Source organism: Eretmochelys imbricata, chromosome 10 (assembly GCF_965152235.1).
Source record: "Eretmochelys imbricata isolate rEreImb1 chromosome 10, rEreImb1.hap1, whole genome shotgun sequence".
NCBI lineage: Eukaryota > Metazoa > Chordata > Testudines > Cheloniidae > Eretmochelys > Eretmochelys imbricata.
Window position 1 is genome coordinate 34,032,501 of NC_135581.1, and position 207,672 is coordinate 34,240,172.

Sequence of the window (207,672 nt, forward strand, 5' to 3'; positions counted from 1 at the left end):
GGTAGCTGGGTCCCAGGCTGTCCCTCCCCCAACAGAGCCAGCCGGCCTGGGGGAAGCTGCTGCCAGCTTCGCTTGGCTCCCATTCGGTGTTCGTGGAGTCGTAGCTGGGCCGTGTGGTGAGGTCAGGCTGGACTGCAAAGAGAGACTCTCATTCCATGGCATCTTCTGCAGCCCCCCTCTGTTCCCAGCCAGACACGCCCTGCAGAGAGGGGTGCTTGCTGCCCAGCGTGCTCCTGCCAGGGGGCATGGAGGGAACCGGCCAGCAAAGCAGTCCTCAGTGCACTAGGAACCTGGTGATAACATCTGTCTTAATGGCCCGGCAAAACCAGAACTCCTGCTCCTCTCCCATGTGCCCAAGAGCAAGCAGTGCTGTGCAGCCCTTTGACTCCCCCTAGCCCCGCAGCTTGGGCAGCAGGGGGAGGCAGTCGGCATGCTGGGGTTGTCCTCGGCCACTGGGCAAAGTGGCAGTGCTTTGTAGGACCCAGGAGCAGGCAGGACCCTGCCTTTACACCCCAGCTGTACACCATCGCCTCCTAGTGCCACACGGGGGCTTCTGCACAGCACTGGTTCCTACGGAGAGCCTGCCTGCTGGCCCTGCTGCCCTTGGGTTTGCCCTGATGAATTGTACCCCAGTACTGGGCAGTCCCGCCTGATGGGGCGATCTGATGAGCTCCCAGTCCCTGGGGGCTGGAGCACAGGGAGCCCCTCCGAGACCCAGCGTGGGCATCCAAACCACAGGCTGCTTCTGAAAACGGTGCCCACCAGGCTAGCAATCTCTGGCCCCGATGCTCTGAGTCGTGGCCCGGAGGGATTCCTGGCTCATGTGCGTGCGATTTCTTCCTGCCCAGCCCCAGCTCAATCGCCTTTGTTTCCTGGGGCGTGGCCTGTAGCCAGTGGGGAGCTCTCATGTCAGGGGAGGCGATGGGGACCCACACAGAGTCCTGTGCTGTATGTGTGTGGGCAGGGTCCGATACTGCTCTCGGTGCCCTGTATGACACCTCTGTGTGGCTACAGCTGGCCTGCACCTAGGCCCATGTAATGGACGCACCTGTCTTGGGTCAAACCTGGGCACCAAGGCGCTGCGAGCCTGGAGTGCCCAGAGATCCACTTTTTGCAAGAGCTGGGGTGTTAGCCAGGGCATGCTGGTTCCTTAGCTTCCCTGTCACTGCCTGCCCTGGGGTGGAGAGTTGCTGTCTGCTGTTAAAACAGCTGCCCTGTCCCAGCCCAGAGGTGGCTGCATTTCAATGGGGGCTGAATTGATTTCTGTACAATCATGATTTTCCCCCAGTGCTTCGGGGAAGACCCCAAAGTGGCAGCCGAGCAGGATTTGGGTCATTGAAGGTGCTGCCAGGCTGCAGACGCTGTTGTCTGCCCTCCCCATCTTCTGTATTGCCCTCAAAGCCTGCGATCCCCGGCCCTTGTAGACCACATTATGGGCTCCCAGAGCAAAGCAGGCATGCAGCTGAGCAGTGGACTGAGCTTGCCAGGGTGCAGGCTCCTGTGGGTGGGTTTGGGTCAGGGAGGATTCAGCGGCCGAGGCTCTTGGATGGAAGTGTTGATTTCCGGGGCAGCCCTGACGAGTGACACCAACTTGCTGGGGGAGCGAGATGCCCATGTTTGGCATGGAAATGCCCGGCCCTCCTCCTCTGTAGCCACTGGTGCATTTCCCTTGAGTAGTGCTGTGATTTCCTGGGGATCACGGCAACTTCCGCATGCTCCCTTGTCTTGGGAGGACCCCTGGAGAGAATCAGTCTGTAGGGCTTCTGGAGAGCCTGCCAACCAAGGGCAGTGCTAGGCTCCATTGCCAACTGCACGGAGGCTGTTGGGTGTCCCAACTCTCCTGACCTGGATCGGAACTGGCAGCCTCAGTCCCCCAGGGCTGGGCCATCCAGCGCCCAGCATTGGCATTTCAAAGCAGCCAGACACAGGGTACAAATGGCTCAGGGGAGGGGCCAGGACACATGGGGGAAGGGACATCTCTCCCCCAGGTGAGTGAACCACTTTAGCACCTGGACTGCCCTGCCTCTGCCACCTGCCCTGTGCCCATGGGCTTGGCACGGCCAGACCAGCTTGTGCCATTGCCCCATTTTTACATGCCCGGCTCCCCCTTTGTTACATCTGTCTGAAGGAGGGGTGGGATCTCAGGATGCCTGGATCCAAAGCTACCTCTGAACCACAAGTAAAGTGAGTCTGGTCTCACATCACAAAACCCTGCACAATTTCCCACTTTGTTCAGGAGAGTGCCAGGCCGATGGTCACCCACAGAGCTGGGGGGCAGGACATGAACAGCTGGGCATGGTGCCGGTCTGGACTGGAGGGCAGCAGCAGAGCTGGACGGGGAGCCCAGGGCTGGGCTAGCAGGGGGCTGCGGGTCAGGCATGGGGGGCGTCGGCGGGGCTGTGGGGAGCCCAGGGCTGGGTGAGCAGGGGGCTGCGGGTCAGGCGTGCGGGGCGTCGGCGGGGCTATGGGGAGCCCAGGGCTGGGCGAGCAGGGGGCTGCGGGTCAGGCGTGGGGGGCGTCGGCGGGGCTGTGGGGAGCCCAGGGCTGGGCGAGCAGGGGGCTGCGGGTCAGGCGTGCGGGGCGTCGGCGGGGCTGTGGGGAGCCCAGGGCTGGGCGAGCAGGGGGCTGCGGGTCAGGTGTGGGGGGCATCAGCAGCACCTAGCCACGCTCTGCCACATGCCGTGCTCTGGGCCCCCCAGCCTGCTCCTGCTGAGGTGGGCATAGCAGGTCGTGGTGTCTGGGGGGCAAGGCGGGGTGGCTCTTGCTGTTCCGGTTCCTCTGGATTCGAGGAAGGTTTGTTCCCAGGAATTTTGTGCTTCAGGGCCAGTTTGGTTTGGCAGCTGCTCGCTCGCTCGGGAGTAGTTTCTTCCGCGGTTCGAAGCCCTTTCCCAGCCAGCGGGCCCCACCCAGGCTGGCTCCCAGTAGCAGCCCAGGAATCTAGGATGAGGCCAGCCAGCTGGGGAGAACGGGTGGGGGAAGGCCCTCGGCTCCCCCTCCCCCTTGCCCCGCGCCTTGCCCTGGCGCGCAGGCTCTGGGCCCCCGGCCAAACCCCAGCCTTTGCTCAGGCCTCCTGTCAGCCTGCCCCTGCTGGGTGGAGCTGGGGCCCCAGTGGGATGGGGCGAGAAAGCCGCCAACGCCTGGACTGGGGGGACTGAGTGGAGCAGCTGGGTCAGGCAGGGTGGGGCTGGGACCGGCCCTGGCAGCGACCTGGGTTCTGTTTCCCCCCCTAGCCAGTTGCCCCCTGTCTACAGGAGCGGCCCCCAGGGCATGCCCTGCCCTTCTCCAGCCAGCCTGTGCTGTCAGCAGTGCCCCCTGCTGGCTCTAGGAAGCTGGGGGGGGGGCGGCTGCAGGGTGTTAATGCAAAGGAGACAAGGAGCAAAGGAGAGGGACAGCTGCTGGGGGAAGGGAGGGCAGGGGCAGTGGGGTGTGGGGAGGAGGACACAGGCAGCAGGGGAGGGGAAAGGAGGGCAGGGGCAGCAGGGAGGTAGGGGGTAGGAAGGCAGGGAAGCGTGGGGCAGAGGACAGGGGAGAGGCAGTGGGGGGCAGAGGCGGGTTGGAGGGGCCATGGGAGGAGAAGGAGGGGTGCAGGGCAGTGGGTGTCCAGCTCACAGCTGGGCCGTCCGGTCACTGCTGCTGCGTGCACTGAGTTCCTAGCAGCCTTTTGGGTGGCTCCCTCCCCAGGGCAACCCCAGTCCCTGGGCCGGCTGCTTCCTGTCCACAGCGGGTTCAAGCCACTTACCCTCGCTGGGATGGGCTCCAGGCTCCGACAGGCCTTGGCTGTCCCCACCCCAGTGCCCCCAGCCCCCGCTGGTTCCAGGTTGGCACCCAGGGCTGTGCCACCAGAGGCTGATATGGCAGCACTAGGGGTGCAGCCCCTCCCCCATTTGATACCCGCGAGGCATGGAGGTGCCCAGCACTGGGATTCCCTGTGCCATCATCCTGCCTGGCTGGCTTGCGGCCCTTGGGAGCCCTTCAGGTATGGATGCTGGGGGCAGGCTGGGCATTGCCAGTCCTGCCCCCGCTGCATCCCCAGGGCTGGCAGCAGGGTCCCGCCTGTCCATGGGGCTCAAGCCAGGCTCTAAAGGCAGGCTGACATCACCCTTGCCCTGCCCTGCACTTCCCTTGCCCTGCCCTTGCTGTGCCCTGTCCTTGCCCTGTCCTTGCCCTGCACTGCCCTCGCCCTGCCCTGTCCTCGCTGTGCCCTGCCCTACTCGCGGCACTGGGGCCTAAACCAGGAACCTCTGAGCGTGAGAGAAATGCAGCCAGCGCCCTGGGGACCGTGCCTCTTCTCTTCTCCTGCCTCCTTCAGTTCCCCCCTCCCCATCCCTGCAGTGAGGCAGAATGACAGGCGGGCAGCAGAGGGACCTCACAGAGATGCCCTCTGTGTGTGAGATGAACGGGCAGACAGATGGACAGGCAGGTGGACGGATGGACCAGCAGGTGGGCAGATGGATAGGCTGTGACAAAATGGGAATATTTTGTAATATTTTGATGAGCCCCGGATTGTGCCTCAGTTTCCCCTATATGTGACATTGTTGCCTTGGGGGTGGCAGAAGGCTGATTGCTCTAAGCGCAGGTGAAGAGACATAACATGGGTGTCGCTTGGTTGTCTGGGTCTTGGTCCCCATATCAGTGGAGCCTCTGACAAGACAATGGCAGATCCAGTTGCCTGTACATTGATACCTGGCAAGCAGGGCCCCCGTCTCTCCACAGTGGGCCGAGCAGCATCCTCCCAGCTCGGGAAGAAAGCACTGGGCAGGGCGAGGGAGCTAAGTGCTGGCTGCCTGAGGGAGTCGGGCTTCTCCACCCCCAGCATCTCCTTTGGCTCCCCCGTGGGGGAGGGGTTCTGTAGTGCTCTCAGTGGGGGGTCCCCCAGTGCTCTCAGTGGAGCCCCTGGGTGCTGAGTGCTTTTGGAAGTCTGGGCCAAAGAGACTTGCTGGGGGTCCCAGAGCAGGTGGTGGGGCAGGGGCATGATCAGCTGAGCCCCCTTCCTTCCCCCCCCGGACTTCACCAGGAGTCCACTCTGCCCTTGGGATACCACAGCCCCCCCTCCCTGCCATGGAGGGGCCGTGGGGAGGGCACATGTATGTGTGCTGGGAATTGGGGGAAGGGAAGGGTGTGTGTGTGGGTGCAGGGGATTGGGGGAGGGGAGGGGTGTGTACAGTGGAGAGGGGTGGGGGTGGCTATGTTCAGTGGATGGGGAGGGTAGGGGTGTGTGCAGGGGATGGGGAGAGGGGAGGGGTGTGGGCAGGGGAGGGTTTGTTCAGTGGATGGGGAGAGGAGGTGTGTGTGCAGGGGGTTGGAGAGGGTAGGGGTGTGTGTGCAAGGGAGAGGGGTGGGGGCAGGGTGTGTTCAGTGGATGGGGGAGGGGGAGGGGTGTGCGCAGGGGAGGGTTTGTTCAGTGGATGGGGAGAGGAGATGTGTGTGCAGGGGGTTGGAGAGGGTGGGGTGTGCGCAGGGGAAGGGGAGGGCTGTGTGTGCAAGGGAGAGGGGTGGATGAGGGTGTGTTCAGTGGATGGGGGAGGGGTGTGTGTGTGCAGGGGATGGGGAGGGTGTGCACAGGGGAAGGAGAGTGGGGGAGGGAGTATGCAGGGAAGATGGGGAGGGGTGTGCATAGGGGAGAGGGGTGGGGCGAGGGTTTGTTCAGTGGATGGGGAGAGAGGAGGGGTGTGTGTGCAGGGGATGGGGAGGGGAGGTGGTGTGAGGGGACAGGAGCGTGTCTGGAGCACAGGGTGTGGGGTGCACTGGCTGGCTGGGGGGGCACTGGGGCTGGCTGGTGTGTGTGGCAACGAGCCCCTAGCCCAGCCCCCTGCCCTTATTCTGGCGCCTCCTGCTGGCCCGAGTGCCCAGGTCAGTGCAGCATGGCTGGCTCCCCTGCATCTCTGCGGGAGCTGGAAGGGCCTGGGAGGAGAGGCCAGGCCAGGCTCCATGGCCCTGCTCAGCCTGCCAGTGCGGGGCTAGTTGGTGCCACCGGGCTTGGCCTGCCCTGCTGACGCGTCGCTCAGGAGTCCTGCCTTCCCTGTGAGTTCACCCTGCCCATTGCCAGCCCAGCCAGCTGCCCCCAGTCCTGCCCCACACCCCATGCAACAGCCCCGGCTCCCTGGGCACAGGCTCCATCACCCCGTCTGGAAGACAGGGGCCAGGGGGGAGGGGCTGCGTCTCCCCCTTGCTGCCCCTGCTCAGCTCAGCGCTCAGCCCCCTCCCCTGGCCTGTCCTCGCCCCCCACGCAGGGCTAGGAGGTGCTTTGCATTCCAGAGCGTCTGAGCTTGGCCTGGCTGGGTGCCAGCATGGGGGGGCGCCTGGGCGCGGGGGCAGGGACTGGCCTGCTCGAGCCAGGCAGAGCCAGGGAACAGGTGCCACACGGGCACGGCTGGCAGGCACTCTAGCCCAGGAAGGGGAGAAGGAGGCTGGTGGGGGGAGAGGACGTGCAGGGGGGAGCAAGGGCTGGCCCCGGCTCCGCGGAAGTCTCTGCTTCCTGCTTGCCAGCCCCGGGCTCGCTGGAGAGGAAAGAGCCCCCCATTCATGCACCAGGCGCTGGGCTGCAGCTGCAGGCAGGGTGGGGGGCTGGCGCGGGGCCTGCCGGAGGGTCAGGAGCAGAACGAAAACAAACCTGGCCCACCGCCGGGGGACACTGCAGGGAGTGCCTCCCCCCACCCCAATGCCACGCTGGCAGGGCCTGGCACAGAGCCCAGGCCTGCCCCTGGGAGCCCCAGCCCCACCCCCAGCAACCCCCCGCAGGGGGCAGTGCCCACTGAGACAGAGCCTGGCTTGAGGGAACAGCACAGGGCCGGGGGGAGGGGGGCGGGAAATTGCTTGAACCTGTAGAAAGCAGGGGAGGCCCTAGGATATTTCTGCCCTTGGGGTCCCTGGGGTGCAGGATGGAACCCCCTGGGGTGCCAGTGCTGGGGCGGGGGTGGAGCCCTCCCCCCCCCCCACGGATGTGGTGTCAGGAGTGAGGTATGGAGCCCCCCCGGATGGCAGTGCTGGAGGCCCGAAGCTGGCTCTGGTCTGGTCTGGAGGGGCCTGGTGGTGGTCATGGGGGAAGTCCTCGGGAAGGGCAGTGCTCTGATGCTGGCACTGGCCCATCCCTCCAGCCCTGCAGTGGGGAGGGGGCTGCAGAGATGAAGCCTGGCACAGGATGGGGGTCTGCAGAATGTCTTGGAGCCGAGACTGGGGCCCCTGTGGTCCTGGGGGCCCCGTATGGGGGAGCAGCCAGGCCATGTGGGCCTCAGCCAGGCTGTGCTGAGCGCAGGGCTGGGCTGGGAGCCGGGCACATTGCACCTGCCCCCTCCCTTCCCCCTGCTGCCTCTCTGCTGCGCCCAGCCAGTGTCCCTGCCCTGCGCTGCACCACCCCCTGCCCAGCCTGACCCCAGGCTGGCTTCATGGCCCCTTCCCCATGCCTGACTCAGGTCCTGGCAGTCCAGGCCTGGCGCGGGTCGCAGAGAGGAGGTGGCGGCGGTAGCAGGCTCCCAAGGGAGGGCGCTAGCGAGCCCTGGGCTCTAGGAGGAGCTGGCTGAGATCACAGCTGAGACGAGCGCCTTGTTCTCGGCCAGCTGCAAAACAGACCCTTCGCCAAAGCCAGCATGGGCATCATGCTCTGCATGGCCGGGCAGGGGGTTGGGGGGGGAACGGACGACAGGGCTGGGTGGAGGTGCCAGGGCTGAGACAGCAGGGGCTCTGGGTTGGGATTGAGGGGCACCGACAGAGCTGGGGCGGGGGGGTGGGGTGTAGCAGGCCTGGTGTGTACACAGCACCCTGCATTGTCCAGTCCCTGCTGGGCGGGGATGAGCACGCTTTCTGGAGGCGGGCAATGGGGGCTGGAGGTGGGGCTGGATGGCTGTGGAGGGGCACTGCAGGGCTGGCCCAGTGGGTGCAGCAGGGATGAACTGAGGCAGCTGAAGAGGCAGCGTTGCTGCAGAGCCAGGGGAGCTGGCTGTGGGCACCAGGGGGCTGGGGCAGGGCCGGGTATGGGCACTGTGGAGCTAGGGCGGTCCGGGTGTGGGCACTGTGGGGCTGGAGCAGGGCCGGGCACGGGCACTGTGGGGCTAGGGCAGTCCGGATGTTGGCACTGTGGGGCTGGGGCAGGGCCGGGCGCGGGCACTGTGGGGCTAGGGCAGTCTGGGCGCGGGCACTGTGGGGGCCTGTGGCACATTCCCTGCTGTAGGCAGTGCAGGGTGTGGGGCCGCTCACTCCCAGAAAGGGGTCTGCAGGGCCGAGCGCATCCCATGCAGAGGGAGGCAAAGTGGGTGGGGGCTGGCGTCTCGCTCTCGGATCTGCTGGCGTTGGCAGATGTCGAGGCAGTAGCAGGACGAGAAGCCCCTGGGCTGGGTGACGGGCGCCTGCCCGTGATGCCCCTGCTCTCAAAGGTGGTGGGCACCAGATGGGTGATGTCCCTCCCTTGCCAAGGAAAAGTACCCGGGACCCTGCCTGAGCTGCCCGAGGCCTGGGCGGGGCCAGCCATGGAGCTGCCTGGGGTCTCACTGCAGCATAGGCACCTCTGGGATCAGGCTGTGTGGGGTGCTGGGGGCCCTTGGAGCACTGCCCCCTCCTCATCATTGTCCCCATGGCCAGGTGGCGAAACTGAGTCACAGGGCGGGGGTGTAGTGCGTGGGCGGGCCAGGGCAAGGTGGCCCGGCAGGAAGCAGGCAGGAAATGAGCCAGGCCTGGTGTCCACGGAGGATCCCAGGATGGCAGCACAGGGCCTGCCTGGCCGGGTTCACAAGGAACCAGCTAGCAGACGGCTGGCGGCCCGCCAGGTCCCCTCCCCTGCCCCAGGGAGAGGCCCCAGGGAGAGGCCCCCGGGCAGGGCAGGGCAGTCCAAGGAGGGAGGCCGTGAATGCAGCTGGAGCCTTCCCAGGCTCTGAACTGCGGGAGATAAATATTTACTTCCTTCCTCCCCCTTCCCTGTGCCCAGCGCAGCCAGACAGGGGGCCACAGGCTGGCTGGATGGGGCGGGGGGGAAGGGTGTCCCTGCCCACTGCAGCGGGGCACCCCCAGCCAGGAGCAGGGAGAGCCCAGCAGCCCTTTGGGGGCTGTTGAGGATCGGGGGGGGGGTCGATCTGCTGGCTGGGCCTGGGCTGAGCCAAAGCTGCCAAGTGGGAAGGGGCGCAGGGCCTTGGGGCACTGGCTGCCAGACCCCAGCCAGGCTCTGGGGCGCTTAGGCTTGGCACAAACCTCATGGTGCCCAGCAGGGCCAGCCTGGCCTGAGCTGAGCAGCTCTGGGCTGGCTCTGGCGTGGGCTGGGGCTGGCAGGCAGGGGGCAGAGTGGGGCTGGCTGTGGAGTGGGCGTCTCTCGTGCATGGGAGCCTCGTGCTGGGGACGGTGCCCCCCAGGTCTGGGTCTGCCCATCCCCCACCCCTAACCCCCCACAACCCTTCAACCTAGCAGTGTACCTGGCCTCATGCTGCCCACACACTCCCTAGTCCTGTGCTCCCCCCCCCCACTCCCCAGCCCCATGCTGCCCCCCTACTACCTGGTCCTGTGCAGCCCTCCCCCACCCCCATTCTCTGGCCCCAGGCTGCCTCCCAGGCTGCCCAGCCCCCTGCTGCCCCCCTGCTCTCTGACCCCCTGATCCCTCCTCCCATACACTCCGCAGCCCTGTGCCCCCCGATACTCCCCAGTCCCATGCTGCCCCCCCCCCCCACCTGGTCCTGTGCAGCCCTCCCCCCATGCTCCCCAGCCCCAGGCTTCCTCCCACATTGCCTGGCCCCAGGCACCCTCTCCCCTCCGCTCTCTGGCCCCCTGCTGCCCCCCAAGCCTGCCTAGCTGAATCCCCTCCTGGCTCCAGCAGCTTCGGGCTGGTGGTGATGGGAAAGCGCTTGCAGTCCCCAGCTAGCCCAGCTCTGGGCTCCCCACATGGTCGGCACAGGCCTGGTTCAGACTCCCTGGCCTTCCCTGCCCAGAGCCCTAGGCTGTGGGAGTTTGTCCCCCCAGAGCAGGCTGAGCTCCACGTTTGCAGGCTCCATGATGTGTTATAATCTTCCCCTGGATGGCAGGAGCAGCAAGGCCAAGGGCAGGCTCCTGCCCCAGCTGTCAGAGCTTTGCCTCCCGCAGCATGGCTCCGCCGAGGATCTCAAAGCACCTGACAACCCCAAGGGGCTGCGGGTTGGGAGTGAGGGGCATCAGCAGATGCTTGCCCAGATCCCCTCCACACTGGGCCTGGCATTGCCCTGGCATCTGTGGGCACCGCATAGGCCTGAGTAATCGCACCAAGCAGAGGGGCCAGCATGTGACTGGTGTATGTGGGCCCCACCCTGGCCTGGGCCCCACCCTGCAGAGCCCTGCGACTCCTGGCACTGCCTCCTGAGCTGTGGCTGCTGCAGGCAGAGGGGAAACAGCTGCTTGTAATTCCAGACGGGTCACTGTGCTGGGGGGGCTGCAGCCCGGCTCTGGACCAGCTAAGCCAGTTCTGCCGGCTGCCTCTGGCCCTGTCCTCCCCTCCCCACCTGGCAGGCTGGGCGAGGCCAGCGGTCACTGAACCCAGCCCCTGCCTGATGGCTCCTCACTGATCATAGGACCCGCTTCCCCCTCCCCACCCCCCTCCGGCTCAGTGGGAGCGGGCATGGGGCTCCATGGAAAATGTAGGGCTGAGTTCTGAGCCAGGCCAGGGGAGGAGCAGGAGCCCGACCTCTCCAGCGCAGCCAGGGTGGTGAGAAGCTGCTGGGACTCTGCCCACAGGGGGTGGGGGGAGCTTATGGGTGGGGGCACTGGGCACTGTGCAGGGGAGAAAGCTGGTCAGGGTGGGTGGCAGAGGCAGTGTCTTGGCACCTACTGCACCTGCCTTTCAGCTCTGGAGGTCTGGTGAAAATGGGATTCAAGGGGCCCCAGGATTGGGCTAGCAGGGGGCTGCAGGTCGAGAGGGAGTGGGGGGTGGGGAGGGGGCGGAGGCCTGCCTGCAGTGTCCTACTTTTGTACATAGAACTGTTCCTTCTCCAGAATCTGCCCTTTCATTTCTCAGCCCCCTGTTAAGAGCAGGCCTGGCGGCAAGTTTTGGGAGGGCTCCTGGTGGCAGGTTGGAGGGGCTCCTGGTGGCAGGATTTCTGGCTCTTGGCAGTGGGTTGGGGCAGGGTGCTGGGACAGTTTGTACAGTGGGGGTGCTGAGAGCTAATGACCCAAAGTGTAAACCCTGTGTATGATGGAAACCACTTCAAGTTGTGGGGTGCTGCAGCACCCCCAGTTCCAGCACCTATCGGTTGGGGGGTTCTTGGCAGCAGGATGGGGGAGCCTGGTGGCAGGTTTTGCGGGGGCTCCTGGCAGCAGGTTAGGGGGGGCTCCTGGCAGCAAGTTTTTGGGGGGCTCCTGGCAGTAAGTGGCAGAGGCTCCTGGTGGCAGGTTTTGGAGCGCCTCGTCCGGATCCTGTGGCCACTGGGACAGGCTTTGTGCAGGGTGGGTGCACGGGTGGCCGTGTGTGGGTCCGAGAGGGCAGCAAGACCTAATTCACCCCCTGCCCCTCTGCTCCCCTGTAGGTTGCCTGGGCACCCTGCTCCTGCCCCTGGGCTGCAGGGGGAGCAAGCCCCAGAGGACGCCGTCTGCTCCCTGCCGGAGGACGCTGCTAGCAGCCACACCGGGCACCATGCATTCCCTGGACGAGCCCCTTGACCTCAAGATCAGCATCTCCAAGCTGCGGGCAGCACGGGAGAAGCGGACACTGGGCAGTGCCAAGCACCGGGCCTTGCACCGCGAGCTCAAGACCCAGGATGATGGCGCCGCGGCGATGGGCCCCGGCTCGCCTGGCTCCCTGCCAGCTGGTGAGAGGGGGAGAGGCGTCCAGGGCCCCACCTGGGGGGACCGCCTTCCTGCACCCTCTGGTACGGACACCAGGGGGGCGCCACCTGCATGCAGTGGTGAAAGAGTCTTGGGGCATGCTCTGCCCCCTGCTGGCCACCTGCCCCGGGGCTGGGCCCACATAGCTGGGGTCCCCCAGGCTGTGCTGGGGTGCCTTGGGGCAGGCCATGAGCTGTGGGTCTGGGCACAGGGAGTGAGGAAGCGGGGGGGCGCCGCATCCTGCCCCAGAGGTGGCTGCATTGCAGTGGTGGGGAAAGGTGCTCAGAGTGGGAATCACTGCTCACCTGTTGGCTTTGTGCCCCCCAGGCCTCCTGCTGCCCTCCAAGTGCCATGACAAAAGGGACGCCCGCTTCTCCTCAACACCCCTGCTCGACCTCAGCCTGTCACCCCCGTCTGACCCGGACTCCCCCGGTGGCAGCACCTCGCTGTCCCCTGAGCGGCAGGGCAGCGGGGACCTGCCCATGGCCCCCACCCCTCACGTAAGTGATGTGCTGCGGCGGGGCGGGGGCTGGGGCAGATGGGGGAGCTGCTGGGAACGGGGCTGGGGGCACCGTGGCGGCAGCTCCCTCCCCCAGCTCAGCAGGAAGAGTCTTTTCCAGATGGTTGCCCCTCTGCCCATGGCAGCCCCAGACCTATGGCCCTGGGCCCTGCTGAGCGGGGCTGGGCTGCCAGGGAAGGGAGTGGAGGGGGGAAGGGAATGGGATGGGCTGCGGGGGGAGGGGGGCGGAAAGGGCGGCTTGCCTGGCCTGTGCCTGCCTGGGGATGGGCACCAGGCCCATGTGGGGTGTGCAGGTAGCGGTGTGCAGAGCCTGGGGGAGCTGGCCCCATCTGGGATGCGGGGGGTTGGGTGCAAGGGGGGGGCTCCTCGCACTGCAGAGCTTTGGGATCCAGCTGTTCAACATCATTCCTGATCCCCAGGGTGGGGCACTTCCACCCCCCCGGCCCCAGCCAATGTCTGTGACCCACCCCAGCCCCCCCGCGCCCCCATGTCCCCTGCCCCAGCTGGTATCTTTGCCCCAGCACCTTTGTTCTCCCCCTGCAGGATTTCCCGTCCCTGCGCTACATCGACGGCCTCCCGAGCTCCTTCCAGTTCTTCCTGCCCCTGGGCTCGGGCGGTGCCCTGCACCTGCCGGCCTCGGCCTTCCTCACCCCCCCCAAGGAGAAGCGCCTCTCCCCGGAGCTGCCCCTGCCGCAGCAGCTGGTGTGTCGCTGGGCCAAGGTGAGGGGGGCAGCTGGGCCCCAGGGGGCTGGGTGGGGGGCTACGCCCATGGTCCCAGTCCTGTTTAGGGTAAATCCCCTGACATCTGTGTTCTAGAGGAGGCTGCGAGGGGTGTGCTGCGGGGCGGAGAGGGGCAGCAAGAGGCATGCTGCGGGGCTGGGGGCGGCAGTGCAGGGTGTCCCTCGGGGCAGAGGGCAGCAGCGAGAGGCGTGCCGCGGAGCGGAGGGGGGCAGCGAGGGGTGTGCCGCAGGGCGGAGGGGAGCAGCGAGGAGTGTGCTGCGGGGCGGAGGGGGGCAGCGAGGGGTGAGGTGCGGGGCAGAGGGGACTGGAGGGGATGGGGCAGAGGGCACTCAAGGGGTGTGCCATGGGGCTGCGAGGGGCGTGCTGTGCGGTGGAGGGGGGTGGGGCAGAGTGGGTTGTGAGGGGCGTATTGTGCAGTGAAGGGGGGATGGGGCAGAGGGGGCTGCATGGTGCGTGCCATGGGACAGGTCTTTGGGACACTGCCCCTCCTGGCCATTGGTAGATCTCTATGGGCCACCTTCCCGGACCCAGCGCCCACAGCCTCTGGGGCCGGCCACAGCTATGGTAGGTCTGGGCTAGGGAGTGACGGGGCGGGGTGGGTACATCCTGGCCAGTCCTCGGGGGGCCCGAGCCACTTCCCACTTGATCCCTCCTGCCGTGCATCAAAACACCCACCCCTCCCCCAGCCGGGCCCCCTGCAGCCACCCCTCCCCCAGCCAGACCCAGTGGGGCTCCCCCTGCAGCCGCCATCTGACCCAACCCTGCCCCCCCTCCCCCGCAGTGTAACCAGCTCTTCGACCTGCTCCAAGACCTGGTGGATCACGTCAACGACTTCCACGTCAAGCCAGAGAAGGATGCGGGTTACTGCTGCCATTGGGAGGGCTGCGCGCGCCATGGCCGGGGCTTCAATGCCAGGTGGGGGCCGGGGACGGTGAGGCTGGGACAGCGAGCTGCGGGGAGGGAGGGAGACGCGGCGCGGGACCTCGAGACTGAGGGGAGGGAAGAGGAAGGAGAAATTCAGGCAGATTGCAGCTTCCAGCGAACCATGTGTGTCAGTTACACCCAGAACTGTTAGTGACACACTGGCTGGTTACGGGGAAGGGATGGGGTGGGATTGGGGCTGAGAGGTTACGGGGCAGGAACGGGGGCGGATTGGGGCTGGGTGGGTATGGGTTGGGATGGGGATCCGGGCTGTGTTGTTACGGGGCGGGGAGATCAGGGCTGGGTGGTTAAAGGGCAGAGACTGGGGGGTTGGTGCGGGGCAGTTACAGGGTTATGGGGCAGGGATGGGAAGATCTGGGTGGGGATGGTTATGGGGCAGGATGGGGATTCAGTGTGGGGCAGGAGCAGATCTGGGCTCTGCGCCGATTGCCGGGTATGACAAGTCTGTGTCCTCTCTGAGCTGGGGACAGTTCTTGGCCCCCCCGGGGCAGCTGTGGCGATTTGTGTGTCCTGTGACGTGGGGGGGAGGAGGGCAGCTGTTCTGTCAACTCCCTGGGTTCCCATGGCAGCTGCAGCCCCACAGCATCCTGCCGGGCCGGCTCACCCCAGCTGGCTCCCCCTCTCCCTGGAGCACTGTGCTGGGCTGGCTCACCCCAGCTGGGTTCCCTTCTCCCTGGGGTAGGTACAAGATGCTGATCCACATTCGCACCCACACCAATGAGAAGCCTCATCGCTGCCCAACCTGCAACAAGAGCTTCTCCAGGCTGGAAAATCTTAAAATCCACAACCGCTCCCACACAGGTCAGTGTCGGGGATAGGGGGCTTGGGTGTCATCCCCTCGCACACAGTTCAGTGTCAGGGCAGCCCATGGCCTGGCGGCAGTGGCCCCTTGGCACACCAGGTCAGGCAGCCTCTGGCCGGGCAGCAGAGGCCTGGTGGCATGCTGGGTCAGGCAGCCTGTGGCCCAGCAGCAGAGGCCCTGTGGCATGGTGGGTTGGCCAGCCCATGGCCCAGTGGCGGAGGCCCCTTGGCACGCCGGGTCAGGAAGCCTGTGGGCTGGCAGTGGAGGCCCTGTAGCATGCTGGGTCAGGCAGCCTGTGCGAGCACATGACCTGGTGGCGGAGGCCCCCTGGCATGCCACATCAGGCAGCCCATGGCCCGGTGGCAGGGGCCCCGTGGCATGCCGGGTCAGGCAGCCCATGGCCTGGTGGCAGAGGCCCCGTGGCATGCCGGGTCAGGCAGCCCATGGCCTGGCAGCGGAAGTGCTGTGGCACGCTGGGTTAGAATCCTAGAATACCAGGGTTGGAAGGGACCTCAGGAGGTCATCTAGTCCAACCCCCTGCTCAAAGCAGGACCAACCCCAACTAAATCAGCCTGTGGCAGCCCGTGGCCAGGTGGCGGAGGCCCCGTGGCATGCTGGGTCAAGAAGCCTGTGGCTGTTGTGTTCCCCTGCAGGCGAGAAACCCTACATGTGCCCCTACGAGGGCTGCAGCAAGCGCTACTCCAACTCCAGCGACCGCTTCAAGCACACGCGCACCCACTACGTGGACAAGCCCTACTACTGCAAGATGCCCGGCTGCCACAAGCGCTACACGGACCCCAGCTCGCTGCGCAAGCACATCAAGGCCCATGGCCACTTCGTGTCCCACGAGCAGCAGGAGCTGCTCAAACTCCAGCAGCCTCCCAAGACGCCCGTCGCCTCGGCGGAAGTGCCTTACGTCAACGGGGCGCAGCTCATCATCCCCAATCCGGCCGCCCTCTTTGGTGGGCACGCACTGCCCGGCCTGGGCGCCTCTTTGCCCATCCCCCTGGCCCCGGGGCCCCTGGACCTCAGCACCCTGGCCTGTGGCGCCGTGGGCTCTGCCGCGCTGCCGGGGCTTCCAAGCCCCATGCTGTCCCTCAATGGGGCACCACTCAACTTGGCCAAGAACCCCTTGCTGGCATCTCCCTTTGGTGCCGGTGGGCTAGGGCTGCCAGTGGTGTCCCTGCTTGCTGGCAAGACGGACATGGAGAAGTGCCAGGTGGGTGACACCAGGGTGGCCAAAGCGGGCAAAGCTCAAGGGCTCGAGAGCCGCAAAGAGTCGTGCGACAGGACTGAGCGGGCCCGGCTCAGGCGTGCTCCGGAGAGCCTGCCGCTGCTGCCCGGCGCGGTGCTGGACCTGTCCACCGGCGTGAGCTCTATGGGCAGCCCCGAGGCCCTGCCGCCTGGCTGGGTGGTGATCCCCCCTGGCTCCGTCTTGCTGAAGCCGGCCGTGGTGAACTGAATGAACGAAGCCCAGACGCAAAACGAGGCGCCACCTTGGCATGGGTCTCGACGGGTGAATCTGCCAGCGGGGTTGGGGGGAATCCGGACCTCCCGCCCCCTTCCCCTGCGACTGCCGCTTGGGTCTCGCTTGGACCCTACACGAAAGAAGAGTTTGACTCTTCTGAGAATAGCAATAATCCCCATCCCAGCCCTGCGGCCGGCCCGCATCACCGGCCCAGTGCAGGCCGCGCCAGAGGCCTCTTCATGCGACCCCCCAGATAGCTAACTGCCCCCTCCCTGAGCCAGCCACACCCTAAAGCCTCTTGCTGGCTCTCCGAGGTGCCAACACCGGCACAGGACACAGCAGGAGTGGGCTCATGGCTCTGGCAGGCGCCGGGCTGGGGCACCAGGGTCGATTGTGGCAGCAGAGCAAGTGCTGGAAAGGGACGACTGCGGAGGGACCAGAGCCAGGCCGTGGCCTTGGTGGCAATGGGGCCGTGGAGCTGGATCGGGGCCCTATGGCTGGCCTGGTGTACCATCACCCCATCTCTCCCTGGGGGCTGCCTGCCTCAGGCAGCGGCAGGCGCTGTTATTTATTTATCTCACCCAACCCTTGCTTTGACCGGTCCCGCGTTGGGCCCTTGTTCCTGGTGCTGACCAGGTGCCCCCTGCCTGAGGCCTGAGCCACGCAGCCACCTGCCTTGGGATCCCAACACCCAGCCCCGTGCCCACTCCCCAGTCAGTGCCAGGTGCTCATGTCCTTGTGCCCTCTGCTGGTGGTGTGGGCGATGATGGCGTCCATGCAGCCCGGTAGCTGGGTGGGTGTGAGCGATCCCAGAGGAAGGGCCCATTGACCCCCCTGCCCAGCCTGCGGTTCCTGGGGGCCGTGTCCCCTGGCCCCTGCAGCAGAGCTGGCCCCCTGGCACTGGCCACGCCATCTGGCCCTCACACGTGGCCTGGCAGGGAGGACGGTGCCAGCAGAACCCACAGACACGGGTATGATTCCCCACCCTTGAGCCCCATGACACAGGCAGCCCTGGGCACCTTCCTCTCTGGCTCGGGGTAAGCGCCCTCCCCCTCCCCCCACCCTAGGACTGGCACTGCCATGGGGCTGGGCTAGCGGGCTCCCTCCACTCCAGCTCCGGTTCCCGCACACCGTGGGAGGCTGGCTCATTTCCAGAAACTCCCAAGCAAAGGGCTCTAGCGCCTTGCTCACCCCAACACCTGCCAGTGGGCCTCTCCCATCACCCACCTCCCTGTGCCCATGCCAGCCTGGCCTGCAGCACAGCCAGCACCCCTGGAGCCAAGCGGCGCTGACCCGGGAGCGGCCAGCCCAGCCCAGCCACATGGGACCGCCAGGAGCCGCTGGAGCGGGGTGTTCCCGTTCTCACCCCCAAGCCGGCGGAGCTCCCACCCTGCCCAGTCTGACCCCCCAAGAGCAAGTCAGCCGGGCCCCGAATGCACCCAGCCGTCCCCAGGCCCGTGCACCAGTGAGGAGGCAGCGCCACTCAGCCGCAGCTGGGCTTGCCCGGTGGAGAGGCCGGCGAGACAAGACCACGATGAACTTCTGGACTGCAGCCCCTTCAGCCCTGGGTTGACTGGACTGAGACAGACAGACGGACCCCCCAGTCCTGTGGGGAGCCCTGCCCCCGGACCCTCCTCCCCCACCCCCGACAACGCATACTGGCTGAGTATGCCGCTCACCAGCTCCCGTGCCCCTTCCCCAACCTGGGGGAGGGGGGGCGGGGGCAAGATTGCCTTCAGCTCTGTTAGTACCTTAGCATGTAACGCAAGTGTGCGTGGCTGGCCGGCGGCGCAGGGCGGGAGCCCCCCCTCTCCCTTCCTGGCTGTGCACCCTGGCCTGCTGACTGGGAGGCGAGGGCCGGGTCAGTGCTTCAGTTAACACCCTGAGTGGGCAGATGCCTGTAGCCTCCCGCCCCAGCACTGCAGGGAGCCATGGGGTCACCGGCCACAGCCTGGCGCTGCACCTGCCCAGCTGCCAAGGGCTCGTGGTCAGCTGAGTCTCATCAGGCCGGGGGCTGAGCCCCGCCCACACAAGTCCTGCTGCTGATGCTCCCCAAACTGGTTTCCCCTTTGGCCAGATCACCCTACGGAGCCATTGCCCATCTCCAAGTGACTGGCTCAGCAGCTGCAACCTGCTCCAGCCCATGCCCCTGCCAGTCCAGTCCCAGTCTGACTGCCAGGAGCCCTGGCTAGCCCTGCCCTGGCGCGCTCCACCTCCCCGAGGCGTGGCTGCCAGGCTGCTGGTGGGCACGTGGCCTGGGCAGGCTGTTGCCCTGAGAGCTCCCCTGGGCCCGTCCTTGGCCAGGGGCTGCGGCATGTGCAAGTAGGTGGGACCCCCCCACTAGCCCTGTCCCCCACACACAGAGTAATGCCCATGGGCTGGTGCAGCCAGCTGTCCCATGTTCTTCTCTGGCTCCCTCGATGGGCCTAGCTGTGCCCCCTGCTGTTGCTGCCCTAGGGGGGCAGGTTGGAGACACCCCAGCCAGCCCTGTGGGCAGCCTGGTGAGCAGCAGGCCCAGTGCCAGGGTGAGACCAAGCGGCTTTGGGTGACAGCCGGATGCCCCTGGGGCACCCGGTCCTGAGGAGGGGCAGCGGGAGGCAGAGCCTGGCCTATCAGAGAACTGTGGTTATGGGTGCCAGCTGCTGGGGCGCATTAGCCCCTCCCCCCCCCACCAAGCTGGTCTCCTGCCCCCCATGCACCCCGTTGGTTAGAAAGCTAATTACACACAGCATAGGGCCACTCTCACTGCCCATGGTGCAGCCTGGTGGGGGGGCTCTGCTACCCCACAGCACTGGGGGCTGATGTGTTTGCCCCTCCCAGCCACATGGCATCACAGCCCTTGCTCGGTGCGGGGACGCAGCTGGTGAGCTGCTGGGGCCCTGCCCTGAGTGAGGGGGCAGCAAGCCAGCCTAAGTTACAGCATTAAATGTGGGGTGGCCAAGGCTGTGGCCTGAGACTACAGCTCCCAGCAGGCACTGCACCCCCCAAGCAGTGCCTACTGGGAGTTGTAGTCTCCAGGAGGCACCTGCCCGTAAGGAATAGAGCCACAGCAACGTGCAGATTGGGCTCATGCCATGCGGCCTAGCGGGCTCCTCCCAGCCTGGCAAGGGCCTGGTGTGGTTGCCCCCAGCAGGCAGCAGATCTAGGCAGGGTTGGCCCCTGCATTACGTGGGTCTGGAGGTTCAGCTGTGGCCAATGACGGAAGGCGGGTGGGCTGGCTGGCACCACAGAGCTGCACTGAGCCGTTGCGGGTGATGCCCGCGGGCTCAGCCCATCTCTTCAGCTGGCGCTGCCCGGAGAGACCCGCGCTGTATGTACCGTAAGCTATTCTAGACACTCCAGGACCAGCCAGGCTGGCCTACGAACATATAAGCTACATAAATTCTTTAGACTGGTTTAGCACTTTGAGTGGCTGCTCCAGAGCCAGGCTCCTCGGGCACAGCTAGGCCCGGGCATGGCATGGCTGTGCCCACAGGAGCAGGCTCAGGCACATCTTGAGGACAGGGCATCTCCAAGCAGCCACCACTCATGCCCAGGTCTCCTGGTCTCTCCCCCTCCCCACGCTTGCCCCTCGGACGCTCCCTCCCCCACAGAGGGATTGCTCAGTGCTCGCCCCAAGGGGCCCCCCGGACTACTCCTCCCTTGCAGGAGGGGTCTTGTTGTCTTTTCTGCTGCTCCTGGTACACAAGGGGGTCCTGCATACCTCTCCCCTGCCCTCAGCAGGACCCCTGCTCTGCTGCCACCCTCCAACCAGGAGACCCCCCTAGCCAGGGCTCTCGACCCCCTCACTGGCCACATTCTCCACCTCAAAAGCTCCAGTGCAGCTGCTGGAGGGAGGGGCTCTCAGGGTCTGGATGTTACAGCACCCCAGCCCAAGTCTGGCAGGGAGCCAGCCCCCCCAGAGCCGACTCTTGGGGGGAACTGGCATCATGCTTGCCAGCTCTGGGGCTGCTGAGAAGCCCCTGCCCTCTTGCCCCAGGCTGGGCGAGCAGCATGCCACTCAAAGGGTTAACAGTAGCACAGCATGTGCTTTGTGATAGACTAGGCCTGCCCGGGCCGGTATACGTTTTGTTTTTCGGTCGTCGTCGCACATTCCAGGCTCTCGGTATTTTACCCGTCTCTAAGTGCCTTTCTCTGGTAGTGTACGTTCTTTCTCCTCTCGGCTCCATTGCTGTTAGCATAGCGTTTAACTAAAGAAACAAAGCGAGACGCTCACGACTGCCCCTCTCGGCCTCCGGAGGAGAGGAAGTTTATTAAGAAAACAATAAAGTGAATTGACAAGTTTCCTTGGATGTGTTGGCCTGTGATTGCTTTTGGGGGGTTCTACCCTGCTTAGCACGGCCTAGGGACACCACCCCTGTGAGCACCTCAGCCTCCCACTGGTACCTGCACCTTTAGGTGCTAGCGACGGGCACGGCCTGTGCTGGGAACGGGCGAGGGGTTGCACAGGATCTGCTGGCGATGACAGGCAGTGGGCAGGGCTCTGGTGTGGGGATGGGAAGAGCTGCTGGGAGATCTTGGACAAATGGCCATCCATTTCCCTTCTCCCTTGGTGTCTAGCTGGCCCACAAGCTCCTGCCTCCTCCCAGGTCTGGCCAGTGCCCAGCGCAACAAGGCCTGCAGGTGCTACCGAAACAGAGAGGGGGAGCCAAGACGCTGCAGCCCCCAGTTTGGGAACCACTGAGCCCTCTGATACGGACATCTCCCCCCCATGTGCCAGAAGGGGCCCCACGGGAGGCAGCCAGGTCAGGCTTAGGGTTTGGGATGAACCTCAATATTCTCAGGAGTGTCCATCTCTCTGTGCAGCCAGCCCGGGGCAATGAGGAGCGAGTGAGGGAACGTCAGAGTCATGTGTGGCCCAGCTGAGTGCCCAGCACACCTGCCCCGCAGGGCCAGGGAGCCGAGAAGGGCTTGTGCAAAGCAGCACAGAGGGCAGTGCTATAAAGGCTGTGCGTGTGTGTCATTGTGGTACCGACAGCCCTTAGGAAAGGGAAAATCTACTATGCCAGCTGGGCTCAGGCACGGTTAGTCCCTCTGGTCAGTTCCCCCGGGGCAGGGCTCTCCCAGCCAGATCTCAGGACTTGGTACAGCTAAACCCACACAGGGTGGGGGCTGCCGTCCCCCGAGAGCTGCAGGATCGTGCCGCTTTGGGAACATGCCGCCTGCCGCCCCCCGGGTGGCCTGGTAGTTACGATGATCAGGAGTGGAAGGAGCATGGGTCTGACAGCTGTTGTGATCAGCGGCTGCCAGAGCTCACCTGGCTGGAGGGGTTTGTGGAACAACTCTGCACCCAGGAAATGCTCCACGCATCTCAGGGCAGCTGAACCCTGGAGTTTACCGGGGAGCCCCCAGAAGCCATGCAGGCTGCTGCCCTCCCCACTCTGACGGGCCCAGGCAGGTGGTGACAGGCCAGCAGCACGGCGGTTACAGCCTCCTGGGCTCAGCCGTTCCCTTTGCTCCTACACTCTAGTTTGGCAAAACCCTCTTAGAAATGGTGAGATCTGGTTCCTGAGCTCCCCGGGCTCAGTGTAGTCCCAAGAGCCCATCTGTGCCTCGCCTTCGGGGCTGCACAGGAGTGGCTGAGAACAGGCAGCTGGGGCCTTCCAAATGGCTGGGCAGAAAATGCATCACTGCAGCCCCCAAGTGAAACCGGCAGCCTTCTTGCCCTGCTAAACTGCTGGGCTCCTTAGGCTGCCCCTCGCCCCCAGGGAAAGCTGGGCATACAGGGATCCAGTCAGGTAGGGCCAGCTCACACTGACTCCTGGGGGCTCAGCAGCGGGTCTCCTCGCACGGCAGCTTTCCCACGTCCTAGCAGATCTCCACCCATGTTGTCTGACTCTTCCTCCCCAGCAGACACTGACCTAAGGCCACTGATGGACCTGGCCAGGGAGTGGAAGGGCAGATACATCTCTGAGATGGTGGGAGCAGTGGAAAGTGTCCACCCCCATCACACTGAGCCAGGGGCACACGGAAACCCTGTTTCTAGTGCAGGGGTGGGGAAACTTTTTGGCCCGAGGGCCACATATGATTATGGAAATTGTATGGTGGGCCATGAATGCCCATGAAATTGGGGGTTGGGGTGTGGGAGCGGGTGAGGGCTCCAGCTGGGGGTGTGGGCTCTTGGGTGGGGCCAGAAATAAGGGGTGTGGGGTGCAGGAGGGAGCTCTGGGCTGGGGCAGGGGTGCGGGCTCTGGACTGGGGCTGGGGCTGAGGAGTTTTGGGGTGCAGGAGAGTGCTCCGGCCTAGGATGGAGGGGTTCGGAGGGTGGGAGGAGGATCAGGGCTGGGGCAGGGGGTTGGGAGGAGGTCAGGGGTGCAGGCACCAGGTGGCACTTACCTCGAGTAGCTCCCGGAAGCAACAGCATGTCCCCCCTCCGGCTCCTACGTGGAGATGCAGCGCCAGCTCTGGGTTCCCAGCCAATGAGAGCTGCAGAGCCAGTGCTTGGGGCGGGGGCATTGTGTGGAGCCCCCTGGCTGCCACTACGTGTAGGAGATGGAGGGGGGACATGCTGCTGCTTTTGGGAGCTGCACGGAGTGGAGCAAGCCCCCGACCCCACTTCCTGGCAGGAACTTGAAGGCCAAATTAAAAGGTCTGATGGGTTGGACGCAACCCGTAGTTTGCCCACCTCTGTTCTAAAGCATGGGGCTCCCAAGGAGGCAGCCAGCTGGCTGCATATAGCACCAGGCATTTCTGGCTCTGCAGCAGGTGGGGACAATTGGACGCCATGTTTCAAGGCAAATGGTCCAGGAAGGAATGGTCCTCCCCCATCTATCTCGTTGCCCAATTGTCCTAGTGCATTATGGGAAGTCCCTGGCCATCCGGTAGTGGATACAGCTGCCCGCAGAGCAATGGGCCAGGCTGTGACCCTCACCCAGCTCCCCCACGGAATCCCCTGATTCCAAACCACACAGAAGAAGCTGCAGAGAGGAGATTTATTGGCTGGCTATAATTTAGAGGGGCTGAGAAGAGGGCATGGGGAGTAGTTACGTCTTTGGCTTCTGCCCCTGTTCTCTTTCATTCTGTCTCTGGGCCTCGATTCGAAGCTCTTCATCCAGCCGCTCCTTGGCTCTCACCACCTGTGGGACAGTGTCTCCAATGAGTCTCACCTACCGCCCAGTCCGCCATACGTGGGCCACGCCTCAGGCCCAGGATAGCCAAGGGACATGGCTGCACTTCACAGGGCAGCCAGGAGGAGGCAGCAGAAACCACCTACGTGACTGGCTAAATTCCCTCTAAGCTGTGCAGCTACCTATTAAGCCCTGTGCAGGGGCTCAGGTGAGGAGAGGTGCCCCTCCCCGCTGGCCCCAGCGTGGACCTGTTGCGGCTGGGGGAGAGGAACCCCTCCCTCAGCCCGGGCCCAGCGTGGACCTGTCTTGGCCAGGAGAGGAGCATCTCCCTCAGCCCGGCCCAGGCCCACCAGAGCTGCCACGGCCGGGGAGACATGCCGCTCCCCAGCCCCGAGATCCTGAGGCAAGAGAGGGCTGGGGGGAGTCATCTCTCCCCACCGCAGCCCCAGGGCAGCCTGCACCCCAAACCCATCATCCCTGGCCCCACCCCAGAGCCCCCACCTTCTGCCCCAGCCTTGAGCCCCCTCCCACACGCAAACCCCTCCCAGAGCCTGCACCCCCAACCAGAGCCCTCATCCCCCCATGCTGCAACCCTCTACCCCAGCCGTGAACGCCCTCCGACACTCCAAACCCCTTGGCCCCACGCCCATCACATGAGTTATGTGCACCAATATGAAGGTAGTGTGTCACACATCACCTCCATATTGGTGCACATACAAAAATTAATTCCGCACACGGACGTAAAAAATTAGAGGGAACACTGGTGACTGGCATGGGGGGCTGCTGATACTGGCTCCAGGCCAGGCCCCACCATGCAGCAGCAGAGGGATCTGAGAAAGATGCTGTAGCCCAGGGAAGTTTGCCCCCTCAATCCACATGCTCCAGAGAGCACAGGATGGCAAATGGACGCTGTGCCAGACCCCAGGGAACTCTGCCTTTCTCAGGGTCCGACATGCTGCCATTGGAGACACCCAGGGTCCAGCCTGTGAGACAGGGGGCCCAGAGAGGTGTGGGGGCATGTGGGCAGGGCGTGGGGATGGAGACACCCAGAGGGCACTGCCAGCAGGACGTTCACCCTGGCAAAAACCCCTGAAAAGGTCTGCTTCTGCTCAAAGGGGTAATTACAGCGCCACAAACAGTGATGACAGTCTTTGAGCCTCCAGCCCCAAGCGCCAGCTCCTAAGAGAGCCAGCCAGCCCCTGAACCTGCGAGGCCAGCCCAATAGCCTGGCACAGAGCAGGACGGATGCCCAGACCCATCCAATGCCCCGCTTACCTTAGACTGCAGGTAAAACGATCCCCCCACTGACTTATCATTCACCTTGAATAAGTGATCGTAGTTCTGCCAAAGGAAACAAGCCAACTGTGAGCTGCCTCTCCCAGCTGCCCCTCGCTCTTCATTTCGGCGCATTGCCAGCTGGCTGTTCTCAGCCATAGTGACAGGTCCCTCCAGGGGACAGCCATGGCAGTGCCTGCGTCCTGAGGAAGAGGGAGCAGCCACCCTCGCTCACTGACACTCCGCCAGCAAGGGCATGCAAATTTGCTGGGGGGCTGTCATGGGGGGTTGAGTCCAAGCACTTCAGCCCAGAACCTCTCTCCCCTCTGCAGCATTGGAAAGCCCTGATTACAGGGCAAGCCAAGAAGGGTCCCGGGGTAGAGAGGAAGGTACGAGTGCCTCAGTGCACCATGGGTAACAGGCCTGCTGAAGGAAGCTGCTGCACTGAGATCAGAGGTGCCCAGCCCCAACTAGCCACCCACACTCACTCCCTGGAACAAAACATGCCGCCACCCAGCCATCTCCTGCCATAAGAACGTAAGAATGGCCATATTGGATCAGACCAAAGATCCATCCAACCCAGTACCCTATCGACAGTGGCCAATACCAGGTGTCCCCAAGGGAGTGAACCTAACAAAATGATCTAGTGATCTCTCTCCTGCCATCCATCTCCACCCTCTGACAAACAGAGGCTAGGGACACCATTCCTTACCCATTCTGGCTAATAGCCATTAATGGACTTAACCTCCATGAATGTATCCAGTTCTCTTTTAAACCTTGTTATAGTCCTAGCCTTCACAATCTCCTCAGGCAAGGAGTTCCACAGGTTGACTGTGCGCTGAGTGAAGAAGAACTTCCTTTTATTTGTTTTAAACCTGCTACCCATTAATTTCATTTGGTGGCCCCTAGTTCTTATATTACGGGATCAAGTAAATAACTTTTCCTTATTCACTTTCTCCACACCACTCATGATTTTATAGACCTCTATCATATCCCCCCTTAGTCTCCTCTTTTCCAAGCTGAAAAGTCCTAGTCTCTTTAATCTCTCCTCATATAGGACCCGATCCAAACCCCTAATCATTTTAGTTGCCCTTTTCTGAACCTTTTCTAATGTCAGTATATCTTTTTTGAGATGAGGGGACCACATCTGTACGCAGTATTCAAGATGCGGACGTACCATTATCTATATAAGGGCAATAAGAGATTCTCCGTCTTATTCTCTTATCGCTTTTTTAATGATTCCTAACATCCCATTTGCTTTTTTGACCGCCGCTGCACACTGCGTGGACGTCTTCAGAGAACTATCCAAGACGACTCCAAGATCTTTCTCCTAATTCGTTGTAGCTAAATTAGCCCCCATCACATTGTTATTTTTTCCAGTGTGCATTACTTTACATTTATCCACATTAAATTTCATTTGCCATTTTGTTGCCCATTCACTTAGTTTTGTGAGATCTTTTTGAAGTTCTGCACAGTCTGCTTTGGTCTGAACTATCTTGAGCAGCTTAGTATCATCTGCAAACTTTGCCACCTCGCCGTTTACCCCTTTCTCCAGATCATTTATGAATAGGTTGAATAGGACTGGTCCTAGGACTGACCCTTGGGGAACACCACTAGTTCCCCCCACTGATCACATCAAAAGTGGTGTCTTCGGGGCTGGAGCACCCATGGGGAAAATTTGGTGGGTACAGAGCACCCACCGGCAGCTCCCCGTCCCACACCCGGCCCCAGCTCACCTCTGCTCCGTCTCCTCCCCTGAACACGCTGCCCTGCTCTGCTTTTCTGCCCCCCTCCCCACCCCGGTTTCCCGCGAATCAGTTGTTCAAGCGGGAAGCCGGGAAGGGCTGAAAAGGAAGCGGCGGCTTCGCGCTCAGGCCCAGGGAGGCGGAGGGGAGCTGGGGTGGGGAGCGGTTCCCCTGCATGCCCCCTGGGTTACCTGCTGCAGCGCGGGTGATCCTCCTTGCACCTCCCCCGTCCCACCTCACCTCCACTCTGCCTCCTTGGGCCTGAAGCGGAGAAGCAGAGCGGGGCAGAGAGTAACTCAGGGGCGGAGGCGAGCTGGGGCTCGGCGGGGACGTGCCGGTGGGTGCTCTGCACCCACCAAATTTTCCCCGTGGGTGCTCCAGCCCTGGAACACCCATGGAGTCAGTGGCCTAGGGCACCACTTTTGGCCAGTTGTTAAATTTAGAAGCCTTTTTAGAACCGGTTGTCCAAATTTAACAATCGGTTCTGGGAACCGGTTCCAGCTCACCACTGGTTACCCCTCTACATTCTGAAAATTTACCGTTTATTCCTACCCTTTGTTCCCTGTCTTTTAACCAGTTCTCAGTCCATGAAAGGATCTTCCCTCTTATCCCATGACAACTTAATTTACATTAGAGCCTTTGGTGAGGGACCTTGTCAAAGGCTTTCTGGAAATCTAAGGACACTGTGTCCACTGCATCCCCCTTGTCCACATGTTTGTTGACCCCCTCAAAGAACTCTAATAGATTAGTAAGACATGATCTCCCTTTACAGAAACCATGTTGACTTTTGTGCAACAATTTATGTTCTTCTAGGTGTCTGACAATTTTATTCTTTACTATTGTTTCAACTAATTTGCCCGGTACTGACGTTAGACTTACCGGTCTGTAATTGCCAGGATCACCTCTAGAGCCTCTCTTAAATATTGGTGTTACATTAGGTATCTTCCAGTCACTGGGTACAGTAGCTGATTTAAAGGACAGGTTACAAACCATAGTTAATAGTTCCGCAATTTCACATTTGAGTTCTTTCAGAACTCTTGGGTGAATGCCATCTGGTCCCGGTGACTTGTTACTGTTAAGTTTCTCAATTCCAAAACCTCCTCTAGTGTCACTTCAATCTGTGACAATTCCTCAGATTTGTCACCTATAAAAGATGGCTCAGGTTTGGGAATCTCCCTAACATCTTCAGCCGTGAAGACTGAAGCAAGAATTCATTTAGTTTCTCCGCGATGACTTTATCGTCTTTAAGTGCTCCTTTTGTATCTCGATCGTCCAGAGGCCCCACTGGTTGTTTAGCAGGCTTCCTGCTTCTGATGTACTTAAAAAACATTTTGTTATTACCTTTTGAGTTTTTGGCTAGCTGTTCTTCAAACTCCTTTTTTGCTTTTCTTATTACATTTTTACATTTAATTTGGCAGTGTTTGCCAGAGCAAGAACACCAGGCTTCAGCTGGGGAAAAGGGTCTGGCCTCTCAGCAACCTGCTGCCATGCAGGCCTGCCTGCTGGACTGTCCTGCTCCGAGCCATGACTTTACCTTCTGAATTTCCTCTGGGCTGAGCTTGGAGATGTTGAGGATCTGCTGGGCCTCCTGCAGGCTGATCCCTGAGATGCTGGTGGCTGCAGCAGACTGGGGTCCTGCACGTCCCCGCGCATCGGCCGCTGCTCGGCTGGCTGTTCAGAGAGACCCCAAGCTGATCACTCCTCCAGTCACAGCCCGCTCTCCCTGGAGCACCTGGCCACAGCGTTCACAGGAGAGCTTACCTGGGGCTATTGAACATGCAAAGGGAAGTGCTACAGGACCTCTATGGACATAAGGGAACGGGGGTGGGAGCGCAGGGCGTGGCCACATGAGCCAAGGATGCCTGGGTTCAATTCCAGTCTGTCACAGGGTGTGTGCGGCAATGGGGATGATCCTGCCCTCCCTCCCAGAGGATCCCCCTGCTCTCTGTACAGCACTCAGAGCTGTTCCCACCAGGGCCACCCAGTAAGCCTGGCCCAGTCAGCCACCGAGCAGGGCCCCCAGGAAACACTGGAATCCCAGCCCAGGTCCCCCTCCCTGCTCCCTGCCTGGTAGCAGTTCGTGTTACTAGCCTGGGTCCGTGGAGGTAACACGCTAACACTAACGCACATTACTGAGCAGTTCTCACAAGTGAAGGTGCCAATCCAGGCTGCCTTCCCCAGCCACAGGCTGCAGGGGGAGCTCAGCAGCACAGGCCCGGTGCCCGCCAGCAGAGCCAAGGCTGGGGGTCACCCTCAAGGACAACATGAGGTTTCCATGGATATCCCCCTTGGATGCAAGAGACAAGGCTGGCGACTGTGACTGGTGCTTACCTGCAAATTCCTGCCTGAGCGCCCGAGCGAAGGCCCTGCCCACCACCTGCACCCCCACCACGATGATCTGCGCCAGGTACTTGGCCTGCAGACAAAGCACAAGCAGTCAAATGCCTCCTGCTGACAGGGGCCTACAGAAGGGGCCTTCTGAGTGGGTGTGTCCAGGTTACTCCTCGGACCTTGCATCGTTCAGGAAGGGAATCAGGTAAATAGGGAGATCCAGCGGCTCCCCCTCCCGCGCACAACTCAGGCACTAGTCAGCTTAAAAGCACTCTCCTCCCCCAAAGCATTCACCCTGCCAAAACACCAGCAATCGGTTAGCCCAGCCAGTGACACATGGGACCAAAAGAGCCTGGGGCAGATCAGGGACCAATAGGGCCAGTGCCCTGGGACTAGTTAAATCACTGGCTATGGGAGCCCAGGAAAGGCAGCCAGAGGCGACCCCAATGCTCGCTGGGCACTGGATGCAAAAGGGAAGGGAGACCGCACAGCTGGCGATGCACAGTGCGGCTCTAGACAAACCCTGCACTGGGGGGCGGGGGGAGACTTCACCAGACCGTGCACCTGAATTCAGAGTAACCCCAGCCTTTGCGCCCAGCAGCCCGGGTGTTCCTGTTACGCAGCGAGCGCCTTCTAGCGGCCAGGCAGCTGCACGTCCCTGCTGGCTGGCTGCAGGGCAAGGCCAGCCCGGCCCTGGGCACCGGAAACGGAGGAGCAGCTAATGCCCCTGCATTAGCATGTGAACGCGACCAGACAGGCCGCTGTACACGGACGCCAGGCGCTGGGCTCACCCCTCCCAGCGGCGGTCAGGAGCCCGGGCAGAGCGGGTCGAGGGCCGCCCGGGCCCCCCTCCCCCGAGCCAGGGGAGCGTTCCCAGCCCCCAGGGCCTCGGCACACGCACGCTCTGCCCAGGGCCGCTTGCCATGGACAGAGCGTACCGGGGCGGCGGACGGATGGCTCCCTGACCTCGCGCCGCCGGCACCGGGGGGAGAGCCCGGCACCGGGGGGAGCCCGGGGGCTGTTCTGGGCCGCCCAGGCTGCTGCCGCTCAGACGGGCCCGGCCGAGCCGCACGGAACCAGCCGCTTTCCGCGGGCCGGGGCCGGCGGCTGCCCGGGCTCCCCCCAGCGCCGCGAGGGGCCCCGCGGGCGAGTCCGTGGACCCAACCTCCGGCGCCCGCCGGGCAGAGGGGCCCGGGGCCGGCACCCCGCGGCGGGGCCTGCGCAGGACGGAGCGCGGCTGGGGAGCCCCGGCTCGGGGCAGCGCCCCCGGCCCCGCTCACCATGTCCCCGGCGCTTCCGGCCTGTAGCAGGCTCCGGCTCAGGGAGCGAAGGGCAGCGGCCCCCGCGGGGGCGCCATAGAGACGGCGCTGGGCAGAGTGTCCCCGCGGCCAGCGAGTGGTAGGTGCCGAGCGCCGCGCGAGAGGGGAGCGCGCCCCCTGGCGGACGGCGGGGAGGCTGCAGCGGGGGCGGGGCTGGGTGCCCCTGTCCCGGGAGCCAGGCCGCTCATCCCCATCGTTGCCCCAGCGCCCCCCGGCCTGACCCCAAGCCACCCTCCGCGGTGCGGGGGGGCAGCCGCGCCACGGCCCATCTGCAGCGCTTGGGTTGGGGCTTTGGGTCCTGGCCCGGCCCGAGATCCGCCACGCTCCGCACCCGCGGCCCCTGGGGTGTGTCCCCCCGGCTGGGACCGGCCACGTGGGCACAGCCATGAGGGCCCGGCCCGGCCCGGCCCGATCTCCCTGGCAGGGAGGACGCGGGGGCAGCAGGGAACTGCCTGAGCCCGGGCGAGCTGAGTGCCCTGGGATCAACACTGGCTGGGGTGGCCAGGCAGGGAGGCGAGCCTGGAAACCCTGGGCAGGCGCCCCAGCTCTGGGGCAGCCCACCAAGTCAACAGAGTTGGAGACCCCAGAGCTCCCACGTTCGTGACTCCAGCCGTGGCTCTGGGGCAGCTTGACAGGTGAACGACCCCTGAGCCAGACCTCCAGTCCCTTGAATGGCCAATTTCAACATGTTTAGGTTTGGTTCCAAATCACTACAAACCCAGACTTCAAACGATCAGCCAAGGGGGGGGCGGGCTTTCGTAGGTTGCCCTTGCTGCCTGCCTTCCACCCATGCCCGGTGCAATAGCAGTCACTAGAACAACAGGGAGCCAACAGTTACCCTGTGGCAATGGCAGTTCCCTTCCCCCAGGGCCTCGCATCCGAACTCAATCCTCTCCATGTTTTGGGTCACCTCCATGAGGGCACAGCCTTGCCCGCCCCCGGGCCCAGGCGTAACACAGCTGCAACTCCCAATCCCTCCCAGGCGGTGCCCGCACCAGGGGCAGCTGTCTCCCAAGCTGCAGGGAGTCCTAGTCCTGAGCTGTGAACACAGCCCCTGCAGGCTCCAAGCGGGCCAGGCCGGAGCGTCAGTGATGTGCCTAGTGGGAGCTGAGAGTGCCCGGCCCTGAAAACTGCTGGCTGCAAGACGATGCGCTGGGCTCGGGGGCTGGGGTGTACCACCGCTGCACCCCCGTATCCCACCAAGGAAAATGGAGGGCTGGCAGAGCCCTGGGAGGCACTTCCATTGGCCACAACTGTGGTGGTGAGCACTAAGGCTCACCCACAGGAGCACTGGGTCCGAGGGGAGAAGGCACAGTCGGCTGCAGTGGTTCAGGGACTCCCTGCCCACACTGGCTACCTGCATTGGGCTTGGCCCTCCCAGCAGCTGCAGCCCATGAGCTGGGCTGCAAAGACATCCAGATGACGGGCAAGTGGGAGTTGGCCACAGGCCAGCATCAACAGGGAGCTGCGGCACCAGCCAGCCAAGAGGCAGGTGTGAGAATCCATCCCCCACAGCCCTGGAGAAGGAGGAGGCTTTGCCTGCCATGCTGCCTTTCAGGGACTATAGATTTCCTGCCTCCGTTTGTTTGGTTTAAAATATCATTTTTTATTAAAACTCGCGGCGCCGTTTCAGAAGCCCCCTCCCTCCTCTCCACTGGCTTGCTGGCATTTGTCCTCTCCCAGCAGACACCCACTGAGTCCCCACCCCCAGGCTCCCGGGCCTTACAAAGCACAGCCCCAGTCCTGCTCTGGCACTTGGGCTTGCTGGCAAGGCAATGCCCCTTGCGGTGCCAGGCCCTCCAGGAAGGGCTGGGCAGCTGTGGGTCTTGGCTCAGGGTAGCTCGGCTCTGCTCTCTCACCCCAAGAGAACATTCCCCCAGCGCCCAGGCAGGTCACATACTGAGCGACATCACGCACTCTCTGCGAGACACCGCCTAGGTGGGCTAAAGGCTCACACTGTTGGTGAAATATTGCGCAGAGCGAATGTAATGCTGGGGAAGGATGCCAGCCTGGCAGCCCTGGAGCCTGGAGGCGTCCAGACTGGGTATCCCATAAGCAGCAGGGCAAGCATCTGGAGCCCTCGGGTACCGCCCGCCCGAGCTGATGGGGCTGCTGCACTAAATGCCAGGGTCAGAGGGAAATCAGTAATAGTACCTGGAACTTGAGTCCAAGTTGTAACCAAGAGGGCACCACCCACCCGCAGCAGCAGCCTGTGCCCCAAGCCCAGCCTGGGGTAGAGGGGAGGCTCCAGAGGCGTGCCAGTGGGGTTGCAGTGGAAGCTCTGCTGCGGCTGGGCCCAGGCCTGGGCTGGCCGTGCCACACAGGCCGGGCACCCTTGGGTTCCTGAACCACAGTGCTAAGCTCCAGGCCTGTGCCATCCCTGCTCTCTGCCAAGGCTACCCACCAGCGACTCCTGCCCACCCTCCAGCCAGGCAGCCCTCGAGGCCAGGGTGTGGTGCCCCTCCTGGGAAGGCTTGTGCTTTGAATGTCTGCCGGAGGGGAAACAGAACAAGTGTGACTTCGCCTTCAGATCTGAACTGAAGAACAATCCCAGGCCAGACCCCTGCACTGGATCGACAGGTGCCAGTGAGCCAGGTGCAGCGGGGCGACAGCCGAACTCAGAGAAGACACTTGGCGTACACTGTGCCGCAGTGATTCCAGCCTCTGGCCCTTGCTCCCCGCAGCCTGAAAGACGCGTGAGGCATGTGCAAGTGCTCTGGAGTAAACTTGTGGAGGTGTTCAAGGCACCTGCAGCCCTGGGTATCAGGCCCCTAAAGCCCAGTGCGTTGTGAGCTGGGCTGGCCTGAAGGAGGTGCTGCAGGCCGCGCCTTTGCTTGGGGGCCATGCTCAGTCGGGCTAAAGAGATTGTGTTGCGAGAACAGGGAGGGTTGGTGGCTATGAAAGGCCAGGCTGGGAAGCCCCCAGATCCCACGCTGGCATCCCCAGCTCCCCACGGCCCTCTCCTTCCCCAGCCTTGCAGCCCTCAGGGTGGCTCTGTCCTTGCCCGCGGTGGTTACCACCACAGTGCCATCGGCTGGGGCCCAAGCACAATGTGAACATCAGCCGACCGATGAGCAGCTCTGCTCGAGGATGGGTGATTTGAGGTGCCCAGAGGAGCCTGCTGGTCCAACGGGCAGAGGGTATAAACTGGCCGAAGCCACGGCCAGCACGGCCAGCCCTGGCCCGGCAGCACCGCGGTCAGCAGAGTGTCCATAGCCCTCCCAGACCCCACACGGAGAGGAGGGTGCAGCCTGGCGAAGCTGGCAGGATCTGGCTCACTCAGTCCATTAGCCCTTAGGTAACAAGGCAGAGCCTGGCGCAGAGCCGGCTTCCCGGGCTCTTTGGGAAAGGGCCTGGGCTGGGCCTGAGGCCCTCCAGGGAGATCAGTGCTGGATTGGGGAGCGGCGAAGCCCTGGGGTGTGGGCACAGTCCAGCAAAAAGCAAGGCCTCAGCGTGGGGGCTGTGAAGGCCAGGCAGGGAGGTGGGGAGCCAGCAGCATTGGCACGGAGGAGATTGCGGTCCCAGGAAACAGGAGTCACCCCTCCAGGGCTAGTCCTACAAAGAAAGAGATGGAGTGAGCGGGAGCCCGGGCAGGGTGCCTGGCACAGGGGTGTGATCACTGGACATGCTGCCCTCTCCGGATCCCCCCACGTCTCGGGCAGGGCACCTGGCACAGGGGTGTGATCACCAGGCATGCTGTCCTCTTGGGATTCCACCCCCCGTCTCGGGAGAGCTCCTGGCAGAGGAGTGTGATTGCTCTGTGCCTCCTCCAGAGCCCACAAGTCCCTCTGGATATGGAAGGCCATGAGGGTTTCTTCTCAGGGAACCGTCCGTAGCTCCTGCTGCCCAGCTTCCCCCGTGGGGGTGCGGAGCAGGAGGTGGGGTCCAGGCAGCACTGAGGCCCCAGCTCTCCTCCCCTCACGGCCAGTGAACTGAGTGACTGGCTCCTGCCCCCCACCCCCAGGGAAGCGTGTCGCAACACCCCCCTGTCACCCCCAGAGCAGGCCCCCTGGCCCTACCCATTCCGCTTCATCCACCCCTTCGAAGGATTCCTGCGGCAGGGGGTCGTCCCGGTTACCCAACTTGGCCACCATCGCGCTCAGCAGCTGCGGGGAGAAGGGCAGGGCATCGGTGCTGTCCCGCAATGGGACCCAGGGGGCCTTCCCAGCGCTCACTGCCCCCATGGTGTCTGCTACTGGCAGCCGGGTGGTGGAATACAGGCCCTGCAGCCCCGCTCCCCTGCCCCAGGCACAGAATGGAGACTAACTGTCCAGTGGGCACTGTTGTGCCAGATACTCCCCCCTCCCCTGGGAGTTCTGGTGGGTCAGTGTCTTGCAGGAGGCTCCATGGGGCTGATGGGTGGGTTCAGTGCCTGGTGGGGAAGGGGCTTCAGGGGGCTGGTGGGCAGGGTTAGCACCCAGCAGGGAGGGGGCTCTGTGGGGGGGGGGGTCAGTGCCTGGCATGGACAACGGGGGTAGGGGGGCACCCAGTAGGGTCAGTGGTCCCCAGCACTGGGCCAGGTCCAGACTGCAGCTGTGGGGGCAGGGGGCCTGGCTGGGCAGTGCTAGCTGAGGTGAGTCAAAGCACACAGATCCCCGGGGCAGCCCACCTCCTCCTTCTTCTGCTCATCAGACTTCTCCTCCAGGTAGACCGAGGCCGGGACGTACTTCCGGGACGGCACATCCTGTGGGGCTGCGCTCACTGGCACAGATGGGTCCGGAGGGAGAGAGCAGCATCAGCACCCACCTCCTCACCCTCTGCCCCCCCCCCCCCCCGGTACCGGCCAGCCCCGAGCTCGCCAGCCTTCACAAAGGGCCACCGAAGAACGGCTCCCGCCTGGCCTCCTCCTGTCCCAGAGAGAGACGCCAGCCTGGGGTGCGGACCCTGCCTGCCCAGAGCCTGGCAAGGACCCCCAGATCCCTCTCCCTGCCCACCCTGAGCCCAGCAAGGGTTTGCCGGTCTGATCAGCCTCAGCTGGGTCTATGGGTCCTTCTCCCAGTGCCACATAGCTGGGGACACCTCCTCCCCTGAGTGCCCTCACTCCACCCCCCGACGCTGGTGCGTGTGGGGAAGAGGAAGGTGCATGGGACCCACTCTGCACCACCCAGAGGCCAGCCGCCACCTGCGCTGCGCCCGGCGCTCTGGGCCCCTCCGCCTCCCATGGCCTTGCCCTCACCCACCTGGCGTCATGTCCCGGGGCTGCAGGCTGATGGTGCGGTGCTGCCCATCGGTGCCCGCGTACCAGGCCGCGGCGGAGAGGGCTGGCTCCCAGCACACTGCAGTGGCCGGGTAGATGTCGTCCTGGAAATAGTCCTTCTGCACATGGGAGGAAGGCCGGGGTTAGGGGCTATGCTGGGTGAAGGGGCTCGGCCTGGCCAGCTGCCTAAGGGAGGGGGCAGGCAGCACGGCAGGGCTCGCTCCTTGGGGCTCAGACTGTCCTGGCCCAGCCCCCCGCGCAGCCCAGGGAGTCCGATGCCACCCACCTTGACTCGCGGGACCCTGAAGGCGACCGGCTCGATGGAGTTCTGCCTCAGGCGCAGAGCCCTGGCAAAGTCCACCTCCCGCACATCGCACTCCGTCTTGGGCAGGAACACAAAGCCCTGGGAAAGCAGAGAGGGAGATGTCAGAGTCCCCCAGTGCCTGGCAGCACCACCCCTTGGGGGCCTGGCCCCTGTGAATCTCACTTCCGGGGCACTGGGGATACCGCCGAGTCCTACTTTCTTCTTCAGCGAGGGGCAGGGATGGCAACGGGGTGACGGACCCCCAGGAGGCCGTATTCAGGCAGTGTTGCTGGCTCCCTGGCGCTGCCTACTCAGGGCACAGGATTTGTGCAGGCTCCATGGCCCTCTGCAGAGTTACAAAGCAAAGCGAGAGAGGAAAGGCCTGAACCACCAATGAGATGCAGCCACTTCTGGTGTGGAACGTGGCAGCTGATTAACAGCCCAGGAAAACAGCATGCAAATAAAGAAACCTGACAGTCATTTGACACTGCAGTGGGGCTGAATGGAGGCAGAACATCCTTACCCCAATTGGAACAGGAGCCCAGCCTGGCAACCCGACCCCTGCAAAAAGTGCCATGGGGTAGAACACAAAGGATGGTGCTGTCCCCTGGCCCCACCCTCTCCTCCTGCTTCTGCCTCTCCCCAGAACACTCTCTACAGCACCCTGTGCCACAGGGCTCCTGGTGCAGGATGGGATGCCTGGGTTGTGAAGGCCAGGTGCCCAAAGCCCACGAGAAAGACCCTGCCCCCATGGGACCGGTCTGTCGGCTGCCTATGTGGGCAACGCGCTCACCATGCCAGCCCCTGGGGCTCAGCACGAGGAAGGGCAGTTCAGGGTTTCAGAGCCTCCTTTTCTCCCTTCCTGTGCCACACCCCACACTATGGAAAGCCAAGCCCCCGGGCGCACCTCTAACCTGGTGCCCGCCCATGGACCCCCATGCCCAGAGGGGGATGCGGAGCTCCTGCCCACCGCCGGCCAGCATGCAGTGAGAGGGACGGCTGCAGTCTCCAGCAGCCCGGGGGGCGGCTGCCAACCTGGACTTCGAGGGCGGGGCTGAGGGCACTGCCCAGGAGGCTTCCCCTGCACACACAGGTGGGCAGCTCCACCTGTCTCTGGAGCGGGATTCCTCCTGCACTCGTAGCACTGTGTCCCTGCACTATGCCCCCTGGCACCACGCGTCCCTCGAGCGGCGGTGGCGGGGAACTGCTGCGCTATAACGCCCCGGCACCCTGGAGATAGTGACTCCCCTGGACGGCCACTAGAGGGCGGCTTTGCACCAGCTATACAAGGGAGCGGAGTGGCGAGTTCCCGGCCGCAGGACTGGCAGGGAAAAGGAAGGGGTGAGGTGGGGGTGGATCTGTCTGGGGATGTGGTCCGGTCTCCTGGGGAAGGGGTTACAGGCTGTCCCTGGGATACTGAGGCCTGGGCTGGTCAAGCCCTGGGGAACGTGTGATCGGGGACAGCCCTGCATGGGGACCCATGGGGCGCAGCGGGCTCTGCCAACACTAGGTCCCGGCTGTGCCCGCTCTCCCATGCTCCGATGCAGCGACGTGGCCTGGACCATGACTGTGCCCCTGATGTGACAGAGCCACCCATGGCCTGGGGCCGTTCGAGCCAGGACAGCTGACACGGAGCATTCAGGTCTCCTTGCTCGGGCGGTGGATGCAGAAATCGCCCCCAACCGGCCACAGGGATATGGGCACCCCCACCCCACTGGAGCATGCACAGACCAGGACTGAGCCGGGGATCAGAGGCGTTGGTGTCTCTGTGCTCGTCAGCCATTGGGAGATCCGACTGTCCCAACACAGCCAGCCGGGACAGCTGCCCCATCCACCCAGCCTCGCAGAAACCTGCCGCCAGCCAAGGAGGGCAGCAGCAAAGGCAGGCGCTGCCAGGCCACCCCCAGGCCTAGCTTGGCTGGGGGAGGCCAGGGTACACACTGGACACGCAGAGCCTGACTGGGGGAGGCAGGAGCCCTGCCTTTGTGAGCGGGCAGCTGGCCTGGCACTGCAGAGGTGATCCTGTTCCCTCTGCCCAGGACCCTCTCCCCGCCAGTCCCGGTACCTTGTGTGGGTCGGTGGAGGTGAAGCTGTTGCACTCCAGGAAGAAGGGCGCCTCGGGGACCACCTCGTAAACAAAGACTCTTGTGTCGCCCTAAACGCCAAGGCCAAGGAGAGTCGCGTGAGGGGAGAGCTGGCGATGTATGGGGTGCGGCCAGGCCGGGCCGATGTCAGGGGCAGCTGCCGTGTCCCCCTGGTGCTGTCATGGAGGTGTGGTGTGTGGTGAGCCAGCCAGGATGCAGCAGCCCCATGGTGACACGGGGAGGGAGGCAATGGGCCGTGGGGAGGCTCCCGGGCGGGACCCAGAGGAGGAGCAGCACCCAGCCCTCCAGGGCCAGCTGCAAGGAGAGCACGGCCTGAAGCCTGGCCGCTGTGGGACGGAGCCCATGGGGCTGTCTGGGCCAACAGCCTCCCAACAGGGGACCCAGGCAGGGAGCTTCTCCCCCATGCAGGAAGACTCCACTCCATCATCCTGGGGCCCAGCCCTCTGGGGACCCCCTGCTCCAAACAGAGCGTGGCCACTGATGCCCCAGCGGCCGGGCACAGGGGCACTCCCCGCTGGGCTGCTGGTCACTGCTTCTCCCAGGCTCACACCCATGTGCCAGGGCCCTGTGGGACAGCCAAGCTGAGACTGTACAGCATGGCCAGCCATGCAACCCAGCCATGTGACCGACCCCCCGTGTGGTCCCTCTGGGGAGGGCATGGGTGCCATGCAGCTCCAGGGACTGGCACGAAGCTAGCAGGTCCACACCCATGTGCCAGGCCCTGTGGGACATGCAGAGCCCAGATGCTGCTCAGCCCTTTCTCCAAGGCCCTGGGCTCTTCGACTGCCCGTTGGCCCAGGGCTGCCCCGCTGGTACTCCTGGCACAGCCTGAGGCCTGGCAGCTCGGCCAGGATGTGCCACCCGCAGTGACAATGGAGAGAGAAGGATGGGCCCTGGCGGTCCGAGCCCTGGGAACACCCCAGTCACGCTCCTGGCTCCACCCGGGCCTCGCTCTGCAACTCACCTCCAGGTTGGCTCCTATGCCCAGCCCCCGGCAGGGCTGGTGAGGAGCTGGCAGACGCCCTGTCCATGCGAACTGGCTGAGCTGCCCCGCCTCTAGACACTCACCTTGCCGGTGAGGAAGACCACGCTGGTGTCCGGGTCATAGAAGGGGATGAGGGTGGAGGGAGCTGTGTCGATGCTCAACACCGCCAGGGGCCCGGCTGCCAGGGACGCTGCGTCAGACAGGTACAGCTGGCGCTCACTGCGGCTGTGTGGAGAACATGGCACAGATCAGCGGGACACGTGGCCAGCTCACCACACAGCTGCCCTCGTCCTCCTCGTGAGGAGATGCTGCTCCCTTGGCGATCCCATTCCTGGGGCACTGCCATGCCGGAGGCCATGTGGGATGGAGGCTGGCTCGGTTCAGGCTGCGGCTGCCTCCCATTCAAGATGTGCACCGGGCCCGGCAGGGGAGCCTGGACACAAGAATTCGCAGGCCAGGCAGCAGGGAGATGGCAACAGCGCCAGGGTGTTGGCCTGGTGTCTAGATAAAGGCCAGGTGCAGAGTAAGGCAGATGGAGCTGGCTTCAGGGCCCAGGCCTGGCTCCTGGCAGGGAGATCTCCTGCAGAATGGCAGGTGACCCTGCCTCCTGGGCCCCTCGCTGGGGCCACCTCTCACAAGGCTCCCACCTGGTCTCCAGGGATCCCCTGGGGCTTCCTCCACAAACCGGCCCCAGCATCCCAGGGAGTGCGTGGCCCCTTGGGGAATGCAGCCCCGTGGGGCGGCAGGGCCAGCGTGCAGCAGCGGTTTAGGACAGGAAGTGAAGCCCTGCTTTGCCCACCAGTAACCCCTGGCTCCGCAGGGCGAGTGGAGCTGGGGTCCCTAGCAGAGCAGTCATCCAAGCTGGGACTCTGCAGCACGGCCAGCCAGGAAGTGACTGCGCCCCCGGGTGGTCCCTCTGGGGAGGGCGTGGGTGCCACGCTGCTCTGGGCACTGACACGAAGCTAGCATCCCTCGCTCTGGAGCCTTGCCCTGTGGAGCAGGCGGCACAGTCTGGCTGAGGGCATAGGCCCTGCTGGGACCAGTGATCAGTGCAATTCGGAGCCACCCGGTGTTCAGCTCCATGGCCTGCATGTGGGGTCAACTGCCGTCTTTCCCCCAGAGGCGGCTGCACTCCCAGGACCATGGCAATGGACATTATCGCAGGGCCGTGACCTGCGCAGGTGACTGATGGCCCGGGGACGCAGCACCAGCCCTTACCTGTCGAAGCCAGACACCAGCAGGTAGTGGCCACCACAGACCCAGACCAGCCGTGCGCCTCGCCCGCCCTCGGGGCCAGGGCCTTCCTGTTGGGGGGAGAGAACTGTGACTCCCTGGCCTACACCCCCAACACTTCTTGTAGATCTGCCTCGACCCTGGCCGGTGGCAAAGGGGAATGGGCTGCGCAGGGCAAATTTGGGGTGGGACTGGGAGCCAGGAGTGGGAGCACACGACTGGCTGGGCACAGCAGAGCACACTGTAGCCCACTCCTGCTGCTGCTGGCCAAACACCCCCCCAGGGACCCCTATGCCCCGCAGCCAGCTCCCTCCTGGTCCCCCCATAGCCCTGGCTCCGTCATGCCCTCCCCTTCACCCCCCAGGAGGAAGCGACCGACCCCTCACCTGCTCGGGCTCCAGGGACTGGCGGGGCGCATAGACCCGCACTCTGCCATCCTTGCTGACTGTGGCCAGCTTCCGGCCATCCGGACTCCAAGCCATGCTGAGGATCTGAAAGACACCCGCGGCCTGTATCACACATGTCCTGGCCCCGGGCACTGGCTGCGTGGTGCTCACCGAGCATGGTAAGCAGGGAAGGGCCTGGCAGCGATGGGGTGGGCAGGCTGGGGCCCCAATCCAAGCTGTGACCGTGAGGAGCCAGCTTGGGAGAGGCTGCCGGCTCAGCACTGGAAGGGTTAAAGCAGAGCGGGGCATGGATCGTGGCAGGGGAGGGACCTCTGGAGGCAAGGGGAGAATCAGCAGGGGGCCCGCCAGCTGAATCAGCCTGTGCGTGCTGGAGAAGGGGGCCGAGCCCCACGCCAGGACAGCCATGGACCTACTGTGGCTGCCTCTGCCAGGCCTCGCTCCCACGCTAAACGCATGCCAGTTTAAACCAGTTCAGCTACGCCAGGCTCCTTCCTTGTGGCCCACGTCCAGTGTGTCCTGCGCAGCCTGGCACCAACACGGGGACGTGGCTCTGGGCACGCCAGGCTGGCCTGCGCTCCTGAACCACACCAGCTGGGGACAGGAATCCTGAGGGCATGCAGGGTGGGATCCGGCCCGGCAGCCCCACAGACAGAGGGGCTCTCTTAGCTCAGGTCCCAGCCCCCCTCATGCCCACAGGCAAACAGTGCTGATTCCCACCCCCTGCCAAAGCAGTCCCATCTGTCCTGAGCCCTGTCCCAAGCGCGGGGATCGGCCGTGGGCAGGGCCCTCCCAGCACCGCCGCCATGAGGCTCGGTGGTTCGGCTGAGACATTGGCTGGCATGGCTGCAAGCTGGCAAAGGCCGGTTAGGATGCAGTGCCTCTGCTCTGACCGTGCTATCCCAGGACTCAGCGCTGTGGGGGCATGGGCCATATGCATTATCAGCGCTGCTTCATAGTACGGCTCCTAGGCTTTCCGCTCACACCCTGCCTTCATCTAGATTGACCCTGGGATGGCGACTGGAGGTTACGCCCCTGCAGCCTGAGCTCTGCCTGGTGCTGCCCTGGGCACGCGCCAGCAGCCGGGACGGGCAGGCGCTGCAGCCCAGAGAGTCAGGCTGGTCTGGGAGCGGGCCAGTGCTGAGCTCATCTGGAAGGATCTGGCTGGAGGAAGCTACCCCGCTGCGTGCGTCTCTGGGCTGGCCCCTGGCGCACGGAGGGCTCACACGCCCCAGCTGCCAGACACAAGCTGTCCCCTGTGTTCTTGGCGCGCTCGTCTGGCTTGGCGTCCCGAGGGAGCACTCTGGGACTGACCATCTCTCAGGAGGGGTTTAGCTTTCTGAAGGTGCAACCCACAGCGGGCTGTGGGGGATTCCCATCTCCGTGGCTATGGCCGGCTACAGATGTTTATGCATTTTAAAAAGCCCTGCGTATTTCTCCGGCAGCGACAGCCCACGTCACTGACTGCGCCCTCCCCTCCCGCGTGGGCTGCGTGGGGCTGTTGCAGTGTGGGGGAGCTGCAGGCCTCATCTGCCTGTGGTGACTCCTTTTCCTGGCCCTTGCCCTGGCCTCGCTCGCCCCCTACCTGCTCTCGGTGCCCCCTCAGGCACAGCTTCTCCCTGCCCGCCTGCAGGTCCCAGATCCGCACGCTCATGTCGTAGGAGGAGGAAGCCAGTATGTCTGCAGCCAGGGGGTGGAATTTGAGGGAGTAGATCTTCTCCGTGTGACCTCGGGGGAGAGAGAGAGGAGATCTCCGTGGCCTGGCGTGGGCAAGGGAGCCAGGGTGCGGTAGGCGCTCTGTTCAGAGCCCCCGGCGTGCGAAGCCCAGAGCAAGGAGCCAGCGAGCCAGGGCTACTGAAACCAGGCCTGGTTAGAGGGACAGAGCGGTGACAGAGCCAGCGCCCCGCCAAGGGAGCCAGCCAGCTGGCAAATCCTGGGGCCCTGTTTCTTCAGCAGTGACACACTCCCGTCCCCTCCGGATGGTTTGCTCTGAAGCCCCAGCTTAGAGATGGGCTCATCGGCTTAAGGGAAAGCTTCGCTCCAGCACAGCATGACTGTGGGGCGGGCCAGGTAAACCCAGCCGGCAGGCCAGGCACTGCAGCCCGCCATGGACAGAGAGATGCACTCGGAGCCTCTCCCTGTCTGCCAGCACCACAAACGCTCCCACAGCCCTTACCTCTGAGCACGGCCTCAGGCGCCAGCAGCGTCTCCTGCAGCCCTCCTGGGGGGACTCGCCACAGTCGGATCTTGGCATCGTCGCCAGCTGAACGCCCGAGATGGCCGAAAAGAGACAAAGAATGAGCCGGGTGCTAACAGCCTCTGCCCCTTGGGACGCTGGGGCCTTGGGCAGGCGAAGATCAGGCATGCCAGCTGTGCTCTGGGAAGGACAAGGGGCCGGGGCAGCAGGACGTCCCGAAATGTGCCCACACCCCGAGTGGCCCCCAGCATGTTTTAAAAACTGCTGAAACTTCATTTTCAACCATTCCTAAAAATCTCCCCCTGGCATTTCCCAGAGATTGCTTGGCCTGTTTTAATCACCGCTGAAATCCGGCAATGGCAACCACACTTCGGAAACGTGCGCATTCTGCTGGACTCAGTCGCATCAGCCTCATTTCACAGGAACCCTGTCCTGCAGCAGTGACTGGCCTGTGGCTACCCAGCATGTCAACAGCAAAGCTGGGACTAGAACCCAACCCGCCTGACAGGTCCTGATACAACCACTAGACCACACTGCTCATGCAGCGATTACCGAAAAGATCAGGAACTCACTAGCCTATGAGAGAAGATCCAGCAGTAATGGGGAACAGGGGGACTAGATCCCAGGGCTGGGAATTAAGAGATTCTACTCCAGCCTCTGCCACCTGGCTGACCTTGGGCAAGGGATAGAAACTGTGCCTCAGTTTCCCCACCTGTAAAATGGGATTACACAGATTCCATTTGTGGCTGAGGCGGGGGAAGGTTTTGGGGGCTTACTGAAGGTCTACAAAGCGCATTGGAGATCTGTGAAGGAAGACTGCCAGAGAAGGGCAGTGAAGAAGGACTGCTGATCTTAACAGTGTGTCCTGCGGGGGGGGGGGGGGGGGGGGGAAGAGCACCGGGCAGCCTTGGACATGGGCCTGGAATGAGGAGAGTTCTCATCACACAGCCCCACACCTGCAGCTGGCAGCGAGGAGCTGGGCGTTAGGGGAGGTTAGAGAGTTCACGCACCGACTGCGAGGCGCTGCAGGTCGAAGGGGTCCCAGCAGAAGTCTGCGACCGGCGTCCCATTCTCAATGGTGGGCACGGACGTGTCGGGGAGCCGGCCCGGCTTGGAGAGCTGCAGCAGAATCCCGCAGTCAATGCAGCGCGGCAGCTCCATTACCTTCACCCCCATCCCCAGGTGTGCCGCAGTGGGGAGGATGGCACCTCGCTTCCCCTCCCTGCCGTCTCAGCACCACCCTCCCCAGGCTCCGCGTGATGAGCCACAGTGGCAGCAGTGTGTGGGCGACAGTGCCCTCTAGTGGCTGGCTCGCAGAGGGGATTACAGACCCACTATTGGTACCACCTAGACGAGCGCCCCTTCAGTGCAGGCTGGCAGGGCTGGAGGTTTTGACGCCAGAGTTCTCACCCCACATGTGTGATCTCCTTGGGGACATGTCCCTGCAGCACACTGAGCTGTCAGAGTGGGGCCGGCTGTGGAGAGCCAGGCCCCACACCAGGGAGTCCAGACCCACTGGGTCCCCTGCGTGATTCCACAGCGCCAGGGGCTGGGCCAGGCAGGGAATGCAGTCTCAGCAGCGCCTCCAACTGCTCCCTTTGGGCAGCGGGCAGCAGAGCGGGCCAGGGCTCTTTCAGCCCCAGGGTGGAGGCACTCTGGCAGGGAAGCTTGCCCTCCCAGGGCCCACCCCGCACCCGTGCCGTGGCACGTCCCAGCAGCGCCCAGCCCGACCGCGCACCTACCTCCAGCACGGCGATCTGCCCACCTGCTGACAGCAGCGGGACAGCGACGCGCAGCCGGTTGGCGCAGATGCCGTCGCTCTCCCCTGGCGTGGTGAGGTTCAGCCCCTTGAGGTTGGTGATGTGGGTGCCGCGGGGCAGCAGTGTCCCCAGGGTGTGACGGAACTTTGAGCTGGGCCCTGGGGGGGACGAGGGCAGGAGTGAGGGATTTGCCCCCAACCAGGGCAGGGCCTCACGGACCATCCCCAGCTCTGGCTGCCCGCCTGGGCCGAGGAAGAGCCAGGCGCCAGCTGCTGCTCCTCTCCCTGCCCGTCTTCCAGGAGATGGCAGAGTGCCCTGGGCGTGGCAGCCACCTTGTGCCTGGCTCCAGGCTGCACCCGCCTAGCCAAACGCCCGCGCCCCCCTGAGTGGCCGCTCCCACTTACCCAGAATGCTCTGCAGGGACTTCTGACTAGGGCTGGCGGTGGAGAGAGATGGGGCTGAGCTGGAGGGAGAGCTCAGGGAGCTGGGGGGAGACGAGAGGCTGCTGCCCTCCTGTGGGGAAGAACGGACCCCACAGGGAGTCAGGGGGTTAAACAGCCTGGCCAAAGCCCCCGTCCTCCACCCAACGCAGCCAGGCAGGGAACCAGCCAGTGGTCAGATGCCAACCCAGGGGCGATGGGAGCTGCAGCTCCTAGGAGTCATCAGGGGATGGCAGGTAGCTGGGAGAATCTGATGCTGGGTTAGAACAGCCAGGGGCTGCTGACTGGATTGGAGGGTGTTGGCAGAGCTGGGGGGCAGAGCTGGAGGGCAGGTTGGGATTGAAGGGTGTTGGCAGAGGTGGGGGCAGGGCTGGTAGAGTTGGGGGGCAGGCTGGGATTGGAGGGTGTTGGCAGAGGTTGGGCATGGCTGGCAGAGCTGGGGCAGGCCTGGCAGAGCCACAGGTAGCACTGGCAGAGTCGGGGGCAGGTCAGGATTAGAAGGCATTGGCAGAGCTGGGGGGCAGGGCTGGCAGAGCTGGGGGGCAGGTCAGGATTGGAGGGTCTTGGCAGAGCTGGGGGGCAAGGCTGGCAGAGCTGGGGGGCAGGTCAGGATTGGAGGGTGCCGGCAGAGCTGGGGGTGGAAGGCTGGCAGAGCTGGGGGGCAGGTCGGGATTGGAAGGCATTGGCAGAGGTGGGGCGCTGCCAGTTGGGATCAAAGGGGCAGCGTGTGGAGTTATAGTGCTCAGATCCTGGCAGCGATGTGGCATCCAGACCTGTCCCCGCCCCCCACAAGCCTTTCACCCCACATGACACTAATGCTCCCCCCCAACCCCTACCGTGGCTGTTTGTCACAGTCCTGGCCCTGCAGCTGCTATGGCCATGCCCTCACTCCTGTGCTACCCTGCACAGCCCCGCCCAGGTTCTGGGGTGACTGCCCCACGTGCCCCAGGCCAGGTGTACCCCACGCCCCAGTGCACGCTGGGAGTTTGGCAGTGCCCCAGGGATGTGTCAGTGCGTGGGACCCCGAGGCAGCCCCTGCCCTGTGGGCTGGCAGCTCCAGCCAGGCCCGGCACTCACGCTTCTGTCCATGTCCCCAGAGCGGGCGGCGAGATGCTGGGTAGCCGGTGGCACGGGCTCCTCACGCCGGGCAAGGGGAAACAGGCAGGAGGTGAAGGTCTCCTGGGGCCTGCGGGCGGGGTTCAGGCTCATCTTCTCCACCTGATGGACAGCAGCAGAGGGTCACTGCCCAGCACTGCGGCTGCCACCCCAACCCCCCATCGCCCCCCAGGGGGCTCTCTGAAGCCTGCAGAGGGCAGCGCTCCCCGGAACGGTCACCCAGGGGGCCAGGACCCCCAGCCTGCTCTACATGGTGGGGGGGGGGTCCCAGCACTGCCACCCCCGGCTCAGTGATGGTAGGAACAGACAAGGCGCTGACTCCAAAATGCCACATCCTGGAGACCTGCCCTGGCGGTGACCAGCCTCATCAGTGAATGCCACGGTAGCACGGTTGCCTCACACCCCCGGCATCAATGTGAGGTGGCGGGGCTCACACCAATGGCACCAACGGGGGAGGCCTCACCCCAAGCACCAACAGGGAGGCCCTTGTACCCCAGTACCAATGGGGGGGACTCACACCACTGGCACCAACAGGGAAGGCCTCACACCAACAGCACCAACAAGAAGCCTTCACACCCTCAGCACCAATGGGGGGGCTTATATCACTAGCACCAACGGGGGGGCGGGGAGGGGGCTTATACCACTGGCACCAATGGGAGGGCCTCATGCCACCAGCACCAATGGGGGGGCTTATACCACTAGCACCAATGGGGGGGGCAGGCTCGCACCCTTGGCACCAATGGGTGGGAGGGACTCACACCCCCGGCACCAATGGAACGGTAGCAATGGAGAGAAGCTGTAGAAGTGCCTCTCCTCGGGCACCCTGGGTCTCCGAAGGCCAAGTCAGCAGCTGGGTGGGTACCTGCTTGTTGTCCCCTGCCCACCAGCCCTGTGCTGACACCGCGGGGACGGGCCCAGTGGAGTCTGGGAACAGATCTTCGTGGAACTCCTGCAAGGACTGGAAGAGACACAGGCTGTAAGTGGCGCTGAGTGAGCATACGCCAGGGAAGGGCTGGCATGATCTCGCCCCCTGGCAGGATGATCCCAGTGAGCATGAACCCTGTGCGGGCATCCTGGGGCCCTCTTATCTTGCTCAGTGGAACATCCCCTGAAGCTCCCTGGTGCGGGGAAGTCCTGGCCGTTGGAGGGAACTGGGCAGGACACAGCCTCTCTGCATGGAGCTCCCTAAAGCTGCCTGCTATGCCAGGGGATCTGCACCCCGACCTGGAGTCCCAAACGCAGCCTCCAGCTTTCCCCAGGAAAGGAGCAGCTGCAAAAACCAGGCAGGGGGCCACTTCTGGGGCTTTGCACCCTCTCCCCCTCAGAGAATTGAGGGTCCACAGCTCCCCCACCCCGAGTCAGCCCCCCTGTGCCTGGCAAGCCTCCTACTGTGCTACAGCTGTTATGTCCAGGGGGCCTGCAGATGCTTCGGCGCCCCGGCAGTGACCCCCTCCTCCTCACCAATCCCTTCAGAAAGCCCCACCTCACTGTGCCAGGAGATGGCATGCTCCCTTCGCTGTGGGTGCCCAGCCATTGGCACTGGACCCCTGTGCACTCAGCACAGAGGGGGAGCTGACACAGGAGTCACAGGGGTTTCCTGTCCCTGGGGGATGCCCCGTCGGGTGCATGACTTGAGGCTGGCAGACAGGAGCTCTGGTCCCAGCCTTGCTCCAGGTTATGGGGTGACTGTGCCAGCAGACACTTCTCCAGAAGGGGGGTCCAACAGGGCAGGCCCCTGGTTGTGAGGGGCCCAGCTTACAACACCTTGGGCCTTATTTTTAGAAGTGCTGAGTGCCCAGAACTCCACCTGATGGAGTCGCTCTGAAAACCAGGCCCCAGGGTCTCCGACTGGACACTGAACACTGAGCCACTCCGAATCGGAAGGCGTGTTTGACAATGTGCACCGCCACAGCTCCATGCCTTGGTTTCCCCAATTGAAAAATGGCCCTGATACAACGTAGCTCCCTCCCCAGGGTGTTGGAAGGGGTCACTCATTAAAAGGGCCTTGAGAGAGCCAGGAGCTAGAGAAGGGGGAAGTAGGAGGGTGTGTTAGACAGCAAACAGGGGTGTGCCCTAGACAGCCTGGCACTGCAGCCCATCTCAACTAGCTAGCTGGGGTGGCAATGCGGCCCAGTGGGTGGAGACCTGGGTTCCATTCCTGGCTCTGCCACTGGATGACCTCAGCCTAGTCACTACCCCACCTCTCTGCCGCAGCTTCCCCATCTGTGAAATGCAGGTAATACTTTGCAAAGAACGTTGAGATCCAGTAAGGAAAAGTGTTTCTAATGATTATCCGTGTTTGATTACCCCTCCTCCGCAAATCAGTCAAGTTCTATCCCATCCTCTGAGCCATTTGGATGGGACCAGACTGGTGCTATGAAATAGGGCAGTCTCTGGCTAGAGACAGCTGCTCGTTCATTCAGAAGAGGAGAGTCAAAAAAAGGAGTCCTATGAACTGATGGCTCGGGGTGATAAATAGACTGCAGCCAAAAGGTGCATCGTTCTGCTTGGGGGGCCAGGAGCAGCCTGGGGCACTTGGCGGCTGGTCGGACGGAGAGCTGCTCGCAGTAGATGGGTTTAGCTGCAAACTATTTGGAAATGTTCAACTTGTTTCTGTTGTGTAGTTAGATTTGGGGTGGTGGGGGGAGTTAAAAACCTCGGTAACATTTTTGAAAACTATTTTTCAAATTCAAGTTTTCCCACAAAACGTCTGGTTTAAAAGACGGGCTGTTTTGGGGACAAAACATTTTCCCACTCAAAAAAGGCCCCAGCCAGCAATGTTCCTCTAATTTTTGACAAGCCGTGTGTGCAAAAAATTTCTTCTGTGCAAATTTTTGAAGCAGTGTTCATATTTGTGTGCCATGAGGCAAATGCGCCCAAGCGAATAAAATGCTTATACATTATCCCTTTCCCCGCCTTGCCAGCTAGTAGAATCTGGCTGTGTTGATAGATGGTGGGCAAACAATGTCAAAAGTCGCCCGTAAATGATATTTCGGCCTGGCTCCGTTCTAGTATTTCATTTTTTGTGCGTGCGGGATTTCACCATGTGCGCGGGGTGTAGGTTCTGTGTGCGTGTGCCCACACGCACAGCTTAGAGGGAACAGTGGCAGCCAGGGAACTCCCCCCGCCAGCTCCAGGGCTTAGCACTTGCACAGGAGGGTCACTGTGGAGGGGGGTGCATGGTAAGACTCAATCCTGCTCTTCAGTACCCAGGGCAGCTGGATGCACCTGCCCCCTGGGGTTTGCGGGGGACAAGCTGAGCCATGTGCTCCTGGGAGCGAAGGGACAGAGCACGGCTCAGAACCAGGTCCTGAAACGGTTAACGTCATCCTTCGGACTCAGGCTGGCCTGGTGGCACAGGGCCGCCAGATATCCTGAGACCTCCTCCATGCCCAGGGCTCACCTTGCGGGGCACCGTGTAGCTGATGGGAACAATGAAGCTGTCGGTCAGCTGCAGGACTCTGAGCACCTCGCAGGACATGACGTCCAGCGCCCGCTTTGGCACCAGGGCGGCGCCCTTAGCCTTGCCCTCCATCAGATACTGGGTCACTAGCAGGAAACGGAGACATGGTGTGAGTGGGGCTGCACTGCCCATTGCCTGGAGGGCGGCTGGAGAGGCCGGGCGGCCTGCGGGACTATCAGCGGCTATTTACTGGCGTCGCAGCCATCTGGGGTAAGCACACGGACCCCAGCCCTGCCAGACCCCAGTCAGGCACAGGCCTTTCCATTACGTACTTGCTCCAGCCCCACTGAATTTGGCCCTCGGGCACTGCGGCTCGTCATGCTTTCAAACCCAGCACTGCCTCGCAGACTTGTCGCTTGCTTGACATCCGTGCCCAGCGCAATTACAGACCAAGCTCCCCAATCAGCCATCCCGGGGCATGGGCGGGAGACCCTGGCACGCTGACCCAACGAAACCAGGCAGCAGCTTTGGGGGCAATCAGGGTGCCTCAGGGCCAGTCTAACACACAGGCAGCCGGGGTGAGAACTCTTGAGTGGTCCCAGAGTTTTCCCCGTCCCAGGCCAGCCCCCGGGGCCCCTCATACTGCGGCTAGGTGATCCCCTTGCCACTGGCTGGCGTGGCTCACTGCGCTGCCATAGGTGGCCCCTGACATCCGGGGACCTGCTGGCTCTTCCCCCACCCCGGGTCCAATTCTCCTAGGACTCTGTTTCCAGGGCAGCCCCTCCAGGAACCTGCTCCCCAAGCGTGACCCTGCGTGCCCTGCAGGCTGCACGGCCGCTCCATTAGCGGGCCTCCTCCCTGGCATTCTTGGTTCCTGCCCGCCCCAAGCCGTCCCCAAGGACAGGGGGTCCACTGTGTTGCCCAGCCATTCCCAGCGCACCCCGCACAGGGGGTCCCACTGAGCAGCCCCCTGCCTGTTGCGCCCACGGTGACTGACTGAATTAATCGGCCAGGCATACCCTGGGGGTGTGGCATAGCACTGTGCCCTGTGTCAGGGACTGCCTGGAGTCTCACCCATTCCCTGTCACCAGGTTTGGGTCCGGCTCAGCCCTTAGACTATACACAGCTCACAGCATTCTAGGATGTCCCGCGGGTTATTGGAGCGCTGCTTGGGTGGACTGAGCCCACTGGATAATATCAGAGGGTCCCTTGTGGGGGCAGTCAGGAGGACCCCAATACCCAGGCCTCACCCCAAAGAAGCGGGCTGCTTCCCCTCTGCCATGTCAGCCCTTCCCACAGTCTGAGAGCAGTCCCCAAGGCACCCCAGGTCCCACGGAGCTTGGGAAGGGGAGCGCGGGGTGGCCGCTAGATGGAGACTCACCCGGCATCAGGGCTGGCAGTGAGGGGCACACTTCAAAGCAGTAGAGGAGATTTTCACCCTGAAACAGAGACAAGATGGCAGGGCCCAAACGCCCACACAGGCCCCGGGCAGGCACAACGGGCTGCCCCCGCCCGGGCTTGGCACCGCTGCAGCCACCTCTCGCCTGGACACACCAGCTGCCGTGGGGCCAGGGAGCAGGAGGCTTCAGGGACAGTGAAATTCTGCTGCCTCCACCCCAGGGATGGAGCGAGATCCCTCGCCTGGGGATACCCCATAAGGGGACAGGGCAGTGACGCCCCCCACTGGAGTGGACTAGCAGTGCACCCAATCTCACCTAAGGGGGAACAGAGGGGTTTAGAAGAAGGGGGCCCTGCTCAGCTGAACCCCACCAAGGGAACTAGGGAGGAACCATACTCCTGGCCCAAATGCTTCGGAGTGAGAGCCCCAAGGCCCCCAAGGAGAGCCCCGGCCCCCCACGACAACAGCTGCAGCATGGCCCCCCTGCTCTCCCAGCACTCACCTTTCCAGCCACCACCAAGAGCCCAGTGTCAGGGTCCAAGAGAGGGATCGCCGCCCTGAAAGACAAAGGGGCCTGGTGAGGGGAACTGCCTGGAGCCAGGCCTACGGATCAGCCATGCCGCTGCTGGCACCCACGGAGGGGCCCCAGCTCCGCATGCACCCGACCGTGCCAGCCAGCAGGTCGCCACGGGCAATGCCAGCAGAACCCTGGGCTTCTCAACTGGTCTGTGAGACGGCTCCCCAGTGGCCCAGGGCATGTTCCCCAGCAGGGTGCAGCGCCAGTTTTTCACTTTGGTTCTGACTCCCCTGTTTTTTCCCTCAGGCCCAGGCCAGCCGAGCGACCAGGCACAGGGGCACGGCCAGGCACTAGCCCTCCCCATAGGGGGCTTTCCCCGAGGGAGCCGGGGGCAGCCCAGGGGGTTCGGGAGCTGAGGGCTGGGCTGACAGCCTTTGCCCGAGTTGGAAATGGACAAAAATGCACTGAAGTTGAAAAGCTTTGAGTGAGCTCCTTATATGGAGATTGAGCTGCCGGACACAGCAGCCGGCTGCAGCCGGGGGCGCTGAGTGCACCGGAGGGACGCGGGAAAGGAAAGGGAGAGGCAGATAAAGCTCTTCAAAGAACCTCAGCACTCCAGCCTGCTCAGTGACCAGCTCCCAGCGACCATCCCAGCGGGGCCCAGTCCCAGGCCGGCGCCCGGACCGTCCCCGCAAGGCTGATCCCAGCCTGGCGCCCAGACCGTCCCAGTGGGGCCCAGTCCCAGCCCAGCGCCCGGACCATCCCCGCGAGGCTGAATCCCAGCCCGGCGCCCAGACCGTCCCAGCGGGGCCCACTCCCAGCCCGGCACCTGGACCGTCCCGTCCCTGCCAATGCCCCCAGTCCTGCCCTACACCCCCCCGGTCCTCCAGGCTTGGGTCCCGTCCATGGCTATGCCAATGCTCCAGTCCTGCCCTGCCTCCCACCGATAATCCAGCCCCAGGTCGCACCCACATCCACAGCTGTGCCGATGCCCCCCAAGTGCCGGGGTGGTGTGCAGCAGACTGAGACCGGTGCTGCGGCGATACAGCAGCTGGTGTTAAACGTGCAGCAACCACTTTTTCCCTCGGCGGCAAGATTTCTTTGGAAACGTTTCTGTGCCAGGCCAGAACCAGCCGGCCGCATTTCCCAGGGTGCTGGCATCAGTGCTGCCATGACATTGCCCCCTGCAGGGCTTGAGGGAAGGAGCTGGGTGCATGCCAGAGCCCCCATAACCAAGAATCACAGCGTGACGGACTCCATGGGCCTGAGGGGGGCCAGGCGGTGCCCTGGCTGGCTGCCCTGGCCTGCCTACGCCTGAAGCTGTGGTGAGAGGCCAACTTCCCCATCTGAGCCTCGTGCTCTGAGCAACATACAGCACCATCCTGGGGGCACCACCCCTCCCCAGCAGTGATCAGAGGCTGCCCGGAAGGAGGCATGCTGATTGCCCCCATCTGCGCTTGCATCACCGGTCAGCCAGCCCCCCACCCCTGACACCAGCTCTCTGAGGGCGATGCTGGCGCTCGCCCTGCCAGCGTCCCCTGCAGTGTATTACCCAGGGTGCTGGCACTCCAATCCCACCACCTCACAGACTTCAGCAGGCTGCACCACAGCAGCCCCCCCCCATGTCCAGCACCTCACAGGGAGCTTCCGGAGACATGCCCTGCATGTCACCCCTCGCTGCACGGCACAGCTTGGGCATCGCCCCGAGAAGCCCCTCTCCCTGCCCCAGCCTGGGTGCCCACTCTTCAGACCCCGCAGGCAGCTTCAGGCACTTCGCCCAGCCACCCGCCAGCACAGCAATGCCAGAAACAGCATGTGGGCACCAAGGGCCCTTGGTGTCGGGTGCCAGGTGCACTCCCTGCCCCCTGGCAATGGTGGTGGGGGTATTTACCCCAGCTGGGTCAGGCTGCAGGGGAGCCACATTGGCATTTGTCTGGGCCAATCCCCTCCCGCTGTGTGATTGCTTCTCCTTGACCTGTCCGCCATGCCTGCTCCGGAGTGGCCACCCCTGTACTCTAGAGCCGCTCTGCCCCCTCTCCCCCACCACAGAGCTCCAGCTGCAGGGGCTGGGCAGGGTGGAGCTTTGCCAGCTCCAGAGTCCTGGAGAGCCCCAGATGGCATGATTGCTCCCCCAGGCGAGATGCTGGCTCCCAGGGAGAGCAGCCAGTCCCTGTCGGTGGGGGATGGCACAATCTCCCCTCCCGCAACCCCTGTGGTGGCAGACCTGCCTGCAGACACCCCCAGCTGGAGGAGAGCCCCATCACTCTGTGGGGGTCAGATTGAAGATGGGGAGGGAGGGTGGCATGGCCCCACCCCTACCCTGGGCCCCATCTCCCAGGGTGATGTTATTGACATGAACTGTAACCGTATAGATCATTGTTGCAACCACTGTTATATATTTGCAGCAAATATTGTACAAAGGTTGTCAAGTGAGGTGTCTATGAGAAGATTTGTGGCACCTATGAAACCTATGAGAAGATTATGATTTGCTGGTTATGATTATGCTATGTGTATGCATGTATCATTTTTATATTTGAAGTTATAAATATTGGCTAGGTGCTTGTATCTCAATGTGTTTGATTCTGAGTAGCACCAGTGAAGCATTTGGCCATCTTACTGAGAAGGGACTCTTCAGATTTGGCACCCAATCAAGAAACACTTAACTAACAATGGACCTTGGGAGACTCCAATCCACATGAGAAGTCTTCCTGGAAACATTCAAGGTAGCATGTGAGCAATGGCAGCTCTCCCTGTAAAGAGTCATGCATGGACATGTGACTTGCCCATGTGGCTACAAACTCCATCTTATGCTCAAATAAATTGGTTAGTCTCTAAGGTGCCACAAGTACTCCTTTTCTTTTTGTGATTACAGACTAACACGGCTGCTACTCTGAAACTCCATCTTGTTTCTGTGATTTTGCATAGGAGAACAAAGGGGTTTCCGCCCACAAGAGAGAGAATATAAAAGGCCCTGGAAACCCCTCTGTTTTATCTTCAATCCTGCTTATTACCTCTGGAGGAACTTTGCTACAAACTAAAGCTCTGAATAAAGGACTGAATGACCCATCCAAGTGTGGATGTACTCTAGAGACTTGATTTGAACGTGCAGTTTATTCCATCACTGCTACAAGCCTGAACCAAGAACTTTGCCATGACTGTATGTAACTGATTCCCTTTAACCAGTTTTAGCTCTCGTCTATATTTCTTTCTTTTTATGAATTAACTTTTAGATTCTAAAGGATTGGCAACAGCATGATTTGTGGGTAAGATCTGACTGGTACATTGACCTGGGTCTGCGGCTTGGCCTTTTGGTATCGGGAGAACCCTTTTTTCTTTTACTGGGGTATTGATTTTCATAACCATTCACCCCCATAAGGAGCGGTGCTGGTGGTGATACTGGGAAACTGGAGTGTCTAAGGGAATTGCTTGTATGACTTCTGGTTAACCAGTGGGGTAAAACCGAAGTCTTCTCTGTTTGGCTGGTTTGGCGTACCTTAATAATAAAGGACACCCAGCCGTGGGCTGTGACTGCCCTGCTCTGAGCAATTTGTCCTGAATGGATACTCTCAGTAGTGTCCTGCCAGAGGCCGCATTGTTACAGTGGTGTAGTCGTGCTTGGATACACATTACCACAGGTTAATTGGGTTTTTGGATCAGTCAAAACTTGTCAAAATTTAATTTTGATATTGGAGAGTTTAAGGGTTAAAAATCAGTTACCGTGAGTGATCCATGATCGAGATCCTGACAGAAAAAGCCTGGAAGAATTGTGCTTACAGAGAGGGTTGTATTTTAAGCACAAGGACCCAGAGCAGGAACTGAAAAATCTGTTAATTGCCAGTGATAAGGAAGCAGACCCAGCGAAAATGCTTGCAGTGAGAAACCAGCAGCTAGAACTTGAACAAAAGCAAAAAATAGATGATATGGAAGGAGAAGTTACTGAAAGAACACCTGTGTTTTGAACATGAACAAAAAATGGCATATATTCGATTGCAGGAACTAGAAGCTAAGTCTGAAGAGGACAGACTTAAGCTCCAACTCAAGAGAATAAAGGAACAACAGGAACTGTATCATACTGAAAATCCAGTCCCTCTCAACAACAAAGATGGGGATAGAATCTATCCAGTTTGTAACAATGTTGGTATGTTGTTTGACTCTAAGCAGTTGTCTGTGTGTAACCATTTTTTCCCCCAACACTGCCACCTTTTATGTAAATGCTTGTACTGTGAGCTCGGGTTAAGGTAACCCCATAAATTGTGTACAGAATGTAAAAGTCAATGGTAAAAGCTGTTTAGGGCAAATTACAGATTCTAACATCACTCTTGTTAAACCAGATCATGTCAAATAGGAAGATTATTTACCAAATGAGAGTCTGAATATTGTAATCCTCTATGAGTTTACTGTAAGTGTGCCTTTAGCCAGAATCCATCTTGAATAGAACTGTGTTACACATGAAGTTATAGCTGGTGTAAGAAAATTATTACCTAAGGATCTTTTGATTGGGGATGATATTAAAGCTTTGTTCAGTCAAGTTGACATAAATCAGTCACGGGAAAGAAATAATCCTGAACCTGTGTCTATTAGGGGCAAGGATTTGCCTGTAGAGGGTTTCTCCAAATGTTTGTCTGAGGAAGATGGTTGTTTGTCTGTGCAAAGAAGCAGTGCATATGTGGAAAAAATTTCTGAGTGTCTGTCTGGTATCTCAGAAGTGAATCTGGCATTCGATAAGGCTCAGGAAGATGTTTCTCTAGAGCAAATTAAAATTTATTCCATCACTGCTACAAGCCTTAAAAAAGAACTTTGTCATTACTGTATGTAATTAATTCCATTTAACCAGCTTTAGCTCTCATCTGTATTTCTTTAGATTTTAGATTCTAAAAGATTGGCAACAGTGTGATTTGTGAGTAAGATCTGACTGGTATATTGACCTGGTCTGGGGCTTGGTCCTTTGGGATCGAGAGAACCTTTTTTTCTTTTACTGGGATATTGGTTTCCATAACCATTTATCCCCTTAACGAGTGGCACTGATGGGGATACTGGGAAACTGGAGTGTTTAAGGGAATTGCTTGTGTGACTTGTGGTTAGCCAGTGGGGTAAAACCAAAGTCTTTTTTGTCCGGCTGGTTTGGTTTGCCTTGGTGTGCATAAAAACCCCAGCCTTGGGCCGTAACTGCCCTGCTTTAAGCAGTTTGTCCTGAATTGGCACTCTCAGTTGGGTCCCACCAGAACCAGCATTGTTACAATTGGGAGAAACTTTTTTCTTTTACTGGGGTATTGGTTTTCATAACCATTCACCCGCTTAAGGAGCAGTGCTGATGGTGATACTAGGAAACTGGAGTGTCTAAGGGAATTGCTTGTATGACTTCTGGTTAGCCAGTGGGGTAAAACCGAAGTCTCTGTTTGGCTGGTTTGGCGTGCCTTAATAATAAAGGACACCCAGCCTTAGGCTATGACTGCTCTGCTCTAAGCAATTTGTCCTGAATGGATATTCTCAGTAGTGTCCTGCCAGAGGCCGCATCATTACAAGAGAGCAAGGAGATCGGGCAGCTCTCTCTGGTCTCAGCTCAGCTCTGGGCCCAGTTGTCCAGGGCAAAGCAAAAGGCCCCTGGTTCCCTGTCCACGTGCCTGGGGGACGGAGACTCCTCTGCCCCACAGCCAGCCAGCAGAGAGACCCACACAGCTAACCCTCTGCACACCGGGACCCCAGGCTGAATGAGGCCACATCCCCAGAGCCACCGCTGGTGTCAGCCCCGGGCTGCGACAGGGCAAAGTATCGCAACACTCTGCCTGCTATGTGTGGGAACGGCGTGGGGGTCACTCCAGGTGCAATGCAGCAGTGACTAAGCTCAGCTGGTGCCAAAGGGCAGGATGGATGCTCTGCTGGCGGCTTATTGGCTGAGCCCAAGAAACAGGCACCTCCTTGCCAGCCCCAGCTAGCTCACAAATAGCCACTGTCTGAGCGTGCCCATTCTGCTGCTAGCCGGGGTCACTGGCTGGGGCCCAGACTCTCCTGGTGCCATCATTTGCACCAGTGCAAAGACACTACCAGCCGGGAAGGGGGCATCTCACGTTCCCCTGGCACCAGTGTACCCGCCCACCCAAGGGGCAAGGCAGGGCACAGCTGGTCTCCAGCTCACACGTTTCCACGGAGCTGTTGTATTTGGGCATCTGACAGCACCCTCCAAACAGCTCTGTGGTTAATTAAAGAGCCAGATCCGAGGGCCAGCGCAGATGGGGGCTGACCTTCCCCCTCCCACAGCAAACCATCTCTGGGGGCAAGGCTCCTGGAGACAGCCCCTGGAGCTGCAAAGGCCACTGGCCTGATTGGTAGCCCAGACGGGCTGGAGGCGGCACACGTACCTCACTCCAACCCAGCAGGGAGATCGCTCCTCGGGCAGTCCCCACGTTAAACACAGACGCTGCCCGGCGTCACTATTGTACATCTGACAAACTGGGAAGCCATCCCGGGAGAGATCAGGGTGAGAATCTGGCAGCTCTTCCTCTCCATTCCCCTGCTCTGAGCTTCCCTGTCTCCTGAGAAGCCTGGCATGAAGCTTGCTGGGCTAACCAGCCAGCTGAGAGATGGCCTGGTGATGCCGGGGAAGTTGGGTCCCTTGCTTAGGCATTGATGGGCCTGTGCTAACAGAGCCACTAGAAAAACCAGCAAGTGCAGGGGACCAGGGAAAGAGATTAGATGAGATGGGGTGGTCGGGGGTCATGATCCATTCCAGATCACACGCACTGGATGTTGTCTGAAGACTGCTGGGGCAAGCCAGTCGCCAACCAGGCCTCCTGTCGCCAGGGAAATCCCGGATCCCAAACTGGGATGAAAAGTAGAAAACTTGGAATATTTCAGGGAATGAAACATTCTGAAAAACTGTGTTTTGGCCTGATGGACCGGCCACAAGGAAAAGTTTTAATAGCTTCCCATCAAAAATTTCAACCAAACATACACTCCTGCAACCATTCCAGTTCCATCAGCTCAACGATTTCCAGAAACCCAGCAGAACGTCATGGGCCATTTCCATGGCTGGGCCAGAACCAGGGAAGATGCCGATCACAGAGCTCAGAGAGACACAGTCCCCTCCACCCCCAACCCCCCCACGCAAGTTCATCTGACAGCACCTTGATGCCCAGTCGCTGTCCCCTTTCAAACAGCAGCAGGAGAGAAACCCTCTTCAGAGACAGGACCGTGTGCCTGTGACCCCACAGATGCTGGCAGGAAGGCCAGGGCAGGACCCGCAATGATGTTTAACTCACTGTTTTGGTAACAGATTCGATTTCAAACTGAGAATGCCCCATCAAGCCTAGAAATCAGGTCTTCATTGAACATGGCAGTGCCCCCTGTGACAGGGATCACGATCCAAGTCAGCCAACCAGAGTCCTCCTCAGCAGCCAGCCAACCTTTCTGTGGGCCTGCAGACACACCTGTGAGATTCATCTCCAGGATGTCCTGCAGCAGTGAGTCCCAGCGGTTAACTCTAGGCAAGAACAAACGCCCTGATGAACTGATCTGGAAATGAGACCCACTCTCCTAATCCCTGCCAGCACCTGAGAACTAGAGACACCAACTCAGACGTTTTTTGTTTTGAAAGTTAATGTAAAAAAATCATAGAAGTCATGGCTGTGTCAACCTCAAAGGTCGGCTCCCTTGATATCCGCCGCTCCTGACCTGCGACTCCATCTCCTCACTCCACTCTGATTATCTTTCCATTCTGCTCCCTGGACCAGCAGAACGTCCCCGGTACCAACGAGCAGAGTAGATGCCTCTCCAGTGTCCCCTGCTGTGCTCCCATTCTCCCAGCACACACCGCAGGGTGATGCCGCCGTAGGCAGGAGCGCGGAGGTAGGGCTGGGACAGAGCTTTCGAAGCACTAAGGAAGTGCCAGGGTTGCGGCGTGGTGGGACTCCCTGAATGGAGTGACTGGATCAGCGCTGCTTTCACAGAGCAGAACCTGGCCCACACCACCCAGAGCGGGGCAGGTTCTGTGTCAGGATTCGTTCTCGCCGTGAGAGGTCAGCGGAGATTCCCCCACCCCTGCCTCCACACCGGGCTGTGAGAACGCTTTGCAGCACTGTCTACTTCCCCCTGATTTATGGCTTCCCATGTCATAATCCTTTAATATACAACGCCCGGCCTGACATGTTTACAGTGGCCTCTCCTGGAACCTGTCTGCTGGGAACTCACTGATGCCTGGGAACATCTGCCACCCGGGCCCTGATTTACAGGCCAGCGGGATCCGGTGGCAGCTCCCTGTTGGTCTGGGGCTCCTGCACTGAGCCACACCCAGGGCTGGGCTGCAGCAGGTTCCCGTCCCCCACTGCTGCCTGCCAGCCTCTGACTGCTTGGCACATGCTGCCTCCGCACCCAGGTACCCGCTCCAGTGAAACACTCCCATGGCCCGGAGAACGTCCCGGGTGCAGCTGGGCAAGACGGCCGAGGAGCAGCCGCACCCCCCCGGCCCTGGTTGGAAGGTGGCCAAAAATGATTAGTGCCTGATGCTGGCATCTGGGAACTGAGAGTGGCAGGTCTCAGTCCCTGTCCCAGTCACCACCAGCCCAGCTGGCACCGTGTGACCCTCTGATAGGCAGCCTCAGCCGAGGCCCAGGAGTGAGCTGGGCATGGAGAGTGGAGGAGAGAGCGACCCCGCCATTTCCCGGCCAATCTGGGCTTCCAAGGCAGGGGGACCCCAGTGAGGGTAATGGCTGTCGGCTGGCAACCCCTCCCTGCTCTCCTGGTGCAGCAAAGAGCACTGCTTCCCCCCTCTTGCTCACCAGGGACCACCTGGCCCTTAGAGCACTGGGCTCGGCTTCTGCCCACCCCGCTCAGGGCTGGCTAGCCAGATGGATGAGGCCCCGGGTGCCAGGACAGCCCCTTTTACTCCCACGCTCAAGCAGCACCAATGCCAGCATGGAGCAGTGCCCAGGGGAGGTTCATGGCCGTGCCAGGATGGCGGTTTCCAAGCACCAGGCAGGGGCCAGGGTTCACTGTTTGGCGCCTCCCCACCCCTACCTGATCGAAGGCCAGACCCCATGGCCTCCCCACACCAGGGCTGCTCCTGCCTCTGCAGCTACAGACCCAGCCGCTAGGTGGAAAAGCCCAAGCAAGATGCCTGACGTGGGCAGCTGGGAGCCCTGCGGGAACAGGACCAGTATGGGATTCCCAATGGCCTGGCCCAACAGGCCCAAGGGATACTGTCCCGGGCACAGGGCCTGGAGCATGCCCGGTGAGGTTTGCTTTGCCCCCGGGCCAGCAGAGCTCACAGCAGGAACCCCTGGAGCCAAAGCCATGCAGGTGCCGTGCCAGGAGCTCCAGAAGCACGTCTCGCGCCAGATGGGGTGGCCCTGAAAGCCTCGATGGGCAGGAGTTCCTGGCATCGATTGCTAGCTTGCAGAACTGCTGCTAGCCCCCTCAGCTGTGCCAGGGAGAGTGGGCAGAGGGGATAAGAAGGGAAGATGGCCACGTGGGGGATATGGGTGGAGGAGGAATGGGGAACAGGGCCTGCAGGGGGAGGAGATCAGGAAGAGTGAGGAGATCCAGTCACCTTATCCCAGGGTACTTCCCAGGCTCTGGGGGAACTGGACCCTCCTGCCTCCAGGTCTGCTCTGACCAGGTTTGCCCCCCGACCACGCCAGCCCCCCAGGAGACGCAGGTGAGTCCTGCCCTCTGGGCCCAGCATCAGGCGATCCCTGGAAAGTCATGGGGGAGGAGCTCAGCTCTACCCCGGGCCCCTCCAGCTCCCATGCTCCAGCCAGGCTCAGCCCCCAAGGGAGCAGGGCCTGGGAGTCTGCCTTGCTGGGCAGGAAGCGGTGTGGTGGTGGCTACGGGGCCGGTCCACGCTGGCTGAAAGTCCCCTGGATGCAGACCGGCTAGCTAGCCAGGCTGGGACCTAGCCATGGCCTGGCTGGGTACGTCTGCACTGAGCCGCCCAGCCCGGGCCCACAGAATCGCGCCAGTAGGGCTCATGCCAGCACACTACAGACAGCTGGGAGCCAGGGTGGGGGGCCAGCTGGAGCCTCTGCAGTACCACAACATCCACACAGGCGTTTCAGCGTCTGTGTGCCTGGGCTAGGAGGCTCGCTGCCTGCTGCAGTGTAGACATACCAACGGGGCTCCCCCATCCACTGCACGAGCTTCCCATGTGCTCCTGACAGCACCTGCCTGTGCCAAGGGCCCCTCCTGCCTTAGCAGTCCCCTAGTGTCACACCCAGCACCTGGAACTTGCCAGCGCCTCCTCGATACCAGGACCCCCACTGTCCCACAAAGCTCACCGGCGCCTTCCCCATGCCAGGTTCCCACTCTCGGAGCTCCCTGGCACCTCCTCTGTGCCAGGGCTCCTGCACACCCACGGAGCTCACTGGTGCCTTCCTCCTGAGGGCCACCCCTCCCCCCCCCACACCAGCCCTTCAGCTGGAAAGCTGCTTGCCGTGGGTTCCTCTGGGTTGGCAATACCCAGTCCCTGTCCAGCGCCAGCCATCGCTTTGGGCCACAGAGCTGGCACAGAGTTGCCCCAAGTGCCAGGGGATATCAGAGACCTGCTGTACAGCGCTGCAGCTGGACTCACCCTGCGCCACCGTCACAGAGCCTTCGGGGGCATGATGGGACGTGGGAGCCATCGAGCCTGTGGGCATCTCAGCTGGTGCCACCCCCAGCGAGGGCCCTGACCAGACGCGGCAGGGAAAACAACGTCCAGGCGGGGTGGGGAACTGGCGGTAGTCAAGACCCTGCTCTACCATGTACCTGCTTCCCACCTTGCGCCCCGGTATGTTGCTCACTCCCCACCCTGCCACTGACTGGTCCCCCCCAGCCTGGCCCCCTGAGGCATGGGCTGGCTTGCATTGGGGGATCTCTGCCTTCAGACTAGAGGAGTTAGACCAATGCCATTACCCATCCCCAGTCTGGCGCCCCACAGCTCTGCCCAAATCCCTCAGTCCTGACCCACGCCCGCCGATATTCCAGCCCTGAGACGCCACACACAGACCTTAGCTCGTCAGCTCCTGGGGCAGGGACTGGCTGCGTGTTCAGTATGCGTGTTCCGTGTGTGTACAGCACCCAGCACATAGGGCCTGGAGTGCCTATGCACTGCCATAATACATCTAACAAACGTACAGTGCCTAGCACATGGAGGCTGGGGGGAGGGGGTAGGCATTACCATAATATACCTAATAAACATACAGCACCCAGCACATGGCGGTCTGGGGTGCCTGGGCACTACCATAATACACCTAATAAAGGTACGCCCCTTGCCAATGCTAGACCACCACAATGGGGTCCTGGGCCATGAGTGGGCACCTAGCCACTACCATAATACAAATAACAATGTCTGCCAACACTCCTCAACCCTGCCTGCAGCCCCTCCTGCTGTTCTAATCCTGGGCTCCCTACACACAGCTCTGCCAGTGCCCTTCACTCCTGGTCACCTGGGCACTCACTGGTGCCATTCAGGAAAGGGTGGAGGTGCTGCCCAGTCTGGGTTCTTTCATGCAGAAATGCCAAGCAATGGCAGGCTCCATACCTGAGGCAGAAGGATGTCTCCTTGCTCCCGGGCTGGTGGCATTGCTCCAACAAGTTGAGCTGGACAAACACAGCACTGGACCAGGGAGGGATTAATGGTCGGTCCTGGATTCAGTCCCACCCTGCCCTACCTGCCAGGGTAGGCTGACTGCATGGGGAAGAAAAAGGGAGGAGGCAGGCTTCCAAGCTGGGCTGCTCCAGCAGAGAGCTCTGGGCTCTGAGCAGAGGACCTAGGGGTGCCAGGCCTTAGAAGCTGCCAGGCCTAGGTAGGTGGCTTGCACTGGACTTTGTTATCTTACCGTCCGAGCGCCAACCCTGCTCAGAGCACCTGGGCCGTGCATTAGAGAAGCTGAGGAAAATCCCCTGCTCACAAGATGGTTCGGCACTAAGGCAGCAAACCACAGACACAGGCGGTGTTCCTCTCCAGAGTAGGCTGCATCTCGGGGGAGGGAAGGAGCCATCTCTGCTGCATGGTGAGTAGGGCACTTGGGGTCCTTGAAAATGACTTCAGCAAAGCCCCATCCAGCAGCAGCTCCTATGCCCGTGGAGGGGTAGCTCACCAGAGTGCATGCGAGAATGGCCACTGAGCGACCCTCTCAGCCCTTCCTGGATGCCTCTGGCCAGTGCGCTCAGGCAGCCAAGGCTGGAGGGCTCCTGGGGCAAGAGTTCTGTGGCTCACATGCCGGAGAACTTGGTTTCCCCAAAGCTAACTCACGGCGCAAGTGGTGCTGCCTTTGGGCCTCGGCCACTTTCTGCTTCCCAGGCTCTGCCTTTGCTTCCCTCCACTTACTGTCACTTAATGGCTGGGGAGCTTCCTCTGTGGCAAATACTGAGCAGAGCTGCAAGGCCGGGGGAGGAGCGTGTATGAGTGTTACACACGTACAGAGCCACACACACAAACGTACCTGCTGTGCCAGAGCAGCCTCTGGTTTGCCAAGTGAGCACACAGCACAACAGCCCCGATCGTCCCCTGCCAGCCGGTGTTGAAAGCCAGCGAGGAATCAGGATTTCCCCTCGATTCCCAAGAGCACCGTGGCTCTGGCCTGGGACCTAGTCCCAGGGCAGTAACGCTCACCAGGCAGGGCCACGGGCACGTCTGGGCCAGATGCTACAATCTGGCTGCTTACAAGTGCATAGACGTTACTCGTGTCAACAACGCTCCTTGTGGACACTGAGTTCAGCTGCCCCTAGGGTGCCCCAATGCCACTGTCCCCTCGAACCATGCCCCTTGCCAATACTAGAGAGTCTGTTGTATCTTCACAGAATGGGTTCTGGTACATGTGGTGAGGGGCACTGATTTATTGTCTCTTCCCTCCATGACACACACTCACCCGCAGGAGGCACCAGCTCTGGGTCCACCGGCCCTGAGGGAGCAATCTCCAGGTTGAGCCATTTGGAGCCAGCAGGCCACACGGGGATGGTCAGGTTCTCGCCCTTTGACAGTTTTGCCTGCTGGCTCAGCCTGGGGTGGGTACCAATGGGGCAGGGAGAGGCGGTGCCGAGAGCTCTCTCCAGCCCCACGGGGCGGGTACCAATGGGGCAGGGAGAGGCGGTGCCGAGAGCTCTCTCCAGCCCCACAGGGCAGGTACCAATGGGGCAGGGAGAGGCGGTGCCGAGAGCTCTCTCCAGCCCCATGGGGCGGGTACCAATGGGGCAGGGAGAGGCGGTGCCGAGAGCTCTCTCCAGCCCCACAGGGCAGGTACCAATGGGGCAGGGAGAGGCGGTGCCGAGAGCTCTCTCCAGCCCCATGGGGCGGGTACCAATGGGGCAGGGAGAGGCGGTGCCGAGAGCTCTCTCCAGCCCCACAGGGCAGGTACCAATGGGGCAGGGAGAGGCGGTGCCGAGAGCTCTCTCCAGCCCCACGGGGCAGGTACCAATGGGGCAGGGAGTGTCGGTGCCGAGAGCTCTCTCCAGCCCCACGGGGCGGATACCAATGGGGCAGGAAGAGGCGGTGCCAAAAGCTCAGCAGGCGCTCAGAGCCCAGGGCTGCAGAAGTGGCAGATGGGAGTCCGGGGCTGGGCACAGGCTTGCGGGGATGGGAGGGAACTGGTCACGCTGGGGTAGGGACAGGGCCTTTGGCAGCGCTCTAGGCTGCTGGCTAGAGGGGAGCTGGTTGGCAGCCCCCCATCACCCAGGCTCTAGCTGGGATGCTCTGGCTCGTGACCGCATGCCCAGGAGATCGCCAGCCCACCCCGTCCCGGCTTCTCAGACAGGTCTAGTTGGTCCTGTCTCACCTGCTAGTCAGATGGAGCAGGGGTGTCAGGAGCTGCTCCTCCAGAGGGCCCCGTGCCTGCATGGTGCCACCTCAGCCCTGGCACAGGGCCAGGCCTAAGCACAAACCATCCAGCCATAGGACCTGGACAAATCATAAAGAGGGTGTGGAGTAAGGAGGCTGTTTCCATGGGCTGTGCCCTGCTAGCCTGGGAGGGCACACTCACCCTACCAGCAAAGCCCAGGCTGGGCTCTGGCACCAGGACGTTTCCCTGCCCCCCCCCCTTTCCAGCCAGCCTTGGAGCTGGAGTGGGAATTCCCCACACACAGGGTGGGGGAGCCAGGGGGGTCACATGAGAATGGGGGGGACACTCTATCGTAAGCAGGAGGGAGCCTCACCTAGGGACACCCAGCTCCCCTGGCAGCGGGTCTGTCAGATACCCTGCTTCAGTAGAACGGGCAAGCCTAACAACGCCGAGCCCTGACATAGGCAAGCTGGCTGGGGGTTGGGGCATCATGGAACCCCCACCCCACCAAGCCGGGCTCCCCTCGAGAGCCGGGGCAGTGGCTGTGTCTGGAGAGACCCTGCAAGGCTGGGAGCAGGGAAAGGCAGATGTTCCCCTCGAACACAGTCCCTATGTTCACAGGGCCAGCAACACTCTCCTCACTAGATGCAGAGGGAAACCCAGCCTGCTGGGCTAGACCCTGCTGTGAAGGGCCTGAGGGCTGCTGGGCCAAAGTTCAACAGAGAAAGCTCCACACTGGGGCAAGGATGCAGCAGCTGGAGGGGAGCTGTTGCTTCCTTAGTCTAATAAAGTCCCTTGTTCAGTGTTTGAAGACAGTGGCTCTCTGAGATTTTCTACCATTGTTCCATGACACGACCCACCTCCAGGGGGCAGCACTGGGTCTTCTATATGGTTTTCCCCAGGGCTGTGTGTTTCTGTGGGGCAGGGTTTGGGACTGATGCTACGGCACAGAGCGCTCCTGCTGGTCCCTGGGGAGAGCTGTCACGGAGCAGGGTTGTGGCTGCTTCCTGGGAGGCTCGGAGCTGCCCTGACAGATGCAGAGCGGCTGAAGAGGGCAGGAACGGGGCCTGCATTTCCCAGCCAAAGTCTCTCCCAAGCTGACACTCCCAGGCTTGGGGCTGCTAACAGCCTTGGCCGTACCAGCCCGCCCACGGGCACCCGCCAAGTGCAGTCCTGCAGGCTCGGGAAGTCTTTAACCCCCAGGGCCTTTGAGCCACTTGTCTAAATGCCACTCCTGAGTCCCTGACGCCCTCCAAACTCGCTGATGCCCTATGAGGGCAAACTTCCCTCCCTATAGCCAAAGCCACCCAACGGTGCAGCCCCAGGGAACAGGCGGGAGGAGAGGGATGACCATCCTCTGACACAGGGGACATGGGAACCCTTAGAAGCCAGCTAATCCTGTGAGAGTTCGTTTAATTTTAAATTAGAGAGGACCACGTTCCCCCAGCTTCCTGTCCAGACCCTCCCCAGGGTCAGTGTGGCAGACCCCTCCTGTCCTGCCCAGAATAGCTCTGGGCCCCCTCCCCCCCCAGATCTCAGGACCTCTGAACATTCGTAGGGCAGGTTCGGGCCTGCACTGTTGGGTCTGAGGGGGGATCCCAAGACAAGCATTCTCCCCAATGGTCCCCTCTGGCTGGATGTGGGGCCTGGCATTCCGGGGTGCGGAGCGCCCGACTCTCCTACTGACTCCGGCTGTGTGTGCTCAGCACATGGGCCCATCAGGCCCCACTCCTGCCATAGGAACCTTCACTGCTTTGGGGCGGGACGCTGCTCCCAGCCCTCCCGAGAGGCTGGGCTTTGGCCTCGGACCCCTCCCAGCAGCACCCGCTGAGCCCCCCTGGTACCTAGCTACCCGAGATTGTACCTGGCAACCTCCCAGACCTCCACCTGGCCCCTGCCATGGCAGGTCATTCTATATGCCGGCTGGAGGAACGCTCCTAGCCCATTCCTGCATCTCCCCCCACACGACAGGCAGAGAAACACAGCTGCTGCAGGACGGCAGCCTGGTGTATACGAAACCTCCCCCAGCAGCCTCGCAGCCTAGCTCCTTGGACTTCGCCCACCGCACTGCAGGGCCAATGGGGGCTGCTGAAATGGAGAAGGGGCCATTAGCTGGGGCGATAAAAGAACAACAAGGCTATAAACCTGGAACAGAGCACGGTTAATCAGCGTCGCTGTTTACCTAAGATAGGGGCAGGGGAGCAAACTAAACACTCAGCTTTCAAGAGAACAAAGGGACAATATATTATTTTCGGCCTGACATTTTTGTGGTTACCCAGGGTGAGGGAGGGAGATGCGTGCTGCCAGTCTGCACTGGGATTTGACTGGGAAGCTGACCCAGCATTCACTTCCTGTCCCATATCGGGGCCTGCTATGGTCCAGGCCCCCAGCCCTATGTGGGGGGGAGGGGGGCACACGAATTGTGTGGCATGGCACCCTCGAGTTGTCTCGTCCCAGAACAGTCCAGGAGCACTGGTTATTTCTTTAGTTGGATATTAGAGTCCTCCCCTGGCCCCGTCGTACCCCAATTTCTAGCTGACTCTAACTGCCCTCTGGAGGCTGTTGGTGGGAAGTCAGCTTTAAGTTTGCAGAACCTAGGAGGCATTTGGGGGTTTCTGCCATTAGGAAAGGGGGTGACTCTCTGAGCAGGGACCAAGGGCTTTCAGATTTGGGACAAGAAGAGTGAGTTGAGTTCCCCACCCAAGCAAACCTTGACAGCAATGAACAATGTGATTTCATGTCACCCCAACTCCACCCCCTGCCTGCTTCCATCAGTGGGAGAGGAGCACGGCAGAGTCAGCCGTGATAGGATTAATCACACTGGAAATGAAGGTGCATTGTTAGCTTTCCAAGGTAATATCCTCTTGTAAGGGCTGGGGCAGGCACAGTCCTCTCCAAGCAATTGTTTCAGGCTCTCTACAGACTCTGGCAGACGTTGCTACATCAGTCATACCTCGCTCACACTTTGCACGTTACCTTCACCATCATACAGGTTAGAGACAATGAAGGCTTAGACTCTGAAGCTTAATTATGTTATGAATATATAAAGGGAAGAATTATGGTGATTCACACCACCGGTTAATCAGAGTATACACAGGGCCCAGTTGCAGTGCACTGTTCAGCTGCCTCCATGTTCCACACCAGAGGTGGCTACATTTTAGGGCTGGGTGAAGGGGGTGGATAGCTCAGTGGTTTGAGCATTGGCCTGCTAAACCCAGGGTTGTGAGTTCAATCCTTGAGGGGGCCATTTAGGAATCTGGGGCAAAAATTGGGGACTGGTCTTGCTCTGAGCAGGGGGTTGGACTAGATGACCTCCTGAAGTCCCTTCCAACCCTGATATTCTATGATTCTATGAAGTGACTCCTACACCTAGAAAAAGCACTTTGGGATCCTACAAAAAATGCCGGACAGAAAGCAAGAGACAAACCAGCTTCTGAGTCAGCAAATCCTCTGGCTCTCAAAGCAGGTTCTCAACAGCATCATTCAGCTTCTTTTGCTGAGCAAAAACACAGGGTGTTCAGGGGAACCACAGGGCACTGGTGAGGGAAGGGTTATGTGGGCATATACACTGGAGAGATGGTGGGACAGATCCCCTCAGCCTTCGCGGGGGCGCTTTTGACAAAACATAGGGACAGCCCAGGAATTGGTCCATGTCTGCAATAGAGCAAGAGGAACCAGCCTACACTCGTATGGGTGCCTACACCATGCCTGCCGGGGGCTGCCTTTGTATTGGGCAGCTAGGGGCATGGGGCATTCCGGCGAAGGGTGCTTGAGCCAAGCCACCAGGATCAGCCAGGTAAATGCACCTGTGCTGGCAGCACCTGCTCTGCTGGTTCTGCAGGGAACAGCCCTACCTGGCTAAACCGTGACAATGTTCATTAGGTTCCTGGCCTGCTTCCAAAAGGTAGCTACCACCAATCTGAACAAGGGGCCCAGGGTTGGGGGTCACCTCCACCTGTGGGGTCCCAGCACCTGGCGCATCCTCCCATTCTTTAACCCAGTCCCTGCAGCTTTCCCCTGCTCTCTCACTGGGGGCAATGCAGAGCTGCTGGGAGGAGGAAGGCAGGGGAAAGCTCTGCTCAAGCAGCCAAGATCCTGCTGCAGAGCGGAAATGTGCAAGCTTGCCCCCTCCATGCTAAGCAGCCCAGAGGGGGTGGCCAGAAGCCAAACAAGCGCTAGGCACACAGTTTGCTTTGTATGGGCCTAGCAGGTACATTTCAATCCGGTTTTGACAGCTATTGGCATGACCAGTTATACAAATATTGCCCACGTTAATCCGGCTGGCGTGTGTGCTGAGAGCATGGCCTGCTGGGGCCAGGGCTCGCTACCACAGACTGCCACGTATTGGCTGGCGCTGCCCAAGCGCCCAGCTCCTGGCCTCGTGCACAGTGCACTGCTCCTCCTGGCTTCCTTCCCCTGCGCCCCGCTCACACGCTCAGATGCTGCCATCTGTACTCATAATAAAGGGGTGCTGGGCTGGCAGCCACAGGGGCGCTCCAGAAACAGGATGTCATAAATATAAAGGGAAGGGTAAACACCTTTAAATCCCTCCTGGCCAGAGGAAAAACCCTTTCACCTGTAAAGGGTTAAGAAGCTAAGATAACCTCACTGGCACCTGACCAAAATGACCAATGAGGAGACAAGATACTTTCAAAGCTGGAGGGGGAGAAACAAAGGGTTCTCTCTGTCTGTGTGATGCTTTTGCCGGGACCAGAGCAGGAATGCAGGTCAGAACTCCTATAAAGGGTTAATAAGCAATCTAGTTAGATATGCGTTAGATTCTGTTTTGTTTAAATGGCTGATAAAATAAGTTGTGCTGAATGGAATGTATATTCTTGTTTTTGTGTCTTTTTGTAACTTAAGGTTTTGCCTAGAGGGATTCTCTATGTTTTGAATCTGATTACCCTGTAAGGTATTTACCATCCTGATCTTACAGAGGTGATTCTTTTACTTTTTCTTTAATTAAAATTCTCTTTTAAGAACCTGATTGCTTTTTCATTGTTCTTAAAATCCAAGGGTTTGGGTCTGTGTTCACCTGTACAAATTGGTGAGGATTTTTATCAAGCCTTCCCCAGGAAAGGGGGTGTAGTGCTTGGGGGGATATTTGGCGGAGGGGTGGGGGGAGGAGGAGACTTCCCCTGTTCTTTGTGTAACACTTTGGTGGTGGCAGTGTTTAACCTAAGCTGGTAAGAATAAGCTTAGGGGGTCTTTCATGCAGGTCCCCATATCTGTACCCTAGAGTTCAGAGTGGGGAAGGAACCTTGACACAGGGGCAGCAGCAGATGGCAGGAAAGTGCCAATAGTGTGCCAGAGGGCACTGATCAGGATGAACAGGGTCCCTGGCCCAGCCAACCATTGGCTGCCCTCTACAGCCTGCCAGTGAGCAGGCTGATAAGCACCAAGCATGACTGCCATGGGCATGGGGCATGGGACAGGCTGGAAGCCCCCTGCTCATTGAGCCCTGGGCCCCAAATGTCCCATAGCGGGGAACAAATCTGTGCACCACCAACCTGGGGCAGCCCCTCAATGGTCCCTTGTTCCCCTTCACCCCAGGGGTGGGGGAAAACCTACAGTCCCCTGGCAACCCTCCCTATGGCCTCCTCTCCCACTGATCCCCCACTCCCAGCCAGCCTCTCCCACAGAATCCCACAAGTACAAAACCTCTCACACCAGGGAGACACCTGGCCCCACTGGTGCCATCACCTCCAGTGGGGTCAAGCTCTCACCGCCAGGTGTCTAAACGAGCTCCCACACTGAGGGGCCCATGGCCCCTGTTAGCCATGCAGCACACAGCCTAGCAGGAAAGCCTCCCCCCCCCCCCAGCACTCTAGTCCCCATCTCCAATCAGTGTGATCACAGCGATACCCCTTGGAAAGGGCTTCAAAGGCAGGTGAAGGGTGTGACTGGGGGCTGAGACAACCTGGCCTGCCGCTGAGGGGCACATACAAGCCCAAAGCCAGAGGAATCCATTGTACCTGTAACCAGCTCCCCCAGCAGCGTCAGCCCCCAAACTGTCTCCCTGCGTGACCCCTGTCCCCCAGCTGCACTGGGCTCACCCTGGATGAGGCATGGCAGCAGCATGGCCAGGATGTCAGCCCCTGATCTCCTTTCCCCAGCCCATGTCTGCCCCCTGTGGATCCGCACACACCTGGGCTGGGGGCTGGTAAGGGGAGATCAGGGCTAACCCCCGAGCCTGTGGAGGATCAGGGGCTGACCCCCAGGGTGGGGAGATCAGGGCTGACACCAGGGGCTGCAGCAGGAGATGGGGGCTGACAGTGGGATCTGGGGTGAGGGTAGATCAGAGCTGACACTGGGATCTGAGGGAAGGAGAGCGGGGTTGACAGCAGGATCTGAAGGGGGAGATCAGAGCTGACAGAGGGAACTGGGGAGGATCGGGGCTGGCACAGGATCTAGGGTAGGGGGAGATCAGGGCTAACACCAGGATCAGGTGCGGGGGCAGGGAGTGAGAGATTGGGGCTAACACCAGGATGGGGGGGGGCAGGGAGTGGGAGATGGGGGCTGACACCAGAATGTGTGCGTGGGGAGATGGGGGCTGACAACGGGATGTTGGGGGGGGGAGATTGGGGCTGACCCCTTGGGCTGGCAAGGACGGACGGGGGGTCACGCAGGGGTGCTGCCCCCCGGCTGGAGGAGGTTTCCATCACACACAGGGCCACAGTTGGTTCAATGGCTCGCAGTGCCCCATTCACACACTGCTCCGGCCCCCCCATCGCTTGCCCCGCCCCCCACTCTCCGCGGAGGCGCTGCCGCCAATCCAGAGGCGCTGCCCGGAGGCCCCGCCCCCCGGCCCCGCCCCCTTTCCCTTAAAGGCTCCGGCGGCGCGCAGTGGCTGGGGTTACAACTCGGAGCCGCGGTGCGAGAGCCGGGGCGCGAGGCGCTGCAGCCGGTGCCCGCAGCCCTGGGCCGGGCCCGCTCCCTAGCCAGCCGCGACCGGCCAACCTGGAGGCTGCATCGCCCGGAGCTCGGCCCCTGCAGCAGCCCCCAGCGGCTCGGCTCCGCGCCCGGTGAGTCCAGCCGGCCTTTGTCTCCGTTGGTACCTGGGGCGGGGAGCCCAGGCGCCGGCCGCAGCAGCTGGTCCGCTCGTTGGGGGGCCAGGCCCCTGACACGGGCCGTGCGCTGTCGGGGGGGACCGGTATTCCTGGGGCTGGGGCCCGGCCCGCCAGCCCCGGAGCCCATCGTGGCTAGCTGCTGAGCTGGCCCGGCCGTGCTGCCGATCCGGGCAGGTAGTGGGCACCGCTTACAGACTGCCTGTCCCGACGGCGTCATGCGGAGCGGCCCCTTCCTAGGAGGATGAACCCCCGCCGAGCACGGGCTGTCGGGGGACCCGCGGGAAGGGCGCAGCCTGCGGCCGGGAGGACGCGGGGACCCCCCCCCGAACAGAGGCACGGAGGTGGTCGGGGTGGGGGGCCACTGCCATACCCCGGGGCCAGCCGCTCCCGCCGCGTTCCCCGTCTGGACCCGGAGCAGAGCAGCGCCCGTTAATGGCAAGAGGGAGCCGGGCCAGCCCCTCCCGCGCAGCGGCCGCATCTCCCGATCGGATTTACAGGGACTTGTAAAGCTTAATAGACTGCGAGCCCCGATAAGATCTGCTGGCTGCCGGCGAACAGCCCGGGCGGGCCCCTCGCGCGGGGGGAGCCGCGGCCAGCCCAATTATTAACTAGAAGAGAGAACTGGGGAGCGAATCAGCCCAGTGAAACCTCTGAGCCCGTGGCCCTGCCCTGGGTCTGTGCGCTCCCCGTAGCGCCCTGGCGAGGGGGACCGAGGAACCAGCCCCACGAGCTGTGCTGATCCTTGGCAGAGACCCCTGTGCGCTAGTTAGGACCCTTGGCAGAAGCCAGGGTGCCTTTGGGGAGGCAAGTGAGGTTGAAGCATCAGCAGGCAGACTTGGGGCTCTGGCCTAGCGGCCTCTGGACTAGGGTGTCAGTGGATTCCACAAGCCTTTTTGGGCCAAAGCCCCCATGGCAGATGGACCCCTCCATGCTCAGGCTGGTGGCTTGTTGGGGTGAGGAACGGAGCAGCCTCTAATGCAACAGTTCCCAAGCCCTGCTGGCAGCTTTGGCTTAGCCTGGCCAAGCTGTGCACTGTCCCCCCCCAATAGCACATAGACACTTTAACCCACCCAGGCGCCTGTGGGATGGAGCAGGCCAGGATGTAGGCGGATTTGAGTCCAAGTGACAAGGAGGTGGGCAGCAAGGGTGGCCAGGGGCGTAGTGCACCCGGTGACCAGGATGCACAAGACACAGTGTCTCAGCAGAAAGAAAAGCAGGGGGGCCTGTCGCTCCTTTGAGCTGGAGGAGTGGCTGTATGGGGGTGTTAGGGGGTGGTTTCCAGAGCAGTCTATAGCAGTGATGGGCGCAGTGGTGTGATGCTGGGTCCTGTGTGACAGGGCAGGGGCAGCCCTCCCTGCCTGGCGGTGTTTATTTTCTTCTCTCTTTTGTTAGTGGGACACAGGAGGTTCTGTAAATAAAGTGTCAGACACCGGAAAGGGGTTCTGTTAATAAGCAGCCTGGCTGGACTCTCTCCAGCGGCGCAGAGCTGGCGTGGCAGGAGTACACCTCCCTTGCTGCTGGCGGCCATCCTACCTCCAGCCCTGGGAGCCACCCATCAGCAAGGCCCCCTTGCCTCTGCCGGAGCGGGGCACAGAGCTGCCACTGGTGAGCATTGGGGGCAGAGTGCAAGGTCAGGAACGTGCCCCTGGGAGGGGGTCCAGGGCCTTGCAGTGAGTGGAGGGGGCTGTCCTGGGGAACATGGGGGGAGGGATGCTCAAAGGAGCCAATATTCTCAGCAGCCTTGGCATTAGGATTGTGTATCACAATGCAGTGCTGTGTGAGACCCCAAAGCAGCATATCCCCTCAAAGGGTGGCACTGGGCTGGGCCCACACGGGGGAAGCCATGCTCTTGAGTGTAAGGGCTAAACACATCTGTAAAGAAACCAAAGCTCAGACTGTGCTGGACTGTGGCAGAGACGGCCTGCTGGCCACATAGGCCCTTCTTGCCAGTGGCACCATGCCAGGGGCCCTGCTTTCCACAGCCGTGGGGAGCCTACGGCTGTCAGCAGGGCTGTCAGCAGGGCTGTGAGCAGCACAGTGGCAGGCCTGTCCTTGGACACACTGGGGAAAGGAGCTGACTGCAAACTGGTTCTCTCTCATACCATCTGGGGTACAACTACTGGCAGAGGATCACCTGAAACAACCCTCCCCTCCAAAGCCCTGAGCTTGGGTAGCACTAACCCCTCAGGGAAGGGCCACCAGCTGGCTCCCAGGGACCAGGACCAGGCAGCATTTTGGCCCTGGCCCTGTGGCTTTTACTGGTCCTCAGCCCAGGTGCTTAGTAAAGTGCAGGCTTCTAGAATGGGGGATGGCTGGGCCATGCCAGCCTAAGGTGGCAAAAGGCTGTGCCCAGCAGGCAAGAGCCTCCTTCCCTTAGTTGTTGAGTGTTTGGTCTGGTTGGTGCTGGGATGTACGCTGGGGCTGGCTAACACTCCCATGGGGGGAGACGCTTGGGGCAGCCTGGTCTGGAGGGGGGTCTGGGGGGGAGCAGCAAGAAGAAAGCATTAGGTCACCGTAAGAGCAGTTCCCCAGCACCACAGGCCCCCAGCCATGCTCTTGCATAGAGCTCTGTGTGCAGAGGGCTCTTGGCTCTGAGCTAGCTTTCAGTGCCCCCTGCAGGCAGCCAGGGTAGCACAGACCCATCTGCCTACACCCACAGCTGGTGCCATGTGGCACAGGAAGTGCCCCTCCATTGCCTGGCCAGTGGGCCTGGGCCTTGACCTGGAGGGAGGGGGCCCTTGTGGAGCCCCATGGCCTCTCTGCTGTGAGGGCCAGTCATTGCCCAAGGTAGTGGTGGGACGTTTCTTGTGCTGAGGATGACAGCTGGTTAATTACTATTTTTATAGTCCACACAACCCTCCGTCGCCCTGTTGGGTCACCCTGAGGCCTGACGTAACTCCCAGCTCAGGCCACTCCCTAGCTGGGTTGGGGTTTCTTCCTTCTGGCTCACCTGCTGAGCACCCTTCCTTCCCCCCCAGCGCAGCCTGGAGCAAACCTGCCAGGCTCAGGCCCAGCTAAGCAGCTGGAGTCATGGGATCGGAATTCTCATTAGTGGCTGCTTGGCGAGGAGCTCTCTGGCCGGGCGTGTGCGTGTCAGACGGTGCTGAGGGCGTGGGTGGGTTTGGGTGTCGGAGCCAGGCCTCCCTTGCATTCATGGGCTTGCGTTCCTTTCAAGAAAGCAGCCCTGCTGGTTTCTGTCACTCCCAGCACCTGGGTCAGCCCTTCAGCAGGGCAGCGAGGGGGGGGGCACTAGTAAAAGGATGGGCAGTGCGCTGCTGAGACAAAATGGAAAATCCCCTTCTCTACTCTACAGCCAGGCTGGAGGAGTGGGGGATCCATGCAGGCCCTGGCCCCTGCTGCTGGCTGGAGGGAATGCAATAAACAGGCTGCACATTCCTTTGGGGCTGCCTCAGAGACTTAATTAAATGGGAAGGGGGATGTGGGGGAGGAGGTGGTTGGGATGAAGGGGAGGGGGATTAAGTGCCTAAGCCTGACCCCCTGCCTGCTCCCAGGGCACGCTGAAGTGGGCTTGTCAGGGGGAATTGCTCAGCCCACAGAGAAGGCCTCAGATGTGGAGCGACAGGCAGAGCAGTGTCTGCAACCTGACATGGCCAGGCTAGGCCGGGGGCCTGAGGGGTCTGGTTGTGAGGCTTGGGGGGTGGGGAGTCCAAGGGGGCCAAGAAACATGTGCACAGCAACAGGAGGGTGCCCAGCGCTGCTTTCCTACCAGGAGAGATGGTACCAAGCTCCCAGCCTGGCACAGGCAAATGGCTGAGGTGTATGATGGGTTCAGGCTTGCCAAGTGCCTGCTGTGTTGGGCCCAAAGGGGGACCTGGAACCCAGGAAAAGTATCCCTTTCAGCCACAGCCCACCCCTGCCTCCACCCCTCTCCTCCAGCACAAAGGTGGCCTTAGCCTCCCTGTGGAGTAGAAGGCTGCTCAGGCCCAATTTTTAAACCCCACCTGGACTTAAACCAGCCTCAAGCCTGGCCAAGAGGGTTGAATTGTTTTCTGACCTGACCCAGTGCTGCCCTGCCACGCCAGCTGTTGCCCCCTGCTGGTTGTGTATGCTGCTCACTTCCCAGCATGCTCCCTCCAGAGCATGTGCTGTGCAGCAGGGTGGCAGTGGCTGGCAGAAGCAGGTGACCCCAAGGAGGAGAAGAGTCGACCCAAGCCCAAGAGTTAGGTTGTTTTCCAGTCCAGCCTACGCTCTCAGCCGGGTCCCGTTAAGTTGCAGGACTGTATTACAGAGATCCCTCATGACGGACAGGTGCATTCCCAGCACACTTGCTCCAGAGGCCCCATAGCTGCCATCGTGTTGGCAGTGAGCAGCTGGAACGCTCCACCGCCCAGCCAATCCACCATACACTCCCCCAACCTGCAGCAACAACACCCTACTTTTGAAATAAGGTTCAGCTTAAATACTGTGGTGCCCAGACCTTGTGGTGAGGGGCATAGTGTGGCTGGAAGGCTTGGTTGGTTGAGCATGGTGGGGGGCTCTAGCTGAGACAGGCAGCAGCTTTCACTAGGTGTCTAACTCAGGAGTAGGATGTCCCATGAAGGACCTGATTTGGAGATGTGCTGGCATTAGGTTTGCTCTTGTTCACGGCACCAGAGCCAGCTTCCTGCTTCAAGATCTCTGGCTTCCTGCTGCCCTCTTTCCTTGGCTCAAATGGCTGTGCTCATAATCTGAGCCCTGCCTAGCTATCTGCACCCTGTCCTGGTCAGTGTGGAGAACTACTGATCTCTGGCCTCATAACCTATTTGAAGAGGAGAACAAATTGGGGAGAGGCTGGAACTGGCACGTGAATGTGCAAGCCCATAGGAAGGATTTTGAACTCAGGGGTCATACCCTAAGACTGGAGAACTGCAATTAGAGCATCTGAATTAGGAAAAATGATCTGGGAAACTCCAGGCCTGTTAGTTTGACCTCAATTGTATGCAAGGTCTAAGAACACCTTTTTGAAAAAGTAATTAAGGACAATAAGGTAAATAGTAATTGGGATAGAAAACAACATGGTGTCACACAGGATATATGGTGCCAGACCAACCTGATCTTTCTTTAAGAACCAATTTTCTAGACAAAGGAAATACAGAGGAGGGCTGGAATATCATAAGGAGATTTGGGTGACCTTGAAAACTGGAGTAATAGAAATGGGATGAAATTGAATAGTGCAAAGTCATGCACTTAAGGACTAACAACAAGAACTTTTGCTATAAGCTGGGGACGAATCAGCTGGAAGCGACAGGAAGAGAAAGACCTGGGTGTGTTGGTTGCTCACAGGATAACTGAGCCGCCAAGGTGATGCAGCTGTAAAAAAGGCTAACGTGGTCCTGGGGTGCATCAGGCAAGGTATTTCCAGTAGACAGGGAAGCGTTAGTACCATTATTCAAGGCCCTGGTGAGACTCATTTGGAATACTGCGTACAGTTTTGATCTCCCATGTTTAAGAGATGAATTCAGACTGGAACAGGGCAGAGAAGAGCTACTAGGATGATCAGAGAAGTGGCGAACCTGCCTTATGAGAGGAGACTTAAGGAGCTTGGCTTGCTTAGCCTAACCAAACAGACTGAGGGGAGATGTATTTATAGAACAATTGTACCAGAGGGATAAATACCAGGGAGGGAGAGGAGTTATTTAAGAGACAGTGTTGGCACAAGAACAAATGGATATAAATTGGCCATTTAGTTTAGGTTTTAAATTAGACCAAACTTAGCCATCAGAGGAATGAAGTTCTGGAATAGCCTTCTGAGGGGAGCAGTGAGGACAAAAAACGTAACTTATTTCAAGATTGAGCTTTTTGGAGGGGAAGGCCTGGTGAAGTTGTCTACGATAGCATATGGCCCAGCTGTAATTGCATTTGCAAATATCTTCAACAGCCGCAGATGGGACACTAGCTGGGGTGGGCTCTGAGTTACTGTAGAGAATTCTTTCCCAAGTGTCTGGCTGGTGGGTTTTGCCCATATGCTCAGGGTTCTACTGACTGCCATATTTGGGGTTGGGGAAGAATTTTCCCCCAGGTCAGATTGGCAGAGTCCCTGGGGGGAGGGGGATTTCACCTTCCTTTACAGCATGGGTGGGCAAACTACAGCCCACGGGCCATTTTAATCCTGCCCTCAAGCTCCCACTGGAGAACAGGGTCTAGGGCTGCTCTGTATGGTTCCTGGAAGCAGCGGCATGTCCCCCCCCTCCTGCTCCTATACATAGGGGCAGCCAGGGGGCTCTGCTCTGCACACTGCCCTTGCCCCAAGTACTGCCCCTGCAGCTACTATTGGCCAGGAAGCGCAGCCAATGGGAGCTCTGGGGGCACTACCTGCAGACAGAACAGAGCTGCCTGGCCATGCCTCCATATAGGAGCTAGAAGGGGGACATGATGCTGCTTCTGGGAGCCACCTGAGGTAAGCGCTGCCTGGGTAGCCTGAACGCCTGAACAACCCCTGTGCCCTAATTCTCCCCCCCCCGCCCTTTGTCCCAGCCTGGAGCCCCCCCCACACTCTGAACTCATTTCTGGGCCCACCCCAGACGTGTACCCCTAGCCAGAGCCCACTCCCCTTCCCACATCCCAGCCTGGTGAGCATTCATGGCCCGCCATACAATTTCTACACCCAGATGTTGGCCTTGAGCAAAAAGTTTGCCCACCCCTGCTCTACAGCATGGGGTACAGGTCACTTGCTGGCTTGAACTACAATAGATCCCCAGTTACAAACAACCTCCATTCCTGAGGAGTTTGTAACTCTGAACAAAACATTCTGGTGGTTCTTTCAAAAGTTTACAACTGAATATTGACTTAATACAGCTTTGAAACTTTACTATGCGGAAGAGAAAAGCTGCTTTTAACTATGTTAATTTAAATGAAACTAGGACAGAAAGTTTCCTTACCTGGTCAAACCTTTTTTTTAAACATTCCCTTTGTTTTTAGTAGCTTACGTTTAACACAGGACTGCTGTATTTGCTTGTTTTGTTTTTGCTGCTGCCTGATTACATATTTCCAGACCCAAATGAGGGGCGTGGCTGACCAGTCAGTTTGTAATGCTGAGGCTCTACTGTAGAGTTAATGGTGGATTCTCTGTAACTTGAAGTCTTTAAACCATGATGTGAGGACTTCAGTAACTCAGCCAGAGATTAGGGGCCTGTTAAAGGAGGGGCTGGGTGAGGGTCTGTGGCCTGCAATGTGCAGGAGGTCAGGATCCTATTGTTGTCCCTTCTGACCTTTAAAGTCTGTGTCCAGAGAAAAGCAACTATGATCAGAGGTTTGGAAAATGAGCTGAGGAAAGGCTGAAAGAACTGGGCCTGCTTAGCCTTGAAGAGAAGGCTCAGGGGGGACCCGAGAACAGTAAAGGTGGTTCTCCATCTTGACTGAGGGGAGGACAAGCCAGAATTGGCTTAGTCTGCAGCAAGGGAGATTCAGGGTAGATATTAAGAAAAATTGTCCAACTCGAAGGATAGCTGAGCTGTGGAACAGGCTTCCGAAGGAGGTTGTGGAATCCTCATTGCTGGAGGTTTTTTAAAAGCAGGTTGGACCAACACCTTAGACCAACCCCAAGAGGTTATGTCTACACTATGGACCTTACAGCTGTGCTGCTTTAAGGTCTCCTATGTAGCGCCATTATGCTGGCCGGGAGAGCTCTCCCACTGGGATAATTACCCCCCCTTCCCCAACAAGTGGTGGCAGTGACACAGCACTGTGCACACCAGTGCTTTTTTCAGTGAAACTTATGTTGGGCAGCAGGGTGGGGTTTTTTTTGTTTTTTTTGTTTTTCCCCACACCCCCAAATGATAAAATGTTGCTGACAAAAGTGCTAGCATAGACCAAGCTTAAGTGTCAGGGCTGGAGCAGACCCCTCAAGGGCCCTTCCAGCCCTGCATTTGTTACTACCTTGCAGTTCATGCACTGGCCAGTGGGAGGCAGCGGGTGTTCTGCTCACCCAGTGTAAATCAGGAGTCACCCCAGTGAAGCCAATGGTGGTACACTGGTGTAGGAGGCAGCAGAATCCAGTTCCAAGGATTTAAACTGGAGACGGGCCTGAACCAACCCCCTGACATCCCAGGTGCTTAAAATGTGGTTAAAAGCACAAGGGGCTGGAGCCCTGGGCAGGATGCAGACTCCTGGGGCTCCCCAGGATAGCTGATGGAGGGGACAGCGCAGAGGAGGGATCAGTCCTTGGTGCCATCTAGGACCCTGCATGCTTCAGTCTGTCTCACTCCACTGGCTGACGTGGCTCTCCCAGGTCCAGCAGCCCATCTCTCCCTCTCTGGTCACAGGAAGGCTGGGTGCCCACTGAGTGTCCTTCCCAATTACGGGTTGCAGCTGTGTGTACTAATTACAGCCTGCCTGCTGGGCTTCTGTGGCCAAGGGGCTGTGTACAGGGATAGGGTCAAGGGCCGCATGTGGCATCTGGCTGCCTTTGTCCTGGGGTGGCGGGAGAGGGGTGGAACTGGGCCCAGCTGTGCTTTGATGTGTAGGCACAGCAGATCCCTGCCCTAGGAGTGTTTGGAAATCCAGGCTGGCACGCTTGAGCCAGCTGCTGCCTCTCTGGGCTGAGCGTGGCGTGGGAGAGACTACATTTAGCTTGGGGTAGGGATCCTGGGGGGTTCTGGCCCATCCAGCTCCCTCCCCACCAGGGCAGCAAGCCCTTGGTGCCCCTGGGCACAGGGCAACTTGCCCCACTGCTGCCCAGGGCTGCTGGCTTCCAGCATGCTGGCAGGGAAGCTGGTGCTGCTCAGAGGCAAGCCCCCCATGACATGCTGGCACTCCAGGGGGCACAAGCTCAGTCCCCTGCATCCTCCACAAGACTGTGGGGCCTAGACACTGGGTATTGGCACTTAGGTGGCATGGGGCTGGGGTGCTGGGTGGGGAGGGCATGCACACTTTAGGAGGCTGTTCCCATTGCTAGAAGCCCTCTGCAGGAGGTTGGGGGTGGGGGGAAGGCCACACAGGAACAGAGGGCGAGTGAAGGGGTGGAGCCAAGCTGAGATGTTCAGAGCAGCAGTGAGCTGCTGCTCCTCTGAACACAAAGGGTTAAACCAACCAGGGAGGTGGCGTGGGAAGGGTAGAGTTGACCAGTCTGTCCTGCCAGGCTGTCTGATGTTGCCCCCTGCTCACTGCTCCACTCACAGCTGGATTCAAACAGGAGGGTAGGGAACTAATTTAAAGCCAGAGGCAGAGGGCTGGCACTGAGGAGTGAGGGCGTGGCTGTGTTTGAGGAGCTGCAGACAGTTCTTAGGCCCTGGTGTTTGTACAGTGCCTGGCATAAGGGGGCCCAGCTTGGCTGTACCATCTAGGGGCCCTGATAACATGAGGGGTAAACCCAGCACCTGCTAGGCAGGCAGGATGCTACAGCAGGATGAAGGGACAGAATTGGCCACCCCATTCGGGGGGCAGCACCCCTGGGGCTGAGCAGCATGCATGCCAGGGGCTCTGGATTTGCCTCCCTGCCCAGTCCCCCCTGTCCCTGCCCTCACAGTACTCCCAGAGAGCCCTCTTCTCTCTCCCCCCCTGCCCCAATTGAGCTCTGTCCCCTCCCAGGTGCTGTGGTGGGGCAGTCATGGGGTGGGGGCCCTGCACAGCCTGCTTTGCTCCAGCTCTTCCCTCTGGCTCACCGCAAGGCTGCATGTGCTGCTCCCACAGTGCCCCATCTCCCAGTCTGTCCCCCTGGTATTGCCCAGAGGATCTTGGGCCTGGCACAGCCCCCAGCCCTGCTCCATTTGCCCCCACAGTTCCAGAGGTACTGGCAGCTTATGGGCCCATGTGAGCAGGTAACAGCCCATCAGAGTCCATGCAGCACCCTCAGTGTCTCAGCCAGGCTCTGAGGGTATCCAGGGCCATGGGGCCACAGCCCTCTGGGCAATCCAGGAATGGATCCCTACTAGCCAGCCCATCCCCTGCTTCAGACAGGAGTGCTGTGCTGGCTAATCCAGCCAGAGTGGTCAGCCAGTGAGCCAGACCAGGCTGTGCAGTGGCTTCCCCAGGCCCTCATGGACCTCCCCATCCTCTGCCCTGAGTGCCAGGCACCCCAAAACCTGCCCTGGCTAACAGAGCGATGTGCGCACGCATGTGCTGGGTCACCAGAATTCCATGGCAGCCCTAGGGAGAGGCCGCACACTGCGGGCAGCTGTGGTGCTGAATGCCCACCGGGAAGGTGCACTGAGTGCAGTGATGAGCTGGGGGCAGACTTGTGCTGGCTGCTTTAAGGGAAATCTAAACCTCTCCCTAGCCGCTCTGGGCTGGGCACCCAGCACCCTAGTGCGGGCACCCCAGGGAGCCCTCTGCCACCCTAGGTCAGGCTGAGCCCAAGGCACCAGAAGGCTGCTCTGTGCCCAGGGGAGAGGGCACAGCAATGCTCTCCTGGGGAAAGCAGCAAATGCAGGACCAATTCCAGGCAACAGGGGGTTGCTCTGTTCTACATGTGTGGGCATGGTGCCAGGCTGCCTGGGCAACAGGACTGGAGGAAAACAGGTGAACCTTTAGGGCCAGATTCAGCCCTGCTTTACCCCAGTCTGTAAACCCAGGCAAAGGGACCACCCATGGCAGGAGGGCTGGTGGGGGCTGCAGTTGCCTGAGAGCTTCAGGCCCTGGGGGTGTACAGATGGCCCCGTGACTGTGCTGGCCAGGAAGGGGAACAGGCCCAGAGAATGCAGCCCCCTGGACAGAGTCAAGGCAGCCTCCGTTCAGGAGGGCTGCTAGGAAGCCCTCAGGGAAGATTAAAGCTGCCCCCAACTGTCCAAGTGCCCAAGAGAGGGCAGCCCTAGGAACAGTCTGCTGATCTGGGGGGATGGGGAGACCTGCATGGGGTTGGCTGGGAGGGTGTGCCACTCCCTGGGCTGCCTAGAGAGAAAATCTGAGTGCCACAGAACACTAAGACAGCAACCCCTTCCTGACCCCAGTGGCAGTCAATTTATAGCTGGAAGCATGAGGATGGGGAGGCCTGGGGGTTTATCCAAGCTGGCATCACTGCCTACCCCACTTGCATATGTATCCACAAATAACAGCCTGCAGCAAGGAGTTCCCCAGGTTCACCCTTCGGTCTTTTTTTAACGCGCCCCCCCCTCCATTTTCTGCCTTTTACTGTTCCCTTGTGCCTGCACTGTGGGGCAAGGCTTCTCTCTAGCGTCCCTTAGAGCTGGCTGGGGCACACAGGAGCTGCAGGGAGGGGATCTGGAGGCTGGTCCCACCCCACTCAGTTGCCGGGGCTGTTGCTCTGAGCCTGTGGGCAGTGGAGGAGTACAGCAGGCAGGGCCGGTGGAGGCAGGGAGCTGGGCTCTGTCTCCAAGGCAAGTGAATTCAGTACAGCCCTCCTGGTCAGCCCCATCACCAAGTAAACACCCCCACACAGGCAGGCTGGCAGGGAACTGGGCTGCCTGGGCCCAGCTCAGCACGCAGCTGGAAAATATGAACGATCCAGCAAGTCTCTGTGCTGTAGGCCCACGGGATGGGAGTGTGGCCAGTAGAGCAGAGGTTGGGCTGGATTTAGTGCTCCGGCAGCGTTCGCTCGGGCCCATGGCAAAGCAAGCGTGCTGCCAGCATTAGCAGCTTAGTGCCTCCCAGAGAAGCGGGGCTTTGTCTCCATCCTGTTTGGCTCCTGGCTGGGCCCCCCTTTTCCTGTCTCCCCTGTTTATTAGGTGTAAGCCTGTCTGAGCAGTGCTAAGCCGGCAAGCTTTCTCTGGGATATGGTTAACCCCTCAGGGTCCGGCATCTCCACTTAGCGAGCACTGTGTGATGGAGTACCGCTGAGCCCACTGGAGCTATGCCCAGGACCCCTGGCTGTCTAGTTCTCTCAGCCATGCCCCTGTGAAGGGGAGCGCAGGCTGGGCCCTGCTGCCTCACTAGCCCAGGGCCTTGCCTCTAGCAGCAGCCCACAGCCAGCACCATGCACCTGGTCAGCTGTTCAGTGCTAGAGCTGGGCTGGAGGGGAGAGGAGACAGCTGAGGGGGATGCAGGAGGCTGAGGGGGAACAGATGACCCCATTCAGGTGACCACATAAAGGAGGGAGGGGCCCTGGTGCTAGCCACTGGCTTAGCCTTTGCCAGGTTGCATCTGAAGGGCAGAGTGAGGCATGGACTCGTCACACGGAAGTGCAGTTAGGAATCTGGCCCTGCCTGGCCCTCAGGGTGTAGGCGGGCTCGTGGCAGGGAGCTTCAGTCCACAATTAAGCATGGGTGGAGCAAAGCCACCCAGCAGCCTGGGCCTGACCTGGCAGTGTGGGGAAGAAATGCCCACACAATTAAAGGGACAGCAGTTTAGTCAGCAGCTTGGCTGCAGTGCCAGACACGTCAGCGAAACCTGACCCTGGCATTTCAAAACTGACTCCCACCCCAGCGCTGGCAGCAGGCCCACTCTGGTGCCCTGCCAGGCCCCTATGTGCTCAAGAGTACTCGACTGCCTGCAGCCCTCACTGGGCAAGCGAGCGTTGCTGGGAGCACCCTTGGGCTGAACCAGTGCCGCTCAGAGCCAGGGCTACCCCCTGCCACTCTCATTTCCCCTCCACCCCCCACTTCCCCGGGGCAGCCCCAGGGCTGGGTATATTGCAGCATCCCTGCAGAGAGCCAGAGCCACACTGAGCTGCCCCTCTCCTGGCAGCAGGACCAGGGGGTACATGCTGGGGGAGAGCCCTGGACAGACCCTGACTGTGTGAAGGGGCCCTGAGCTCCAAGGGCTCCTCAGTCTGGACTAGCACCCACAGCTGCTAGGGAGGAAAGTCCCCCAAACCTTGTCCACCCTGGCCTCTCTGCTGCTGGTACAGACCCGGTTCTCTGTGCTCGCCCTAGCTGTGCTGCAGGTTTGTGTCTGAGCTTCATTCGGCTGGGCTGGCTCAGCTGCCCAGTGCTCCACCCTTCTCCAGTGCCAGCTGCCCAGGGATCTCCAAGCACTTGCCTAGCACAGTAATGCTTGTCAGGAAAGCCACATTCTCCCTGTTTTACAGAGGGGGGGAATGGAGGCCCCATGAAGGCACAGGAACCGGGAGGGCTCCTGATCTCTGCTGCTAGGCCGTCCCCACAGGCCCAGCCCAAAGCAAGCAGTGTCCCAGCGAGAGCCGCAGGCAGGACTATGTCAGTGCTGCTGGCAGCTCAGAGGCGGGTTGTGCTGTGTGACACAGAGGGCTTTGCCCTGGGGTGGATATGCACCTTGTCACTCATTATCCTGGGTTAAACACCGACCTACTGGTCAGGTCACTGGGTGGGACAGCGCCCTCCTCTGAGCATGGTGCTTCCTGGCCAGCCATCCCCGCAGCCAGGCCTGGTGTCTCAGGGCAAGCTCATCCACCTCAATGCTGCCTGGGTGACAGGTTATGCCCTGTGGGGCAGTGCCCAGCCTAGCTGCAGGCAGGAGCTGCTCCACAGACCAGCTGTGCCATGTGAGCAAGTGTCAGAGGGCAGCAGAGTGGGACGGTCCTGTCCCTGAAGCCGCAACCTTGCCTGGTGCCGAGGGGATAAGATTTCCTTTAATAGGAGCCATGCTTTGGGGGCACTCCCTATCTCACAGGGGGGACCCAGGTGCTGGGGCTCGGTGCTCTACCCAGGCTGGCTTTAGCTGAAGCAGGAGGGAAGTGCTGGATTCCTCTTTGGTTCGAGTCCCCACATCTTGGGAACAGATGCCACCTGTGGCCACGACAGAGTGGCTTAAAATTCCAGCCCAGTGCCAGGAGGGAGCCTTTGCCCAGCACAGCGGGCTGCCTGTCCAGGGCCTAAAGCCTGCAGCTGTGAATTGGGCCAGTCACAGCCATGCCATGGGCTACACAGCCCTTAGCTGCCTTCCCTGCCTGTCAGGAGCTGCCCCTGTAGGGAGTGCAGAGTACAGCTGGGGAGCAGGACATGGAGATTGGGGGGCAGTTCAGACAGCCTTTCCCACCCCTTACAGCCCCCCACCCTGCCCCTTTCTGCAGGGGCCACTTCACAGCCCCTTCCACCCTGAGGCCCCTCACTTTTATCCTGCCAGTGCCTGTCTGCCCCATACGACAATCTTGCTCCCTTCCCTGCCCGTGGGCACTAAGGGCCTGCTCCTGCCCAGAGCGCTGCACAAAGCAAATCCCTAGTGCCTGCAGCAGAAAGGCGACTGTTTGAAGAGGCAGTGGGGACTGTCTTTATCAGCTCTCAGTAACCCCCAGCCAGAGCAGTGCCACTCGTGCTCTGCCAGTGGTTTGTTTCCATACCAAGGCCACAGACTCCCCCAGGATTTGAGACTGTGACCCTGGTGAAGCTGTAGACTGGGTGTGCTCTGCTGCAGCTGGTAGTGGCCACTTGTGTGCTGCTGGGTCAGGCCGAGAGCAGGTGCCTGGCGTAAGGAGGAGCTGTGCTCATAGCTGTGGGTCAGAGGAGCCCTGCACTTTGGCTAGCAGGGAGCATGGCTGGGGGGAGGTAGGGCTGGTCTCTGGGGGGGGGCAGGAAGTGGCAGCAGGGGTCAGTCCCATGTCTGGCAGGGCCCCCCGGCTCTGTAACAGGCTGTTGAGGGAAGGCCAAGCGCTGATCTGCTGAATTCCAGGGAGGAAGGGACACCAAGGCAGACCCACTCCTCTCCCCTGCCACTGATAATGCAACAGGACCCTCCACTTCTAACCTGATCTGGCAGCGCCTCCTTTGGCCACAGTTGGCTCCCATTACCCACAGGCTCCAGGCCATGGGAGGCCTCAGCAGGTAAAAGAGCATGGGGAAGTGGGAGGGCAGAGGCAGGCCAGAGAGTCCCTGGTGCTATCCCTTGGGGCCTGGCCAAAGCAACAGCTCAGGCCCCCCAGCCTCCCTGGAGCTTTTCCTGCTAGCTGCCTCCTTTCCTTATCTGTGGGATGCAGAGGTGAGTTTGATCTCCCCTCTCTGTGCAGCAGTGCTTTCCCTGCAACCTGCCTCTTCCTCTTCATAGTCTGGCCTTGCCATGAGCAACTCTGGCCCTGGCCTGGTGCCCTGTAGCCCTCTGCTAGCCCCTCCTAAGCTCTTTGGGCTGTCTGGTCTGCAAACCACAGCCCCCTCCCCCAGCCCAGCTGCACATTCCACAATTTATTACCTGGCTGGAGCCTGTCTGGCCCATGCCAGCTCTGCTGATATTTACAAAGATCCCTCACCCCCACCACCCGGTTGGTAATTACTCCTCTTATTAAAAGGATTGACAGACAGGCTGAGAACCAAGCAGCCCCTGTGAGCCCAGTGGCCCTTTGTGCTTTGGTGCATGCTGGCTCCCTGGGGGGGCTGTACCCTCCCTCCAGCCTGCTGGCCATGCCCTGGGCCAGGATGGCTAAAGAGGGGCAGTTCAGTGTTCCTCCCCCGCCATGGGCTCCCCCAGGGAACAGTTGGCAGGGGGGTCTGATTGCTCCGGAGCTGTCCCCTCAAAAGCCAAACCATATGCTTGGAGCCGCTCACCATTCCTCCACCAGTCTGCATTTCCTCCCTGGGGGCCATAGGCAGAATGGAACATCTGCCTCGAGGGCAGGGAACGGGCAGCTGTGCCCACGGGGTGGGAAGCAGTACCACACACAGCGAGACGGGACCATGCCTGCCCTTACGAAGAGTAGGATACCAGGGAGGCCAATCACAGCAACCAGTTACAAAGACTCACTCCCCTCGACCCCCCCCCAGCTCACACCCCCATGAGAAGAATCTGAATTTGCAGGCTGGCCAGGAAGGGTCCCCAGAGGGTCTGGAAGTGCAGCTCCTGCGGAGGCTGCTTATGTTCTTGAAAATAAATCTCATTGCAATAATAACCGAGCGATGACAGCTTGGCAAATGCCTCCAGCCTTCCTGAGCTGTTCAGCTTGGAGCCACAGGCCATGGTCCTAACCCCCAGCTGATGGGAGCTGAGAGGAACAACCTGAATGTTGTGGGGCGGAGGGACTGGGGGGTGCCCGATGCTTAGTATAGGGTGGGTGCTACTGGAGTGTAAATAGCAGGTAACGGCAGATACCTCGCAGCGTTCTCAGCCACGCCATCAGCCTCCCTAAACACTCTGGCGCAAGCCTCCGTGTATGCATAGCGCTCGTCTCTAGCTAGCGTTTAGCTCACCCCCAAGTCGCCGCAGTGTTCCTTGCTCCTCAGTTTAGTGCTGCCCACTGGACAAACGCAAGAGACTCGCCAAGGAGTTGCTTTCCCGCCTCTCCAGCTTGGCAATCTGCTGCTGTTACCACAGAGAGTCAGCTGCTGTAACATGCAGCTCCGTACAGAGCTGGTGCCCAGTGTAATGTGCAGGGCTCAGCCCATTCTCCAAGGGGTGAGAAGAGCCCCTTCCAGGACTCATATGGTTAAATCCAGCAGAGACTCTGTGCTCCATCTTAAAGCCCAGGGATGTTCCCTGCATCCCAACTGCCTTTGGATGCTCCCACCCAAAGCAATGACTTAAGGCATGGCTGGATTTCAGAGCTGCCTTGCCAGGATTCTGGGTGGAAGGAATCCAGCAATGAACGGTGCCTCCAGCAGTTGTTCCAAGGCTGGGCTGAAAATGGCGCCAAGAGGTGTGGGGGGTGAGGTCAAGTCACAAGGTCTTGCTGGCCCCTGCCCAGCATAAGGCAGGAGGGTGGAGCAAGAGGGAGTGCTGGGATGCTCGGGGTAGGCCGACCATGGGGCTCTTGGTGAGCCATGGGCAGGACTCTCTCTGGCCAGGGGGGGGAGGCGGAGGAAGGGGGCAAATGAACAGCGTGAGATCAGCCAAGCCCCCTGGCCCTCAAAGCAACCAGGGGGGGTGCCACTGCATTGCTTGCTGGAGAGTGCCCCACCGTGTTCTCCCCCATAACAACATCCAAGGAGCCCAAGCAGAGGAATTGGGGCGAAGGGCTGAGCGGGATGGCGAGGCATGGAGGAGTTCGGTACCATCAGCCGACTGCCACTTCACCGTAGTCGGGTCACAAGGCGAGAGTCCAGTGGTTTCTCATCACAGTCCCAAGGGGGAACACGCTTAGTTCAGGCCACCATCGCATGGTCCCTGGCTCCACAGTCGGTGGCAGAGCTGTGTGGGTGGGGCACTGGACAGTGGCTGTCTGCACGATGCCTGACCCTAGCTGGGGTAATCACTTTAGAAGCAATACATTTGCCTAGGGGACAAGGAGGCACTCGTTTGAGTGTGGGCATGGCACAGGTGTTGTGGCGAGCGCCCTCCCAGCTGCAATAGAGAGCTCTGGCTGGAGAGAGCCAAGCTCGAAGGCACTGGCACAGAACATAAGGAACGCCTGGCTCCCCTGCGGCTAAACATGGGTGCATTGCACGCACACAGGGATGGCACCTGGTCGAGTGTTCCCAGCAGGAAGAGCTCTTGGCATCCCTTAATGTGATGCCATTCGGTGGGCCCAGAAATAATTTTGGAAACAGTAAAAAAATCAGTCAGAAATGCCCCAGTGAGTTGGGGGGGGCGTGAGGGGGAATGGATCCTGCAGCTACCACTTCCCCTGTAACATCTCTAAATCCCTGTAACACTTCTGCTGCCCCCTGGTTCCACAGCAGCCAGCCCAGTCACTAGGCCAGAGGCTATGTCAAGGTCTGTGGTGCTCCCCTGATCTACGCTGGACGTCTGACAGCAGCTTCCCCCAGTCCAGGGCAGATCCAGGAGGAGGGGGAAATGGGTCAGCTCTCCAGGCTGTCCCAAGCACTTGGGCTCTTGCATGGGCATCACTCTGTTTCCAAGGGAGTTGTGCGACCAGCTCCGCTCCGTGTCGGAGAGGGAGGGAAGAAAAGGTGGACATTCAGAAAGCAGCTGCCAGGGCGCCCGGGGACAGCCAGCAGGTGATTAAAGCGTTTTCAGAAGCAATGAGGCAGGGGAAGCAGCTCCCTTCCTGAGCTCAGACTGTGCCCTGCTCCTGGGAAGTGGCTGCCCTGCCCAGCAGTAGTGCTCGGGCCACTCTCCTCTGGGGTGATCTCTTGGCTGGAGTGACGGGCGTTCAGGGACAGGGCTCAAAGCAGCTGCTTTTTGGGTGACTTGCCTTCTGGCAGCCAGGGGAGGGGTGAGGGGGCAGCTCCTGGCCCCGCAGCCCCATCTCAGAGGATCCAGGGGACTAGATGGTCTGTGGTGACTCTTGCTGATATACAAAGGGCTGGAATTTCCTTCTCCCAACCCATGCATGTAGGCAGGGAGCTTGGGGGCTTCCCCTTTCCCCAGTGGGCTAAGCTGGGTGTGTCAGAGTCAAGATGGCATGACCTGCACATTGAATTTCAGACAGCTGTGGAGGGGTCCTGGCCACTGGTGGCCCTTGACCCTTCCAGTGCTTGTCCATGTGAGTGCCAGGCTGTGCCCAGCATAGTGTCCAAGGGACAGGCAGAGCCTTTGCTGGCTATTCCAAGGGGATCTGTTTGCAGGGCAAAGGCAGCAGACTCCAGGCGATGGCAGCAAAGGGGAAAGCAGGAGACCATGAAGCCAGGGGCAAGTGCTCTGGAGCTTCTGTCCCCCATTGGCATGTTCCAGCAGTGACCAGAGCTGGTGTGCCAGGGGGCCAGCAATGGCTGGCACTTGTGGGCATTGCCCATGGGAGGATTTGACATGTGCCAGGCTGGGAGATGAAGCCCAGAGCTCCAGTCGCTCCACAGTCTAAAGCAGGGCCTTTGCTGTGGTCTCCAGTGCCCGGAGCTCGGCCTGCTGAGCAGAACCCCAGGCAGCCAGGGAAGAGAGCGCTGGAGGATGTGAGTCACTGGGATGAAATGTTCCCTCTCCCACAGCTGCCCTGCGAGGGAGCCCAAGCTTTGAGTAACACCGAGATGGGCCAGCCAAGTACCACCAGGAGCCAGGCCCTGTCCGAGCCATGGTGGGATGGATGACGCTGCTAGGAAGCTGCCAAAATAAGGGGTGTGCCGTTAGCAGCAAGAGGGAGCTGAGGAGAGGCTGCCAGGGATTGGAAGGGAGCAGGGCCAGGGACGGTGACTATTCAGGTGACGCACAGGGAGTATGGGGGGAAGATATGAGGAGCAGTGACCCTTCCCCGCCCCGGACGATGTTGCTGCCCTGTGGTACGGAAATGTATCCTAGGTTGTTTCAGGCAGGGATACTTAAGGCGGTTCAGACTGCCCGGGCTGAGCGCCCACTCCATGGGTGAGGCTCATGTTGGCTGTTGGTGAGTAGGAGAACGGTACCGTGCACACATGGTATCAGGCAGGACTCTCCCCCGCTGATCTTGCAGGTGGGGCTGTAGTGAAATGCACGTGGGGAGGAGAGACTGTCCTGCCTTGTCTTCACAGGCGCTTTGCAAATCAAGCCCCCAGGCCTCAGTACGGACAGCCAAGAAATCCACCCCACTGTACTGAGCTGCTGGGCCAGTGACCCAGCTCCCAATGCCCTCCGCCTCCACCCCCCCCCCCCCCCACACACAGACTGCCTGGAAGCCCCTTGGGATGCATGGACATTGCACGTTGCGGGAAGCCGAGGCAGGGCAGCTGGGTGTGAGGATGGAAGGGGGCCTTGTCCCCCCACGCAGTGCGTGTTCCCATCCACCAGCGGGAGCAGAGCGCTGCCGTCAGGCTGGAACCTCTCAGCTGTGCAGGGGTCAAAGGACACAGTCCCAGAAGCCCCAGGGATGGATGGGGGGCTGGTCGTGTGTGCTGGCACATGGCAGACACGCTCCAGCACAGGCTGGCCAGACCCTACGCAGCTCCGCACTGCAGGCTGTTAGGGGAGCTTCCTCATCCTGCCGAGGTCTCCAAGGGGCAGAACGAGGATCTGTCCCCAGCCAGCCGGCACTGCTCCAGGCAGCTGGTTTCAAACACTGCGCGCTGGGAGCATGTCACCCCTGGCCTGGTTTTGAGAGCCCAATGCTGGATCCCTGCGTGCTAGCCGGAGCCGGGGAGGGAAGGGACGTTAGACGGCGGGTGCTGGTGGCCAGAGCAAGCTGACGAGTATAGTCCAGAGAGTGGGGTTGCTAAGGGAATTCAGGGACCAGGAAGGGATGAGTAATAGCTCGGGAAAAGCGATACAGCACAGCAGGGGTCCCGGTATGGGAGCTGTGGTCAGACACGCAAAGCCCCTGCTCAGCTGGGAGCTGCTGATGGCACTGAACGGCTCCCATGCTCCCTGCTGTACCAGGCCTGCGCACCATTGGGACCCTTTGATCCTGCAAGGCTGCGCGACGCTTCACCTGCAGTGGGCTTGTCACAGGGATCCCCAGCAGGGCAGCTTCCCTGCCATGGGCCACGGAGCCCACATGAGAAAGGAGGGGGATGGTCTAAGTGCCTGGGCACCCTCCACCTGGCAGAAGTCCCAGCAGTACCGATGGCCTGGTCTAGATGTAGCTGCAGTGGTGCATGATCCCCTGCTAACAGCAGGCTGGCTCTCTCTGGCCTGAGCGCAGAGGCGAGGAACTGGTAAACCAGCTGGAATCACAGGAATCCGGCCTCGTCTGACGGCCAGTAAACGCAGCAGCTCGAGGCATGGAAACCGGAGCAAGTTGCTGTAAGAACAGAGCCTGGGTCTCTGTAGGGAACAGCTCCCTAGCTGCCCATCTTCCTCACATTTGTATGCCCCCATCCCTCTGCAAGTCGGGCTTCATCAGAATCATCCTCACTGGGCTAAAGGAAAAGGGAGTGCAGGGAGGAAGGGAAGCCCAGCACTGCCCCCGTAACACCCCAGAGCCAGCGGCCCTGGAGGCTGCCCGGCTCATCCTGGCTTCACCAGCGTCAGTCCAAAACAGGTTGCTTATCAGCAACGGGAAACCCAGCCAAAGCCTTTCTGCATGAGCCCTTTGCAGTAACTGATCCGTGGGGTGGAAATCCAGCATGTCATGCCGGCTGCGGCGGGAGAGGTTGCTGCAGGAGCGTTTCCTCCTGCAGCCTGGGCTCCCCAGAAGAACCTGCTTCCCCAACAGGGCTCAAGCTGCTGCCCATGGGGCACTGGAATGATGCTACAAGGACCCTGACGTTTGAGGGTGTTTGGGTCCACGAATGGGGGTGGAGGTGGGTGGGCTTGAAATCCATATCCAAGTTCTCTGGCTTTACTCTCTAAACCCATCAGTGATATGACTGGCCCCCCCACCCACAAGATTTCTCAGGGGTTTGCTATTGCATGGCACACTGTCTGCAGGCATGACCCCGTGAGTAGCTCTCTGCCCCACCTTTCCCAGCCTAGCCCCTGCCCAAATAACCCCCTGGGGTACGGAGACTGGCTGTAACTTTACAGACATGTCAGAAGAAATGCGATGGGGTCAGACACTTGATTCCCAACCCCCAATGTCATCTGACAGGTAACATTTCTCTGGTTTTTCCCTCTACAGAGAGTCCAGCATGGACCACCTGATCCTGTGGACGCTGCTGCTTCTGCCTCCCGCAGCCCAGGTTCAGGGCTGTCCCTCAGGCTGCCAGTGCAACCAGCCACAGGTTGTGTTCTGCACGGCCCGGAGGAGCCACGCTGTCCCGAGCGGCCTGCCACCGGACACGGCCTACCTATACGCCTTCGAGAACGGCATCACCTCGCTCCATGATGACAGCTTCCGGGGCCTCCCGGCACTGCAGCAGCTGGACCTCTCCCAGAACAAGATTTCCAGCCTCCAAAGGAATGTCTTCCAGCCCCTCACCAACCTTGTCAACTTGGATCTGTCCTCCAACCAGCTGCGCGAGATCACCAACGAAACCTTCCACGGGCTGCGCCTGCTGGAGCGCCTCTACCTGGACCGGAACCGAATCCAGCACATCCACCCAGCCGCCTTGGACACGCTGGAGAACCTGCTGGAGCTGAAGCTCCAGAACAACCAGCTGCATTCGGTTCCTCCGCTGAACCTTCCCAAGCTCCTGCTGCTGGACATAAGCCGCAACAGCATTGCCACCATCGAAGCTGGTGCCTTTCACATGGTGAACATAGAGTCTCTCAAGATCGCGGGGCTGGGGCTGAGCAGCTTGGATGAGGAGCTTTTTCAGAACTTGAACAACCTCCACGAGCTGGACGTCTCAGACAACGCGCTGGGCAGAGTCCCGGAGGTGCTCCGGCGGCTCCGGGGCCTCACCAGGCTCAGCCTGGCTGGGAATGCCCAAATTGCTCAGCTGCAGGCAGAGGATTTTGGGGAGCTGCCCAACCTCCAAGAGCTGGACATCAGCAACCTCAACCTCAACACCATCCCCCAGGACTTCTTCAGTGTCTTCCCCAGGCTCCGGGCCATCACCGCGGCCGAGAATCCATTCAACTGCCTCTGCCAGCTGAGCTGGTTTGGGCGCTGGCTGCACACCAGCCATGTCATGCTCAGGAGGTCCGAGGAGACAAGGTGCCACTTCCCCCCCAAGAACGCTGCTAAGCTCCTCCAGCACCTGGAATACTCAGACTTCGGCTGTCCTGCCACCCCCACCCCTACCCCCACCCTGAGAACCACCTCCCCGCAGCCGGCCGTGCTCCTCACCAGCAGCGGGCACTCTGCGCTGGAGCCCAGCCTCGCTGCTCCCACTCGGGAGCCCACGCCCCGGCAGGACAGCTCTACTCAGGCACCACACACAGCTGCGCAGGGGCCAACTAGCCCCGAGATGCAGCTCTGCCCTCCCCGGACGTGCTTACACGGGGGCACCTGCCAGCTAGACGCGCACAACCACCTGGAGTGCCAGTGCCCCGATGGCTTCTCGGGCTTGTACTGCGAGGCCGAGATCCAGAGAACAACCCTGCCCCCCATCACCCAGGCGCCCACGCAGAGCAAGCAAATCAGCGTTAAGCAGGTCAGCAGCACCTCACTGACAGTGGACTTAAAAAATTATCAACAGGCCAAAGACCAGCTGAAGGGCATCCGCCTGACCTACCGCAACCTGTCTGGGCCCGACAAGCGGCCGGTCACGCTCAGCCTGCCGACGTCACTCTCCGAATACACCGTGCGCGCACTGAGACCGAACTCCACCTACCGCCTCTGCACCGGGCCGCTGGGGGAGAAGCCCTCTGAAGGGGAGTTCTGCATCGAGGCCCACACTGCTGTGCAGGGGACTCACCAGCAGCACCTGCCTGTCACCCAGAGCAAAGACAGCAACCTGACGCTCATGATCGTGCCCGCCCTGGCTGCTGTGCTGCTCCTGGTGATTGCTGTGACGGCAGTCACGTACTATCTCCGGCACCGACGGGCTAAGGCACATGCCGATGCCGGGGTGGATTCCAGCCCCCTGGAGCTGGAAGGGGTGAAAACATGTCTGGAAAACAGAGACTTAGCGACCCACAGTCAAAAGCTGCCAGAGAACGTGGCGATGCCAAACGGCTTAGAATGCGAGGTCCCCCTGATGCACCAACGCTACCCCAGTAACAACAACACCGCAGCGGTCAAGCCGTCCTATTTCTAGACCAAAAGAGAGATCGTGAGAGAGTCGCCATTCACAAGTTCCAGAGCCTGGATGGACGGGATATGGGCTGACCATTGTTAGTACCCAGAGCACGTTCCTCATGGGACAAGGGACATTGAAGGGTTAACTTAAATTAAGACAAAACCCCACATAATGTGCAATTTTCCTAGAGGCTTATACACTTAGGAAGTAGACACTGTAATTTATCTGCTCAGCACACGACTAAGTGCCTGCATTTCCCTGGCTGCCCTGCTATGTGTGTAGAGAGAAGGTTTTTTTAGCCACCGCTACAGAGAAAGATATGTGACTTAGTTAAGAGGCCTCAGTGTGCTGGTAACAAAAGCTCCTTTAACTAAGTGCTTCCCAGGATAACAGACTCATCAGTGGTTCTACCTGAAAAGCAATAAAGGAAGAAAAAAACCCAACACACACAGACAGAGGTGCAGGGACTCTCGCACTTACTCCCCCAGTGCATTGAAGGAAAAAACCACCCGGGAATTAAAGCTTTAAGAACTTTTAGAGAATATTTATACATGGTTATTTCCCATTTCTTCTGGGAAAGCTCTTTTCTAACGCAGATCTGTGTCCTTTTGTTTTGTAAAATAGATGAAGGAGGATGCTTTTTGTACAAAAATAAAATCTTTTGTACAGCATTCGCTGTGTCCAGCTTGTGAGGGATGCTAAGGACATAGGCACAGACCGACACATCAGCGTCTCCCTATCCCATTGAGAAGTGGGAACGCCGAGTTACCACTCCAGCTTTGAGGAGGGGTCCAGTGTCCTTGGGAGGAATTACAGCTTCCCATCCACCCATGGGAGATGATTAGCAGGAGTCCAGTTATCATGAGGAGAGCAGTGGTGATGGCTGGGGGGGCCATGGGTTGAGTTTTCACTGTGCAAAAAATTGGTTTTCACAGTGTAATTGGAAGGAAAAAATTAAGCTCTTGGAGAACTCCAGCTGTCAGCGTTTTTTATTCCTTTTCTTTAATTCCTCGAGCCCTATCCCCATAGCATCTACAGTGAGACTCTCTGATTTTAACACCACTGCAGCTTTCCATTTATGTTCAAATTGGGTGCACCAATTTAACGCTGGCAAAAAGCATGGGCCAGCACGCCCCGGACACGGGAACCCTCTCTATCTCCGGGGCAGGGAGAGCACTCATCGGGCCGCTGCAGCTTCCCCAGCAACAGCTTCTGCCCACACAAGGGACCCCCTTCCTGGCAAAGCGGGGTGCTCCGTCTGCAGGCCCCAAGAGACACTGGTCGCACCAGCTGTGCGGGTGGCTTCCCTGATGTGGATCCTGAGGTGGAACTGTGACCAAACTTAGTTGCCACGGGGTGGTAGGTCCCTCCTGAGCTGGAGGGAATGTGGACAGGCCAGCTAGTGGCAAAAGACCCTCTAACCCAAGACAACCTGCCCTCTCTGTAGCATATGTAACCAGACCACCATTTCAATTAGCAGTACTGGTGGCAGATCTGCACCATCTAGGGTGGGAGCATGGTCCAAGGGTCAGGGCACCAAGTGGAGAATCCAGGATGCCTGGCTTTTATTCCCAACTGCCACTTCCCACTGTGCAGCTTTGGGCAAGTAGCTCTGCCTCAGTTTCCCATTCGATGATGCTCATCCAGGTTGGTAAAATGCTTTGAGATTACATCAGGGGAGCGTTCTATACCGAGCAGTTAGTTATGTGTATTGAAGCAGAGCCTATGAGCCCCAGTTATGGACCAGGCCCCCATTGTGCTAGGCGCTGCACAAACACAGAACACAAAGGTCCTGCCTCAAAACGCTGACAAGAGATGGAGACAGGCACTATCTGTGCAGGATGGAGAACGGAGCTCGGTTCTGGCCAGTACATGAGTCAGACGATGCTCTGACAAGATTTCTTTCTGTTAAAAAGACCAGAAGCCTCATCTAAATCTCCTCTGCTGGAGGATGGGGAGTGAGGAGTAATGGGGGAGCTGTCAGTGGCTGCTCAGGCCTGTTTCCGCAGGCCGACCTGATAAGGTGAATTCCTTTCCCTGGATGAACCTCGCGCCCAAGTGTCTGTCGGGAAGATAGTCCTGGTGCAATACAAACACACAAGCACCATATGCTTCGCCAGGCTCTGAGCCAAAATTAGGATTTTGATATCGCTAGTTGCTGTTCTCCCAGGCTCCTCCCTCCTCTCAACACCAGATGCCGGTTGTTAGCAGGGTTTATTAGCTTATGAAACGGGAACAGTTTTCACTGCTAGACGCAGGAGGGAAGCCCTGGGAAATCCAGCTGGCTGCCCCACTGTGCCCAAGCCTTTCCTGCCCCCAGGGCGCCAATGGTCATTTCACCTTTTTGAGGAGTCCAGCAAATTCCCTCCCCTCTCCATGTCATGGGAGCGGCCATTTCTGCAGAGGTTGGCTCTGCCTAGCCCAAGGCTTATCTCGGGGGAGGCTGGGACTTGGAGGTTTGTGCAGCCCAGTGGATCAGCGAGTCAGTTGGAGACTGAGCGGCTCACCCCGCTGGCGTTTCAGCAGCCCCCTGTCCAAGAGAAACACACAGAACAACTCCCACCAAGGGCCCACTCTGGCAGCTCGTGGAGTGGCCACTGTAAATGTTGCTCAAGGCACTGCTGGGCGTAGGGTCATGTCTGCGCTACTGATTCCCATTGGCTTTAGCACCACTGCATCATGCTAGGCCCTTGGGGCGCAGGGGGTTGTGTGTACTTCCTCAGTGCAGGCAAGGCCTCCGAGGTTCCCAGGTTAACAGCCCATTAAGCCCCAAGGGGCTGGGGTGGGGTGGGGTGTGGCAGCTCCCTTTTCTCTTGGGCTGACCCACAGCCTGTCTGCAGACACCCATATGTCAGTTACCCTGGGAAAGGTCTTTGGAGCTGTGGGGGACAGAAACTTCCTTGTTTCCTCCCTTTTAAAGGTGACTTGCAAAGGAAATACACTGGCTGTAGGTCCCTCTTGGCTTCGGTTCTGGATTGAAGAGGGTGACTGTGCGTTTGGGTTTGTTTTGTGTCTTTAACCTTTGAACTAGCAGGAACAACAGATCTGAGCTTCCTGTTTTGGTGGAGGACTCAGATGTGGATTGGGTCTTTTCTCAGTCCTTTGCTGCTAGCGAGATATTTCCTTCCCCCCCATGTTGAATAGATGCTGACAAGAAAACAACCAGGGTTTTAAACAACCTGAATAAAACTCACTGCGCTTCCAGGCATCAGGTTTTATTTCCTTAGTATCTCAGGTACCAAAAAGCTACCAGTTCCCCAGTCAGCCACAGACCTTCCAGGGTAGGCAGAACATACATTTCTCATGTGAAAAACGTAAACCCCAAATAAATGTAAACCCAATCCCCTTTCAACACTGTGAAGGCCTGTACGGTACTCCTGTGCAGCTCACCTTTGAATGAGACCTGACATTCATAGGAAACAGTCAGGGAACTCCTAGAAGTCGAGCGGGTGGATTTTCTACATGCTCACCCTCCGTGGGGATGGTGGAGGTGCCAGGAACTGGTCCCGCTAGCTTAGTTCTGCTCTGCCCACTGCCCACCTCCAGGGAGAACTGCTGCAGCAAGGGGTTTGGCTGAGGTCGGAGGGTGACGAATACATCCCTCTCCAGCCGCCCCCGCTTCCAACAGCAGGTCAGATCACAGGCTGGTCAGTCGCCAGGCAAAGAATGATGAGTTCTCCCTCCCAGCAGCTAGGCTGCAGGTTCCACCTGGCTGATTAACAACCAGTTGAACAAAGCTCCTCAGAGTTAAGGGAGGGCTGGGCTGCCAGCCCAGCACTGAGCCCCAACCCCACAGGAACACCCAGCTGGAGCATGACACACAACATTACAGCTCTGGGAATGGCAGTGCAAAAGACCCTGGCCCTTATGCCCAGGAAATGCAGGGCAGGCTGCTTCCAAGGCGCTCCAGGGAGGAGACCACTCTCCGCTCGCTGTGAAAACAGCAGCCCCGTGCTCAGTGGCTAACACGTCAGCATGCAGGCTCCCACAGGGCTGCCAGACATCACCCACCACTGAAATGCAGCCACCTCTGGGGGGCAGAAAGCAGCAGTGGCTAATTAAACCATAGCAACATTACCCAACAGCTTAGGCCTGGAAGTGAAGAAGAAACCACCATATCCCATGGAATGGCAAGGAAACAGACCATAACCACTGGAGTGGAATTTGGCCGAGATGCCGGGGTGAGAGCCTGCTTGGGCTCAATGGAACCTCCACTGGCAGAGTCCTCCTGGCACAGTGTTGGGACGCTGGGTTAGGGCAGGCGTAAGGTAGAGACAGCCACCTACGGAATCGCCAACACCACTTCCTGCAGTGCAGGGGGTCAGATGGGCGCTCAGTCTCAGGGGGTACGGCTGCAGGAGGAACTATCACGCAGGGTAGAGCTGAAGCACAGGGATAGGATCAGCCTGGAGGAGCTCCTGAAAATGGCTTTCCCAGCCAGGCACGCCAGCCCGCTGCAGGGTCCCTCTCTCTCCAGCCTCCGTCCGATCCCATCACTGTCCAACCACTCCGAAACCAGCAGCGATGGGACGTGTCCTGCCTAAAAGCCAAGCCGGGCGGTCAGCAGAGATCTCGTGCTCCGCTCCACCTTTGCAGGCACATCAGAGGGCAGAGGGGATGTTCAGCCACAGGACAAAAAGCTAGCACCATCAGGGTCCTCCGCCCAGCTCCAGCCTGGGCAGGCACCGGGGGCTGGGTCACTGTACTCAAGCCAGCCCATTGTGCCTCAGCCCAGGGGATGAATGAAAGACAAGCTGCCCCACAGCGCGTGCTGTACTGGGTACATGGGGGCAGAGGGCAGTTTCCCTAGTGGTCTGAGTGCCTGCAGGAGGGTTGGCTGGCTTCAGGCAGCCCCAGTGTGTTTACATGGAGACTTGGGAGTCCGAGAATTTAGAATTCAGTTGGTTTCACTTTTCCTTAGCCGAATTCCATCAATATTTACACAGCTGCCTCTCATTTCTTCATCCACCCGCGTGCCTCCCCCTCCATAGCCCCCCTCCCCCAGCACTCGCTGACGGACCCGCCTGGCTCTGATTAACGGAGCATTACAGAACTCGGATTACACATGGAGCAGAGTGTGGCCTGCAGCCCCTAGCCCCGCTCCCCTCTGAAGTGCAGGGGCAGGCAGGGCTCTCAGAGAGCAGAGGGCTGAGATGGTCAGGCCCCCCGGCACTGCTTTTCCCTGGCTCCCTTTCCCTCTCCATTGCAGCAGCCTGAGTTTCCCAGCGCAGGGCCTCTGCTGAGCAGGTGTTGCCAACCAGACAAGTTTGGCTGTGAGAGAACAGCAGAGATTTGAGTCAGGCCCAGTGCAAGCAGCCCCCGCCTCTGAGCGTGCCCCCCTAAGATCTGAACTGTACCAGCCACTGAGCACCTGCACCCCCAGAGCTGGGCCAATACCCCACCCTCACCAACCTTCGCTGCTGCTATTTCAGTCCCGGACCTGCCCCCCCAGTTCTGCCCAGACCCCTTGCTCCTGACCCCCCCGGCCTGGCTTTTTCTGTCCTCAATCACACGGACAAAAGCTTTCCTGCCTGCCACATGCGGTGGTGCGGACATACAATAATGCCTCCTGGAGAAGTGAGCGCCCAGGGCCAAGCCCTGGCCCCTGAGTGGCCCGGTTCTGCTGGGCGAGCCGCGGGTGCGGGGGAATTGTGCAGCCTGGCTGGGTGTGGCTGCCGGAGGTGTGAGACATCCTAGGGACCGTATGGGAGAGGCTGGCATCTGGTCAGTGCAGTTAGTTCCTTGGCTCCCTGGGCTGGAGGCTTTCCCTTCCGAGGTGCTAACGTACCGTGAATCTGTACTTGGCAGAGTGCTAACCGCGGCACCAATGATGCCAGCCTGAGCATGCAAAGCTCACCCCATGCAGCAGGGGTCAGGTCTAACGATCTCCTTAACGCTAGTGACATGGACCCCGCTGTGAGAACTGCACTGAGCGCCAGCCAGCATCCCGCTGCCCTGCCTCCTGCCGGATGGAGCTGCAGCCAATGGGCCACCCCACTGGTGCAATAGCCTTCCCTGGGGAGCAAGGGGCACCGGCAAGGGTGACAGACCTGGGCCCTCAGCCAAGGTGAGGCTGCGCCATTATAAACACACAGGTCAAAGGCCATTTCTCCCCACTGCTCAGACGGCTGTTCCCTGTCCCTCGGTGCACACTGTCTATGCCCCTTCTTCCAGAGCTGAGGTGTGGGGCTCCCCGTATTCTCCCGAGTCCTCCAAGTGTCGCCATTAACCCCCAGTTCCCCCAGCAGTTCACACAAGGAACCAGCCCTGCCACGGCTGCTGCAGAGCCCGGACCGTTGCGCGTAATGCCGAGGCCTCAGGCCCGTTCACATGTCCCTAGTGCGGTGACTTGGGGGAGGGCTGGGGAGCCGAGTGCTGTCAGGAGTGTGCTATATGGGGGGGAAGGATGGGTGGCTAAGCACAGCCCCGAGGCAGGAGAGCTCCCTGTGTGCCACAACTTCCCTGCCACGATACTGGGCCAGGATACTGACGCACCGCACTGGCGTGCTGGGCAGCTCATTGCGATCGCTGCTGGGCAGTGTCACAGGACTGTTAAGGGCCCAGCCACACGCATGTACACAGGAGACTGCTGGCCTCAGTGCAGCCTGCATGTGTCTCACAGGGCAGAACATGTTCACTTGGCCTGTGCTTGCTTGACAGCTCCTGTGGGCCAGCACTATCCAGCCCCTTGGGACTTCTTTAGCAGCCTTGATTATAATTGAGCACACACCCACACCTCGCACATGCATGCACACACACTTCACACTCACACACACCCAGCGGATGCGAGCAGGGGGACTAGGTAAAGCTGCCCAGTGGTTTCCATTGTAGCCTCCTCTTTTCACTCGCTCAGTTTCTGACTCGTTCCCCTTTCGGGCTGGAGTTTGGAGACCTGTCTCTGCCCAGTGCGCAGCTTCATCTGGAACATCTGAGCACACACAGGTCAGCCGTTCTGCTTGCCAGGAGAGTGACTCAGACACCCATCTCCTCAGACAGAGGTTTGTTGGCTCCTAGCAGCCACGGAACTGACAGGGTTCCCCCATTTGAAAGGGGGAATGTGACCTGGAGATCACGTTCCCCGAGGAGCAGCAGGGAGCCTTGGAGCAGGCCAGTTAGTGAGCATGTGGAGCGATTCTCTCGCACACCTGACCATGGCACAGGGCTGGATCATCTTCCCAGTCACCTGCCTCCGCTCCTGGAGCACTGACACCAGCAGGAGAACTGGGTCTAGGGGAGGGCTACGGGATACTGCCTCAGCCCCTGCACCTGCCTTGGGAGCATTTAACGCCACAATCTCCACATTCCCTTCACATACTGCCTCTTATCGCATGGCTAGACAGCACCTAGCACAATGGGGCCCTGCTCAGTGCTTGGGGCCGCTAGGCCCTGCGATAATCTATCATAAATAACATCTACCATCGCTACGTCCCTCGCCACCAACGCCAGAGCAGGTGGGCGCCTCACAGCCTTTTCTGTATTCATCCCTGAGGAGCAGGGCAGGGCTATTGGATGGATGGGACAAAGTGACTTGACCAAGGTCCCAGAGGGTGTCTGTGGCAGAGCAGGGACCTGGATACAGATCTCCTGAATCTCAGAGGCTAGCACCCTAACCACTGGCCATCCCGACTCCCTTACGGGGAGCTAGAGAGGTTATACTCCCTGTCTATGGAATCGTGGTCTGGGGCTGGTCATGAGAAATGGAGTCTTTGCCCCTCGTTAGCCAGTGTGAACGTGACCTAGACTGGTACAGCCCCGGAGCTATTACTTCAGTTTAATGGGGCCCAAGCAAGCTTGGATGCTGATCTCAGGCCAGTTCTTAGTGGTCAACCGGACACATCATAAAAACCAGCCTCGTCTACTGGAACTAGCCAGCCCCTTTGTTGGCAGGGGAAGCCAAGGACTGGGGTGGGCAAGGGGTGAGGTGGAGATTGCAAGACCGTAGCTATTACATGGGTAGAGTTTGGCTGCCTCCATTCTCTCTCCCAGGAGCACTAGCCATATGCCTAAAGCTCTAACCACCAGTTGGATTTTAGCTCCCTCGCACGGGTCGTAAGTTGAACTCCCTCACCTAGCCCCAAAGCTCAGCCTCAAATCCCGTGTCTGAGCAGAGCTGAAGCTGGCCCAGGGCAGAGGAGTCAGCAGGACCCTTGGAGTTCTACTGTGAGCTGCAGCCTGGCAGCTCCAGGTACCAAGGGCTGATGCCCGCAGATGGCCTGGCGCGAGAAGTTGCCCAGTGCCCAGAAGATTCTGGTCTGGACAGCAGATCATCCAGCAGAGGCACGTCTGGACCAAGCTGGATTTTTCTGACTCACTCCTCAGGTGAACTTCCTGGAGGGCTGCTTTCTATTAGAGGAGGGGCTGTCTCTCTGGGAGCTGGCACTCAGATCTCTGCAGCCAGGCATGAGGGACGCCCTCTCCCTTTCAAAGGGTCCATTGTAGTCCCCTCCCAGCAGATTTTTTAAATTAACATCCCAAATTCCTCTGAAAATTGCTGCTGACTAAATATCTTTGTGGGGAGCTTTGTATATTTTCCATCCCCACAACGAAGAGATGAAAAATCCTCACTCAAGTCCAAGCTTTCTGTTAACCAGTGGAAGGTGGGTGGACGGCTAGGAGGGGGCAGCCAGACCGCCAGGATGACTGTTAACTGTTGCTTTGCAGCATTCTCGGCCATCCTCGCCCCCTTCAAACCCGACAGCAGCCGTCCAGGCACTAGCTCCTGACCTGCTGGGTAAATAGACTTGTACAGGGAAGCAGCTGATCGCAGCCAGACTGCGCTCCCTGGATCTTCCAATGCGAGACAACAAATGAGGCATTATACAGCTTTGCACTGTAGTCATCGTGAGATGCGCGCAGAACAGGAGCCGTGGAGAGCTGCCGCTGCACGACACCCGCTCCTGTACGCACAAGAGGGGAAAGCGAGAGCCCTGTGCTGTGTTTCCTGGTCCGCTCGGGAAAGAAAGGGCAGACTGGCTGTGATGCATGGGAATGGCAAGGAGGAGGCAGGCCTGGCCTCGGTCAGGTGAAATGCCTCGCCATGGAACCTCGCTTGTCAGTTGGCCAGGCAACACTGCCACTCAGACAGCGGGTCAGCGAGGAGCGAGGAGGCTCAGCTCCTCAACCTGATTCTCCAGAGAGGGTCCAACTCCCCGGCCCCAGCTCATCCGCCAGGGCTGTCAGCACAAGGGGCACTGGATGCTGCCTACTGCATGGCCTAACAGGTATGTCAATTGGCTGTTATCGAACATATAGATGGAGACAGCTGCTGGCAGCCCTGATGACACCTTACAAACCAGCTGGGTAGGCAACCCAGCATCCTGGGAGGTAAGAAAGAGATCTAGGTGGTTCACCCAGGTTAAATGCAGCCACTTCTAGGGTGGATCACAGCAACTATGGAACAGCACACAGCAACACTCCACTTCATCTCCTGCCACAGGCTGCTGTGTCTAACGGAAATGGCAGGGGTACATTAGGCAGCAAGCATATCACTCACAGTTAGAATTCAGCAGGACACTGGCATTAGAGACCCGCAGAAGGGCGTGATTGTCACAGCACAGGTGCTGGGAGGAGAGGGAGGGCAGTCCATGACTGGACTGTCACCCTTCCCACTAGATCAGGGACAGGCATGGCCCAGAAGGCCAGTCCATTGACTGGAGGCAGAGATGACCTGAACTGCTGGCAAACAACACTGCAAAGAGTTGAGAGGACGCAGCGCCGGCCACAGGAAGCCCAGGTAAGGGCAGCTTACAGGGCCCCAGATGCACAGACGACTTCCCCAGGAAGTGATCCCTTGCGAGCCTGGTGCTGGTGAAAGCTGCTGGGTCCACAGCCCTGGAGACCAAAGTCCTCCTACTTCCGTAGCGATCAAGGCCAGAAGGGACCATTAGATCCTCCTGCCTATCACAGCCCAAATGCCCCAGCGCTGAGCCCCACTTCACTTACACCAAAGCAGTGTCGTGCTTAGGGCCTGACCTGGAAGCCCCAGGCAGAGAACAGGAGGCTGTAAGGTGGCGGGAGATCCTCTACCACAGCCACAGATCACTGTGCCCGTAATCTGCAGTCACTCAGCCCACAGGGCCCCTGGAAAGCCACAGCCATTTCGGAACCATCGCCCAGCAGCTGGCATCCAAGGGCAGCCCGGCGCAAACCTTCCATCAGAGACCAAAGCTACCACGCAGCTTCCTGACACCAATAGTGCCCCACTGCCAGCAGCAGTGCAGGCGGAGTGTGCCAGCAGCAGATTAGAGGAGGCCCATTGTGCAGCGGCTGCTAATTCCTGGGTGCTGAATCAGCACCGAGGAAGGATTGCAAAACCCCTGCAATTAAACCCCAAATCCCTCTTACTATTAAATCCAGCCCTTGCTGGTAACTGAGAGCTTGAGCAGGAAGCCACTGCCAGAGCCTTGGAGCTTTGCGTGAGGCACACATCCCACACCAGACCCACACTCGACAAGGCTGCCATTTGCTAATCTCAGTGGGGTTTCTCTCCTTCCGGTGCTGCGTGCCAAGCACACTCTGACAGATGCTCTAATCACAGAGGATAGCAATGGCTAGGCTGGAGCAGACCCAGGATCCTGTCTCTGACACTGGCCACAGCCGCTCCAGATGAAGGTGTGAGAGCCCTGCAGTTCTGGGCTGCCTGGCCACGAGGGAAGTTCCTTCCTGACCCAAGCAATTAGAAGCTGGCTCGCGCCCTGGAACAGGAGGGTTTATAGCTCCTCCCAAATTCTTTATTTAATCCTTATTATTGTAATTCTGAATGTTCTCATCATCCACAGAAATAGCCAAGCAAACCCCTCTCAGCTCCTGGCCTCACTGACCTCTTGTGGCAATGAGTTCCGCAGGCTGTGTGTGTGTGTGTGTGGAAAGAGCATGTCTTTTAGTCAGTTTTAAAGTGTCCTTTTCAGTTTGATGAGCTGTCCCCTTGGTCTCATGTGAGAAAGGGGACTAGACTATCCTGATCTCCCTTCTCTGAGCCAGATCCCATTGTTTGACTCCTCTCTAAACCTAGCAGCCCCAATCTTTTCCATCTCTGCAAAGCTTCCCTGCCCCGAGGCTAAACAGGGCTAGAGCTTGCTGGCCATGAGAATCCAGCACAGGTTTCTCTCTGCCGTCCAACATTGTGCCCAGCATCCATGCAAGGTTTTCCACCTTTACTCCAGCCCAGGAGAGGTTCCTTGCCTGAGGAGGGCTTGTTGGCCACCAGTATCCATTTGCAGTGACTGTGGGTAAATCCAGCCCCATTCAATGGACTCTAGCAGACCTTCCTCACTGCCCTTGGCCCAGGGAAGTATAGATGGTCACTGACAGTATACAGATGACTCCGACTGGACACAGAAAGACCAAGGCCAGCTGGGCAAGGTGGTCTGCAGGGCTTTGGCCAGCCTCCTCTTCAGTCACTCAAGCAGTAGGGACCCCTCCTCTTCCTGCTACACCTTCTGTGCTTTCTGCAGCTCCCTTCCCCTCACCACCAGCCCCATGGCAACTGCAGAGGGCTTTGGGAGCTGGAGTACCAAGGGTGCTGGTTAATTGTGTGCCACCCTATCGGCCACACCCTATTGGCCGAGGAGATGTGGCAGCAAGGCTGGACAGCTGGGACGCTCTGATGGGGGGAGATTTAAAGAGAAAACACCAGGGCACAATCCTCCCTACGTAAAAATCTGCTCCAGCCATGTCCAAAGCAAGCGGGAGGGGGCAGCCGGCAGTGGGATTTCAGGGGCACTCCCCGGGAGGGTACTTCACCCCTGTGCTAGCACCGCACTCCCAGCATCATGATCCAACCTGCTCCTTCTGCTAGCTTAGAGCTCAGCGCTCTGGCACAGCTCCAGCTCGCCCAGTGACATGCACCCATGCATCCCAGCACCCAGGGCAGGGCACGAGGGTGTATCTATATCTTGCCTCCCATTTAGAGCCCGTGTGCAAGGGAGAGCAATTGCCTGCTTCCCAGTAAGCTGCAGAGCCATATGTGCGGGCAGGCGGGCGTATGCCAGAACCACAGCTGGGACGAGGGCACCGGCCCATCTGGGAGTCATTTCAGCAATTGCACTGCTAGCCGCCTTCCATCAGCCAGCTGGCCCCTCACCCCGCATGCAGCTATTTTTACAGGGAGCAATTACCAGGTCAGCCCTGTCCTGCAGCAACCCAGCTCACCAGGCACTATTAACCCTTTCAGGGGGAAGAAGCAGAGAAAATGGCACCCGCAGGCTTTGGCCGGGGTACCCTGCATGGTGCCAGGGCACCCACATGGCAGCTCCCACTTCTCTCCAGGAGTTCCTCCTGTGCAGCCCTTCTCCCCGTAGGAAGGGCATCGCGCCGGTCTCTGGCACAGCGTGCAATGGTGCCCTCACCAATGAAACGCCGGCTAGCACCTTCAGATGACCTCGGGAGCCGCTTCTTCAAGCGATGTCCAAGCAAAGCGATGCGTCTTGCAGCACCAGTCCCAAGCCCTCCCAGGCCTGTGTCTCAAGTAACGGCAATCAAGGTTACGCACCATCCCACGGGTGCTAATGCACCGGGGGAGGCGGGAGCCCTGGGCCAGGCAGGGGTTCATGAGAGTGCTGTACCATACAGTGCCAGAGCAGAATCTGCCCCCGCCTTTGAATTTCTTCGCCTTGTGTCTCAATCTGGATGAGCTAACGGCATGCGGGGGGAGGGGGAGAGGGACACTGGCACAAGGTGCGGAGGGAATCTGGATGAGCTAGCGGCATGCGGGGCGACGGGGAGAGGGACACTGGCACAAGGTGCGGAGGGAATCTGACACACAGCGCAGAGCTGTGTCAGTGCTGAATATGACAACAAACTGCTGACAGCAAACATTCGGCAAGGCTGGTTTTTCCCTGCTGGTGAAAGGGGCCAGGCTGACCATTTCAGAGACAAGCCACAGGCCAGCTGCAGCATCCAGGCAGCGCCAGGACAAGATTCCCCTGGGCTGCTCCCCCCCCACAACGTGCCTCAGTCCTGACCTTGGCATCCATGGCTCCGTTCAGTCTTCAGAGATGGCCAGCCAAGCGGGTGGTTTGTGTGATGTGGTCTCCCTTACTACACCCCTCAGCACTTACCCAGGCCCTGCCTTCCCCCCCATCCCGTCACCAGAATTACTTTGTCCAGTCATGGAAAAACAGCCCCACTTCTTGCTTCAGCAAGAACTCTTCCCCGCTCCAGCCAGGCCTCTCCCTCCGCTCGCTTGCCACCTCCCTGAATCACCCGGCCCCAGGGGAGGTTCGGCATCTGCCCCCAGGCTTCATGCAGCTGCCTCTTCCAGGCCAGCCCCAGGTTAACCAGGGGGTGTGCTATGTTATAACCCTCACCCTGGGGAGCCATTTCAAAGGCTTCGATCTTGGTGGTAAACGGGGATCTCCCCGGGCAGCCTTCGCTGCTACCCAGACGCAGCAGGGGGCCACGCTGGGTGCCAGGGCTGGGGTCTCGCTACCCGCTGAGTTCCATGTATTACTCTGGGTCTGGCATGTCAGCGCCGAGGTCCCAACCCTCCCTGAGCTCGACGCGGTCATCACCAACTTCTGTCTGTTTCAGGTATGTGGGGGCGACAAGAGGAAATGAGATTCAAGAGACCTCAAATCGTTTCAATGCTGGGAGCACAGCTGCAGGCTTCAGCTGGCGGGGCATGCCCAGAGCCAGGGCCGCACTGGCCCCCAACGAGACCTGGGAACCTGCCTGTCCAATGGATCAGCACTCACCACCTGCACCACCTGCAAGCAGCAGTGCCTGCAGCCATGCTCACCGGTCCATTCCCTCCAAGACCTCAGCTCACCCTCCAGCTGAGTGGGAGGGAAGATCAAAGGGCCTGGAGACTTTCTCAAGGGACAGCTGCGGCTAATTGCCTTCACTGCTTTGGGACCCTCCGAACATTGGAGCCCTGGCCCCTGCCCAGAAGAATGCCAGCTTCTCTAGGCAAGGCTTAGGAAGCAGCTGCCCTATGGGATTGCCAACACCTGGCTCGCTCCCCGCCTGGCTCTGACTGCACCAGCAGAGCGGGCCTGGTTCTGATGGTGGGGGATCAGCTGCCAGGAATAGTTCATCCTGGGGGAAAAAGGGCAAGATTTGAAAGGGGAGTCCGGCGGGTTTGGGATTGGCTGGAGCGGCTCTGCAGGGCAGCCGGGGGGCTGGGAACACCCACAGAGTGACAGCCGAGCCCCCAGTTTATAACCCCCAGGCAGCCAGGACGTGGGGAACAGAATCGCCAGAACTGTTAGTGATCAATTACGTGCCTCGGCTCCCACCAGCTTTCTGAGCCCCTCGTTCGCTCTTTGCAGCCCCTCCCTCCCCAGTGAAGACAAAGGAAGGAGGAAAGCCCCCTTCCCACTGTCAGCAGCCATCTCCAGCCCAAAGTCTTGATGGGAGGGGGAGTGGTGGAGGCCACTGACTCAGGGCTGGATCTGAAAGAAAGTGGCTTGCAAACAAAGGGAAGTCAGGAATTCCCTCCTCTCCTCAGCCATCGAGACCCAAGTGGGGGGTCGCCCATTGCTGCCGACATCGCCCCAGCCAGACCTCACTCCAAGCAGTGGCTGGGCCTATCCAGAGCCATGCAGGCTGCCAGCCTGGCCCCCCGCCGCTGCAGGGGAAATGGCCTCTGAGCTCGGGTCAAAGGCAACTTCCCCTCCCCCTTGCCCAGGAGCACACAGCTGCAGAGCATGTGGCAGGGAGAGCCGGCCAGGGAAGGGTTAAACGTGGCCTTGTCCTGGATCCTTGTGCTACACCCCCAGGAGAGCTGGGACTAGAACTCCCAACTCCACCACTTGAGCTAGGGGAGCTCTGCAATGTCAGAGCAGGAGCAGCTCCAGTGGGGTGCTACCACTCACTCCTAGGGGATCTCTCAGAGCCAAGGCTGGGGGCTAAGCATTAGAGTCACATTGTTCTTTCTGTGGGGTGGGAACCAAAGTTTCCCTGCACGGCAAGAAGGCAGCCAGCCTGCCAAGGATGTTGCCAGCTGGTGTTCCCAGTACTGGCGAGTGCCTCTGATCTCCACAGCTAACAAAGCCCCATGCCCCTCTGGCGCACAGGACACGAGTCACTGTTAAAGAAGCAGGCTGGGCCATGAAGACGGGCACATGGGAGAAGGGGTAGCAGGGGGGTTTAGCACTGCTCGGGGACAAGAGGTAGAGCAGCAGGGGCAGCGAGGCGGGAGCAGCAGAGAGAAAGCTCCCTAGGCCAGGTTTTCAAAGATATTCACATGCCGAAATACCTCAGAAAATCTGCCCCCTGCTCTTCCAGCATCTCTGCCTAGCATCTCTGGTAGCTCACTGCCACACTATCCACATCACCTGTCCGAAAGCAGAGTCCCCAGAACCGGGCGTGGTACTGAGGGCTCTGCGCAGACCCTGACTGGCTGGACAGGCCTAGCAGGGGCTCTGGGATGCAGATATCTTGGAGACTTGCACCCTGACTCCAGGGAGTCCTGGGAAGAGATTGGCAGGCAAGAAAGCCCATTTCTACTCATTCCCCCCTCGCCAGAAGGAGCCATCTCAGACTGCTGAAAACCGCCATTCCCATGCATGCTCTAGCTGGGATTGAGCGAGCACACTCAAAGGGCACACTCAAGGGGCACAGGCGGTGCGAAAGACTTGCTGCCTGAGTGCTGTCCTGTCTGAGACCCTAGCTACATCTGCGGGGGGCAGCGGCAGCAGCAGGAGAAACGGCCAGATATGGCCCGTACCTCCCAGGCTGTGCCATCTCCCGGCTCCTCACTGCCCCAGGAAGCCATTAAGGCTGAGAACGGACCAAGCTTATCCAGAGCGATTGCTCAGGGCCTGAGCCGAGCTCTACCCACTATGTCTCCCCGAGCTCTGTGTGGGAGCCAGATTATGCCACCGGGGCTATTGTGGGTCTGACACCTGCCTCTGAACCATCTAGTTCTGGCCCCTGTTTGCAATGGCATCCTGGACTAGCTGGCCCATTGGTCTGATCCCAGGAGGCCATTCCTGCGCTCCCACGGCCAAAGGCACCAGCAACGGGACGGCCAAAGCAGAGCGAACTGGCCATGCCGCTAAGGGCACGGATCTGTTAGAGTGTCACTGAAAGAAGGTGACTGGGTGGCAGCAGCACAGCAGGTGCAAGGGGCAGCGGGATGGGAGGGGTTAAGCTAAAGCTCCCAGCCCTTCACTGAGAAAGTGACATGAGCAGGGTTGTGCTGGTCAGGGGTCCCTGGGGCCATCTCAAGCCTTTCCCTGGCAGAGCTCATTGGATTGATCATGGCTCGGCTGTTCCACGCGGCTTGCTCTGGAGAGGGTTTTAAATGCTGTGGCTAATTGATTAAACCGCCTCGGATTTGGATTATTAATGGGGCTCCATCCAGCACTTCCGTCTTCAACTCAAGAGCCAGTGGATAACTTCTCCCATTCGTAAGGCCCTCTGATAGCACTGCAAAGGGAATGGTATAAAACCGTAGACGCCTCTCTTACATGGCACCATGCTTGCAATTGCCGTGTTCTGCCTTCAGCTTGCCAGCTGAGAGAGTGCAGTGCACATATCAGGGTTTGCCCTGAGTTATGCTGGGTTTCCAGAACCTGTTTCTGCACAACAGCAGCATCAGCAGAAATGGGAAAACCCTTGTCCCACCTCCGGAGCGCTTACAGGGACAGCACCTCCAGGTGCCTTCGCCACAGGGGGTGGCCAGGTCTCTGAGCAGAGATGGAAACAGAGCAGAGGAGAGTGCTGTGTGTGTGTCTGGGGGAGAGCGACAGAGGCAGAGATGATCTAGCATTCCAATCCAGCTCCCCGGGATCAGGTCCCTTGCCTGATGGAGTACTCCCCAGGAGGCCCCATATATACATGCCAGGACCGTGGCAGACAGGAACGATGGCCTAGGGGTTAGAGAGCTAGCCTGGGACTCCAGAGACCTGGGTCCAGTTCCCTGCTGTGCCACAGCTTCCTTTGTGACCCTGGACAAGTCCCTTAGGCTCACTGTGGCTCAGTGCCCACGTAGGACAGCTCACAGATAAAACGGAGGACTGAGGTGCCCACAGAGTGCAGTTTTGGTGTCCACTGAAGCACCAGACAGAGCTACGACTTCTTGCTGTTGTGTTAGACCAGAGCTAGCCAGGGAGCTCAGCCCCTGGACAAGAACTAGGTGGCAGGCACATGGCCAGCAGAGTCAAAGGAAACCAGTTTCCTATTTTATCAACTGATGGGTGCTGGCCAGTGCATTTGTCTCTTGCATCTCTCATGGCTCTGCCTGGCCTAGGATCTTTAGGCATGGTGCTCCAGCCAGTTAGCAGCGTGGACTTTAACAGAGGTGATGGTGGCCAGGTAAAAGCAAGGGGGACCCTCCCATTTGAGCACATGGTAGATAACGCCTAACTGTTCCACAGCTCTTTTAATCCTGAGATCACCAAGCACTCTACAGCGGCGGTCAGTATCGTTGTCCCCATTCCACAGGTGGGCAAATTGACGCACAGAGAGGCACCGCAATTTGTCCAAGGTCACCCAGCTGGCCTAGGGTAAAGTTGGGAACAGAACCAGGGGTCTGAAGTCCCAGTCTAGTGCTCTATCAGTCTAGGTCACCTCCTCTCCACTAGACCTTTAGAAGCTGTTTGATTAGGTAACACACTTCCAAGTCCTAGCCCAGCCCACACCCAGGAGCGGGGAGGATCTGACTGGAGACACAACCCCCCTCCACACACCAAGCTACAGCCCCAGGTTCAGAGTCATGCAGCCCTGGGATGCCCCAAAAGAAATCAGAGCTGCTTGCACCAGCCTAGCGCTGCTGAAGGGGCTCCTGAGCGCGTATTCTGACTGTTCCGAGTACAACGACCCTGTCAAAAGCTGCTGTCCGAAGGAGGTTTAATGCCAGGGAAGGTCTGTGGTGGCTCTGGAAGGCCCTGGTGCAGGAAGTGCCCGGGACACACAGACCGCAGCAGCGCTCAGTCCCCCTCACTCTCCATACAGCTGCCCTGATTTTTGCAGGTTAAAGCAAGGGGAACCTTGCAGCTGAGTGAATGATTAGTACAGGGGCTTGAGGCAATCCTCTGTGCGGGGAGGGAAGAGACAGTTCCCTCCTGCCCCCGAAATGAGACAGTAGTGCCGCTCCACCTGGCTTTAATTGCCACTGGCTGGGGTTCAGTCGCAGAGCTGCCATGCCTGGGCCAGCTGTCAAAGCAGCACTCATGGGGCTCGGGAAACACACTACAAAAGCCATCATAAAACCTCCATTAAAGCTGATAAAAGGGATGAGATGGAGCTCCTGCGGCTGGGAAGGTGGAGATGCATACCTCAGAGCGCAAAGCGGGAGCAGCCTCTCGCCAAGCCAGGAGAACACACCCACATCTTCTGTTTCTAAGGGACAGCTCTTGATAAGACTATCCATTGCAGCAGGGAAAGGTTTAACGGAGCATCAATCTGGAGCCCTTCCTCCTCTCCTCTCTGCTTCCCCCCAGCACCAGGCCAGGAGAGAATGTTTCCACGGAACCCACATCTGCCCCCCATCCCCGAAGAGGGAAAAGAGCCAAACACTCCATGAAGTCCCCTAGCGACCTGGCTATTACTACCACTTCTCCATGGAAGGTGCCCTGATACCACAGTGATTGGCGGCAGGATAAACCAGACAGACCCCCCCCAAGCATCCCAGAATTCTTAGCACTGGCTGCCGGACAACAGCAGCTGGGCATGTTCCCTCCAACCCAAGCGCCAGAGACGGTGCCCCAGCCCGCCCACAGGGTAACGCAGCAAGCGGGGGGCAGTGTGGAGGTCGCTGGCTGTCCCTCCGCTCAGAAAGCTGTGTCCGTTCCAAGCCACAGGAGCTCTGCATTTGTCTAGTGAGTGTTCCTGGGAGCTTGTAAATCTGGTGAAACCCTGGAACAGCTGCTCCCATATCACCAGTTTTACAGGGCTTCCCATCAAATGGGATCACAGCCACTTCCAACAGTGGTTCTCCCTGCCCCCAAAGCTGAGGGCCCCCCCGCTTGGAACCCATGTGCTGTCTCCTAGGCCCTAAAGCTTTGATCTCCAGAGCAGACACAGCTCCCACTGACTTCAGTGGGGACTTGGGCAGAGCAATGCCTCTGAAAGCCAGGCCAGAAGTAGATGCAAATTATTATTATTTCTATTATGGTAGCACTGGGGAGCCCAGTCCTGGGCCAGGACCCCAGTGTGCTAGGCGCTGTACAAACACAGAACAGAAAGACATGTTCCCTGTGTAGTGCAGGGAGCAATCCTGGGGCTAGGGGCTGGATAATCCAAGAGCTCACATACATCAGCCAAGGTCTAGGTTTCAGATGTGTGGGTACCATTCCAATACCAGCATCGTCTCTGGCTCCTAAAGCTGAGGGACTACACAGAGGTTGATTTATTTCCACCCCCCGCCTCCCCCCACACTCCCGCCCATCTTCCTAGGAGTTGGGAATCAACGTGCAACCTCCTGTCAGACCAGGCAAGCCTGGCTGTGTGTGAATTCTCTTGCCTGGCAACCGAAAGTTACAGCGATCCCAGCGCTCGGAAAGACTGGCTGGGTGGAGGGGGAGCTGTGCTGGGCTATGCTATGCTGTCCCAGAAATGAGAGCTTGATAAGGTCCCAAGCTCAGAGACAATCCACCCCCAAGGGCCAGTCCGAGATTTGGCCCATTGCACTTTCTCCAGTGGTTTGGCTAGTCTAGCTTTCAGTGAGGCAAATGCTGAAAGCTTCCTCCATTTCTCTCAGGAGGAGGCGCCATAGCTCCGGCCATCCCACTGGCAGGATGATTCCCTGAAGGTCAGCCTGAAGTATCCCTCTCTCCATTTCACCTGATTACCCCTCATTTACAGCCCCTCTGCCAGCCTAAATAACTCCTCCCTTCTGAGGGGTTATCCCTTCCCCTCTGTTCCCGCACTCACAGCAGAGGACAGACCAGGCTATTTCAGCAAGAGGCACAAGAGGGATGTAGAAAGAGGACACGGTAACCAAGGGTCCCTCAAGTGCAAATGGGTTCCCCAGATGGATGCTTGGCCTGGCTTCCGGTGCTCTGCTCTGTCCCCCACCCCAGCTCTCCTCCCAGCAGGTGTTCTGGTAACCAGCTGACTTATGAGCCCAGCTGTACGAAGGGAGTGAAAGTTTATAAAGTGTCACAATAGCCAACACCAATAACTGCAGCTGGGAAAAGGTGCGGAACGGAGATGGATGCTGAATTAGTCCTATCAACCCGGCCTATTGAGAGAACTCATGGGCTGGGTGACAATCATGCCCGTAGACAAGAGAAGTGTGGGACTGGAAATCAATGGCTCAAAATTAATGTGTCAGAAATTGGGCCTAAATGGTGGACCAAATAATGAGGGGATGGGCTGTTCCATCCCCCTTCCCTTTTGGGGCTCTTAACAAGAGGCTCTTGTGGGGTGGGGGAAGCTGGCTACTGTGGGGGTGAGAGGGCTGACTGAAAGACCAAAGAAGGAGAAGGAGTGCACGTCAGCATCCTGGCTGCCATCTCTTGGGACGTTCTCCATCCTCCTTCTGAGGGATGTCCTGAGCAGACCAGACCAGAGAGAAGGACCCAGCCGACATCTCCACCTCCCTTGCTCCAGCTAACTCCCAAACTCTGCCTGGGGTGTGAGATGGTGTCACCCCCTCCCGTGTGTCTTTTTCCTTCCCCACCTTACATCCTCCTGTCCCTACCCCTCTCCTTTTGCCTTCTGTCTGGTAAGAGCTGTCTTCGCTGGCCAACGCAATGAGCCTGGGACCAGGAGGGAGTCAAAGCAATGCCCTCAAGAGCCCAATGATGCTCCCAATATGCCAGCTCTCCGAGTGGCTGGGCCTGTGTTTCTCCAGTGCTGAGGCTGCAAACATGAATCAACCCCCCCAGCCAGAAGTTGCACTGTCTGTCTTTGGTAGTCTTTTCTGTCCCCTTCTTGTCTTGTTTTCTCTTCTCAAGAAACAGGACCGGACCTTAACAGCAGCACCAACAGCTCCAGCTCATCACAGCCAACTTCCCCGCCAAGGACCAGATAGCACTATCTTTAACACCTCTGAGTTCTCTAACCCCTCCCTCCAGCCAAGGGAAAGGGCACAAGGGATGCTGTTCAAACAAAAGCCTGACTAATACTTGACATTTGAAACATTTTCTCTGGTTTTCCTGCTTTTCTGTGTGTTCAGTCAAAGGTTCAAAGGCTGTTCGGTGGTGCATGGTACCAAGCTGGCGGAGGTCTCTGTGTATCACCCCCTGACCTTGCTGAACACTGGTTAATGTCGGACAGTGACAGGGTTGTGTTCCACCTAAATCAACACAATGGCCCTGCCTCCTGCTCTGGCCTGCTGGCAGCTGGTCATGCTGGCAAGACTTCTGTCAGCGAAAGCCTGCTCCTCAGGAACAGCAGCCCCCGCACTGGACCCCGGCATCCTTCTCCTCAGCCCCCTGAGAAGCGCCGAGGGCAAGGCAGCTGCGGCCGGCCGGAGCCTCAGAGGAAACACAATCAGGTGACAGCGTGAGGATGAAAGCAGACCTGGCCCAGTCCTCAGCCCTCCAGGCTTTTCAGTGCCCGGCTCTACCTCACACCACACACAGCGGAATGGGAGGCTGGGCTGGCTACTAGAGAGGAGGGGCGCTGGCTTTAAGGCTGCTCCCCAGAAGCCAGGATGGAGGCCAAGGCTGAGCTATGCACAGACCCCCCAGGACAAGGCCCCCGCCCCTGAGGCCCCAGAGGCTGCCCTTTCCAGCCCACCTGTGCCAGCTCAGTGTTGTTACGCTCGCCACTCCTCCGGTGCTCCCGAGCCATAGATCTCCAAGCTGAGCAAGCTGCACAGAGAGGAACGAAGCCCTGGCGGTTGCCCATGGTGACGCCCCGAGGCACGGTAGAACCGGGAGAGCCCGCAACGGTGCCCTGCCCCATGAGCCAGGCTGCCCTGCACATCCACACAGCCCCATGTGTGAGTCCTGCGCCTCGCTCACCCTCCCAGCTCCCCGACTCACTGGAGGCCGGTTCCAGGGCTCTGTCTCTCCCTTCGCTGCCGCACCAGCCTGTGCGCAGGCTGCCAAGAGAGCCTACGGTTCTGGGCTGAGCGCCGTGGGTGACAGCTCCCCTCCCCAGCCCTGGTCAGGCTGTGTCTTTACCCTGCCAGCCCGAGGAGGTGGGCATTATCTGCGTGCGCCTACATCTCCACCCCAGGGGACCCCATCCACAACGGGGCCACTTGTCACAGCCAGAATACACTATCATCGGTAATAAAGGCCTGCACAGCCGTTTTGCTGGGCATCCGGTTTGGGTACTGGGCCAGGGCAGAGCTGGAGGGAACGCTGCCAGTTATTCCCCTCCGCCCCAGATCTGCCCTCCTGGCCACATGAACCGGGGGGTGGGGGTAGGGGTGGAGTGGGGAAGGGGGCAGGCCAGCTTCCTGGATGGGGGCTGCTCCTACACTCAGCTCTCTAACCCTGCCTGAAACCCAGATGCCCAGAGGGTGCCAGCTGTGCGGCCACAGGGTGGAATGCATGCTGTGCCCGGTGTAGACCCTGTGAAGGAGCACAGGATCCCCACCCAAGCCCAACAGGAGCGTCTGTACAGACTGGAGACCCGTCCAACTCGGTGCAGCTATGGCTGCCTGCCCTAGTTTGACTGACTTCCCCTTGGGGACCCATCTTTCGAAGGAAAGTATCTGGACTAGCCCCAGCCCATGGATTGCTGCACCCCACGCACACTACCTCCACTCGGCCTAGCCTCCCCCCCGGCGACACGTGCCAGGGCTGCCCTCTCAGCCGGGGACGCAGGGGGTGGGACACCTCCAAACCGCACGCCCAGTGCTGCAGGGAGCAGTGCTGATGTGTTGGGAGCGCTGTCTTTCAGATGAGATGGAACCTCGGTGTAGTTACTACACCTCGCTGAGAGACAACCTTGCTGGGTTGAGCTAATTTTTTAGTGTAGCCCAGGCCCAAGGTCCTGACCTCCTGTGATCTTTCAACATCCCAGGCACTCTGCACAAGAACCGGTCTGGTGGCATTCTCGGGCTGACTGAATACCAGCTGGGGTAATTATACTCTGTCTACATGAAACCACCCCACAGTTTCCCCTGGACATGGAATTGTTTACTTCCGGTCCCAGCGTGGAGTAGGGTAGTGCCATGCAATGGCAGCTGCTGTACTCCTCCCCAGAGGTGGCTGCGTGTCACCACTGCACAAAGCAACCCCTGTCTTAGGAGCTCTCCAGCAGAAAGGTGCTGCATGAACGTACGAGCTTATTGGTGCTTATGGGCCGATCTGGTAACTGGGTCCCAGTTGGCACCTGGGATGCATGGCAGCACCTCCGAATTTGGGCTGAGACGGCAGGGGCTTCCAGCAGCATGTGGGAGATGAGTGTAGGGAAAGCTAGAACCCCGGCAAACCCAGCAAGGCTCACCTGAGCCCGCAGAGAGCTAGCAGAGGTGGAAACGTGGGTCAGGTGCATCTCTAAGTATGGTGGGAAGGTGGTGTCACCGCTCAGAGTTGGTTCGCTGGGAATAGGGGGTGCATTCCCCTCCCCCACCCCACAGCATTCCCACACTGCAGAACGCAAGCTGGGGAGGGGGCTGCTCGGCGGGGCAGCCTGGGGCACCTATCCTTCTGCTGCCAGAGCACTGGGCTCATGCTGCGGAACGCTGCTGGCCGGGGAGGGCTGAGCTGGTCCAGAGAACTAGCCCCAGCCCTTTGGGGGAGCAGAAACACTGAGGTGCCAGCCCCAGAAGGCCCAAGCTGGCTTGCTCTGGGGGGACAGGACAGCCGGGACGGCAGGATCTGTGCACCCGACACAGGCCAGGCCCAGCTGCCGGCCACGCGCTTGAGCTGCTGGCGTGCAGCAAGGGTGGCGGTGCTCTGCCCTGGGCGTGTCGGCCAGAGCAGCCGGCTCAGCACGGCTCCCTTCCCGCTGGGCCGGCTGCACTAATGACTGGGCTGAGTTTCCTGGCCGCCCCTGGATTACTTCCTCCAGGAGCTAAACAAGCTGCTTGCTTGACTCATCCAGCCGCCCTCGCACAGCAGCTCCTCCCATGCAAGGCGAGGGGGCAGCACCCTCGCCAGTCTGCCCCGGCAGTCACCGGGCTGCACCCTGGAGAGGCACAGCTGGGGCCCCGGGGGAACCTGGCTCCCAGCAGTGACAATACAACATGCCAGGGCAGCAGGAACAAGCAAGGCAGCTCACACGGGCCGAGCCAGAGGCAAAGCAGGGGGCTCACTCCCCACGAGAGATCCTGAGCAGAGCAGGATGCCTGACACGAGGATCAACCGGGCCTCTGCGGGGAGGACTAATGCCGGGCCAATGTTTCGAAAGAGCAGAGACAGCCCAGTCCCACTCCCCGCAGGCCAACACCTACCAGAGGGACAAGCTCTGGCACTGCTGCCCTGCAGCCCCCTGCTCTGCCAGTCCTGCCCCCTGCTCTGCCAGGCCCCTCAGTCCTGCTCTGCAACTCCCTGCTCTGCCAGTCCTGCCCCCTGCTCTGCCAGTGCCCCTCAGTCCTGCCCTGCACCCTCCTGCTCTGCCAGTCCTGCCCCCTGCTCCGCCAGTGCCCCTCAGTCCTGCCCTGCACCTCCCTGCTCTGCCAGTCCTTCCCCCACCTCTGCCAGTGCCCCTCAGTCCTGCCCTGCAGCTCCCTGCTCTGCCAGTGCCCCTCAGTCCTGCTCTGCAGCCCCCTGCTCTGCCAGTCCTGCCCCCTGCTCTGCCAGTGCCCCTCAGTCCTGCCCTGCACCCCCCTGCTCTGCCAGTCCTGCCCCCTGCTCTGCCAGGCCCCTCAGTCCTGCTCTGCAGCACCCTGCTCTACCAGTGCTCACTAAAGATTAATGTCACTTTGGCTCATGCTAATTTGTGTCCAGTTGCAAGAGACTCAGACCCGTCTGAGGGCCACAGCTCCCCCAGTTACATGCCAAGACCCAAGCTCTCCCCCTCTCCCTCGCTGGGCGTTTTATCCTGGGGTGCGGGTGCTCGGCAAGCCCCCGGTGAGCAAGCACGAGCTGCGTCCCTGCCTTTGTAAAGGGGTCGAGCCCCCCCTCCCAGCTCAAGAAGTGCCCCAGACCCACTCTCATTCACTCCCCTGACTGCGAGGACCGAGGGGCACGGAAAGCAGTGGGCTGCAAGGAGCTGCTGTCCTAGGGCAGGGCTGACACCTCTCGCTTTGTACCCTCCTCACTTCAACACATGCATTGTCGGGCCCGCTCAGGCAGGAGGCTCCCACGTGTCTGGGGCTATGCAGGGGAAGCTGTGAAGTGAGTTGCTGAGCGGAAAGGGCCACTTCTAAGAGCTCACTCAGGCTGCCCCAGCGGCTGCTGTGCTACGCGGGGGAGCCGGATGGAGCCAGACAAAGGAACATGGACCAGAAAGGAGCACGGAGCGCAGCTCCACTCGGCAGGCGGCTCCGACAGCTCTGCTGACCTGCGGCACCCGCTGGTGCCCGTGAAAGGCCCATTCTTCGCTGTCTGTCCTTGGACAGTCCTGCCATTCACACCCCTTCCCCAGCTCCTGCCTTGACTTGTGTTTCAGCTGGGATTCTCTGCTCCAAGGGACAGAGACAGGGTGAGGCAAGGGCCACTGGGCAAGGCCAGGGAGGGAGACAAGGTGTCACGTCCATAAGGGATTTAGAAACCCTCGATTGCAGATGCCACCACCCTGGCAGGAAGGGGGCGCCAGGCTCCACGGGGGTTGAACATCTGCAGCCCCAGGACAGCAAAAAGTGTTGTCAGTAGAAAGCCACCGGGGCAGCTGGCTTGCCCAAAGCTGGAGGATTGTCTGCCAGCAGTGGAAGCAGCTCTCTTTAGGCCCAGCGAGCCGTGAGCCCTTTGCGACCCTCCCACCCTGCCACTCACAGAACTGCCCTGGGCAGGCCCCGCCAGCATAGGCTGGTCCCCTCAGACTGGAAAGCCAAAGGCAGCCAGCAGGCTAGGGGAGTCGAGCACTGAGGAGGGAGAGATGGGTGAAGATGAATCAGCTCCCATACTGCCCCTAAGTGCCAGGCAGAACAGGAACTAGCTCAGTGGGGACCCACGCTTAGTTCACTGAACACCAAAGCGCTTTGCTGCAGCACCTAGCACACTGGGGCAGTGGAGACAGTGCGCAGTGGTCCCCAGGCTGAGGCCCTAACCCAGCGCGCTGCTCTCTACTCCGGTTTGGTAACACCCAGGCAAGGGAACTGTGTAGCTGAGACACGAGTCCTGCCAACGCGACCTTTACAGCAGCCGATGAACGGCAGACCCTGGCTGGGCATCTCACTTCCTGTCTGCTGCACCTCCCAGACCTGGGCGAGTCCTGGAACTGCACCCTCTGCCAGGCAGAAAGCAGGTTCCCTCACCCCGTTTTCTGAGTGTACGATTTTCTTTAACTTGCTGCTCCTAATGCCGTTTCTGAGCTGCCCTGATTGTTTCCAGGGGCCCTGGGGGGCTCCCAGCGAGTGGCAGGTGCCAAACTGGAATGCAGGGATATTGGCTTCAGGTAGGTTTGGTGCTGGGCCACACTGACTGCTTTCACTCAGCAAGCCATCTGCAACTCAGCTGGTGCCAGACCAGGCAGAGAGCGGGGCTCTAGCCACAAGAAGGGGCTGCTGTGTTTCACAGCCCCCTGAGTTACCGGGGCGGGGGGGAGAGACAAGGAGCTGCTCTCCCCTAGGGGGCTGCTGATGTCACGTTACGCACAGGCCCTGCATTTTCACAGCTGCCCATACACCCCGCATTGCCACGCAAGAGGAAATGCCTAGCAGCGACAGCGCACAGGCAGGCCGGAGAGCAGGGAGTCCTGGGTCAGCAGAAGGCAGGACAGACCTGCACTGAGAATAGGACCCATGGATCTGCGGGGTGAGGCCGCCCTCCCGCACCTGGAGCCTCCCACCAGCCAGGACTGTCATGGCAACCCCCCCCTCCCTCCCCAGTTCCTGCCAGTGGTGCCACAGTGCTGGGGTGCTCTGCTCCCAGCTCTACACCACGCTGGTCCTTACCCTGCTGGGGGCAAACCCTCCTCCCCACGCAAGTACCCAGTGGCTGGCTCCCAGAAGAGGATTTAACAGGCTAGGTATTCAGTGCTGCAGAGAGGGCTGTGGCTGACTCCCTGCCCTGAGCAGATGGGGGAGGGGGCAGTACCACAGTTATGAAACCAAGGGCCCAGCCACACACTGCCATTAAAATGCCCCACAGTCTTCCCCCAGGAACTCCAGGGACCTGGACAAAGACCCTCTCCCTAAACTCCCCTGGCTACCGTCTCTTCCCTCATTTCCTGGGCTAAGCTGTTCTGTAGCGTTCCTGAACGCTGTGCTGCATTCCACCCCAGAGATGGCTGCATGACAGTGGGGAGCAGCCCCTCTTATCCTGACAGATCCCAGCGCAACGGAGGCCATTTGACTTCCGGCAGGGAACAGGCCGCGTGTGCCAGCGCAGGCAGACCTGGCCACTCTGCCAAACTAACTGCTAATCCCGGCCACATTTTATGGAGCCCCTTGTACCAGAGCAGGCCGGCCAACACTAACCTTGGGTGAGGCAGCGCCAGGGCCAAGGGGAGAGCAGGAAGTTGGGCTGTGGCGGGTCAGGCAGCGGTTTAGACACTACACTTGCATCAGGGCAGAAGCTGGTTTGTTGCATCAGCTGCCTTGGAGTAAAGGGAGGAGAAGAAAACCTGAGCCACGCCAAGTCAGCCGGCACTCCAGGCCCTGCAGTGCCCACCTGCTCCCTCTCCCAGGGTTAATTCCAATCTCTGCCTGCAGAGCCACCAGGGCCTGGGCTCCATTCCAGAGCAGGGGGCTGTGCTACCATGCCCAGTGCTACCACCAACAGGGGGTGCTGCGACGCTGGTGCGAGGGAGGCTGGCTTTACAATGGGAAAGGAACTCTCTAGGCTGGGGGGCAGGGGAGGGGCCAGAGCATCCCCTAACACAAGTACGTCCCAGCTACTGGGCCTGGCCTGTGACAGCGCTTCCCTGTTCCTCCAGGTCGGGGCCAGTGAGCTCGGAGGCAGGAAGGTAACAGGCTCCATTCCCAGCATCTAGGGTCAGCAGGCCCTGCAGTCTAGCAGAGCTTTTCTCACCCGGAGCAGGAGGCTCACAGAGCTTCCCGAGGGCAAAGGCAGACCCCACAGCGCATGAGTCAATTTGTTGGGACAAAGTACCGGAAAACAGAGCGCAGGGAGGACTCCTGCCCTGCCCCCGGGAGACAGGCTAGGTCGGAGCCAGCAGGGCTCTGGCGGCGCTAGCTACAGCATGTGAGCTCCAGCACGACTCAGGGGCCAGAGGCTGAGCCATCCAAGGCCTCGCGCATGCTGGAGGGAGGATGTTTATAGCAGCAGCCGGCCAGTCACTTCCTTCCAGCTGTGACGGGCCCTGGGTCCTGCCCTGTTCATGGATTCATCTCGAGCAGAGCTACATCTGCTCCCAGCATGCCCCGGGTGCTCCAATATGAGAGCCAAGGAATGGCAGCTGGGGGAGCAAGCAGGTGGGCTCAGGGACCAGGGGCACAAGACACCCAGCTGGAACCCAGAGCCATGGGGCACCCAGCTTCATGTAGAGCTTCCCCGAGCCCCATTATGGCAGGGCTAAGTTTAGCAGTGCACACCTGGGTCCCAGGCCTGGCACAGCTCCTGCACAGTGAAACCCAGCCCTGTTCTCCAGGCCCTGCCAAGGCCTCTTAACACTTCCCTCAAAAGCAAATAAGAGCTTCCCAGCACCCCCCATGCCCACGCCAACCTCTCCCCTCCAAGCCGCTTCCCTAGCAGAACAGACACACCCAACGCCAATGCTGCTCGACACTAGGTTAGTGAGTGCTCCCTTGCCTGCTGGGCCCCGCTTCACCAGCCAGCACCTATCAGCTTCCTGGGGACCAGTGCACAGAGAAGAGTGGTCGTATGCAGAGCAGGCTGCAGCGCATAACTCATCGGCCCCCTCTGGCCATTGCCCCGAGGAGGGTTTCTGGGCTGCCCTCAGGCCATGCCCAGCCTGGAACCCCACAGAACAGGACCAAGCCCTAGAGGGAGCCAGCTGCGCTTAATGTTAGCCCCCTCGCTTCTTCCTCAAACTCTCTGGCCGGTGCGAGGAACCAGAGAGGGCTGGCAGTGCCAGGCAGTGGTTTCCTGGTTCCCTAAAGGAGGTGTCAGTCACTTCTTCCTGGCCTCACATGCTCCCCTCTGCCCAAGAGGAGCACACAGACAGTGCCCAGGGGACTAAATGGGCCACTCCCTGGGCACCAAGAGCTTTGGCCTGCTTCACACAGGGGCAAGGCTGGCCCCCTCCTGCTTCTTCCACCCAGAGTGACTGCCCCAAACTCCCAGTGACTAGCCCTGAAGTGAAGCCAGACAGTGTGGACAGATGGGGTCTCTTCACTTGGTGGCTTCTGAAGATGAACTGACCTTTCAACTGTGGTTTCCCCTGTCCCTGTGGCCTCCTGGTTAACAGTAGCCAAAGGCACTTCATGAACCAGGGCCATACCTGAGGAATCCTGGGCCCTGTGGTTGGGAAAGGGCTGTGGGGCACTTTCCTTGTTGTGCCTCGCAGAGGCAGGGCAATTCCAGCTGATTTTCCTCAGCTAGCAATAATTGAACCAAGGAGAGCACAGGGAGAGAGCAGGGACCCACCCAGAATAGCACCTGCCCCTACCTGGATCTTCACTTGGGAGGAAAAGACTCCAGCAAATTTCACAAGAGAACCAATTGCCCTGAGGGAAAGAGGCTGGCAGGACACAGTGGCTGTCCTGTTGCTCACCTGATGAGTGATCTAAAGAACTCAAAGTCACCTCACAGGGATTTTACAATTACAGGTGAGTAAGCCTAACTACAGTACCAGGCACGTTGGTTGGAACTATAGTAAAGAACAGAATTGTCAGATGCATAGATGAACATGATTTGTTGGGCAAGAGTCAACATGTTTTTTGTAAAGGGAAATCCTGCTTCACCAATCTACTAGAATTCTTTGAGGGGGTCAACAAGCATGTGGACAAGGGTGAGCCAGTGGACATAGTGTATTTGGATTTTCAGAAAGCCTTTGACAAGGCCCCTCACCAAAGGCTCTTAAGCAAAGTAAGAAGTCATGGGATAAGAGGGAAGGTCTTCTCATAGATTGGTAACTAGATTGGTAAAAGATAGGAAACAAAGGGTAGGAATAAAAGGTGAAGTTTCAGAATGGAGAGATAAATAGCGGGTTTCCCCAGGTATGTGTACTGGGACCAGTGCTGTTCAACATATTCATAAATGATCTGGAAAAAGGGGTAAACAGTGAGGTGGCAAAGTTTGCAGAGGATACAAAATTGCTCAAGATAGTTAAGTCCAAAGCAGACTGTGAAGAGTTACAAAACTGGGCAACAAAATGGCAGATGAAATTCAATGTTGATAAATGCAAAGTAACGCCCACTGGAAAACATAATTCTGACTGTACATGCAAAATGATGGGGTCTAAACTCACTGTTATGACTCTACAAAGATATTGGAGTAGTGGATACTTCTCTGAAAACATCTGCTGAATGTGCAGTGGCAGTCAAACAAGCTAACAAAATGTTAGGAACCATTAGGAAAGGGATAGACAATATGACAGTGAATATCACAATTCTATTACTACATCAATCCATGGAACACTCACACCCTGGATACTGCGTGCAGGTCTGGTCACCTCGTCTCAAAAAAAGACATTGGATTTGGAAAAAGTACAGAAAAGGGTAACAAAAATGTTTAGGGGGATGGAACAGCTTCCATATGAGGAGACATTTAAAAGATTGGGATTGTTCATCTTGGAAAACAGACGACTGAAGGGGGATATGATAGAAGTCTATGAAATCATGAGTGGCGTGGAGAAAGTGAATAGGGAAGTGTTATTTACCCCTTCACATAACACAAGAACCAGGGATCAGTCAATGAAATCAATAGGCAGCAGGTTTAAAACAAACAAAAGGAAGCATTTCTTCACACAATGCACAGTCAACCTGTAGAACTCCTTGCCAGGTGATGTTGTGAAGGCCAAAACTATAACAGGGTTCAAGAAAGAACTAGATAAGTTCCTGGAGAATAGGTCCATCAATGGCTATTAGCCAAGATGGTCAGGGATGCAACCCCATGCTCTGGTTGTCCCTAAACCTCTGACTGCCAGAAGCTGGGACTGGATGACAGGGGATGGATCACTCAATAATTGCCCTGTTCTGTTCACTCCCTCTGGGCACTTGGCACTGGCCACTGTCAGAAGACAGGATACTGGGCTAGATGGACCATTGGTCTGATCCTGTGTCTGTTCTTATGATATTAGCTTTCACCTAGTGCATGGCTTGCCCAGCTCAGTTCAGTGGGGAAAAGGATTCCACTTGGACCATCAGGCAGCAGAGAATTTTGTAAGGATATAGCCAGTCATAGAGTCCCCACACAGCTTTGCCGATGCCCCTCAATCCCAACCTGAGCCCCCCCCCACTATCCTAGCCCAGGCTCCCCACATAGCTCTGCAGATGCCCCTCAATCCCAACCTGCAGCCCCCCGCCCCACTCCCCACTATCCCAGCCCGGGACTCCCCACACAGCTCTGCTGGTGCCCCTCAATCCCAACCCGCAGCCCCTTGCTAGCCCAGCCCTGGGCTCTCCACACAGCTCTGCCAGTGCCCCTCAACCCCGACCCGCAGCCCTTGCTAGCCCAGCCCTGGCCACTCTTGAGCAGAGACGCTGGACAGGTCACAGCGTGAGGTAGTGGTGTGACGTGGACAAGCCAGCGCTACGCTGAGACACCAAATCCCATTTCACGGGCAACCCAGGCAGGCCAAGAAGCTGGCTCCCTGAAGGCACAAAGTGGGTGCAGCTGTGTGAGCCCCCCCACTTCAGTCCATCACAGGCCACCTACGTGGAGGCCCCTCCAGTCCAGTCACTGACTGCAACTAGCACCTTGTGTGCTCAGCCCTCGGCACCGCGGACCCAGCACCAGCCCAAGGAGGGGTCTTAAGCTGGGGGTTTTCATCAGAAGAAAAACAGCATTTGCTTATCACATTTGCAAGTAACAAGCCAAAACCCTGCACTGGTTTGTCATTTCAAAGAGTTTTAGAGGGAGAGGGGGAGGGAGGAATGGAATCTCGCCTTCCTATTTCAGCTCAACTGCACTGCTTTCTAAAATAACCCGTCCCACCCTCAGTTCTGCAGTGTGCATCCCGGGGGGACAGAGCCCCTCGTTTACCCCTCTTTAATCAGTTCGCCTCCTGACCCCTCAACTGCTCCCTCCCTCCAATTCTTTTTATCACCTCTGATTTCGATACTGCTGTGCCCCTATGAACCCCTGAAGTGACACACAGATAAGAGCCGTGCACACAGCCTGCCAGTCACATTCCTCCAGCGCAGATAAAGCCCAGCAGCCAAAATAATCCCAGCCTGCAAAAACATAGCCATGGAGCTGGAAGGCACTTCTGGATCCAATTTAGAAGCTGAATTCCAACCCGCCCCTCAGCTGCCTTCCTTAGCAATCCACGTGTGCACACTAGCAGGGGCTGGGGGAGGCCTCGCCCTTTGTGCACTGGGCTTGCTGGATTCTAAGTACAGATATTAGATCCATTCTGCACAGCAGCAGCGGGTCTGGATTGAGGATTACTAGGGCTCATAAATCCAGAGTGGTTCTAAAGGGCCTTGAAACAAGGATCCGTTTAGGTGCAGAGGCAGATTTCTGGGGTCAGCAGCCAAAGGAACATTCAGAGATCTTTACTGATGCAAATTTCTTGTACTAAGACGAGCTCCTTAGCCAGATCTGCAATTGACACAAACAAGCGATCCTTTACTGGGATGTGAGTTCTCAATGGGGTGTTATAGAATAAGGACTGAGCAATAGAATACACAAAAGACAGCAGTGCCCAGCACCCTTGTGCGTGCAGGTATGTGACACCCCTGGGTGCCCGCAGGAAGCACCCCAGGGTGTGCAAGGAGGATGCCAGGCAGCCAGCTGAGCGACAGTAGCAATAGCAGGGTGCCCAGTTATGCTGGGCATGGGGAGCAGAGGTTCCAGCCACCCCAGCAGCACAGAACAGCCTGCAAGGGAAGCGGTGCTTTCCAGGAGGTAACTGGGGAGAGGCCTCGCTAACAGCATCTTCCAGCCGCTGGCTGAGCTGTGAGGTGGCTGAGCCAGCAGCTCCTGACATTTCTGGCCCCGTGCGCCAGGACCCAGCTTCCTGCTGGGCTGTGCAGACACCTGGCAAATTATGGGCTTCAGTGTGATTTTGGAGGGCATTTCCTTCCCTCCCTCCTGCTGGAGCCAGGAGGCCCCTCGGAGCAGGAGCCTCGGTGCCATACTCTCTCGCCAAGCTATTTCCTCTGGCCACTCCAAGGGGCGGGAGACGCCAGCATGGGGGTGACAGGAGATCTCCAGGCAGCAGGCGAGATCAACCTGAGTGATGCCCGTTCCTATAGCCTGGCACCTACAGTCAGCACCCTCCTAGCGCCCCCTTGTGTTCCTGCAGGGAGCGGCGGAGCTGGCTCTGACAATGACGGGGATCCTCACTCAATTAGCCAAAATCCAAACGTTTCCACCCGTTCTAAGTCGCACAGAATGATTCTCCACTTCCAGACGCCACTCCTCGCACGCCAAGGGAGGCTGTCTAGAAAGAGGGCCCACCAGACCCATAGAGTACAAAACAGTTATTCTGATTGTTTCAAGCATTAGTGGATGTTTTGGATCTAACCTTCCTCCAGCTTTGGGCGCCCCAACCCAAAGCCTTGTGCTCCTCAATGAGACCCACAACACCGAACGCACCCAGCTAATTTAAAGATGAATGTTAACTCTGAAGTGTAATGATGACCTTTTATGTGTCAGCTATTTCACTGCTGATCAAAGCACACAAGAAAGGAGAGACCATCTTTGGTTTGCTGTGAGGGGCAGCTTGAGTTCTCGAGTGCCCTGGCTTGTGGGTGGAGCCTGGGCAAGCAACCCCCATACTTCTGACCCCTGAATTCAGGGAAGGAATGATTTGCTGTGCAGCCTCTCCCGTAATCCCCTTTAAGCACCTGCAGTGAGATCTGCCTAGAACAGACACTAGGGATGTAGTGCGGGGGAGTTAGAATGATGGGAAGTGAGAGAGATGAATGGGAGAGAGCGAGATCACCTGAGACCAGTGTCCAGTCTGAGACAGAGCCCCCAGGAACGGTCACTGGGTTGACACAGCAAACAGCCCAAGTCCTACTGCCCTGCACCCACCTTTTCCCTCCTGCACAGTGGGGCAGGGGAGAGCTCAGCCCAAGGGCCCATTCTTCCTGAAGAGCAACGGGGGCGGCTCCCAAGGTGACCCGTGCCAAGTGATGACTGATGGATGCACCCCAAACGCCTGTCAACAGGAGGGAGAGTCCAGCCATGCCTTCCTCACAACTCCCAATCCCCACAGATGCCTCAATCAAGGCACCCGCTAATCATTGTGCTCCCAGGGCTGCCTCCTATCCCGGCCAAGGCAGCAATGCTGTGCCCAGGAGATGCAGGGAGGGAGCAGGGAGAGTCACTGCTAGGGGACGAAGTAGGATGATCCTATGCCGCTTGTGTCAGGAGCTTCCTGACAGATGGCAGCCCTTGCCGCTGTGCTGTGCTGGCGGAAAGCTGCCAGCATGGGGGGGAGAGGGGGCTGAGCTAGCCACCCTCCCTTGCAACACCAATTCACCACCCCACCCCCGGTGCCAGAGCCGAGTCTGCCCTGGCTCCCCCCACTCACGACAGGCGCATCTGACCTCTCCTGGAATGGGCACTGTGCCAGGCAGTGATCAGCTGTATGTACACTGGGGGCTGCCCAGGGACACACTACCTTTCCCCTCTGCTGCAGCCAGCCCCAGTCATTGCTATCCCAGACGTGGGGCGGGTACTGACCAGCATCCAGACGCAGCCCCACGCTGGCCATCCTCCAGCCACTGAAGATGGCAGAGTCTAGCACACTCAGGCCCAAGCTCCATCCTAAGCATGGGAAGTGGAGGGAGGGGGAGATACTGTATCCATGCCAAGATTCCAAGGCCAGACAGGATCAATCTGACCTCCTGTAGGACCCGGGCTGTTCACCTTTGGACTGTGGTCCCTGCAGGGGCTGAGATTGGTGAGGCATGGTGCCAGATGCCTCGGCCTGCCTAGCACCCATGACCTAGCTCCCCAGCAGCCTGGTGTAGAGGAGCACCCAGCATGGCCTGGGAGGCCTGGCTCGGAGTGAGCAAACGATAGAGAAATAAACTCAGACGTGTACCCAGGGGAACCCCCCACGCTCCTGCCTGACTCTCCGTCTCCAACTTCAAACAGGGGAACAAATCCTGGATCTACAGGCAAGGAGCTACAGGGTGCCCATCTGACAGCCCAGCCAGAAGGACAGGGAGGAAGCCATTACCACGGCCTGCTGGTGATGGAGCAATGGGAGCAGAGCAGATCAGCAGCCCTTGCAAGGCTAGATGGTCACCCAGAAAAGCGGAGATGTTCCTGAAACCCATGGGACCCAGCCCCATGCCCATGTATGGCCCTGCGCACCAGCGGGACAGAGCAGCAGGGTAGCAAGGAGATGGCATGGGAGGCAGGGTCTGCTCAATGGACCCAGTGTTAACTCAGAAATTGCAACTTCTCACTAGCACAGAGAGCCCAAGCGTGCAACTGACAAGCAAAGGGAAACCGACCAGCCCTGCTACAATCCCTCATTTGGGGGCAGGGCAAGAGCTCCCTAGCCCCTCCCTTCAGGGTGGATTTTTCTCCCCCGCAGATGAACTTCCTTCTCTAATTGCTGCTCTCTGTAAGGCCATAAATCCAACCCAGCGTGGGAGAGGTCACGCCAGGCTGAAGGGAGCACAGTCACCTCTGCGGTCCCGATGGCGTAGCCGTCTTCACGGCTTTTTTGGGGAGCGCTGACCCACCCAGGCCACGAACGTGCCTTTCCCAAACAGCCCACAAAAGCAGGGGTTGAGCAAACACCATGTGTGCCCCAAATCAGTGCGTGTGCAGCGTTAGCATCACGCCCAGAGTGCCGGCCCCAGAAACAGAGTGGGACACAAGTCACCGCGCGCGTCTCTGGGTGACAGGCAGACACAGTCCCACACAGAGAACAGAGCAGGGAGCTAGCGGTTTGGTTCACTCGCCTCATGGAATCTCCTTTTCTCCAAACATCCAACTCCCTGCATTTCCCAGACACCAGCACCTTCCCCCGGCTGAGTGCCCACACTGGCGCCTCTCAAGTGCAAGGGTCACCAGTGACTCGAGCAGGGGCTCCCCGACCCTGCCCAGCATTCCCAGCAGAGGGGGCAAGGGGTGGGCATCAGCCCTGGGCACTTCCTCCAGCACTTCAGTCGGACTGAACCTCGTGGTCCTACGTAACCCACTCCCGGGGCGAAGGGGAGAGAAGCCAGGTAGCTGGCTCCAGGGAATGGAGGACAATCTGACTGCAGCCCTCTCTTCACCCCACACAGCCAGGCGTTGCCAGGAGAGGGGAAGCGATCGCACATCTGGAGCACTAGGGGTGGGTCAGCGAAGGGGGCTGGGAGTCCCGGGGCTCTCCCAGAGGGCGGCCAGCATCCGCTCATGCCCAGTGCCAGCAACGCCAAGTTTACAAGCTACCGCACGCATTTTCACTGCCTCTCGCGGCAGGGGGCTCTAGACACAGGGGTGGGCTGTTGGCCTGGCTAACACCACGCCCAGAGTCTGCTCAGGTCCCTTCATGGGCTGCACCAACCATCTTCTGTGCCCCCCCAACCCCAACGGTTCAACACCAACCCAACACTCCTTCCCCTTCCTGCTCCGGCAGCTCATCCCAGCTCCAGAGCCTGCCACAGGGCCCAGCCTGCTTCCTGCAGCTCCCCCAACCTTTGTCAGTCCATCAGCTGGGGCTGATCATCCCCCACCCAGGCCCAAGCTTCCGGGCTTGGAGGGACTCTGACCCCAGGCCTGGAAAGGGGCTGGCTGCCTTGTTACGACGGGCACGTCTCACTGGGAACACCCCTCCTGGCTCGGCCAGATGCAAACCAAACCCCACACGGCACAGACCGAGCTCAGAGCCCCCCACCCCAGTAACCATCAGCAGCACGTCCCCTCACGCCACCCCCAACGCCGGGACCAGGGGCCGCGCTCCTACCCTGGGGAGGTGTCCAGCGTGACGGAGACAAGCGAGCTGCTGAATCGCCGTGTGTCCCACAGCTTTACCTCACGCTCCCTCATCTGCAAGGGCAGAAAGACGCACGCTTACTGGTTGTGCACATGTACACATACAGACACTCACACTCACAGATGCACACACACACGTGCGCATACAGACACACGTGGCCAGGTGCTGGGCTGCTTTGGAGGCTTTGCACCGGTGGCTGCTGCAGCCAGGCGTGGCAATGAGGCGGCCCTAGAGGCACAGGCAGTCCAGCAGGGGACCCTGGGGGCGGCCCAGTGAGATCAAACCAGACCCCTTCCCGGCTGGGGAGCGGCTCCCCCTGCCGCAGGCCCGCACGCAGACATGAGCAGCTGCCATGGAAGCTGCAGGCCAAATGGCAGCTGGCTTTGAGGAGCAGGGACTAGAGCTGGGGGGCTGCAGGGCTAGGGTTTTCATGCTGAACCCCCAGCAAGGGGACACAAGCGGGAGCCTTTTCTTGGGGTGAGACACCAGGGAACCACCCCCCGCATGGGGCTCAAAAGCAGAGAGGTCTGGACAAAAGTGAACATGGGCGACCCCAGTGCATCCTGGACGGGCACAGGGGAGCCCTTGGCTATGCTGTGGGGGGAGCAGGCAGCAAAAGCATGCAATCCTCTTTCTCTTTCTAAAAGGGACAGGCAGCCTGGGCAGGCAGTCATGCACCCCCTTCCCCCCTGAGGAGAGGGGACCCCGATAAGGTGCATTGCATCTGTACTTCATTCAGGGGAACATGCTCCCTAGACAGCGAGGGTTTTGCCTGGAGCCCTCTCCCTGCATCTGATCGGCCTTCACAGTCTTCCGCGGCACATGGCAGGCTCGGCCCGCCCAGCAGGCACTGTTCCGAGAGGAATCCATCCCCAGGGATTGCACTGGTAGAGAGGCATATACCCAGGGGTGAAGCCATCTTCAGTGCACCACTCAGTGGTGCCGAGGATGGGCAGTGGGGTCAGGGGGGCTGGGGGAGCTGAGAGGTGATGGAGGCCGACTCCAAGCCGTCTCTCTCGAGCCTGCCCCGGCTGCTGCTCCAGTGGGCAATGGTGAGCCTGCTCCCCTGGGCTCACTGCTCTCTTGCATGCCACAGGTCAGGGTTAACTTCTATTCCCAATGGACTTTGTCACTTTCCCTAGCTCCACCCTGCTAGCCCAGGGGTTGCAAATATGGGCATGGCGATGGGTCAGCAGCTGTTGCTCTGTGCACAGGCTGGCGGGAGCGCTCAGATCCCAGCACGCAGGCTGCACCCAGAGTAACCGCCTGATACATGGCCCTGCAAGCAAACGGCTGAGCTCACAGGCTTTTGCTTGCACTTGGCCACTGGGGACAGAGCTCAGCACTAGCTCCCTGCTCAGCACACCCTGCTCCAACGCAGCATGGGCTCGGCCACGCTAGCCCTTCCCACAAGTCTCCTCCTGGTGTGCTCCGAGCAGCGCAGCTCCACACTGTGGCATATGGCAGAAGCAGGCAGCGCAGGGGAGCTGGGCATGGTGTTGTCTAGTCCTGCTCAGAGCCCTAGTCCCCCTCAGATCTGCAGGTTCAAATGCCGGCAGGGTCACTTTGTCTCCTCACTATTCCCTGGTGGAGAGAGCTCCAGGCAGCCCCTCAGAGGGGAAATGACAAAGTGTCGGCCTGGCTGTTCTACTTTGCCGCTACCGCTGCCAGGGAACTTGTAAAGCCCAGGAGGTGGGCGCAGCGCGTTGCCAATATTGTGCTTGCTCTCGCTCCATGCAAGATGTGGTAGGCAAGCTGGCCTCCCCTATAGAACCAGCTTCCCCTCAAAAGATGTATAGCGTGACCGGCAGGACCCACGGCACCATCTGCACAAGCTCTGCAGGAACAAGGTGGCGGAAAGCCCCAGTGAAGGAACAATCCTAGCTAAGGGCACCGGGGCGAGCAGGGGGCCATACCTGGCTGAATCCTACTGAGAGGACGTAATCGCTGGTGTTCATCCAGAGCAGCCTGGAATCCTTGTTGTTTGCGTGACCCTGGATGCTCTGAAAAACACAAAGGAGACCCAATGATCACTATTTGCACAGCACCAGGGGTGTGCAGAGCTGTGCTGTACAGTGACTGAAAAGGGCACCCCTGGGTCTTTCCGGGACTCAATTTACACCCGAGTTTGATCTGCCAGCCCTGCATAATCAGGTTCGGAACCAAGAGCCGGGCCGGGTTCCTCACGTCTCGCTGAGCCCCACTAATGAAGTCTCTCCTGTGACCCTCACTGGGTTTGCACACACACCGCTGAGCTCCCCACGCAATGCTCCTGCTGCTGCATGAAGAGGACCAAGCTTCAGCTCCTTCCCCCGAGCCGGGCTGGCCACGTGGACCCATGGGAGACTAACGGCACAGCTGTGGGCCGGTTTCACACAGTCACTTTTCCGAGCAGCAAGTCGTTGGTCAGTCTAACTCGGGAGGATGTCCTATTCCCAGTGACAGGAGCACAGCTGGGCGCAGCGGGGCTGAGAAGCACTACCCCCACTCTGCACCCTGTCATCTCTGGTCGTGGTGCAGGAGATGGGGCGAGGGGAGGGGAGCACTGGCAGGAGGTTATGCCACACTGGCAGTGCAGTCCCTGCCCAGGGACATCTCCAGCCAGAGCAGTGCCGGCCAAGGTAGTGCAGCGAGGTGGGGAACAAAGGAGCTCGTTTCATCCTAGGACTCTGAAGATGGTATCTTAGCCCAAGCCCAGTGCAAAGGCCTTTTCTACTCAGCCAGCCCCAACACACACTGGGCCCCAGGCACGGCCAGAAGCTACAAAACCCTGTAGGTGGGGGAGTGGGGGGATCTGAGCAAAGGCCAGGGAGTTAGCAACCCCTGCATCTCAGTCCTGACTTGCTGTGGCTTTGAGCAAAGCACAACCTCCGTGCCCCAGTTTCCCCAGTCAAACACTATTCCCCTAGCTCGCAGGACCGGCGAGGGATAATGTTTGCGTAGTGCTTTCGAGATGAAAAGCCCGAGTTAAAAAGCCTGTTTCTGCTCTGAGAAGTGACTATGTGAAACGGCCCCTTCCTGCTCGCTTGTGCACACGCCAGCTCACCTGCCCATCAATGCAACCGAAAACAGCTCTGTCTGCTTTGTCCCCTGTTGGCTCTGGGGGTGGGGGGTAGGAGGGGCTGGAGTCTATAGGGATGGCAGAGACAAAGCCAGCTCAGTTGGTGCATGTGGAAGGGCAGCTAGAGTGTTCCAGAGCTCTCTCCTGCCTTCCAGCCAGTACAACTTGTGCAAACCAGGGGCATGGCCTGGGCTCACAGGTCTCAGGGAAGGCTTCCTGGGGTTCCCAGGCCACGAGGAGGGCCTCTCCACGCCCTGGCAGAGACCATTTTTGTTTATTGCCAGTTGAACCCACTCGATCCAGAAGCAATCAGACGTGGACACCCTCCCTCGCCGCTGCTGCTGTTTCTAAAAAGTCCCTTTCCAGAGGAAGGGCAGAGGATTAGCTCTTGTTAACCAGCTCTGGCTGGCTGCCACTCGGCAGACGGACCCCAGCTGGGCCCTGCGGTTATCCGCATTCCAGCGGGACGGATCAGCTGGTGCCCACCCCCATTACGCACCAGACGCTGGTTTCCTAGATGCTTATTGAGAAATTTCCAGTTGTAAAAAAACCCAAACCACTAATGTTTTAAGCGCGTCAGGGAAAAGCAAAGGCCCCTACCATGGCTAAGATGGGAATGCAACTTCAGGATGCTCCAGACACCAGAAGAGCTCATTCTCTCCCCCAGAGAGCTCCCAGGCCTGAACTAGCAATTAAGTAAGAGGCCGGCACAGCTCCATGTCATTACACCAAGCGGCAGCGAGCAGACGCCATTCAAATCCACCAGCCCCGCTTAGGCTGGGGCCATCATCTCTGCCAAGCTCCCCTGGCCTGGGCGTGGTCCACGGATTTGTGCAAATGCCAGTGTGGCAGGAAGTGGGGTTGGCACTCTTCCACCTGAACTAGCTCCCGGACATGGTGTCCCGGGGCTGTGCTGCAGTGGGCCATGGTTTACTCAGATGCAAGGTAGAGGTTGCGAGTGCCGGTGCTCAGAGGAGATCCCGGGGCCGACTCTGTCTACAAGCCGCCCAGCGCTAGGGCCCGCGGCCCGAAGGAATCCCAACTCAAGAAGTCTATTTGGCCTCCCTGCGCTTTCAGCTGGACACAGAGCTGCCCTGGCATTAGCTCTGCTGAGAAACGGAGTGCAGCTAACGCCAGCTCCGGTAGGGTTTGCAGTGCTAGGGGCACCAGCACAGAGCTGGAAATCTAGCATGATCGTCTATCCCTGCCCAGCGCAGGGCTGATAGACATGGTGTTAGAAACCTAAGTGGCACCAGCAGTTCCCTTTGCTTGGGCTCCTGATGCCGCTAGCACCGGCGTTGGCAAATGCACATGCGCCCTCTGCCTAGACACTGCAGGACGGCAAGTCAGCCCCTGGGTCGAGCACAGAGCTGGCAGCAGGAGAGCTGTGCCCTGGAACCCAAGCCCCATGAGCGGCTGCTGCTGGCCCTGCTGGCAGGAAACCAGGGAGCGGCTGGGCTCTGGGGGAAGGAGCTGCTCTCAGCTCATTCTGTTTGCAATGGAGGGGGCTGATCGCACCTTCAGTGACGCGCAGAACTAGACACTTCCTTGGCTTCCCCTGCCACTGCCCCAGTCACCTGCAGCAGCCCATGGATTAGGTCAGGGGCTCAGTATTAGCCCGCTGGTGCATGAGGCACCTGCCAGTTTTGGAAGCCTGGTAATTGGGCCACTTATGCCCATGCGGGCACAGCAGCATCCTGCATGGCACCATGTGCCAATGCTATGGCATCACAAGGGAAGGAAGCAGGCTAGTGACCCTCTCTGAGAGGGGATCCCACACAGGTCCTTAGATCCACTGGCACAAACAGAACAGAGATCCCACCTCTTCCCCACCCCAGAGACCACATGCAAAGCCAGTGAGCCACTCCACTCTGCGTGGCTGTACAAGGTTGGAGTGCCTGGACCAGGCGCGCACCATGGGGCAGCACGGCCAGCCAGCAAGCGTAGGGACCATGGGACTCCAGGGCTCCCTGGGGTCGGGGTGTCCTAAAGACTTACAGGCTAACACACGGCAGAGATTTTATTTCCCAAGAGAACAGCTTCTGCCTGCAAAGGCCTTCCCAACTTGGCCACTGTCCCCGGGTCTCAGGGAGACCCAGGCAGCCATCACCCCATGGAGCCGCGAGCACCAGTAAGCTCACGCTGCCAACCCCTGCGCTGCCCCATGCTGGACACAGCGATCTGTCCCAGTGAGCGTGGTTGTGTCCTGGTCTCCCTCGGGTCCCACACGCAGCCCTGCAATGTGCCAGGGTGTGGTGGAAGCAGACCATGCATGTGCTGGTTTGCTCCATGGCAGTGGCCCCTGGGCCCCACGCCAAGGGAGAGCACAGCTCGTCCCACTGGGTTTGCTCCAGTGGATGCTCGGTATGGCCCTGCAGCTCCTTGCCCCGTGGGCTCTATCCAGCTCTGAGCGCTGCCCCCTCGGGCGGCTGGCATGCAGCCAACTTTAATGCTTGCCCTTTGTTCTGCAGCTGCCCCCATGGCTTCTCCCTCTCTCCTGCTGGCCCGGAGAGGCAGAGATGGGAGCAGGCCAGGACTGCAGACAGCACAGGCCTGCGGGCCCTTCCCCACGCCCAGCCAGCTCCACCTAGCCTGGCTCCCACATAGCAAGCTGGAGCCTCAGGAAGCAGGTTCTGGGGAAGGAGGAGGAGGAAGCTTGGATTGAGGGCAGGAGGGGGAAAGGGACAGGGTAGCCTGCTGTGTACCCAACCAAGGCATGGGCCATAGTGCCCGGGAGCACCCACACTCTGCCATGGTGACCGCAAAGCATGCAGCTCACTGCTGCCTGGGACGCTCAGCGGAAGCCTGCCCCCAGCCCTCACAACAGGGCTGAAGCCAGAAAGCCCGAGGGGAGGGCAGAAGGGAGCGCTGGGCTCCTGCAGAACCCAGTGCAGAGAACCTGGGCAGCCCCACAACACCCCTCCGAAGCCCGCTCCCCTGTCCACCCCACATGGGATCTCCACAGACCCAACAGACAGGCTTCCAGCCCTGGTAATGCAGCAATACCTTGCCCCCCGGAGCGCCTTCCCTCAAGCACTCTGCAAAGGGGGCTCGACCTTTCATACTCGGGAACACTGAGGCATGGAATGGGTGCACACTGCATGCAATGCAAAGGGATGAACCCGCCGGCACTGGTGGGCTAGCAGATGGGAAAGGGGCAAGCCAGGGAGGGAGCTGTTCACTCCAGCAGAAAGCGGTTTTTGGAAGGAGAGAGGCCCCTTGTGTTACTAAACCAGGACGGGGCCTACAAGGGGAAACAGACAAGCAGGAACTTCCATGTCCATGGCCTAAGGAGTAAGAGGGTGATTAAAGGGGCAGGGCTGGCCCCTTGGGAGGCCCCCTCCCGCCCCATTACACACAGACCCTCCAGGTGGGGGCACATGGGCAGATCAGTTAGGCCCAATGGTGACTTTATTTAATTAGAAAAGAACAACACATCCGGACTAATCCGAAGGGAAGGCGGTTTCTGCTCAACAGCAGCAATGATGGTTTGGGGTTCTTTCCCCTCAGGGAGGAAACCTGGAACCAGGGAATTTCCCTCCCACCCCACCCCACCCCCTGTGGTTAACTAGTTACCGTCAACTCGCAGTGTTGCCAATTTAATTGTTTTCCAGTTAGATCAAGCTGTTTTAATTTTCTAGTTGGAAAACAATTCCATTTAGTTGGTGGTTGGAAATCTGAACAGAAATGGAAACATTACTACACAATTTACAAGCAGATATATGATCAAATACTTGTACCTGAAGAAGAATAATAGGTTTGAAAAGTCTGAGCAAAGACGAGCTTCCTCACTCGGCTGCGTTTGTTCGGACAATGTCGGCACGTTCGTTTCGGCGATGTTTGCTGACTTAATCATTTCAAATGATGATTTATCAACAACAATAAATCATCAGACGTTCAAATGCTGGTGTTTATTGGTGTTTTATGATGTTTACAATGTGGGGCCGAGAGGTAGCGCCGAATCACCTTGCCAAGGAAAACGAACGAAGCTGGCCACAGGGAGCTTAGCTCCTCTTTTGTTAGTGAAATTCCTTGACAGTTTATGCACATACAGAAGGAGTTATCATAATTTCTTGTTCTTGGGACAACTAGATTAGTATGTTTTAGGGACTTGGCTCCAGAATGCTAGATTTGTGACTGGGAAACTTATATCAATATACGTTTCCTAGGAGGCCAAGGTTTTTAAAATGCATTATTTGCCATGGTCATTATCTTGCAGTGGTGCTATCTCAAGAGGTCGTTAGCTCAGGGAGTTTCTGTCCTAAACATTTTTATTATACTATAATTACTTTTTCATAAGTCGATTCAAATTCAATACATTTTAAACATTTTTTGTTTTAGAAATCAAAAATTGTCATATTTTCAAGTTACTGTTTTGTTGTCATACAGCCCGCCCCTATCTTTGCCCTCCTGGTCTCACACCCTGGCCTGCACCCCCCTGTAAATTCAAACACCCCCTCTCCCATCAATCCAGCACCCGAGGATCAGAACAATACACTGGCTGTGAACGGGCAGGGACACTCTCCAGTGCCATTCTGGCCAAGGCCCTGCAGTGACCAGCACAGATGCAGCTGGCGAGAGGCAAAGGAGACAGTTGGCCTCCTAGCAGTGCCCCTTCTCTACACCAAAGGTCTCTAAAGCACGCTCAGGGTCTCAGAGGTGGGACCTGCGTACTGCACGGAGATGGCGCCCTGGGGAACTGGACGGAAAGTGAAAGGAGATTCCTTTCCATCCAGATTTTCCCTAGTGAGCATTTCACATTTGGGGAAGGGTGGGGTGGAGAATCAACCCCCCAACCTCCATCAATTGGACAATGCTGGCACAGGGCCTCCTGTTCCCGCCTACACTCTGGGCCAGACTCCCTGGTCAGCCTACATCTGCGAGGATGCCCCAGGGTCACCGCTGCTGCAGGCCACAGCAGTTGCACAGGCGAGGAGCATCACGTGGCTGGCTGGGGCCCTCGGCTCAGAGAAGGGAAGCAGGAGGCAACACGGCAGCATTTCAGAATTCAGCGCTCTCCATTTCAGAGTGGTCAGTTTGTCCCTGAATAAAGGTAAGCTTTCCACAGACACTTTTCACAAAAATGTTTTATTCAAAACCCGGTCGAGATGGAAAGTCTTCGGCTAGGCCTAGCGGCGGGCAGCTCTCCCGGGACAGACGTCCTTGTCTGATCCCAGTAAAGGGCCAGTGCGGCTCAGAGCGTGTGAGCTGGATTGTGCAGAACTGCCCAGGCCGTTCCCACTGCAGAGATGTTGCCCAGGCCAATCCAATCCACCCTTTCAGCCTGCAGGGTGGCCAGCACAGGCCCGGTCAAAGGGACCCCTCACTGCCAAGTCAATTCTACCACACTTCAGACACAGGGTCTCATTTTACCGGTGGAGTCTCTTTAACCCAGCCTCAGTGCTCCCCCACATTCGAGACTTGCTCCTCGGTTCAGGCCAGAGCAGTCTAATCCCCGCCACACACCCCGCTCTGCTGGGACTGCTGGACGGCTTTACGGAGCCTCTGGCATGTGGAGAGGAGAGTGGGGTTAGCACCGCTGCATGGACCCAGAGGGAAGGCCGTTAACACCCTGCAGTGTCTGACTCCATAAAGAACAGGTGTGTGGAGCGTGCGGAACGGCTGGGAAAGTGATTTCAAGGAAACGGCTCTTCTGAAGCTGAGAATTGCTTCACGGGACTGGAGCAGGAGCAGGGACAGAGGGATAGCTCAGCCAGCAGCTCCCGACTGTCCTGCCACCTGCTCAGCACCCCGGCAAGAGGGGAAGCAAAAGAATAAGGGGCTTTAATCTGGTTTGAGCATGTGGCGATGCACCCACCCCCCCAGGTGCCCCTGGCTCAGCGAGGATCCTGTGAGGATTGCGATGGGAGCAGATCAGGAAGAGGGAAGGGAACCATTCTTACTAAAGAGCAAACTGCCTTTGCGGGAGTGGGGTCAGAGATCCAGGGCTCGGGGAGAAAAGCCCAGAGCCGGGCTAGGAAGAAGTGCCCCCCAGCCTTGGGGAAGCAGGGTTATCCCACAAGGCACAGTCCTTCACATGCAGGCTGGCCACCATTTAAGACCACAGCAGCACAGACTTTACTGAGGCACTGCAATGAGCTGGGTAGAGGAACGCCCATCTGCTCCCACCTCAGCCGGGGGAGAGGTAGACAGCTGCCAAAAGCCAGGCTGAGCCAGCCACAGTCCCATCCCACCCAGGGCTGACGGCTGTGCTGGATCATTCCTCAGCGCCATCTCCTCTGCATCCATCTGTCACGGAGTCCCTGGGCGATGCTCTGGAACTGCTCCCCACGAAACCAGTCAGGACTCTGGGGAAGTCTCCTTTCTGTGAGCGGCCTGTCTTCAGGACACAAAGCTCATACAGCTTCCACCTTCCTGCAGAGGTGGAGCATTCAGCATCCTCTGCCCCTCCGTGCGCTTCCCACAGCAAGTCCGCTCAAGCGGGGCTCCTGGGGAAGCCAGAGGGTCCTGCACCACAACTCCACAGTCAGACGTGACTCTCAGCCAGCCAGTAAAACAGAGGTTTATTAGATGACAGGAACATGGTCTAAAACAGAGCTTGTAGGTGCAGAGAACCGGACCCCTCAGCAGGGTCCATTTTGGGGGGCAGGGAGCCAGACAACCACATCTGTCCTTCACTCCATGTGTCCAGCCAGCCCCAAACTGAAACTCCCTCCAGCCCCTCCTCCCCTGGGCTTTGTTCCTTTCCTGGGCCAGGAGGTCACCTGATTCCTTTGTTCTCCAACCCTTTAGCTCTCACCTTGCAGGGGGGAAGGGCCCAGGCCATCAGTTGCCAGGAAACAGGGTGTCGGCCACCCTCTGTGTCCAGATCCCTGCACACACCTGCCCTCTAGGTCTCTGCAACGATCATACATCCTTACCCCACCTCCTAGATACTTAAGAACTGCCTAGGGGAAACTGAGGCACCCCCACAATATTCAGAGGAAACATTAAGAACAGTCCCACTTCATCACACCATCTCAAGCAGCACCTGGCTGGGGCACAGGAGTACGTGAGCTGCTGCTTCTTCTGTAGAGGAGGGCTGGCAGGAACTGTGCCCTGCCTCCATGCCAGGTAGGGGAGACGGAGCTGCTCCTGGGAGCCCCAGCTGTCTAATGAAATGCTCTAGATTGCAGGGACCCTGTCTCCACACAGCCATGATCCTGGGAACATGCAACTTAGAACCAGCAGCTCAAAGGACCTCATTCCCCTCCCCCAACTGGCCACATAAACCTATGCCCCTGAGCTGGGAATCTGTACCCCTCCCATAGCTCACCCCCCAGAAACGGCCAACAGAGTTTACTACTGAGATTAACACAACTTCTTCCTGTCCCAATGGTACATCCTCCTGCACCCCACTAGAGAACCCCTCCCCGGGAGTTTGGGGGGCACTTCCTGACTACAGGGATGAACTGTGTCGCTACCCAGCCCTGTGGACCCCACAGAGACGTGCCCAGAGCAGACACACCAGACTCCCGTGGGAGGCATTTAGGGCGGTCCCCCAGTATCGGGCAGAAACAAGGGGCTGCCAGCCCGCTCCCACAGTGGCAAAGAGCAGGTGATGGAGCAGACACACCAGCTCCCATGGGTCTGAGAAGGAAGGGTGACTGCTGCTGGGGTGGCCGAGACGCCAGGCAGTGCAGATGTCACAAGCAAGAGGTGAATGTGCAGGGGGGTGTGTGTGCGACTGGAGTGTGCCATAGGATTCTCTACAGCCAGGTCCTGGTGGGAAGCAGACTGCATGGCAAACCTCTCGGCAGCCCAGCCACCGGCATGAGCAGCCAGGGCAAGACAAAGCAATCATCAAGTAGGTTCCCCAGTAGCATCTGCCCCCTCCAGGTTCCCCAAGGACTCGGCTGCACTGGCAGGCCCCGAACCCTGGACAATGGAGCAGCCTACTCGAGGGGGATACAGAGCAAGTCCTGCCCTTGTGCCCGCAGGGGTGGGACAAGGGCTCCCCCGGCCTCGGCGGGAAGCAAATGCAGATGGTGTCTGCTGTGCCTGATAGTCAGGGCGCCAACAGCTGGAGAGGTGGTGGTGGTGAGCTCCATTCTGTGTGTGTATGCAGCCCTGAGTGCCCAGGATGCTCCCAGCTCAGGTTCTTATACATACTAATAAATGCCCAGAAATCCAGGGGGGAGAATCCTGGACCCCCCTAGTGTCACCCCAACCAGGAGCCATGGCAGGCTTGTCCCTTCTTCGCTAGTGCCTGGGCTGGCTAATTTGGAGCAGCCCCAGAGGTGGAGTTTCTGCCCCTTTTGGCAGACTGACCCACAGCCTGGAGGGCTCTTCCCTGGCGGGAAGTTTTGCCAGCATTTTCCTTCTGTTAATCTCAGCCCACGTCTCTCTGCTCCAGCCCTGAACTGGCCCTCGGTGGCTCTGACAGCCTCCATGCACCTTGGTGGGCCCCCCACCAAGCTATCCAGAGTGATGCTCCAGGGCTAAGAGCGGAGTCCCAGAGCCCTGTAATACACAGTGGGAGCCCGTGGATGCTCCAGCCCAACGCAAACCGTTTCTGGCACCCAGGGAGCCTGCTGCGGGGAGGCAGCCCCTGGCTAACACAGGCCTCCAGCCATCAGCCACGCGGCTGCAGGGTCCTGGGCTGCAGCAGGCTAAAGAGCGGGGGGGCCCCCGGGGAGGGCAGGAAGAGATGGCGCTGTGAAGGGGGCGTAGATGCTGCATGTCAGTTGCAGCTGTTGACCGCTGAATGGGTGATGGGTCAGTGAACTGGTAACAGCTGGCTGCAGTGAGACAGCGACCACTGCTGCCTAGGAGCGCAGGGAACAAAGGAAAGTCACCAGCTCCCCCACGCAGCCTCCGCTCCCATGGCCAAAGCAATAGCTGGCGGGGAGAATATTGACTTTCCACCTGACAACAGACAAGGGAGGATGGCTGGGACCCTTCGGCCACACGGAGGCTGTTGGGAGCGGCCACACGGAGGCTGTTGGGAGCGGGGCCTGGCCCTTCCCTGTGGGAGGGCCAGAGGCCAGGCAGCCGTAGCTAGGATGCAGCCTGAATGCTACACAGCTCTCACCCCCCGGGCCTGGGGCACTATGGGTTCTATTTACCCACGCTGGGAGCCGAGGGCGGCAGCCGGCTCACTGGGAAAGAGAAAAACGTCAAATCAGCTCCAAAGTTTACAAAAAAAGAGAAGAATCCCACACATCCTCGCCAACTTCCTATCACATCAGCTGGCTCCCCGCCCCCGCCCTGTTGAAGCTGCTTTCCCCGTGGTCGCAGGGAAACTTCAAAGCCAGGAGATCAGCACAGTCATGCCAAAAATCCCTCCCCCTCGCTCGTTTCCCCTGCCTGCTCCTGCTCTGCCAGGGCTGAGGGAGGGGGAGCAGCTACTCTCCTCTGCATGGAGCACCCAGCCTGCTCCGGCCACTGCAGCAGGGAGCTGTGAGTGAAGCCCACAGACCCAACTCACTGCAGGAGCCAGTCACGCACTTGACCCCTCTGGGCGTCAGGTTTTCCCTCTTACATGGGATGGCTGCTACAGCCACAGAAATCACCTCATCCACTAGCTGCAGTTGAACACACTGGAGTCTCAGTGAGCCAAACCTGCACTGGGCACCGGGAACAGAATGAGCTGAGCACAAGCTCTGCTTGTGCCCTCGAGGCTTTTGCACCTCAATCCCTACAATCGGTGGCTGGGTTACCCATCTCCACCTGTGTAACTAACATGTTATTGGCACAGGTAGGCACAGGATACTGCATGTACATTCTTCCCGGGGACAAGCCACTGTAAAAATAGCACCTTCTTATTTCTTTTGCTTATCAGGTGTGATGCTCACCATGCCACCTCGGCAGAGCCCTCTGATGAGCATCAGATCTGGGCAGAGAGCAGATGGCAGCAATGGGAGACAACATCTGTCTTTGCCCACAGGGGTGAAGGTTGGCCGCATACGGACCCTGACACGTTCAGGAGTAGCGTGGCAAAGCAAAACCAGGCACACGCATAATCGGAAGATTGGTCTGCAGCTGGCATCAGAAACTTTCTTCACACCACGTTGATGTCACGGAGAAATCTGGGCAGGGCGAGTGGGCCCACACCAGGCGCCTTGCCGACAAGCGTGCTCTTGGGTGGTCAAAGAGGCCTGCGTACTGTGGTAGGCTTGTGTTGGCTCTTCGCAGCTATTCCAGCTGCAGCATCCTCATGCCGGCCGTGTGGAGGAGCCACGCTGCTTAGCATGGGAGCCGCAGTGCTAACATGGGTCGAATGGTCCCAGTGACGACGCACATGGTTGAATATTAGTTGTGTGTCCCCAGCTTGCCGTAAGATGAATGGAGGTCGATGGAACACAGTATTCTGCTGAAGAAAACTTTCTTATTTCGCAGACCTGTCCCCGATGCTTCCTGCCAGCAAATGGCCAGCAGCCATTGCAACCCTGGAGACTCAAACGGCACATCTATTCAGCCTAGACCAGCCTGAGAAAAAGGCACGTGGGTGGCTGTCACGGGAAGAGATTGCTAGCTTCTCTGTGCGGGGCTGCACAGCCCGGACAGGCCTCAATTGTTCTTCAGAGTCTCCATCTCCATCCATCTCTAGCTGTTACAGCTGCAAAGAAAAATTCTCCAAGTGTAACCTGAATGAGATCCAATGTGCAGCAATTTCTGCCCGAGTTTGTAGAGAGCCTGAAACAATAGTTCTGAGGCATGAGCTGTCCCACTGGTTTCAGCAGGATGCCAATGATGACCGCAGAGTAGACACTGACTATTTCATTGTTCAGAGCATGTAAGGAAGGAGAAGAAATACACTGTGAAGAGCTACACAGCCCCCTGCCAGTGCTCCTTTTGAGTAGGCCGGACCACTGCAGCAGGGCATGACTGAGCTGAAGGAGATGCTGCTGTTCAGACTTGAGGAGATGCTGCTTTAGGTGGTCAGGCCCCAGCCCTGGTGAGAAGCATGGTGCAAACATCCCCATTCGATAAGCCGGGAATCTGGTGTGAGCAGGCCTCACCTGCCCCATTGCCCTGGGCTGGAGCAAGGCTGTGAAGGCAGGGCGAGCCAGCCAGGGCCGAGGGAAGGAAAACCTTAATCAAGAACTCCCGCATGAGCCTTCAGGGGAGGGGTGGGGGTCCTGATCTCCGAAGACCCTCTGCCCAGTACAGGGAAAGACCAGCTACCATCTAAAGAAAATGAGGGTGTGGATTTAACACTAGCTGGGGCCGACACTGGGCCTGAGACCATAAGGAGCCAGCCATGCTAGAAATACCTATGAGAGAGAGATGGGGAGAGCAGCACAGCGTGAGCCATTCCCACTGCACCTGCCCAGCCGGAGCCTGGCACGGCGGGCCCAGCTGGAGTCCGATCCAGTACCCAACCCTCAGTTCCAGCCTGGGCTTTTTTCCAGGCCCCTCCTCAGCATGCAGCAGGCCCGGGAGGGAGCTGGAATGGTTGCTCATTGCCCTCCCTACCAGGCAGCCAGCCTCCCCTCTCACTCCTCCAGCTTCCCTCAGGGCTCCCAAGGGATGGAGCGCATGCACTGCAAGGAACCCGTGCCAAGGCCTCTCCACAAATGGGATGCTTCCTCCCCTCCCCGAGTCCCTGGGGTAGGAGAGGGCACAGACAACGCACAAGCCCACTGGGCAAATGGGCGGATGAGGGTCAGGACTGCCACGTGTGGACAACAAAGCCCTGTACATGCACACAGCACAGCACGGGCAGCATAGCAAGCTACATGCCCACAGTCCCTCCTCTTCCACCCTCACGCCTGCCTGTTCCCCATGAACGGGGCCCCGCCTGCCCCAGAGGGACCGCCTCCAGCAGGGAGGGCAGCCTGGTGGCCCTTAGCTTCTCCTGAGGCTGCCAGCTGGTGAGGGCTTCGCCCTGAGGCCAGGGACTCATCTCAACAGCTCCACTGGCAGGGGTTTCAAGCTGCGGCATAGAGGCAGGAGGTTGCACATCCCCGTTAACAGGCCCCTTGGGACAGACAGTCACCTCAACACGAGAGCAGAGCAATCTGGGTGCAACCTGGCGAAGCGCTGTCCCCATTCTAGCTGAGTGGGAACAACGATCCCGGACACCCGCAGAAGTGGGTTTGCCATAGACACCAGCCCCAGAGGAGCCGCCTCACCCCAGATGTTCACAGGTCTGGCCTTTGGCCAGCACCGGAAAAGGCGGCATCCCGGGACGTTTCAGTGCTCAGTGGGATGCAGTCCCCCAGCCCCACCGGGACAGATTCCAACAGAGCAGCAAGTGGAGAGCGCATCCTGCCATGACTCTGCTGGCTGGTGCTCAGCCAGAAGGAATCCTGCCTTCCCCACCATCACAGGTCTCCCCTGGTGGCCCCTGCCTACAAACCAGAAGCGGTTCATGTCCCTGTCAAGGGTGGGACAGGCCAGCACATGGGGGAAGCCGCTGCTCTCCAAGCCAGCACTCCATTCAGAGGAAACAGCACAAGGGCCCTGCCTGGTCCCAGTGGTGGAAGGCTCCTGCCACACGGTACCCGAATCATAGAATAGAATCAAAGAATATTAGGGTTGGAAGGGACCTCAGGAGGTCATCTAGTCCAACCCCCTGCTCGAAGCAGGACCAATCCCCAACTAAATCATCCCAGCCAGGGCTTTCTCAAACCCGACCTTAAAAATATCTAAGGAAGGAGATTCCACCACCTCCCTAGGTAACGCATTCCAGTGTTTCACCACCCTCCTAGTGAAAAAGTTTTTCCTAATATCCAACCTAAACCTCCCCCACTGCAACTTGAGACCATTACTCCTTGTTCTGTCCTCAGCTACCACTGAGAACAGTCTAGATCCATCCTCTTTGGAACCCCCTTTCAGGTTGTTGAAAGCAGCTATCAAATCCCCCCTCATCTCTTTCGCAGACTAAACAATCCCAGTTCCCTCAGCCTCTCCACATAAATCATGTGTTCCAGTCCCCTAATAATTTTTGTTGCCCTCCGCTGGACTCTTTCCAATTTTTCTACATCCTTCTTGTAGTGTGGGGTGCAAAACTGGACACAGTACTCCAGATGAGGCCTCACCAATGTCTAATAGAGGGGAACGATCATGTCCCTCGATCTGCTGGCAATGCCCCTACATATACATCCCAGAATGCCATTGGCCTTCCTGGCAACAAGGGCACACTGTTGACTCATATCCAGCTTCTCGTCCACTGTAACCCCTAGGTCCTTTTCTGCAGAACTGCTGCCGAGCCATTCAGTCCCTAGTCTGTAGCGGTGCATGGGATTCTTCCGTCCTAAGTGCAGGACTCTGCACTTGTCCTTGTTGAACCTCATCAGATTTCTTTTGGCCCAATCCTCTAATTTGTCTAGGGCCCTCTGTATCCTATCCCTACCCTCCAGCACATCTACCTCTCCTCCCAGTTTAGTGTCATCTGCAAACTTGCTGAGGGTGCAATCCACACCATCTTCCAGATCATTTACGAAGATATTGAACAAAACCGGCCCCAGGACCGACCCTTGGGGCACTTCACTTGATACCGGCTGCCAACTAGACATGGAGCCATTGATCACTACCCGTTGAGCCTGACAATCTAGCCAACTTTCTATCCACCTTATAGTCCATTCATCCAGCCCATACTTCTTTAACTTGCTGGCAAGAATACTGTGGGAGACCGTGTCAAAAGCTTTGCTAAAGTCAAGGAACAACACGTCCACTGCTTTCCCCTCATCCACAGAGCCAGTTAGCTCATCATAGAAGGCGATTAGATTAGTCAGGCATGACTTGCCCTTGGTGAATCCATGCTGACTGTTCCTGATCACCTTCCTCTCCTCCAAGTGCTTCAAGACTGATTCCTTGAGGACCTGCTCCATGATTTTTCCAGGGACTGAGGTGAGGCTGACTGGCCTGTAGTTCTCCCGATCCTCCTCCTTCCCTTTTTTAAAGATGGGCGCTACGTTAGCCTTTTTCCAGTCATCCGGGACCTCGCCCCATTGCCATGAGTTTTCAAAGATAATGGCCAATGGCTCTGCAATCACATCCGCCAACTCCTTTAGCACTCTCGAATGCAGCGCATCCGGCCCCATGGACTTGTGCTCCTCCAGCTTTTCTAAGTAGTCCCGAACCACTTCTTTTTCCACAAAGGGCTGGTCACCTCCTCCCCATGCTGTGTTGCCCAGTGCAGTAGTCTGGGAGCTGACCTTGTTCATGAAGACAGAGGCAAAAAAAGCACTGAGTACATTAGCTTTTTCCACATCCTCTGTCACTAGGTTGCCTCCCACTTTCCCTGACCACCTTCTTGTTGCTAACATACCTGTAGAAACCCTTCTTGTTACTCTTAACATCCCTTGCTAGCTGCAACTCCAAGTGTGATTTGGCCTTCCTGATTTCACTCCTGCATGCCTGAGCAATATTTGTATACTCCTCCCTGGTCATTTGTCCAATCTTCCACTTCTTGTAAGCTTCTTTTTTGTGTTTAAGATCAGCAAGGATTTCACTGTTAAGCCAAGCTGGTCGCCTGCCATATTTACTACTCTTTCTACACATCGGGATGGTTTGTCCCTGTAACCTCAATAAGGATTCTTTAAAATACAGCCAGCTCTCCTGGACTCCTTTCCCCCTCATGTTATTCTCCTAGGGGATCCTGCCCATCAGTTCCCTAAGGGAGTCAAAGTCTACTTTTCTGAAGTCCAGGGTCCATATTCTGCTGCTCTCCTTTCTTCCCTGTGTCAGGATCCTGAACTCGACCATCTCATGGTCACTGCCTCCCAGGTTCCCATCCACTTTTGCTTCCCCTACTAATTCTTCCGGTTTGCGAGCAGCAGGTCAAGGAGAGCTCTGCCCCTAGTTGGTTCCTGCAGCACTTGCACCAGGAAATTGTCCCCTACACTTTCCAAAAACTTCCTGTCTGTGCACCGCTGTATTGCTCTCCCAGCAGATATCAGGGTGATTGAAGCCTCCCATAAGAACCAGGGCCTGCGATCTAGTAACTTCTGTGAGTTGCCAGAAGAAAGCCTCGTCCACCTCATCCCCCGGGTCCGGTGGTCTATAGCAGACTCCCACCACGACATCACCCTTGTTGCTCACACTTCTAAACTTAATCCAGAGACACTCAGGTTTTTCTGCAGTTTCATACTTGAGCTCTGAGCAATCAAACATCACTGTGTCCTCTTGATTCCTCCTCCGCTTCCACATCTTTGCAATACCAAGCAACATTCTTGTGAAGGACGGATGAGGGGGAGAAGAGAAGAGGAAATATAAACAGTCTTGTGCAGTTACACTAGGGAACAGAAGCTTGAGAGCCTGTAGTATGTGTTACTATAAATAGACAGCCCATAGCTAGGCCAACTTTTTCAGAGCTTCCCACGGCCTCCTTGGGAATGTGGGATACAGGGGACTACTCTCCGAGCATGAAAGAAGTTTGGCTACCGAGGGTGGGAGTCAGGTACCCCCTGGGTGACCTCTGCATGGAATATTACGTCGGCCGGGAGGTGAGAGGAGAGAAAATTAAACCTCTGTGCGCTGTCGAGTCTTTTCTCACCAGCCCCCCTTCCTGAAGCAATCCCCAGCCAGCTGAGATCTGACATCACGGCGAGCACAGGACACTCCCTGAGATCAGATGTGACAGGAGACTTTGCAGAGCCGGATGGGCTCTCGTGCAGCGGGGATTCCTGGGCGGATCCAGAGGGTTGCGGAAGGATCTCCCGAGCAGAGGGCTGAATTCCCACGATCTGAGGTGTTATTTCTTTGACTCTCAAGTTGTTTTACCACACGGGTTGTGGGGGCAGCGGCCATGCTGACAGGCCACGGCAGACTCAGCTCACAGCTCCAAGACAGGCATTTACAGTGGTCTGCCGCTTAGCGGCATGAGCAAAGGAATGGCTGCAGCATCCATTAGATGCTGCAGAAGAGGAGCAAAGCCCAAATGAGACATCAAAAACAGATGTTTGAGAGCAGAGACTGGGGAAAAGATACCTCACAAGGAATGAACGATGTCAGTTAGGGGTGGCACATTCTCAGCAGCCAGGACTCCTGGGTTGTTTCCAACCTGGTTAGCAATGAGCGTCATCTCACACCTTGACCCAAATCGGAAGCAACCCTGACTGAAGCAATAAGACATTTCTCCCTCTTCCCTCTCACAACATCCCAAAGCATTTTGTGCACTATTCAGGAACCTCATCACCCATCGGTGAAACGCAGATGCATCTGGGGCAGAACACGGCCACTGCCGAACACAGGAAGAGAAGAATATGGTTACCCACTCGGAAGTGGAGGGGCAATTTAGGTGGGCAGAGGGTAATTGTCTCCTGTGAAGTTTGCTAGGCACAAGTCAGGGTGCCAGCTTCTCAGAAATGCTCACCTGCGGGCAGGACCTCGTGTTCACATTCATGGGCAAAAGGGCACCTCCTGCAGCATGTTGGCGGCCGGTTCAGTACCCACCTGGGGGAAGGGCACCACCGACTGGCTCACCAGCAGCATTTCCTGGGCTCTCTGGGAAATCTGCCACCCCAGTTGTGAACAGTTCAAGCCCGTGCCCCAGAGAGCAGCACTGGATCTCCTCACGGCATTCTCCGGTCTACTGGAGCTTCTCCCACTGCCCTTGGGGGAGCTATCCCTGTCCCCGACAGATCAGCCCATCGGGAATGGGGTTCCACCCACCCCCCTCATTCTGCGGCTCAGCTGGTGGCAGCAACACAAGTATCCATTTCAGAGAAACCACCCAATTCTGGTCCCCTTTCCGATCGATCTACAAGCAGAAGGATCACAGCTGGGTACAGCCTAACCTTGACAGTCTCACGTACACAGATACAGCTCCTCCAGGCCCTGCAGAGAGAGACCCCCCCCAGCCCACCCCCCCAGCCATCAGAGCAAGGCAGCCAGCACAGGACCTGGCACTGAGTACCCCAGCAAATCCACCGCAACCTGCTTCACAGCAGCACTTCCTGCACCTAGCAGCTCCAGCTCTAACAGCAGTGTAGGGGGAAGAGACACCCGCCCCGGGCAGGCCTCCAGTCCCAAACCCAGGGGGCACAGTGCATGGGGGCAGGCTGCTGGAGTTGCTGCGAGGGAGCAGCAGAGCCAGCAAGGGGCCGCTGGAGTCACTGCTCACATCACTGCTGCCTGGGCATTGACAGGAGTGAGTGGAGAACCCGGACGGGAGGCCAGCCCCCCTCAGCCCAGCTGCCTTTGCCAGGAGGCTCGAGTCCGTTTACTGACAGTCCCTTAGAAACATCAGCTCAGTGCTGTGCACAGCAGGCCCTCTGCCCTGGGGAGCCACTCCCCCGAATCTGCCTGCTTCCCAGGGCAGTCAGGGGTGCCAGCTTCAAAGCAGAGGGCTGCAAAAGCCCCCCGCTCCAGAGGGAGCAGCCCCCGTGCTGAGAGCTGCTCCCTGAACTCCTCAGGCTCCCCTGCGAGGGGGGACGGAGGCACTTGCCTGCCTTCGAAACACATGTTTGGGACATGCGCTAGGCGATGCAGGTATCGTATCAAATGGGGCGCACACTAGTACTAGAGACTCACCCCCAACCCTTAGGGAGACCCCAGAGTGAAGACAAACAGGCCAACTAACCATGCAGGGATTGACAAACCCCCTCCAGGCCACTCTGTGCAGTTGGGAGTCCCTGTGCCCAGACATCTGGGAATGGCTGATGGAGTTGAAGATGAGTGGAAGACCCCCCTTCTCCCCACTAACTCCCTCGGGCAGCCAGGCACTGCGGGGAGAGGGGGACATGTGCTCCCCAGACCCTGCAGCGTGGAGTCACATCAGTACTGCTGCAGGATGGTCCTCAGCAGCCACCAAGGAGACCAGACTTGCCCCCACAGGGGGCGTGAATTGCCTCCATGCCGCTCCCTGGAAGGCTTCAGCCATTCCCTCCTCCACCCCCCGTAGCCACCGTGGTGCCCCAGGAGCAAGCACGGTGAGTGTCCTGGGCCTGCCTTTCCCACCCCACCTGCAGCAGGAGGCTCCAGGGTCCCCGGCCCGCTCTTGCTCTCAGCCTCCAGCATTTCATTTCCCAATTGCCACCTTCTCCTGGGCTGGGCTTACCAGCTACCTTGGGGGCTGCACAGAGCTCTAGCGGGGGAGCAAACGGGAGAGCTGGCTGGAGGCAGCACAACTCCGTAGCCCTGTAACCAGGAAGGAGTGGCTGGGGGCGGGGGGGGGGGAGACATTAGGGGTCTTTGCTCCCTGTGATGGGTGCACTCACCGCTAGTAACGCCTCCTGTTGGCCGTCCTGGAGATTAGCTCCAACCAGGCCCTGCGCCCTCCCTGGCAGTCTCTACTCCCATCGACCTCTCCCCCGCTCCATCTTCGTGACTGAGCCCTCTGGCAAAGCCAGGTCACCATGTGTTTCCCCTTTTGGGCCGGGGAGTGGGGATGGTCAAAGTCCCTCCATACATGATGGCCGCCTTCCCTTTACTGCTCTGACCATGGGGCTCCTCCAGTGGTAGGTAGGGGACCTGGGGCCACCCTCTACTCCACACCCCAGCTCAGGGGCCCTCGGGTCAGCAGCCCAGGGCTGGACTGTCCTACCTTGCTGCTATTCCCTGGAGCAATCTCATACCTTCCTGGCTCCCCCCTCTCTGGGTTCATCAACCTCCCAACTCCCTTCTCCCAAGCAGCGACCATGGCCTTCCCTCTGTAGTCCTTAGCACACCTCTACCCTCTCAGGGAGTGCCGGGAGTCTGCCTTCCTGCAGCCCCTTCTGTTCCCAGCATCCTGGCTTATACAGGCCCCATCTGTCCCTGTCCTGCTGAGCCTGGTGTCTAAATCCCTGCTTGTCTCCTCCTCCAGGTGCCACCAGGGCAGTTAACTGGCTCCCTTAGCCATCTTCACCCCCCACCACACTCCCCCAGCACCAGCACTCTCCTTCCCCCCCACCCCTGGTACACCCACATTACTGCAGCAGAGAGCCTGCCACAAGTGTTACAAGGAGAGAAGATCCAGCCGGTTCCGGGGACACATGGAGAGCTTGGAAAGGGCATTTCCAGGCCTGGCGTGTGTTCTCAACTTCCTTGTCTGCCCTGGTGCAGTGCGCCCCCCGCCCCTAGCAGAGAGGGAAGGTTATCACCTCCTACCACGCTGTGTCTCCACCTTTCCTGTTCCCTGGGGAACATCTTACACCTGGGCACAAGGGCAAAGAAAGGGCTTGCACTCCAGCACCCTGCCGCCCGCCTGTGCCTCAATGTATCTCTGTACCAGGCCCCTGGGACCAGCGATTCACATCCAGGTCATAACAGAGGGAAGTGGAGCTGGCTCGGAGGCTCACTCTCACCTGGTAGCCCCCAGCCCTGACCCCTACCTCCCTGACTGGGCTCTAGAGCCAGCACACAGAGCTGGGGGGAGGAAAGGTTCACAATGCTCAACAGCCCCCAGGGCTGGCAGCGCCATGGCACGGCTCTGGAGGAGGCTGCCCCAGCTGCCCACGGCCATAAGGAGCACTGCTGGGCTTTGGTGCTTGGGGAGGGGAGAGGCGGCTGCGGGGGAAGCTGGGAAAGGATGGAGGGGATCGATAGACACTGGGTGTTTGCTCCTAGGACTTGCCACGTGCACCTCCCCTCGCCCCCACTCCCAGCACCGCCCCCAGCCGAGCCGCCCAGGGGAAGTTTCTCATGAGAAGACGCTGCACTCTTGCGTATCCCAGACGGGCCACGCTCGCTGGCTTCCCAGCGAGGCTCATTAACACAGCCTCTTCCCGGCTCCCTAATCGAAGCCAGGTGCCGGCCAGATGCACAGCTGGGGCCGCTCAGTGCTTGGGCAGCCCATGAGTGAGTGGGTGAAGGGGAACAGGGCTGCGTTCCTTTACCACACCCCCGCTCAGCTCAAAGCAGTTTCCCCAGCAAGCCTCCCTCCCTCACCAGCCAGGGGACTGGGGTAGGGGGCAGGACTGGGTTTGCACCAGGAGAGCCCTCTGTGACGAAGTGGGACTGTTCTTAATGTTTCCTCTGAATAGTGTGGGGGTGCCTCAGTTTCCCCTAGCCAGTTCTTAAGTGTCTAGGTGGTGGGGTAAGGGTGTATGATCATTGCAGAGCCCTAGAGGGCAGGTGTGTGCAGGGGTCTGGACACAGAGGATGGCCGACACCCTGTTTCCTGGCAACTGATGGCCTGGGCCCTTCCCCCCTGCAAGGTGAGAGCTAAAGGAATCAGGTGACCTCCTGGCCCTGGAAAGGAACAAAGCCCAGGGGAGGAGGGGCTGGAGGGAGTTTCAGTTTGGGGCTGGCTGGACACATGGAGTGAAGGGCAGACGTGGTTGTCTGGCTCCCTGCCCCCCAAAATGGACCCAGCTGAAGGGTCCGGTTCTCTGCACCTACAAGCTCTGTTTTAGACCATGTTCCTGTCATCTAATAAACCTCTGTTTTACTGGCTGGCTGAGAGTCACGTCTGACTGCGGAGTTGGGGTGCAGGACCCTCTGGCTTCCCCAAGAGCCCCACCTGAGCAGACTCGCTGTGGGAAGCGCACGGAGGGGCAGAGGATGCTGAATGCTCCGAGGTCAGACCCAGGAAGGTGGAAGCTGTGTGAGCTTTGTGTCCTGAAGACAGGCCGCTCACAGGAAGGTGACTGCCCAGAGTCCTGACTGGCTTCATGGGGAGCAGTTCCAGAGCATCGCCCAGGGACTCCGTGACAACTGGTGGCAGTGGTGGGATCTACTGCACCCCATGGACGGCACTTCCTGCAGTAAGTGACGGGGGAGCAGTAAAACGAAGGGGGAATGATGAGGACTAGGCATGCTGAAGGCTCAGAGAGGAGCAGCTTGGGGGGTCGGTTAACCCCTGGGAGTGTGTGACCAGCGAGAAGGACTGTGCAATAATGGGGTCCCCCTGGGGATTGCAGCGAGCGGTCCAAGGGGCGGAGGAGTCTGCAGCCCGACCCTGGCAAAGAGGTGGTGACCTCAAGAAGGGCTGGCACACTAGGGGTTCTCCCTGGAAACCATGGGGAGCTGAGAGCACACAGGCCTGTGAGTCCACAACAACTTGGGAAGAGCAGAGTGATGGCTTGTCACTGTCTCCTTAAGAAGGACATTGTAACCCTGTGCAGAAAGGAAGGGTTGAGCATTGGAAAGTTCACCAAAGCACAGTTAATCGTGCAGCTGGAGGAGGATGACCACTCTAAGGAACAGATTCCTGACCCCAAATGGAGCTATAGCAGGATCTGGCAGCAGCTGGAGTGGGAGCCAGGCATCGCCAAAACTCCTGTCCCTGACCAGATGAGGGTCTTCACGATCGGGTTCCCCATCGGGGGATCGGAGACTGACGGGATTGGAGCTGAGTCCGAGAGAGCAAGAGGACTGTGAGAGACAGTGAGAGTCCAAGAAAGAGCTGCAGAAGCAGCAGCAGCATGAACTGGCGGTGGTGGGGCGGAGAGGCCTAGGGGACCTCCCTGGGGTGAGTGGGGATAGACCCCAGGGTGCCAGTTCCGCAGGGAGCCTCGAAACTAAATTGCTGCCCCTGGTTAAGGACAGGGGGGGATGTGGATGCCCACCTCACTGCCTTTGAGCAGGCTGGAGATTTGAACCAGGGGGACCCTGACGAAAAGCCCCGGTGTCTAGCTCCTTGCTGGGTCCCAAGGCCATAGACTCCGTCAGCCAGATGGGTGGGGAGGTGGACAGGCTTCCACTCCTGACCCCAACCTATATGTCTGTGTGGAGTTTCCTGGGGCCAGGCCCCTCGGATCTCCAGTGGGAGCGGAAGGTGATGGTCAATGGGGAGACATTCCTGGGGTGGCGAGATCCTGGGCCAGAGAGAACTGTTGTCAGGCCCTGAGTGGTGCAGCCTCAGATGCTGAGGGGCTGTGTGAGCTGGGTGAGGGTCCCAGGGACGAAGCCCCTCGCCCTGCCTAGGGCCCAGATCCCTGTGCAGACACAGGAGGGGTCGGGCTGGCTGGTCGTTGTGGTTCTCCAGGACACCAGCTGCGAGACCCTGTTGTGGGATGACTGTGTCTCTTTGGGACAAGATCCAGGCCCTGCTCCGGTAACTGCCAAGGGTTTGAATTTGAATCCAGGGAACCAATCGGTGGAGAGGGAAATGGTCAGTGAAAATGCAGATGACCTGGCTGGCAGTGGAGGAGTTGCTGCTAGGCTCAGGCTACCTGCCTGTAACCAGATCCCTGGGGCTGGGTGGGACAGAGAGATGCTCCCCGCCCCTTGCACACTGGAGAGGGGGCTCCCACTGGCTCTGATGCATTGAGGAAAGCAGCAAGCTTGCTGCCTACCCCCACTGGGACAGCAAGGGCAGTGCTGAGCACAGTGGGAGCTGAGAGCCCAGCTGAGTGGGAGGAGACATAGGCAGGGCAGGGTACCTGTTGGGAGTGGCAAGGTGCTTGGTAAGGAAAGTCTGGATGAGCCTAGGCAGCCTTGTGAGCTGATGGCTTTGTCTAGTCAGCAGGGTGGGAAGGCGAGGAGAGTGGAAGATGAGTGTCCCTGGACCTTACCTGTTACCTGGGTGGAGAATTGTGACAGTGAAGGAAATGTGTCTGTGTCTGTCACGGGTATTGACTTGCCTATGGAGGGAGCTACCCTGATCTCCAAGCAGTTGTCTGTGACCAGCCTTGTGTGCTGGGACGAGGGGAATGAGATCCCAAGCTGGGTGTCTGGTAAAGGAGAAAGTGTGTCCAGCTCTTCTTTGTCTGTGGAGCAGACAGAAGGGGCCTTTCAGCCTGTGATGGTTGAGGGTAGTGCAGTTGTCTCAGAGTTGGTTCTGGATTCAGTTAAAGCCCAGGAAGGGAATGGTCCTAAGTTTGTGTCTGCTCAGGAGAATGGAACTGTAACTAGGTCGCATCCAGTTAGCGTCTATGTAAAATCCCAGAGACCAGACAATTCTGGTGCTTGTATTTTGCCTGTTGCTAGTGTGTTGTTGGGAAAGGGTGTAGCAACTCTGTCTAATCAGGGTGAGATCCTAGCCAGGGCACAAGTAGAGCATGAAGATGATGTGATTCTGTTACCTACTGAGGGTGTGGAAACCTGTAGCAAGAAGGAAAAAGATTCCTGAACTTGTGTGTGGCAAAGGGAAGGAGAATGCTTCTGACCTTTGATCTAGGAAGTCTGTAAGTCTGCCTGAAAGAGGATTGTGTAGGAATCCGCTGGATGGGCCAGAGGTAATTCTGGATGTAAGGGAGTCCCAGAAAGAGTCTGTTGTTGCTCAGGAAAGTGTTCCTCTAGAGCAAGCCCTAGGTAAAGAGGATAAGAGCAGAATTTCTGTTAGGGGTGAATTGTTGCATAGAAAAGCCCTAGGGAAAGGAGTCTTTGCAAGCAGTTTACTGCAACTGAAGGGGGCAAAAGTGATTTAATCAAGAAAGTTTCAGTTCCTAACAGCCAGAAATTTTCTGTTGTGAATGGATCCACTGACTTTCCTGTTGAAAGATCCAATGTGGATAGCTCTAAGAAGGTCTCAGATGAAGTGAAAGCTGTTAAGAATGTTAAACAGTCCTATAACCAAGTGGCTGTGTTCGGCAGGCTTGTTGGGGAGAAGACCCAATCCCAGTTTGACCCCCTGTGGTTTTGGGGTGGCCAAAGGGCACAGGCCGCATAAACCTTCCCACATGCGGCCTGCAAGTGCTATCGACCACCCCCAACCTAAGAGAGGGCATGAAACTGGAAGGGCCTGGTGTAACCCCCACCAAGGAATGGGAGAGATTCTGGGGCATCCATGGGAACGTTGGCGGCTTCGAACTTCCCCAGGTCACCGGCTAAAGTGACCCCACTCAGTTCACGAAGGGGGGAGAGATGTGACGAAGTGGGACTGTTCTTAATGTTTCCTCTGAATAGTGTGGGGGTGCCTCAGTTTCCCCTAAGCAGTTCTTAAGTATCTAGGGGGTGGGGTAAGGGTGTATGATCGTTGCAGAGCCCTAGAGGGCAGGTGTGTGCAGGGGTCTGGACACAGAGGATGGCCGACACCCTGTTTCCTGGCAACTGATGGCCTGGGCCCTTCCCCCCTGCAAGGTGAGAGCTAAAGGGTTGGAGAACAAAGGAATCAGGTGACCTCCTGGCCCAGGAAAGGAACAAAGCCCAGGGGAGGAGGGGCTGGAGGGAGTTTCAGTTTGGGGCTGGCTGGACACATGGAGTGAAGCCAGCTAGGATCCCCCTCGGAACAGCCCTCCCTCAGCCCAGCTCCCCCTGCAGAGACACCTAGCAGGCACAGTCGTGCTGCTGTGCAAAGGGGGCACAGCCTCCGAGCCCCTGCCAGCTCAGAGCACGGCGCCTTTCCAAGGACACCGCCCCCCCGCCCCCACTTCATCCAGCCCCATGGCCTGCCCTGGCAGCAATCCATACCCAAGGCTTCAGGGCAGGAGCCCCCGCCACAGAGCCACACCATGCGCTGGCACTGGGGAGCTCCAGGGCCTCCTCTCAGACCACGCCCCTTCATCCAACCCCTGCCAGCCAGCGCTTCCGCAGCATCTGATGGGAGGCGTCACTTACTGCACCGCATGCTGTGCCCCTGGGAGAGGAATATTCGTGTGCTGGGCAGAGAGGGACCCCGGGCACCCTGCCCCTATTCACTGGGATTAGGATTCTGCTGCTGCAGGGTTGATCAGCCCACAGCAAGTGCCAGGGTTCTGCCCCACAGAGAATCACTGGGGTACCCAGTGCTAACCAGAGGAGAAGGGGGGGGCGCTGCATGGGCAATGAGAGAGGGGCATTAGTGAGCGTTTGAGGACACACCCCCATCCCTGCACCTTCAACTCCCAGGCTCGGGCCAGGAGATGCTATTTCTCTGCATGGACCTTAACCAATACAGAAATGATGGAATTTCCAGTAGGCCGCCTGCCCCCCAAACACAGCTCTCCCCAACCCAGCCCAACGGGCAGGAGCCAGCCTTGGCCCGGTCCTGCCAGTGCCATGGACCAGGCCAGACTAATTCACTTCAAAACATGCCAGAGGCACGCAAGCTGGAGCAAAATGGAAGGGTTAAAGCAGAGAGGCAGGGCCTCAGTGGCAGCACACTTGGAGCACTGTACAAAGGGAGAGAGGGGAGCAAGGGAAGCGGGGAGAGGAATGAGAGGAGCAGAGCAAGGCTGGGGGCGGGAAGGAAGGGGGGGTTCACAGCAAGTGCTGACAGCCAAGCAGTCATGGCAGGATGGTTGGTGAGGACTGGGCCCCAGCGAGGGGATGGGTAACAGGGTGGTGTGGAAAGAGAGCACAGATGGCAGAGGCTGCCCCTAGAGCAGAGATGCAAGCGATGGAGGCACAAGCCAGAGAGCCAGGAGCAGCAGGGTCAGAGAAAGGAGAGACAGCAACAGGCACTTTGTGACATTGGCATGCAAGGGAGGCAGGGAAGATGGGGTGTCCGGCTGTGCAGGGAAAGAGAGGGGCTGAAGCAGAGTGCGGGACATGAGACCTTCCCCCGCAGGCAGATCTGGGTCCTTGGAGCACTCCAGGGATGGAAGCTGGGGCGGGAGCAGGAGCTGACTAAGTCAGGCCAAGGAGACAGTAGGGCTGCAGGGACTGGTACTAGCAGGTGTCATCAATATGGAGAGGCTGGCTCAGATTAGCAAGGAGAAAGCCCAGAGAGAAACACAGTGAGAATGCAGGTTTAAGGCATTAATGAATGGCTCTTTATTGGCCAGCAATTTCCCAGCACAGCCTCCTTAACCTGATCAGAGCCTGCAGGGAGCCCAGCTGGCAGGAGCAGATGCAGTCCCACCCCATGGCCCCTAGTTACCATAGCAGCCTGCACTCTGCTATTTCTAACTTGATTTCCAGACCATCAGACTACCAACAACCCTGCCCAACCTCTGGCTACAGCCAGGCAGTGCAGAGGAGAGTGGCAGTGCAGAGGGGGAGGGACACTGTCCCAAGGACCACGCAGAGCAAACACTGGCCACAGAGGACTTGGTGCTTCACCGTCCTGTTATCAGCCTCCCGCTACTCAGCTCTCTCCTTCCAAGCACATTCTGGAGCCCAACAGTGTAGGGGTAGCTCTTCCCTGCTGACGGCTCAGCAGACAGCTACACGGCTAGCATGCTAGGGATCCTCAAACAATGATCTAGGGGTGGGACATCCATCCCCAGCCAGTGGCCATCTCGCCGACACCTCGCCAGTGAGCTCAGCTTGGTATTTCCCCAGAGCACTGCTGGTCCAGCAGGGCTGCAACTGTTCCTGTTCTCACCACTCTATTGATTAGCTCAAGAATTGGTGAGCAGCATTCAGGGTAGATCCCCCCAAACAGGGAAGAAGGGGTGCAGTGACTGTGGTTCTTTGAAATGTGTCCCTCTGGGCGCTCCACTTCAGGGGTATGTGCGCCTCTCAAGCCCTGGACCCGAGATTTTCAGTATCCGTTCAACCTGCAGATGTGGCCTGTGCCTTCCCATGCTGGACACCGAGGCTACATCGGGGTGTAGGGGCAAATCCTCAGTTCCTTCTTCACCCAAACGTTGTCCAAAAGCAGAGAGGAAGGAGGCTGGGTTGTGGAGCACCCATAGGGAGATATCTTGAGGAACCACAGTTATGGCACAAAGCGAGTAACCCTTTGAGCAGTGTCCCTGTGGGTGCTCCCCTGCAGCTGCCTCCTGAGCAGTACCCCAGATGGAGGAGGGTGCTTTGGAACTGAGTCCAGAACTGAAGACTGAGCTGCAGAACTAAGTGCCACATCGGACCTGACAGCATGGAACAGAGAGGAAGGTTTCGAAGCCCATGGAGCAGCCCCACAGATCTCATATACTGATGCATTGTTCAGTGACGCCATAGGTGTTGCCGGTGAACTGGTTGAATGTGCTGTCGCCCTTTGCAGGGGCGGGGTGAATCCCTGCAGCTCATAACACGTGATAATACACCCAGGTATCCATCTCAATAGTCTCAGAGCAGAGATCAAGGATCCTGTGGCGCTAACCATGAAGGAAATGAAAGGCCTATGTGGCTTCCTAAGTTGCTTGGTCCTATCTAAGGATAATGCCAATGCCCTTCTAACATCCAGGGTATGGAGACAGGATTCCTGCTGAGAAGTATGGGCTTTAGGGAAAACACAGGTAGGTGAATGGATTGCCTAAGGTGGAACTCTCCCAGAACCTTAGGCAAGAATTTAGGCTCTGGATGTAAAGAGACCTTGTCCTTAAAGAACACTATGAAGTGGGGGGGGATCTGCCAACAAGGGTCCAACCTCCCCGATCCTACAGGCCAACATGATGGCTACTAAAAAGGCCGTCTTCATAGATAAATGCAACAGAGAACAGGTTGCCAAATGTTCAAATGGAAGTCTCAAAGGTAACTGAGTACAAGGCTGAGGTCCCAGGTCGTGGTAGGATCTCTAATCTATAGGGAGAGATGCTCCAAACCCTTAATAAAGCTAGACAGTACTTGGTGAGCAAAACTGGAGAGCAAGAGGGAGTCTAATCCTATGAACGCTTGAGGAGCCACACTCTGAGGTGAAGAACTGCTATATTGGGATGATGCGCATGACCCGCATCCTGTGACAGGAGATGAGGGACAGTTGGACACACCAGTGAAGCAGGTGAGGGTACCAAGCTTGTCTCGACTAGGTTAGCACTAAGGAAAATTCTGGCTCTGTCCTGCCTGATCTTGTTCATCACCTTCAGTATCAGCGGTGTTAAAGGAAACTCACAGAACGGACCCTTCTTCCAAGGGTGAAAAAAGGCCTCTCTCAAGGAGTGGTGACTCGGACTCCCCTTCAGCAGAAAAGAGGGCATTTCCTGTTGCTGAAGGTGGCCAAGAGACCCACCTCTGCCAGTTCCCTTCTTTGGAATATGCTGTGGAGAACTTGGGTGTCTAGCTCCCATTCATAGTCCTATGAGAAGTGTCTGCTGAGGACATTGGCTGTGGTGTTCTAAATATCTGGGAGGCAGACCGCTGAAATTTGGATCATCATTTCCATAGTTTTGTGGCTTTGGCCACAGGGTGGGGGATCTTGCTCCTCACTCTTTGTTGATATAGAACATGTGAGATACATTGCCTGTCATGACCCTGATTGATTTCCCCCGAAGAGGGGTTGGAAACAAAGGCAAGTGTTCCTGACAGCCCTGAACTCCAACAGATAGACGTAGAGACGAGTTTTCTGAATTGTCCATCTGCCCTGAGCAGTGAGGGGGATTGAGGTAGTCTCCCCATCCCAACAGGGATGCGGCTGTTGTTAAAGTCACTAATGGGGCTGGGCCCCAGAAAGGAACGAATGCACACATGCGGAGTTGATCCTTCCACTAGTCTAGAGAATTCCTCCCTCTGTCATCTGTCTGTCCAAGGCATATGCCAGGAGAACAGGTAGTTCTGAGCCAGCCCTGAAATCAGGGGAGGTTTAGCCACGCGTGATCGGTCACAAAGTTGTAAGCTGCCACATGCCCAAGCAGCTGAAGACTGATCTGCTTTGGTCCGAGGGATCCTCTGAATTGCCTGTACTAGACCTGACAAGGTTACAAATTTGTCTAAAGGATAGTTGGCTCTGATAGTCAATGAGCCCAAATACACCCTATAAACTGTATCTTCTGTACAGGGATTCACTTGGACTTTTTTACATTCAGGTGCAGACCCAACTCCTGGGACAGAGCGAGGGCCAACTGGATGGAAGACAGCACTGCTTTAGAAGAGAAACCCCTGCATAGGTGCCGGCTCTGTGGGTGCTCCAGGGCTGGAGCACCCACAGGGAAAAAATGGTGGGTTCTGAGCACCCACCAGCATCCCCCCTATCAGCTCCCCCGCACCAGCAGGCCCTGCGGATCAGTGCCTCCTCCTCCCTCCCCGTGCCTCCCACCCGCTGCAATCAGCTGTTTTGCAGCACAGGCAGGAGGCTGGGAGGAAAAGGGGAGGAGCAAGGACTCTGCACGCTTGGGGGAGGGGGCAGAACTGGGCAGGAAAAGGTGGGGCGCGTGGGTGAAGCAGGGGCAGGAAGAGGTGGGGCATGGGTGGAGTCTTGGGGGAAGGGGTGGAGTGGGGCAGTGCATGGGGTGTAGCTGGGGGGGGTCAAGCACTTCCCAGCACTTTGAAAAGTTGGCACCTCTGAGCCCTTGAGTAGCAAGTCATCGAGGTATGGGAAGACTAGGAGGGCTTCTTGTCGGAGGGAAGCCACCACTACTGCCAGGACCTTTAAGAACACCCTTGGGGCCAAGGAAAGGCCGAAGGGAAGCACTTGGCATTGGAAATGATCCTGGCCTATAGTGAAGCAGAGGAATTTCCTGTACAATGGGTGTAGTGTTATATGGAAACAGGCAACTTGTAAGTGGAGGGCTGAAAACCAATCCCCCTTCTCCAGTGAACGAATTATAGCTGCCGGAATTATAGCTCACCATCCTGAAGTTTTGAGACTTTACAACTGTTTAAAAGTCTTAGATCTACAATCAGTCTCCGCCCTCCCTCCTTCTTTGGCACAAGGAGACACTTCAAGTAAAATCCCTTGTCCTTGTGAGGAGGAGGAGAGACAGGTTCTACTGCTCCTAATCAAAGGAAAGAGTTCACTTCTTGTCTCAGTAAAAGCTTGCAAGAGACATCCCTGAAGAGGGATGGGGAAGGAACAGAAGGGGGAGAGTGATGTAATATGGATGGTATAGCCCAATGTTATGGCCTCTGTGACCCACTTGTCTGAAGTGATCCACCTCCAAGCATGTTTGAAAGAGGCAAGGTGGTCTCCAAAGGGGGGAGGTGGGCTAATGGACACAGCTGCAAATCCAGAGGTGTGAGGGGATTCGAACCCTCAACCAACCCATCGAAACTACTCCTTCGAAGATGGCTGGGTGGTTGTGGAGGGCAGTTGGGTGACCCTCTTTCCCTGAGCTTGATGTCTTTTTTCTTTGGGGGGGGGGGGAATTGGTGGATCTATGGAACCCAGAAAACTGAACAGGATGTGATCTCCGGGTGGTCTGTGACCTACTGAATAGTTTCTTATTTGTAGGCGTAGCTGTGCCCAGGAATCATAAAGTAGCCCTAGAGTCCATTAGAGCATGCAAGGACTCATCCTCTGAACACCGGGGCCTGGGGCAGACTCACAGCCACAGCCCCAAACAGTAAACCAAGCCCCTCGGTAGTTAGATGCACTGGCTCCTACCCTTGACTGTTCCCATCTACACCCCCAGTGGGAAGATCGGCAAATCCAAACCAAACTCTAAGCTTGGAATCCCAACACTTAGGGCGCTCATGTCTGGTCTTCCTGCATTTGAAACCGAGCTGGTAAGACGTGGCTGCTCCAGAAGCTTGCTGGGAGAAGGCTGGCATATGGTGGAATGAGGATAATCTGTGGGATATAGTAATATCAGGGTACCAAATACCCGGGAATGACAGAGTAGGTCATGCTAATGGGGGGAGTGGCACTACGGGTTTAGAAAAGGCACAGTCAAATAAGGAGAAAATCTTAAATGAATCAGACAGCCCCATAGAATCTCTGTGGATAGAAATGCCATGCTTTGAATAATAAGAGAATCCTAGCAGAAATACCACTGACCACCTCACCAGGAAGGTGACGGTGACTCTGAAATGCTAAGGGAGAGGCTACAAACCCAGAAAACACAATAATAATGGGCAAGGTTAAGATTTTGTCTCAGTTATTTTTAGTAAAAACCACATACAGGTTGCAGCAAGAACCAAAAATTCACAGAAGCCCGTGACCGGTCTGTGACTTTTACTAAAAATAATGGGGGGAGGGGGCTGTTGGGGGAGATGACTGAAGCCTGAGCCCTGCAGGTTTTGGCAGGGGGGGAGGGGGAGGGAAATTAGCCCGAGCTCTGCTGGAGTGGAGGTGCATACCAGCACCTGCGCCCCAGTGGTTGACAGCTCCATGGTGCCTGGGGGCTCTGGGGCTGGTGGCTCGGCGCATCGGGTCCCTGTTCCTGCTGCCCAGGGGGGCTCTGGGGCTGGTGGTGCCAGCGCCCCCGAAGCCCATGGTGGCTCAGAGCTCCAGGGCCCCTGCTGGCTGACAGCTCTGGCCTCCCACTCCAGGGCTGAAACGGATGTACATTGGCCAAACCGGACAGTCTCTATGCAAAAGAATAAATAGACAAATCTGACATCAAGAATTAGAACATTCAAAAACCAGTAGAAGCGTACTTCAATCTCCCTGGACACTCAATAACAGACTTAAAAGTGGCAATTCAACAAAAAACTTCAAAAACAGACTCCAATGAGAAACTGCAGAACTGGAATTAATTTGTAAACTGGACACCATCAAATTAGGCCTGAATAAAGACTGGGAGTGGATGGGTCACTACAAAAACTAGTTTCCCCCTGCTGATACTCACACTTTCTTATCAGCTCTTTGAAATGGGCCACCTTGATCACATTGACCTCATTAGCACTACAAAAGTGATTTCCACCCCTTCTTGTCAACTGTTGAGAATAGCCCACTTCCACCTTAATTGAATTGGCTCGTTAGCACTGATCCCCCATTTGGTAAGGCAACTCCCATCTTTTCCTATGCTGTGTATTTATACCTCTCTACTGTATGTTCCACTCCATGCATCTGATGAAGTGGGTTTTAGCCCATGAAAGCTTATGCCCAAATAGATGCGTTAGTCTCTAAGGTGCCACAAGGACTCCTCGTTGTTTTTGCTGATACGGACTAACACGGCTACCACTCTAAAACCATGGAGGTCTCTGAAAGTCACAGAATCCATGACCTCCATGACATAATCTTATCCTTAATAAGGGGGATTTCAACTTTTCCCATATTGACTGGGAACATATCACCTCAAGATACGATGCATAGACAAAGTTTCTAGACACCATTAATGAATGCTTCTTGGAGCAGCTAGTCCTGGAACCCACAAGGGGAGAGGCCATTCTGGATTTAGTGCTAAGTGGCGCACAGGATCTGGTCCAAGAGGTAACTGTAGCTGAACCACTCGGTAATAGTGACCTTAATGTAATTAAATGCAACATGCTTGTGGGGGGGGGGGGGGGGGAGAATACCAAAAAAAAGAAAGCCACCCCAGTAACATTTAGCTTTAAAAAGGGGGACTATACAAGAATGAGAACACTAATTAGATGGAAATTAAAAAGCGCAGTCACAAGGGTACAGTGACTGGAACCTACTTAAAAACACACCATAAGTGAAGCTCAGACTAAACATATAACCCAAATCAAAAATGACAGGAGGACCAAAAGAGTACCACCATGGCCGAATAGCAGAGTAATGGAGGCCATTAGAGGCAAAGAGGCATCCTTTAAAATTTGGAAGTCAAATCCTACTGAGGAAAATAGGAAGGGACGCAAACTCTGGCAAGTAAAATGTAAAAATATAAGTATGAATTTGAGAAGCAACTTGCTAATGATGCACAAACTAACAGTAATTTGTTTGTTTGTTTTAAGTTCATCAGAAGCAGTTCACCAAATGGGCAGCTAGGCCACTAGATGATATAGGAGTTAAAGAAGCGCTCAAGGGAGACAAGGCCGTTGCAGAGAAGTTGAGCAAATTCTTTGCATCAGTCTTCATTGCAGAGAAGGTGAGGGAGATACCAACATCATATCCGTTCTTTTTGGGCAACAAATCTGAAGTACTGTCCCAAATTGATGTGTCAATAGAAGAGGTTTTAGAACAAATTGATTAACAGTAATAAGTCACCAGGTCCAGATGGTATCACCCAAGAGTTCTGAAGGAACTCAAATATGAAAATGCAGAACTACAAACTGTGGTATGGAAGTTACCACGGAAATCAGCCTCTGTACCAGGTAACTGGAAGGTAATTAATGTGATGCCGATTTTTAAAAAGGGCTTCAGAAGCGATCCTGGCAATTACAGGCTAGTAAGCCTAACTTCAGTACAGAGCAAATTTATAGAAAACAGAATTATCAGGTACAGATAAACCTGATTTGTTGGGGAAGAGTCAGCATGGCTTTTGTAAAGGGAGATCATGCCACACCAATCTATTAGAATTCTGTGAGGGGATCAAAAACATGTGGATAAGGGTGATCCAATCAATTTATTGTGTACTGGGATTTACAGAAAGCCTTTGAGGAGGTCCCTCACCAAAGGCTCTTAAGGAAACTAAGAAGCCATGGGATAAGAGGGAAGGTCCTCTTGTGGATCAGAAGCTGGCTGAAAGACAGGAAACAAAGGCTTGAAATAAATGGTCAGTTTTCACAATGGAGAGAGGTGAACAGCTGCATCCCCCAGGGATCTGTGCTTGCACTGGTGCTGTTCAATGTATTCATTGTTCATCTCCTTTTCCAGATCATTAATGAAGAAGCAAAGTTGGCAGAAAATACGAAGTTATTCAAGATAGTTAAGTCCAAAGCAGACTGCGAGGAGTTACAGAGGGAATCTCACACAACTGGGCAACAAAATGGCAGATGAAATTCAATGTAGATGATGCACATTGAAAAAAATAATCCCAACTATGCATATAAAATGATGGGGTCTAATTTAGCAGTTACTACAAAGATGATCAAGGCTTCCATATGAGGGGAGATTAAAAACATCAGGACTGTTCAGCTTAGAAAAGAGACGACTAATGGGGGAGATGATGGGGTCTACAAAAATCAGGAATGCTGTGGAGGAAGTGAATACAGAAGCGTTATTCACTCTTTTACACAATACAAATACCAGGTGTCACCCGATGAAGTTAACAGGCAGCAGGTTTAATACAAACAAGAGGAAGTACTTTTTCCCCACACAATGCACAATCAACCTGTGGAACTCATTACCAGGGGATGTTGTGAAGGCCAAAAGTCTAACTGGGTTGAAAAATAGCACTGGATAAGTTCATGGAGGCTAGGTCCACCAATGGATATTAGCCAAGATGGTCAGAGATGTAACCCAACGCTTGGGTGACCCTAAGCCTCAGACTGCCACAAGCAGAGTATGGAAAACTGGTGGATTGCTCCATAATTGCTCTGTTCTCTCCACTCCCCCGAAGCTCTGGGACAGACCACTGTCAGACAGGATACTGGGCAAGATGGACCATGGTCTGACCCAGCATCCCAGCTCTTATGTTCTCATGCTTTTAATTTCAGCCTTTTATAGCTCCCCTCCCACTGCCCTCTAGTGCTCAGGGGACAGACACGCATAGCAGAAATCCACCACCACAGCTGGCACCAGGGCAGTGGCAGCCTCAGCAGAACAATCAAGGCTTGAATGGCTCAAAGACAGAACTCCTACCCCACCCCAAGAGCGGACCTGAAGGTCAACGGAGAGGCACCTTGTTGAGGGAAGTTCACATGGCTCTAGCCCACAATATCTCTGTTCTACGGAAAGACAGAGGACTCCCGGCCACAGAGCTGCCAGTCAGGCTCCAACATTCCATGCGGTCACAGCTCCAATCCCTGGTTTCTTGTTTGCATTGGTCAGATTGTTTTGAAATTAAAGAAGGGGCAGTCAGTTTAGTGAAACAGTCCTGAGTAACTCCAGTACCCAGGCTCTAAGAGGAAAGGCTGTGACGGTTCTATGCCATGAAGGATCAGAGCATACCTATGGTGTCAGAGGTCCGGAGCCTCCGGACATTAGCATCATAAGTTTTGCTTCAGATTTTGTTACATCCTGCCCCTATTTCTGTCACATCAGTGGTTCCAGCTGACCTGGAAAACTCATTGTACTGGTGCCTCAGTAGCTGCTATGCAAACTGGGTCACGTTAAAGGACAGAGCGCAGCAACCCACTGCTTTCCACGGCAGCCCTGAGACGACAATTTCATAGCAGCTCTGGCCCACAGGAAGAGAAGCCCTTCCAAGTAACCCAGCCGCTTCAGCAACAGGAAAATCAGATTTTATTCCTCTTGGCTAACTAAATCCTGTGCAAACTCTCAGGATTTATGGCATTTTAAAGGTTCTCCCTTCAGCACAATGTAATATGTGGCATTTCTAGAAGACTAAACATCTTCATTAATTACAAGCGAGACTGGATTATGGCTGCAACTCAGCATTTCTTGGTAACTGCCAAGAAGGTGCATGTTTCTCTTGGCAACCCCAGACACAGATGAGGGGCTCGCACTGGACACAAACATCGATGGATCAGACGGCAGAGGAGGCAAACTGCCTATTTTCAACAGCAACCATCATTCACACAATATTTTTAATAGCTCAGCTAGACGGGGTCCACCCTCTCTGGGAGACTCGGCTGGAACCCGCCGAGCTCACCCCTTGCTGACGTGCCATTACACAACCAGACAGGGGCTCGCAGAGAATAAATAGGGGGACCTCTGGAGTAGCACGGGGTTACACGCCAGCAGGAAGAGATTCAACACTTTGCAGCCATGTCGGGCATGCACCTGGAGCAGTGGGAGGCAAAGATGCAGTTCAAAAGGCGAACATTTGCCATTCCAGCTTGTGTTAGCTGCTCCACTTCCCCACGACAGGTCTGTGCATATAGCCACCCCAGGGGAGAGAGGGGCTGTGTACAAGCCAGGCCTACACAAGATGCTTTGATTGGCACCCAAGCAACGTGTGGTAAGAGGCGGTCAGGGCTTAAAACACAACAGCGGTGCAGCTGTAGCTCTGCGGCGTAAACATGGCGACAGGATGCATTCTGCTGTCGGCATAGGTTAATCCACCTCCCTGAGAGGTGTCTACATCAGGGGTCAGGTCGGTATAGCATCGTCCCTCAGGGAGGGAGATCTTTCCCACCCCCAAGAGACGTGACTATAGCGATGTAAATTCAGAGTGTCGCTGAAAATCTTATTCCCTGCGTGCCCTTCATCCTGGTAGGCCCCCCCATCCCTTGCTGCTGAGCGTAGCCACCTCAGTGTTGGAACACAGCACTTTCTGCACTGCTGCAGAGGGAAGGCAGGCTAGTACAATCAGTGGAAAGAGAAGTCAGGCCAGGACCTTGGAGCTAACACCTCCGACATGCAGGAAGGATGCTGTGGGACGGACGATAGCCCCTGGTGGTCAGAATTAAGGCTCTTTCAGCAGCGGGGAATCCCCTAGCACCATGCTGGCGCACCAGTTCAACAGCACCACCTGCTGAATCAGACACACCATTTCCTGCAGCAGCCTGGGTTTTCTGTCGGTGTCACCCATCCAAATCCTGACCGGGCCCGACCCTGCTTAGCCTATGCTGTCTGATGAGAGCACCCCAAGTGGGGTATGGCTCTATGAACCAACTGGTTCAGACAGTGCTAGGGGCCAGCCAGCAAGGGCTAGGAACCTGGCAGAAACTCATCACACTCAGCCCCAAAGGGAGGGAGGTCCCGCACCCCTTGACAGTCAGCCCTCTGGCTAGTTCCAGGGAGAAGACTGCAGGCTTGTGTGTGAGCGGCATCTCCACCGCCTCCCACGGAAGGGTCTGAGCAGCTGGAGCAATTTGCTGGGACAGGCCAAAGGATGGGGTGAGGGCGACCAACTCAGCACTGAGATCCAGGCCAGCCCACACTGCCCCAGCTAGCCAACACCCAGGTGCCCCAGGCTCACCTCTCCTCAGACCCGTGAGCACAGGCTACTGGCAAGCCCTCGGAATAGCCAGCAGCCCTTTAACCACAAAGGCCGGGTGGCATGGCTCTCCAACTCTGCTGCGAGAGGCTGCACTTCACTGCACTCTGGCCAATAACGCATCCCCATTCCCGCACCGGGGGGCGGGGGGAGGGAGAAGGTTATGGGGGACAGAGAGTTCTGCCCACTGCCAGCACCTAGACAGGCAGACACCCAGCAGAGCAGACTGTCAGCTCCTGGCACGCAGTCCTCTAGTGCTGGTGCTGAAGAGGAATCTCCACAGGCTGCGAGCAGTATTAGTGCAGCGAGTTCTCGACAGGCCACAGCCATGAGGATGGTGGAAAGGCCTAACAGGCACAACCGCCCATCCGTCTGACACCATGCGCGACTGGGGAGACCACACCAGCCTGCGTCTTACACACACACACACCCCCGCAACAAAAAGCAAGGCCTAACATACGATGGAAGGGCTGCAGCATGAGCAGTTGGAGGGCGCAGACACTGAAAGTCCTGGAAGGAAACACAGGCTGGGTGCACAGGGGAAGCCACTAGTTCTTCCCCCTCCTCCATGCTTCCTATAACTCAAGCCAGCCCAGAGGGGAGAGGGACCTCTGCTTCCAGAAGCCACAGGAAACCTCTAATGGGGGCTGTTTAAACGCCATGCTGAATGCAGCTCCGACCCCACTATTTATTTTCTAATCACTGCGTTTAGTGAGCCGGTCTGAGCCGGTCGGTCAGACCTCAATGACACTGAAGCTATTTCGTTCAGCTGCTGGAAAAACCTGGAGGCAAACAACCCATGTGAGAGCCACCTCCCTCCCCACAGGAGCTGGGGCCGCTGACTGCAGATGGGCCCCGACCAGTCGCTTTGAATTCACGGAATACCAGGATCAGGATGAAAGGGGACTGCAGATTGGAAGCAGGTGTCCTGCACTGAAGTCTTCATGGCCTAAAAGCTTCCCCGTGCTCTACGCAGATAGCCTCAGGGAAGCCAAGAAAGGACCGTAGGCCTGAGGAGGAGGCAGCAACAGGCAGAACTTCACCAGGCAAAAGACAGTCAGAGCCCGTGGCAGCCAGCAGCCACTCCAGGCACCCAAAGATTCAGTGGTTTGGGCATATGAACACCCAGAGGTTGGTACAGTTCTTCAACCCATGCTGAACAGTCTCCATGGAGCTGCCCGGAGCACACCCCACCACAAGGAGCTCAGTCTGTAACGATATCCTTCCTAACCCTGGTACCTCTCCCGAATATCGGATCCCAGCAGTGAAGATCCCATACAGACAGACCCCGGACTATCTACACCTTGTAGCTCTTGGGTCGATTCAGCTCATTCTACTGGGCCCATCACCATGGTATCTGACCACCGACCTCGAATTCGCTTTGCTCCACCCAGGCTGTCCATCCATCCGTCCGTTCCCCCCCTCCCCGCCCCCGGCAGACCAAGGAAGTACCTGGGCTGCAGCTGGCTTGGTCCTTGGGTCAAAGATCCGCAGCTTCTTATCCTGTGGAGAGACAAGGAGAACAGTTGGAGGTGAGCGCCATGGAGAACACAGGACAGTTAACGCACATTGGACTGAATGCATGGTTGTGGGGGGGGACCACCAGCCACAGAACAGCACTAGCCTATGACCTCCACCCTCCTTGGGGCTGCTGGCTCCCGTTCCCCTATGGCTCACCCCATCCCTTCCCAAAAAGCCCCCTAGAGGGGAACCCTGATGCAGTCTGCTTTAAGTGAACTGTGTGTTGGGGGACATGTGGGGAGCCAGACTTTGCCCAAGCAGCCAGTCTCAGGGGGGTCTGCTCTGCAATTTGTTGGAGCGGGGACAACGGCCAGAGCTTCCAGCCCCCAGCGCCTGCAGCAGAGAGAACCTGCCACAGTAGAGTCCTGAGTCAATACCTGGATCCATAGCCACACTTGCCCTCATTCAAGCTGCTTTCTCCTGGCAGGGGCGGAGATGGGTCCCTGCGACTTCCCAAGGGTCCCCCGGCCCATTTTCTTTACTGACTCCTCTCCGCCTGCCAGTCAGAGCTGGCACTGTTCCAGCCAAGAGGCTCCCCCCTGGACTCTATCAGAGATTCTTCTCCATTGATTAATAGCTGGCAAGTCCTGCCTGCTGGTGGGGGGGGGGCGCGGGGGGCAGGAAGAGGAGCGGGTCTGCCAGAGCCAGGGCAGGCAGAGAGTGCAGGGCCTGGTACCCGGGGGACCAGCCAGCACTGCTGTCCCGAAGCACCTAGGGACCACATACACCTGGAGGAGGAGGGTCTCTAAACATAAGGGTCACTTAGAGACCTGCAAATGCCTGGTCATTAGGCCCAAGGTAGGAGCGAAGGTCAGGGACATGCCCCCAGCCCAGCGACTGTCCCACGCACTTCTCTTGGAAAGCAGGGGAACCATGTCACACAAAGAGGCAGCTCAATTAATTCATAGAATATCAGGGTTGGAAGGGACCTCAGGAGGTCATCTAGTCCAACCCCCAGCTCAAAGCAGGACCAAATCCCCAACGAAGTCATCCGGGTTTTGTCAAGCCTGACCTTAAAAACCTCTAAGGAAAGAGATTTCACCACCTCTCTAGGTAACCCATTCCAGTGCTTCACCACCCTCAGAGTGAAAAAGTTTTTCGTAATATCCTAACTAAAACCTCCCCTACTGCAACTTGAGACTATTACTCCTTGTTCTGTCATCTGGTACCACTGAGAACAGTCTAGATCCATCCTCTTTGGAACTCCCCTTCAGGTAGTTGAAAGCAGCTATCAAATCCCCCCTCATTCTTCTCTTCTGCAGACTAAACAATCCCAGTTCCCACAGCCTCTCCTCCTAAATCATGTACTCCAGCCCCCTAATCATTTTTGTTGCCCTCTGCTGGACTATTTACAATTTTGCCACGTGCTTCTTGTAGTGTGGGGCGCAAAACTGGACACAGTACTCCAGATGAGGCCTCACCAATGCCAAATAGAGGGGAATGATCACATCCCTAAATCTGCTAGCAATGCTCCTACTTATATACCCCCAAATGCCGTTAGCCTTCTTGGCAACAAGGGCACACTGTTGACTCATATCCAGCTTCTAGTCTACCATATCCCTTAGGTCCTTTTCTGCAGAACTGCTGCCTAGTCACTCGGTCCCTAGTCTGTAGCGGTGCATGGGAGTCTTCCTTTCTAAGTGCAGGACTCTGCACTTGTCCTTGTTGAACCTCATCAGATTTCTTTTGGCCCATTCCTCTAATTTGTCTAGGTCCCTCTGTTATCCTATCCCTACCCTTCAGCGTATCTACCACTCCTCCCAGTTTAGTGTCATCTGCAAACTTGCTGAGGGTGCAATCCATGCCATCCTCCAGATCATTAGTGAAGATATTGAACAAAACCGGCCCCAGGACCGACCCTTGGGGCACTTCACATGATACCGGCTACCAACTAGACATGGAGCCATTGATCACTACCCGTTGAGCCCGACAATCTAGCCAGCTTTCTATCCACCTTATAGACCATACATCCACCCCATACTTCTTTAACTTGCTGGCAAGAATACCGTGGGAGACTGTATCAAAAGCTTTGCTAAAGTCAAGGAATAACACATCTACTGTTTCCCCCTCATCCACAGAGCCAGTTATCTCATCATTAAAGGCAATTAAGTTAGTCAGGCATGACTTGCCCTTGGTGAATCCATGCTGACTGTTCCTGATCACCTTCCTCTCCAAGTGCTTCAAGACTGATTCCTTGAGGACCTGCTCCATGATTTTTCTAGGGACTGAGGTGAGGCTGACTGGCCTGTAGTTCCCCCGATCCTCCTCCTCCCCTTTTTTAAAGATGGGCACTACATTAGCCTTTTTCCAGTCATCCGGGACCTCACCCCATTGCCATGAGTTTTCATAGATAATGGCCCATGGCTCTGCAATCACATCCGTCAACTCCTTTAGCACTCTCGGATGCAGCGCATCCAGCCCCATGGACTTGTGCTCCTCCAGCTTTTCTAAATAATCCTGAACCACTTCTTTCTCCACATAGGGCTGGTCACCTCCTCCCCATACTGTGCTGCCCAGTCTGGGAGCTGACCTTGTTTGTGAAAACAGAGGTGAAAAAAGCATTGAGTACATTAGCTTTTTCCACATCCTCTGTCACTAGGTTGCCTCCCCGGGGCCCACACTTTCCCTGACCACCTTCTTGTTGCTAACATACCTGTAGAAACCCTTCTTGTTAAGAGTAACATCCCTTGCTAGCTGCAACTCCAAGTGTGATTTGGGGCCTTCCTGATTTCACTCCTGCATGCCTGAGCAATATTTGTATACTCCTCCCTGGTCATTTGTCCAATCTTCCACTTCTTGTAAGCTTCTTTTTTGTGTTTAAGATCAGCAAGGATTTCACTGTTAAGCCAAGCTGGTCGCCTGCCATATTTACTACTCTTTCTACACACCAGGATGGTTTGTTCCTGCAACCTCAATGAGGATTCTTTAGAATACAGCCAGCTCTCCTGGACTCCTTTCCCCCTCAGTTGTTCTCATCCATCCCCCTGCCTCCCAATCAGCCCCGCTAAGGGTGTCTTCAAGGTGTGACTGCAGCTCACAGACACACTGGAGCTAGCTGTCATCTAGCAAGGTCAGCTACCAGAACCACAAAGCCGCCTGTGACACCTTGGCCACACCCCCCTGGGGAATCACTCACAGGGCTAGGCTAAGCTGCTGCAGTGTCCCTGCTCCAGCCTCCGGTACCTGAGCTGGCTGGGTTAAAGCTGGCTTGGGGACGTCAACCCGAGCTGTGATCGTGCCACAGGACTGCAGTGCAGATAGGCTCCGAGTCCCTGAGGCCTACAGGTCTGCCTTGTTTCCAAGCCACTTCACTGTCCCCGAGGGAAAGAAAGGGAACCCCAGCGGCCTAGGAAATGCTGTCAAAGTGCACTTACAAGCAAAATAAAGTGACTGAGAAACAATCTTAGAGACTAACAAATTTATCTGAGCATAAGCTTTCGTGGGCTAAAACCCACTTCCTTGGATGCATGCAGCAGAAAATACAGTAGGAAGATATATACATACAGAGACCATAAAAAAATGGGTGTTATCATACACACTACAATGAGACACTCGTAGTGTGTATGATAACACCCATTGTTTTATGGTCTCTGTATGTATATATCTTCCTACTGTATTTTCCGCTGCATGCATCCAAGGAAGTGGGTTTTAGCCCACGAAAGCTTATGCTCAAATAATATGTTAGTCTAAGGTGCCACAAGTACTCCTTTTCTTTTTGCAGATACAGACTATCACGGCTGCTACTCTGAAACCCTTCGTACGCCACTCCTCTGCTCTGGCTCTGGCCTGCCGGCTTCTGCCATATGCAGCAAGCCCTGCGGCTCTGACTAGTGGAGAGGGAGCTGAATTTATCCGGCTGGCGTGAGGGTGTGCAGACCCCAGGGGCGCTGACAGTGCTGGTGCTTGGAAAGCTGCTGTCTGTGCTCACCCCCACGCAAGCTGTCTCTGGGGGGACAGAGTTCCCCTCACGCCAGAGTGACTGGCTCTCCCATGGAGCTAGCATGGTGCTCGCCCCAATCCAATCCCCCTTCACAGGCAGGCAGGCTTGGGGCTTTGATCAGTTTGGGGCCTACCTATTCCCTCTTCCCACCATCAGATGGAAACCCATCCCCTCACTCACAGATTTGAGGCCGGCACTCGAGCCATCAGGTCGGGGTGAGGGGAGGAGAGCTGAACGAGGGGGAAGCCACGCCTGCCCCCAAAGCTGCTAGGGAAGGAATTGCAGGCTCCCTTGCCTCCAGCTCTTGAGAGCCTGGCTGCGGAGCTCCCTGTGGCAGCAGCTCAGCAGGCCGGCAGGAGGACAGAGGAGCCCAGCACCCTCTGCAGAGGAAGGATGCACCTTTGGCTTGATTGTTAGTGTAATGACCAAACCCTTGGTCTGGGCATTATGCTGGAGAGCCCTGCCATATGCACGGGGGAGCGTGGTGATGGCAATCGGCAGGCTCAGCTTGACATCCCACATGTCCCTAGAGCTCCATGTGTGTTGGGGAACATTCCCATGGGTCACACTGGCCCCAATCGGCTCCACCACCCCCGTAACACCCCCAAGCACTGATCGCCCTACAAACTCCTCATGCAGGCCTGGGCCCCAGGGATCAAGCCCCTTATCAACGTTGCGCTGACAACAGCCCAGGATGATCAAGGACACTGCTGCAGACAAGGGTAGTGGCAGTGATTCCTGCTCCATCTCCGCCCTAGAAACCCTGTGTCTCCAGGCTGCTTTCTCTTCTCCCGTGCCCTTGGGGCTTTCTCTTATCTTGTTCCGGGAGAGGACGGGGTCTGTTTTGTCTGCCCATGTGCCCTGGCCTGTGTCCAGGGGAACATGAGTCAAGGGAGGGAGCCGCGGTGAAGGCCAACAGGTGGGGCGGCGGGGGGGAGAGAAAGAAAAGAGCCCTCAATGGAATCAATAATAGTTCCAAGCACACCACAAGGGCGTTAGAGGTGCCAACTGGCTCAGCTTCTCCTGGCAGAGAGGCTCCCAGAGGAGGAGTGACTAGAAATGTCTGGACCAAGGGAAACTGCAGCAGGGCCTGATTCTAAGGAGGCGGGACTGAGAGCTGACCTCATCACTGTCACCTCCCCCACCACCCTGCTTCCCCTGCCTCTCAGGCATCCTGCTGGCACGGCACCTTGCAGATGATCCATGTTCCTAAATCACTTTGGGAGGGAGGGAAGAGAGCCCTGCTGCTCAGCTCATCTCCCTGCCAGGGGCCAGGACTGACTGCTCTCCACGGCTTATTGATTATGCATATCACCCTAGCAGGCCCAGGACACTGCAGGACCCCATGGCACTGTACAAACCCAGGACAAATCTAGGCTTCTTTTGTCAGTGTTTAATTTGGGTGTCCCAGGAAAAGGGGCTGCCAAGCCCTTCCCTGGGGAGACTATTCCCTAGCTCAAGAGCCTGGCTCTCATAGCGTGCTCAGAGCAGCAGGCAGCTACTCCGTACTGCGAGCCAGCCACGATGAAATGGTGGATTCCCCAGCACTCCGGGCTGGCAGGGCTAGATTGGCTCAAGGGGCAGTACAAAGGGACATTCCGGCCCACTCCCTGCTGAGGGCTTGCGGGATTCAGTAGGCCCAAAGTTCACTCCCTTCTCTGGGCCCAGCCCCATGCTAGCCCTAGTGCCTGTAGGACAGCTTTTGCCTTGCAGCAGATTACAGCCTTCGACTCAGCCCAGCCACCCAACCATAGGATCAGGGAGAAGAGGCAGCACAAGGGGACCAAACACACACCACATATCACCGCTATGCCCCAGACCGAAGACGCCTGTCTGTGCATTCTGACTGAGCCCAGGGAATTCTTCCTCTCAGCTCTTGCCCTAGCCCCATTCCTGTGGGACAGCAGCACCAGCAGGAAGAGGATTAATTGCCCCACAGCAACAGCACAGCACTGCTACCCAGCTAGACAGGGGCCAGCAAAGTCCTGCCAAGACTTAGGACTGTCCAGACTGGATTGGACCCAAGGTCCATCTAGTCCAAAAACCTGGCTCTGACAGCAGCCAGTACTTCAGGGAAGGTGCATGGAGCCTGGTTTCACATGAAGAGCAGACAGATCCTGTCAGTGCTTGGACTGGGATCCTCTGTGCCAAAGTGCTGCAAGTGAGCAGGTGATGTCACACCAAAGGCGCTCTTCTCGGTTAATACCAACCCAGACTGGGCTACAGGCACAAAGGAGGGCAGATGGAGGGTCTGCCCCCTCCTGACCAGGCAGAGTGTACTGTGCCAGAGAAGAGATGCAAGGTGTGCAATCGGGCCAGATTCCAGCTGGGTCATTAAGTAACAGGGGAACTGGACTGCAATGTCGCTGCAATGTTCTTCACTTCCTGGCCCGAACGGTTGGTTACTGCTGCTGGGCTCTGCTCAGTCACCACCTCCCACCTTCTCCAGCCAAACCCTCGTCACAGGACAATCCCAAGGACACTCAATACAGTAATTCCACCAGCCTGGTATTTGGTTTGGGAAGCGCTCTCTACCATGAGGTTTGTCATTATCACCACCAGGGGGCAGAGGAAGCTGGTCCAATGGGAAAGCACTACCCGGGTGGCCACATCTGTTCCTACCAGATCTATGGATCCCAAAGGCTGTTAGAGACCTCAGCACACTGGCAGGTGCAAATGAAGCTTTCTGATGGCAGCCCAGTGCCACGGGACCTCCGCTGAGCTGGCAGCAAGGCGGCCAATAGCCCATGGTGCAACCTGCCCCCGCTCAGCTCTCAGGAGTGGGAACTCTTAAGGCATGCTTTAGAAAAGGGGCCTGAAAGCACAGTTGCCAACTTTCATGCAGTAAATAAGAACCCTGACTTTCACAATAAGCCAAAAAAAATCAAGCCAATCCCATTTCAAAATAAGGCCAAAACAAGCCAATCCCTAAGAACCCCAACGCTCTATGTGACTAGATCCCCCTGGCGTGCAGTCTGGGACTGTGGTGGGCCCACTGTGCACCCCTGACTCTCTTCCCCACCTTGCCCCTGCTTGCCAAGGCCTGATAAAAAAATATAAAATTAAAAAAAAAGCAACAAGCTACAAGCCAAACAAGCCAATTAAACCAAAAACAAGCCCAATTTCTGCATTTTTTTTCATGGGTTTGGCATGCCTGCCTGAAAAGTGTCTTCCCCCAACCCTCCATCAGGCAGAGCCCCCCCGGCAGCCAAGGGCTGCCTGAGCCGGGAATTAGCAAGGTTGCGACCCTACAAGGAAGCAGCCCCCAGTGGAGAGAAATTATTACGAATCAAGCTGTTCAAACCTTCAGAGCCTTTCTCCCAGCTGCTGAGGGAGCCATGCCCAAGCCTTCCCACGAGGGCACGGGAGGATGGGGGTGCGAGGACAGAGCCCCAGAGCCCTGGTCTGGAGAGACTCCTCGGGGAGCTCCAGTGATGGGGAGCTCCAGTAGTAGTGGGACATTAGAAGGGACAGGGCTGCATTAACATGTCCCCCAGACTGGCTCTGAGCGAGAGGTACAGTGCCAGGACCCGAGCAGCGCCAGCAGGCCCACCCCAGCTCTGCTAGAGAGTCGAGCACAGACAAGGCTGGGGTGCCCTGAAGGTCGGAGGCCTGCCCTTGCAGAATTCAGAGACCTGCCCTGAGCTGGGTGCTCAAGCCAGGCAGGGAAAGTGCCGCACAGCCGGCCCTTCCGGAGCAGTATGTGTGTCACAAGCACCATCTAGTGCTCACTCGCCACAGTCCCACACCACCACCTTTTCCCTCTCTCAACCAGGATGAAGGGGTCTGCTCCCCCCGTTCACTGCAATGCCCTACACAAACCCAGCCAGCTCTGAGACACCTAGCCCCCGATTCATCATTTCTACAGTGCCCAGAACGTGCCTGGTGACTTTCCAACACAGCTAGGGTTGCCAGGCACCTGGTTTTCGACCAGAACACCCAGTTGAAAAGGAAACCTGGCAACTCCAGTCGGCACCACTGACCGGGCTGTTAAAAGTCTGGTTGGCAACTCAACAGGGGCCCAGGGCTAAGGCAGGCTCCTTACTTGCCCAGGCTCCACGCTGCCCCCCGAAGTGGCTGCCAGGTCCCTGCAGCCCTAGGCCTTCCCAGCACCAGTTCTGCAGCTCCCATTGGCCGGGAACTGCAACCAATGGGAGCTGCGGGGGGCAGCACCTGTGGGCATAAAGGCAGTGTGCACAGCTGCCTATGTGCCTAGAGGCTTCAGGGACCTGGCGGCCACTTCCTCAGAGGGCCCCATACTCCAACCTTCTGCCCCAGCCCCCAGTCCCCTCCTGCACTCTAAACCCCTTACCCCCCTGAACCCCAACCCCCTGTCCCAGCCTAGAGCCTGCTCCTCCCCAGCCCCAGCCCAGAGCCCTCACCCCTCCCCAACCCCCGTCCCAGTCCAATGAAAGTGAGTGAGGGTGGGGAAGAGTGAGCAACAAAGGGAGGGGGAATAAAGCAAGTAGGAGGCAGGGCCTCATAGAAAGGGTGGGGCAGGGGCGTTTGGTTTTGTGTGATTAGAAAATTGGCGACCCTAACACATCCCTGCCTCAGCCAAGGCTGAGCCCCGCTCTCCCCTGCCTCAGCATGGGACAAAGTTTGCTTCTGCCGTCCCTAGCAACAACAGCCAGGAGTAAGCAGTGCGTTTCTTTAGGATGAAGTCTCAATCTCTTCAGTGAATTGAGCTGGGCTAGAAGTCATGGGCTCTTGTTATTATGGTAGTGATGGGAAGCGCATTGTGCTAGGTGCTGTATAAATGGGAGAGGTGCTGCCCGGAATGCAGGATTGCTAGGTTCTGGTCATGGCTTTGTTACTGGCTCTTCCTCTGGGGCCCCACCCCGAGCAGTACACTGGGAGTAAGTACGTGTCCAGTGCACGTGCTGCTAGAGATCCTTGGGGGATGATGCTACAGATGGCCAATGCGTTACTCTGTCCTCTCTCATAAGAATGACCACACTGGGTCAGACCAAAGGTCCATCTAACCCAGTATCCTGTCATCCACCAGTGGCCAATGCCAGGCACCCAAGAGGGAATGAACAGAACAGATAATCCTCAAGTGATCCATCCCGTCACCCATTTCCTCTCAATCACTCTTTGCTCCATGCCCACAGGCACAGCTCTCCACAGCATTGCTCGGATCAGCCATCTCAGGCTGGGTCCGCTATGAAGATGAGACTGCAGGCTGGGAGTCCTTCCCATGCTCCAGCTCTGCTGCAGGTGTGTTTGTAGTCAGACATGCTGATGGGGAGTTTGTGGCGCACTCGCTCCTGTGGGCCCTGCGGAGCCCGCCTGGCTCTGGGGGAGGAAGCTGGCATCTGTAGGGCTGGCACAGACAAAGACAGCCTAGCCTGGGTAGTGGGGAAGGGCAGCTGCAGCATATTCCTTCGCAGGCATCCACTAAATTCTCAACAGATGTCTGCCCCTCCTGAAGGCAGAGGCCTGCCCAGGTGTCAGGGGGATACAAACAGGTCCTTTAACGCTGGTGAGAATGAAAAGCATCCACAAGGACACCCAGGGCCCTAATGGAGCTAGGGCTCCCTCCCTCAACACCTCTGCTGATAAGACAAGCAGGTACAAGCCTGCCCCAGACTGGCTGAGTATTGCCCGTTCCCTTCCACACAGCTGACTGGCCAGAGCAGCGCATCAGCCCACTGCACAGGCACCTCGCAGCACGGGCCTGTCCCTCACTCCCACCCAATTCAAGGAAACCCAGAACAGTGGAACCAGCCGAGGACCTAGCCAGTTCTCCCCTTCATCTTCCAATGAGCAGCAGAAGCGCTGGGGTAATTGGATTTCAGCAGGGGCAGCACAATGTGGAAACCGGGCCGGGCAGGGCCAGCCATCCCATCGGGGGAGACTGACCCAGTTACCCCTCTCACACTGTCCTCACAGGGCACCAGCCCCCAATGACCCCACCCCTCACCACAACCCCTTGGGGAAGAGAACAGGCTGGGAGGAGCCACTCACAAGAACAGGAGTGGGCAGGATCAGCCACAGCAGGAACCTTTGGGCGCCGAGATCACCGGCATCCAATGCTTTGACTGGGCCTTCTCTGTCCTCTGCTGCAGGTGCCAATGTCCTCCCCCATCTCCCCACCTGCCCTGTGCACGCCCCTTTCCCATCCTCCAGCTGGTTAGCTGATCACTTCCCAGCAAAACCCAGCTCAGGCTGGTCGCACTGCCGTACCATGGGTTGAGCATGTCAGGGTTTGTTCTTACAGCCTCCTTCCGCTCAGACGCCGTTGGTCTGGTCATTTTAATGGCAGTGTCATCAGGGCAGGGATTGCCTCTCATTGTGTTTGCATAGCTCCTAGCACAACAGGCCTCAAGCCTGGCCAAGGTGCCTGGGCACTGCTGGAATATGGTTAAGGATCTACCTCAGAGAACAAGAGCACAGGACGGGGGCAGGACTGTTTGGAGGACCCAGGCAGAGTGGGATGTGAGGAGAGTTTGAGTGACACACAGCGCTGGACTCTCCCCCACAGCTTGGCGAGGAGAGGAAGCGTGCGCTTGCCACCCAGGACAGTGGTCAGCAAAGACCCAACAGCTTTGGAGGAGTCTGATGGTTCCAGTCACATGCACTGGCAGTGACAAAGCTCAGTCTTCAGGGACCTGAGGGATTAAAGGCGTACAGGGCCAGAGATCCGGGGTGAAATCCTGGCCTATTTAAACTAATGGCAGAACTTCCCTTGACAGCAGTGGGCCAGGATTTCCCCTTGCTGCTGAAGTGTCGTATTTGCTTCCAGCATCACCTACTAAAGCAAGGAGCCTGTAATCCCCCACACCAGGTCAACTGCTTCCAGCATCACCTACTAAAGCAAGGAGCCTGTAATCCCCCACACCAGGTCAACTCTGCCACGGCAAGAGGGTGGCATCAGCCCTTCCAGGCTGGCCAATGGAAGCCCTGCACTCAGAGAGCTCGAAGGCAGTCAGATGCCTCCATTGACTAGTACGAGTCATGAGAACGCCAGCAACTTGAAAAATCACTGGATTGCTTTCACCGCACTTCAGCCATGCTGTCTGCAATCCTGTGGGCAAACAGAAGGGACGGGACAAAGAGCGAGTCGCCCACCAGAGCGGCCAGGTAGGGAAGAAACAGCCCTGAGAACAACCAATCAATGGCATGTGATTACCTGGGCTGCTATCAGCAAGCTGTCACAAATGTCTGACTTTGCCTTCCCCAGTCAGCAGCTAGAGCTAGAAGTCATTAGCCCAGCTGCAGACAGATTTGCCAGTATCAACAGGAATATTACTGCCTCACTTCCTCTTGTAGAGGCACAAAAATGCAGTATGCCTGCAGTATCCAGGTAGCCAGGGAGAGCCAGCACCAGCCATGTCAAGGATCGCGCATACACTCAGAGACCATGGGGTACAGAAACTGGAGGAATGTGATTGGACAATCAGAGAGGGGGACAAGTTGCAGAAATTTACTTTGAATCCAGTTGGTTCTGATTTTGGATCAAGAAATTCTACTTTTAGACCATGAGAGTTTTGTTCATCAGGATCTCAAACACTTCTGTACACACCTAGTAACTAAGTTCCCTCTAAGCTGTGGGGCGACACGGATATCAAGGGCACGCAGGCAGAGGCGCCTCTCCCCTGGCCTTGGGCTGCTGTGGCGAGAGAGGGCCGAGGGGAGTCCTCTCACCCTACCAGAGCCCTGGGGCAGCCTGCATCCCAAACCCCTCATCCCCAGCCGCACCCCAGAGCCCACTCCCACCACCAGCCCTGAGCCCCCTACACTCCAAATCCCTCAGCCCCACCACCACACACATCACCTCCATATTGGTGCACATAATAAGATTAATTCTGCACATGGATGTAAAAAATTAGAGGGAACATTGCATGAATTCTGCTGTTGGAAGCCAGGCAAATCAAGAACCATGGAAAATCCTGGGTGACCCCTGCTGACCATTCTGTAGCACTGCCTGACAGACTATTTATGACTAAGGCCCTTTTTGAATTGCAGAATAATTGTCAAAAAATTGCAGCCAAGTTGTGGACAAGCCATGGAAAATTGCAGAAAAGTAATAATGGATCTTATTGTTTGCGGTAATAAAATACATTATTACTTTCCCTGAGATTTTTTGCTGTCAGCCACCTGGGAGGGCATGGCAGGGCTCACGCTGTCAAAATTGTAGTAGAAGCCTAATATTGCAGAATCTGCAATTTCCACAATATTGCAAGTTAAGTAGGGCCCTATTTATGACTGTTATGATGACATTAATACTGATTAAGTCTGATGTTAAGTGACAGTGTCTTGACAATATCTGGTAAATAAAATATTTAAACTCTTATTCAGCCAGATGAAGAGAACTACAATCTGCAATAGCACCATCTAGTGACTCCAGGAATATTACATTCCTACTTTACAGAACGAAGAATCAAGTTTACTAGCACCATAGACTTGAAAGAAACTTGGAGAAATGCTTACTGTGCACTGTGGTGCAGTTCTCTATACTTGCTGAGCATATCCCCAGGAAAGCTTGTTTCTGCCCTATGATTGCAGTTCTTATGCATAGACCTGCTGCCTGAAGGTTATATTGGTACCCATGCAACCAAACCAGCTGTTACATAGCGTTAGAACATTGCACAGAGTACTCCACCTCTGCAGCACACACTGCTCAGGGAGCAACACCAAATCCAGGGTCACTCTCTGGTCTCACATTCGCCACCCGCCCATATGTTTGACTAGTCATTGCTGGCAACATATAGTACTACAGAATGCGTCATGCCCTCCCCTCCATTCAACCTCTTCTGTCCTCTGCAGGGATGTTGACAGGCTTTCTGCTGAAGATTAGCCAGAATGCAGGTCCCACTCAAAGAGAGCCATTACTCCTCTAGCAGATGGTCCCTGCATCAAGCATTGCTCTGCAGAGTGGTACTCCCCTGCTACACTTTTCCCTCCAGACACCCTTATTAGGGAAGAGCCAAATTGTTCGTTAGGAACGGGTGTGTTCAGATACTGAGCAGGCCTCTGGAGTGCAGGCCAGCCTCTTGTATTCCCACTCCATGACTAGTGGATTTACATAACTGTAAGAAAACAGCACCCTGTGTTAATGCAGGATCCCAAAGAGCTTACCCACCTCACAGGAATCTCTTAATGCAGCTGCCTCTAGGGTGGAACAGAATAGCACACAGCAACACTACATAACAGCTAAGGATAGGAAGTGACTATTGTACCCAGTTGAAACTGCAGGAGGAATTTAGGGAGGCAGAACCCAGCTGGTGATGTTATTTGAACAGGGAACCAGGATTAACAGCCCAATTGTGGCAAGGAATGCCATAGGAACTGCAGCCTCTTTTCTGTTAAGTGATTTCACATGATGAGCTAAGAGGAAGGGTAACAGCAAAGGCTGTCAAGGGGAGGAGAGCGGTGGGGACGGGGAAGATGATGGGTTAGCTGCTTTTGCTGTATGTTTGCAGGGAGACAGCACAATTGTTCATAACACATCAAGTGTTTTCAACCTAAGTCTGGAGGAGGGAAGCAGAAATGCTGATGACAGATCTTGGCAATACCACGTGGAGCAGAAGCTGGCACACTGATGGTGCTAGCCTCGTGGCTCTAGGAAAGGGGTTTTGCAGGGGTCAGAGCACGTATGGCAAGAGGCATTTGCTGGTTTCCCTGCTGCCTTTCCAAGCGAGTGACTCTCTAGACAAAGGCTCTGCCATTTCCCTAGTACTGGGGTGGGACGTCATCACTGGAAAGCAGCAAGCTGTGCATTTGGAGCACACAAGCCAGGACAATCAGCCACCACGTATTTTATTTGCTCCTTCCCCTTGCAACAGGCCCTGGACTCACCTTTGTCAGACCCCTTTCACTGGTAAAAGCTGAACTCCTTTCCCCTAGCACACGGGGTGAGAGGGGTTTGGGTCAGTTCAAAGGAGAACTGAGGTCAGACCTTTCCAGCCCGCGCCTGCTGGCTCAGTAGGGACAAGACCAAGGACGGCACATACAGGAGCGCTTTGCATTTTGCCATTTCCCCTCTCCTCTGCCAGGCTCAGCCCCTCCAGCAGCTGTCCAGTCCCATCCCCCACTGCACCGCTGTCATGGGCTCCCTGGCAGACGGGAGCTAGTCCAGGCTTAGCTCTGCCGCGGGTGAGGCTAGAGAGCCCTGGGCATCTAGTGCACAAGCAGCTCGACACTCACACCTCGGTTCTACAAGCCTGTCCCGAGGTGCTGCGGTGGGCAGCCCTGGGCTGCTTGAGAGAAGAGGCAGCCAGCCAGGCTCCAGCAGCAGCACTCCTAGCACAGCAGAGGGAGGAGAATGATCTTTAGATGCTCCCATCACACCATGGCTTGATCGTACCCCAGTGTGCCCCCCCTGAACGCCACACACCAGATCTGCTCAGGAAATAGCACTCGGGGTTCCCAGCCCACCTGACCTGGTGCACCCGCTGTGCTCACCTTAGAGGAGGTGCCGAGGAGGGCACCGTCTTGTTTCCAGGCCACACTCTGGATCAGGTCGCCGTGAGGTTCCAGTGCTGGGGAGGTGAGTGAGAGTTGGAGTCAATCCCTGCTGGGCACAAGCTGCCGGCGGGCACAGCTGTCAGTCACCACTAGAGGAGGGCAAAAGGGGGGTGATTGCTCCCCTCCCCCACAAACACACAGTCTCGTCACAGGTCAGACACTTAACACACGGCAGCACTTTAGAAGAGTGGGGGCAGTTTGCACCACTGCAGGCATTAGTCTCTTCTCCAGCCAAACCCTTCCATTTTGAACATTTCAAATACTGGATTTTTTGCTTGAAAGTAACAAACAGGTGACCGAATTTCGGTTCATTTTCACATGAAGGGCCATGCCCCAGCCCCAAGGGCTTCCGGTCCAATTCAGATGCAGGCAGTGCCAGGACAAGTGAGCCGCTCGAGGTACTAGCAGTGGCATAGGCCTCCTTCATATAGGGCCCTGGCTCAAACCCAGCTGAGGCCAGGGTGCTCAAGCGCCATCCCAACACAAGGGCTGTTCAGTGGCCAGCGTGACACATGTGCTGGTCTCACACACACCCCAGAGTGAGGGCAGCAGGTGCCCACACCACCACTCACCACATGCTCTGGACGGGTGTCTCAGCAGGGAGGCCAAGGAATAACTGGGCCATGGTGCCTGAACTCCCTGCAGGGTGGCCCTTTCGGGACTGGGTTAAGACCCTGATGGGTGTCTAGGACAGTCACTACCTGTGCCCTGCAGCACTGCTCAGGTGGCAGCTTTCACCAGCACTGAGGTCATTCAGAAAAACACCACACCCACAAAGGGGACACAGAGTCGGCCAAGGGACTAGCCCCAGTCAGGTAGCAGGAGTTCCTGGAGTAAATGCAGCTGAGCAGAGACTTGCTCCAGCATTCACTCAGGAAAGGCTGCACCTGGGCCAAGGGCACATGCTCTGCAGGACTGTGACGGCCATGCCTACCTGTCAGGGGTTTCTGCTGGGCCACATCCCAGACCTTTGCCGTTCTCCCAGCTCCGCTCACCAGGACGCCATCCGCTGTTGGGTGGAACTGGAGTGTCTCCACCTGGCATCCCGCCGGCCCCAGGGTCATTCCAGGGCAGGAGGGCAGGTCCTGGCCACTCTCAGACAGGCGCCACACCTTCACCTACAGCCCAAGACACTAGGGTGAACCCCAGCAAGACCCCTTGAAGGCCCCTCCCCCCATGCCCAAATCCCCCAGGAAGATGCCACACACTCAGAAGGCTCCATTTGCCACAGCGCCCATGTGCGGAGGTGGGGTTTGAACTGGGCTCCCCTACTCTAGAAAGCTGGCAGCAAGTGCTCAGCCATTCACCTCCTTGGCTTTGTCCCCCCTAGGCAGGGTGACTGGAGCCTCTGTGGGGTTCCCAGTCCTACCCAACTGGGCACACAGCCTGGGTGCCACGTGGGGTTATAGAGCCAAGCCAATCACAGCCCTTTCCCCTTCCCTCCCCAGCACGGACAGAGGAGACACACAGCCCACCTGCCTCACAAATGTGGCTGCCCCTGAGCCTTGCCCTCCGCCCCAGAGGTGGCTACTATGAACATCTTGGCTTGCTGCCAGCAGAGCACAGTTCCCATAGCCCGTCACTGCCCCAGACCCCGAGGGGGCACTGAGCCCGCATCTCACTGATCTCCTTGGGCTCTCAGCAGCTGCCTCTCCCGCAACAACTGGGAAGGCGTTTTCATACTTCTCGTAGCCTGAAGGCCAAGCACCCTCCTCCGAACAGCTCCGTTTTACATCCCCATCCCTCTGTGGCTGCCCCTCAGCCCCACTCCTTAGTTCTCCAAGAAAAGTCCTGTACAAGCCACAGCCCAGAGATGACCCCAGGGCCATAGGACCGCCCCGCTCCCCTGCTCAAGTGGGTTTGCCGCATGCACCCCCCCTCGGCCCGTTTCGATTTACACTCACGGTTTCATCAGCAGAGCCTGTCGCCAGCAGGAGCGCGTCGAATGGAGAAAAGTCAAAGTCCGTCACCACATCTGATGGGGAGAGGGGAGAGCAGAGGTTCACTCCAATGGCACACCAGCTCTCGGCTCCAAGGCTGCAGCATGTCCGCTGCAGCCACGGCCCACTTGCTCCCTGCCCTACGACAGCCTTGCTACATGCTTCTCCCAGAGCCCACAGCTCCCAGCAGGCAGCAATGGACTAACCTCCGCTGCCTTAGCAGCTCCTTTCTCATGAGCAGCTGGAAGATCAGATGATCATTGAAGCCCCACTGCTGAGCTAGGAATCTGGGGAGAGCAGAGTGGCTCTATTTCAGCCCTTGCTAACCCGCTGTGGGACGCCTTCCTTTCCCTTCTGCTGCCACAAGCTAACTAGCCTGTCCCAGGCATTCTGCCAAGGGATGGGGAGAACTAGCTCGCTGCCCTTTGTGCTTTGTTAGGGACAGATCAAAATGGCCTTGTGGCGATTGGTTCCATGTAAGAAATTCCAGTTTTCTTGGACGACTGTTGAAAACCCCTGAAGGAGGGAGGAGGGGAGACAGCTACTCAACTCAAATGTATGGAACAGCTGGGAGGAAAGCACTTTGTGTGAAAGATCCAGCCATCCCACCTGAAGGCCAGAAGAGCTCCCATCATACCCCAGGAGAGCGAGGACTCAGCTTTCTGAGTTTGATTTGTACACCTGTAATGGGAGAAAACCTGCTCTTTAATACCCACAGTCAGGCCTTCTGTACCCATCAAAGGGCTTGGGCCCAAGTGGATTTTCCATTGCTGGCCCCCTACGGAGAGAGGCAGTGGAATGCCTTGCTAACTTAAGGGTGCAATTGGTGTCAGCATCTGCAGGAGCCTCACAACGTCAGCCAGACAGTGTCCAGCCCAGATAGCACCACAGCCAGCACACAGATGCACAGCTCTGTCAGGATGCACTACTGCGGCGTGAGGCCCTGCTTCAGCAAGCAACGCCGCTGGTAACAAAACACCCCTTTGTGATTCCCTGGTTCGGCATGCAGGCCACTGAAAGGCGCTCCTTGTAACTCCATCTGCAGGGACCTGGGGGAGGGAGGCGGACACAGTAATTAACAGCCCCTCTGCTGCATCTGGCACGCTCAAGAAAGTAGGTCACTGCGTACTTTTCCGTTTGTAAAAAATGATGAGATACAGGCCCATAAAGCCTTTAAAAAAAAAGAAAAGGAACACCCACACTCCTCCGGCTCTGATTATCTGCTGCATATGCCCTGAAAAATCCTCCGGTTGGAGCAGGCAGCCTGTGCTGAGACAGGCCAACAGACTGTCCAGGCGCTGCTCTGCAATCCCACTAAGCGGTCAAGTACTCTCGTGCGCTCTGTCCTAGCACGTGAGTCACAGGGATAGTGGGCGACAAGTGACAGCTCCTTTCCAAAGGGCCACTGACCCAGTCAGAGATCCATGCCCTGCTTGGCTGTAAGAACCTCATGCAATGGCTGGGAGGAGGCTCATGGATTAGCAGTAGGCAAGGGAGACTCTCACCGCTACGTCACAGGTTCAAATCCGCACCAGGTCACTAATCACAAACTGCTTGCCTTCCAGTGGCTGGCCCGTGAAATGCATCTGGTGGCTCTCGGTCCTGTTCTCAGCATATAGGAATGTGCCTCACAAACCTGCCCCTTCCTGGCAGCGTCAGAGAGGCCTTTGAGACTGCTTGGCTCCCACCCACTAGTGCTGGTCCCTCATTCGATATGTTTTGGTCTGGTGAGCTCACCTGAATGGCAGCACAGCTGGGACACAGCCATCTTCCCTCCATCCTGGCTCTCCAGTGGCACGATGCCCAACACGCCTGAAAGACAACATAAGTCCTAAGCTGCCCACCAGTCCACCATGGCTGCCCCTTGCTGAGTACCATACTGCTTGCCAGGAGTGCCACACACCATGCACGCCTAGCATCCAAAAGCAAGCCAGGGGCAGACATGCCTCTGACGCCAGCTCAGCTGGGAGCTCCCATCTCCTGCAGGTGTTGGGTTCCATCTCCACACCATGTTCACAGGGAGACTCAGGTTTGCAGTGAAACAGACAACGTATCACATAGTCACAGATGACACCCCAAGGGCTGAGGGCATGCACATGCTATCTCCCCCCAGCCACCGCCGCAGAGTGCCTGGACCAGTCATTAGCAGAGTGCCAACAAGGGAGTTTGCCGGCTTCGTACCAGTCCGGTCTGAAGCACAGAGCGCTACTGGGGGAGATAACAGTCACCAGGGTCCACATAGCCCACTCCAGTTTCAGTCCGTTATTGGTGAGTAATGACTGAGCTGACGGTCACCCCCTGTTCACTTCCAGACACCTCAGTGGATCCCAGGAACCAAGCAAAGCCAGGCCAGTACCCGAATGGGGCAGCCGCCAACCACAGACACAGACTTTGGGATGTGGTACTGCCATGCTTCCCAGAGACATTCTGCCCCGCAGGGCACAATGTCCCGCAGGGCACATGGGGCACTGTGCTGCTAGAGCCATCTTTCCCACGAGGCAGGCGCCCGACACTGAGGTTCGTTATATTCATGTCTTTAATGAAGATAAGTAATCACATGGTCTTGTAACCCAGCCTCCCTGCCTCTGCTTTCACCTATTGTGCTCCCTACTGTTGGTTGTTCTAACTTACATCATCCTGTTATTAGTCTAGAGCCTCCTAGAGGGTTGAGACACCCAGGTTCTAGTCCCTGCATGTCACTGCCCCTCCGTTCCTCAGTTTCCCCACCTATCCAATGGGGATAATGTTTCCTTTCTCCCTTTGTCTAATTAGAAAGTAAACTCTTCAGGGCAGGGTGTATTTGCACAGCACCTAGCACAATGGGGCCCCAATGACTATAGGGTTAATGGGAACATTAGCTGTGTTCCACACACATCTGAATCACCCTTCTCTGCCAAGGCTCCACTTCGGCCCACCCAGCGCCTTACCTGCAGAGTCAGCATTAAACGCTATCAAGCAGCAGCTGGACTTGATGTGGTTCCCAAAGGAGGTGGTGGAGCCGGCTCGGATATCCCTGATCCAGGCCTGGAATCCAGAGGAGAAATCGGGATTAGGAGAGCCCTGCCCTGAGTGGGCTGGGGAAAAGGAAGAGGGGAAGGAGTAGAGAAGCAGCCATGGAGCTGGATCTCCCATGCATCCAAGGGAGAGACGCAGCACTTCATCCTCCCACCACCACACAGCTGTGCCCCATCTCCCCAAGCCATTGCTTGCCCCAGGGGGTTCCTTGCAGCATCCCTCTCCCTTGCTCCATTTCTAGCAGTGCTGGGCTCTCTCTGGGACTGCAGCTAGTTCTGTGGAGTAGCTGCTCCCGTCCCGGCTGGCCCAAGGGTGCTCTCAGCAGGCTTGCCCAGGCACACCCCAGGGCACAGACAAGGCAAGCAGTGCAGAGCACATGATTCTCAGACTGTCACTTGGGGGTGCAGATGGCAAACAGCCCCCCTGAACAAGGCTTCCCCAGTCAGGGCAAGAAGATATCAGTGGGGTTCCCCACGCTTCAGTACTCCACAGCTCAATCCCCTCCACCCCTGTCCCCACAAGCCCAGAGTTATAGACAGGCATCCCAGGGCTGGTTCCCAAGGAATCCTGTCCAGTGGTTATTTGCCACCCCCAGGCCCTTCCCCTCTTGCTCAGATTGGGGAGTGCCAGCCTGGCAATCCAGCCCTGCTCTGGGCCTACCTGCACGAAGTTACCCCAGAGGGGGTCAGCCCTTGAATCCTGTCCGGATGGCTCATGCAGAACAGCCCCTATCCAGGGCTCTAGGAGCAGAGCCACAATCACACTGTCTGGACAGAAATGAGCATCTCCTCCTCCCTCCACACGCCCATGGTAGAGGAGTCTCGCAGCGCGCCCTGATGGGCCCCAGCTCAAGCACTATCTGACAAGGGGGTGCATGTGGTGAGTAGACACGTCTGAGTTCACAGCCAAGGATGCCTCACTGAACTCCCTGCTACTGACCAGGGGACAGAAACCTTCAGCTGACTACACCAGTCCTGGCATCACAGGAGTTGCTCCCCAGCAGCCAGGATGCACTGAAGACTTGCAGCTTTGTACAGGCAAATCTAAAACCTGACATGTCACCTGGTAAGTGACTGCACCCAGGCTCTGGGATCTGCCCTGCCAAGGGCTCTGCCTAAACTGCAAACAAGAGGTGTGTCCTTAGCTCAGGTTAGCTTACCTGGGTTACAACAGCAACAAGGACACTGCCCTGAGGCTGTTAATTGGGTTAGGAGCTGGCGTAAAAGCCTGGAAGGGAGCCTGAGGTGGAATCCAAGTGCGGAGTTGCCATGTCTTCGCTGCTATTTTACCCAGCATTAGGAACACACCTTTCGTTTGCAGAACAGACATAGCCTATGACACATGCTCTGCACCCGCCGGGCTTCCTGGGTGCCCTGAAAGCACGGCCCACAGCTGGAATCTAACTTCAGTACAGCCCAAGTCTGGGTCACTGGGACAAGGTCTTTTTGACGTGTGTGTCCGTGCTCAACAATCACTCCTAGCTGAGGCAGTGTGAAGAAGCCGAGAGCCAAAGCAGCTTCCCAGGTGCTGACCCTCATTACCAGGCAACGGGCAAAGTCCCGCAGACAAGAGAGTCCCGCTTTATCCATTGCTTCCTCCAGGCTAGAAAGACTCCGTCTTCTTGGGACTGAGCGCCCGCCTCTGAGCCCGGCTGAATCACTGCAGCACAGAGCAGCATCTGCACCCATGCTCTGAACAATCCCCGTCGCCCCACAGCCTCCACACACCCCCATGCATCGCCACTGGAAGCAGCGCCTCAGTCCACCCCCAGCCTCCTCAAAGGCCAGCTTTAGGACCCAGAATCTTTTGGCCCTTGCCTTGATTTTCAAGCATGTGCCCAAGAAAATTTTAGCAGAAATTGAGAAGCGTTTTCACCACCTACAACAGCACCATGAGAGACTCAGCCAGACTCAGCTTTCTCTGGGGCAGGAGGCCTTGGCAGAGACAAGCATGGAGAGGTTAACTGTGACCAGCAAGAAGTTACATGGTGAGCATTTAGCAGGGACACCAACGGGTGAGAAATGGGCAGTACCATTCGGACCATCTTCCTCTTTAATCCCCAGGCCAATGCCAGGACGTAGCCCCTTTCCAAGCGCGGCAAATTAACAGCTAATTCTGTGCAAGAAACAGGGCCCAGAGCAGCTCCATGCATAGCACCACTTTGTTTTCGAGCACTAGCCCCTGGAGACAGCTGCCACCCACTAACCCCGGGCAGAACCGAACAGGGACAGAGAGGGACAATGGGAATTGGAAAGCCCTGCTGTGAGTCTGTTCTCATGAACTACCAGGGCTACAAATCATGTGTCGAACGCCACTGAAAAGATAAGGAGTACTTGTGGCACCTTAGACTAACCAATTTATTTGCACACGAGCTTTCGTGAGCTACAGCTCACTTCATCGGATGCATACTGTGGAAACTGCAGAAGACATTATATACACACAGAGACCATGAAACAATACCTCCTCACACCCCACTGTCCTGCTGGTAATAGCTTATCTAAAGTGATCATCAAGTTGGGCCATTTCCAGCACAAATCCAGGTTCTCACCCTCCGCCCCCCCCCCCCCAAACTCACTCTCCTGCTGGTAATAGCCCATCCAATGTCACTTTGGATGGGCTATTACCAGCAGGAGAGCGAGTTTGTGTGGCGGGGGGGCGGAGGGTGAGAAAACCTGGATTTGTGCTGGAAATGGCCCAACTTGATGATCACTTTAGATAAGCTATTACCAGCAGGACAGTGGGGTGTGAGGAGGTATTGTTTCATGGTCTCTGTGTGTATATAATGTCTTCTGCAGTTTCCACGGTATGCATCCGATGAAGTGAGCTGTAGCTCACGAAAGCTCATGCGCAAATAAATTGGTTAGTCTAAGGTGCCACAAGTACTCCTTTTCTTTTTGCGAATACAGACTAACACGGCTGTTACTCTGAACACTGAAAAGATGTGATCTCTAATGGCACACAGCCTTGATTTGTAGCCCTGGCAGGTCAACTTTCACTGGACCTTTGGACTAGCAGTGCTTTCGTGACGCTGGTCCAAGGCCTAATATAGCCAGTCTGGAATTGTGGCTCAATGTAATTTCCAGTCCTCGAACTCCCAAATTGTTAACAGTTCAAGGCAGCTCGATCAACCCTTTGGAGTTTTGTGCTCAGCAACAAAATATTGTTGTGTTGGTTTTGAACTGATGTCAGCAGATTGCTTCTGTTCAGCACACTTCCTGTCTGAGACAGGTCGGAGGAAAGGGACTTAATTGAAATCATCCTAAAACACTTAGCAGTTATTTTTGTTGCCGGACAGTTTAACTTGGTAGAGCACTTCCACGTTCTGTTTCAGCTGGAAATTAATGCTCCGGATGAGGCAGACAGACATGCTTTTAAGTAACCATTCGGATGAGAAGCTGGAAATATCAGCATTCTAAGGGCTAAGTCCAACTCTAGAATAGAGGTGACTAACCATTTATGACTGCCTATGCAAGGGATTTCTATCCACTCAGCAGCTACTGGCAGCTTCCTAATAAACTTAGCTTGTGCATACCCAGAGTTACTGAGACAATATCCTTCGCGAGCTACAAGGTTAGCTTTTCTCTCGGATTGATCCACAATTGCCATCGCTTTAGACCACTGTAGCCCCTGCCCATTTTACAGACAATTTGTTAACACAACCCTGCAATCTATGAGTTCAACAAAATATAAGCGGCAAATATACGTGGCAGACCTTGGAACAGAGCCCAGAATTCTGACTCCCAGTCACCCGCGCTAATGACTGTTCCTACAGTCACTGGAGCTACTAGGGAAACCGGAGAACAATGCACAGAAATCAATGTCAACATTTTACTTTGCAAATCCCTAAGCTTCAGTGGCAAAGATGGTCACTGCCACCGAAAGGCCTGATGCTCATGCGACCCTAGGGTCTGGAGAAGGTTCACAGTAAAAAGCCATCTTAAAATACTTCTGGTCATATTAGATTTTATCAATCCCTTTTCATTCAAACTGAGAGGTTTTGGTTTGGGCCCTAGCTACTTTACTGCTGTTAGAGCTAGCGCTGTCAGCAGGGCACTAGATTAGGAGGCTGCTGGCTAGCAGAGGAAGGGGAACAGATACTGAGGGAAGGAAGGAATTTAACAAATAAAGGCACTTGCCAGATCTGCATCATGCTGTCCTAGGCATGATTTTAGTCATCTGCACTTAAAAGGCCAGCTACATTTAAATGCTAATCCTCACCTTTGAGTGACAAGATGAAGGAATGTTCCTACCTGGGATCTGATCCCATTTTGGCTAAGAGGGACAAAGATTATGATTTGGGAATATTATTCTCAACATGAAAAATACTGTTGGAGCTGGAAAAGGGAGTGAACAGTGAGGTAGCAATATTTGCAGGATGACAATGATTTAGATTAGCCAGGACTAGAGGAGATTGTGAGAAATTTCAGAGACACCCAAGTGAATAAATCACACAATAGTAGAAGAAACCCGTTGTTAACCCTCTTCACTGCATTCTAAACTAACCGTAACCACCCCGCGGTCTGTAACTGACACTTTGATAGAGACATCGTAGAAAAATAGACAGAGACAGAAGTGCCCATCCCTCTTAATGCCAAGGGAAAAGTTGGATTTATGCTGGAGGTCAAGGGAAGCCCTTACAGTTTGCGGTGAGTCCAATTCCCTACGGACAGGTGCCTTGTCTCCTAACCACCTCCCTAGATGGAATCAATTGACATCTCTGCTGAGACTGCTGGTAAGGAGGCAAGGACTAAATGGACCATGGAGACCAATCGATCCCCTCCCTGCCCTCTAGATAGTCTCTATACAAGGCAGTGCAAGAAGCTGCCCCTGTTCTATCTATTCAGTGGAGAAAGCCTTGGCCTCCAGGATTAAGCTGGCATCTTTCAGCAGGAAAACAAGAGGTGGCTTTGAGGTTTGTTTAGGCAGAGAAGATAGCTGAGTGGAATAAGCATCAGACCTAGATTTCCCGGAAGCATGTTCAAATCCTGCACAAATGGCTGTGCTGGATTCCACGCAGTCTGTTGTGCCTTGTGAATGAGACCGTAAATAACTGCCCCACCTTACATGAAAGGGACCCTCCTCTTAAGAGTCACTTGGGCCTCCAGTGTATTTAGCCTGCTACTGTTACAAGGAACACACAAAGTTACTGTAAAAGTTTAGAGAAGAGGTTCCCCCCTCCACCACTTTTTCTGAGTCTAGTCAGTTTCCTTATTTCCCCTCTACAGCCACTTTCACCTCCTGAGGGCCTGTAACACAGCAAAATCATAACAAATAGGAAAGCATTTGCAAGGCCACAAAAACTGCCAGGAGGATTCAGGCCGATGAAGGCCCTGGAACAACTTTTAGCTCCTTTTGGGAAAGGACTAAAACAGATTACATTGACAGTGTCTTGAAAAATATATTTATTTCTCAGCACTTCTCCTGTGAGTAGCTGTTCACCCTGGCCGCCTTGTCCAAACTTTCTATCCTCCTAACTGGTATTCACCTTGCTGCCTGTAAGTTCACCATGGACCTTCACTCCAGAGGTGTCTGCATTTCAGTAACGTGGCACAGAGTTTGCTAAATTTGCAGGGATGGAAGGTGAAGCAAGTGGGCCTTGTTCAGTGTTGCCCTGGGATGCTTAGCACCAGCTTGCCCGGCACAAAGGGGAGCATAGCAGAGGCCTAACCCCGCCCCATCCACACAGCCTGCACTGAGGGCTGCCCCGACGCCTGCAGCTACCAGATAGGGGGTGTACACACGCTTCTCTCTGCCCCAGCCAGCACTAGGACAGAGATGAACCTGGCTCATTGTTTTCTCTGATGAGCAGTTTGCCGAGGTGCAGCCTCCCATTCTGACCTTGGATAGGAAGCTCTAGTGGCACAAACTCTACCAATGGGGAACTAAATCAGCACAGATCGTACTGGGACTCCGGGAGCTCTTGGGCCCAACTGGCCAAGGGCACAGGGGTGCATAAGGGTTGTAGGGAGTCTGGTCTCTATGTAATAGTTCGCCAAAGGATCATGTGAGGTCTTTGAATATTAGGTGCCCATTGTGCAGTATACATGTACAGTCTGGGCCAAATGCTAACCAAGTGACTGCAAAGTCTTCAGCGGAGATCCTAGATAGGAAAACACAAGCAGCCATGGCTATCCAATTGGCAAGTGAAGCCAATGGATTTTTGAACTATATCTGTACAGAAATCCTGCATCTTTCCACTGTGGAGGCAAGACGACACTGTGACTTGTCCCACAAACAGAAGGTCCCAGCCAAGCCTGGCTGTAATACACTGGAAGGATTTTGCTCTCTCTCTAAACCAACAATGCCTTGGGAGTTAAGTTTAGGCTATAGTATGCAAGTTATGATTTTATTTTATATGTAACCCTTGGTAGCCAATATTTCTGCTTGCTGTCACTTGAATCTCTGTATTTGTTAAGTAAACTTATACCTGCTTTTTAAGTGCCAGGTGGTAAGAGGAGCTGTGTTTGACGGCATCACTCAAAGTTGGGGCGTACCTCTCCTTCGAGAACAGAGGACCTGAAAACTCAGTGTCCAGTGGACCAGGGGCAGGGGAACACCAAGGAGATGTTTGGCAGCCATGGGGGATGGCAGTGCTTGTGTTGCCAGAGGCTGATAGAGTTGGGGAGCTGACCCTGGCAGGCATAAACAAGGCTTCCTCACACTAAGGCCCATGGTAGTGAGGTGCCTCCCAAACCGGAGTAGCATAACACACCTCACAGGAGGTTTAAGCAGCTGCTATTCAATATCAGGGAGTCACTGAGGCTACTCCAGAAGGCCTTCATGGGGCCGTTGTGGAATCCTAGGCCAGACTAGTCCATTTCACTTAGAGGGTGACCCACCCAGCTGAGAGCAGTGAGATGGAAAGCTCCTTTTGTGTTTAGAATTTACACTGGCCTGGTAAAGCCCATGGGTTCTGCATGTACCTCCATGGGGTTACAATCCACAGGCAAGTACACAAGCTGGTATTTGGCCACTCAGAGAGGGGACAGAACAGACCAGTCCTAGTCATGGCTACCCTGGAGGTAGGTGTTCCATACTAGCAGATGGGCTGTCCGCTGTTGTATTTTGATGCTCATGATGATTGCATGTAGCTTCCTGGCTGCACTCCAGAGCATGCTGGTGGCAGCCAGTAGAAGCACAAGGTAGCACCCTGGCTTGGGGCACTCCTTCAAGCAAACCATGTCCTTGGAGGGAGAGTTTCCCCTCTCAGAGAGGAGAGTTTGGGCAGGTGGCATATCACAGCTAAGAGACTTCGTCAAATCTGCCGTAAAGGGTTACAATCTACACCCATAATCCTCTGCACGTACCTAGCACTTGCTCATCTGTAGATCCTGAGTGGCGTACAAAGGTAAAGGCACGCAATAGCTCAGATGGCAGAACTAAAGGATCTGAAACCGTTTTCTGAGAGATACTGTGGTCTATTAAACAGCACATGGGTCGAGGAGATTATAAGTGTCTATTTGTCCCCCTACTGCCCATCCTAGGGCCCTGGCCCTTTGGTCAGGAAGACTTAACTAGCAGCAGGTGGCATTTCCAGTAGGACCTATTTTACTGTGCACCCCGAGTATCATTTCCTCGTCTCACTGCTGCACGCTGGCAGACATCCACACTTCATTCATGCCAAGGGGAAGGCTTCCTCGCAGCAGACAACAGCTCCGCCAAACACAGGTGCATTCCCCCAACACCTGAGGCACCTCTAAGGAGCTACCACAGCCTGGCCAGGCTGACAGACACTCATCTCTCCCCATTTCTCCAAGCCCAATTAGCTACAGTAGCTGCCTGGTTCCCAGACCTCAAGCTCATTTGTGGGACAGAATGCGAGCCTCGCTCTCAGGTGCCTTCCAAACAGTGAGGCAGAGCAACTTTTGTCCCCCAGGACACGGACAGGGCAGAGGCTGAATGGTGCAGGGCTGGAGACCAGGGATCGCTGTGGCGCCTTCACTTCTCGGTCACCCATTCAAAGCCGAGGCCAGGACAGTGGTGAGGCTGCCATTATTCCCTGAACGCAGAGGCGATGTGTGGTGCTGATCTCCCTCCAGGTCCCAGGGGATGAGCAGCCTCAAACACTCACCAGAAACCGGCCCCTCCCATTCAGGGCCACAGCCAGGCGTTATGGAGCCTGGGACAAGACGTTAGGCTCTGCCCCCATTTCTCGGCACCCCAGTCAAACCTGGTCTCACCTCACAGGAGTGGCAGGGGAAGTGCTGGAGCAGGAGCTGACCGCTCCCTGCTCCTGGGGCTCTCTCAGGCTAGAGAGGGATGCTGGTTTAACCAGCAGCTCCAGCTGCACTCTGGGCCATGTCAAGGAAAGCAGCAAGGCATGCTGGGAGCGAGAGACATGGAGCACAGCTGATGCTGCAGGCTTGAGTCTCCCTGGCACCCCCATGAGTGTTGCCAAGCTGCTGCCCAGGAGCCCTGGGGCTTGGACAACACTCCCAGCAGGCCCTCCTGACTGGCAGCCCTTGTTCCTTCGTGGGCAGGTTCAGCAGAGAAGACGACAAGTGGCCTATGGAGACCCACCTGCCCCAACTCCTGGATCTGGCTCCTCTGGGTGGGAGCGGGGGGAGCAAACACTGCCACTCTCCATGCTGCTGCCCTGCTCTGCGGGCAGAGGAGTTCGCTCTCCACAGCTGTCAGCCCAGCACTTCCACAAAGCATGGGATTCTATTCTAAACCAAGCCACGAGCATCCTGTAAGAAGCTGGGCCTCGCTGGCTACCAATATCCATAACTAGCCCAGCAAAAACCTGGGCCTGCTGCCAGCGCGACTCCCACAGCCTTCAGCATGAGCAGCGACGTCCATAAGGCCTGCCAGTCGGAGTGTATTTTTATACCCACTGCTGTTTAGCAAGCAGCTCAGCTCCTGTTATGCCTTCGAAATTTAGCAGTTTGTTAATCTGAATACAGAGAATCAACTCTTTGAAGAAAACTTAGCCACAGCCAGTCAAGATTCCAGTCACTCGACAGAAGCATCAATGGGCCAGGTGGGTTCTTGGCTCTGCACACCTGACTGCGGGTGTGCAAAGAACCTATCGGGAGGTGCAGGCAGCTGCTGTAACTAGGCCATTGCTTCCGCTTTTACCTGCGGAATTAATTTGACCTGCACAATTTTGTCAGACACACACAAGAACTGCCGGCAGACAACTGCTCATTGCACAGGGCCTGGGTTATGAGAACTCTTATGGTTTGCAATTAAAAATATGGAAGGCGAAAAAAAAAAAACATTCTCCATGTTAAGGAATCAGAATTTGGGTCACACACACCAGATCTCATGGAGAGCAGACAGTGCTCTGTAGAGGGGCAGCAAGGTCAAGTGGTCTCACTCGCAGCTGCAAGCCAGTAATAAACCCTAACCCTGGTCTGGCCGCGCCTTGCCACATGGCATCAGGGAACAGGTCACTCACCTGAGCCTGCTGAAAGAGGAAAGCTGCAGACACAATACTCAAGGCTCATTATTGCTGCACTGTCACAGCCTCACCTCCCCTGCCTCCCACTGACTTTTCCTCCCGAATTGCTTGGACTTTAATCTCCAACGCCAGGCAGCCCTGTAGCCTCCCTCAGAGAGCTGAGCTTCATCACCCTGCAGCCTGGCCCCCCACCATGGCACCAGCCTCACCCCCTAACACTTGCCTTCCCTCTCTTTCCTGGGTTCTTGAAAGGTATTTGTGGAATTCCTCATTCGCTTTTATCAGCAGGGCCTGAGCCGCCTTGCCTTCAGACCTGCTCTGTCTGATCTAGGAAGAGATTCAGGTTTCAAACTGGCAACAGATTCAAGGTCTGCACTTCAGTACCACTTGAGCATAGTGTTCCTGCACCCAGGGAAGAAGAAGGGCCATAATGCAAGGCAATGTATTTAAGTCAGGAAAGGGAATAATGCACCATACCCCTGACTAGCTGGGTAAGCAAAATGACTACACCCCATGGAATAAGACTGGTAGCCGAAAAACTCAGTATCATCTCCACCTGCAGTTACCCAACTCACTCACCTCTTCCCTACCTGGATATTGTGCATGCCTCTTTTCTCAGACAAACTCCCCAATCCCAGTCAGTTCTGCCATCTTCCTCTCATACCATCCCTTGTTTCTCCTCCCTCACTTTGCTAGCTCTTTACTCAAGGGGGGCTTTGCCACAAGCCCCTAGTCCCCTGCCCTTTATTTATTCATCCCTGACCCATAAAGGCCACCGAACCCAGAAGGGCTAATCTAGAGCCCTTATGGCTCTCATAACAGGGTGTCAAAAAGCCTCCCATGCCCAGAAACAGCAGGTCAGGATGGGGTCACTAGAGTAGTATGAGGAAATACTTCCTCCCTTGGTCCTGTCCCCTAGTCCTAGCCATCTGCTGGTCTGAATACAGACAGACAAAATTTGATCTCCCAGTGGGCGATCCAACAGCAATGCACCCCAGGGCATTTCCTACTCCTGTTCCTTTCCCAGTTTCTTTTCTAGCAGTTCCTTTTCTTTTCAGGCTCCCTCCTGTTCCAGCTCCCTCCCTTCCCCCAGGATCAGCCCTGTGCTCCTGAACAGAGTTTGCAGAAGAGATGCAATCTTGGTCAGTTTCACGCTGCCACTGGGAAGCACTGTGTGCCAGAGACAGGCAGACAAGGAGCTATGCCCTGAGCCTAGACCTGAATAGCACAGGGATTACAGGCCAGGTCAGAGGTACATCAGGGCCAAGTGGTGTCCAGCAGCAGAACAGCAGATTTAGGTGAGTGAAGTTTGCACAACACTGGCCCACAAGATGACTGGCTCAAACAGTTCTAATGGACATTAAATCAACTGTTTGAGAGGGGGGATAGTTAAAAGCTTAAAGCTAAACTTTGCTGCCCAATAAACAAAAACCAACCGCTCTTCCGTTTAGTGAGTCAGATACTCTAACAGTTAGCCAGTGTGCTCTGTGATCGCTTTCTACTGAACTGTGAGCACCTGGAAGCACTGAACATTGTCCAATGTGAGTGTAAAGTGCCATGTGCAATTACACTGCTCTGTACAAAAACAACCCTGACAAGCTATATAGCACCTCTCATTTCTGAGCACTCAGAAGTATCACTTCCCTTCTCTTACCAACCCATGAAAAGGAAGCCACCTCTGGGGTGAGTGAACTGAGCTGGGGCAAATGGCCTGTGCAGCACTCCAAGATCCCCACCAATCAGCTGCTATAGAAGTGCAGGGCTGTGAAGAACATGGCAGAGAGTCACAGAACTTTAGACTCTTTAGGGAGATTGTTACTACACAGGCACAAAATATTTTCATCATTTTTAATGTAGTAGTTCAGAGCTTCTCACACGTGCATGCACTGTTCACTATACAGTACTGCAGCAAGCTATCTAAAAGTCTGCACCCTCACTTTCTTATCTACAGAATCATGGGACTGCACAGTTCCACTCTGCACCACTCAGGGGCACAGAATTGACTTGGGCAGTCCCCTGGTATCACAGGAGCAGGTTCAATCTTCCGTTTATGTAAAGAAAGTAGTTGGGTATTAATATATTTCTTTTGCCTTTAATGGCCGCCAATTTACACTTGCAAGAGTGAGGAAATGTGAAAGTCATGCTGAACATACTTAACTCCCAATGCAGTCCCTGCATAATGCACTTACTAGTTAGGCTTATATAACTGAGGTGTAGAACCCAAGCTGTGTGCCTCCAAATTAAGAGGCTGATCCCCTAGCCTCAGTTTGCATGAGTGAGCTAACAGAAGCCAATGAGGCCACTCACCACATGTAAACAGGCTGCAGGATGAGGCTCTTGTTAGACCACCTTCACTCTTCTGCTTCCTAATGCTTAAGTTTGTAGCTTATTGCACTCAGAGTGTCTGACACCCAAGATTCCCAGTTTGTACTGAGAGAAGTTGTCCGTAGAGTTGCATTTGTGGATCGCGGTCATGCAGTGTCCTTACCTCCTGCTCTAATTCACTGGTAGCATAGATGCACACTGCCAGTCTCTGCCACATTAGCATAAAGGCATGTTGAAACATTTTCATTTCCTAGCAGGTTAAGCTAGAAATTTGCTCTGTAAAGAAAAGCTCTACATCATAGGGAAGAGGTTACTCAACCCCTGAGAGGAAGAGAGGGCGGAAATGCTGAGAACATCTTGTGATACAAAAACCTAAACTGAAAACAGTTGCAAACAACTCTTTGAGAAGTCCATTGGAACAGCACACTGTGGTAAACTTAGCATTTCAAAGCCACATGGCACCGGAATATCTAGCAGAGCAGTGTCATTAGGAAAAAGTGTTTCCAGGGAGAACACTTACAATAAGGCAGATAACCCTAGGTGAAAAATGCTAAGATCCAACACAGAAAGACAACGGTATTTGTGTTTTACAGACAGGGTGCCAACCAGGCAGCCTAGATAGCAACTAAGTCACTGAAAACTCATTTCGAGTCAGCTGGATCTTGTTTTCCAGTTAGATTTTTTCATACCAGCAATAAAACCGGCATGTGTGTTCAGGGACTGGCTGATGGGATGAGAGTTGTTCTCTGATTTCTGACAGTTAAAAAATGATGCAGAAGAAAGCAGCCTGGAGATGGCCTGAGAGCAAACAAAGCCCAGGAAATGCAATGCCATTCAGAGCTCTGGATGTGAACAGCGGAAGCGCGGATACATCCAAACTGGGTGGCCCATATCCACTCACAGCCAGGACAGGCACCTGGAGATCACCAGCTGTCAGGGAAGAGCCCCCCACTCCAGGACCTAGGCACCAGACCTCCACCATCCTGCACCACACATGGCCATTGACACCAGAGCAAGCTGGGAGCAGAGGGGTTTACTTCCACTGGATCCCAGTGCAGTAACTGGGAGCGAGGGAGCAAACAGACTCAGACCCCAGAGCTCATCCCAGCCACAGGCTGCCTGGGACCACCTGGGACTGGGGAACCTCCAGAAAAGACGTCATCCCCCGTCACCCCAGGTTGCATGGTGTGGGAGGGAGATAGAGGGGAGGGGACAAGGCACTTTGGGGGCCACCCAGCCAACCCAGGGTCATGGGAGGTCAGAGCCCCTCAAACTGCATCACCCAGCTCTGCCTGGCACCTGCACCCGGGAGCACCGGGAAAGGAGCTCCAAGGGGGGAGCCATGTGCCCTCTACCCCACAAAACCTGTGGGGGAGGGGATGGAAACGGACCACCAGGGGCCAGGGCAGGGTGGGAGACATGGGGTGGGGGCCAGGGCTGCCCCAGAGCAAGGCACGGGAAGCAGGGGTGGTCCCTTAGCGTGGGGTGGGGGAAGCAGGGGAGAGGGGCTCGGGGAACCAGAGAGGCGGGGTGGGAGGTCGTGGGGTCCCGGGGGCCGGGCTGGGAAACCGCGGGTCCCCAGGGCCCCCCCGAGCCGAGGCGGCAGGCGAGGCGGGGCGCAGCGCACACTGCGCGGCTGCGGGGGCGGCCCTGCCCCACCGGACTCACCTCCTTGCGGGCCGGCTTGGCCGCCGCATGCCGGAACCGGGACGCCTTGAAGCGGTTCATGGTGCCGGCTCGAGCCTCTCGGCGCCGCTTCCTCCCGCGGGCGCAGGCGGCCACCGCCGCGCCCTCCCCTAGCCGGCAGCCCCGCCCCCGCGCCAGGCCCCGCCCCTACTCCGCCTCGGCCCCGCCCCTGTGGCTGGCGGCGCCCCTTCTTCCAACGGACCCCGCCCCTGCACGTGGCCACACCCCTCCTTCCCACGGGCCCCGCCCCGGCCAGGCCCAGTCCCCACTCACAATAGGCCCCGCCCCGGGCTGTGGCACAGGGGGTTGTGTGATGCTCAGGGTGCAGCTCCCGTGCCCTGCCCCTTGGTTGGGTGCGTCCCGGGGTGCTGCCTGCTAACCGTGCCCAGTGCTGTGCTAATAGTGGGGACAGGAGCCCGCCTGAGCGAGGGCAGCCTCCAGCAAAGCTCCGCTCTGACCTGAGCTGCAGGAGGGGATGTGCCCTGCATGGGGTCTTGGGCCCATGACTGCAATGGGGCTGCTCTGGGAGGCTGCAGGTGCAGGTTCCATGGTTTCCCTTCCCTGTCCCAGCCAGCAAGGGGCAGTAGCGTAAGGTGCAACCAGCCTAGGCATGGCCTGGTCAGCAGGGGTTCATTATTTGCTCCTTAGATCACTCCTGAGTTCCACTCTTTACATGACCAGACAACAATAGACAAGGGCTCCAGACTTCGGCTGACCAAAGCCAGACAGCTCATTAATAAAACCAGTTCTCGTCATGCTCTGATTGTGGATGAGGCCTTGTGTCAGGGGGGCTTGCCCAGGGGCTGGAGAGCTTGGGTCTAAGCCAGCGCTGTTGCAAGAGGAGACTCCCCTGAGAGGAGTCAGGTGTTGTCAATGTAAAAGGCAGCCGGAAGTGCCAAGGTTGTGTGCACATATAGAGGTAGGCGAGGTGTCTGCAGAGTGGAATACGGGCTTTGTGCATGGCAGTTGCATTGGAGGTGGGTATGAACTATGGAGCTAGTACAATGAATGTTGCGTTTGTGACCTTAAGGTCTATTTGAATTACTTTAGGCTACGGACCCCATTTCAGGGGAGGGCTGGTGATGGCCTTGGGAGGCTGTGTGCTGCTCCTGAAGAAAGGGAACAGAGCGAGAGCCATGTGGAAATGTATTTGGCCACGAGGGGGTGCCAGGCAAATGGCCACCCTGCTACAGGCCTCCTATTGTACTTTTACGGACCCATGGCTGGATAGTTCCCTTGGTTGTGAATTAGTACAGCCTTAGCCATTTGGTGTCTCGGTGACGTGTGAACCTAGGGATGGGCAGGAAGGGGAGTGCCAAGCTCTCTGCATGTCAGAGGTAAGGCACGCACTAGAGATCTACTCCTTCATGGACAAGGTCTTGATATGAGTCTTGAGATATGGTGAATAGGGTGTGATATACAGCAAATAGAGAGGGTATAGGAATCCTTGTGGTATATATGGACCAGCCCACAACATCACAGACCCTCTATAGTGGGACTGATCCTGGAGTTGCCACTCTGAAACATCTTCCATATGCTCATAAATGATAACTTTGTTTCATTGAGTGGCTTACAACAGGGTGTATCTATGCAAGGGGAGTCATTCTGGATTTTTGGTATGATGGGAGATGCTTCAATCATGTTCTGATCACAAGCTACTCCATTCTGAAGTCAGGGCCCACCCACAGTCCTGATCTGGCAGAGGACCTGCAGGGATGATCTCACCTCGAGACTAATGGACTGAAACGGATCTGCCCAGGGACAGAAATGTGGACTGCCTGGGGGGAAGGGGAGGCAGTATTACAATCTATTATCCATAACCCATACATGTTCTGCACCCTCCCTCTGCATCATCCTCACTGGTCACCATGGGTGGCTTACCGATGTAAGCAGTGTCAGGATGAGCTCCACCCTGACATCTGGTGGTGAGGTGTGGCAAGTTGTGGAAAAGAACTTCAGGGGCTGATCTCATTTGCATAGGCACACCCACCCCACCTAGAATGAGGCCATAGCTGCCCAAATGGTCCCTTTGACTGCTGTGGGATCCCCAGTGTCTCTGTTATTGGGGCAGGAAGAATAAATTGTTATTACCCTGATTATGGGAACGGTTCTTGGAACTGTACTTGGCCTTTTGTTATGATGGAGGGACTCACCATCAA

General features: G+C 57.8%; 4 protein-coding genes across 4 annotated transcripts; 2 read left to right on the top strand and 2 right to left on the bottom strand.

The window, feature by feature from the left end:
- Positions 1-11,572: 11,572 nt before the first annotated feature.
- GLIS2 (GLIS family zinc finger 2) lies at positions 11,573-16,230 on the top strand. Its single transcript, XM_077828806.1, has 6 exons — positions 11,573-11,747; positions 12,091-12,263; positions 12,827-13,003; positions 13,806-13,939; positions 14,649-14,767; positions 15,422-16,230. The coding sequence occupies exons 1-6, from the start codon at positions 11,573-11,575 to the stop codon at positions 16,228-16,230; spliced, it is 1,587 nt and encodes a 528-aa protein (XP_077684932.1).
- Positions 16,231-23,154: 6,924 nt separating this feature from the next.
- On the bottom strand, positions 23,155-30,054 carry PAM16 (presequence translocase associated motor 16). The gene is made up of 5 exons (XM_077827629.1): positions 29,935-30,054; positions 28,655-28,739; positions 27,858-27,994; positions 24,579-24,644; positions 23,155-23,312 (listed from the first exon to the last, which is right to left on the bottom strand). Exons 1-5 carry the CDS (start codon positions 29,935-29,937, stop codon positions 23,220-23,222), a joined length of 384 nt encoding a protein of 127 aa, XP_077683755.1. The 5' UTR covers positions 29,938-30,054; the 3' UTR covers positions 23,155-23,219.
- A 1,542-nt stretch (positions 30,055-31,596) lies between these two features.
- Positions 31,597-205,609, bottom strand: CORO7 (coronin 7). The gene is made up of 28 exons (XM_077827628.1): positions 205,496-205,609; positions 192,009-192,105; positions 190,819-190,893; positions 189,046-189,116; positions 188,076-188,259; positions 187,079-187,155; positions 172,660-172,710; positions 133,872-133,958; positions 131,926-132,008; positions 51,019-51,073; positions 50,499-50,556; positions 49,118-49,263; positions 46,577-46,672; positions 45,676-45,816; positions 44,563-44,671; positions 44,141-44,316; positions 43,409-43,517; positions 42,378-42,464; positions 41,787-41,929; positions 40,184-40,288; positions 39,783-39,868; positions 38,648-38,789; positions 37,540-37,629; positions 35,457-35,573; positions 35,154-35,289; positions 34,583-34,674; positions 33,993-34,079; positions 31,597-33,528 (listed from the first exon to the last, which is right to left on the bottom strand). Exons 1-28 carry the CDS (start codon positions 205,553-205,555, stop codon positions 33,523-33,525), a joined length of 2,766 nt encoding a protein of 921 aa, XP_077683754.1. The 5' UTR covers positions 205,556-205,609; the 3' UTR covers positions 31,597-33,522.
- Positions 93,016-95,567, top strand: VASN (vasorin). The gene has a single exon (XM_077828711.1). It carries the CDS (start codon positions 93,016-93,018, stop codon positions 95,029-95,031), a length of 2,016 nt encoding a protein of 671 aa, XP_077684837.1. The 3' UTR covers positions 95,032-95,567.
- Positions 205,610-207,672: the final 2,063 nt, after the last annotated feature.

Excerpts from the sequence above, each read along its gene's own strand:
- PAM16 (XM_077827629.1), bottom strand. Across the intron at positions 24,645-27,857 it reads GCCCAGAGGAAATTCAGAAG|AACTACGATCACTTATTCAA; the intron begins GTAAAGTCATGG and ends TTCCTTTGGCAG. Across the intron at positions 23,313-24,578 it reads CGTTTTACCTGCAGTCTAAG|GTGGTGAGAGCCAAGGAGCG; the intron begins GTAAGCGGGGCA and ends ACTGTCCCACAG.
- VASN (XM_077828711.1), top strand. The coding sequence starts at position 93,016 with ATGGACCACCTGATCCTGTGGACGCTGCTGCTTCTGCCTCCCGCAGCC.
- CORO7 (XM_077827628.1), bottom strand. The coding sequence starts at position 205,555 with ATGAACCGCTTCAAGGCGTCCCGGTTCCGGCATGCGGCGGCCAAGCCG. Across the intron at positions 44,672-45,675 it reads CTGGGGACATGGACAGAAGC|GAGGGCAGCAGCCTCTCGTC; the intron begins GTGAGTGCCGGG and ends TCTTCCCCACAG. Across the intron at positions 34,675-35,153 it reads GCCCCGGGACATGACGCCAG|TGAGCGCAGCCCCACAGGAT; the intron begins GTGGGTGAGGGC and ends CATCTGTGCCAG.
- GLIS2 (XM_077828806.1), top strand. The coding sequence starts at position 11,573 with ATGCATTCCCTGGACGAGCCCCTTGACCTCAAGATCAGCATCTCCAAG. Across the intron at positions 12,264-12,826 it reads CCATGGCCCCCACCCCTCAC|GATTTCCCGTCCCTGCGCTA; the intron begins GTAAGTGATGTG and ends CTCCCCCTGCAG. Across the intron at positions 13,940-14,648 it reads GGCCGGGGCTTCAATGCCAG|GTACAAGATGCTGATCCACA; the intron begins GTGGGGGCCGGG and ends TCCCTGGGGTAG.